This window comes from Sylvia atricapilla, chromosome 4, assembly GCF_009819655.1.
Source record: "Sylvia atricapilla isolate bSylAtr1 chromosome 4, bSylAtr1.pri, whole genome shotgun sequence".
Taxonomy (NCBI): domain Eukaryota; kingdom Metazoa; phylum Chordata; class Aves; order Passeriformes; family Sylviidae; genus Sylvia; species Sylvia atricapilla.
The window spans coordinates 10,622,982-10,911,339 of record NC_089143.1 but is presented as its reverse complement, the minus strand read 5'-3'; the positions used below and the strand labels follow the sequence as shown (position 1 = coordinate 10,911,339).

At 38.1% G+C, this 288,358-nt stretch overlaps 3 protein-coding genes across 7 annotated transcripts; 2 read left to right on the top strand and 1 right to left on the bottom strand.

Annotated features, from left to right (window-relative positions):
• Nucleotides 1–155,944: 155,944 nt before the first annotated feature.
• Nucleotides 155,945–190,052, top strand: NWD2 (NACHT and WD repeat domain containing 2). The gene is made up of 7 exons (XM_066317567.1): nucleotides 155,945–156,025; nucleotides 158,096–158,314; nucleotides 163,551–163,667; nucleotides 179,839–180,042; nucleotides 181,638–181,782; nucleotides 182,090–182,679; nucleotides 184,207–190,052. Exons 1-7 carry the CDS (start codon nucleotides 155,945–155,947, stop codon nucleotides 188,137–188,139), a joined length of 5,289 nt encoding a protein of 1,762 aa, XP_066173664.1. The 3' UTR covers nucleotides 188,140–190,052.
• A 4,400-nt stretch (nucleotides 190,053–194,452) lies between these two features.
• C4H4orf19 (chromosome 4 C4orf19 homolog) lies at nucleotides 194,453–235,538 on the top strand. Of its 4 annotated transcripts, none has more exons than XM_066317137.1 (5): nucleotides 194,453–194,526; nucleotides 213,509–213,558; nucleotides 215,926–216,012; nucleotides 232,036–232,083; nucleotides 233,159–235,538. In XM_066317137.1, the coding sequence occupies exons 4-5, from the start codon at nucleotides 232,052–232,054 to the stop codon at nucleotides 234,096–234,098; spliced, it is 972 nt and encodes a 323-aa protein (XP_066173234.1). In that variant the 5' UTR covers nucleotides 194,453–194,526; nucleotides 213,509–213,558; nucleotides 215,926–216,012; nucleotides 232,036–232,051; the 3' UTR covers nucleotides 234,099–235,538. The 4 variants fall into 4 exon arrangements, with proteins under 4 accessions (XP_066173234.1, XP_066173233.1, XP_066173235.1 ...); XM_066317136.1 differs by lacking the exon at nucleotides 194,453–194,526 and adding an exon at nucleotides 194,985–195,113; XM_066317138.1 differs by lacking the exons at nucleotides 194,453–194,526; nucleotides 213,509–213,558 and adding an exon at nucleotides 218,678–218,732 and having other exon boundaries at nucleotides 215,947–216,012.
• A 9,319-nt stretch (nucleotides 235,539–244,857) lies between these two features.
• RELL1 (RELT like 1) lies at nucleotides 244,858–268,017 on the bottom strand. 2 transcript variants are annotated; one of them, XR_010743423.1, is made up of 8 exons: nucleotides 267,882–268,017; nucleotides 257,443–257,679; nucleotides 255,635–255,706; nucleotides 254,301–254,358; nucleotides 251,445–251,684; nucleotides 250,596–250,782; nucleotides 247,092–247,361; nucleotides 244,858–246,528 (listed from the first exon to the last, which is right to left on the bottom strand). XR_010743423.1 is itself a non-coding variant. In XM_066317134.1 (7 exons), exons 1-6 carry the CDS (start codon nucleotides 267,967–267,969, stop codon nucleotides 250,602–250,604), a joined length of 876 nt encoding a protein of 291 aa, XP_066173231.1. In that variant the 5' UTR covers nucleotides 267,970–268,017; the 3' UTR covers nucleotides 244,858–247,361; nucleotides 250,596–250,601. The 2 variants fall into 2 exon arrangements, 1 of the variants encoding a protein (XP_066173231.1); XM_066317134.1 differs by having other exon boundaries at nucleotides 244,858–247,361.
• Nucleotides 268,018–288,358: the final 20,341 nt, after the last annotated feature.

Sequence of the window (288,358 nt, the reverse complement as noted above, 5' to 3'; positions counted from 1 at the left end):
AGAATGAATTAATTTTGTAGTTTGCCTCTGTTTTGGTGCAGAAATCAGCTTGTACAGTGACTGCAATGTACTACAGTTTTTAAAATACTGTACTATGTAAACTAATGTAAATAAACACAGGGAATGTTATTTTTTTCTTTTGTTTAAATGCTCAAGAAATTGTGAGTTGGATGCCAATATTGTCTTTTTAAGAAAAAAAGGAGAAATTACAGTAGTTGCCAATGGGTTTTCCAGCCTCTTTAGAAGGAGAAATGGAAATTAATAACATATTATGACACTGGAAAAACATAATTTTAAAGTCATTCAACCCCTTCTATAAGATTTTCATTTCAAGATAGACACTGCTTCTTCATGTCCTGACTTTATTAACACATATGTGAGTGAATTGGAAATTGAATGACACACAAAAATCACATAACACGTTTTTATCTGCATGCAAATGAAAACTATAACTGGAATTCTTACTGCCTGGAATGACTGAATACCTTTGGTTACTTTTTTTTCCCCCTGCAGAAGTGGGGTGTATCTGTAGCTCTTTTTAGAATGAAGAGCAAGAAATCATCTTGTACTTTTCAGAGTTTTCACTATCTAATTTCTTTTTTTACTACCATGATCAAATTGTAATGGAGAGGTATGAAAAGTTAACTCAGGAGGTTTCTTAAACCCTCCTCCAGTTACAAAGTCTAAAGTTCAAATTTCTTAATACACTCTTACCAAAAATTCTTCATACTGAAGTCATTCATAATTTGGATTAATATTGCAAAACGGAAACACTTCAAAGGAATAGAAGATTAGTTCAGATAAATATACAAAATCTGAAAGCTAAGTAGACATCTTAGTACTAGAAAATCCTCAAATATGCTGGCTGACACTAAAAAAATAGGTGTCATAGCAATACTGAAAAGCTTCAGAAGGATGAGCCACCACTCTTATGAGAGAGAGCAGATTATAACGAAAGTCTAATAGATAAGAAATCTCAAGAACAAAAAAAAGTGAGGGGGAGTTAAAGAAAAAAAGTGCCAAGCTGAAATGCAGTTTAACAACCCAAACTGATCTCAGTATGGCTATAGTTAACTTCCTTTCAATGTCACAGGTAACTCAGGTATTTAATTCTGCAATGCACCCACTGACTTCTTTTGTATCATTATTTTAGTTGTCTGGTAGTAATAAACTTAGTCAACAGCTGAGCTTCTACCCAGCAGCAGTTTTTAAGAAGCATTGGGACCAGATTTGATAATGAAAGGAGTGTATTCACTTATGTATATTGAAAAACAGACAAGTTCAAGATATGGGCCTACTGGAGACAGTCCAGCACGGGGTCACTAAAATAATGAAAGGACTGGAGCATTCACCCTATGAGAAATGGCTCAGAAGCTGTGACTGTTCAGCATGGAGCAAAGGTTTGGTGGAATGTTATCAATGTATATAAATACCTGAAGGAAGAGTACTAAAAGACCAGAGACAGACTTGTAATGATGCCCAGAGACAGGACCAGATGCAATGGACACAAAATTAAACACAAGAGGTTCTCTCTGAATGTCAGGAAGCACTTTCTCACCGTGAGGGTAACTGAGCACTGGAACAGGCTGCTCAGTAGATTTTGATGTTCTTCATCCTTGAAGATATTCAAAAGCCATATATAGCACAGCATCTTGCCCCAGAAAAGCTTACCTGTTGCTTTTTAGCTGGTGAAATAACTCAGGGCATCTCACCCTCACAAGACCTGCTGCTCACTAACCAATGAAATAACTCCATCAGGACAGCTTATCTTGTAGTTAATTTGGCTCCATGGGAGTAACACTCCCAGCTGACAATAAACATCTTGCTATGGAAGTGAGATCTGGAAAGATAAGCTGGAATTTCTGACTGACAGGCACAAACTACACCAAACTTTCAAAAAGCAGAAATCTTCCCCATGTCTCCTGGAAAAGTGTTGGGCTTTCTCCCCGAGGTTGGGACAACTGCTTTGTGGTTATTTCTCTGGAGGTTGAGAGAAATAAGTTACCACCAAAACTTACCATTTTGGCGGTAAGTTACATTGACTCCAAACCTGTACTATTTCTTTGCAAGCTTCAACAGAGATACCTTGATATGGTGCACTGTTTTATGTCATTTACTAGCAGGGGTTTTTTTATTTATACTGTGTAGTAGGTAACTCTGAGGCCTTTTATCTGCCATCTCCTGTCTATTCAATCAATAACTGATTTTATAACTAACCTGATCTGCCATCCTTAGAACTTGTGGGCCAGAAAAAATTTAGTCTCAGGCCACTTAAATTTAAGCTGCTGCCAAAAATTTGAGGCTAAGGCAAGGCTTGCCTGAAGCTGCCATCAATCCATAACATATCTGAGCTTGGTCCTCAGAAACCAGCTCTAGATGACCCCATCTGAGCAGGGGAGGGTTGGACATAATGAACTCCAGAGGTCCCTTCCAACCCTCACCCATTTGACAGTTCTTTAATATCATCTTATTCCAGAGCAGGGAGAAAGCTAGTCAAGTGGGAAGGAAGATTAGGCCCTTAAGTGGTGGAACGCAAATAAATTTCAAATCCATATCATAGCTTCTGCTGGTTCAATATTCAGCTGTTTGAAAAACTGAGAGCATTTTTGACTGTGTGATTACTTCAAGTTTTTAAAATACTTCCTTCCTGCTCCCTTCATGTGCACTTCATCATTTAAAAACAGGAATCTATAAAGCAAGAGAAAATTGAACTTCTTCATGACATAAGATGTTAGCAGTTCCTAATTTGATATAGTAATGCTCTCAAATGTAGAACATAAGTTTACAAAAAGAGCTAAAAACAACTTTTTTTTCTTTTAAAAATAAAAACAAACCCCAACCAAACAAAGAATCCTCACAAAATTAAGTGTCTTAGTCCAGCCTTTTAATCTAAAGAGGTAGTTTTATTTCTGCAATAAGACCTGCATTTCTAGCAGAGGCATGTGCCTGTGTGCTTTGCAGAAATGCACAGATTCTGCATTATTAACAACACAAAAGCTTTCATTACCTGTCATACAGAATTTCAGTTGTCACCATTTTTCTGATAGCAGTGCAAATTTCCTGAAGTACCAGGACATTATTGATGCTCTCAGCATTTGAAAATGCATCTATCAGCACTGAAGTTAGCTGTAAGACTGATATTAAAGTCCACCTTTAGAACAAGGTCTACTTTTGTGCTGTCGAACAAGACCACATAAATCCAACCTGGCATTTCACAATTTCTTTAACCTTTTAACTGGGAAGACAAACACAAAAAGAATGTTACAACTAAAAAGGTGAAGGCAGAAACGCACTTCCAGAATTTAGCAGAAACTTAGGTGGCTATTCACTTCTGAGGAAGGTGTTATCCCAAGACTGATCTAATGAGGAACGTTTTTTTAGTCGCATTCATTTCACATAATACAGTGGCTGATTTTCTTCCTTACTCAAGAAATCGTTCTTCTGTTAGGCACAAAACCCGTTTAAATTGAACTATGTTTTCAGCTTTTAACATTTTTGATCATGAGTTATTCTTCACCTAAATGTCATTGATTTTTGACGTACTTCTAACAATGTTTCAGACAAATTATTGTATGAGAAAACAAAAAGAGACAAGAAGAGCAATGATTACATATTTCACTTGAAATAGGTGTAAATATCTGAATTTATACGTATCAGAATTTTCCAGCAACTAACTGGCACTTCCAGTAACTTTGGCACCTATCAACAAATTCTTTTTACTATAGAAGTCCTTCAGACTTGTTTTGACAAACAGAATGATTTTTCTTACATTTTTGTTTCAGTCTTTATCTTTCCAAAGACTGCACACTGCTGAATGTGTGTGCCTGCTACCCTTAGGAAAGATCTTCAGCCTTCCTAATTCTGTGGCATTCACTAAAATATTATTTAGAATTCTCTAACTAATATTTAGTTACCATTTCTGCCTAAAAACTGTATTAAGCCATAAATCCATTAACAGTCAACAGTTAAAAAATCTAATTGACGTAGAAATATTGAAGCATCAGGATAAACTACTATAGGCAAATTTTACTTGCAAATTGGTTCATAAATTTTTTCTATATGGGAAGAATTTTCAAGAAATTTTGGAATTAGAAAAAACTAATAAATTTTTATTCAGAATGATATTCCTCTATTCCTATTGGAGACTAATTCAATGACAGAAAGACATATTTGAAATAAATTAAAAATAAAAAAATTAGAAAAGCCCTAAATCTTCTCATCTGAAATTTAAAATTTGATGTGGATTCAAGAAATATAATTTTTTTCTATAATGCATTGGCTTGAACAAAATCTGATGGCAAAATTTTGCAGGTTTTCAGTGTATCTTTATCAGCTTTATTTCTAATCTGTTGAATGAAAACATGCATTTTCTTCATGCCAGTTATTTTTATTTTCCATTATTTTAATAAGAAATTTAAAATACAAAAACCCCAAGCCAACAAAAGAGAACTCTCCCCCAAGCCTCACAACATAACACTCATATACGGAACAAAATAGACTTATTCCAAGTATTTTTCCTCTCTTCATCGTTGGAATATGATGCTTTAAATATTGAAACTGTATTATTAGTTTAACTTAAAACCCATGCACAAAACCACATATGTCATGGTGTATATCATCCAGCTAGCCAGAGTTAGCCACACCAAGACTCAAGTGAGAAAAATCTTTGTAAAATTTTGCAAAACAATTTAAAAATACAGTAATAACTCACAGTGTGACTTGGGACTGAACACCAAAGGGTTGGTAAGGACATTTCCCTTGCAAAAATAAATGGGGTACTTGGATATTATTTTTCTATCCTCCTTTGTTAAGAGTTACTTTGCTATTCTTTTGCATCCCTAAATGACAGAAGGCAGCAGAGACTTCCATTGGCCACATGCAACAAGTTGCAGGTGGAATCTGGGGGGAGAGGTGCAGGCAAGTATGTCTTGGATGTCCCAACTCCAGCTCCCTGCTGTGTACTGCTCACCCAAAGACAGAAACTCCTCTCCAAGAGCAGGTGAGAGAGGTAAGTACTCACCCTGCTTCACAGACATTTCTCCCAAAAGAAAAATTTGCCAGTCTGGTTAACTGGGCTCATGCACCTTATTTCTGACTAGGAAAAGAAAAAGAGATGAGTGCTATACAGCTGACTCAGGATGGCAAGAAATAGTTCCTTACCCTACAAGATACTTACTCCAAGAATATTGCAATGTTTGATTCATAATCAACCGTAACCACAGAATTTCCCCAACACATTTCCTTTCTTGGCATTTACAAAAAAAATCACAATGATGTTCTCATCCTCTTTGCATTCAATTGCCATGAATATTCAACAAATAGATTTTGAATGTTAGGAAACTTTGATATAAAGAATTCCCCTGAGAAGAAGAGAGAACCCATTCAATGACTGGTGGATCTATCCCACAAGCTAGGTCTTCAGGTACTGGATGGAATCAACAGGTTTTTACATATAATTTGAATCCTGGAGTGATTGGCAAGATGATTCAGAAAACAACCTGGGATAGCTGAAGTACTTAAAAACAAAACAAAGTTATTTGCAGACAAATAAAATGACATTAAAAATAAATATCAATTTTATGTTCAGACCCTTCAAGGATATACTTAGACTAGTCAATTTCAATGCTAATAAAGCCTACTCCTACTTTTACTTTGAAACTAAATATTCATTTTTCCCTGGAAAAAAATCAAGCATATGCTTAAAAAGAAACACTAAATTGTCATCAAATGGGAAAATCTGGAATTATCTTAGCCTTCATCTGTCAAAATTTATTATTTCAAAATATACTGTCTAAATTGAATGCAAGAATGAGTCAGAAAAACATTTTAAGACCTTGAATATGAGTACAGAATATACTCTACAGTAAATGTAAATATTAGCTTATAAAGGTTAAAAGCTTTTAAAAGTTACATTCAAGTCAAATATATTTTTCAATGAAACATAAAATTTTACATTTTGAAGGTTCACTGAAAACTTGAACCCAAATTTTCCACTGGCACTCAGAAGTTTACAAATTAAAAATATAAAATTACACAAAATGCAAAATTGCCTTACTAACTCTATCTTCAAAAATTCAATCACTACATAAACTATGCCTTTTACAATAAAATTTTGCAATCTCCTCTTAAGGAAGAAAAAATTGGAAAGGTTGTGGGAGAACAAAAACTAAATTCTCGTAAAAACATTTGTGGTTTACAGCCAAACTTTAGAGTCAAAAAAACTGTTGAAAAAAATAAATTACAACAAAGGTCTTTCACATATGTTTAAAATATTATCATCACACTGAAGATGGAAAAAACAGTTTCAACAGAAAAACTGTATCACTTCTGAAAGATATGCATTGGATGTAACTATTTTACACAACTTGAAATCTTGGTGGGTAACTGAAAGAACATTTAAGCATTAAAAAAGTTCTAAGTTAAAGAGAACTAGTACTTAATTTATTCTCAACATCTCCTGTTGATAGTTCTTGGTCACAGCTGCTGGTTCACATCAAGCACACTAAGTGACACAACTAATGGGAAACTATGAAGGGAATAATTTCCACTCATATTCCATTAAATTTATCTTTCATTTTGCATAACTACATTGCCTTTGAAGAAAACACACAACTCTTATTGTGGGATTCCACAAAATTTCACCATTTCCTACATAATGCATGCAGAGTTATTGTATAGTTTTGCAATATTATTATTGCAAATTGACTTATTGCATATTGGCTCATATTTTCCAAGGAAAAAATAGATACACATTTGATATAGAAACATACACTGTATATTAAGTATCAGAAAGAATAATTGTGTGTTGAACCTCAGTATGAGGCTCAGGCTGTGAAATGGATGTGGCCTGGGTATACTGAGGAACTCCTATTTGATCAAATTAACACACATTTCATTTCAATGAAAATCTATTCTTTGTGATACGTATAATATTCATCCCCACCATTTCAAAATGCACTGAAGTTATGCAGATTTACTCAGGAGAAAAAAAAAAAAAATGCATTAGCATGCTTCATGTCCACTTCAGCAGAACAATTTTCTAATCATGTGTTAAAGGTGTCATATGTCTCCATTCAGCTTTATGCAACAAATTAAAAAATAGATAAAACCATTCCAAACATATTTCTAGCACATTGTTTTCGATGGATAGTGAACAATCAGAGAAATCCTAAAGCCTAACTGCAACATTTTCTGTATATTGAAAATTATGAATTTTATCTGCTACAGAGAGTTATGAAGTAGACCAAACTTTTGTTAATATGAAGGATTTAACATATTTCTGGCATTTGACAAGTGTATGAGGACGATCATAAATGTGCATTTTTTTCAAAGTAGTAATGATTTTCTTTTGCACAGATTCATTTCAAATAGACACACACAGAACGGAAGAACTCCAGGAATCATAAGGCAAGTTCTAGTGCATGTCTCCCTTATGGTGTTGTAGAATAAACAGAAAACCTCAGACAAATATTGCCACACAGTAGAAGATGAGTAATTGAAATATTTGCAAGTGGTGAGATTGGTATTTTTTCCTCACTTTTTGTAAACGACCTAACCAGGCAAGTAAATTAATAACATGCTAAGCTAAAATTCTTGCTGATGATTACCTGTGGTGATACCAAAAATATTTTTAAAATAAGGTAGACCTCAAAGACTGCCTTCTTCCTCTTCAGATTAACACTTTGGATAAAAGTTGGGTCTTGGAATACTCAACAGGATGAGAAATGTCATCACATGGGCACATTTCAAAATTCCCTAGGTTGTTTGTAGCAGATGAAAGTGTATTTTTAACTGATGCATTGAACAAAAAGTACATGAATATAGCACAATTCATTCTTCTAAGAAGCATTTTTGCTTCTGTCCTAAAAAATTTGGTATTTGTTCTGGATACAGAGAAGCAAAAATCTCTGAGAAAGGGCATTATGCAAAACCTTTGATTTCCATATTCTGTCTATAACCAGCAGTGCTCAGTAGGTATTTCTGAAAGCCTTCACAAGGAGACATAAGCAAGAGATACTTCCCTCCCTTTTGGTCTTTAACAGCATTTCCCATCGATCATTTTCTTGTTTGAGAAGACAAATAAGTAGGCATTTTCAACCTCATCAAAAAGATTGATCTTCAGCCTGATCATCTAAAGGAAAAAAGACCTTTTCCTAAATAACACAAACACAAGGTCTAGGCTGAAATCTGACCAAAGAACAACTGAATTGACAAGTGCAGTATATCAGGTAAGACCAACAGGCAGAATGCTTCTCCTAAAATGAGACTGGAGAGCTTCCAGATGGACAGCTTAGAAGTCAAACTGAAACTAAGCAAAACCAAACCCATATACTGGCAAGAACGTGCAGGAGAAAACTGGTTTCAGAACTAGCTTTGAGCATGCTTAACCACATTACTGGAGACTCCACTATTATCAAAAGGCAAAAAAGGTATTATCTAATTATTTTCACTGAAAGACATTTGAATTTTGACTGTCCCTGTTAAGTTCTCGGTTTCAGACTGCAGAATAGACTTTCATTCATTCATTCATTTTTCTGAGGAAGTGATCTCTTCTCTTTGATTATTTGAGACACTATATAGTTTAGTCTTTTTTAACCTAATATTTCTTCTGATGGATCTTAAGCTATGGAAGATAAAAGCATGTGCTATTTTTTAACTCAAGTTAAAAGATTTTCATACAAATCTGATTTATATCAGACACTTAAAAATTGTGACACAAAAGACTCCTGGAGTTAAATGTTCCTATTTAACTGAGTATTCCTCAATGTTATATGAATGTTATTTTTTGTTTGTTTTCCTCTACCTTGCCGCAATCACTTTGTATAATGAGATGTGGCACTACTGGAAGTTCAAACCCCAGCTTATGGATTGCATGAAAGTAACTGTCACTTGTAATCATTATCAGTAGGGGCTGGTTTGGGGGTTTTTTGTCTTACATGCAGTGATAGCATTTTGTTTGCCTTGCCTGCTTCTATTATTCAGAGAGGGTAACTTAAGGTTGTGATAGTGCAATTCATGATGATGCCCGGAGACATTTAGAGAATTCCATTCAAGAAAAACACAATGATTATTTATTTGTCACTAATTCATTCATGTACTGAGGCAAAGAGCATGCTTAAGGAGAAAAAGAATAATTTTCCATTTTTATTTTTAAAGGGTTGCAGAAAGTCTCTTTGATCAAACATTACCCTTGCAACAATCTCACTTAAACTTCATATTGCTAACTAAATTATAACTTGAGATCATTAGACTATTTAGGGCATAATAAAAAGAGGAAATATACAGCTTTCAGCTCATTATGAAATTTCTCATTATCCTGGCTTTGTTTAGGACAATTGCTTGAATATGCATTTAGGACAGGCAGAAAGCCAACTATTTGTCCCTTAAACTGAATAGGGACTTTGGCAAACTCCACCCTTCGCAGCAAATGAGTTTTCAGAAATAGCTGTTCTCCTTTGAGCAGACTAACTGGTACAGTGCCAAATTTGATACATCCTGGAAGAGAGTGAGAGGCAAGGGCAGGGGGAGGGCAGGAAGTGCAGAGAGGACAAAACCAGCAAGAAAGATAGATAAATTAAAGTAAGCACAAAAAATCTTCAGAGAGATTCAGAAGGTAATATGCCAGATAAAGGAGGCAGCAAGACAGAAGCAGTGTAGACTAGCACAAAAAATGTTCACTTTATATGTTGTACATCAGTTAGAGTGCTTGTACCACAGTGCCTGGCTCCTTCCACTCTGAGACTGGGTTTCTAGTTTCCTATACCTCTAGCAACTTTTTACTCTACAGAGGGAAACCTTCCACTTTGAACTCTTCTTTTTGAATCTGTATCCATACCTTCATTGGGCCTCTTTCTCCTATCCTGCTGACTATCATAAAAAGAGTTAAAATACAATATAACATTACAAGCCTTCTTACATTCAAAAATTGCTAAAATTAGGCTCTTATAAAATAAGCTTCTATCTTCTTTACTATGAAGATTTCAGCTTTCTACAAAGGAGCTAAAAAAGTCAGATTTTTTCAAGTATAGAAAAGAGAAATATTTGTGCTTTTATCCTTCCTTTCAAGATATCACTAACTTACAGGCAAACTAGAAGATTTACACTCACATGTGCACAGGACACATTTTTTAAAATTAAGAGATCTCCAATTTTATTCCTATGAATGTACAGTGCACATTCCAGCTGCTCTGCAGGTGTCTAGTATATGACCATTCCATCCTAAGAGTTTTCCAGCCCAGGCTTGTGGGGACCTAAGATGCCCTTGTCAATAACCTGCCTTGGCTCTGTAGGTACCTCATCAATGTCTCTCTCTACTCATGTCAAGTGCTGAACTCCACCACTGGATATCAGGGAGAGGGTAGATCTTGCATAGTTCCTTTCATGATGCACACACAGTGTCCTTCAGGCTGCACACAAGAGGAGTCTGTCTGTGAAGTCTATAAAAGGTGAGCTGCTAGAAGGATTAAGAGTTGTAGGCATTAAAGAGCAAGGGTTACTGAAAGAGCAGCTAGTGAGCTCGGAAAGCTAAAGAGAAAAAATTAGTCAAGAATAAAAGAGTGGAAGGAAGATGAGGCAAATGAGTGCACAGCAGTAAACCACCTCTAGTTACACACTCGGTATCCAATACTATCAGAGTCTGCATTCAAAATTCCTAAGAAAGCCTATTCATGAACTTACAGTTAATAACTGGTCCATTTTGGTTTTCCTTCTCTAAATGAAAGTAACATCTATGGTCCATGAACCTAACTATCAGAATGTGTTATGCATCATATAATTCCATGGAAATATTTCTCCTCCTAACTCTCCACACTCTATTCTATGACCTCATACATTATTTTTAAAGCAGACTAGAGAAGAAATCCTAAAACTTAGGCCTAGCAGAAAAGATAGTGTGTAGGGGCATCCGTGGATGGCAGGGACAAAGGAATTCTGCAGACCTGAGATATTCTAGAAGGTTTTGTTGCAAGGATCGTGGGTAAAGAGGGCTGCTTTCAGCCACCTGCCTCGGCTGAAGGGAAGCCCCAAAGAGAGAGGGAGATAGAGAGGGGGTATGAGGTAAGGGAGGTAAGAAGAGTGCTGGGGTCAGGGTGGGAGGAGAGAGGGAGGTAGAATAAGCAGAGGGAGAGAGCAGGCAAGAGAAGGGGCAAAGAGGAAAGATAAGGTAAGAGAGTGCAGGGAGAAGAGCAGGGAAAAGAGCAGGGGAAAAGAGAGCGGAGAGGGGGGAAGGAGCGAAGGTAAGAGGAGAAGGTAAGAGCTAAGAGAGTCAGAGGTAAGAGAGCGAGGACCTTGTTCCAACACATTATATCTCCTTTTGTGTTGAATATTCTAATTTACAGTGACCAACTCGCGCAAGATACAAAATCTACAAACTTTGCATGCAGCCTATGAAAACTACTAAATTACCATATCATCCTATATTCTAAACTCTAAAGACTACTCTTCTTATCTACTTTTTCCTTGATGCCTTGGCAGGGTGGAGATGGACTACATTCTTGGGTCCTTTTGTTTTCTGTCCTTCCACCTATCTCCAGTTAATCACCGTCTTCCTGCCTGCCATGCCTACATCTCAAAGCTGGCCTTCATTTCTATTTCACTCACAGATTTTATATCTCCAGTATTTCTTACCAGACAAGCATATCCATAAGCCCGTCCTGTCCCATCTTTCCCACCAATAGTGCGTCATTTTACATCAGAATGGGTTGCCCAGAGGAGTTCTTGATACCCCAGACCTTGGAATTGTTTAAGCCCAGGCTAGATGGAGCTCTGAGCAACCTGGTCTAGTGGGACTTATTTCTGCCCACTGGAGGGCAGGAGGGCTGAAACAAGATGAGCTCTAAGGTCCCTTCCAAAGCAAACCTATTCTATGATTCTAAGATTTAGTAGCTTTTTCAAAGATATTATAATGGATCTTACTTGATCCATCTGTGTAATAAGACCAAAAAAGTTTGGTAAATTTTCTCCTGTTATTTTCCAAAGTTTATTTATTTTTTTGATCTTAACAATTTGCATATGTCTTTTCTTAGACTATGAAGGTGAATCAAATGATTTGACTACAGAGTCCTGTTCAACTTCCTGTTTACTGTGCACAGGCACAATGTCACTGGCTCACAGTCAAACAGGCAGTCTGAAAATTGCATTAAATACACAGCTTTCCAAAACGTGTGCTCACCCAAATTCAATTTCTGAAATCTAATATGGTTTTGCCTCTCAGTTTCTTTTAAGAAACCTAATGAAATGTTACATAGAAGTAGTAGAATATTGTAGAATGAAGTCATTACAATATTCAGGCTAAGATACAAATTCAAAAGATTCAACCCCAATGCAGGTTAAACTCTCACCTCATTTTTACACTGCACTTAGAGACCATTACAATAAATATAATATATTAACAGTTGGGTTTTTGCTTTCTTTTTCTCTGAGGGCACAGATGAAGTAGAGCTGTACTTGCTGCTCAATCTTGTATGTTTTTAACTGTTAAGTGGATCAATATTCCAGCCCTGTTTCATTGCCCACTCCTGCCCCCCCCCCCTTTTCCTCCCTCACTAGCAAAACAGGCCTTAAAAGTTGCAAATGATTTGGCATAGAAGGATGTATGGAAAAACTACATACTAATTCACATTACTGGAATAGTGAAGCAGTGTTATCAATCTCAAGAGGAAAATGGTAGCAGAAAGGAAGAACAGTGATCTTTATCACTGCTAGTGTGTGGCAGGGTGACCAAAAGGCACACTCCAGTGTGCTGCAGCAGGATCACACCCAGCCTTGGGAGATTTGTGTTGCAGAATAGGGAATGAAGCTGCACATTTTGCAAGTGAGGGAGAGAATAGAGGGTGGAGCCAACGACCATGTTCATTCCCTTCCACAGATCTATACTTAGACCTCAGCATTCTCCCTCTATCACAAAGCACAGAAAATCCAGAGAGAAGTATGCTGGGGATTACACAACATCAAAAGCCCTATGGATGGCCCTCCAAATTAACAAAAGGTAGAGAAGAATCCCTGTCTGGATGATGAAAACAGATAATTGCTAAAGCACAGCACTGAGGCTAATCAGAACAAAGTTCAAAGCGATCGGTCAGTTGAGCTTGACACAGCAGTGTGGATTTTACTGGCTGACATCTCTCAATCATAATCTTACAGTTTCTAGGCAGAAAAATCTGTTCACATGTAATAGCCATTTCCCAGCATCTAGTCAGCCTGTAAAGATCAGTAACAAGTATAGGCAGAGATTTGTCTATGAAAGACAATTTCATGTGCTATGCAGAGCTGGTATAGTTAATTGGTTTAATCCTGTATCTGTTCAGGTTGCTGATCTCTGCTGCTTTTTTATACAGTATCCTTTATTTTGTTCCATTACTGCAAAAGCATTCTTTCAAAATGCTTTAAACAATCATTTAACAAGAACAAGATATCTTTATTGGCCTACAAGCATGCCTAGAGAGCATATCCCAAGGCAATTTGTGGTAGACTATCAAATCACCAAATTGCCTAAATAAGTGGTAATAACATGCCATTACTAGTAATAACATGCCAATCTACAGTTCTTCCTAGCCAGAAAGAAACAGCTGAAATTGCATGTTATATATACTCTCTAATATAAAAAGTGGGAAGCCAAATAGCTAAAGACATAAAGAATAAACTAAGATGTAACTGACAGTTCAAATATTAGTGGATACGCTGTAAAATAAAACAAAACAAAAGAAAAGAAAAAAATAATGTAATGACAGAAAATGAAGTCATTGTCATAATCAAATTTGCATATATATAAAATTCACATTCAAACTGAGTCTGAGAATTTTAAATTCCATGTAGAATCTTGCACAGATTTGTTTTTCTGGGTTCTGCTCGGGTACCGTGGGGCAAAGACTTCCCCAGTTAGTAGCTGTGATCAGGAGCAAATTGGGATGACAAAGCTGTGTTTCTTTCAGCTAGTTTACTAAACTTTTGCTTTCAGCTGAGTTTACTAAACATGCCTGGGCAATTCTTACCTAAAGCATACAATTCCTCAGAGTCCCAGGGAAAATTGCAGAACCTGACATTGATTGCTCAGAGGAAAAGGGACAGCAGCAGCTCTGGCTCAGGGATAAGAAGTACATAGAGCCCTTATAGAGCCATTAGAAGTGCTCCATCTTCAGAAAACAACAATCTATCAGAACGCAGGCCTTCAGCAAGCAATCAAACCATTTAAGAGACTCTGCAAAGTGTTGTGGAGTCTCAATTCAGCAGCCAATACTATTTTGTACCCTGCAGAGAGTCAAATACAGAAGCAGTGAGAGGGCTTAAACTGCAACTTCATATTTCATTACGTTCAGTATTTGGTGATGGTTATTTCAGCTGTTTGGTCCTTCCTGTTAATGTATTCAGAATTCTTTCCCCAAGAAAAAGGAAAGAAATTTCTTCATCTACTGCAGAGAGCCTTGCCTAGTAATAATACTCCAGAGCAGAAGAGGCAGCTCAGACCTGATGCTGCTCCATAGCAGGATAACAGAGTAGCATCCAATCAATAGCTTTGTCTTCTATATAAAATGAATTTAGCTGTGCCCTTTGCATATTCCCAGGTATCCACCATACCTCGAAACCATCAAAATGTTTCTTATTTCCAGCCCATAAATAGAATAGCCAATGCAGATTTAGAGTTTTATTCTGTAGTTCCCTAATAAAGGCCAGTGTTTTGTTTATAACAACACAGCATAGTGTGGAGCACTGCAGCCTAAAAACTAAACCAGGCTGGCATGATATGCTGGGGATAGTCCACAAAACATTACATTGCTGAAGAGTATTCACCTCCCAGTGCTCTTCTCAACACACAAATGGAGTCACTGCCAGAGTGTAGCCAGAACATCCCAGGAATCCATTTCACCTGCTAAAACACATACATATAAGCAGCATCCACAGTGTAAAAATCCAGTGTAAAAGCTAGTCATGAATTTTAGGGATGTTAACTGTATCTCCAGTGTCCTAACCGACAGAAGTTATTTTATAACAGATATAATACACTGAGTATAGGGTCTAATTTTGCTTCCCTTCTGTACTTAGAATTGTTACAGATCTGCACCATGAGCAGTCATGACCAGCTCTGAGTTTGCTCTGACCATGGTTTCAGGGATGTTGAACTGGGATGCTTCACTATCTGAGTATTTATATGGTTAATAGAAATCAGATATCAATGTTGATAAGACAGAATTATCATTAAAATTGTGCAATAATTAGTATGCATAATGTAGCAGTATGCATAAGCAGCCTTAAAATACATATTTTAAAAAAGAACAAGAACATTTTTCTTAAATAGTCACAAGAATAAAAAACTTAAGCAACAGATTGGATATTTTTGTTGAGGCTTCAAGGAAGAGGCAAGAAACAAAAAAATTCTTTCAGAATCCATCACTCAAAAAGCTATAAACAAAATTGTTGACAGATATAAAAGGTCAAAACATGTTTTCTGAGAAGAGAAAAAATTATACAATTGACCAAGACCAAAGAATAAATTGCAAAGATATCCTAGTGCAAGCAGATTTCTATCCACCCTTTCAGAGCATACTGCCACATCTCTCCTCTTATATTGGAAAGATAAAAATCTAGTGTATTTTAAATAAATTGCATTTAGCTTAAGAAAGAGAGAAAAATAAATGTAATAACAATTCCAGAGTATCAGATTTACGTGTGTGAAAATTTTCATGAGCAAGTAGGCTGAGATAGGCAAGAAGTTTGAAGGAGACACAGCCAGGACAGCTTATCTGATTTGGCCAAAGGGTTATTCTGTACCACAAAACATCATGCACAGTAATAAAAATTTGGGCAGAAGAAGAAAGGAGGAGTCCTTCCACACTGGTCATTCCTCAGAGACTGGCTGGGCATTGCTCCATCTATGGGAGGTGGTGAGTGGCTGCCTTTGCCTTACTTCCACCCTTTTCTTCACTTGTTTAAACGTCTTTATCTCAACCCAGAGGTTTTCTCCCTTTTGCCATTCCTATCCTGTCCACTGTTGTCTTGGAAAGGTGGGGTAGGGAGGAACAAATGGCACTGTGGCACCTACCTGCTGGCTGGGGTCAATACACAACATAGGTGAACATAGATACACCTTGTCTCCCCATACATTTTAGTAAACCTCATTGAAATAAATTTTTTACTATGCATTCATGCAGGAAACACAAATATCCCAAACATCTTTTACTATTTTTCTGTATTTTCTTCTTTTATTTAGTGATGGGGTGTTTTAAGAATTCCTGTACAATTCTGTAAGGTCATTATTAAGCATACACATGTGATACATTTAAGTTTAAAAAAAAAAATTAAACAAATAATTCATCATGAAAAATGTTTTCATTGAACTAGATATACTTCTTTTCAGCCATTGTGGGTCAATTTTCTGTTGTATTCCCCAAGGCAAAGTCTCAGAGGTTTCTGATTTTCCTTTCGCCTAGCTCCAGTGATATCCTGTACCCCATCCCAGCCACTAGAGTTTCCAAACTAGAGACTCACAGGCAGCTAATAAGTTGAATTTATTTTTGATCCTGTATGTTGAAATTTACCTAAGCAGATGTAGGATTGGGAAATGGTTTATTTTTGAAACAATAATGCACACATCACCTTGTCAGACTGTCAGTTTCCAGTTCATGTAAATGGGCAGGTCGGAATGACCTGTGGACAAGCTAAGATCAAAATCAAGACTTCAATTTCCAAAACATTCATGAACCAGAAAATCACTTTTATTCACTCATATTTATAATTAAAGTGCCAAAATCCAGAACTTCTTTTTTTATATAGCACAACACAACCTTTACTTACATATGCTTGCAGCATTCTTAAATAAGAATCGAGCTTCATTTCCTTATGAAGAATGAACAGCTTTAGTTTCTACACCTTTTATTAATTGTGATAAAATAAATCTATCACATTGGATGTGAGCTTGAAAAGAACTGAGTGTCATTAAGAAGCAGCTGACTACTCACATAGCCTTGGAACTTATTTTTCTGTAGTTCAGAGGAGTCTAAGTACTATTCTGCTGACTTCATTAGCAACATGGAACATTCTGCTGCAATATCAGAGCTTGGGTGGAAAATTATCAAAAATGCAATCTCTGGTCATCAGCATTTTCATAGGAAAAGGGGAAACAGAAAAGCTTCCAGGAGAACAATAGCATTCTGTTCCAGTTTGAACCACACTACAAGAACTGACTCAAATACTCATTAAATTGAAAGCATTAATTCTGCAGAGTTTAGCTCAAAATACCAATCATTTTATTGACAGTCTTTGGCATTCTCACAGAAAGAGAACTCCTCAGATATTAACTGTATTCATAGGTTAAAAGACAGTAATTTAAAAGGTAATCTTTTGCCCCTTATCGGTACTCCACAACAGACCCTTAATAATATGACATTTTGCTTCATTCTCATAAATAAAATTATGGGATAACAGCAAGACAATTTAAGTTACTAGGATTTATTCTGCTGTAATGAACAGAATGCATGGACTAAAGATATGGAAGCTGTTGCTATAGTTTTATATACTGAAAGATTATGAAAGATATCTAGAATTGTCAGGTATTTTAGATTGCATACTAAAATTACCTCAGAGGCAGAATGAAAATTCTGTCTTTTATTGCATACTATAAGGTGTACTTCTGTACATACTTCTGGGTGTTACTGTATGTTGATTTATTGGAACCCATACTGCTGGACTATCTCTACCAAAGTCACCAGGTGATTCCCAGTATCAGTATCCAAAGATAAAAGAAGAATGCAAAGAGAAGTTTTCAGAAGTTTGTATTAAAAATCATTACTGTGAATAGTGTGGTCTTCAACTAAAGAAATTCCTGAACTTGCCTAATTCCCAAAGTTCTGAGTTATCTGCTGTAACTGCTGCTGAAGCTTGTAAATACTCTGTGCAAATACAATATTCTGCACACATTTATACAAAATCGTGCCAAATATACATGATTCATGATGTTTACACTCTAGTTATTCCCATGAAAACTGAAATACAGGGGAGAAATTTACAGCATTGCTGAAGCTGATAGGCAACAAGAAGAAAGTAAGAACCAATGCAGTCACATGGCAACCAAAGCACCTAATTAAGAGCTATTTCTGCCATTTTTAAGAGCCAGGTATAAATCAGGATAGCCATTTTTCTAAACATTTATATCAAATATTACAGTAAGCACAGAACACTAAGTAAACGAGAATAAACAGAATCATCTTCCTTCCAGCTGTTTTCAGATGTTCATTTAGTTCTGTGACAGTTGAGACCTGAGAAAATACATACCTAATTATGTATTATGCACATCCTTTATATCACAAAAAAAAAAAAATGCCATCAGTTCAGACTTTTTGACTGTCAAGACATTTATTATAATCAAAGTAAATGCAAGAAACATTATAGTCCATGTGTTTTATCCATGCCAATTCAGTTCCTTCACTGGATAGAGGCAGCACTATTATTAATATTATTGAGAATTATGTAATTGTTAACTTATAACTGAAGGAGCAGATTTTAATAATATATTTGTTATGTGTAACAAAATGCCTAAGGCCCATAAGGATACTTGGATTCAACTGAATTTTCCCATATTAACAGGTATAATAGAGACATAAAATCTGCAGTCCATCATAAAATGGGACTTCTTTTGAAAGGTGATGCACATTTAACATTATGACAAGAATGAGGAGCAACGCATGACTTAAATTACTGTTCATTCCAAAGACCTCAAAACCACTTCAAGGGTGATAAAAGCAAAGACAAAAATTTACAGAATCTACTTATTTTTTAATTTACCTTTAAAACTTGTTCAAATTTGTATTTCAGTTTATCCAATACTTTAATAACATAAGATAAACTGAGGTGGCTGTAACAAAATTTCTCAAGTCTGAGGAAAGTGCTGTAGCCTTAGGCCTATTTTTTAAAAAGCAAGTACAGTGACCATTTCTAGACAGCAGTAGATTCTAATCAACTCCTGCAAGCTGAACTGGATGGATGCCATGCTGCAGTTTTTCCATTGGCTGATTCAGGGCTGAAAGCACAGACCTTAGGTAAAGTGATGAAATATCAGTGACATACTGTTTTTATCTTTAACCAAATTTAGTGGTTCTCTCACTCAGAGTACAGACTTTTAGGATCACTTTACTGTACAACCTAAAGCATTATTTTAGGAGTCTGAGCACAGCACCTTCACTCCAGGGTCTGGACATAAGTAGCCAGAAGCCTAAAATCTCTAAATTACCTAAACTGAGACCCTCCTGAAACAGAACAAGATTTACTATTACCATTTAATATAAAACTTATAAAAGTCCACACTGTAGAAGTTGCCTCTTAAGCATGCAACCAGGCCTCTAGGCAATATTCTTTTTCCATATCACTCTTTACGTCTCTTTACATCTTTACTACAGAAAGGAAGTATAATCTCCCTCAACCTGCTGGTAGTGCTCTTCCTAATACAGTCCAGGAGGCTGTTGACTGCTTTTATCACTAAAAACACATTGCTAATTCATGTTGTTTATTGGCCAGGATTTCCCAGGTCCTTTTCTGTGAAGGCATGTTCCCTCCAACTGGTCCCCAAGATGTATTGCTGCCTGGGGTTATTGCTCCCCTGGTACAGGACTTGGTATCTCTTTCCATGGAATATCAGGACATTCCTGTTAGTCCATTCTTCCAACCCACTGCAATCTATCTGGTCTATTAACCACCCCTCCCAGCTTTGCATCACTTCCAAACTTGTTGAGGGTACACTCTGACCCACCATCCAAAAAACTAATGAAGATATTAAACAGTATAAGAGCTAGTATCATCCTTGGGTACCACAAGAGACTAGTCTTCAGCTGGGTTTCATTGCCACTGATCACAACCCCCTAAACCCTGAAGTTTAACCACTTTTCAATCTACTTTGATGTCTGTATGTTCATGGTTCTTTAGCTTGTTTGTGAAGATATAATGTATTCGAAAGCCTTGCTAAGGTCAAAAAATACTACACTCCATTAACCAATCCAGTCATCTCCTCATACTTCTATGACTACATTGCTGCCTTCTCACCCTCAAAAACCTCTCCTAGTTACTGCAATCTCTCACACCTAACCAAGCCCAGCCTCTCAGTGATGTTGGTCAGCTCCCTCTGCGCTACTGAGTCCCTCAGACTTAAATACACTCAGTGTGCTTAGATATTCTCTAAGCTGGTCCCTTCCACTGAGGGTAAATCGATCTTGTTCCAGACTTCCCCACCAATCTCAGAGATGTGGGATTCACAAAAGCAAATAAGATGTTTGGTACCCCAGGCCTGTCCATATCCTTTGTCACCATGCCCTCAGATATATTCAGCAGCAAACCCACGTGTCCCTGATACTCATTCTGCTGCTGATAAACTGGTAGAAGACATTCTTGTTGCCCTTCCTGTCCCTTGCCACATTCCACTTCACATGGCTTTGGCTTTCCTAACCTTGGTCCCACACATGCTTGAACCACATCTTCATGTCCCTCCCAGGCAATATATCCCTTCTTCCCTTGTGTGCTGTATCTCTTGTACGCTTCCATTTTATGTTTTAAAGGCCTCCTTATAAATATAAATCTGTATGATAGATTTCAAAAAATTACTTTATTTACAATTATGTATGGTTTCAGTTCCACCAAAAAAAAAAAAAACACACAGCATTAATCAACCCAGAAGAGATAACCCATATATTAAATGCATCCTTTTTATGTTCCTGTGGCAGTACTCAACCACTAACATCAAATTAATCATGTTCTGAGGTGAAGCAATTATGCAGTTCCCCATGTAATCAATAATCAGTGCAATCATTTACAACCCTAACTTCTGAGGTAGTCCTGATTTCCCAAGGAAAAAATCTGCACTGCTAAAACTAGTGTGACTCATATGCCAGGGCAATCACTGGCATCATCAGAATTGTTGGTTGTCTCTCAGAGATTATATGACTACATAAATGTTTGAGTACCTGGCTGACATCATCCTGAGACCTCTATGATTTTCAAATGGTCTTGAGAATCCGAAGAGATCCCCATCAGCTGGAAGCTGCCACACCCTGTTCCAATTTGCAAGAAGGTCAAGAAGAATGTTCCTGGAAATTACAGGCCTGTCAGTCTCACTTCAGGGCCTGGTGATTATTCTGGGAGTTAATGGAAAACACCTGAAGGACAATGTAGTCATTGGTCACAGCCAACACAACTTTACAAGAGCAAACTCCAGCATAATCAACCTAATTTGCTTTCCCAACAAGTTGATCAAGGGAAACCATCAGTCTGTTTAGATTTCAGTAAAGCTTTTCATACTGTATCTTACAGTTCTTCAGGACAAAATGTCCAGCACACAGCTGGATAAATACAGCATGTGATGGGTGACCAGCTGGTTTACAGATGAGGCACAAAGGGTTTAAGTAAAGGGGGTTGCATTAGGCTGGTGACTGATCACTAATGGGGTGCCACCAGCTTCCAATTTTAGGCCAATATTCTTCAATCTCTTCTTAAATTACTTGTGTGATTGACCAAAAAGTATACTTAGTTTGCCTTTGACAGATATTTTGAAGGAGCTTTTGACTCCCTTTAAAGCAGAGAAGCCCTGCAGAAAGACCCTGACAAATCAGAGGGTTGGGCAATCACCAACCATATGAAGTTTAACAAGGACATATGCTGGATTCTGCACCTGGAATAAGGCAACCATGTTATAAATACTAAATAGGGAGTGGGAGGCTGGAGAATGGCCCTGCAGCAAGAGACGTGGAGATTCTGGTCTCTGGAAACTTGAACACAAGTCAGCAGTGTCCTGGCAACCAGGAAGAATCACCCTGTCCTGGTGGACATCAGGCAGAGCATCACAGCCAGGCAAGGGTGGGGATTGTCCCGCTCTGCTCTGAGTTAGGGTGGCCTCACCTCGAGTCTCATCTGCAGTTTTGGGTATCAGAGCATAAGAAGGCTGCTTGATTTGTTCAGCATGGAGAAGGGGACATCTCATTGCAGTCTACAGCTTCCTCATAAGGGGAAGCAAAGGGGCAGGCATTGATCTCTTCTCCCCAGTGACAGGACCCAAAAGAACAGCATGAATCTTCATCAGAGAAGTTTTAGGCTGGGTAACAGGAAGAGGTTTCTCACAGAAAGATTGGTTGGGCACTGTAATAGGCACTCAAAGGAAGCAGCATCAAACCTGCCAAAGTAAAAGAAGCATTTGGACAATGCTCTCAAGTACATAATCTGACTCTCAAGGCTGTCCTGTGTTGGACTTGATGATTCTTGCTGGTCCTTTCTGTTGTGGTTTGAAAACAAACCAAGTAAGAGGCTCTAAGTCAGAAATAAAATTTAATAAGAAAAGGAAAATAAAATAAAATAAAATAAATACAAAAAGAAAAACCAGTGACAGAGTCAGAATACAACCTGATCAGGGTGATGGAAACAGTCCAGATGAGGTGGTCTTCCTGAAACAGAAATCTTGTAGAAAGGTCTGGTAGCTCCGATCCTCTGGGAATCCAGTGGGTGAGGGCTGTTTCTACTGTCCCAAATCCCAGCTTATATCCAGGTGAGAATGCTTGGCTCTTCCCCCTGGGCGGAGCATCTCACAATGGGATGATGAGTCATGGAAGAGCGCCTTAATGGCCCATTAAAGAGAGAGATAACTCCCTCTGGGAGTTATCTCTGAGTCATGCACAAGGCATTGATGGGCCATTAACTGAAGATGGTGATAGAATACATCCTAAACTACAACCCAGGACACTTTCCAACCCAGGATATTCTAAGATTCTGTGAGTATGTACAGAAAAATAACCCCGACAACATCTAAAAGGTGCAAAAAGTTTTCAGAAAAGAGTTCTACACTTGTGATGATTTTTCCCTACTCATTTTAGGCAACATCTGCTTAGCACCACCCAGAAACATTCACAGATGTTATCTTGTCAAAGTAGCTATTACATCTTTTTCTTAAACAACAGCTGTAATAAGTCTGTTTATATACCCACAGAGAGTTCCCAGAGGGATCTCTGAGAAGCATTTACTCCAGTCTTTGATTAATATCAGTTCTGGTTTGATCAGTTTCTTCAGATATTTACCTATTTAAGTCAGATATCTCCAAAGAGGAAGATTCTATCTGGAGCCTCTCTGGGAAACAAATATCTCTTTGGGAAATATGTTCCTACATTTGATCACTCTCATGGTAAAACATATATTTGATATTTAATTGGATTTTCTGTTGTTGTACCCTGTGTTGTCTTAGTTCTATTTAGAGTGCACAAGAAGGGTCCAGCTTCACCTTTATAGCTTTCCATTAGGTAGCTGATAATAGCAGTAGGATCCCCATTTAGCTTTCTTACAACTGAACAAACCCATCTCTCCTGCACATTATACACTCCATTCATTTTAGTGCCATCTGTTAGATTTGCTCCACTACATTAACATCTTCCTCACTCTGGGAATCCAAAACTGTACTTTAGATGCAGCTTCACAACTCATGAGTCATGGAACTGAACCACCTTTTACCCTTCTAGTTACCCTACACTCATGTGACACTCCATCCAGGCACATCTGCCTAAGTGGCACTGCACAGGGTCTACCAGCTTCACGTATTCTTAAACACTCTCCCCTCCCTTCAATTTAGATGGAAGCCCAACAGGATGTAAAGCTAGAGCTGTAACCTTAAATTCCCTTCTCTGAGGACAGAATGACTATTTGATTTGTTTATTATCGGTGGAGTAGATGTTTTATGTCTTTTAGTTCTGTAATTGCTCTAGAGCAATGAGGCTGTTTAGACTCATGACACAATCTGGACTACTTTCCAGTTCTAAATATCTAAACTACCCACTCTTTTTCTTCTTAATTTATTTTTATTACATAAGATTTCCTACTATTGGCAAAGGGCTGCAGAATACACAGAATAGCCACAATGGCAAACACCCTGTAAATCATAAGTTACATGGGTTGCCAAATGATGAAACTCTGAATTAGTTTGCTTTTCTTGGCAAAGATCTATCTGAGAGTAACCAATGCTACTGTTTTGGTAATAAAAACTGTGAAAGAATAATAATTTATTATTAAAAATGTTGTTTAGAAGTTGAAATCAGAAGACTTGATTTTGTGGAGAATCCACATCGTAGAAGACATGTATGAGAATGGGCATGTTCAGTTCCGTTTACAGTCCAGAATGAGATGGAGCAAACTGAGACACAAACATAAAGTATGCATCACACAAATAATATAACCTTTATCTCTGCTGAAATTAAAGTTGAAGGCTTCTTTGAATGGATTGGTGGCTTAATTTTAAAATTTTGATTGGTTTGTCACAGTCTTTCTTTCACAGACTCTCCTGAAATCTCTCAGGCTCCATAGAAGAGAATCATGTGCAAGAGGCTCAACAGAGACCTTCTGGAAAGACATCTCCAGGTGGATTATAAATTCTTTGCCTCTTGCCTCAGTGCATCCACCCCACTCAACTTTTCTTTTGAAGTCTCAGTAAAAGACTACAAGAATTAATCAGAAAAACAGCTATCACCAGAAATAGAAAAATGGCATTTCTGAAATACAGATTGGATAGTTGTGGTTGAACTCAAAGCATCTCAAGCACTGTTTCACACTTCTAGGGTGTGAACTCTGCTTCAATGAACATTTTGGTAAAAGAAAGGAGCAGTGTGATGTGTCAGTAAATAGAAGAGGATACACTGGAATGTATAAATAACTCTCACATAGTAGCCACTTACATTATTTTAAAGTAGAATGAATCTAGGCCTATTATCCTACAGGTAGCTATTATCCTACAGAAGTAAAAGCTGAGGGAAGAGCCATTTTGTCCCACGTCCAACACAGCCCATGGTGAAGTACCAGATAAAATCATAGCACTACACCTGGAAGGGTCAGGAAAAGTGCTGGAGGCCAGAAGCATGATCCTGAATTTTATCCCTGTTCCTCCCCCTCAATCAATTGCTGCCATAAAGGAATCTGATTCCTGAACTGGTCTTACATCCAACAGACACAGAGAGTTGCTGGTATGGACCAGCCCTGACGTCCCACAGCTGGAGTGATCACAGGCTTCTCACTCCATATTGAACTTCTGGATGAGTCAGGTATAATAAGCTCTGGGAGGTTCAATACCTCTGAGGGTGTCCAGCACCCCATAAAAAATGCCTCAAATAACTTTTTGAGACGGCATGGCCAAGTATGTATTGAGAAAGCAAAGTTTTCATAAAAGAAGACAATAATATAAAAGCAAAGAACAAAGTCAAACAGAGTGTAAGGACAGGTCCCATACACCTGCTACAGCACCCTGAGAATGCACTGAGAAGCCTCCTGCTCTCCCTCAAGTATTGAATGATTTGGGTGGGTTTTCTGGCAAACAGCCCAATAAAGGAGAATAGCTACTTTTTTGAGGAACAGGTAAAGAAACCTATTGAGACAGTGTTTTTGTCTTGGCACTGGACCAATTATTGCTAGGAGAGCAAAGAAACATCTAGTGTCCTTCCTTTAAAAGGTCTTGGGATGAGTCTTAAACCTTTCCCTATATGGAAACTCCTGCTCTGGTGTGGGGTGCTTTATTGCAACTCCGTTGCACACCAGCACCTCACACCTGCACAGCTGGGCTTTCCACCACCTCTGGCTCCAGCAGATCTCCTCACCATGTAACTGATGTGCTGAGGACCACTTTCTTGTACTAGATGGATGACAATGGCAAATCCCCTTGTTCTGTCCAAAATTTACTGCTGCCCTCCAGGGTTCAGTCCCATGCCTCCACTGCCCAGTGCTCCAGTGACCATCTGCAGGGCTTTTCGTGGGAGGCTGATGCTTTTCTCCAGCCAGGACAGGCACTCTGTCCTTGCATCTCATGTAACTTTAAATGGAGATCAGTTGCAGGGAGGAGGAAAGAGAGCAAACTCTGCCTCCTCTCACTGGCTCCAGGTCTGTCTCCACAACATGTGCCCTGTGCTGCCCAGTGTAAAAAACAGCCTGGCCTTTAGAAAGCTGGCCAGGAATGGAGTAGAAATTCCCTCTGACCAAGGAACTGCTACAGCTGCTACTGTATTGCATGTAAAAAGGCACTTTCCTCACTCAGAAAAGAGTTTTGGGAGAAAAAGTGATGCAGAGAAGGGTATTTCTGCCTTGAGAAGAGTTTCTGGCACTGCATTTTAGTCTTGATAGAGCCCTGGTGACACCAGCCCAGTGACTGTATATAGGCTAACTGGGTGCTGACTGCACAGATCTGTCTCAGCTTGGTGATAATTTTGGAGTCCTTTCCCCTTGTTGTATCACCTCTTACTGAAATTATATCAGACTGGTTGCTGCACACTTCTACTTTACCATCCCAGAGGATCAGAGATTCCACACAAAATTTGCGAGAGCCAACCTCTCTGTCTCTCTATTCCATATGTTTAATACAAACCTTCTATAGTGGGATAAATGTTTGTTTACCTAGGGACAGTAGTCATTAATATTTCAGCAAAAGTCTGGAAAGAAGTCCTAAGCTTTTCCCTTTTTTTTTGCTTGTTTTTTTGCTTGGGGTTTTTTTAGATTCCTGACTGATTCCTCTAGATTGTCTATTAATGTATCAACAGCTATTTTGAAATCTCTGCAACTAAATCATGCTATCAAAATTTTCAGATAACTTCATAAGATAAAAACACTACTAGATATGAATTTATCTTCTCCAGCATTTCTGTGTGAGATTGGTTTAATTTCTGGCATATGACAAAGAGCCCTGAAATATTTAACAGAATCCTAAGAATTAAGCAACATGGACTCAGAAGCTTTTGTTATAGGATGGAAATGAATGTAAGCTTACTTCAGCTTTTCAGAAAAATTAGTTCAAGGATATCACTTTTTCTCTTGCTACTTTGACCCACCAGCAAAACAAAATCTATGTTCTTTTAATTATTTTGTTTGGAGAGAAACTATGCAGGAATCATAATAAATTGGAAAGCAGCAATATCTGCTAGTTAGTATGCAATGGTATCAGACAAAGCATGAACAGATTTGGGGAGACTGAACACTCCATGAGTCAGGTGATGGGAAATGTTTGTGCTGTCAATAGAATGAATACTTCTGTTATGTGTAATTTGTGACTATATCTTCTTGTAAAACCCACAGGCTTACAGTAGTAAGTGTGTCTATTTTGGCAGTCTCTACTTTTATTAAATCTTGTTACCAGAGATTACTATATTTGTTTGCTATTATTGTCAAAAAGTGCATTACTATTTTCTCAGAAGTTATGAATCATTACTCTTACAGATAGCACAGTCATAGTCTTCTAGCTCTGCAAATCTCTAAATATTCTCTACATCTTTCTCAAACTGTTGAATTCTTCACCTGCATTTATTAAAAAATGCTACTAAGAAAAATGTTTCACTACACAATAACTGGTAGGTTATGTCAGCTATCAGGTGTGACCTTTCAGTGTCTGCCTCATTTAATCCAGTATATCCATCCTGGCTGTGGGATTCAAAACAGTCACAATATCTCCTACAGATCCAAAGAGCAAATATTTGCTTTCAGTCTACAAAATTCAAGAGAGAAGTAAAGGTAAATATGCTACAGGTATGGCGATCTGACTGAAATCATCTGACTAGGTATGTTTTTCTAAAAAAATTATATCAGATAAAACAAAACAAAAATTGGTACTAATACATCAGAATGCCAAATGAGGCCCAGTTTTTGAAAACAGAGAAATCTGTTTAGGTATAAGTATCCATTTGCAGTGATCTTATTCCTACAGATTAATTTAGACACAGTATAAATATTGCTTTTACTCCAAACTTGCGAGTTTTTAAGGTTTTAAGGACAGAATTCTTCCCACAGACAGATACTACTTCTTAGTTTATCTCAAAAACACTTACCTTGAAAATTCTGCAGAATTGTAATTAATAAATAAAAATAAATTTAAAAGTATTTTCCCTCCACAATTTCTATACCAACACAAATCATGGCATTGAATAACCTTATCCCCTTCAAGCAAGGGAATTACTGGGTTAAGCTTAAGGAAAAAAAAAAAAAACCCTTAACACATACTAACATTTTATTTGTTTCATAAGGTTAAGTTCCAGATGGTATTAAAAAAATAGCTTTAGCAGTAGGAGAAATACACTTAGCAGTTATCTCTTGCTAGCCAGAATTCAACATCACCTGGAATATCTGAAAAAATACTTTGGATTTGCAAGAATATGCACACAAAATAAATTAGAGCACTCCCTGCTCTCTGTAATCCTTCTTCACCAGATACACACACAATTTCAGGCATAATAGCCATTTCCTAATTATTCTGTAACTCTGTTTCTATTTAGAACACTCCGGGAGGCTCTGCTCTTTCTACGAGAAAAATATTCAAGCCATATCATCACATTTACTTAGAGGGACTGCTGCCAAGATCCAGGCATGTAAAGCTCTTCCCTATACCATCACGAACATTTTTAGGACTCATATTTTACCCTGCCTGAGGCCACCAAAAAAGGACATGAGGAAACACAACAGTAGCCAAAGATAAGAAATTGAGTAAAGGTGATGATGGCTGAAACAGTGATGGCTGCTCAAAAGGTCTATGGCTGATATTGTAAATCTTAGAGATTTAGATTTAAGAAAAAATTTAGACAGCTAAACATTTTCTGAGATTATAATTCAGTCTTATAAGTACCTCCCACAAAGCACAGTCCAAGGCACAGAGGGAGGATTCATTTGGCAGATCAGGACACACCCTACACTTGAGAGAAGGAAAGGGACTCAGGGGAATACACTAGGCTTTTTTTTTCCTTTTTTTTTTTTTTTGTGGGATGCAACACCTCTGAGTGAATAAGTACTAGGATTCTGTTGGGTGTTTTTAATATGCTTTTTTGTATTAGCCACTTATCCTAGAAGCCTAGATAAAATATCCTGCCTCATATCTAATTCAGTTTCCAGGGCCCAGAACAGGAGCAAGTCAGAGATCCCCAAATATTCAAGTGCAGGATCCCACAGGATTTAAGTGTAATCCTGCAGTTTGCAGGTGGGGTGGAATTCCCTTGGAATTTTTGCAGCCAAAGTACAGGTCATCATTCTGCACTACATAATTAGGAATCCTAAAGGTGTGGAACAGAGAAGGCAGGGGCTCACTTAGGTAATGTCATGGTTTGTCATTACCAGAACAAGTAGTAGAAACAGAAAAATCAGCAAGAGAATTTGCAACAGATGTATTTTCCAGGAACACGTTATTGTGAGGAAGAAACTCAAAGAGAAAAAAAGAGAGATGTTAGCAAATAAGGGGTGGAGGTGAAGGGAAGAGAGTGGTGGAGGAAAAAAAAAAAAAAAAGGCACGAAAATAGTTTAAGGAAATGGAGAAGCAGACTAAAATAATACATAGCTACATTTCTACAAACATAGAGTGTATGCATAAAGTGATAAAGTGATAAGCAAAAATCCTACTGGAAATGAAAGTTTGCACATAACTCAAGCTCACTCATGAAAGATTTTCAAATGGATTTCAAAGACGGAGACAGCATGACAAATCCTGGAGGGTTTATAAGCTGACCTAAGAGAGCAGAGCTGCATATTAGTATTTATTGTGGTAGGAAAAATTAAAAAGGAGTGCAGGAGTTGAGAGTGAAATAAGAAAAACATGAACAAATATGAACAAATGAGAAAGAAGCCAAAATAACACAGGAAATAAATTTCAAATGTAGAAATAGACTAAAAGAGGAAAAGAAATATAAGGCCAAATACAGTAATATGCTAATCTAATGTTAGTAACAATGTGGAAAAAAAAGAGGAAATATTCTCAAATGAATGTACTGTATGTACATACTGATATATACATATGGTTATATTTATGCAATCACTTCAAAAAACAAGCATTGCTTATTTGGTATATTTGAAAAATAAAATCATAAAAAGTAGAAACTTTTGTAAGTAGAGGTCAAATTTAGTTTTTACTTTGGATACTTGAGCATTACTTCAGAAAGACTTACGTTTAGTACATAACAGAGAAACCATAGAATTCCAAGCTGTCTGACCTAAAGTCATCTCCTCAACAGAAAACAAAGTAAGAAATACTTTTATTTGAGGTTGCTAGTGCTTTCTGCAACATGCAGAATGATAAGAATTTAACAAAGTTGTAATAATTCACAAGAATGGTCCTGGATTCAGCAGTATCACTTAAAGGTCTTCTGTTTCCAGATGCTATAATTTCCCCAGATATTGTAGGAAACTCAGATTATCTTTCTTATTGTATAAAACTTTCCTTCACTTTCACTCATGTTTCATGTTGTAATACAGAAAGACACATTCAATTGTCTCTATGAGACACCCAAGAGCCCTTTGACTCCTTTGTTTATTAATATCACTTTTTCATCTCATGAAGCACACAGACAAGGCAACATACAGGCTGCAGAAGTATTTTACTTCTATCTGCTTTTAAGGCTTACTAGGATTCATATTTTTTCAGAGTTGTATATACATCTTGGGACAGTCAAAATTTAACAATTCTTCCTAAAGAAATGTCCAACTGAAAATTACTTTTCCCCTTTAATTTTGAAGCTATTTTCTTTTACTTTATTTTCCTCATTTTCGGCACTCCCAATGGTCAAAATCAAGTTGGACTAAGCATGTTTCCAGCAGTCTTCTGGCTTTGGAGACTCTTTTCTGACAGATCTGGGAAACTTTTGACCTTTTAGCTTTAGAATGCTTCGTGATGAATGATTCAAACATTCTTTTCTAACTTTTCTTATACAAATACATCAAAGTTCCTACTTGATGGTGAGAGCTTTATCTACAATGAAAATAAATCTTTTTTTTTTCCTATTTATTGCTATTTCAACTTCACCACACAACTCTTTATAGGGGAAAAAAGAAAAGATCAGCTATGACCCAGTTGCCAGTAACTACCTATCCACAATACACCTGTACAAAAGCTCTAGCTGTTTCTGACAAAAAGTTTCTAAAAATTTTTACTGAATGGAATATGAAAAAAAGAAATAGAACACTTTAGGAAGCTGATCCTGCTCTGTTTTATACCACAGTCAGAACTACCATTATATATTATGCTGGAAGATGAGCACATATGAGTGCCTCAGACCCATAACTCAAGCTAAACTGAATCTCTTTTACCAATTTGTAGGCATATTTAGATTTTATTTCATCCAGATAGCAGCTTCTTGACCAGGTAGCAAGGCTACTGCAATGGTTCTTCTGTGGCATTCTCTGTAGGGTCATAGTCAGACTTGGGATAAACCCTTGGACTTCTCAGAGCACAGTTAGGACTTGCTGTGGGCTGGACTTTGCACAGTTTTGTTCAAGAAGCAATAGACTCAAGGAAACACAAAAAGACAGAAGATAGGAAGACTGAATTTACTGTCCTTATTTTTGCACACAATCTCAATGGAAATCATATATTGGCCTAAATAATTGGGTATTTTCCCCTTTAATTCATAGCTGTGTTCCCCTGAAGTTGAGAACTTAATAACTTCTCGGATTTTTCATTTACAGGCAGTTTTCTAACATAATGCTTCATCTTTGAGTTCATCAAGGATCGTCCACTTGCAGAAGCATCATTCTGTGGCCTGTGCACCAGATAAATACTGAAACAGAGACCTTGCTCATGTTATTACTTCATGAGCTACTGGAAATCAGTTTGATTCATTCCCAAAACTTGGACAAACAAGGACTGTCCTGAATCATCATTCGTTAATGAAAGCCCCTAGGGACAATTAAAGTCAGAGAGAAGCAGTGGACTGCAAAATCATCAGGAACATAGGAAAAACAACTGAGATTCCCTTACAGGCTGTCTCACCTTTTGTTCCTTTACTGTAGCACATGGAAGGAGATATGGAATAAAGGAGATGCTGGTGTACAGCATCTCTTTAGAGACTTTCACCTTCTGTAATACTTTATCTAGTCTTTTAACTAATATCTACACATAGTCTATGACAGGAAAAATGTTAAGTTTTGAAACAGAATAGAGAACTGACATGAAGAAACTGGCAGCTGTGGCCCAAAATGATTCTCATTGTATTAATTGCTAAATTGTGTTATCTTCATGAGGTTTATAAGTCAGAATATTTAATACATTTTTACTTTTTTGACAGTTGCAGAAAAACCAGCTCCTGCTGGTTTTTGGTGAATTACATTTATAAAGCAGGAGCAGAACATTTTGCACATCATATCGCCATAGAAAAAGTTTATGTTGGAGGATGGATCAGGGGAGTCAACCAGTTCAAATTCCCACTCAGAGTAGGGCTAACTTCAAGGCAAAATCAGGCCTTTGTACATACACACAGCTGGTAGATACGTTCTCATCCAGGCCTGAAACTCTCTTGCCTGAGAAACCTATTTCACTGCTTAAATTATTCTAATTTTAAAGTTTAGTTTAGTCTCAAGAAATGACGGAGCAGTGTTTTCTCTGCGCGTTACTTCCATTTTACAAATAACAGAGGAAGAGGAAATATAACGGAGCAAATGATACTGAGAAAGAATAAATTGACATACAGAATTTTAGAATCATTTCGGTTGGAAAAAAATCTTTAAGATCACCAAGTCCAACCAGAAACCTGGCACTGCCAAGTCCACCACTAAGTAGTACACTTAAGTTCCACAGCCCTAAACACTACATCTACACATCTTTTAAATACTTCCAGGTTTGGTGACTCAATCACTTCCATGGGCAGTTTGTTCCAGCACTTGCCAACCCTTTCAGTGAAGAAATTTTTATAATGTCCAATTTAAAACTCCCCAGGATGCAACTTGAAACTTATTTCTACTGCTAATTACCTGGGAGAAGAGATCGACTCCCACCTCACTACAATCCTCTTTCTGCAGTTGTAGAGAAAAAGGTCTCTCCTGAGCCTCCTTTTCTAAACAACCCCATTTCCCTCAACTGTTCCTCATAGGATTTGTGCTCCAGATCCTTCATCAGCTTTGCTCTCTTCTCTGGACACACTCCAGCATCTCAATGTCTTTCATGTAATGAGGGGCACAAAGCCAATATTTCTAATGATCAAAATACAACATCCCTTGGGACCAGTGTGCAAGGACAAAGTTGATGCACCAATATATTCATGTGTTTGCTTGATAATAGAACATATACAGCATACAAATGCCAGTAGAACTAGGGGTCAGCCACTTCTTAGTGAGAAATCACCAGAGGGGTAACTTGAAATTGCCTCAGGAAAAATGTTCAAGAATTTTAGAGATATTATCAGCAGGAACCTCCATTATGAATGATCAGCTTTTCTCAGCTTTTCAGGGGTGCTGAGGAAAGTCTTTCTTATTCATACTGTTTCATCTCACAGATAGAAGATTCAATAAAGAGCAGTGAAAAGAAACCTGCTTTCTCTATTCAGTGCCTTTGTTCCACTTCAGACATGAGAAAGACAGATAGTTCCAGTGTCTTATGCTACATTTCCCTTTTCATTCTGTTTTCTTCTAACTCTTCTTTAATATCTTACAGCCTTTTGACTGTCCCATGGTTGTTTTATTAAACAAAATACCTGCAGCATCTGATCTATAGCAATCATGAATGATCTGGGAACAAGAGTGAGCAACACTGTAAAAACCTTTGCAGATAATGAAACATATTTTAAAATTAGGACTCAGCTGTAAAGCATCTGGCAGTCCTGAGTACCCACATAAGAAATTTCACACAGAAAAATTCACATCAAGGGGAAGAAATACCTCTACTAAAAAAGAGGAAACTAACTTTAAAAAGGCCCATGACCTGAAAGATTTCTATCTCTTATAATCTTTATATTGGAAATTGCACTGAAACTTCAGCTGTTTAAAGGTTATTGACACTTCTTCCATTGGTAATATTGAAAAGGAGTTAAACTTCTGAGTCCTAGCTGCAACTGACATTTTATGCCTCTGATGCTTTTAGTCTATTTAAAGTTTATTACAAGACACGTGACACAAGGGAGTCCACAAAATGTGCCTCAAATTCGATTTGCATTGTTTTCTGTCATTTAGAAGTTGAAACAATTAAATGCTTGTAACTCATATTTAGAACTAAAGCTCCCTTTCTGTAAAATGTATCATTAAATTGCTGCCCTTATTACCTCTGCATTTATTGGTTGCTTTTTTCCTACAGCATAATCCTTCAGGTAATGCCATTTTTTTTTCTGTTACTTTTTTGCTGTATTAAACTGTCGTGATATCTTTTTATCAGTATGTATCTTACAGTGCAGTACTTATGTTTCACTTGACACATGAAAGTAAGGAAAATAAACATACAATAAATATGTTGGACCTTTTTAAGGTCCAGACTTTTAGCTGGTTAAAATTAATAGATTTCTGTAGCAGTTCATTTAAGAATAATTTTTCAAATCAGTTATTAGATTTTGTAAATATTTCTTTGAACACCACAAATATTTTACAACCCAAAACTAAAGGCTAAAATTCTAGGCTCCTAACAGGATTAGATGTGTCAAATCTCATCAGACTCCTGCAGAAGTGCTCAGAGCACAATTCCGACAAACAGAGCAGGATTTTTCTTACAGATGATGGGCCATGCTGCACTTTTCAGTCAGTTTTCTGGCTTCCTTGCAAGTACATGTTTTTCTTTCACTAAATCCCTGGTTAAACCTCTGTGAAGGTCACCTTTAAAATTAGGATATTGGAAGGCTGAAGGAGGATCTTCCACACAGAACTGCAGAATCTCCCAATTTTTTTTTTAAATATATGGGTTCTGTCTGACTATAATTTTTTTCTACATTTCTTTAATGAAAGCCTACAAGTGAGAATATACAGTTTAGAATCTATGATCATAAGTGTCAAAGGAATTTAAGCAGTGGTCCAATGACTAAAATCCTGGAAATAGAAAATAGTAATCAGATGAAAGGCATTTAAACTCTAACAATCACATCAAATTGGGAGGCTGCAGATATATATAATTTCTCAAATAAAGCTGTGAGAACAGAGGGGGAAACAACGTCTCACATTATTCCTAAATGTTAGAGTTCATTCTGATTTACAGAAGCTATTTTCTCTTGAGAACTAGTAATTTTTGAAGAAACGTTATAAAATAATTATTGAAAGATATTTTAGGAAAATAAAATATACAGAAGTAACTTAAGTTGTTGGGGGTGTTGTTTGGTTTTTTTAATGAAGCTAGAATATTTTTCAGGAAGCATGATCTAACAGTTCTAAATGCCACGTAAAAAAAAAAAAATCAATATTGCTCTTGTACTAATTTCCACAGAAGGAAATGAGATGCAGTGACTTATCAATATATATGAAAATAAAGGGAGAGGATGAGAATTACTCATTAAATACTCAAATACTAGGAAAGCCCAGAGTTTTATCACAATCAGCAAAGAAGATGGATCTATGTGCTTGATTTTTCATTGAACTACTTGCAGGTCTTCCACTGGTGTGCAAATATAAGTGCAAAATAAAACTAATGCACTCTATAATTCTGTGGGCGAAAAAAGTTCTTTAAACTACAAATAGTACTTTTTAGAACTGTTGTTTCCAGGAATCAGTGTGTGCAGCAAAAAATATTTTTCACTGAAAGCCAGGACAAGAAAAAGGCTGATTAATAAGAGAAGCTTCCAGAACACTTCAGCATGCAAGTTACACAAGACACTATTACTTCCTCTCTACTTATCCAAGTACAAAGTAAGATTGTAAATCCTAGGTACAAAATGGTATTACACTTCACACAAGAGGTAGTGAATGCTTCTGGCAATATACAATCAGTGTAGCTAGGCTAAAAATAAGAAAACATAATAACAGAATAAGGTTATATCCAGGCAAAAAAGTCTATGAGATTTCACTCCTGTGATTCGAAAGTCAATCAAGTGAGTTTACTACCTTTTATTTACACACCCTGTTTATTTCATTGGTTTTATTTTTAATTCACCACTGCCTAGTGCTGGAGTACCAATGTAAACAAAGCAAAGAAAAAGCTTTTTACAGGGGCAGCAGGGAAGTAAGCAGATTGTCCACTACGCAGAGCATCTTTGCCAATTTCGATGGCATGCCAATATGCAATGCTACATGCTTGAAGGAGGTCAAAGAATGATGAAGTTGGCAAAAATAGCTATCAATCTCCCACGGTTTGCCTATTAAAACAGGCACTACAACTGTAATTGTGGCAGGTCTGTTATTTAAGTCTCTGAGGTTCCTTGGTACATAATTTTAAATTAAATGAACTGAAAACATCAATATTAGATCACATCAATCACATTTGCAACTGTTACATTAGCATCTTTACAAAGCTAAGTGAGCTCTTTGTGTATGATCACTTTTCAAGGTTGGACACAACAATCTTGAAGGTCTTTTCCAACCTCAATGATTCTATGAAGTCTATGATACAACAAGTCAAACATGGCAACTGTGACAATGCCCATCACTCATAATCATTTTGACAGACCCTGCCTACCATGCTATTAGAAGATTTATTGGGCAGTATCCAAGATGTAGGTCCTTAGACAACTCTAAGACTACCCACCCAACTCAGCTGCTTAGTCTCACAAAAAAAAAAAGAAAAAAATCTTCCACAGGTAAGGGTGTATTTTGTTCAGAAAGGTTATTTAAATACAGCATAAGTGACCATAACATCTCTTGACATCCCCTGCATTCCCATTTCTGCAACATTTGCAGAACTGTACTATCACATTTACTGATTTCTCATGCACAGGCTCTACCTGCCTCTTGCCAGAGAAAACATGCAGAAAACCCTAAACCAAAACTGACTGTAATTGTATTATTTCCCCACTGCCACAGGCCTTACAGCTTCCCATAAGTCCCTTAAGAGATCATCCTTTTCATATAATTTTTATAATATATTGTTGTTTATCATTCTATCACTTTTAAACAACCAAAACCATTTCACATACATTTGTTTCCATCTATATTAAAGCAGAATGCATTTAGGAGCCAACACCTAAACTAATCAGATGAGACTATTCCTTCAGAAAACAGCATGGTGAATACTCTCTTCCCCTTTTGGTCTACCAAGAAGCTACACAGATGCAACTGACCACATGAAACAATGGATTTCCATCAGGACTGACAGGATGACTACCTGTGCTGTTTGTCTGAGATACTGTCACCTTCACTACAGGTCAGAGAGGCCCTCATGGCTGACAACAATCAAGAGCAGAACAGAAGAAATAGGATTTACTGTTCTGTCATGGGGTACACACACAGAGAGCTGATTCGAGATAAAGGCAAATATCTCTGAATGTAACACATTCCTGGTGGTGCTGTTACTTGGTCTTCCACTTGTGCACTGCAATGAGCAAATAGCTATGGGGAATTACCTAGTTTGATTCATACAACCAGTTGTCTTAGTTTCTTTCTGTGTTTCTTTACAAAACACAGTAGGGTTGAAAAGTTCACAATTTCTGTATCTGGAATTATCCATTAATGGAATATAGTTTCTTATGAAACATAACGAGAAAACAAACACCAAAAAGACCAAATAGAAACTGAGATCAACACAGGCATAAATATGAAGCAAATGAAGAGTTCACAGAATGCACCATGGCACAAGAGTCAAAGCTCATTTCTGAATGTAATCTAATTATATTAACTCAGCTTTGTAACTCACAGTTAATGAGTTACAGTTAGGCATGGCTTGTTAAACCAGGTGTTGGACCAGGGAATTCAGGCAGACTGCATGTGGACCTACACTGACTTCTCTGCACTTACCTCCTGCAGCTCTGCAACCTTCTGTATGGAGGCCTGGCAGAGCAACCACAGAGGCCAGTGCTCTTCCTGGGGTGTATTACTTCCATGTGCTCATTAGAAAAAATGATTTCTCATTACATGAAAGCAAAGGGCTTGATGCAATGAGGTTATTATTTCTTTTATGACTGGTGTCCTTGTCCTGTCATTACAGGACCTGGTAAACTCTTGCTCCATCTCTCTTGTAAGCCCATTTTAATGACAGAATGGGTGTAATAAGATCTCTTCCTCAGGCTAAAAATGCTCCAGCTCACTCGGCCTTTGTCTACAGGAGAGGTGTTGCAGCACTCTGATCATTTTTTGGTCTTTCTCCGGACCCATTCAAACAGGTCCATGTTTTTCTTGTACTTGTGGGCCAAAAACTGGACACAGCTCTCCAGCTGGGGTCTCACAAAAGTAGGGGGCCAGTATCACCTCCCTCAACCTGCTGGTCACACTTACCTTGATGCAGCCAGGGTGCAGTTGGCTCTCTGGGTTGCAGGCACACACAGCCAGCTCATTTCCAGATTTTTCACACACTGGTGTTCCCCAGGCTCTTCTCCATGGAGCTGCTCTCAATCCATTCATCACTCAGTCTGCACTGATCCAGGTGCAGGACCCTGTGCTCAGCCTTGATGAATTTCAAGTCTTTCACTTCTCCAGCCTGTAACATTCCCTGTGGGTGTCATCCCTTCCCTCCAGCATATCAACTGCTCTGCTTAGCTTGGTGTTGGGTTGTATATTCCTGTTCTAAACAAATGCATTTAGGTACACTAAACATTGTTTTTGTACCTACATGCTTCCAAATTGATCTGGCTATCTCTTCAGCAGGTGCAAGCAGGTTATTTTAGAAGCTTACAGGTACAGTGCAATTAAGGGGACTGCAGACTAAGCCTATGCATCAGGCTTCAGCAGCAGTTATGCATGCACTGCCAACCTTAATTTAATATCCTGGGGGAATAAGAGAAGGCTGATTGCTCTCCTGTATGAACAGCATAGGTAGCTCATTAATGGAGCTGCACTGCCTGTTTTGTCATTCTGCTCACAGTGCCGTAGGCAATAGTGACAAGAATGAAACTTAAGAAAAACTAACAATTCACAGAACCTGTCAAAACCGATTACAGTGACTTGTGCAGGTCTGTATCCCATCACTATCAGCTATCAGAGCTCACAAAAGCCGGTCAGTTGGCATGTGTCTCAGCCTGGTGGGCAGTCAAGTGCACCAAAATCTTTCTGATGCTGCAAAACACAGCTGATTCTGCCAGGAGAAAAAGAGAAATTGGAAAACTAATGGTAAAAGAATAAATCTTAAAACACAAGACTAAATGTAAAACTGTGAAGGACATTGAATGTATATTTCTTAAATCTTAGTTCTTATGTTTCTCACACTGCTGTATTTATTACAAATGAACTGTAAGAAAAAACCCACCGTGCTAGAAGCTGCTGTTAACTACTGCACCAAGTCTCTAATCATTACCTGCTCCAAGTCTATAATCATTATCCATCAAGTAATATAAGGTAATTTATTGTACACTGTTTAGTGTTGCTACTTTTACTTCTAGAAATAGCTTCGGCTCATTTGGGCAATATATTCTACTTTTGATTAAAATAACTGCTTGAGACTTGACTGATGTGAAAGTTTGAACAGATAGCAATTGCCAACCTGGATTGCTCATCAAAAGTTGGCATTTAGGGAAAAAAAAACTTAATTAATTCACTGAATGAAAACCTTTGTGTTCTGTGAAGAGCTGCAATGCATAATGCCGTGACTAGACACGTCTGTCATTCTATACCATGAAGACCCAATGCTAAGACAAAAGATGTCAATTACACCAAATTCAGCTATAAGGTGTCCGTTTCTTGTATTATCATCTAGAATAGATGGAAAGAGCACGTACTGTCTACAGCGTCAAAATTATTGCAATAATTTGTTAATTTGTCCTCAGAACTCTAAATGCCAACATATTGTAAATTATGGCTGCTCAGAAGCAGGCCATCCCTTGACCCTAATTATTTCATTTTATTGTTCACTGATACATTTGAAAGATAATTAGACCTTCTAATCTATTTGGTAATGAGTAGGTATAACTTCTCTTTTGCCCTATAAACTGCTTTTGTAGGATTAGTGACTGCCAGTGGGAGAGGCCCTCTGCTCTCCCATAAAAATCTCAGGTAATAGGGTAGCAGCTGAGGTAGAATGGTACAGCTTCATGTAATTTCACAATAATTATAGATCATAATTACAAGGCTGTTATTCCACTGTTCTGTAATTTTCCACATAGTCTAATGAGGTTGCAGATTACAGTACCATCTCTTTAGGAATGCCTATGGAAGTAACTTTACTCACTCAAGTATTTAAATGTGATCCGGTCAACAACTTAAGTACCTGCAAATTTTTGCAGAACTGAGACTCAACAGCCTCATTCTACAGTTAAAATTAACTTGGAAAACAACTTTTATCTGGAGCTTAGGGAGCAATATGTCTCAATTATGGATGGACTGTCCTTTTAAAAACTGCGAATAAAGCAATTATAAACTGAAAGAGAAAACAACAAGGAAAGTGAATTTCTAAATAGGCTTTGGCACAGGATACTTCATTTTACTTCTATATGTTCTGACCTGAGCATGTTTGTGTTACGTTTATATAATTTAAGTAACAATAACATGATATTACAAGTATATACTACAAGGAAATCAGGGTAAGAATTTAATTTGCATTTCACCAGCATTCACACAAAAAAAGTCTGTCATATCAAGAAAGTCATCTCCATTATGCAATCAATTACTAGATTTTAGTTTTCTTCTTTTGGTTGAAACTAGGTGATCTTGCAACCCAAACCATTCTATGATTCTAGAATTGTTTTATATGAACAGTGATACAGTATTTTCTGTACAATACTCTGACCTCAGCTACTTGTGTTTACCCTGCTAAGGTGAAACTTGCCAACTACATTAGTTAGGATAATAACTTTTTAAAGGGTTAAATAAAACGAGAGTACTGATTTCTGATTTTCCCACTAAGATGACTGAAAAAAGGGTTAAAGAAATGTTTAAAGAAATAAATGGTTAAGCAAGTCTTAAATGTCAGGAAGACAACATGCTTTCTTATAGGAGGAATCTTGGCAAGAAGTAATTGCAAACTTCTGAAAACTGCTTACAAAAGAAGGCCAGTGTCACTTTGTTTTTCTTACAATAGCTGCAAATATAGCCAGCAAAAATAGGCATGGCCTAGCCTACCTTGAAGACAGCCTTTGATTTGGGATCTATTGAAAAAAGAGACAGAAAAGAAACAAGCAACCACTGCCTGGCTTACTGCCACACATATCAATGATTTCTCAGAAACTATCAGCTGAAATAAAAAGAATCCCATAGCCAATCTATCACAAGGAAGAAATGCAACGGAACAGAACATATTTTAAAATAAGATTTGCTCAGCCAGTGTCATGTTTTAATTAAAGAAAATAAGAGAGACCATAGCAACATAGAGCACTCCTTAGCTACCATGCTTCTCAGGGGAATTATTCCATGTGCAAATCAATATCTGTCTGCCCTCACAGAACAATGCAGGTGGTTTGACAGAGAGTTAAATGCTTTCCATAATGAGCTCAGTAGAGCCACTGACATTTTAATTTGAGTTAAAGCTAATTCAGGACTTCTGACCAGAAACTTTGCAGTACTGAAGAAAAATAAAAAATACTTTTCATCACTCCTTTCAATAAGGATGAGGTGCAAATTTTCCTTAAGCAGATTTATCAACCTGTAGTGATGCACCCTACACCCCCAGCAGGTGCTTCCAGATAGGGAAAGAGTCACAATTTACCCTTGGACATGTTAGGAAGTTTAGCTGGAAAGTTCTGTGGATTTCTCATTGTAATTGGCTCAGAGCCAGTCCAGAAGTGTGGATTGGACTCCAAGAATGTAACTCAAAGACTGACGTTACTCTCATTGAGCCAAGGGCCAAAAAGCCACCTAGGCAATTAAGTGCTAAAGAGAGAGAACAAAGAAACTCCAGGCTTTTTGGAGGTGTTGTAGCAAGGTGCAAGAGATTTCTCAGACACTTGTGTGTGGCTATTTGTTTTCTGTAATGTTTGTTATTTTGTTACTTTTACTTATTAAACCTCTTGATTTACAAAACACCTTCAAAGAGCAGTCTCATTCAAATTAATTATGGCCACTTTTCTGCCAGGCTGGCCCTCAGAAGTATGGGACAAACCCATATCAACCCTCAAAATTTTCAACAAAATCTTGGAGCAGAACTAACCCCATCCTGAATACAGGTTTAATTTTCTATGCTTATCTCTGGAAACCTGACAAGATCAAGACATACTGTAGTACTGAGTAAAACCAGTTACTCACATGCTATAACCCCAGCATGTGCATAGATCTTGCTGACCAAGTACCTGTGAGCCCTGTGGAGTCACAATGGATCCAACACCATTCCAGATCAGCTGGATTCATTGTCCAGTCTTGCTATACATGTCTAATGCTCTGCTGCAGGGGTAAACAGATAAACAGACAAATGCACCATGCTAAGTCACATTAAAAGGTACAGATAGAAAGCAAAATCTCCCAAAAAGTAGGAAAACCTCCTTCTGAATTGGCTTCTACTATGATGCTTGTGGGTCTCTTTCAATTCAGAATATTCCATTAAAGTTAAACATTCTGTGAAAGCTGTCGAAACCATAAACTCAGAGCTTGTGCACCAGTCCCTGAAAACTTGTACACTATTTCTGAATGGATCTGCCCCTATAAGTTTTCAGGTTACTAGGGTAAAATAGGATATACCCTCCTAAATCACACTGTTTAGAAAAATCAAGCAAGTTGAAGACCACTGCCTTCCAAATAGAAAATAACACCTGCCATTCACAACTGGTAACAGTAGAAACCAGGAGAACTGATTGATAGAGGTGAATGACAGTGAAAAAAGGAGGTTTTTAAATGCTTGCTAAAAAATAATTTAGAATTTCAGAAAATGCTGGTCCATAACACTTGGATTTCCAATTTGTTGCTTCCCAAGTCTATTCTTACAGTATTCCCCCCATTTTTTCCTCTATTTTTTTTTTCATTTACAGTAAACAAGGAGATGTAGCACAAGTCCCAGCAAGCCACAGACTAACTATTTCAATACAATGTACGACTGGGACTATTATTTAGGACTGAGATTAAGAAAAACAAACTACATCTCCAGCAGCTCTCTGCTGAATATTGTCAAGATCTTCAACACTTAAGCCTCAGTGACTGTTGAAAATACAGGACATATCCAATGGAGAGATTTGTAGATAGCCCCTCTGTCTACTCCTTGAGTCCACCAAGCACGAGTCAGTTCTGAGCTAGGTAACCATGCCAACACAGCACTAAGGTGAAGATAACGTCCTAGTTCTTAACAAAATGCATTATTTTGCCTCTGGCTTTCCCTCATCTTAACACAGTCCTTGTCTGCCTTGTTTTCATCCTGCAGGAGAGGAGGACACATGATGGCCACTCTCAGATGGACAGGCACTAAGATATACCTTGTTCCTGAGTAGTCTACTCCAGTCAGTTACCAGCCTAGATCCACAGACTGCAAAAAAACAATTGCTGTTATGGTATTTATGATTTCATTGTTGCCAGCCCTAGGAACAAGCCTTAACAGTGCTTTGAAGACTCACCTGGTATGAAGAACCAACCTTGTATAAGTTTTCTTGGGAAGACTACCAGATACGAATTTAAAGAGAGAATAAAAACGTATTTTCTTATAATCTTACAATGGTAGTATTCATTGGAAAAATTGCACAAGCAATGTTTTAATAGAGCAAAATACATGGAAATTCACTTTTTAAGTTTCTTAAATTTAACATTGTCAATGTATAGGTGGGGTTGTATATAGATATGGGCTGGGCTATCTGATTTAAAAAAATCAGGAGGGCTCTTACATTAAATTTTCATATATTGATATTCAAAGGTGAAGAAAATCACATACAAATGGCTTCTTATATATGACAGATTAAAGTGGAATTTTTGTTCATTAGCTACTTGAACATTACAGCTCTAAGAAAAACTCCACTGTTTTCAAAATACTTTAATTTGACATGTGGAAAAAACATAAAAAGAAAAATTTGTAAATAATTCTTTAACTTCTGTACATTTTTAATACTAATAAAAAGTATTGCTCCTTAAAGTATCTAGAAATATCATGTAACACATAAACTAAAAAGACACCAAATTATTTGGTTTCTTTTTTTAAAAAAGAGTCAAAACTGGAAAAAATATTTTACGTATTGATATTAAAATTCTAATACTTATTTTTGATGCAGATTAATTTCTCCTTTTTAATTAGACTGGATTCAAGAGAGCATACAAACTAAACTGAAAGCAACCTGTTAGGGTTTAAAAGTAAGCCCTTTAGTAACTGTCAGCATAAACATCATTTCTGAAGGAACCAAATTGTCTCCACGAGTGAAAAGAAGGAAAAAGGCCTTCAAGAGAATGAAAATAAGAATAGGAAATCACAGCCACTTTCTTTAGAGCAAAAGCATTCAATTCACAATATCACTATTTTCCATGGCAAAGAAAAGACCCTTTCCTTTGGGCTTACCTTTAAGCACATTATATATCACAGCAAGTATAAACATAAGCAAACAACAACATAACACACGTTTGAGTAAAAAATATAATTTCTTCTCCTCAGAATGAAGAATAAGCAACACATTTCAAATGTGCCTGCCTAACTGAAGCTGAGGACAGTACAGGTTAAGATCAAACATGGCATTTGCTGGTCACTAGTCACACAGGGATGTTTCAGCCTCTGTATATTGTCAAGCTGGAGAGAATGCTGCTTATCAAATGCAGCAACTGCAGCTTCAACACAGTGAATTATCAGTGAATGGCTGAGTTGGGAAGAGACTCTGCAAGGTCATTGGGCCCAAGCCTCCTGCTCTAGCAGGGCCACTTGCAGCCAGTTGTCCAGGACCATATCCAGATAAATCCAGAATATCTGCAAGGAGGGAAGGTCTGCAAAGTCCTCAGGCAGCGTATGCCGATGGTCACTCAGCTCCACAGTAAATGATGGACCTGCACCCACACAGAAAAACAGCACTTTCTTGTCCCACCATTTGCAGCAGAAAAAACCTGCACCCTTCTAAGAGCATTGTTTACTTGAAATATTCCATGTTACCATAAGATCCTATTCACCCAGTTTAACCACATCACTACTGTGTAAAATATAATTCTTGGGGAGGCATCAGTGGGCCCATACTTACTGAACTGAGTCCTTCGCTTTTGTGCTTCTCTTTTGCCCCTCCATTTCTTTTGGTCTTGATCTATTCTCTTTCAACTTTTCCTGCTGAGTTGCTTGGATACATGGACTGTTCCCCTGCCTTTAGTCCTGATCTATACTCTTTAGACTTTTCCTAGTAAATTGCTGGGCTATATTGACTGTTTTCTGTACTAATCGTTGACATGAAGCTAAGATTCATCTTGCCAAATTCAGCCTTCTAAAACACCACCACCTGAACACTTTGTTTAATGGCTTATCAGTCAGCTTAGTAGCTGAGAAACTTCAGTGCTTGTTATTTTCTCTTTTACCATCTGTTTTCTGGTAATTGCACCTGCATATTTATCACTTCTCTGGTTATTCCCTTTATACTCCATAGTTAACTTAATGAAGCAGAAATTCACATGTTTCAAATACCCTTACAGATTTCATCAGAAACATGCCTTACTTAAGAACGATTTCCATGACTTTCTGTCTTTAGTGACCCAAGAGACCTGAGAGCTGTAACCAAAAAAACCCCCAAAGCAATCAGAAATTCACCAAACCCAGGGAGGATTACATTCCTAAACTAGTAAATAGAATTGAAAAGGGTGAGATAGTTGAAACCTGAGAAAACTAACAATGTTATTTGAGTTAAAATGCTCTTCATAACCCTGTTTTATTGCTGAATTGAAACTCAGCTATGTTTATTTTGATGAATCAAGGGAAAAAGTGTCAGACAACTCCAAAACTAGGAAACAAATTTATCAGCATAAATTCTATTCACCACTAAAATAATGCAATAAGTAATGAAAATACACTCATTTCTGTAGAAGTAATAAATAAGTAGCAGTTCAGCATTTACCATGAAAAGTTTGAAAGGAATTTGTGCTACTAGAGCACATAGTTGCTAAAAAATGCAAATCAACTTCTCATTTTCCCAAAGCAGAGAGATGAAATTTGTCTAAATTATATGCATGGCTGCTTTAGATGAGATATCAAAAACATTTTATCCATTATCCATTTATGATAAAATTACACTGTTGTTTCCATAACATATACCAATTTCCAACACATTGTTTTTCTCATTAGCACCTGACAGTGAAACACATTTTTTTTACAAATTAGAAAAAAGCATTACAATTTTCTGCCATCTTTTTTATAAATTCAAAAAACATCTCATGGCAAAAAAAATTAGAGATTTTCACTTTCTAGAGAAAAACATACTTCTTATCTGTGAATAATATGTTAATCACAGGAATTAATAACTGGGAGCAGTAGATTTACAGTCACCATGTTAATGTGGCAGCTCACATGGTAACATATTGCTTCATATGTGTCTGAACCAATAAACTGCCAATTTCTAACTCTTTTTTGTGATTATACTTTGATGTTATTTTTGCCTTTCTGTTCTACAATAGGTGGGACTGATGACATAAGTTCTTTCCAAAGGTTAAGATAAAAGTGTTTATTGATCAGCTTGAAAGAATAATTAAGAAACATTGATCTTAAAAATTTTTTAAAATAGTTTGGGTTTAAGAGATGTGTGGAGTTCCAGGTATGTGAACTTCTACAACTACCTGTATCTTTAATAAGGTAAAAGTTTCTTCTCACTGGCTACCAAATCACTTTTAAAGACTATGACACTTTTTTTTATTTATTTGTGGTATCATCAAGTGGAAGAAAACTGAAAGCTTAAAAGGATCTGGAGGTCATCCAGTCTACAGTTACTCTCCCTTAGCTGAACAATTTTGAAACTTAATTTACATATGAATAAATTTCAATTCACTGTTAAAGAGAGGATAAGAGCAAGAAATCAGATTAAATTAAGAGCATGCTCTTCACTTCCTTCTTCCATTGATTTAAAAACTACTTTCAATGGACATCAATGTTCCAAAAATGGCCATTTCCAAGAGCCTGTATTGGCTAGCAGTCCACAACATGCAAGTGTAGAAAAACAACCCAGTTCATGAACCAGCTCCACCTATTAAAGTCTTGCCAGATGTTTGTGCAATTTGTAGAAAATTATTCCAAACTCTTCTCCAAGTTTAAGTCAATTAAACATTTCTGTATGAGAATAGAAACTACTGTGATGGCCAAGAGGCCTTATGCCAAAGAAAATCTAGGATCCAAACAAAGAAAATCACAACTCTTGAAAAGGTAATTACCAGCAACTGTGAACTGCTAAAACACTTCCCTTCTATTAATACCCAGAAAAGCTTCGCTTTTCCAGAAATCTCTACAAAATTGCAGCTTCTATATGCTCATTATTAATTTCAGCTGCTCTGAAATCAAACATTTCTAACAACAATACTTCCAACACATAAGGATGAAACAGCTCAAAACAGAACATGATCATACTAATAAAAAATGACAAAAGTACGAGTGCTACGTATTAATACTTTTTTCCCTGTAACATTCTCCAAAAGATCAACCCTTTAAAAGGCTTAAAATAATAAACCCCCTCTATAAACTGAGCAGAGAGAGAAGCTGTTCTAAGCAAAGCAGAACATGTACATAAAAGTGTAGTTGTTATTGATTACTGTTCATGAGATTTGCATCATTTGAAACATCTGTGATTTATTTCTTTTTATCTGCCTAACATTTTTAAAAATAAGTTTGTATTTTGTGCTTTGTAAAACAAAGGTGAAATTATATTCCTGATATTTTGTGGCTATTCCTAATCTCATGTGCAAATCACCAGTCTTTTTTTTCTTTCTTTATCTTTTTTTTTTTTTTAATAAATGTTTTTCATTCCAATTAGAAGACTTCCAGAAAATCTGATATTTTCTCTCTAGGTGTTTACTTCCTGAATTCCCTCTCTTACTGATCATCACCAAAATTTAAAAATAATAAATAGGAAGCCTGTAGTAGAAAAGATAGTTGTGTGTGGAAAAGATAGATGGACCTCTTCATAAATTTCTTAAATAATTTCCTTCAAATTTCAAAAAAATACCAAAAGATCTGTCTGCAAGCTTATAATTTAATCAGACTTACAGCCATCTTAACTTATATGATCTTCTTGATTATAAAATACTATTTTCCTACTGAATTACAATATTTCTATTCTTCCAAAGGAACCTCTATTAGCTAAGCATTTTTATTGGCCTTTTTGTTTATTATCATGTAATACCTGATTTTTTTTCCCATCCTTATCATTGTATGGAACTGTGATAGTTCTTTTGTTTAGATCTTCAAGAAACTTTGAGTTCCTATCTGGTATACTGATTTACCTGAAAAATTAAGACACATTCAGTATTTACTAAAATGAGATGCCTTAATACACTACTGTTTTCTCTAAGATATTCCAGACAATTAAAATCCTTACCTTTAAATCTAACCCACTAAAACCTATAATAAAATCTCATGTTTCATCTATTGTGCAATATTTACTATTAATATTTGTTAGTCTGTAGCAGTTAGAAGATCCAAACAGGGATGACAGCTGTGCACAAAAGACAATCTGTTTTCCAAAGAGCTGAAAACACATATTTTTAATTTAATCAAGTTTGTTATTTTAAACTCTTGGCACAGACCACTGAGACTCTCACAAAAGCCAGAAATGAAGCACATCTCAGCAGGAGAAGAAAAGCAAAGGGGAGAAGTAAGGATGCCTGAAGGAGTGTTCACTAGAAAGTTAAGAGGTTGGGCTGTTAAAGACAGGGTAAGAGCAAGAAATTAGATTGAATGAAACAGAAGGAAAACCACACTAAGAAGGGACAACTGCTTCAGTTTTGACAATCATTGAAATACAATACATCAGCTGTAACATTATTACATGAGAACAGATTACATGAGAACAGATGGACAAGAAAAACTTGATGGAATAGAATTTTTTATCCATATCATGATTTTCAATCATGTCCCTTGCTTACCCAGACTCAGACACCTCTCAAAATATGTTTTGGCTTCCTTCTTCTCACACAGTGATTTAACAGAGTGAAAAGAAGATGATAAGGCTGCTGAAAGGTGGGTAGCTCCACCTTGTTCTGAATTGATCAGGGTGCTAGGTTCCCTAAGATACACTGCCAAGTTCAAAGAGGTCTTCATTCTTACAGATTCAAAAGGTCTCATCTCATTTGTACCCGTCAGTTTACACCTGCTTCTCAGTTCTTTCAGGATCAGCCGCTTGGCTGCTGTGTGGAGATACTAAAAGACACACTTCTCAGATGGTCTGCACAGCTTGCAGTGATTGTGGTCTTGGGGACACAAGAGTTGAGACACCCACTCACACATCACTGCCCTCTGTTTTAAATACTGGGCTACAGAACAATCTGAGTAAATTATCCAGTGCACTGGCTTACTGTGCATGGGTTTCTGAGACACCTTGGTATGACGAGCTGTCATTTCAGAGTCCTCGATGGTACCTCCAAGATTTTTGTGGGGGTTTTTTGCATGAGCATAACCCCCTGGTTGCACACGATTTCAATTTTGTATGCTACAAATTGACTTTCATCTTCAAAGTTACTTCTAAGAAACAAATTCAGAAGCAGAGAATTGCCACTGTACAAGCAGCAGCAGTAGTCATGATAATATGCCTCCTACAATAGCATGAATAATTGAAATTGCCCTATCACAGATCATGTGCCACTTGACTTCAGACAACCAGATCCTTGATTATCAAATCATGATAATCAATGCAAGGCCCATTTTTTTACAGTTTACATCCTTTCAGACTTCTCTACTGATCCATGAGAAGATCAGAGCTATAAAGATGAAATACATTTTTGAGACTTTGCCAGCTGCTGCTGGCTTTGGCACTGCTATCCAATAAGCAAAACTCATTTGAAAAGAATGATTCGTAAGAAATAACGATGAATGCATGATATCCAAAAGAAAAATTCAGTCCAATTTTTTCACACAGTTATACACACGTTTTCCAATGCATAAAAAATTAAATAGTAAAGCAATAATATCTAATGAGGTGGGAAAAAATTTTGAAGTCTGAGTTCCATCTCTGCTATAGTAAAACTACAAAATAGTTAGAGAAAGAGGAAATTTTCCTTTTTTATTGTTTGTTTCTGAACTCAGAAAGAGCATCTATCTTATTGCTTCCACAAGAAAAAGAAAAGAAAGGCACCACGGGTCATATTAAAAAAACCCTCAGGCAGCCAAAGTCTTCATAAGGTAGCATAGTATAGATTGGTAATTCAGTAAAAATGGCAAATTTACCATAAGGCAATTGAGGGCGGGAAAAAATACCCACAGAGATAATTTCAATTTCAAACATGATTTTCAATCTATGTGTAGGCATAAATTGCACCTTTCTTATTTCAGATATTGCAGAATAATAGTTACACATAGGGAGAAAGTTACACATTAGGGAGAAAACCTTAGATGCACATTTTACAAAGAAAGAAAACCCTAAGAAAATATCACTAGAAGTATTAGTTTTAAGTTAGTAATGACAAAAGTATCAAATATTTCCTGTGGTGTCTATATTTCCCATAGTGCCTATAAAATAGCCTGTAGGTTGAATACTGTTTACTTCTTAAAAATATAGGACACATTCTCAAAAATCTAAAACTATCCTTCTATTTTACTGGCCATACACTAAAGATATCTTGATTGCCAAAATGGTTTCTGAAAATGTTCAGCTTGAGATGAGCACAAGCTTACAGGTCTTGTATTTCAATAACAACCTTGAGCATTTTGATAAAATTATGAAATATGTCACTTAGCCATGAATTATTTATATAAATAAAGCATTATATTTTTATTACAAAACATTTTTGCCTCCCTGTAGGCCAGATGGCTCAACCAGCTTTGGGAGGAAACATGCATGTTTGCAAAGACAGAGCAATACATGGTCCATTAAAACAAAAATTAAATGAGTAAATAAATAAATCCACCCCAAGAACAAACCCAGACCAACGAGATATCAAACATTTTGCCTATTCAGGCTTCACCTACTGTATACACCTTCTTCCATTTTTTTCTCCTCCTCAGCCTCAAAGGACACTGGGATCCCTCATTCCTTCGCTCTTTCCTCCACATGGATGTAACCACCATTCCTCTTGTGAACAAAAAACCCAGAAAATTCTTTAATTTCTGTGAAACTTCAATATTACCTCAATAGAAACTACTGGCCTAAGTTTCTGCATTGTGATAGACCTACAGTATGGCAGGCAGAAAAAACAGATTTCCAGGAGAATTATTCTGTCTGTGATACATCTGTGATGATGCAATTTCCACAGGAAGATTGCACTGCATATATTTTGTACCTCCTAGAATAGCCCAAATACTCTTCAAGTCTGGTCTAATTATTCTTCACAATCTCTCTCAGAGCTTAAGATCTAATATCATGTTTTGTTATGATTTCAAGGACTACACATCCCTACATATGTATCTAAATTCCTTGCTTCATTCATTGCACAATCAACAGAACTTCAGTTTTCTGAGCAAATCCTTTCTGTTTTCCATAATGATTTAAAAACAGTTCACTTTCTACTCTATTATTTTACTGAACCTCCCATCTACTTAAGGACCATATGAGGCTACAAAAAGTTTTCCTATATAATATACTTTCTTAGAACCCCACTAAAATAGCTGTTTATAGAATATCAGAGCATTTTAAGAAGTCAGATTTCATTTCGGCAAAAGAATTATCCCTATACAAGTAATGAGTATTTTCCATCATTCTAATTAGCTCATATAATAGTAAAAAGCTAGTATTTATCCCAGCAGAATATTTTTTTTAATCTTAGGTTTTATTAGTTCTTGACTTTTTAGAAGCCTGCCTATTGACTGTATCTTCTATTATTATTTACATTAGCACAGACAATTAATAGTGAATATACTCCATCCTCTACCATAAAGAATGTTCAAACAGATTAGCAATTTGATAAGAAGAAAATGGGAATAGCCCAACATGCAAGGCATGATGACAGCTCTGAAGACTGTCTTAGCTATGTCTTGAAAAAAGTCTTCAAGAAGTTAACTGTGTGACACACAAAACTGTATCATTTAGAAATGTCTTATGAGCATTATTTATGGTAACTCAAAAGGAACTTCATTTACATGTTGCATTCTTGAAATCCTTCTGGATTCTCCTTTTGAATCCATACTGGATAGGAAACACAAATGATGAAAACATAAGGAACACAACCAATAAACCATGTCAAAAACAATATAATGCTTCCATTTTTACTCCCTGCTCTATTATGAAAAGATACAAAACATTTAAGGCAGACCTTCACTTCCCAAAATTTCAGCTTAACCTGTCTGATGACACTACTGTGTAGAAATTTGAGACACCACAGGGAATTTTAAGATGCACTTTTGGAAGCCATGCTAAACCTGATCCAAGTTATTATTTATAAAGTATCGCTGTTTTTATTCAGAGTACAAAGTCTTAGGAAACCATTAAAGTGACAAGTTTCATGTGGTAGCCATGTTTTCATAACCTTTGTCTGCAACTACAATAATAGAAATACCCTTTCCTCAAGCATAAATGAGGCAATATAACTTTTTTTTTTTTTTTTTTTTTTTTTTTAACCATATATTTCCAGTGACTTATCAGGCCACTACAGGCATCTGGCCTTCTTTTTTCCTCATATAGCTGTTACCTAGATATAATTTGCTCTGTCATATTAAGCACATATTCAACAGAAGAAACAATAGGAAAGATGGCAAGCATGTCCAAATTTTCTCTCTGTCTGTGAGATGGGGTTTGGATTTCCAGATTTTGATTTATTTTTGGGTTTGGGGGGTCAGGGGGTTTAATATGATAATAAAAATGTTTATCCTTATCTTATTTTGCACCTAAGTAGACTTTCTGGTGCTGCTCTTAAGACTTTACAGCAAGAAAGCAGTAGTCTGCAGAATCTTAAGATCTACAGAAGTTGTAGTACAATCAAATCTTTAATTACTATCCACTATGACCAAACCCTTATTTAAAATATTAGCGACTTTTATGTCAGAAAGGCAAACCCTTTTCTCTCCCTCAAACCAAGAGAAATTCATTATCCCTTAAGTTTAAGCAGGGGATAAGAAAGCAAGCAAGGCCAGAGGTAACTGAATGAGCCATTGAAACAAATTCCACCTAGCTCCAGCTTATTTCTAAGTTTGAATTCATCAGGAGGCAATCTGAGGAGTTCTTATTTTTTTGCCATCAACTTCTGTAATCCCACACCTCGGATTCAATTCCTTGTTGACTTAATCATGACTCAGGATCTGCCCTTTGAAGGCATATTCATTTTTCCTTACTTCTTAAAATTATCTTTAATAATTTTTATTTCTCCTTAGTTAATATATTTTAAACATTAATGAGTATATTAAGAAATACCTTTCTTCTGAGAGGGGAAAAAAGAACAAAGGAGCAATGCATGTATCTGTGTGTATTTACACAAATATATGTCCATATACACATATCAACTGCAATGTAAATTATATGATGTTTGATTATGAACATGCATAACACTTCCCCCTTAATCCCAGCAGTCAGTATTTTTCAGTCAGAACAAATTAACAATAATTTACCAATGATTTTTTCACTTGCATTCTGATCTGCAGTTAAGCAATTAACAGTTGCAGAAATTATCTAAGATCTTCAACAGAAAAAATTGCCAACTGTGTTCAAGCAGCAATTCTTAAACACCGGATTTGTGCACTGTTGTAGCATAAATTTGATCCATGTCAACAAAAATACATTGCATTTCTAACCATTGAGAGTGCACAACACTCTTATAACCACCTCAACTTTTTCTATCATCTGTGCTCATAGCAGGATGCTCAGAAAATCCCCATGCAGCGAAACACCACCAGTATAAAGTTAATTTTGATGGTATTTTTGGAGGTGTTCAAACAGCAGCATATGGTTATACTAGATCAGAATTTTATATAATTTCATTGGGTAAGGACTCCTAAAGCTGCAGGTGCTCTATAATCAACGTGCAGTCTCACACTGTTGCAACTTATTTCACCCTACCCAGAAGCTGTGCTAAACTAAACTTACTGGAGAGACCAAAAATAGAGACCCAGGTGAAAGAAAATGAACTATTTTCTCTCCTGTGATTTTTCATCATTATATGAGCCACAACTACTTTGAACAACAGCTCTCAGAAAGCAGGAAATACTTAGGTAACTTCTCTGCAGGCATTATGCAGTTAAATAATTTGTGTAATAATGTGCTTTTTCACACAGCAATGGGAAAAGCTGTTGGATATTTTTCTGAAGAAGGTGGAAAGATACATACTAAACATCAGACTAAAAGTTTAGAAGGGAGAGCATACAAAGAGATCCAACCCTTGATACAACAGATGGCTGTATAAATGGTAAAGTATTTAGGATTTTTTCCAAAACTAAGGACTTTCCATTTTAGTTCAAGCCATGACACCATTATGTAAAGTTTGCTAGTGAACTGATTTGGACTGCTTTCATGAAAATCAGCAATTTAAAATAAAGCTTCTGTTCATTTAAGGTTACAAATTAGATATATAAGGCAGCACTTCATCCGCCACTGAAGTGCAGCCATCTGTTTCATAGAAGGCATTTATACAGAATAGTTCAAAAATTAAGAAAAATATTATAGCAAACTGAGAAGAAAAATAGAGACAACTTGAACAGAATGCTGAGAACAGCTTCCCTCGAGCAGTCAAGAGCTGCAATTCCCACAGCCCAAAGGCCAATAATTACATACTGGGACCCTAAAAACTGGGTACACAAATCCATATTGAGACAACTAAATACATTACTGTATTTCTGAAGCTGTTGAGTATCATGTTTTTCAAGTGGATATTGTATATGTCACTTCCTACATAGGGAGTTAAATTAGTTTACTTTGTTTCCCCCACTTTCTAAGGCTGCACTGGGGACTCCATTAAGGAATCCATTGGGGTATGCAAATGTCTGTGGCATGGTGTCTCCTGTCCTACCACTTAGTGGTCCACACAGTGTTGTTGTTTGCAGTGAAGGACACTTCCAGGTGGTCTGTCACGGATCCTCCTTGTGTTATCTAACTGTGTCAGCCAGGCACTGTGTTATGTAAAACTGAAGTACCTAGAAAAACTGCTTTTTATATCATAGCCTGAGAAAACAGGGGGTTAAATTGTTTTCCATATAACTTTTCAACTAAAAATAAATTTTTCTTTCCTTCTCTAGCAGTATTAAACAACTTCTGAGCAGCTTGTCTCAGAAACAGATGCTTACTGTGAAGCTTGATTGAAAATGTAGACGAACATACCATAAATATTTTTATGAATAACTGGAATATTTTTAACAGCATAATAAATATTATTACCCCAAAGGACAAAAGTGGAGCTTTAATTATGAACTTATTAATCAGGAATTCAGTCTCAGTATTTTATTTCTCTGTAACTTGTCCTTTCTACCCATTGGATATTACTGTGACTTATGAATACACCTTAGCACTTCATAGGTGTGTGGACCTATGCATGTCAGACCAATTCTTTCTTCAGATCCCATTGCAACACAAAAAAAAAAAAAAAAAAAAAAAAAAAAAAAAAAAAAAAAAAAAAACAACACCACCACACAGTTCAGGTAACCAACACAGCAGATACAAACTTATATAAGGGACTACTTATTTCTAGAAGCTTTAAACAGCAGGTGGAAATTAACATACAGCTATAAAAAAATGGCAAAATTTAAAAATAATTGGCTGTTTTTTAAAGAATCAAGATTAGGAAGCTCACAAAATTCAGTGCTAGCATCAATTTCTGAATTATGACAAAGCATAAATCTACAGAGAACTTATTGTGATAGAACATTAAACAAGCCAAAGGTATTTGAATGAACAGAATGAAAACCTGACAGCCAAGCACACTGACCTATGGAAATGAATCAGCTAGGGTAACCACAGACCAAGAAGGCTCTCCTTTTTGAGTCTTGAGTTGGCTTCAAAGTATTTTGCAGATATGGCACACATCCTGGCTGCAAACCCTGTTGTCAGTGGCAACCACGTCCAGGATAGAAATTGTATAACCACATGTCAGTGATATTTCGTTTGACTGAATAAACTCATTCTCAAGAGTGTTGATTAGCTCAATCAAAATATTGTGCCAATAGAGTAACAATTTTCCTTACCAAAAGAAAGGGATGGCTCAAGATGACCTGCCCAAATCCGACCAGCTGCAAACTCATGTGAGTCTACAAAAGATGTGGTTTCAGAAAAACAGGTTAACTTGCTCTGGATATATCTTTGTGCTGTTTGGAAAATTACTCTTTGTCCAAACTAAATAAAAGCATTGTAGTCCCCACTAACAAAATGTTGATGTTGTTATTTAAAAAACTGATAAGGTAAGGAAAGGGGAATGTTATATGGTACATATGGAGGATTTTAGCTGGTCTTTCCCACTGGCTTAAGTCACAGGATTTCTGACCTAGTACACATGTCAACCAAGAGTGTTTCTGTTTCAGCAATACTGGAAAGTAAGGGAACTACACAAGTCTCAAACTATTTATATAAATAAATTAAAACCACAGAATTTGACTTTTTGAAGTTAAGCCTGCTTCAGGGTTTGATGTCCATTTCAGATAAACCTACGATCTTTTGGACCAGAAAATGAGGCCACTATAACTGTGCCTTCACTCTGCAAACCAAGTGATAGTTGAGATTGAGAAGTTTGTTTCTGGCTATGCATTTTATAACCAGACAAAACATAATTTAGCCTGATAAGCAGAATATATTAAGAATATTTTTTAAAAAAGCAGCACATTCAGGGAACTACATAGGTTTTGTTTTGGTCTGATTGGGGAGGTGTATTTGCTCAGGGTTTTTTCTTATTTAGACAATATTATTTTTTACTAGTTTTTTGGGGTTTGGTTGGGAGTTGGGGTTTTTTTGAAAGATAAACCATTTCAAGCTGAAAAAAGTGCTTTAAAATTTTTCAAGTTTTTCTCAGAGTTGGTTCAAAATCAACCAGCTATTTGTTTCTACAGCATTATAGGACATGGGATTCTACAATGATAGATAATGCACAGTGGAATAAAAACAGAGTTATAGTTCCTTTTTAAAAATTCTCGTAAGTTAATTCAGGCCTAAATAAAAGCACACAAAAGAAATGAATAATAGCAATAACTGGAATAACTGTAATTTGGATATTATATTTTGAGCAGTTGAAGCTCACATTTCACTCTTTCCCCTTACATACTGCACTAGGATGTAACAATATCCAAAAAAATTTACAAATTCTGTACTTTTTCATTTTATCCCATAATCATTTTTCTTATTGCTATAGTCTTAAGTAAAATGTAACAATCGATATTAAAATACTAATTGTCTTTCTATTAAAATGATTACTTGGCATGAAAGCACCAAAACATCAAAAAATATACAGGCCACAAAGTGTCACCTTCACATAGAAGGAATTCCCTGCAGTGAAACTGGCGAAGTTCAGCCTGGTCATGAGTCATGCTAAAGATTCATTTAAATTACTGGAGGGCATCCAAGCTATTTAAAAGTCTGGCTACAAAATACATGTTGCATTTTTGTTTTAGCCCTGATGTATTTGAGCATAACCAGATCATCTTTTCACTTCTTATCTTCCCCTTACCCTTGCAAAACTATACTCAAGTGAGATTCCACTTACCTACCAATTCCTCTCCTTGACTCACTGTTTTGCCTCTTATGTCCATTTAATATGCATCTCCCTGAAGATTCTTCTGCTTGGAAGTCTAAACACCCTAAAATTTCCTATCAGTCTTTTGAAGTGACCTCATATCTATGAGGACATCAGTCTGTTTGGGGAACATTCAATATTTTCTGGCCATGTGTTTGAAAGAAAAAACAAGAACAAAAAAACCCAAACAATATGCCCAAGGAGGCTGCTATTACAAGTCAGCAGTACAATAAGAATCTCTTGGAAAAGAGTGTCAATGAAGAGATTATCTGCTGACTGCTGTGTGATACAAAAGTGATTGCTCTGGAGGAAAACAGAAACCATGTTACAAACTACAATTAGAAGACCACTGCAGCTCATTATCTTTATGCCCTATCTTTGAATAGATATATATCTGGTTTGGCTGAATGTTAGCTTGTAAGCCTTAGTTTGTAAAAGGAGCAAAGCCTGGTTTACCTGCCAACATTTTCTCACAGCTGGAAAAAAAAAAGGATGGCACTTTCAAGCTGAAAAGAACAAGCTTATCTCAAAATTTCCCATTCAATAGCCATATTTTAACTTTTTTTTTTTTTCCATGAATTTTTGTTCCCTAAGGAAAAGAGTTGATGCACAGACTGAAGAAAAGAACCATACTCTGCTCCCATAAGAAGGGCAAAATAGAGACATTCAAAATATGAGGTCAGAGAAAAACAGCAGACTGATACCTTCAACTGATGAGATTGTCCAAAATGCACACAAGGTTTAGACTGCAGAATGGGTTTTAGAAATTCCTCATATTTTACCTCTAGTAATTTTTCTAGTCCTCCCTTTCAGAATCTCTGGAAAGATAACAGGCAACCTCGGTCTTACACCAATAGAAATTAACAGAACAGAGAGCATAAGCAATATATTTCTTAACTAGCAGCAAAAAATTGTCACCAGCAACTCACTTTCTGAAGATTATTTCTCCAGAGTAACTAAAGTAATATTCTGCAGAAACAAATGAAAATAATTAATTATAGTGCCACCCTCCTTACCCAGCCGAATCACTAAAGAGTTAGATGCCTGGAGTCTGGCATCTAGCCTGAGCAATCAATAGAAAAGCAAGATCCATCCCCATTGATTCATCCCCTTGGCTCCTGGGGAACTATTTGTCACTCAGCAAGCTACACAGGACACCCAGCTCTAGACAGCTTAAATTTGCTTGGATAAATTCCAAACAAAGCCTTATAAATTTTTTGAAACTGGGGACAGAAAATCCAATCCCATGTCTAGGATCCAGCTCTCCTGACAGTGTTGATTAGCGCCAAAGCTGTGGGGCTAAAAACCCATATTCCGAACACTGAGTAAAATTACATGATTAAGCAAGAGAAGTACATTTTAGTAGTTTGACTAACTGATGTTACATTCTGGTTCTGTGTTCTTGGCTCTGACCCACACATTATGTTCAAATGGCAAACAGTTGCTGTCAGCAAGATTATGGAGTATTCTGACTAGGTCACCATATGATATGCCCAAATCTGAACACACAGAAAAGCCTCAAGAGAAAGTAACTTCACATCAGACTACTAAAGGACTAATATCCTTATATACTTTATCAATTGTCCCTTTTGTACTCAGTTTCACAGTCTTACCAGTTCATTTAGTAGATTTGCAATACCTGTCTGTGAATGATCTATCCAGGAATTGAAATAATTTTGCAGCTCCAAAAAGTTGGACAAGTAAAGCCTCTTCTGCAGTCTTATTTATAATCACCTATACCATGAAGTATAACATCCCAGAACATTTTGAGAATAGCACTCAAAACTGTCTATGCTCTTGTTCCATACTCAGTGCCATCCATCTGATTACCCTCTGTTTTACACATGTGCAAAGGTGCTATGTGGAGGTCGAGAAAAGTTTTACTTATCTTCAAAAAAAAAATAGTTTTAGAATATAGTCAAAAAATGAATCATCCTAGATAAGTCACAGTATCCTCATAGTCTCATTTACTTGACTGCTCAATATTTAGTACTTATTCTAGTGCTAATGGAAGTAGTTATAAATCCTAGTAATCCTTTGGGACCTATTAATGCTGGTTTTTCACTGAATTAGTCTTTCTCTGTTCTTCATTTGATTCCCCACACAATTAGAGACATACAAAAGATTATGCAATATAAATGCATTTCCTAAGAGAGAAAATTATAAGCAAGCGTAACAGATAAAAAGAGCAAAGCATTAGAATGGAGGAAGATGAATTAACACCAGAGAACCAAAGGCAAACCCCTATCTAACTAGGCCACCCACACTATAATATGGATAAGTGAACAGTTTTAAAGAGGAGCATAAATGTTAGCATGTTTGTATTGCAAACTGGTAAATGCTCCAGTTACTGCTTCCCAAAATAGCAAGGAAGTGGCACATCTCTCCTCATGAGATCTCAGCATTGCACTCTGAGCTACAAAGTAAACTAGGTTACACAGGTTTATTGGAAAGTCTGCTTATTGCCACTGGGAAAAGAGCATTTAATGGACTTGGCTAATGAAGAGGCTGTAATATTGAAACAGGTCATATGAATACAAATAAAATATACCTCTCATTGTACTTTTACCTTCATCATGATCAAAAGGGTAAAAATTTTCAGAGCTTCCCTATAATACTTCCATGGATACTTAGATCAAAATTAGAAACAATGAAACTTCAAAACAGAAGTCTTTCAGAGATTTGTTTTAGCTGTACAATAACTCCGCCAGGCAACTTAAGCTATTGCATGCTACTGTCTCAGTTAGGCAGAGATATTTTGAACTTTCAGTGCCGTAGAACAGTTGAGTACATCTGTATTATGAGTTTTGAATAGCCACTGTAAAAATCAAGTGGTTAAGAATGGAACAACCTCTTTTATTCAGGGCTCATTTAATGAACATCAATTGTTTGGATGTTCCGAGGAAAGAACCAATCACTATGTTTATGTCTTCAATGTCTTCTGTGACATGGCTTTAATTTTGCCATCCTCAGATTTATGCATCTTGAATAAAACACAGTACAGATGGCTCTCTTGGCACTTGCTTCACATTACTTTGTTGTGAGGAGATGCACTGGCACTGTCCTTGATGGGGGGGCCTGCCCCTAAAACCAGATGACCACAAGAACATTGGTTAATTGGATCTCCAGAACTCCTTAAGCCTTACCTAATCAGTTGTAATTGTTCTCTTCCTTTCTTAATGTAACACAGAACACATATTTTCCATTTCTAATTGAAATGAGGATGAAAGATGTCATTATTGAGAAGTCTTGTAAGTCATTCACATAAAACAGACAGAAATGTAAGGTGAATCTTCAGAGAAAAAACCTGAGCACATTTACCTTACTTGATTATTTAAAAGAGAAGAGTGAAAACTGTGAGTCACGCTGATTTTTGGGTCATTGGACTTCTATTACTTTTTTCTTCTGCCCTTTTGTAATCTTTCTTATCAATGAATTTATTAAAAGTTAAAGAACAAAATTTATCTGGAGTTTGTATATCTTAGGATATGTTCAGAGGAGACTTCCACGTTATTTGTGGACACAGTAGATTCCCTGACACAAGTGTTTAAAATCATACAAATATTCAGGAAACAAAACTTCTTTTTATTACCTTCTCCTTGCTACACTAATCTGATTAGACCAATAAATTGTAAAAAAATGAAAACTGGTAGTTATATCAAATTAATGTCACTGAAACGATTGCAAGCCAATCAAAACTACTCAATATCCAAACCCATTTTATAGCTTTTAGGATAATCAGCCTAATAAGACGTTGATCATCTTCAATTACTTTCAAACTGAATGTCAGAATATTTCTCCTATTAATTTGATTAAAACTGTATCATCATCTTCCAAAGGGCCTGTGTTTACAGTAGAAATGCCTAGATCTGCACAACTCAAACACAGCCCTTAAAATCCAGAACATGGATTTATGAGCACAAAGCTCAGTTCTTTCTGGTTTCTTCTGCAGCACTGTTGCAATTCTGCATTTCTGAGCTGAACCTCTTCAATGTAACAGAAAGGAATCCCAAATTTCTATCGAAATTTATTCTAAAAATTGGCTTAAAATATTACAGAGAAACTAAAATTCAGTTCTTTCAAAAGCTGTCAGATTTCAGGAATTTATACTGCTTCTTTGCCTCAAATGAGGGACTTAGTGCTTGCTCGATTCCCCTATCACTGCCCAAGCAGGGCTGCAACCTATGCTGAGATGCACCAGTTGACAGAGCTTCTGCATGAGAGGGGAAGAGGTCCTGCCACCGAAATCTCAAATCTGCAGTACTTGAAAGAAAGTTACAAATGGAATGTGTAATTTCAAGAAGTTCTAGTTGAGTATTGTAGTATAGATAACTTACCTGTATGTTTTGTTGGAAGACACTTCTCTATTTCTGAGACAGAACATCAGCAGTGTTAGGTGTAACTCTAGGATGAAAAAGTAAGTTTCACTACAACTGCTTCCTACTAATCTGTTAAATAATGCTAAACCCCAAAGGAGATTATGTACCTGTAGCTCATTTACACTTGGACTTTTTACGCACACACATTGTCTGTTCTGGACTAAAATACTAACAGTACCTGTTCACAGTGGAATTATTCATGAAACAGGAAATAATCAGCCTAATTTTACTGCATTTTAGACAGCCATGTTGGTATTTGACATGCTACACCTACCCAGCTCAAGAGCACAGAGCTTGCAAGGGACTCTCAGGCTGGAGTTTTTCCTCAACCTCCCCTATAGACTTACAGTAAAACATTCATCATGGATCACAAGACTGTTTATATTCTTCGAGCTGGCAGTAAAATAAAAGTCAAATTCAGATGTCTGCAGTCTCTAATTAAAAGAAGGAAAATGGTGTTTACAAGAAGGAAAACGGTATTTAACAAGAACTGCTCTAGACACAGTTCTGTTTGCCTGTTGAATGGAAACAAAGGCTAGCATGAAGCAAGTGCACATCCAGGGTGAAAGGTTAGGAACAAATAGTATCATCTAACTATTTTAAAATTGTTCCTACACCAAGAAAAGAATCCTTGAGCTATAGAAAAAGAGGATTTTTGGAAAGTAAAGTCTTTTTTTTTCACACAACTATTTTATAACAAGCACCATGCTATATGTAAAGAGCTAAACACAAAAATAATGAGAGCATCATAATTAAAATTAAACAAGACCACTGAAAAGAAGCTCAAAACCAGAAAACCTTGTACCATCAGGACAAATACTAGTTGAGAGACATGAGGCTTACTTGAAATGAAACAAAACCTCTTTCTTACCATGAGGTGAGAAGTAATGAGAGATTTTTACCATCTCTCATTCATAAGAGAATTAACTCCTCCTTTTCCTTTTTGCTCCTAGAAAGAATCCCTCCCTCTGCAGTTCTCTTTCTGCATGAAGCAGGAGAGAAAAGGAAGTGGTGGCAGGGGATTGTCTTCTTCCATCATAACTAAAACAGTTTTTAAAACACACCAAAACAGGCACTAGATATCCTGGAGCTAAACTTTAGGTAATTCACCTCTGCTGCTTCCAGAATTATATGCCAACTCAGGCAAAAACGAATACAGACAAGTAGTTTCACAGATGATGTGAGTAGGAGAACACACCAAACTGGATCAAATACGTCTATCTTGCTCAGCTTCGAGGTCAGTCTTTTCATCTTGTTCTACAGACAGGAAGACTCTCTGGAATCCTGTCAGGGAAAATAGAAGAACCAAAGTTTAGAAGAGAAAAAGGTTTAAAAATCCCAGCTAGCTACTCATTTCTGAGGCAGAATGGAGAAAACTCACCCTGAGACAATCTTGAAGCAATAACAGACTTGCTGATTTTCTGGTTTTTTAACTGTTTTCTGCCCTCAACTGAAAGGTACAGTTCAGTAGTAGGAAATGTATAACCCAAGGCTGTGTTAAGTTAGAGATGAGGAAAAAGTATTGCTTACAAGTGTGAGCCAGTAAGGTACTATTTCCAGCATCTGTCAGGTATATAGCCCTGCAGCCACAAGAGGGACCACAAAATTCTCCCTACTGCAGTAGTTTTCCAAGCATCCTCTGCTACTGTGAACAGCCATTAGATTAGAGGTGATATATTAATATAATAGACCATGAGAGGAAAAAAAAATAACTTCATCTCCTTCACCTTTCCCTCTAACCTATACAAGGCAACTTCAGCCAACAGCTTCTTTCTTAAGCAGGATCTGAAATACAGCGTAAAACAGATTCTGACATGGAAATACATTAAGCAAAGAAAATGCATACTCTGCAAGTCGTGGATGGATGCACACACATACAGATGGGAAACTGATGAGTGTTTTTATTGGCACCTTGTCATTTATCAATCACTACCTCATAAAACTAACATCAGAAAATTGACAAATAATTATGTTCCTCATAGCTGTACAGCCTTTAAAGGCGTCTGAAGAACCCTTCTCTCAAGGGTTCTTCATCTGGTGTGTTTCTTTTCTGGAGTCTTTCACTTAAGAGTTATCCAAAAAGTTTTCCAGATTAAGTTTATCATCTGCATTTTTTAACCTGAAAAAATAACCATGTACTTAGAAGTAAAAATTTCCTTGGAAATATGAAGGAAGTGATTCAGTATGGAAACAGCACAAGACCAGAGGCAAGACACACACTTTGTTTAACAAAGAGTTTTTAAAAAATCCTCCTTATCCAGTGATCCAATTTCCCAAATGCAAAGTCGTCCCTGCCAGCATCCTAAATAAGCTGCTGCACAGACACATATACCATTGAAGATGTGCACAAAAAGCTGAGTTTGTAACCAAAAAAGGCCTTCAACAGGTATCTTCAGACCTAGGTCATTGTATACATTCAGTGAAAAGTAAAGCTTTCCAAGTACAGTATCTACATAAGAAAGAAATCTGAGAAAAGTGACAAAGAGACAGGATTTAACTGTTCATAATTCCTCTTTCTTTTTACTCACTTGATAAAATGTTCTGTGAAAAAGCCGTATGATGGCCAATCTGAAAATAAGTGAATACTATTACAGGGCCATTAGAGCAGAAGAGAGCAATTCTTGAGATAGTAATTTTGTCTGGGCCGCTGCCAATATCGTTAGCCCTGTCATTAGCTCAGCTCTGGTGGCACTAGTAATGACATTTGCAGAGCATGGCTGGGCTGTTACAATGCCCTACCAGTGGTTTGTGCCTATTGCAGCCACCTAAGGCACATCCAGGAGCCACATTCTCCTATTCTTTCATTGGGTAGTATATATAGGAGTCAAATGAGAAGAGAGCTTTACACCCTCCAGCATCATTACCATATATTTTGTTTGTTTTTTACTTCAGACTAAATCTGTTTGAGGGATACTCCTCAGTGATTTACCACAAGGTTTCCCTCTTTTCAAGTCTTTCTTACAGAAAGTTATCAGAAACAAGAAGTAGTTGCCAATATTGGAGATGCTTATTTAGACTCCAGTAGAAGCCTCTCCAAACTCTCAGTCTCCTTCATGTTCAGATTTCCTTACTGTTAATTTAAAAGCTGAGAAAGGGTAGGTGTTTTTAAACAGTGAAGAATCCAAGTGAAGTGCATCAAAAGCCTCCTCTGACTGCAGAGAATATTTTGGCTGCAAGTCAGAAGCTACTACCATAATTCAATTATTTTAGCTCCAGCTAGGCTTCAGCATTTTGAAAGAAAGACTGGCAGAGGGAGCAGAAACACAAAGCACTAGAACAGCAAAACTCAGATCCAAACTGCAGAAGGAGAATGTGTGTTTTCACCACACATTACTCCTAACTTTTGCTGTCCTAACTTTCTAGTGGCATCACATCTCTTGTGATCCTCCCTGGGAGGGGCTCACCTCAGCTCCTACTTCCTTACCTTCCAAGAGGTAAGTCAAATTTTTTTTTTTTCTCCTAGTGAAACGGACAGAATTTCGACCCTGTAAAAATCTAAAGCTTCAGACTCTTGATGTGTTGGTATGAAAACCAAACAATGGAAGATGAGAATTTCCCACAGGTCAGATATTACAAATTTTATTCATTTCTCCTACATGGGATATATACTGCTGGCCATATACTGGCAGATTATTGTTTGCTCAGGAAAGGCCTTTTCCTCATGTTGCTCATATATCTGTGAAAAGGTCATGTGTCTCAGCCAGGTAGACTTGGACCTCTCTCTGTGCCAGAATTTATTTGGCCATCTGTATCTGCAGATACAAATACAGCAAACCAAAGCCAAAAAAGTTTTTTAATATAAAAGAAGTGAAAACAAGTAGACAGGCCATTATTTCTATCTCATCTCATGCTGAGATAGGTAGAGATAATAAATTTTTAATACCAAATAGCAACAATACAGTATTGGTAAGAGCTAATAAAAAAGGGGAAAAAAATAAAGAGTGATTATTTTTATTAAATTCATGCCCCTGTAAAAATGTCAGGACACTCTTCCAGTCTAAAGTAAAGAGAAAGAAAGACACCACAAAGTAACCACATAGATTCAGAAGACATTCAACTTACCTACAGACAACTTCTAATTCTTAGTATGATATAGCCTGTAGTTTTCCATGGAAAAGAAAATATCTGGTTTAATTATAACGAAGAAATGCCAAACACCAATTACTTCATGATACAAAATTTTGTCTCTCTCACCTGGGAAGGTATTTTCAACTATTCCTTACACTTTTTTTGTTAAACACTATCCTCAGAAACACATGAAAACATATACATCTTTATTAAACTGCATACACTTTACACTAAAATGTATTTCAAAACCATTTTCATGCATTTTATTCACTGTGTTTTCCACCATCTGAAGATATTTTTTAAGAAAATCCAAGTTCATGCAAAATATTTGCAGGATCCAGCTCATACTAGATATAAAACTGGACTGGTCCAATAACATTTCTGCATTGTCTCAAGCAACTTCACTCAAGATCCTAAAATAGTGTTCTTTTGCCATTATTTTTAATGTCTATTTTGGTGCAAATCGAGTTGTTTGAAAGAAAAGAGTAACTTTAATTGGCTAAAAACTCAATCGTACCCAGTTGGATAAATATAAGTAAAGGTGAAGTCATCATTACAGGCTTTCATTTTTACTCCTGCTGGTGGCAAAATGTCAGCAAAAGGTTCCCAGCAACACTTAAGAAAATAAGTGCTATTCAGAAGACTAATTCTTGAATGTGAGAGTGGAATCACATCCAGCCTAAGCAGAAGAAAATCACTGCCCTTTCTGCTTCTATACAGAAAATACCAAACTTTCTTACTATGCTTAAAAGACTGAAAGGTGTTGGCATCATGCACAAATCTGCAAGAATTGAAATGTCATGTTCACTCTGGGAGAGAAAAGAATCCTCAGGTGCTCATTACTACTAAAAAGTGTTCCCACAGAAACCAAACCCCAGGCTTTCTCTACATGATCAGTCTTTAAAGGTTAATTAACAATAGGAAGTGATAAAAATTTATAACCTACTGCTTATAATTTTTTAATGGTGTGATTTCCAATCTTTCATCATTGGGCTTACAATTGAAATCAAAGTCCCATCTCCTCACATCTCATAAAACCCTGGGGACAAAAAATAAAATTTAATATTCTAAACCTTTTACTCCATGCTGGAGATACAGAACTCATTCATTTCCCATCCACATGCCCCCAGGGTGCAGATTCTAAGCAACTTTGAAATAAACATTCTTTAAAGCTCTCCATCATAAGCTAAAACACTTAAGTAAAAAATATTTAGAAACAGTATGGTTTAACCCCAGCCAGCCACCAAGCTCCACAAAGTCACTCACTCAGTCCCCTGCCATCACTAGGAACATGGAAAGAATCCAAAGATAAAAGCAGGAAAATTCATGGATTGAGGTAAAGTTCAACACAGAAAGCAAAAGCCACACACACAAGCAAAGCAGAGCGAGGAATTAATTCATAGGCAAGCAGGAGTTCAGCCATTCCCAGGACAGCAGAGCCCCATCACAGGTAGCTGTGACTTGGGAAGACCAACACCATCACTCCAAACATCCCCCCATTGCTCCTTCTTCCCACTTTATACACTGAGCACAATCCCCTCTGGTCTGGAGTATCTCTCTGGTCAATTTGTAATACCCACCTTGGCTTTGTCTCCTCCCAATCTCCCATGCACCCCCAAAATCTTTTTAAGTGTGCCAGAAAGGGCCTTGGCTACATGAAAGACTTGTTCAGTAATAGCAAAAATATCACTATATCATCAACCCAGCAATTAGCACAAATCCAAAACATAGCCCCACACCAACCACTTTGATGAAAATTTACTCTACTCCAGCCAAAACCAGAACCAGTACCTCAAAAATATCTATTACTTGGTCACTTGTGTAATTCAAGGTACACTTCATGTAGAAACTTCATCGTCCTATAAGACTGTTCTAACTCACCTTTCTTCCATAAAGTAAACCTTTTTTCCAGTAACTGAGAACTTTGACCTTAAAGCCTTGCATCTGTCATTTTATATGTGAGGGCTGTACAAATGTGCACATTCATGCAAGGCATTGCAATTGTGCACAACAGAAAAGTAACCAAAAATCTCTAGCCCTGGGAGAACAGCTCTATTCCTCTAGCTCATCACAACTACTCATGGCTGGAAAATGTTCATCTGCACTATAATATCTGACTTGCACAATGACCCAACAAGCATCATTTGCAAGATAATTTTCAACCTGAAAAATACAGATTGTGGCCACAATCCAATTCGCTGGAAGCATTTGAACATTCACCACAGGAGTGCCATCCTGATTCTACAACAGAAAGGTGTGTACCTTGGGCTCTCATGTCCATGCTTCCCCCACTTTCAATTGACTGGGAGCAGTTTCCATGCTGGAAGCTGTGTCCTCATCACCAGAATGCTGATTGTGAAAAGGGGTGCTTTTTCACTGAGGGTCAGACTTACCTTTGGCTCCCAGACTTCTCTCTAGACTGTTCAAGGCATGGACAGATTGGCACTTCTGGAAGTGTTAGTGCTGCAAGTGTTTACCCAAAAATATTGAAAACCATCAATATTGAAAACGTGGCCAAGTGAAAATGCAAAATTTCAAATATCCAATACCAGAACATTCTTGATATCACTCCAAATAATAACCAGGATATTGTCATGGGGTAAAGAACAAAAAAAAAAAAAAAAAAAAAAAAAAAAGGAAGACAGATCTCTGTATATCAGCAATCAAGTTACCTGAAATATCTCAACTCATAGAAAAAACACTTCTTCAAGGTTTTTTCTTCACTGTTATTCTTTTTCTTCAAGTTATTTCTTCACTGTATTTTGATAAGTCTGTGTACCTAAGCAAGGATGGCACCCCATCTACTTAAGCTGGTTAAAAAAAAAAAAAACCACATTTGCTTTTATCTTATCTCCAGAAGACATTTTATAGTGAAATGTATGATGTATTTTTTTCAAGAATACTAACATTTTGAGCCATTAGATTTTTGCTAAGCAGAACAGTTAAATACTTCTGCTGAAACCTTCATAGCCTAACAGTCATATCACTCCATGCTGCCAACAGTGACCTCCACTAAACACAGGGTTTGGAACATACATTAGGAAAAAAATACTGTCAAAACTGAATCTCCAAAAAGAAAAAGATAGAGTATTACAGATGGCAGACCAAGTCAGTTACATAGCTGTAGCAACCCACCAAGCAACCCACCTTCTTGTGAAGACGTTTCAAAATACAACCAGGACACATCATCTTATTCCACCATGAAAGCAATTGAAAGCCATGAAAGTCATAGCAGTAAGAAGTAATATTAAGTCTGTATTTGTATTTTTTTTTTTTTATTCTATTGGAAACAGAAGTTCCACTCATGATTAACAGCAGAATCCTGGTGCGTGTTGATCTCACATCAGTATAATCTGACATTGGCTGACTTCAGCAGAGCTGCTATTACTTGTTTTCCTTTGAATACAGGCAGTCCTGTTATTTAAGAATTAGAGGCTTACTGCTTTTTTATTGCTCTAATATGGCTACTCAGCAGAATATTTTTTAATGTCTCATATCTACATTGTTTTCCTTAAATGCTTATAACTCAGACAAATTTTGAAACACCAGGACTTGGGATTGTATATATGCACACAAATATACCCACTCAGGCACACGCGGCTTGCACAGAAGCAGAGCAAGCATACAAAACAAAAATTTCGCTTTGAGGGGCCTTTCTGGTGCACAAACACCAGAAGCTCAATGTCAGAAAACTGCAGTGAAAGGCTCCTGTTCAAGGGTACTGCATTAAAGTTCAATGCCCTCTGAATGTCACTTGGGTCTGCCCACAGGGCAGTAATTCCGTGAAGTGTTTTGCATAAAGTGAGATACATTTCAGTGCACTCTGAGCCCTCCCTCTCCTCCCTGTAGAAAGCAGGTCATAAAGCAGTGGGGAGGGCTACAGAGCAAGGGGCTGCACATGTTATATACATATCCACATTCTTAACACAGGCATTACATCCTCAGCATGCTCCTGTGTTAGACTGCCTGACTACATTGCAACAGATTCCTAATACTCAAAGAAACACCCTAAATATTAGGTGTTTAAATAATATAATAATAAATAATAAATAATTAATAATAATAAGCAATAATTTTGTTTCAGTCTTGAAAAAAAAAGTCAGCTTTGCTCTCCACACAGGTTAAGCATTTTGATCTAGGTCTAAGAGTGCTATTTCAAGGATCAGAACAAAAATGTTAGTTAAAAATAAAGGTACCCCAAAGCTATTTTTTCCAGTAACTGAAATCTTCAATACACAATGGTGAGGGGATGAGTACTGAATCTCAGGGAACTTTTATTAGCTACTTTTTTGTATTGCTATTTTTTGAAGCATTGGGAGCTTTAAATCCAACAGTTTCTCAGCCATGTATATCTTGTCTGGGTCTGCTAAGATGCAATTTAACCTACAAATCATCACAAATTAAAAATACTATTCTTACAGAATTATGTATTAAGACTCTTGAATCTGATGTTGTAGGGTGCTTTTTGCAATATTCGGTTTTTTCTGTACATTCTACTTTTTCAGACAAGGAAAGTCAAGAGTTACTAAAAATCTGAACAGTATGTTCTGATCATCACAATAGCCAACACACTTCAATACCAGAAGGGAAATCTGCAACAAGTGTCACTGTTTTCTTCTCTCTCGGTTACTCTCAGGCATGGGATCAACAACCTCCTAAAATCTTACAAGGCAAAGATAACAGATTCATTTTAGGGACAATGATTTCAGAAACATAACATTAGGCTTTTCTCTCTGAAAGCATTTTCAAGTAGACTGGGAAACATTACAAATTGTGTTTTAGAGAAAACATGCTATTTCTTTTTCTCTTGTGTCTGAATTAAAAGATCATCAGCTTTATTTCATGCTATGTCCATCTACATTTTTTTCCAAGTTTTTTCTTGAATCACTGGGAGGCATAGGTGGCTAAGTCTTCTGACCTTCTGCCTGAAGATATCTTCATATTTTTTTATGGAGAGGAAAATGTGCAAAAACATGCATCTCCTTCCTGCATGGAAAAACAGGTTTTTCAGGCTGTGAATAGACTGAAGACTAAAGCAAACTCTCATTATTGTAGGCCAGCAGTTCCTGATATCCAGAGCTGCCAATAAATACATTTCTTTTTTAGGGAACAATACTACATGTGTTAAATCACTGAAGAATATATTTCTTTCCAAGTTTGGGAAATCAGATTATGAGGCCAGTAACATAAGTGACTGTCAAACATGACTACTTTTTTTGTGACATACACTATTTAATACTGCTGACAAGAAAATAATGATGCTTTTCAGCTTTGTAAGTGACACCTCTACAGGTTTTCATCTTTTATAATTTTTTCCCCTCTTTGAAGACAGGTATCTTCTTAATAGCATTCAGAATTATAAATGCCTTTTGTTACATCAATATCTGTCAATGGCATTCCTTTGATAAAAGCTTTTCATAATATATTTTTTCTTTATAGTCACAGCTGCTAAGTCTACAGGGAAAAAAAGGCAAGTGCTAACTTGAAATGCATGTTTTATTACGCATTTTGTCATACAACTGATATAAGGAGGACAGGGCCTTCATTTAAGAGGGTCAGAAGTATAAATACAAAATGAATAAAATGGAAGCCCAGCAGAAGGTGACTGATTAAACAAAATTGAGCAGAATAGATAGTTTGCTGCACTATACAAGAGGTTTGTGCAGCAATTCAGAGACCTCAACAAGCTGGAAAAATAGGCTGCTGGAAAAATAGGCTGACAGGAACATCCTGAAGTTCACAAAAGGGAAGTGCCAAGACATGCACATGGGGAGAATAGCCCCAGTCCCCCAGTATTCACTGACAACTGACCAGCCAGAAAGCAGCTGAGGATCCTGGTGGACACCAAGTTGATCACACACCAGCAACGTGCCCTTGCTGCAAAAAAGGCTATCAGTGTCCTGGGCTGTGTCAGGAGAGTGTTGCCACTGCCAATAAGCCCAAACCTGGGCCAAGTCCAGTTCTGGGTTCCTCAGTGTGAGACACATAGTCACACTGAATTAATTCCTGTTAGGAGCCAAGAAAATGATGAAGGGATGGGATCATGAGGAAAGTCTGAGAGGCCTGCACTATATTGTCTAAAGAAGATACATGGTTTGTTTCATTTATTTATAAATCTACAGAAAGAGAAGTTGCAAATGGGATGAAGTGAGGCTCTTTTTGGCATTCGTCAAGTAAGAAAACAAGAAGAAAAGAACATCAAATGAAACAGAGAAGGCTCCAAATGAACATCAAGAAGTCCTTTTTCACTGTAAGAGTGACTGAGCACTGGCACAGGTTGCCCAAGGAGGTTGTGGAGCCTCCCTCTTTGGAGATATTCAAAAGTCATCTGAACATTTTTTGGAGGAACTGGATCTATGTAGCCCTGCTTGAGTAGGCAGTTGGATCAGATAACTGAGGCTCTTTCCAACCTCAACCATTCTGCAATTAGAAAGAGACTCGAGATGCACTAGCAAAATGCTGTTATAGTTAAATATGAATCAAAATTTCTTATATCCAGTTAAGTCACAGAACAATAACTTTGAAAGTACAGCAGTGTTGATTTTTGTTATGTGATAAGTAAATCACATTTGTTGTGCCTACAAGTATTCAGAAAGTTTAATTAAATGTAAATCAGAACAACCTTTTAAAATTCAGACGCATAGAATCCTTAGTCCTTTCCATTCAGCTCCTCCCTAAGGACAAAAACAAGTCGACTAATAATGTGATCAGTCACCTGAAAGTCCAGACTTGGACAAAACAGTGAACTGAACAAATTCCAACACCTTCAGCACAGTGCAGGGAAAGTGAATTAAATAAGTAAAACCGCTAAGATTTAAATGTAGAACTGGCTGTTTTTACTGTCCACTGTGATGAGTGAGAGATGTCAGATGCTCTCGTTTATGGACAGACAGATATTTTGCCCACAGCTGCATCAGTTCCTTTGTCTGGCATGTTTCACCCATTCTTCCTGAGACAGACATACAAGCAAATTTTAAACTGTGAATCTGTAAATGTTAAAGAACTCCTTTACACTAAAAATTAAACCCATAGCAATTTTGAAGCACAGACAGAAGAGTCCATATTAAGCACCCAATAAAGATATAATGGGTGAGGTAGATACAGTGCCTACTTGAATAAGACATACCACAACAGAAAGGTTTTCTCTAAGCTGGAAAACAAAGATGAACCACAGATTGTGGTTTTTAAAAATACAGTAAAAAGGAATTGATTTTCAATATTTCTGTCAATCTCCCAAGGGAAGGTTTGCAAAATTGCAGACTTCATGCAGTTTCTCTACCTACAGTTAGTGTTAATGGCAATAAATAACCTCTATTCCTATTAATTACATCCTGGAAATAGCCACTGGCTCAGTAACAGTTCTCTTTGAAGAACAATAAATACGCATTTTAAAAGTATTTTTCCAGTACTCTGAGTTGATTGATACAATCACACACAAAATCAAGAAACACAACCAGAAGGATGTGAAGCAGAACCAGAAGGAAAAACACAACAGAAAAGGCACAACAACAAACAAAAAAAGCCCCACAGAAACAATCAACCAAATCAAAAAGGTTCCTAAACAAACCACAAGGGTAAATACAAATAAATATACCAATTCCCCTTACACAGGTCTTATTTACCATCCCTGTTCAAAAAGAGAGCATTCTTGTTTTGAACCAAAGCAATATGTTAGTCCTTTCAAACCTAGAAGACCTGGATTAAGAGGGATTTTGCACCTTGATAGTTTCCTGAAGGAAAACAAGGACTCAGCTGTCCAAGATGTGACAGTGAGAACTACCATGCCAGTAAGGTTGAAATAATTGCTTGCAATAACCTATTTCCCCATCCAAGACACAGGGAAAAGTGTGACAAAAAACCATGGCATGTGGGGGTGGGCAGAGCCCCGGCTGCTTTGCCCTGGAGGGAGCCAAGCTGAGGAGTCAAGGAAGAATTTCGGAACTTCACCCTGAGCCACTAGGACAAAAAGACAGGCCTCCTAGCCACGGCGACCTGGCTGGAGACCCACAAGCCCCCTCGGGATTTTATGTAGATCTGTTACAATTGATTGGTTCTGTACCCTTTTCCTCCCACCCTGGTGTCCCATAAAAACCCCTGGGTTTCCTCTGGTCGGCAGAGGTTCCTCGTCCCTGGATCCCTTTCGCTGGTACCCTCTCAATAAAGTACCACCTGCGGAAATTCCATACGAGACCTCTCTCTCTCTCTCACCACGGCCGGCTAAAAGAGGGGCTAACTCACAAGGGCATGAGCTAAGAGCACTGGGCTGAAATCACTGAAAGCTGAAATCACTGAGCTGAAAAATCACTGCTCTGCCCGATGCTGAGAGGCCCCTCTGTCCAGCTGAGGAGTGCCCTGACCCCCCAAGGAGCTGTTTCTAGCGAGACATCCTTTGGGGTGGCTGTGGCTCTCTGGGTCCCAAGCGGCGGACCCCATCCACCAGCTGGCATAATGGCATACAAATAAAGGAAGGCTACCCAAGTGGAAAACAAGCCAGTGATGTGTCCTTGTGGCAGGAAAGGCTAACACTGTCCTGGGCTGCATCAGCAGGAATGCTGCCACAAGGCATCAAGGGAGGTGACCCTTCCCCTCTGCTCAGCAGTGACCACACTTGAAGTGCCGTGTCCAGTTTTGTGTTCCCCACTACAGAAGAGATAGGGACATACTGGAGAGACTCTTGTGAAGGACCGTGAAAATGATGAAGGAACTGGAGCATCATTCAAATGAGAAAAGGCTGAGAGATCTTATTCATGCATAGATATGCCTGAAGGGAGAGTGTGTAGAGGACAGAGCCAGGGTTTCAGTGACTGTAAAAGGACCAGAGGCAATAGGCACAAGCTGAAACACAAATTAAACATCACTAACAACTTTCTCAGTGGTTGCCCACAGAGGTTGTGGATGCTCCATCCCTGGAGATATTCAAAACTGTCTGGACACCATCCTGGGCAACAAGCTCTGGAGGACTGTGCCTCAAAAAGGAGCACTGGACAAGAAAACTTCCAGAGGTCCCTTCCAACCTCAACCATTCCATGGCTGTGATTCTGTAGCATTCTTACGGTATATGACAAACACATTTTGCTTCATAGACACTGATTTTTGTAAGATTCAGGGCAGGAAACAGGGAAGCCAACAGACATGGCAGCTGGAAAACAGATGACAGCCACAGATCTCCAGCCACAAGGCATTTCACCAGGCAGTACCATTCCAACATACATGAAGAGAGTTTTCAAAGAAATACATTCGAAAAGAACAAAAGTAATCCAGTCTAGAGACCCAGAGGGACTAACGGCCCAACATATTAAGATTAGAAAGTTAAATTCAAGGCTTACTTCTCATTCAGATATTGAATTAGGTAGCCAGATACTGGCATTAAAAATAATGAAGCATGATCAATAGCTACACTTTTAACTACTATGTATATTCTAGGAACTAGCAGTCTTATTTTTAGGAGAAAAATACTCCAAAATATTTGGTTTCAATCTTGCCTTAGAGTACACACAGTACATTTTTAATGTGAGGCTTCGGTTTTGCTGTGGGTTTTGGTGATTTTCTTTTTTTTTTTTTTGGCAGAGGAAAGAAGCATGTAGTTGCATCCTAGAAAAAACAACTGCAGAACTGACTAGAATATTCTAAATAAAATAGTACTTTTCCGTAAGCATTAAAAAAGCCTTCCTAATTATATATTCACCTAAGAAGATATTCCATCTTCAAGAAGTACTTAGAATGCCTTGGTTTGCTCACAAAGCTTTCCTTCTGTTTCTAATTCTCTAATTACTTAAGTGGTCACAATTGCAATTGAAAGCCTTACACAGAGATTTAGGTTAATCTTAAAATGAAACAAAAAAAAATCCATTATTGAAATAGACTTTGCCAAATGTAATGGAAATTATTTCTCTAATGTGGAATTTTTAAACTTCTCTTATGTAGTCTGCTGCTACTTCCTATCAATTTAGAATCCTAATTTTACCTCCTGAGACTGTGACATTCTTTTAAATTCCTGTTGTTCTCTTCTACCTGCAGCCAGAGTACTAATGATAACTTCACAGAATTCATAAGTGCCCCATTTCTCAAACTCCTCAAGGCAGCAATAACTTCTGGAGGATATAGGACCTTTGACATTTAGATCCCTTCTCCACCGTCTTTAATTAAAATTATCATATCCTAACAGTCTGACAGAGTGAGCACATTTCGTGAGGTGCTCATGACCAAACCTACCCTCATAAGGATTCTAATGGGAGATCTCGGCAAGAAAGTAATGGAAATTTGATCACCATCTTCCCAGACCAATTGACATGGAGAATGTCTGTGAGAATCCAGACTGTCAACTCCGAATCCATAACAGGACAGCAGGAAGTTCTTTGCTTTCTATACAAGTGCTCAACATTTCAGATTTTACTCAGTTAATTCACAAAGGAAAGGAGGATGTATTTTCATGGGCCTTGAATATATTGTATCTGTTATGAAAAAACACATCTGAAGCTATAATTTTCACAAAGATGCTATGTCTGGAGAACGTGGCCCTCTGGGTTCTTCACACAATACCTAGAAAAAGAAATTAAACAAGCAAGGAAATGCTAACAATTTTGCTTGCTCCTAGAATCACACTTGATTCTACCTTGGGAGTAGGAGCTTTTGTCTGATATCCACCTGCTTGACTTGTCAGAATAAAAACACAGCAGCTGTAGCAGATGTGAGTCAAAGAGAAAATAACACTGACAGTGACATCTTTGTCAGGAAGGACAACTTTCCTGCTGAGAGAGTTCTGCTAACTACCTTGAAATTCACAGCTGTTGAATATCAACCTTAAGATGTCTGAAAGCAAAACCAGATATTTTAAGAAAAAAAAAATTATAGTACTTCATACCAGAAAATCTGGCTTCAAAACAAAAATGCAACCAGCTCTGCTCTAGGTCCTTTAAACTTCAGCCAGACTTTTACATTGGCCTGCAGCTTAGCTGATGCCTAACATGAAGAACCATTCCACTAAAAATTAACAGGTTCACCACTCTTGCAGTGTATTGCATATTTATCTAAAAGCTATGTTTTACTTTCAAGGACAGGCAGAACCAGCTTAATTTAGAAAATAATTTTGTGCACTTGAGAAACCACAGTAAACTTAATGCTGCTGAAACCAGCTCTAAAACAAGGTTCCATACCTATAATTCAAAAAGATAATCACAGGAATGAGTAATGGCCTGTCACAAGCCTTGCTCCCTTGACTGAAGAGCAGTGAATATTTGCATATTCAAATAAAGGTAATCACAACTGTCTCCATTTCAGCCCTGGCCTCAAGAAAAAACCAGACAGGCAGTTTTGAACTCACAGTCCATCACAAGACTGGATTTTCCACAACTATAGGAAATACATAGTTTAACTATGAATGCAAACACAAAGGCACATAACTGGGGAGAGAGTATAGGGGTGTATAAGGAGGGAGTGAGTATCCAAAACACAATTTCTAAATTCTCAAGCCAAAGCCTATCTGCTAATTGCAACCAGTATGGGTAATTGTGTATTTTGATAACATCTGCGCAAAAGAAGCACATCCTGAATTCACCAACTCACAAAGAGATGAGACATAACTATAGATTTGAAAGTTCATCATAGATTGCGGTTCTGCACATAGACTGTCTAGACAAAAAAAAAAAAAAAACACACACACACACTACAACAACAAACCAGGGACCTAGTGTTCTCTAAAGATGTTCTCTAAAGAGGCAAAATGGAAGTAATCCCAAAGAGAGACTGTCTAGAAAAGAAGAGGACAGCTAGGAGACAAAGAAACTGATCCCTGCTGGGGAAAAACCTGGAGATGAAGGATGCATGGAGAGAAATGCTAGTGGTGCACAGGAACCTTGGTCTTTAATACCAGAGACTGCAGCTGTGTAAGTGTGAGCATCCCCACAGCAGCAACCACAAACTTCTGCCCAACCTCCCTGGATCAGCAGCAATCCCCTTGCCACGAACATAAAGCAAGACCCACAGAATGCAGTACTGTGTATGAGTGAGGAAGCTCATGTGAGCTGGAGTCAAGCAGGGCAAAAGCCCTCAGCTCATCTGCTTTTAGATAAACCCACCCCAGCATCTAGATCTGCACTAAATTTACTTTGCTTAACCCATGACAAGATATTTTGCAGCCCAGCTCCAAATCCTACTCATTTTTCCTTTTTTTTTGGAGTGTAAAAGTTCTGTTACTGAAACTGTCACTGTCAGGATAGATGATACATTTCCACTTTTTTTCATCCTTTAAAACCTTGGGTTTATCCAGAACAAGTGTATGTAGTGAATGACTAATATACCTGCCTTGCTAGAATAGTGACATCTACACATCAGGTTACAGAATGACTGGTTTTAATTCAAAAATCCAATATTCAGATTAATATCAGCACAACATTCTAGAAACCTGGATAAAAAGATCCAGATATGTGTTTACTTTTTGAACAGACTCTCCCATTTTTGTGTAACCTCTTGTTTTTTCCTTGCTTGTATTTCCCCCATAAGAAAAACCTCAACAGCAGAGATCAACGTTTACACCATGTATCAGAGAATAATTAACATGTATTCAGAATAACAAGTTTATATTTACCACCTAAGGTTATCTCCTGTTTTATTTCCAGTAATTTCTCATTGCAGTGGTAGACAAAGCAAACATCATTAGGAGCTAGGAGGAAACAGAATCACACTTTAAAAACACCTTTTAGTGCTTCTAAATAAAACACTTTTCTAAAACATCTTTTTCTAAAAGAGATGGAATAGGCTACCATTTCAGCAAGAAAAAACCATTATGTTTTCAGAGAAAAGGTTTCATCTTATGAAAACCTTCTCTCTTTTGGTAACTGAAATAAACACATATGACAAGATGAGAGCTTGGAAACTATTAAGACTCCAAAATATAATCCCAGGCAGACTTATCTATAACTTTAAGTCACTTTTACCAGTTTGTACAAGCAGTCTTTCCTCTCTATTTCAGAAAGCATTTTAACAAAAGAAAAAAATCCTATGAATTAAAATATTTTATCAACTACTATATCTGCATTTATTACTCACTAAAACTTAAAACAAGTTCTAGTACAGAGAGAAACATACTAAAGCAATCATTCCTCACCACATCTGAAAACTGATTTGATCTGCTGCCAAAACATCTCATTTCACTTATTTCATTCAACACTACTTTGCACTGCTTTCTGCATCTCCATAGATATCTTAGTCATTCTCCATGAGATAAGTCAAGTAACTAAGTATAAATAAAGCATGATTATTCCATTCATTCTCTTGGTTATAACCTGTAACTGTAAATAAAGGCCTTTGTCCCAAAAGTGCAACGAAGCACATGTGCTAAAGGTTACTCCAGACAAAAGGGTAACATTTTTTACTTTTCTAATTGAACATAATTTCAGTGAAGGCAGAGCCATTTCAGTTTGCAGTGGCTGAAAATATGATCAATACATTTGGGATTTGAAATTACTGTTAAGATCTGTGCTTATGAGATAGAGAATCCCCAAGGTATATCATTTTTACTAGTTCTTGAGTAACAAAGGGAAGCCACCTCAAATCTTCACAGAGCATAATTTCTTGTTGACATATACACAGTTCATAATATTAGTGCTATTTGTATCAAAGGTAGCCTGCTAAAATTTAGACTGACTTTTGGCCTTGTTCATATTATATTCATATCTATAGTCCTCACGACTATATTATTATTTCCAACTAATGAGTTGCTGGTTAGTAGCAAAGAAATTCACTCCAGCTACTGGAGTGACTGCATTGCTGGGAAAGGGATGAACAACATCTACTTTTACTTCTATAAGGAATTGGATGTGAGCCAGCAACGCACACTCATGGCCCAGAAATTCAGTTGTGTCCTGGGCTGCATAAAAAAAGGCATGGCCAAAGTTTAAGGGAGGTGGTTCTTCCCCTCCTCTCTCCTCTGATGGGAGTCCACATGGAATACTGCATGCAGCTCTGAGATCCACAAGAAAGACGTGGACCTGGTAGAGTGAGTCCAGAGCAGGGTCACAGAAATGGTCAGAGGTCTGGAGTGCCTCTCCTATAACAGATTTGGAGTGTGGGGACTCTTCAGCCTGGAGAAGAGAAGACACCAGGGAGATGGTATCACAGAACTTGAATAACTAGAGGGCATGCAAGAAAGATGAAGAGAGACTCTTTATGAGGGTCTGTGTGACAGAACAAGGGCACCAATTTTAAACCAAAAGAGAGGAGATATAAGGAAGAAATTTGTTATGAAGACGGTGGTTTCCCAGTGAAACTGTCCATACCTCATTCTTGGAAACTGTCAAGGTCAAGTTGGACGTGGCTTAGAGCAGCCTGGTCTAAGTGGAAAGTTTCCTTGCTTATTGCAAAGATGTTAAACTAGAGGATCATTAGTCCTCCCAAACCATCTTACAATTTCATGACTTCTTCCTCTAACTGAATAATCTAAACATTTTATAGTTCCCCATCATATTTCCTTACTAATAACTTAAAGGCCTCTGTACAATTCTTGATTGCTCTTCATATTCCTTTCTGCATTGAACATGCCTCTCTATATGCAAGTGTTTATATATATGTGTGTGTATTTAAAACATATAAATAAACATTCCCATGTGGTCTGCAAACAAACCTTAATTCATCATCATTGACATTTATATTTATTTTTATTCACAATATGTTTCCCTTCTTGTAGGTTACTGCATGGCACCATAGCCCACTCAGCACCTCCAGCAGAGTCTCACAACAGCTGTTCTGCTGTGCCTGAGAGAGCTGGTGTTCCAGACAGGAAAAATTTCTCCCTTTCCAAGTTTTTTCTCCATACCAGAATGTCATTTTTAAGAAAAGGAGATAAATTAAGCACCTACCATTGCCAGGTGCTTGATTTTCAGCCCAGATATTCATGATTCAATATCTCAGAAAAAAAACACCTATGTAAGTGTAGGGAAATTTAAGTACTATTTGGAAGTATTTCCCACACAAGGGTAAGTTGGGACCCCTTATTCTAAAAACACAGATTCCAAATTTCAAGGGCCTTTAAGTAGAATTGGTTGACAACTTCTGAATTTTAATGTATTTTTGTACAAGGGCTATATAGGGTCAAGTCTCAAGGAGAATAAAAGCACACAGAATCACTAACAAAAATTCACATCTCCTGTTCCCAGCTGCCCTAAAGCACGCAGATGTGGTCCCCCACAACTGCCTTAATACTCTGAGGTTTCTCATTACCTTTTCAAAGCAAAATGACAGTGGATTTCTAAAAGACCTATACCTAAGCTTCCAAACCTTTATGTTCCGTTCAAGCACTTAGACACAAATGGAAAACACCAGCCCCCTAAAAGTGACAACAGTGGTTATATAAACGACCTCTTGACTGTGGTAAGCAATAATAATTTTTATATATATATATATATATATATATATATATATATATATATATTTATATTAAAACCCAGCATAAGAGGGAGGACTTCCATCAAGCAAATGTAAGAATATCCCTCCTGTCTGTTGTCAGGCATTTAAATGGATAATTCAAACCCCCATGAAAACTTATCCATTTCTATTGTTTGCAAAATAAACACACAAACCAAAATTAAAAAAAAAAAAAAAACAAAACAAAACAAAAAAACAACAAAAATTAAAATATCTTCTCTGCAAATAACCAAAACCATGGGAACAAGTACAAAAGAAAAAAGCACCAAAAAATTAAGACGTGCAAATTCTACCCAAAAATCCAAACTATTATGAGCTATTATGAAATATTAAGTCAGACTGGATAACTGACAAATATTTTTTGTTACGTTCAATTCAGTGATTTAAAGTCATCCCACCTTGTTAGGGACAGAAGTTGTTTTCACTTGCCATCTGCTGAGTGGCTTTTCTGCAGCATACCAGTGATCCCTACCAAATTCAAAAGCTGATGTGTCTTTATCACAGCACTCTCTCAGATGCCATTTGACAAAGCAGCTTGTAATCTGACTCAGGCATAACAGATGTTTTAGATTCCTCTTTTCCACCAGCGATTCTTACAAATAAGACAGGGTGTATATGAGTGAATAACATGTACAGAGCTGTTACTAAGGATGTCAAACTCTCATTGATTTCACAGGAGTATAAAGCAGAAGGCACAGGTTCATGGCTGCTCCCCATGCAGTGTCCAACAATGAGCAGCCAAGGGAATTGTCACAGCCATCATTTGCACAGGACATAGTTTCAGCCTTTCCTGGCCCTTACCCAACTGTGAGTGTCACCACGGCTCAGGATTATCAAGGCAGCACCAAATCTTCACACTGCTTGGCAAACTTTTTGTCAGCCGCTTTAAAAGCCCATATACACAAAAGTCAAAATGAAACTGTCTAAGGAGATTTAATGGTTTACTAACACTAATTTTTAAATGTTTTTTTAATATAATATTATGGTGCATAATCTTATAACAGGCATTGCTTGAGGCTTGCCAAAAGCCTTTTGCAGGCTTGTTGTTTCCACAGAAAATGGAGACGTTTGATTGTCTTCAGTCCCTTTCCACTTAAATCATATTTAAAATTGCACCAGCTTTATGTCAAGAAATGGAATGACATAAACATTTAGCTTTTGTATTTAAATTAAATGGCAGAAGTGCCTCACTGAAGAAAACAGTTGAAAAGGTAGATTGTTTTTAACTTTGTAGATCTTTAACAACAAAACTTACTGTGAAAAGAGGATGTAAAACCTGAATTGTGAAATAGACATAATTAAGTATAAGGAAAAAAGGAAAGTATAACATTATCTAAATTCATAATTGCCTTAGTTGGAGCATGTTCAGGGTCTTCCATCTTCACATATGATTTTTCTTCCAGGAAATCTTCAGTGTTTATTTACACTGAAGCCAAATCTTCTGGGCAAGGGACAGCCAGCTCTGTTTCAAGAAAGTGCTATATAATAATTGAAACAGGGCTGTGTTAAATACCACTGTTATATAATCCTCTTTTCAGGGCTTTAGATGTACTTCTGAGATGCTTGAAAGTTTGAGACTGAAGGAAACCACTTGACTGACAAATTCTGATACAAATCCCTTCCTTGGTAGACAGAAGGCTTCAAGTGCAGAAAGAAAAAGTTCAGATATCAACAGTATTCATCTTCTTCCCCCTAGCTTGAGCTGATCCAGTCAAAAAGAACCCAGTTAATTACCAGCAGGTCTGAAGTAGGGCCACTGACAGCATGTGCCTGGTCACAAGTACCACAAGAAGCCCAGGATACATAGTTCTGGTGCAGATGCCATAGGAAAAACCAGACCTCTAAATAGGACCTCTGTGCAACTCCAGTGGATCAAAAGGTCTCAACAGCCTGAATATTGCTCCATGGAAAGAAAATACAGACCTAGGAAAAATTAAGTTGTAGCACAATTTTCCATTGCCATAGAGAAATATGAGCCCATGAGGCCTGAATTTACCTACAGGTTTTTATAACTCGAAATACATTTTTTCAGGTGTTCAATGTTTTAACAGCTTTGTTTTAATTAGTTTAATCAAACTGCATTTCAAGCAAAGTATTTGCCTTAGTGTAACACAAGACATGTTCATCACTCCTGTGCAGGAGAGTTAAGGATTCACAATATCACATATAACATAAGGCAAGGAAAAACCAGTCTGGACTGTGGTGTGAAAATAGCTAGGTGACAATGGCTGCTGGGCAGCAAAATATTTGAAATTCAGTTTTTGCTGTGCCTGTCTCTTAAGAACCTGCAAGTCTGCTGCTTCTCACCTATTGTGTTCTCATTTGACAGCCTCCCATCTGCTTTACTCCCTAGATTTTTAATGCCTTTGCACCTATTAGTTTGTCTGGTCTCTCCTTTGTCAGCTAGCATATGTCCTGAATGAATGGGGGCAAGCCAAAGTTTACTGTGGACAAAATATACCTCTTTCCTCTCACATCAGCATTTTTCCCTTCCTTTTGACAAACCCTCTATTGTCACTATTACTTAATTTTGCAACACAAAAAAGCCTCATGCTTTCATTCACATCACATTGACTAAACTTCTATCAGCATAAAGGATAGCTAAGTTTTCTCTGTCCAATGGCTTTTAGCACTCACCCACACTCAAAACATTAAAACTTCATCTCAGTACTCACAGCACTGCTCTCTAATAAACATCTGTTCAATCTCCCTCTTTATTCAAATCACATCCTTCTCTCAAACCTCTGCAGTACTTTTCTCCACATTACCATACCAGATCAGGTCTGGTCTTAAAGGTTTATCATCCTAAATTATCCCTTGGACCTTGCCTCCTGTCACAACAACTTAGTCAGAAACGCCTATTTGTCTCCTTCTCCTGCTACTTTTTCACACTCCCTCCATGCTGCCCACTCTGCTAAAAAAAAAAAGGAAAAAAGCCTTCACACTCCAATATGTCATCCCCCTCCCCCACACACGCACTCTCATTCAAAATCCTCCTGAGATTCACTTTTGGTGAATCTTAATAAAGGTCACAGTTCTTCAATGCCAATGTTGACCTGAGAGTATCCTGAAGACCTAAAGGGAAAATTTAGGTACAAATAAGCTTTTCTTTCCATTCTGCCAGAGCTTCTCCTTGTAGTTAGCTTCTCATAAAATCTCTGCTCCGTCTTCATGTCCTCTGCAAATGATGGAGCTCTCACCTTTTCTGTGCAGTCACCATTTTGCCAATATATTAATCATTTTAGAAGAACTTCTGAAATGCTGCTTATCCTGTCTCAAAACAGATTTGTGATTCAGCTAAATTGTTGTAAAGTTCTCTTCCATAATTGGTACTGAAGTTCTCAAAACCAGAGACCATTTCCTACTTCTGTCAAGATACAGCATGCATTTCAAGCCCATCATGTCTATATTTTTCCCTCCTATTTTGGCGTTGTAGTGTGATAAAGCTACTTTTTGTTAAACAAAAAACAGCTATTACATAGTCAATGGGAAATAAACCAAGAGATAAATCAAATTACATTCCCAAATGCAGAGGTAGATTCTCTTTAAAACTCAGACCGACTAATGTTCCAGAAAGATTAGGAGAAACAAGCAAGTGTTCCTTCAATAAAGGGTAGACAGTGGCTTTAGATTAAGTTACTATGTTTTATTTTACTGAAAAAAATACATCAGTAAGCAATCAGGTGATCAGTGAGAAGATAGTATCTTGGACTACGATGTATAAACTATTATGGGGTTTTTTTCAGTCTGTCAATATGAAACCTGCTAACATCTACTAGGTTTGAAGTGAAAGATGTCCTTTCTCATTTGCATTGTAAATGCCCACAGCTACTCCCACAGCCAACACCAAGAGCAAACCTGTAGAGCAATTCAGAATAGATTTCCATGCTGCAGCAAATTCAGTGCCTGCTGTCACTGCAGCAGATTTTCATGAAGTGTTACTCAACTGAAAACTTAAACCAATTTTGAAATAATCCTATTATATATTACAATTAAAATCCTGCAATTAAGTCCATTTTTTTTGCAAATCTATGACTTCTCTATGAATTTCCTAATTAATATTTGGAAGCTTCTTTCCTGTTTAATATCAGCAGGAATAAGTAGTGTGAATTACCTCAGTCCTCCCCCAAGTTCCCTAGAAAGGTACAGAGGGCCCCATGAGAGAGTGCTCATTCACCTTCCTGGGTGGACAGCCCATTGAAATGTAACACAGACCAAAGAGTATGTTCCAAAAAGAGGATTTCACTATCTCTTTAATCACATTCTGATTCACAAAAGTTTTCTGTTTCTATTTCTCTTCCTGACTAAATGCTATTGCTTCACTACAGGATTTTGGTTCAGAGGAGCTGCCGAGACCTTATTTAAAGGAATTATTCTCATGTATCATAAAGATTTTGCTATGAAACTAACTCTAATGATATGACTGAAGGTCAACAGCATTGCACATCACATTTCCCTACAGAAATAGTTTCTGAATGTTTTCCTTCACTTGTAAGACTGTAATTTGATCAGTCTAACACACCTAAAAATGTTTATATTCAAATCATTGGTAACTCAAATCAGCAGCTAAATTGATGCTGTGAGCAGAGTCAATACAAAATAAAGCATTGCTTTTTTGCACAAGTTTTCTGCAGCCATTGGACCACTTATCAAGATGCCTTCTCCAAGAACTCATGGATTCAATACACACATCTAACCTTGTTTCCACAGATAAACAGAGATATTCTAAATTGAAACTTATAAAATACGGGATTTGTCTTCATTTATAGCTATATGTTCCATTTCCCTCTGGACAGGACCTGAGTGAATGGCCTGAAGTTGTGTCAGGGCAGGTATAAGTTGGATATGAGGAGAAGTTTCTTCACCCAGAGGATGGTTGGGCACTGGCACAGCTCCCCAGGGTAGTGGTCAGAGCACCAAGCCTGACAGAGTTACAGAAGCATTTGGACAACACTCTCAGGCACAGGATGTGAACCTTGCAGATGGTTGTTTGCAGGGCCAGGAGCTGGACTCCATCCTTGTGCATCCTCTCCAACACAGCTTGTTCTGAAACTTAGTCAAGTGTTTGGATGTGCCCAAGACATACTATTTCTTATGGAGATCTGCGAAACATATTTTCCTGGTTGTTCTTTCATCATCAAAAGGAGTGTCTGCCATGCATAAGCTGCCCACCTGTCATGGCTCAACCCCACTGGCCACCAAGCCCTACAAAGCTGCTCATTCTCCCACCTGCAGGATCAGAGAGGAAATCCAAAGGGTAAATGGTAAAATATTTATGGGTTGAGATAAAGAAAGTTTAACAGCAAAAGGAAAACCTGCCCACACAAGCCAAGCAAAACAAGGAATTAATCCACTACTTCCCATGGGCAGGCAGGAGTTCAGCCATCCCCAGAACAGCAGAGCCCCCTCACTGGTAGCTGTGACTTGGGAAGACCAACACCATCACTCCAAACATCCCCCGATTGCTCCTTCTCCCCCCTTTATACAATGAGCACGATCTCACCTGCTCTGGAATATCTCTTTTGTCAATTCGTGTCACCTGTCCTGGCTCTGCCTGCCTCCCACATACCCCCACCTTGTAGCATGTCATTATGAAAAGCAGAAAATTTCTTGGCTTTGTGATCAGCAATAACAAAAAATCTTGATCTCCTCCTGATCAGCAATAACAAAAATCTCTATATAAATGAACTCTACATTCAGTAGATATCCATGCAGTAGCTACTGTGAAGAAAATTAACCCAGCCCCAGCTGAAACCAGCACACCATCTACCATCTCATAACCTCTTCAAAAGTGTCATGAGGCTACCAGATGCTTGCAAGGAAGGAATGGCAGTAAAACCATTAGAACAGTCCATTTACCTGTTGACCCTCTGCCTCAAGGCCTTAGACACCTCTGAAAATTGTGGGAAATGGCCACAAACCTAATGAGATTTTCTAGTAGATAAATTACCTGCAGAAGGAGACAGTATCACTTCACAACTAAATAACTAAGAGAGCAACTATTCACTTAAAGAAATGGGCATTTCTTCTCACATTAATTTACAGTGAACAGGCATTCATTATGCTTGACTGGGTTTTTTTTAAGAAATGCAAGCAGCTGGTTGCTATTTGTTTTAAGTACTCAGCATGAAGTTTTCCATGAAGTGACTGTCTCCTAACAAGACATGAAAGCAGCAGGTGTGGAGACCTGATCTTCTTTCTCCTCCCAGCATGCAGTAATGTTAAATGAAAAAACATTGTAATTTTGAGCTTGCAACATTAGAACAACAAATCTGTTACTGTGCTGAAAGCCAGACAACTTAAAGAAGAGAGAACACATACCTGACAGCTCGTCAGGTACTTTCACTTCTGTGCCTTCTGAGAGCAGACCAAGAAAAATAGAGCTACAGCCCTTTTTCCATTATTCCTTGGAGCTTATGGCTTTATGCAGCATGCAGGTTTGGACAGAGAAAGCAGGAAAAATTGGTAGAACATTGAACATCAGCGTCTTTTAGGGCAGGTCTAGGACTTGTGATCTTTTATATGGGCCTAGAGACTACTGTGTGGTGCCAGAGCCACAGACAGGAGAGGGGCTGAGTGCCCCTGGTTCTGCTGTGGGCAGCCAAGAGCATATTCAGGAGCTGTGAATGAACAACTCTCCAGCAAAGGAAATTTCATCTTGAGACAAGTTCATTAGTAGAGATTGATCAGCCTTCAAAAAAAGCTGACACTGGAAATATTCCAATTTATTAATAACAACAAGCATATTTTGGGTTTTCTTCTCTACATTGCTTTAGGCCATTAGCAATGGACCCAGGAGGACAGCACTGACCTGCCATGGCAACATTGCTGATGTTACAGATTACATGTTTGCACAGAGGCATTGTGTAACATTGCTCCTGGCAACAGAGACAGCAAAATCTACATCACATGCCTGCAGTCACATCCTGTAACCACTGGAACATGAGAAAACACAAAAAAACCCAAGAAGCTGTCAGACAACTACTGCCACAGCTCACATCACACAAACAAATGCTGCCTGATGTCACAGCAGATCGCTTGTAAAAGAAGGATTATCCCAACAGTGCAAACTCAAACAGCTTTGATCTGCTAGAGCAATGTATTGGGCTGAAATGCAAAAGGAAAAATCATCTTCTCCTTAGCTTTATTACATGTAGAGTTGTAACCAGGACTTCATAAAGCTTTATATTGGCCATTTACCATTTTTTTAAGAGCACCTGGCCTCAGGATTACTAATTCACCTTCCTTTTTTGTGCCTCACCTTGAAAAGATTTGCTGAGCACTAATGATACAGCTTTTCCTACCACAAAGCTTCTGTTGTCAGCTACAATTTCACAGCTATCCCCCAGCTAGCACTTCATGTTGCAGGAGTTCTGCAGATGCATCTGTGCCTTTGTCCATCTCCTGTTCCTGTTCTGTCTCCTGTGTCTGGTCTCTTACTCTTTTTCATGGCACTTTTTACTTCCAACGGCATAGCATATTCCAACAAATTTTTACAAGCCTTTATTTTCACAGCTCAGTTCTTCCTAGAGAAATTAGAAAGAGCAATATAATTACTTATACATTGATTATAGCATGAGCTAGCCTGACCTTCACATCAGATGCTTCCCAGCATCCTTATTAATTACCATTTATTCATGGTCATAACTATGAAGCTTCAAGTAATTAATATTTTATGTTTTGCTGTTCCACTCCTAGAAGTTACTCTTCCCTTCTGCTTTTCAATTCTGTGGAATCTCTATTAGAAAGTTTCAGGTTCAGAAGAAACTATTTTCTTTCCTTCCTTTGCAGCAATCCCTCCCCATCCCTCACATTATCTTTTATGCTCTACCTAAAAGGTTCATACTTGGTAGGTTTTCAGACACAAAAGGCACTTTTTCTAGGAACACAAAAGAACTTTTATAGAAACCTCATATTAAATCTTTTGTGTTTCTGGCCAATATCATTACAAGCAAATGGGGACAAGAATCCAGGCACGTGCTAACTCATAGCAAGGTCCAGGTACTAATAATCCAAGATGTTCATATTCTACTGCTGCGAGTTTCAGTGCTGATACTAACAGCAGACATGTTCAACAGGTTCTACCTAGAACAGGTTTGTGTATTTATTTGCATTTTAAATACGATATAATTTAAAATGCAGTTTGTTATGGCAGAAACTGTCTCAGCACTCAGCAACATTTTGCTTACAGTTTACAGAGCAACTGTGAAAAAGTTTCAACTAGAAGAACAGCCAGAGGAATCTGTCATAAAAGTCAAAATTCTTTATAAAACAAAATAAGCCATATTGTTCTTTATATTGGTTATGAAACAATTACTACATTTTAGTTACTGAAACAGACAAATATGAAAGAAAAAGCATCTACTTGTAAGCAAAATAATTCTCAAAGAAAGTTTGACTTAAGAAAATTCAGAGGGATAGTGTACATTGCTGAGCATGACTCCCTCAGACTATTCAATCTGTAATAAATATAGGAGCAACATGACTTATTCATAACATGAATCAAGAACTCAAGTAAAGAATAAGGAACAGAAAGAAGATTACAGTAGCTGAAGCCATAGAAGTCCCAAGGGCTCTAAGATATGATAAAATTTGGCTTGACATACAGTATCTGTTCTGTGAAATGAGATTATTCAAAGTGCAACCTGAAACAGTGAAACACAGTACATGTTCATTGCACTTAGGGCTTCATAACAGTTCAAACAGCCTAAATTTCCTTCTTTACATCTCTTACAGAGTCTGAAAAGCAATGAAACCTTGCATTTTCAAAGAAAGCTAAAAGAATATAGTTTCCTGTTTTGAATATTACAATCAATTTTCAAATTTCAAATTTAGAGATGATAGAATCCCTGTTTTGAGCTCCACTCCCAATACAACATCCCAGTTCTACAGCATATAGCAGATAACTGGTTTTCACCAGCAGTGAGGTTTAAGTACATTCTAAAATTAAGTATTCTGCGGTTTTTACCAAAAAGGAAAAATATTTGCACATTCTTCTATTCAAAAAGACTTATAGACAGTTCTGTCTTCTGTAAGCATGAACATTTACTAATTTTATTCAGGTTAAGTTACTGCTTACCAGACTTTTGTTTGCTTCCTTTACCCATGAGTAAATGCAGCAGTAGAACCAACACATGCCTTTAGTTGCAAATGAGTTTTCTCATGCACAGTTAGGGCCATTCTAAAAGCTGAGATGCTGTGAATCTTAGGTACCTCTTGTGCTATGTAGATTTTTAGCATTTTTTTCTGTAAGCTGCCTTATGCAGGTTTATTTATTCATTTTTGAAATGAAATGAGATAGCAGACACCTAATGGTAACATACAGAGAAGATGGACCCAGACTCTTCTGTAAAGTGCACAGAAGCAAGAAAGTTACAGAGGGTCGTTCTGTTTAGGTACAGGAACTTCACCATTGCAGCAGCCAAGTATTGGGATAGGTTGCCCAAAGAGATTGTGGAAACTATCCTGGAAGCAATCAAAATTCACTTGGATAAACCCCAGATTGTCCAGGTAATTTTTTGAGCATCTCCAACCTCCCGTTGTTTAAATAGGGTTCAAAGCAACCTCCACAGCTCCTTTCCAAACTAAATTATTCTCTGATTCTGCAACTGATAGATGAGTTGAAAGACCATTGTGGTCCATAAAGAAATTAAACACCTGCAATCTAAGTAAAGAACAGGCCACAGCATCTCAAATTCTAATATTTCAGTTAGACTTTCCTGAAAATGTGCAGCACCTTTTTCATAATCCTTCAAAGAACAGCACATGTGAGACATTATCACACTCTAAAATCAGACCATAGGGCTTGCTTTCTTTACAAGTTAGTTTTCATTTAGTCTTCCATTATATTCTTGTTGATGTTGAAATAAGTAACCTATGGCTTTTGAATAGCAAGTTTAAAAGACTTTGCAGGTGGTGATTATTTTTACTCATGCTGGCTTTCCACAAGATGGATGCTGACAATTCCTCAGTACTTCGCAGCAATGATCCTCTCTAAAAATATAAGAACCAAACTACATAACACCTACACAGTCATTTCCTGATACCTAATGGTGAAGCTGTTATGCAAACGGTGAGGTGGTTTATACAACAAAAAATTTTGGCTGCAAACTAATTAGTTACATCAAAATTTTCTCAGTAGTTGGACAAGGCTACATAAGTATGATCCTTGGAAGAAATGGTATAAGAAACAGGCTCTCAAGCACACATTTGGGAGCAGTGGGTAAGCACCTTCTCTCCAGCAACTCAACAGCTGGTACTCTGTGCATCCCAACCAGCCACTACACATCAGACAGCAGCCCAGGGAAATACAGATGCTGAAAATGTCACTGGCTCAGTCTCGGTCTTTGTTCTGCAATCAAATAATACTTCAGTTCTCTTGAGTTGAACAAGGAAAAAAAAAATCCCAGCACAAAACTTTCTACAGTATAACAAAAATTGAGTCACAACTGGCAAGAAAGAAGTTAAGCCACTGCCAGTAGATTCAAAGATATCTAATGATTTTAATGAGATTCTGTTGTTGTAGTTTCACTAATCACTTCTCACACTGAAGAGAATAGCCCATGTATGCCCAGAAAAGCAGCATGAGCCAATCATAACAAACCAAAATAGCAAAGTTAAATTTGGAATTTCACAGTGATTCATTGACCTGCCTTTTTCAAAAGAGCCTTTGAACAGATGTCATTGCTAAGTCATGTTAAAAGAAGCAAATATTATAAGAATGCTCACTTTGCTCCCTTATACAATTGAATCAAGCCATCTGTGCTATAGTGGCCCTTAACCAATATTCTAGCCATTTAGTAGGTATTAAAAATCGTCCCTGTTTAGTTCTCTGAGGAGATCCTTCTATAAGATACACCTCTAAGAGACATTCTCCAGAGAGTTAGTCTAAAGTGGTAAAAAACACAAAAAAAAACCCCACACTTGTTTAAGATAGGAGTTCTGATTCTTGTTTTGTTTCCCCTTTTCTGTCCACAGAATGGGTCAGGTTGGAAGGGATCACCGTGGGTCATCTGATCCAATTCCCCTGCTCAAACAGTGTTGCCCCAAGTTTGCCTGCTTTTCACTGTTTGCATTTTGTTCTCACGCAGCTTCAAGTAAACTACGTATGTGTTTAGAAAAGTATCTCTTGTTTACTTCTCCTCTGGGAGGAGAAAGATGATTGATGGTGATGTTCACCAACGAGGTTGAAGAGGTGGCTACCTGTGTAGCCAATCTTGGCCTGTTTGTAAAGCTGTATATATTTGGAGTCAAAAAAATAAAGTAGAAGCTTTCCTGCTTGATCTCCTGCTGCCTGCCTCGTCCTTTTGCGTCACTAACACTGACACAAACAGAGTTATTAAAGAGTACATGGCACAGGATTGTGTCCAGATGGTTCTTGAATATCTCCAGTAAAAGAGATTCCACACCCTCTCTGGACAATCTGTTCCAGTGCTTGATCACCCCTACAGTAAAGAAGTTCCTCCTCCTATTTAGGTGGAACTTCTTTGCATCAGTTTCTGACCTTTGCCTTTTGTCCTTTTGCTTGGAACCAGAAGAGCCCAGCTCCATCCTCCCTTCAGATACTGACAGACAATGATGAGCTCCCCTCTCAGTTGTTTCTTCTTGAGGCTGAACAGGCCCAACTCTCTCAGCCTTGCCTTATAAGACAGATGCTTCACTCCCTTCATTATCTTTGTCCCTTCCTCTTGGATAATACATAAATTTAAAACAAAATTTAAAGTAGAAGAATTACATAAATATTTGGAATCACAATGTTCTCTAAAGACTAGAAATATCTTCCTGACATTAAGTAGAGAATTGCAACTTCAAAAGAACCACAATTCTTAAGGATTTCTACTTCCAGAGCACAAATTTCAGTCCTTTTCTAGATACATAGATTGGATGACTTGATTATAATGCCCAAAAATAGCCTCAGTTTGATGGCAGTGATGGAAAGGCATAATCTTATCTTTAACTGTTTCCAGATCTGCATGACTGTCTTAATTAGCATTGGAGTATTCCAATTTGGCACCCTGGGGTTTTTCTGTGCCTTTCTCAGCAACAAATTTATTGCTTTTTCCACAAGACTGTGTTTGTATATTTTGCTGGAACAGGGACATAATTATGGGGTCATGAGGGGTTGCACAACATAAAGCAGTTTAATCTGTGTTTTCTAATCTCTGAAAGCAAAAAGAAAAGAACATTTCATTGTTAACTCCACCCATGCTGGGACTGAAAACTCAATTGGCACAGTAAAACACAAAATTATGATTGCTGTTAGCAACAGGTAACTCCAAGAAGTCACCTGGATTTCTTCCAGTTACTCTAATACTCAAGAATATTTAACAGGTTTTGCTATTGTGTGGAGATTTTTTTTTTTCTTTTAAACAAAATATTTCAGCATTTCCCAATGTTGGATGATGAATCCTCAAAGTTTACACATTTAAAAAAGGTTCCAGAAACATTTTCTCAGCGTTCTGTGAGGAGTATTTTGGAAGCCAAATTTGGAATTTAAGAGACCAGAGGAAAAACAAATGCTATTACTGAATTACTCCACACGATTTTACTTCCAAGTACCTTCTAACCTTTTTCTCTGAACTGCAACTTAAGTTTTCCATATTTCCATAGAAATGGAGTGTGAGAGTAGCCCCACTTTCTTTTGCTGTGCAATGTTGCTAAGGCAGCCAGTTGGCTCTGAGATAAAGCAGACTGAAGGTCAGTGTGTAGGGGATACCAATATAAGCACGAGGTAACAACAGTGACCCCAAGGTAAGAGTTCAAGGCAAATGCAACATTTTAATCCCTTCACCTCACATCTCCGTTTTTGGATTCTTTTTCTGAGCGTGGTGTTCCTGCTCTCCTGCAGAGCTGGATGAGCAGAGACACACCCCAGCAACAGAGCACACTTCCTTCCCCTTTGGGATGTCTGGCAACTGCAGGTCCTTAGAGACATGGTTTTTCTTCCACACAACTAAAGTCTTGTGAATCTGCGTTTCCAGAAGAGGAATATTTTGGCCACATGTCAAAGTTATCAAAGTAATGGTAGTGATCAGCAAAAGTTACACAAACTTGCATTTCTTCTCTTTTTTTAAAAAATCACTTATTGCAAATCAGTTCAAAGCCAAAATATGAAGAAATAAATGAATCCATTTTCTATTACTTGCTAACTTCTGGAACACTATCAGAAAATCTTTAGATAGATTAAATGTTCGAACATAAAATGAATTTACTGAGTCAGACATCCATTTCAGGAAGCTTCAGTAATACATTAACTCATTTCTCATTTTGAGGTGAATATGTTTTTTCTTATGAAATAATTACAACATAAGTATAATCCTGATGATACAGAACCTAACCTTAGGGGGGTTATTTTGAGTATCTCCAAATCTGATTACATAGTAATTGTCAGACCATAAAAACTAAATATTACTTTCAGGCTCCACTCAGGCTCAAGTTTTATTCCCTCAATTCCTTACTTCCACAAGATAAAGTTCTAAACCAACCTGTATCTAATAAGTCTTTGTCTAGTTTCAATTTTTTTAATTATCAGCTATGCAAGCAAGTCTACAACCACATCCTAAGGGAAAGAAAAGCAGGTCTCTCCAGTGAGGAAAAGGTTGCAAACACACACAGATTTGGTTTTTACAGATATTTAAGTGAAAGACTGTGGCAAGAATCAAAGGCTGTAAATCAACGTAACAGCTTCATTAGGTCACAGTTTTCTATGAGTCAAGCACATGAAGCAATGAATTAATTCTACCCCCAATGCTGAAGATTGTGCTTCAATACATACCTAACAGAGAGATCTGTAAACTTTTGACTTCAGAAATGAAATTAAAATTATTTGGATGAAGCTATTTATGTAGAACTCTGCAGTGAAGTGCTCAGTGTATGAGGGCCTTACACTAAACACATTACTGTGTACCCACCCACAGTGTTTGCTTGCATTTTGAGAAGCTCTAGTCTGCTGGCTAACAAATATTAAGCTGTCAAGACATGTCAATCTGGATTGACGTGAGAAATAAAGAAAAGAGAAATCTCTACAGCTACCCACAGTATGTTGGATTCCTCCAGCCTCCTGTTGGACCAAACCTGCCACAGGCTCATGTGGTTCAACCACAGCTGCCAGGCTTCAGACAGGAACATTCAGGGTGTTAAAAATGTGTCTGAGTATCAAAGTCCAAGACTCTCAGAACAAAGACAATCCTTGAATGAACACACCCAAAAGGTTTTATTAGCAAAACAAAGTTTAACTTTATTTCTTAGTTACTGATAATAACAATCAATCTGTGCTCACATGGTGCATCAAAGAGTTTACAGTGGAGTCTACTTCGTTCTAATAATAGAAATTGTTTTTAGAGATCACATTTTCCTACACAATTCTCCAGTTGAAAGCTTTTTTCCTTGAACCCGATATTCATTTTGTGACTGCCATTAAATAAAAGTCAAAATAAGTTTTAAAATAACATTGAATTGTTTTTAAATTTAAGACCATATCATTGCTTGTGAATTTATGAAGTTATGAAGGAGCAGAACATGAAGAAGCAGAATGTCTCTTTCATCCTAACACTAGATTATCCAAAGTTCATTTTCAGTCTTAACACTGCATTAAGAAGTTTTACACAAATATAGGACACCTACATTAATATGATCCAGCTCAAGTAAAGCCAGCAGAGCTTTGGTTATAGAAATGCATTTGCTTTTAAAAATTAAATCTTAATAAAACTTTTTCAATGTACCCTTCAGAAAGGTCTATTTTATTTCTCATATTGCTACCAAGACCATTTCCAGAACACTGCTAGCAATAACACATCACCTTGAAAGTAATAACTACTTTTTATAATTTCACTAGGAATTTTTTTATGAAAAATATGTTCAAGCATTTAAAATTGATATATCTGGGAATGGTAGAAAGAAATTACCTTCAGCAGCCCTATTTGCACATAAAACTGATTCATTTACTATAGTTAGTATAAGTAAAGATTTACTACTGCATCTCATACTATCAAATGTTTTATCACACAAATTATAATTTGTGTAAAATAAAGCCAGTAAAGATTTACTCATCAATAGAAAGTACATCCTTGGCCCATATGCTCACACTGCCTTTATCAGAAAGAAAAGAACAGCACTCTGCTCAGACACTACCCATTCACAAAAAGAAAAACCAAAACACGCACACAAAAAAACCCAAGACACACCCCCCCAAAAAAAACACCCACCACACCACCCCAACACCCAAGAAGGCCTTATTCACAGTGAGAAAAATTCTCTCATATTTGAAAGTGACAGCAAAGCAGCTTATAGAGTTGGTGATTTCCTGGGGAAAGCTGAATTTCTACTTAAGCATTCTTTTGTTGGATAAGATTCTCGTTGGAAGAACAAGGGAAATTTTAGAAAAATATGTAGCTGTATGGTTGATAAGGAAAAAAATATTTTACATGTTATTTAGAAGAAAGAAGAGTTTAGGGCATATGTGCAGAACAAGAAACCAAAATTAGCACAGCATTCCCCTGAATAATACCTTCTGCTTCTCAACAGGACTATTTATCCCAAAGATTATGTGCTGTGATGCATCTCTAACAGTTTGATCGAAGCACCCCCATTCAAAGCTCTACAGGGACAGTGCCTCATGTTATGCAGATGTAGCCTAAATGGCAGCATCTGGAAAAGAGATAACACATTACAGGTATTTGTAGAAAGAACAGCAGCTTCATCCACTGTGTTTCTTCTGATAAACCAACACAAGGATCTTGCACCAGATTTAGACTGTAAAATACTTCTTTTTAAGAAAGCTGCAAGGACTAAGCATGGCTATAGGCTTTGTTCTCACCAGAAGTCACAGAATTTATCTTTTTTTAATACAATTATGCATGATGTAGCAAACATGAAGTTCTAGGTTAACAACTAATGATTTTTCCTAGTCGTAAAATAGTTGAAATACTGTAAGGCCTTTGGAACCATTCAAAAGCAGAAGAATGGCCATATTCCAGGAGCTTTAAGATACCATATAGAGTATTCCATATGCAGTAAGAGAACAAGGAATACATTAAAACATATTTGGTGTCCTAAAAGTATAATCAAATCTACAATAATTATGATACTGTCCACAAACAGCCTGTTTTACTACATTACATAAGCTCCTATTACATCATATATTACACAAGCTCATTTGATCAAGCTCCTTTCTGTGAAATCTTCCCTAACAACCTTCTGCAAATTGACTCAAAACCATTAAATTGAGATCAAAAATAAAAGACCCCAAAATCAAGAAATTTAGCAACGTTTGCATGATATGAGCTTCATGTGACAGGAAAAGCTCACCTTTTTCGTACTGTACCTTCAATGAATAGCAAATTTAGTATATACTTTCCAAAAATCATAGTATTTACTAAATAGAAAATATTTTCTATCTGAGACAAGAAGCTATTTTGTAACTTTACATTCATACTTGGTGTTAGCTTCTGAAACAAGTATTTAGAATCATCTTTCAATTCTACTATACACCTTTACAAGTCTCACTAAGAAAAATAAACCAAAATCTTTTTGATTGCCCAGAGAAGTTGAGGATTTCCCATCCTTAGAAGTGTTCAAGGCCAAGCTGGATGAGGCCCTGGGCAACCCTGACCAGTGGAAGGTGTCCTTGCCTATGGCAAGGGTGTTAGAATTGGACAATATCTTGACCTTCTCAACCCAAATCATTCCATGATTCTACTGACATATTTTGTGAGCAAACCGTTCACTGGATGCCACTCCCATAAATCACTTGGATCAGTCATCAGCTTCTGAAGGTTCAGCCTGAATATTTGACAGAGCCTCTGGACACTAATGTAGCACTGGAACAGATTCATTAAGATTGTCATGGAATTTCCAGTCCCAAAGGCTCTCAAGATTTGGCTAGACCACACAACTGAGCTGACTTAATATTGACCACAATCCTGTCCTGAGCATGAGCTCAGACTAGATGAACTACTCAGGTCCTTTCTAACAAGTCTTCCACAATCCCACAAATGCACAGTGAAGAATTTGATGCAGAAACTTTATGATGGACCTTACCCATGAAAAATTCCAATAAGATACACTCTTGTTTTTAATTTCTGATGGGGTACACACTTTCAGTACAAGATTCCACTCTCCCATGTTAGTTTCCAAGCTTCTCAAGAGCATACAAGCCATTATCTTTTACTATTCCAGTCAACTGTTTTCTCCCAGCAATAATCATCAAGCTCCAAGAAACTGCTCCCTGTGTTATTTATAGTGTGAGTCTCAGCAGCCTCAAGTGCACCGGACTCCTAAGGGAAAGCACATAGATCTCTTAAGGGGAAATTGTTTAAGTGTGCAATGTTGCCTGGAAAAGCCTGTCTGGCACTTTGGTATGGGCTAACTTTCGAATATCACTTTGACTGGGAAAATACTTGAAAAATATTTCCATTTTATTTATGGATTTTGAAACAAATGTTATGAATTCTTTTCAAACCTCAGCTTTGATCACCCTAGTCTCCACAATCAGCATATCCTGTAGGAAATATTTTAAACCAAGAAAATGATAACTAAATATACATGCACTCAGCTCTTCCATGTGAAGAAATCCTGAATCCAAATAATTGAAAAAAAAAAAATACCAGCACATCTCAAATAATGTAATGCTTTTTAATCTCTAAGTTAACCTTTATTTGGTCTACATTTAAGACTGGCTTCTACTAAAAACAGGATTCATTCAATCTTTTTGTTGATGCCATCATTCATAAAGTCAGTCATAAATTTTAAAAAGTCAACAATTCTTTGTTAATTACCTAAAATAAATCCGCTCATCCCTTTCTTTCAGAAATCAGCTTTTACTGATATGGAGTGGCTCCAACACAGAAGAACCTTACAAGCCAAGAGGAACATGGAGAATGTCAGTGCTCGAGAAGAAATAGGCAGGAAAACAATTCAGTTTTTCTACAAGTCCTTAAGGCTGTCACCTTTGATGCCAGTGGCAAAGAAAATTTTCAGGAAGCCCTTGCTAATAGTGTATAGAAGAATATAGTGAATAGAAGAACTACAGGAATGCAAAAGATCTGGAGAATGAGTATCACTTGTGTACCTACTTCCTCTTATAAGTGAGTCTGCTGACGTGAAGCCAAAACTGCACAGGTCTGTAACAAGCTCAGAGAGACCAGAGTGACACCTAAGTTGAGCTTTTTCCTTTAGCTCTTCTAGTTTTCATCGGTTTGAGACACCTAAATGTCTTAAAACTAGATTAAACTAGAACCTTCCAGTTACAGCCTGCAATCCTGGAAAGATGAATTAGCATGTCAGTATACAAATAATGCAGACTTGCAAAAGGCTAGAATGAGTTCCAGCATTCAAAATTAATTACACCTCAACTGTTACACTCTCTCTCTTTGACCAAATCTCTTTTTTGCTAAGAATTGCAAGACTATCAGAGAAACCAGCCCTAGAGCATTTAGAACTTCATAGATTCAATAAAAACAACCCTGTCCCCAAATAAAAATCCACTAACAGCGTGAAAGGTAATGGCTACAGACTAGGACTTAAGGAAATAGCAAGTATATGTAAGTTTTTTCATCATTGCACACTGAAAGGATTTTTAAGCTCAGCCTATCAGTCCAGATACTCACACTGAAAATCTATTTATGCTTACATTTGAACTGGCCTTGCATGGCTCTTGGGGAACACGAAGGATTTCCCTCCACTTCAGGCCATTTGTTGTTTAACAATCTCAGTGGGGTAGATAAATACAGCACCATTACTCACTGCCTGATTTTATATTATTGAGGAAGTTACAAATGTCATCAGGAACCCTAGAGTGCTTTCATGAGACCAAATGTCACCTCTTTCCCTGCAGTTAACACTCACTCTCCCTCATTAGACAATCTGCTTTGCAGAGATGTCTCCTTGTTTGCAATACAATCACTGCTAGCACCTCACTCTGTATTTGCCTTCAAAAAATTGCTTTCACTAGCCTACTATTTGATGGTAGTGACAAATTAGATTTAATTCCTTAAGAAAGGAATTTAAAAAATGAAAAGGTCACTTATCGAACCTATATTTATTAGGTTGGACATTCAGGATAAAACTCTAAAGGGAGTAAGGAATATGTTCTCTTCAAGAACGAGATATGCTCTCTTTACAAATCAAACAGGCTGCTGGCTTAACTGAACTTGAAATTGTGGATTAAGTTATTTCTCAGTTAAATATCAGTTTTTTTAATATAAACTGCTCCATATTTCTTCCAAGACAACTCTTTAATTCAAAAATAAGAATTAGAGCATCCATAGCAGGTGTTTCAGAGCTACATGGGTATCTCATGAAGGGAAAACACTAAACTTCATCCAAAAGCCATAAATAAAGCATCTTCTCTGATAAACCTTTGTGACCTAGTTCCTTCCCTGACTAGGAAAGGATTTGTGAAAGGACATGCACTTCACTCTGCCACTATCAAGACAGTAATAAATTGTCAGTTAAGTTTCTAAATTAACAGGGTTTATTAAGTTTGCATATTTGTATTAACCCCTTTGAAATAATTACCTGTGCAGAAAAATGCAGTCATCAAACCCTGACTTCCTTGATAAACAGTATTAAGTAGGAATATTAATCTTTAAAAGCAATAATTACACTTATAATAATTACATTAGGAAAAGGTCCAAGAAGAGATCAGAAATAAGCACAAAATAGAGATTTTTGGTTGTGAAAATACTAATATACACATGCATACATTAAATATACATTTTTACACCAGTGTACCACATATATATTAGACAGCTAGAAAGTCTGTAACATAAAAATGCCAGAGCTTAATAAATAGTATATTATGATTACAATACACAATGAAATTGTGTTACAGTGTGATCCTGTGTGATACTCACCCAGACAAAACCAAGTGAAAGAGAACAAAACGTTTTTGGCGGGGTTTTATTTAACATGCAGTCTAGTTTTTTAATCCTGTCACACTTTCACAGCTCAGATATCAATTAGATTTTCAGACAAATATGCCTCTGATTAGTGAAAATTGGTCTTTCATGTGTGCTTCAGAAACCTGCTATATATCTTCTGATATCAGCATCACAACAGCTCTCTGTCAACTCACAGCAAGTCTATTGTAATTACAGGTAACAAATATCTTAAAGCACTCCATTGATGCCTTCATTCACATTTCAATTAAGCTGATGGAACATCTTTACTATTTCCATATAATGCTTTTACCTTCGTGATAGGACAGTTGTAAGGGCTTCAAACCATTTTTATGATTTTATTCTGGAACTCCTAAGTACCTGAATATTTTGTCTACTTGGTTTCAACGTTTTTATCCTATTTAAACATAGCCAGTCAAGAAATGACAGTACTAAAGCCTAAAGATCCCTTCAAAATTCATTCAGTACAGACAAAAAAAGCTTATGAACATACAAACCAAAAAACAGTTCAGGAGCAACACAAGAGCCACACATCCAAAGAATAAATCTTGGCCCTGCCCTCCCCCAGTTCAGCATGGTCAAAATGTCTTTGAGAGCATCTCTTTGCTCTCCATTTTATAGCAATAATCCCAACCCCTCTGGAGGAGCTCTAATTTTACTGACACCACAGGAAAGGGAGACAGGTGGAGAGAAGAGGCAGCAGGAACTGCAGGTACCATCCCCCAGGCACTCCTCACCTGAGCACCTGCACACCAAGCAGGAGAGGCAGCAGGCCACAGCTCCTGTTTCACAGGTAGCCTCTCACCTATTTCACTGTAATGGATGGTGAAATAACCTCCAGGGATTTTTTTACACCTTTAGAAAAGGGCAACTCTCAAGATCAAAGGACATCCTCTAAGACTTCTCTGCTAGAGCACATGCTTTTCATTCCTGTCTCCAGTTCCAGACATTCCGGGGAAGATAAAAAGCACTTTGGGTAAAAAAATCTTTTGTGGATTTTTATTTTCTGCTGTTCTTGTAATTTTTATTTCCTAAACAAAAATCAGAAAAGTGAAAGCACAGGTACAAGACAGCAAGTCAGGAGAAAGGGCAGCCTATGTCACACCACCACCCTTCTTTATTCATAAATACACCATGATTTTAACATGTACATCTGAAAGACAACTGCACTAAGCAAGTTTCCTCCACTTTTAATCATGTCTTACAGTAACACTCCTTCACTACACTAAAAGTTGAACCTAAAAGCATTTCACACTCTGACTCAAGCAGACCAGTGATGCATTTTCCACATTAAAAATCCTAATAGGAAGAGGTAAGCCTGCTGCTTTTAGATAATTCTATTTTTATTTCTTCTAGAAGTCCTTTCATCCATTTGACCCTTATTTGACTTCCACACAGCTAAGGTTTCTCCTTTCTTCTGCCTCCATGTCAAGTAGTATTTGCAAGTACTTTTGGAGGTATCCCAGCCACAATACCATTAGGCTATAAGCATTTAACTGTTGCTCACATATTTCTGAAAAGCAGGGTTCTTGTTACCCAATTCTAATGGGAAATTGCTATCACATCACAACTTGTAGTTGTAATCTCAAGAAGGCACAAAACCTGCATTCAAATGGCAACGTTTCTATTTACATTTTCTGCAAACTCAGTTTGCTTGCAGACACACATTAATCACACTTCAATAAAATAAAAACCCATTTTGAGATGCCAAAGAGAACATAAAATGACCAACATTTGATCATTTCACTGACTAGGTGTCATGGTTTAACCCCAGCTGACAACCAAGCCCCACACAGTGGGATGGAGAACACTGGAAGGGTTAAATTGAGAAAAAAAAAATCCTGGGTTTAGATAAAGACAGTTTAACAGGTAATGTAAAAGCAAATCAACTCAAGTAATTCATTCACCCCTTCCCAAGGGCAGACAGATGTTCAGCCATCTCCATGAGGGCAGGGCTCCCTCACACATAGCAGTGACTTGGAAAGACTTACGCCATCACTCCAAACATCCCCTTCTCCTGTCCCCACTTTCTGGCTGAGCATGTTGCCATCTGGATCATGCCTCCTGGAACATCCCTGCAGCAAGTTGGGCTCAGCAGTGTCCCATCCCAGCACCTCGTCCACCCCGGCCTCTGTGGTGGGTGAGAAGCAGAAAAGGGTTTGCACTGTGCTCAGCCAGGACAAAAGCATCCCTCATCCCTGTGTCATCGACACTTTCCAGCACAAATCCAAAGCACAGCACCATACTTGTCCCTGGGAAGAAAATTAACTCCACCCCAGTTAAAACCAACACATTGTGCTTCCCTTACTGGATAATTCTTCCACTGTCATTTGCTCAGAGCTCTCACACTTCCATTGACCTGCTGAATAGTCCAGCCATTTAAAAAAATTACCACCAAAGCCTCTGTGTCTGCTGTCATTGAATTAAGTGGCTTTCTTATTTTTACTTTTTTAATTTACTTGACACAAATGCTATTGGGAAATCTGGGGGAAGGTTTGAGAATTGTGTTGCTTTTCTTTACAGACACACACTTGGTATGGTCCTGTAGCTCTCATAAACCTCCCAAGAATATAGTGTACATATTGCAAATCCAGCAAGATGGAAGCTTCTTCAAAAAACTATCATTTACACAAATAGCCACTGCAGTTATATGAAGGATATAATGTTACAAAAGCTGATCACATCTAAAATTAGGTCATGAACTCATCACAACCAAGTCATAAATAAGTTCATAGGAAAATATTGCACATAGTCATGGGTACAGCAGGCAAAGAGAACTAATTGCTCATTCTAAGGCAGCTAGTCGTTGCTACTTAATTTTATTAGCCTTCAACATGATTCAGGACACAACCATGTCAGAAATCGTGCAGCCACAACTAAATAAATTCACCAAAGCAGGCAATCTACAGCAAAGAGAGTTGCTAGCTGTTAACAGGGACTTGGCAGTAGTTGTCAGGAAGACGTCATTCAGTTTTGACTTGAAAAATGCCGTAATTGTCATAGTAGTTCCTTTAGATTTACTTACCTGCTGCATAATTCACTTTACATGAACACATGTAACCACTACCACCTGTGAAGACAGGCTGCAAACTTACAAAATCAAGACAACTGTGGCAAATACCCATTTTGACTTCTAATTTAAAGACTACCAGGTGCAAATAAATGAAGGACCAGGCTCATGATCTCTAGTAATACATCCCTTATTCAACAACACTACATTTCCCTCTTTGTCATGTTAAAACTTCAGTCAGCTCTCCTTTCAATCCAGTTTTGAAAATTCTCAAACTCATGGATATTGTTTGTGAAGAATAGCTTTTAGGTTAAAGTTGACAACAAGTCCTATAAGAAAATAATTAATTCCTTGATATAGTTTAAGAGAAAATGAGCATGAATATGTATAGCATAATTGTAGCTCTTCATAGGTCTATAAGGAGAAGAATTTATGTTAGCAAAAAAAAAAAAAAAATATATATAGCAATCCAAAATCTTTTTGAGTGCCTTTCCTGGAGTTTGATTCAGTACCTAGCAGTTAGTCCAGAAATGGCTTCGTTCCCTATTTTTAAATGTTAATTCCTCTATCCTTACAAAAACAGCAGAAAATATCAGGAAGAGGTTTAATCACTTCGAAGCCATTTCAAATGTAGAATGCAAGTGCTGCCTGATACAACCTGAAGATTAAACTTACATGATATTCAAATGCTACTATAACAAAAAAAAAAGTAAAAAGAGAAGAGATACTTAATTTTTTTCCATCCTCCACACCTCTTGTTTAATGCCTACAAAGTTTGGTTTCTTATTAGAAGAGTAATATATGGAAGTTTAACTTTAGGTGTACATTGAAAGGGACAAGAAATAGCCTGCCAACTGGTTCTTCTCCTTATTATATGCTTATTGAAAATTTAGCTGCAATATTAATTAGTTCTCAGATTGCTTTCTTTTATAATGATTTGCTCTTAAGATACCCATATTTTCACCTAGATATTGTGTTTTGCTGATTTTAAAAAAATAAAACTCTGACTACTACTAGACTATAGTCATGCAGCAGCTCCCAGCTGAAAAAATACAAGTCGAAAAATATGCACTTCATTGTAAATAAGAGTATAAGTACTTCTCACCAGTGTATTTATAATGTACTAGAAGTGATGAGTGATTGATTTTCATGAAGAGGAACTGAAATGTTAATTAGTACTTTTTAAATAAGTGTTTCAATTTATGTAAGTGTTTACTTGCAACAAAAAAGGATTAATATAACTCTCCTTTTATACAGCTGCATTTAAAATTTCTACTATATTGTCTTTGTACAGAATGTGTTTTTTCTTAGAAAGCCAGTGTAGGGGTACATGCAATAATCCTTCTGTATTCCTAACTCTTGAACAAAAATAAGTCAGTGAAATCATGAATTATGCAATAGAGCTTATAACTATTTATTCCTACTGATCTCTCGAGTTAAAATTCCCATTTTACGTGCTTTCTTGTCCATTAAATTGGATTGATTTTCATATCATCAGCTAAATAAGCACATGACCATTTTGACCTCAAGCATATTCTTTTTTCACAGAATCTGCATTTATTTCCACAGCTACAACATTTTTATATGACTACATCTATATCTCTCTTCCTTACACCTTTTTCATGGGCAGTTTTATCCACAAACAGTTCCACATGAGTGACCTCTTGATATCCTGTTTAAATTTAGAGTGTCCCTGTCCAAATGTGCTACTTTCCAAAGTATGTAGAGCACTGGTTTCTCATTTCTTTTTATTTCCTTTCTCCTCCTCAGCTCAGTAGGTCACTTCTTAACCTCACATGTGGTCTGCACACAAGCCATGTGCAAGGCACACAGTTTTCCAGAGAGATGCAGACAAAACTATACAAGCATAACCCAAATTAATAATCTGCAGTCAGTATGGCAGGTAGCTTTGAACTAGCTATCAGAAACAGAGCTCAGCGTGGCTTCCAAACCCAGTTAGTTTGGCTTATGACAAAACTGGGTGTTACTGGCCTCCCACCAGGAAGCAGCTGAAAAATAACCCCATCACAGTGCCAGCCAGCACTGTAAATCCAGGTACTTACAATGTAATCCATGCAAGGTCAGGGAGGACTACTACCTCAGCTCCACTTTGGATTAACAAAATAAAGTTATAAGGCTCTAAAACCTCTCAAATCCTACCTACAGAAATCTCACATTTATTTGGAGGCCCTGGAAGTACTGTGCATGTGAGAGCTGTTCTGTCAAGTCTGTTGTTCTTTCCAATTCATTTCCACAGAGACGCCAGTTCACAACTGACAAACCATTCCTGCTTTGGACTTAATCTTAAAAGCAAATCAAATACAGTAACTCTTCAGCTCAAAAGCAGTCTCATTTAATCCCATAAGTTTCCCTACAGACAGGAATACCCTTTTTAATTTTCTAGTGGCTTCAGAACTCTAAAGAAAATAACCCACCTGCACACCTTTCAGGCAGCAGTGTCAGCCACTGAGGCAGCATTTCATGCATGGCTTTAAGACTCAGATTTCACCCTCTCTAGAGGGAGAGTTAGTGAACTGCCACGTGTAGCATGAAGCTGGTTATTTCATTCTTAATGCATTCTTGACTAAAATCAGCACATTTTTCAAGAGGGAATAAAATTAAGCCAAAATGCTTAAAATCTCAATGTGCATTACAAGGCATTAGATAGAAAAGGTAAGCTTTAGAACCCAGGGCAATTTCAATCTGACAAAGACCACCTGCCTCAGAAAATTCAGGTCCCTTCAGGTTCAGGGAAGTCAGCAGAAAAGTAAAAATCTAATTCTCTGCTCACCCTCCTTCCTCAGACGCTAGGCTGATAACTTGAGGCTTACACTATGGTAGTTCCAATGATCAGAGAATTTCCATGAACTCCTTTGGAACATGGGAAGAACATTTAATTAAGCTGAAAGCCAAACCAGTTAGAATCGTCTGGAAAGAGCACTTACCAACAGACCTGTATAAAGAACTCACAATTCCATTTTCTCTCACCTATGACACAAACCCAGACCTTTTTATTACAAACTCTGGATTTCTGCATGAGACATATCATACTGAGCCACAGCAAGGGCAAAAGTGTTTACATTTGAACACATTCATGAAATCTGAATAAAGTACTGAGTTCACACAGAAGAACAAAAGAGCACACAAGGCAGAGGACCACGTGAAATGCACATTACATCCTTGCAAATTTCTTTCACTGGTTTACCATAAAAATATTAAGGTAAAAAGCCCATAGTAACTACAGATTGTTGCTGCTTGACTCCTCTGTATGTAACATATTCATTTCACTCTTGAATTAAATCTTAGTGCTCACATTTGCAATAAAGATGCACTTAGGCAAACTCTGTTTCACCAGCTAGAATTCTAAAAATAAATGCCAAACTTGAAAAATCAGGAAATTTCCACCACTGAACTTGGCACAACATGAAATGTACAGAGTCAAAATTTTAATTGCTAGAAGTGTGAGCACACCTACTTTATTCCAGCTCACACAAAATCACTTATTTTTGAAGGAGCAACTTCATCCTCAGCTAATTCACTGTTTAGCAAACAAGGTAGTGTATTGAAGCCAGCACAATTATACCCATCAACACTTACTCAAGATTTATATGCACATTTATATCAAGACTAATACAGCCCTTAAATTTTCATGACTAGCTGCTTGTGATAAGGGCCCATTTTCTCTCTAGCTACACCACAATTCATGGGCTGCCATCTGGTCCTGTTAAAGCAGCCTTACAGAGACAGAAATAAAACAAACTTTCATAGTTCATCTGCACAGCAAGAATAAAAGTAAAAATTGCTTATTCTACTCCTGAAGCTATTTTTAAAACTACTCATCCCAACATGCAAATTACTTAGCATTTGTATGATACCCAACAGGCTTTATGCTGGAATGAGATTTTACTCTGTATTAGGCGGTTGCATCTTGTGCAGAATGCTTGCTGGCTACCAAAAATTGTTTGATGTTCTGCTTTGAATACCTGACTCAGTAACTGACATCAGGAACATCAGTTTGACATGAATATGTAGATATGTGAAAATCTGTGTTCAAAACAAAACAGACTATGCTGAAAGGTCAAGTTTGACAGCTGGAAAGAAGCCTTAAGGCTCCTCTTCAAATCAGGTTTGAGTTTTACTCAGAGGTCAATATCACTGTGACCTATTTCAGTTTTCTTCACTAAAAGGATTCAAGAATGCCTTCAAATACAAATGGTTTAGGCATTTGGAGAAAAAATTAAGTTGATAAAAAATTATCACTGCATGACCAGCACAATGCCTGCTCAGGGTGTCAGTTCTTGTGGTTTACAGGCTTCTCTGTATCATATATTTTTGCATTGAAATTTAGAAGCAGTTGCAGTTTTAGAATGCTGCAAAAATCACTCTATCAAAGTGGTGAGTCTAATGAATACTGCCTCAAACATCTTCTTCCCATAGCCTTACTTCAAGTAACTTGATTTGTTTTGTTTCAAAAAAGTCAGGGATTTTTGTACTCCTGGTGAATACCATCAAGGGTAATTAAGAGCACTCCCATGAGAGAGATCAAAATGATACATCCTCATGATTTTTTCTTCCAGGAGACTTCCTCCAGCATCCTCTGAAGATGACATATCCTCATTGTTCAAGTGTCATGTGACTACTGCATCAACCAGCATGGCAGATAAGATCCAAAACTACCATCTAAAGGTACTAAATAAGACCGTTCTTAAAAATGAGATCTGAAAGTAGAGAAGACAGTTTTACTCAAATTTCTGCTGGCTTAAGACCTACACTAACTTACTATATGAAGCTCATTCTTATTTCACATTTCAGGTTATTGCAGCTTCCAATTTAGATCTTGGGGTCCTGCCTGATTATAGTTGAATCCTCTAACTCTTTTTATTGGAGTTACTAGCTGCATTAAAAGTATGCTAGAGTTATTACTTTCCTTGAAATATTTTCCATTAAAGACCAGAAAAAGTTTAATGATACAGCAAGCATGCATAAAGTATCCAACCTGCCCAGACAAAAGTTTCATCTAACATTTTCCCCTTTAATGGACCCTGTTTGGGAAGGGATCTAGACCAAGCAATGTTTCTAATAATCTTCATGTCTTGGAAGCACACTAAGTCACAGGAGTAGCTATAGCAAGGTACAGATTAAAGGGCTCTTTCTCACTTCACCTGTTGCAAAAATAAACAAATCTTAATAAGATAGCAACATACATTTTTCTACACCCCAGACCCCCACAAAAAATTAAAAACACCTTCCATGGCAAGTATCTCCTGATAGATCTAACATTTTCTACTTTGTTCTGAAGTCTAAAAATCACACAAGCAAGAGTTTAACGAAAAAAAACTTGATACTAGAAGACCTCCTGATACTGCTACCTTTGCATTATTACCTCCCAAAAATATACAGTTTCCCTGAAAATTCACAGGTAAAGTTCCTTATTATTGATGTTACTGTACATCACAATTAGATACCTTAATATAAGGAAATAAATGCAATAATAATCATATTTCCTGATGCACTGACTTCTGTTCACCCTTCATTTTAATAACAATGTTAGAACTGCTTACACCAAAGAACCATTTCAATGCTTAGGAACTTCAGGGCTAGATGCACAAAGGGTGACACAAATATTAGTTTTATAGTTAATTTAGCCAAATACAACTTAATGCGAGACAGCTTTAGCACAACCTAACCCTGATAGACAGGGTGACATCTAAACAATGGCATCTCTCCCCGTCTCAGCAAGAAATTTTTTTTTCCAGCTCAAGTACATCCAGAACATTTGAGGAGAGAACCTCTTTCCACCAGCACTGGCTAATCTCATGGCAAATCACAGTATCAAACACCCTTTTACAGCAAGAGCACATGTCTGTCACCTGAAAGACAGCCCAGTATTCTTCTGCTTCAACACCTGTAGGCCACACAGAGCTGTTTGGCGTCTATGGAAGAGGCCTGTGAATTCACAGACAACATAAGTAACTACAAGTCAGTTTACTGGAGCTGGAAGTTTTGCTTACAACTCCCAAAATTCATAACTGCTCCTACGCACTTGAGCCTTTCCATTATACTCATATAGACAACTTTCAGGTGGTGTTAAGCGACCAATTCTCCTTCCATCGAGGGAAGGTTTAAAGAGTTTTCACCGCACAGATTTTGAGCAAATCTTTCATCCAGGCTCACAGTTACCTCATGAGTAAGCCTTCCACAAAAGCAAAGGCCAGTCTTCAAGAAGCTGCTCCAAAATGTAAACCACTATCCCTGCTCACTCCCCCAGACATAAGCTTCACTTGCCTGTATGGCTGACCAAGCAGGACAAGAACAGTACTCAGACTGCAAAGGGGCATATCCTGGCTGTCTTAGGGGACAGCTAGATTTCAACACAAAGTAAAACATGCTGAATTTAGAAAAGTGAGAAGAAGGACATAACATTTTTATTTCTGCAATCAGGTAGGGATAATTAGCCCATCAGCACAACTCAGCGGCTACTAACTAGTTAGTGATTACTAACTTAAAAACCAAGCAAGTTCCTGTTTCCCTCTCACCTTCACCTAATGAAGGATCTGCTTTCTCTCCTGCCACATGCAAAGGCAGTGTAAGCATCCCAGAGAGCCAAATTCACTTACACACAAACCCTTGCTATAAGAAGGATAGAGACATCCAAGTTCACCTCACCATGCTAGCAGCAAACCAGGATGCATGAGGTGTGCATGTAGAGAAGGAGGAGGTGTTTGAAAAGATATTTTCAATCATTAAAGAGAAGTATTTTGCACATTAGCAAAAAGCATCTCCACAGGAGATTCCTGTTCAAACTTGACTGTTAGTGCTCTAGCTGCTGTACACAAAAATAACTACCACTCAAAACAGAAATATTGCTCAGAGTTTCATGTATTTGCATAGATTCTTTTTTCTGAAGTAGAGCAATAACCTCTAAGCACAATTACCTGACAAAGATATCAGATATGCAGTTGAATAACTCTTCATCAATAGCCACTTTACAAACCTTACAACACCTGAAAGCACTTCTTCAGCCTTTGCACAGTCTCTTTTTAAGGCAGCTTGTGTATGTCTGTAGAAGCAGGGCATTACAGAGTGAGCTCATCCCAAGTGGAAAATCATAAAAGCTTTATCCAGAAAAATTTTAATTAAGTTTTCTTTTTTCTCCTTCTTCTTTTATTTCCATGGAAAACTCATCACAAGCCAGTACATCACACCTCCTCTATCACCAATAGGCTACAGCTTCCTTTCTCACATAGCTGTACACTTAATTACATTTCTCTCCAACTTCTCCTAATGGAGTCATGAATTCCCCCTCAATTTATAAAAAGCCAGGAATATTCACAGAGTATCTCTCCTGTGTTCAGGAATAAAAATCCAAATATGCTGACATACTACAACATCATAAACATGACTACTCCTAAAAGATTCCTCTGTTGTTTAATTTTTTTCTGACCCTACTTCCTAGAACTTTTCTCAAAAAGAAATCCAGAGCCCTTCCCTAGGAACTTTTGTCTGTCTCTCTTTCTTCCTTATCTCCTTTTTGAAAAAAAACCCCAAATTTCTAATTATCCTTTTCTCTTTCAATGTCCAGACAAGAAGCAGACAGAAATTTATAGTCCACTTAGAGCATTTCTCATTAATAAAAAAAAAAAAAAAACAGTGTCAACAAACCAATCCTCCAACCACCCTTCCTACTGCAAGAGAGACAAAGAACACAAGACAAAGCAGAAGAAAGCCCATGAAGAGTAGTCTTGTTTTCCTGTCCTTATTTCCAGGTGCAGGTGTCACCTGGCCTGCCCACTTTCCCTGGAGAACATGTGCTCCAGGGGTCAGCAGGGAGGGCTGACTCTATTTGCAATTATGTCAGTCTATAGTGTCTTTAACTGCCTTTCATGGCTTAGAAAGAGCTGGGATGTCAATGACTTAGTTCTTTCTAATGAAACCCTGCCCAATTTCTATTTTTACTTAGAGAAAGCTAATGGCATTGCTTTTTAAAAAGTCCTTGTAGTGAGTACAATACAATCCTTGGATTGAGTACAACATAAAACTGTATTATAGGAAGTAGCAGCTCCGAGAGGTTTTTTCTAGCTTTCCTCAAATGATCTATGGAAAACTGTAGTTCTGTGCAATCTGGAAAACGTTTTCTTAAGTCAAGTACTAACTCACATTCTTTTTGTTGAAAAAAACAGTCTTCATTATATCTTCTAGACCTAACAAAAACAGGACAGTTATTCTATGACATTTTGATGACCCAGGAATTGCCCAATACTCTTCTTTTACTGATTTAAGCCTTTTGCAGATTCTGAAATACCAAAGACTGGCTTATAGTTTATGAATTTTGAGATACCAGAAAGGAATTGACTGAATAAGTCTTAACTACCAAAACATGATGTGCTAGCACCAGGGAGAGTTAATCCCAACCAAGACTAATCTTCTAAAACAGATCACCTGAGCCAGCTTTAACTTCAGCTTGGAATGTATATTATAATTTCAGCTAAATTATTACTTTGTAACTTCTTTCTTTACCCAAGGCACTAAAAGGGTGTCCTGGGCTCAAGAGAGGGTCACTTTTTTTTTTTTTTTTTTTTTTTTTTTTTGTGCCCCTCTTAAAAAGAAAAAGAAAAGAAAATAAAAAGAATTGAAACAGCATGAAATAGCAGGTTTATGTTAATCTCTGCCCCAGTTGTGCTTTGCCACAGTGGTTGCTGCTGCAGGTACAAATCCTTTACCTCTTGCCACCAGTCCCAGTCATCACCCCATCCACAGCCCAGCAGCTCAAACCAGCTCCTTGTGTCAGGCAACAAACATTTCCCTCACTCCTGGCAGTGAGAACAAAATACAGCCCACGAGGGATCCAAAAACCCAAATCTGGCCCATACAGATGACAAAACTGGACCACCCAACAGGTGAAAATGAACACATTGATTATCTGAGTGCTGGATCTCTCTGCATTAGGTAACATACATTGGGAGTTGTTGGGAAATGTTGTTTCTTCACTTCCTTGCAAGAAGCCTGGTTATTGTGCATTGAAGTTCTCTCACTGCCAGCAGCTGAAGAAGTGTGGGTGCCAGCGTGTGAATACCAAATAATAATGGAATCCCCAGGAGACATCTGATTCAATTTCCTCTGCAGTACAAGACAAACATGAAAATTCATTGTCTTGATTAGCTTTAGTGCAGGGAAACAGCTTTCACAGCTGATTGTAAATCTTCTGAATGATCTCATTTAGCTTTTAACCTTCCTCTCCTTTTCATCCCTGTGCAGACTATTCCAGCCCAGACATTCATTTATTTGAATAGCCCAAGACATGCATATGTTGTCTCCAGTCAGAATGAGAAGACTCTGAAGTGCACAAATAATACTCAGATCATTATAAACATATTTCAGAGTTTCTTATTACAAATGTACAGTTCACATCTTATTCCTAGAAACAGGAAAACTACAAGGAGCATCACCACCACAGATAAAATACATCTACTTTCCTCAAAACTGGTAGTGTAAAAACTGGGGAATGGGGGAACACTTTAAAAACAACCTCCCACGTTTTAATTCACCTTTTCAAGGACCTCCAGAATGAAAGCCAGTAGTGTGTGACAGCACAGTGTCAGTAGGGGTCACAGAAACAGGGGAAGAGTGTTGTGATCTAATGAGATGCTGGCAGCACACCCACATTGCTGTGTTATTCTCACAGTCACTGCATCTGGATTATCTGTGCCAACTCTTCTGCTCTTCCATGGCTTCATCTGTGATGTTTCTGTTTCAGCTACCAAAAGAATTCTGCAAATGTCAAGAACTGTTATGACCAAGAGAGAAATCACTCTCCAACATGTTTATCCAGAATTTTATTAATGCAAATGATGATGGAAATTACTTATCTGCTTTCAAAAGGCATATGGGAGATTAAATCACAAACAGAGCATCATATCTCAATCTGGTTTCTATCAGTATTCATCCTCATAGGTCAGAAAATCTAAAATCAAAGCTGTTGCATGTTTCACGAAGCAAAATATAAGGCATCAAAATCTCACAATATGTAGTCCTACCTCTTAAGGCCAAGATACTCTTTGGCCTTAATAACATTTTAGAAACTTTATTTAGTTATAAATTTTATGGAATCTTCACCGAACAATAAAAATGTTGTCTTCTCAAAGAAAAATCTCCAGAAAAAATGGGATGTGCTTTTTCTTACCACCTCTTACTAATATAATAGGAGGAAATGAAGATCAGCAGGAATATTTTGTTTAGGTTTCTTTCATTCATACACATGTCCACAAGACCTTAGAAGAAATATGAAAATTAATACTTGTCTTCAGACAGAATTTAAAAACACAAATATTCAAGACATCTCAATTTCATTCTTCAACTTCAGACCTACTCTAAACTAGTTGCCTCAGTTTCCTCCACAGCCTGCAGGCAGCAATGGGCACGTTTAACCAGCTATTCAATTCATATATCCTAAGGACTCTCAGTATGGAATATGAAAAATCAGATTTTCTCTCGTTGTGAATGATGACAGCCCAAATGATTGTTTAAACCGGATATCTGACTTTTAGAAAACTAACCCACAAAAATTCTCTCTAAAACTCTTCCCATTCGATTTTCTGTACAAGCTGCACAGAAAGAATTATAACAAACAAACAATAGTTGACACACATTTTGTCTTTTCGCAGTTATTATCAATCAATAATACAGAATATTAATAGCATTGACAGAGTCTGAGGATCCATCTCAGAGATTCACCAACCACTGTACACACTTGTCAATGCCAGGTACACGTCTGGTGAACCTGTAGCAGAGAATAAGTCTGGAGGGACTTGAGTGAAGGCTGCCACCTCTTGGTGAACTAAATAGCACAAATTTTGGTTAATATGCTGGTAAATGACACACCATAGGTATTGGGTTAAAATTCATCCATTCAAAAGTCAGTAATACATCCTTTATGTCATACCAGTGTATGTTTTAAAGGACGTTGGCATGACATTAAAAAAAAAAAAAAAAGAAAAGAAAAGAAAAGAAAAGAAAAGAAAAGAAAAGAAAAGAAAAAAAGAAAAAAACTAAATTATACAGAGTCTATAGCAGAGGCCAAGATCACAAAATTGAAAAAAAAAAAAAGTGAGTTTCATGAGTTTCAATTTAGAAATACATTTAGATTGTCAAAAAATAACACCAGTTGGACTAGTGTCTTATATTCTAAACAGATTATATGAAGAGTCTTAAAATGTTCCCTTAAATACATAGCATGTCAAATACTGAAACATGTTAACACCCTTTTTTTCCCCTCCAACTGAAATGTAACATTGATTTGTAAGAGGTTGCCAATTACTTTTTATTTTCTTCTTATTTTCTGTGCAATGTCACAATTTGAGTGCTCAAAGCTCTTTCTACTCCTTGGCAATTGTTCCATAATATTGCTAAAATCCCCAAAGCAGCAAGAGCAGCCGTGCAAGAGTTGCTGCTGTTGCTGTTGTTTTTATCACAGACCTTTATATTGAATTAAATCCAATGATGACTCTGCAAGATGCCAATAAATATCAGCATGCGTTTGAAATAACATTTGTCTTGTATTTTACAAATATTACCTTGATACAACTTGTCCTCATGTCTTACATGGCACAGCAATCTGACAGTGACATAATGCACATATTTTTCTTCATGTAAAATCCTACATGGTAAATACAGCTGTTCAAATGCCATTTAAGTTTACTTCTGTTGAATTTCTGCTTGATGATGAATGAACATATTGACTCCTCTGGCCAATACTAAGAAAGGAAAATTAAATAAGAAGAATAATTTAAAATTATACTCCTACTTCAGTATGAAGTGAGTGCACAATGAATTTATTAGTATGTGAATACAATTACCAGAATGATGCTACTTTTACTGAAACTGTGTTTTATTTTAAAAAGTCTGAGATGTAAGTACCTTCTCCTGACCATACAAAACCCTTGGCAACAACAATCAGCCAGGCTATTTTTTCCATCTGCAGTATTTAGCCTGGGTTTTGGGTGTTAGGATCGGGGCATGAAGGGAAGAGATGACTTTGAATCAACATCCACTGAATTTAATGAGCACTTCTCAAAAGAAGGTCCCCTCTTCAGAGGAGCTATGGTTAAGTGGACAGTAAGCTCCTAGTTAGTCTATAATTCTGTTTCAGATAAATCTAAAGGGCACAGACCCTGCAGAGGGCAGTGCAGCTGGGGTTTGGGGTCAAGACATAAATGGTGGGTGGATAAATGCTCAGAAATGTGTTTGTTCTACACAGTACCATATTCACTGTTCTGCTGGGATCAGCACTGCTAAAAGTTCCTGAAACATTTTAAAAATACCCCATTATAGCTGTTAAAGCCAACTGTAGGAATTAAAAACTTTTGCCAGGTATCTGCAATGCTGACAGATCTTTTTATAAGCCTACAGAATGTGTTTCTAAAGTTATATCACATTAATTACTTTGCAAAAGGCTCACTTTGACATTCCCCATTGGCTCCAAGTTTGTTGCTCACTGTCACATTAGGCAGTATATCCCACTTCAGGGGCACCAGATATTTATGGAATAAAGAAAAATATTTTAGTATCAAAGAAATATTTAAGCCTTTAACAGGATGGATTATCAGCTCTGTCTCCAAAGAGGTGTACAGACACATATAAATATTGTGGCTAAACTGACACTGAAGAATTACTCCCACAATAGGCATATCTCAGAGAACAAGAAATTAATTAATTTGTTCACAGTGCAAATAATTTTGTTTTCTACTACAGACCTAATTTAAGGAGCACAGTAAGTTCTGGGGACAATTTTCTACAGAAGATCTGCACAGTATGATTTAGCTTAACTGTATCTAGTTTGCCAATGCTTTTTTTCCCTATCTTCTGCAGAGCTTTCTGACTTCTGACAAAATCCTCAGCCAAAATCTTGTTTAGAGTAGAAAACTCATGAAAGAGACTTGAGTGTCAACATCAAGAATTTGATTTTATAATAGCAAATACATTCCTAGGAGAATGAAACATTCTTGTTGCCTCTTAAATTCTGCTTTCTGGCCTTCTAAATATGAATTACTTCTAAAGACTGAATATCTCCCCAGCAGGCACTTTCATATTATGCATGGATGGCTTGGTCTGGCCTGCTACACACAGAACATACTCCAGTATATGTTCAAGAAACACATTTTCGTTAGTGTAGGGATTACGGGATTACATGTCCTTCCCCATGTCTGGTCTCTGTGCATTGCCTATGTCCCAACTCCCCTTTCATATGTACCTACCAGTGCATGCAGTGTTGACACATACTAGATTTGGAATCATCCAGGCACACATTGAAAAATGTGACACAGAGTATAAAAAGTAAGTTGAGATGAAGCCAGGTTGTTTTCCACCTGGCATTTGGCCTCTTTCATATTTGTCACTTACTCTCTGGATACAAAATAAACCTTTTCCACTCTGTTCTGTAACCTCTTAATAAGGCTGACATTCTTCTCCTAAAAAGCTCAAACACTTTTTCCTCCCACAGGAGAGCTACAACTACCCTGTAAGTATCTGTTCTAAACAGATTGACATATTAGGGGCAATTTGAAAATGTGGCAACCAGGGCATGCATGTAGTTTTAGTCTAATCACTTTCTTCAAAATTTTGCCCCAATGTGTGGATCTTTTCCATCTGGAAATAGATGATTTGAGTTTGGGAGGAAATGGTTGCTTCTGAGGGGTCAGCAGGTTCCTGGGTGGAAATGGGGGTGATTGGTGATTTGACAGAAGGAACTACTTTTATCTTAAGAGCAAAATGAGTTTTCAGCATAGAGATATGAGGAGTAAATGTATCATTCATATCTGAGCAGGTGTTAAAAATCTTATCCCTCCAGCAACGCAGTAAAGTAGCTGTGCTGTTATGTCAGACTGTGCTCCCACAGCAGAGTCACATCTATGGACAGCATGTCTGAAACGTCGTTATCTCTATTTTAAAATAATCTAGCATGGAATCAGAGCAGGAGCTCCAGACGTTGTCATCAACAGTTTGTGGTGTCTAGGTGGGTGAGTCAAAGATAATCCATATGGTGGTGATAATACAATATGGAACTTAAGCTTAAATCCTAAGAGAACCTACAGTTATCTACTATAAGAATATTTTTAAAATCAGACTTTAGGTTCTTCAAGGAAACATGTTTAAATTATTGCCCACGCCATTTATAATTAAATCAATAGAGAATCATCCTTGTTCATAAGCTCTCATTCTGAATAATCTGAATACTTTTTGTTGGACATTTCAAGGTTACTTTTCTCATAAAATTTGCATTTAATTCTGGCTAGACAAAGGCATGTAAATGAACCCAGAGTCATAGTACAGTGGCTTCCCCTATATGTAATATGTAAGTTGAATACGTAATAACAGAGCCTCCTCATGCATCAAGATAATTACATGATATACCAACACTTCTCTGGTCGTCTTAGCCACTGCTCAATAATTTTTAATATCAGCTTGACTAGCTATGAGCTACCTGGACTAACAATAAGAGAGAGGATATTAATTTAGCACTGGAGATGCATGCTGTAGTTTGACCCAAATACATCCTATTGTTGAGGACTGCTTGGTGAAATTTTATGGCTTCTGTAACTTAGGAATTAAATTCAGTGGAAATGTCCTGATGAATACTTGTCAGAAAATGTCAATGTATGGAACACAAACTTTTATTAAAAATATCTTGGACTTGACAATATTTGCCAAATGCTTGAGTGTTCTAGACCTTAGTGTTCTAGGTCATGGAGCCTATAGTGGAATCAAAATCCCTCTGTGGTGTGCCTGTCCCCAAGACCTTCCCAAAAACAGGAGCACATTTCTTTCAAGGTCCACATTTTCAGGGTGAATCTTTCAAAAAATAACCCAAGATTCTGGCTCTGCAGTGGAGCTGGGAATCTAAACCCCCCATCTCTATCCAACACAAACTCTGGAATTTTAGACCACTCCTCAGTAAATTTAGCATCTGGCCAATATGAATTAGAAAAGGGTTAGAGGTTCACAGAACATTGCCAAAGTGTAGCAAGCATTTTTAATTTTGAAATAAGCATGATTATTTTAGAACAGTTTACTTAGTAACTATTGAAAACAAAATGGTGCAGTTCTTATCTGAAAAAAGATTCCATCATCATATACTTATGGAAGGTAAGGACCCAGCCTTCAGCAGTGACCTTGCTTACCAACAACATATTAATGCCTGCACATCTGAACATGAGCAGCAGATCTCAAAAAAGCCTACACCTATGCCTACTCATCTGATTCTAGAGCTGAGAGCTTTAAAGGCAGATGTTTCCCACTAATCAGACAAAAAGATTCTCCTCTGCTTCTGAGAAATGTTGAGGATGTTCTTGCTAACAAATAGAATAGGAGCGTCCTTAAACTTTACAGGATGGATGTGGAGTGGAAACATTGATGGTTCCCATATGATTTCATTGACCTTTCTGTCAGTAAGAGAACTCTTTAGGTGGAGATGCTCTTTAGTGAATAAAACCCAATTAAACTCTTTGCAAGCCAACTGAAAAAAATGAAACTTGAAGGCACCTGCAGCACCTTTTCTACCTCAAAAAAGCACAAGATAATAGAATAAGTATATTGATGCACTGAAAATATTACTTTAATCAGATTCATGGGAGAAAATCAAATTGCAATTACCATGGTGATCCATCTGAGCAGTGACCTGTTCAAAATGTGCATTTAAAATACTAGTTTTGGATTCAAAATCTGGTAGTACCTATCTCTAATAGACTTTCTCATCAGCTTAAGCAAGCTGGTTGATACATCAGTATCTCCTTTGCAAAATGAGGAGAGACTTACAGAAGTCCCAGGAGCTCAGGAAAATATCCATTGAGAATCCCAGAGTGCCCAGGAAACTTAATAAATCAGCTTCCAAGTTTTTGTAAATATGGTGGGGTTTTAATGAAAACTATCCTCACAAACTATAATATGTAAGCAGCTTTACTGATAGTTCTGGCAGATTTCATATTTTCTCTGCATAGAAACAATGTATCAAATTTGAAGGTATTAAAATGGTAGGAAAAAACTCAGGATTGGAAAAGAAACATAATGGAAGTAGCAATTATGATTTTTACTTTTTCTCCACAGTGTCACTGAGAATCTCTGAAGACTTATTATGTGTTATTTGACAAATAAAAACAAAGCCTCTCTTCTATAGTTTAGTTCTGTTAGGAATAGCATTAGAACTGATGCAATAGTTTAAATACACAAATTATGTCCATAAAAAGTATTTCTCAAAATAAATAGTTGTATTTCACCTCTTCTAGAAGATCACAGCAATCATGTGAGTTTTGCTTCAGCAAACTCAATCCAACCAAAGTCTTCAATTCACTCTCCATCAAGACTAGATGTGCCCCCTCTTTAATATCTGGATGTTCCCAGGTTAGGTCCTCAGGATCCCCTCCATCTGTCATCCTTCAAAGTGCTTTTTTTGCCCCATGTCTTTCTACAACCCTTCTCTGAGACCCTTCCCTTGGGAACTGCTCTGGTATCTTCCTGCAACTGCCTTTTGCTGCAACATTTTTAAGCAGAGAAAGGAAAATTATTTCAACCTTACCAGATGGGAAATAGTGGTGGGATCAGGACACGGCCTCTCTACAGTTTCCTACACTGACTGTCACTGTGGGAAGGTGGCTGCTACATCCTGAGTTTCTGAAGGCAAAATACCTCCAGGAAATACTATTTAAATAAGCAACAGAATGTAACATTGACTTTCACTCATGACATAACATAAAGGGCTGCCTGTAAATAAGCTAAATGTTTCTGAGTCTGGACTGTGGAGCTCTTCCTACTCCTGTGCATTCAACCATCTTTCTCCTGCCACAGCCTCTTTTCTCCTCCATAACCTTCTCTAGGTTGACTTTTTTGCTTCTTTACTTCTACTTTTTCTCTCTTTTTGTGTCTTGCCTTCTCATTGCCATCCAAGGAATTGGTACTATCATATGCTCTCAAATAAAATCCTTAAACTACCGTTTCTCTCTTCAGCCTTTGTTGCTTCTATTATCAATGAGTGTGACTGCTCTGCGAAAATAATCAAATATACATTTGTGATTCCCCTTCATTCAAAGCTGCTTTAAAAGGGCAGTAAGCTCTACTACCCTCCTTTATGTTGTTTCTGCACTTTTCTGGAATACATCAAGCAGACATACAACTCCAGTTGTGAAGATTCATTGATGTTATACAAAACCACAGACTTTTCATTGGATGAGCACTTAGTGAACATGTGTAAATACCTACATGCCTATGCAGAAAAGTTGTGCAAAGAAAACATCGTCTTCACCAGAATATTAAGTGCAAGCTTATGCTTGGAAGATCTTGTATTTTTATAGATATTTTTTTTAAAACTTTCAGGAAATCCTGGATAAAAAAGTGCTAAAAATTAATCCTAGTTCACAAAATCACAGAACAGTTTGGAAGGGGTCACTGGAAGTCATCAGGTGCAGCCTCCCTTCTCAGTCAGGGTCATCTTAGACTATGTTACTCAGTTGTGGGCAAATGGGTTTTGAACACCTCCAAAGGAGACTCCACAACCTATCTAGGCACCCTGTGCCAGTGCTCAGTCACCTGAACTTTAAAGAAGCTCTTCCTTATATTCAGGTGGAAATTCCTGTACCTCAGTTTGTGCCCACTGCCTCTTGTCCTATTGCTTGGCACCTCTAAGCTGGGGTCCAGACTCTTGACACTCTCTCTTCAGATATTTATTCACATTGATGAGGTCCCATCTCAGTTGTCTCTTTTCAATGCTCCTCATCTTTGTAGCCCTTCACTACCTCTTAGACTCACCCCAGGAGATCACGTCCCTCCTGTACTGAGGAGACCAGAACTGGATACAGCACTCCACCAGGGCTGAGGAGAGGCATCAAGACCTCATCAAGAGGGAGGATAGTAGCAGACACAAACTCTTTAAGAAACCCTGCCACAGTTAAGGACCTCAAATTTACTTTGCTGAATGGTTGTCTTTATACCTGCTACCACAGCTTTTTCCCAGAACACCACAGCTGACAGAAAATGCAGCTGTCACACCAAAGGGAAAGACAGCAACACACTGTTCATGGCACAGGGCACCACTGCTACTGCTGCCATCACCTTACAGGCCTGCAGAGCTTTGTCCGGGCTGTGATGCTATCTAGAGCTGGATGTAACTGCTGCTTCCACCCTCTCATTTTAAATCACAAGTTAAATGAGCACATTTAACAGCTCCTCTAGAAAACATTTTCTATAGAAGATAGGACAGCCTGTGATATGACACTTGTTAAATTATGATTAGAAATTAAAGGAAACTAAATTATGCAAAGTGTCAGATGAGACAGTAATCCACAGTTTGTTCAAAAAATGTCAGAAAGGATCCTCATTCTCCCTGTAAGAATATAAACTAATATAAACTAATATTCTCCACTTAAGCCCATGATACAAAGTTCCAGAACACGCAATTCAGGAAACAAACAAAAGCTTGTTCTTTTTATTGTCTTTAATTACTATTTTTTATTTATTTTATTTTTTGTTTATTTTGGATAATTCTGGGGTTTGTCACTCAGTTCGGTGAAACTACTGAAGCTAGTTTTCTGTTCAACATTTGCCACTTCATTTTGCTTAGTCCTAAAAATTGCCACCCTTCTTTTCTTCTAAAAATTACCATCCTGTGTAATGTCACATCCCAGGATGTGACAGAGGGTCACACTTCTGGCTGCTGTGAGGAGCACGAAAGGATGAGGCAGGCAGCAGGAGGTCAAGCAGGAAAGCTTCTACTTCATTTTTCTGACTCCATAATACATACAATTTTACAATCAGGCCAAGATTGGTTACAGAGGTAGTCACTCTTCCATCTCATTGGTGAACATCACCATCAATCATCTTTCTCCTCCCAGAGGAGAAGTATGTAAACAAATCCAAAAATATACATAGTTTACTTGAAGCTTCATGAGAACAAAATGCAAACAGTGAAAAGCAGGCAAACTTGAGGCAACACCAGGACATCTAGGAGGTAAGCCACTCTGTGAAGGCAAGTGTCCAGTGTGACAGCATTCATTCTGCTGTAGTGTGTTTGTTTCTGGAATGCTGCCAGTTACTTCTAACAAGCTGGTTTGTCACAAGCCAAATAATGTGTTGTGATACAACCAAAAATGAGAGGATTTTGCACCAGTTTATAATAATTTAAAAAGACTGAGCCCTGTCGTTTCTTTTGTCCTCAAGAGAAGTGCATCATGAAGTCTACAGACTGTGCTGCTCAAACGGTGGATTTTTCCTTTCATCTGGGCAATTAGCCAGGCAATGAAGAATTTCTGATCCAGAAGAACTAATGGCTGCCTCTGTCACCTTTTCCCTTCAATTATTTAGACTTCCTCCACACTCATGCTGGCTTCCTGCTGGCATCAGTGTGGACTGTGTCTATTAATCATTAACTGTCATTGTTTTATAAAAGAAGAAAAGTGAAAAGATTGCTTAAGAACAAAAATAGACCTTTCCTTTTTTCTCATGAAAAATAAATGACAGCTGTGTGCTACCTGGATTTACAGTGTCTTCAAATAGGTTTTCTTTTCTTTCTTTTTGATTTTTTTCCCTCCAAAGGAATAATTAACACTCTGGACAAATGAGAAAATTGGCTGACCCAAGTAAATATATATTCCAGGGCTTTCTTTTTCCTGTCATATCAAGGTCTGGTAGCTTCTGATGAAGTATACAAGTCATCCTCTGCCACCAGCTCCAGAAAAATATCAGGAGAATAGGACTACTTTCTCTATGCAGCAATGAAAGCTTAGCCTATTAAATCAATGGACCCATGGACCCCCTTCATGATTTCCCAGGAACCCTCCCAACAGTGTGTGCTCTTTGGCCTCCTGTAAGAGACTTAAAATCATAATTCTTAAACATGGTTAAGATCACCGGAGGACTTTGCTCACTGTAGCAAAGTGCGGAAAGAAGCAACTGCTCACGTGCACCACCAAAGCCCACCCTTCCTGAGGTGTGTGTATCCAGTTTGCTTCCTAGATTTTGGGAAATTGGACTGTGAGTTGGGCCACCTGACAGGAACTTGAGATAAAACAAAGGTGGTTCTGTAGCCCAGTTATCTCAGGTCTAAAACGATGTAAATAAGGCTGAGGGAAGCTGTGGCCCACAGACTCATTTGCTAAGTCTGGGTTTCCACACTCTTCCCCGAGAACCGAGAGGGAACGGGAGAGTTTTTGGGGTGATGGCAAAACCTCTGAGAGAGAGGAAAGCAGAGAGAGTGAACATCCACCACCAGAGATTACAAGCTGAGTTTTGGGCCAGATAAGAAGCAGATCCTGCAGATGGCACTTTTTCTCATGCCAATTGTCTTCTCTTATATAAACTATCTTGGTTGTAAACATCCCCACCACCCCAAGGGAAGATCACATTCACATGAGGCATCTGTCATGTCTCAGAAGGGTGCACAACCCATCAAAGACCCCTGAAGTGCCCCCTCAGACACATTTCTGAGGCCTTCCACCAGAGGACTGCACACAAACCACAAATGTTGCAAGAGATCCAGAGTTGCAAAAGGCAATGTAAAACTCTCCCCAGGGAAGGTGCTTGGGCATTCCAACCTGTACCTGGACATGTCTTAACTCACTGAGCTCTGTGTTTTGTGGGACCCTCACCACTGAGAAGACCAGAAGAGGACTTGTGGGACACTACTGGATCTTCAGAAGTGGTGACTATCTTTCCACTTAATTTGTCTTTCTTTCTGTCACTCTCTTTCTCTCCCCCACTCTCTCTTTTCTCTATTTCTTTCTATCTCTCTCTACATCGTATTTACTATTAAATAAAATCCTTACTATTGGCTTTGGCATATGGTCATGTTTGTACCTTAATTCAGTCAGAGGCATCTCTAATCATCACAAAAATTGGATCATAACACTTCCTGTGCTATCCTTCCCTGGTAGACCATAGACAGGATCCTCCTCTGCATGTCCTCCCAAGTGGCCTTCTCTCTGAGGAGTCCACAATAACACTCCAAGTCCAGGCAATCTTTCCCTAAGCTTGGATTTCCCACACATGTTTTCCTAGGAGTTCTTCCTCTTCCTCAGTTATGTGCTACTCTGGAAGCCGCAGGCAGAGCTGAATGCTTGTACCAGGCCAGACAAGAATAAGAGCATTCCCCAAGCCTTGAGATTTAAGAACAGATAGAGCTCATGCCATGTCAGAAAACAGGAAAACACTCCATCATCCACTTCAATACATACTCTCAATTTTGGTTCTTAGAGATTGAAAAGCCACTATAAGCAGAAAATCACGTCAGGCTGCTGCTATTCACTGCACGCTGCTTTTCACTGTTTTGAAATACACTACTGCCACAAACCTGACCCAGTCACTACAATAAATAATTCATTGTATCTCTCACTCCATTGCTTTCCTACAGGGTCCAAGAAAACGGGATTTCAGAGAAAATAACGTGGCCGTTGAAGAAATGGCTATTTTAGTGTACATAATGAAAATCTCCCTTGCGTTGCAGCACATCCTGACAGATAGGAGTCAGCCCCAGTTGGAGAGGCAGATGTGAGGACTGAAGAGAGATTAATCTATACGGACAAAAAAAATGTTGTCATTCATCATCTCAGGGTGTCTAGAAAACACAGCAAGACTTCAAAAGGTAACAGCTATAAGGTGCCATCTGTTTCTATACTGTTTCAAAATGTCCCAAAAGCCCTTAAGAGTACAAAGTAAACAGCTTTATTAATTTCACTGTGATACATAATTAAGTTTGTAATAAATTTATGAGCTTAAATTTTGTGAGACTTTACTATTGTCAGATATTGTCAGGGCTGTTTTCTCTAAACAATCATGATACTGCTGCACTCCGAAGGCACAGTTATTTGCTCCACAGATTATTCAGAACTGTGCTTTCATGTTCTGAACAGCTCAGCTGCCCATCCTCTTTGGAGAGCAGCAAGCAACCACTATGACACCTTCAATATGAAGAATGAAACTTTAACTCATTCCTAAATAAATGGCACACCTATGTTAAGAAACCTCTGTGCTACTGCTGCCCCAAAATACTGCCAAACTGTAACCACATTACTTGCCAAGCAACACTTCAGAGGTGGACAGACCCAGCAATGCAAATAGCCCCAGCACCTGCTCTGAGCTGCTAATGTTTCATACCTCAAGTTTGTATCTTCAAAGAGAAACTAAAACTTAAAAACTCAGTTTTGGTGTTATACCTTAAAATGAAAATTGAAAAAGGAGCACAATACAAACACACCATTCGAGGATGCAGTGCTGTGAAAAATTCAAAACATACTGCTGTTCAAAGGAACCATGAAGTGGAAATCACCAAGGAGGTGCCATGGTAACTTGTAACATCTATCTGTTCTCAGTGGTTCAATGCCACGAGTTGAAGTTAGGAGAGACTGTGGATCAAAATGCTATTTTCCAGGTGAAGAGTTAAGAGGTATCTTACGCAGTTCTGTTATGACAGTACCAAAAGTAGTTCTTTCATGACTAGTAAACTCAGCTCCATTGTCCTGGCCAAATCCTGATTTGGTAATCTAGACTATTTCAATTTTTAAAAGTTTTTAATTTTAAGTATCACAATTACTGAAATTTGTAATATACATCCAGTGCAACCTGCAGGGTGCTATGCTTATGTTTTTCTCATGATTTCTAATGCTTCCAACATTCCCATGAGGAGAGGAGATACTACAGCTTGTATTTCAGCTCCCTCACAGCTTACTAATGAGGAAATGATGCATATAAACTTATTGCTAAACCCATTCAGTCATCAGCTGCAGCTTTGACTCCCTAGCTTCTGCATATCCTTGGAAAGAATTATTTTCTGAGGAACTGAGGCTCTCAGAAACCATAAGGCTGAATGACCTAAATTAGCAATTATGGAACTAAGGATTCAGCAGCAGCCAAACATGCATCATGATCACCTGGAATTATATCCTTAAATTTCTCACATGAGCTAGTCCTAATTAACTTGTTTAGCCATCGCAAATGTTGACAGGTCTTGAAGTTACGTCCTGACACCTTGAACATACCTCATTCAGTAGAAAATTCCATCAGCAAGTTGAAGATAATATATAACACACACTTGGGCAAAGAAAACCTAAAGGAAAAGCATTTTACTTAGCAGCAATTTATAATACACCATAAGACATTTTTCAACACCCAGTAATAAACTGAAGCCTGCATACTTTGTAGTGCATACAGCACTACAAAGACACAAAATTACTGCAAGCATGAGAATTTGTGGGGTGAATACATTCAATGCCTGCCTGGCCTCAAGGGAATTATCCTCCTGACTCAGATTTAATAATCTGTTTAACTGTATGTGCTTCATCCTAGTTCTAGCTGCTCTCCATCTCCTACTGATATCACCAGGTGTGAGTACTCACATCCTCAAAGGAAGACACTTCTCCTCATCTTTCACATTTTTATGCGGACTTGTGAACAAATTAATTTGGGGGGAGAGTGATAAAATGTTTTCAATTGCTTTGATTCATTTGTTTGTTGGGTTTTTTTTTTTTTCTTTAACAGAAAAAGAGTAAAAACAACAACCTCAACTGCGACTCAAGAATTCAGGGTTGGGTTCCAAAACACGCCTGAACTTTCCCTTCACATTTTTAGGCTTCGCTTCTGTCAATAGAAGGTGGCTACAAAAAAGCCAATAAAGCAATTTCACACATTCCTACTGGGAGAACAAGCTCTAATTCTCAAAAAGAGGGAGTTCATTATTTTTAGATTTTTTTTGTGGGTAGTTGGACACCTTAAAGCAAAGCTTCTACATAGTTGTTTTTATAAAAGATTTAAAGCCGTCCAACTGGTTTCAGTTGGCATCCAGACAAACAAGAGAAAACTGTGTCTCTTGGAAGAGCATCTGCCAACTCTCTTACACAGGAAAACTAAAAATTGAGTGATTGCACCCATCAAGCAGCTCGACTGAAAGGAAATATCAAATGGCATGTTCAGCACACTTACCTGCTCACAGAGAACTTGGCAAAGATTGAGTCAGGTGTCTGGAGTTAAGCACCTAGCAAGTGTCCAGGCACTTGTCTCTGCCTGGTGCCTGCTGCTGCTCCCATCCAGCCCAAACAGGCGATTTTTTTCCAAGAAAAAGGAATGCAGAAAAGGGGTTGGTACATCATCTCACCCTAACAGCAACCTTCTGTGACTGTAGAGCTAGGAGCCCTAAAGCATTTTTGCTGTTCCTCATAAGACAAAACATGTCCTATGAGGAACAGTTGAGGGAACTGGGTTTGTTTGGCCTGGAGAAATCTCAGCGTGGAGCTTTTTGCTCTCTGCAAGCACCTGAAAGGAGGTTGTAGTGAGATGGGGGCTGGTCTCTTCCAACATACCTACAGAGAGAGGACTAGAGGAAATTACTTTAAACTGAGACAGAGGAGATTCAGATTAAATATTTTTAAAAATGTTTCACTATTAGGGAGTCTGGCACTGGAATAGGTTGCCCATGGATGTGGTGGAGTCACATCCCTGGAGGTGTTCAAGACATACCTGGATCTGGCACTGGGTGATGTGGTTTAGGGGTTACAGGAGCAGTGCTGGATGGATGATTGGATTTGATGACCTTAAAGGTCTCTTCTAACCCTGATGATTCTATAATTCTATTTTTACATCTGCTGGTTTACACACACCTACATTGATAAAAGGACAGACTGATGTAATTCCCTACAATAAGCAATGCATAACTCATGGAAGAGAGTTACTGAATTATTTAAATAGCTCAGTAGATATGATTAACAGCCAAGAATAGACTAAAAACTATTCTTGCTTCTGAAAAAAAAATCATTTTACTGAAGCAATGCACCAAATTACCAATTCTTTTTATGGATAAAAATTATTTTGAATTAAAATTTACCCTTGGATGATGATAGTAGTCTTCATGGTTCTTCAGCAAATGCTTTTACATTGAGGCTGTCTAAGGGCCTTCACAACACTTCAGAGCACAGCGCTGTACATGGCAATGACTGCAAAACATGTCTGTGAAGACATTTGGTAATAAGGTACTCTGTGCTCCATCAGCTTACAGAAATCACTATTAGCAACAGTAGACTAGACACAGAAATCCACTGCCACCACTTCTGTGCCAGAATAATCAGATTCATGTAAAGACACTCCTTTTTGTTCTCACTGCTTGCGTCCAAGATTAAGTACATTGTTCTGGACTTAGAAAGCTGAAGTTTCCTTTTCCTCCAGCACAGCTGCAGAATCAGTTCAGGATCCAGATGAAAAATGATGGCATACACTAAATAAGACTTTAAAAAGGGACATCTGCTTTTCCAGAACCCCTGCAGGTTAAACAAAGCTTAGCAAGTTTTTTTCTTCTTCTTCTTTATTTCTTTCTTAGCACTAAGAAGACAAATTAATGTTGCTATTATAATCCCACTCCCCCAGGTCTTCATACATCTAAAATAAACTTGCCATGTCAATAAATCCCATAAAATCACATTAAGAATGGAGTGTAAATGGCATCATTTTCTAGTCACACAAATTCATCAGAGAGCAGTGATTTTATTTTTCCATGTAATGTGCACAAATAAATAACTATATACACAAAAATGTAAAATCAGTGTTATATTTTATTCACCAGCAACCTTGCAACATGAATATTTTGACTTATGCATCTAAAATCGACTTGCCATTTGTGAAGTAGGTACAGTTCACTTAGAAGAAGAAAACACTCATGAAACCCTGCACAGCAGATGGGCCTCTCTTAACTCAGCTGCTGACATCTACATACTCCCTAGGCTCAGCCTCTCCCTAATTTTTGTTTCAGACATGATTCCAAGATTCCTTGCCACAACAATCTATGCAAAAGCAGTGACACAGAAACTTGGACAGACTCTCAGAGAAACATCTCAGCCTTCTGTCCCTCCTCTCCCTTTACTTTCTGGTTTGTATTTGGAATGCATTTCCTCAGAGAGAGTGCAAGGCATATCCTCTTTGATGCCATAAGCAACTTCTAGACCCAGAAGCCTTTAGGTACATCTCAAATGTTCTCATCACATGGCAACACTTGTCACCACTACCAGTATGTATTCTAGAAGACTAAAGCTCCTTTTCACTGTCCTAGAAGTCAGGGTCAGGGAGGAGCAGGGGCCATCCCACTGCTCTTGGTGAAAGGGAAGAATTAAGTAAAACAGGGAACTGAGGAGAAGAGAAGCTCCACACAGCAAAGGGAATTCATGAACCCTAGAAATCACAGGGAGAGATGAACTAAAAGTGGTCAGCCAATAAAATGAGGACAAGGTAGGCAAAAGAGGGGGAGGAACAAAAGACAGACACATTTCACAAAAAGAGGACCTGTAGCTAAAAAAGGGGAAAAACAGGTGTTGGGCAATGGAAAGAGACAAACACATTGGACAGGAATCTGGAAAATGTATGAAAAAACTGGTTAAGACAAGCAGAATGGAATAAAGAAATGGAGAGTAGAGTAGGATAAAGTCCATAGGGAAGCAGAACAAGTATGTGAGAAGACTCAGAGGGTGGGCTAAGGAGGCTTAATGAGTAAGTTAAAAGCACTTGGGAGCACATTTTGCTTATTTGATTGTAACTACCTTTAAGGATGATGCAGGACCATAAAATAAAGCAGATTGCAAATTTATTTTTAGCTGAGGTTAGGAATGAGGCAAGGAATTACAGGAAAGAACCACTTTCACAGCTAAGAAAGTTAACATTGCAGAGGGGGAAGGAATGACATTTCATCCTGGCTTCTACCCCAGATTTCCTCTGATGCTAATTAAGTAATTTAAATTTTCAGGGGTGGTCATTATCTCTAGGTTCTCCATTTTCTGGGGACCTGACTTGGAAGTCTTAAGGTTGATAAACAAAAACAGTGAACAATCTCAGCTACAACCAAGGCTGATAAAAAATCATGTCTTGTACTCAACATCTAATACCAGTTACTCTGAAAAAATGCAGTCCTTGCTGTCTCAGAGAGGACATCCACAATTAATTGATACTTTAGGTGTTAGTTTTCCTGTGCTTCAGTGGAACAAGTTTGTTTCAATAAAGAAACATGAAACTTCCTCTGGCTTGGTTGTTCCTCAGCTTATGGAAATGCTTATATACTTACTAACTTAGGAAATTATATGGGACACTTCACAAGTTAAAAACCTGCTTCTAAAAGGGTCTTCACGGTGACCTCCAAGCACTCCTCCAAACACACCTTGACAAAGAGCTCAAAATTGTTCATTAAATGAACGCCCCTCTTTTCTGCCCTGAGTTATGAAAAGGGATTGTAAAAGAGAGTACTGGGTCAGTTAATTATAGGTTGCTATAACGCTTATGTGCAACACAGTGAAATTTAAAGGCATATGGGCAAATTAGAATTACTAATATGGAAATCTCATTACTGCATACTCCATGTGAATTTAGTTATCCATACGTTCCTGTGTGTCTTTGGAATGTGTACATGTGTATATGCACCTATGCTTGGGGAGTGTACATCTACATATATGTGCAAGAGAATGCTGTATAAGTTAAAAGGGCTTATTTTAATGTTCCAGTAAAATGTAACACACAAAAAATAAAAAAAAAAATTAATCATGTTATTTTAGGTCTGAAGGTACTTTTTAATCAAGTGTGACATGAGATAAAATTATAGGTGTGCTGTAGCCACTTACAACGTTAGAGAAAAGGCTATGTTTTCCTTGCTCAGTTTCAAAGAAAACAGAAAAATTCTAAAGGAGATTAAATTTTTAAAAACCCACTCAAAAAAACCCTAAACAAACAAACAAAAATACCAAGGGTGCAGATGTCTTCAATTTCCAGCACATTGTCAAGCCAGGGGTAAAGGCAGATTCCCAGGAGGTAGGATTTAAAATAAAATAACTGGAACTCGGAGGTGGAAATGAAGTACAGCTGTGCCTACAAAGGTTCAAACCCAATCAGGTATTAACCTCTCTCTTTTCCTTGAAATATCTGTGTATTGTACAGGTGCATAATCACATTGCTTGATAACTCCTGAAAGCCAGGATTGTTCTTATCCCTGCATATTTGGAAATCATATTCTAGGCTGGAGTCCTCTCCTTAGCATTTGTGAAAGTGAAGTGATTTGAAAACCTAACACATATCCCATTACTGTATATTCAAAAGCAAAATAGCAAAAGGGAAAATGAAAAAAAAAAATCTTTACAAAATTGTACAAAGAACATGGATAAGTTAGCAGAATTTTATTACAGGCTCACCCACAAGAAAAATGTATTCCTGGATTAAAAATATGGAAACTTAAACTTGTCCTTATTTTATGAGATCCAAGTTTAGCATCCTCTTTTAGATGAAGTAATGTAGGCGTTACAAAGCGTAAGAACATTCCAGTGGGCCAATGTGGGATAATCTGCCTCCCATAAATCTCCTTTTGATGACACAGTGATCGACTAAAGTTGCAAAGTCTAATGAAATTTAGTATGATTTCCAAATTCTTATTACTTCTGATGAGACTAGACTGTCTCTTTTTTTTTTTTGCAATCCATACACGTTTCCTATCTTTCTATTACAGACCTCGATGTGTAGTGAAGGCTGACCCAGCAATGCTTTCAGCGCATGCCTTTGGATGGCACCACAAACCAACTGTGAACCTAAAGAAAACCAAGACAATGTCACCTCAGTCCCTGCAGTCAGCTCACAAATCTCTGCTGCTCCGAGCAGCAACTCTAAAAAGCAGCAGGGCAAAATGACTGTCATTCCAGACAGGTTCTGTTACAGCTTGTTAACCATGTGGTCAGTGATACTGAAGTCTCCGCCGAGTCTATTAGCAAAGCCTGATACAGCAACCTATTCACAGCATGGAAGAGATCCACCCCAGAAGTTTAGAGGTGTCAGAGCAGAAGCAGTGAAGCAAAGGAAGGAAACATTTTTAGCACTCAAAACTGGGTGGAAAATGGAAGCCGACATCAAGTAGCGTTAACTGAACCCTGAGATGGCTGCAAAAGGTCCATATCACAATTCAGCACCCATGTAAGATTTACTAAGACATGTCTTATTTCTTGCAATCAGTTTCTTGACACAAATATAAACCCAGTAAGTCTCAGCAGCCTGTCATTCCTAATTTGCAAGGCTAATAATAACAAGGGGATTTTTAGTGAAGCATGAATTTTGTGAGCTCTCTAGTCTCTAGCACAGCTGTCCCTGCTCTCCTGCCAATCCAACCATTTTGGCAAAAGTAATACAGCACTGTCAAGAAAAAGGAGCAGAGGAGGAGCACGTAAAGTTTCTCCACTTAGTTTCGGCAGCAGCAAGTTGAAGAAGAGATGAGCACAAATAGATGAGATGTTGAGACAACCATGGCAATAGCTCCTGTAGTAAGGAGCTTGCTCAGTCTCAGCACATCAGCACCTTGAGGCAAATGGTGCCTGGGGAATGCACTGAGTCCTCATTAAGCCGCCAAAAACAGGCACAGAGTCACAGGGTCTCGTTCTTGCTTAGGATGTGATTTTATTGCCTCCCTTTGTCTGTCGCTCTAGGCAACTGCCTTTGTCGCCTGCTCGTAAAACTGGGCCAGCTTGCTAGGGAGCAGCGAAGTAACACTCAGCTCTGAGTTACTATTTCATCAGATGATGTAACTCTACACAGGAGTCTTTTAATTTCTACACGAAAGGTGAGATGCTGGTCAATTTGCTGACCCTTAATCCTTGATTTTTGACCTGATCTTAAAACTTTGCCTTCCCAGCTCCTGAAAATAGTTAGTGGTTTGGAATGAAGACAATAGCAAGGTCGCACATGCAGCCCCTGGCAGAGTCAGGCTCTAAATATCTGAGGAGAACTGATGGGTATTTCAGGTATATACCACAGTGCCTGTATTTTAGTGCACAGCAAAACGCTTTACTTGAAAGATATAAATAAACTCAACTATGGTGACCCTGTCACATGCTTGGTATAGGTTTTTCCAAAAGTGTCAGCTACAGGCATGCCTTCATACAGAAGTATTGAGCAGTGAGACTGAAACTGAACTACTATCAAGCGCTTTTGCATACCCCACAATATATACTGAGGTATTAGAGTACATATTAACAAGAACTTCTATCTAGCTTGCATACAGAATAAGTGTTTCTCATAGTTAAGTTTGTATCATACCATCTATGACATATCACTCAGGTTACTTCCCAAGCTCTTCAACACAGTAGAACTGATCTGGTAATATTCATTTTTAAACAACTTGACTCAGAGAGCTGGTTTTAATTTGCAAGCCCTTATCATGCTGGGTTTAAGCCAAACAACTTGGTGCATTTTTTACTGACCATGATGGATGTGAATCAGGACTACTGAACTATTCTTCCTACCTTCAGTATCTTACCATTTCCTGTGGGCCTACTCAAGAAATAAAGCACTACTCTATTTGAGTTACAGCAGCATCAGGCCATCAGGAATAACTAGACTCCACTCATGTGTTTTACCAAGGAATGAATTCTGTAGCTTTATTTAAATGTAACTCAACTTGGAGCAAATAAGGACAGAACGATAACCAAGAAAACTTAGGTTGAAAGGGAAAAAAACATACACCAAGTGCATATGTGCAAAGATTCCCTGCTACTATGGAGATTCATTGTTTTTCATGATCAAGCCATGTTTATATGAAGTGACTTGCAGAATTACAGATCTGGTTTTACTCCTGTTTGACAGAAGGATACTTCCTGCACTAATTTTAATGACAGACACTGTAGATCTTCTGCAAATACAATAAAGTCAGGGTGAAAGTTTGGGGTCCATGCCTCCAGTCAATACTCCACCATCTTCCACAGGACAAGAACCTCTGCCCAGGCAGTTTCCATGTAACTAATGGGGGGACTCAAACACAGACACTGATTCTAACATAACAATTCTAAATAAACAATTTAAAAAACATGTTATTCAACATGAAACAGAGTCATTTTGATGTATGCCTATAACAAACACAGAAGAACTCAGACATTATTTTTATTTTGATATTGTTTTAATTTTTCGAATTAACAAAGTAATTATTTTTAATTTGAGAAAAGCTACCAACTAATCTCCCAACTGAGTTCACTCAGAGTGCTTTCATACTGATAAAGTCTCAGTTAAAGCAATAAATTCATTTCTCTGTAGTCATTTCTTTATCCTCTCCATTTCAGCCTCGCTGTACTTCATTCCTAGCATTTTATATTCCCAGGTGCTAAAGCTTAGGACATTGAGCCCCAAACACAAACAGATTGAAGCTGGGCAGCAAAAGAGATTACCACTCTGAGGCATCTGTCCATTTCAGCTTTCACAGAGGTGGCAGCTACCGTGACAGGAAGCTGAGTCATGCATAAAGGCAATCCAGTGTACAGATCAAAATAGTAATATAGATCTGAGTTCTGAGCTGCACAGTGGCAGGCTGCAAGCTGCATGGGCTACCTGCTTCATATGCAACACAGCTATGCCTGCCACCAGCACAGCATCAGCCAGGCAACAAACAGACAGGGTGAACAGCTGCAAGTGACACGCCTGGTCCCATTTCATTCAGGAAACAATATATTCAGTTAAAAGCTGATGTTGTTGTCAATGCTGTCAAAGGCAAAATTGCAAAAGAATTCAAATTATGCAAACTCAAGTTTTCAACTTAGTAAAGATGACTGCCAAAAAGACTCTTAAAAAAAAACCCACTGCATTATGGCTGGCATGGTAAAGGGGTAGATCAATGAGCCTCATCTTCCAAAGAAGCTGTCTGAGAAAATGATGATAACACTACGGCGGCAGCAATATGAAGTGATAGTCCCTGCATCCTTACCAGGAGCTGCTTCCACAAGTAAATTCCTACTTAAGAATTGCCTAGTAGTTTATAGGGGAGAAGCAAAGGAGATAGCCCAGCTGAGAGTTAGTCTCAGCAAAGCACGTAAGATGTAACTCAGCCCACACTATAAATCATTTCCTTTGTGCACTCATTAACTGTCTGCAGCCTCAAGGAGATGCTTTTCATCCCTGTATTAGAGAAATTACCTGTTCAAGACACCAGCCAGAAAAAGGCACGCCTAAGCATATTGGCTACACAAAGGCTAAGGGAAGTGCAGATAAGACCAACAGTTTTGTAGGCAATGACATATATGAAGCCTCATTTCCTAGGGAATTGCATCTCATGACTGTCAGATTTTTAAACCGAATTATACCAAAGCTTCAGGCTTCTCTTAACCAGAGCATCAGAGAATCCAGAGAGAAGATAAATATGCACGTCTACCATGACAGGCTTCAAGTGAGATTAGCTCCTTATTGGACACTGCTGAATCCTACAGGAATACATTTGGATTAAAAGTGCGATTTTTTCAATTCCTGGACATTCAGTTCCCAACAGTCCCACAACTCTTCTGCCCAATGCTGACATTTCAGTATTAATGGTTGAAATAAATGCTGCATATTTTTCCTTTTTGCACATAAGCACATTCTCCCCTGCCCAGCTATGTTCACAGAACTTAGAGGAATGTTCTTTGTTTGAGAACTAATATCTCAAAATATACCCTCTGTTTCATTTCCTTGAAATCAGCCCAAAATTTATGGGGTGCAGAACTAACAAAGCAAGAGCAACCAAACAGCACCAAATTTACTCCCTAATACTCACATGCAAATACATACGGGATGCAATTCTGCATAAGCCATATTTCCTTAAGAAATCGTGTTGGGGTTTTTTTAAATTTTTTTTTTAACCAATCTGCTCATCAGTACTTAAGGAACCCATCTGGCTGTCACCTTCGTTTCTCAAACAGAGCTGAGCAGTTTGCTTTCGCCTACTTTAGTAGCAATGCCTCCGCGAAAGCCAGCTCAGGCTCCCGCACTGCTGCCTCAGCGGGCAACTCGTCCGGCTGGGACCACGGCAGCGCAGGGAGGAACAAAACCGAGTACGGGTCTCAGGTAATGCGTTTCAGAACACAGTAAGATTGTTTCGTCTACATTGTAAATACTGTATCATGTATCTGGAAATACACCCATCAGCTTTGTATCAGTTACAGCACATAAAATGTATAAATACCACGCGCGTTAAAGACTTTTGTCTCCAGCCTTTCAAACGCGGACAAACACCTGCAGAGTGACAAACCCCTGTGTCGAAGTCTCCATCCTCCTCCCCAGAAGGGATTCTCACGGCCAGCACACTCGGGCTGTGAGCAGCCCCGCGCCCACCCCGCCCCTGCCCCCAGCCCCTCCTCTCCGCCGTGCTGCCATGTCCCTGCCTGCCCGCCCCTCCCGGGGAGGTTTCTAAACTCCGCGGCTCGCCCAGGGCCCGCCGCCCGCTGGGGCTGGGGCTCCGCTCCGCTCCTCTCCGCCCTCCAGCGGGGACCGGCCGCCGCCCCCGCCCGCCCCCGCGCTCGCCGGAGCCGCGGCCCGACCCCGCCGCCCTCCTGAATATTTCATCGGCGCTGCCCAACGGGATGCCCCGCCACTGACTGCTGCAAAGGGACCGCATCCCGCCGGCGGCGCGTCTCGCTGCTTCCTGTCTCTTTCATTCTTCAAACCGCGGCTTTTCATTTATTCCGATAAATAAATAACTGATTAAAAACAAAGGAAAGAAAAAAAAAAAAAAAAAGCAGCGAGAGCATCTCTCTTTTGTATCTGAGCAGGTGGGACTCCTGTGCAGGAGATTACGGAACACAAGAAGGGCTCTGAACTCTTCCGAGCCCAAAGGATGAGCCGGCAGCAGTTTTCCTATAAAAATCCGATCCCGGAGCTGTGACACACTCGGAGGAGCGAAGGCGCCGTCAGCCTCACCGGAGGCGTCCCCGCTTTGGACACCGCAAACCCTCGCCGGCGGAGAGGGAACCAGAGCGACTGGCCGGCCAGACCGCGCTCCGGCGCTGCCTCCCGCCGCTCCCCGAGGCGGCCGTGGCCGGCGGGGCGGCGCTGGGGGTCCGGCTGTCGCCTCAGCCCCCGCCGCGCCCGGCACCGCTCCGCCGCAAACTTTTCCGCCCTCGCCGCCGGCCGCCGCAAGGGAGCGGCGCGGGGGGCGGTCGCCGCATCGTCTCCTCGCTCCCCCCGCGCTCCGGCGCCGGGCGGCGGCCACAGCCCCGGCCGCACCGCCGCCGCGGAGGCAGGCGGCGGCCCCGGGCGGCCCCAAGGTCCGTATGGCCGCTGCCCTTCGGCCGGTGGCGAGAGCTGCCGGCGCCGCCGCGGCGCTCCGGGGGCTGCTGTGAGCCGGCGGCTCGCCCTGCGGGATGTGGCCGGCCGGGGCGGGCGGCAGGCTGCCCTGCCCGCGGGACGCGGCGCTGCGGCGGGCGGCGTTCTCCGGTAACCTCTCTGCGCTGCCGTCCCACCTGGTGCCGAGCGGCAGGAGCGTCCGCGTCTTCATCAGCGCCAACCCCGAAGGTAAGCGCGGTGCCGCGCCCGCCCCGCAGCTCCCCCTGCCGCCCGCAGCGCCGCTCCCCGGCCGCGCTCCGCCGCTCCCGGGCGGCCCCGCTCAGGGCCCGCGGCTGGCCCACACCGCCCCTGCCCCGCTCCGCAGCGCACGGCCACGGCCCCTCCGCCCGGGCTGGGGCTCGGAGGCCGCGGGGTAGCGGGGCGGGCTTTGCCGGGTGTGGGTGTACGAGCTCGGAGCGGGGCTCGGAGGCAGCGGTGTACTCCGCTCCGTAAGTTTTATGTCCGTAAACGACGCGCCTGAAAGGCACCGGGGCGCGGGACATCCTCTTATTTTATCAGTGTCGGGGCTGCGGGGCACACGGGGGTCTGGAGACACGGGCTGCCTTCTAGCGAAGGGGAGGATTTCGGGGGGAAGATGTTTTGGAAAGCCCTCCTGGGGGTTCTGGTTAATAAGAGTTTCCGATAGATTTCATAGCACAGTGAAAGCAGGTCTTAGCCGGCTGAGGTTACAGCTAAGGTGATCCTTTGATCCCGGCTATACTCTGCTTCCAAGGAAGCATGCCTTGAAACCTGCAGTTTTAGCTTAATAAAGTCGGGGTCGTATACCCAGTATCTGAATTAATTAGGCATCCTGCTGTTTAAAGCCTATTTTTAAAATTACCCTTTGATTCGAGGAATTTGCATACATTCAGGAGGTGTCATTCCCACTTGTAAGATGGGAGTTGCTGAAGCATATTCCCACTTGAAGCACGGAAATAATAAATTAGGCATTCACACTTATGACGTTACTTGTCTGTAAAAAAATGAGCCCACTGTATTCACAATTATCTTTCACACCACCACCCACCACCTTCCCCCCAACACTTGTAATTCAACAATACTGTCACCTTCTATGCAAACATGGGAGATCTGAAAATCATGCCTGAAACGACAAAATAGTTTGAACTTTGAAGTGAAAATTGTCTTGGCACAAATACTGACGGGAGTATGAGAAACAGTGCTCACAAGCAGAAAAAAAAAAAAAAATTAAAAAAACAACTGGGCATAGTGCTGCTTTGAAGAATTCCCTCACTTCCAGCACTTCTTACTTGCTTTCAACACAAGGAAGCTCTCAGCTCTCATATTCAACATCCTTATTTGTTTAAAAAGTTGACATTTTTTAAGGAGGGCATGAAGATGTTTGAAGCAGTTTATTGCTGCAATCTAAGCAAGATAAGATATAAAAAGTGATAATTGGAAAAAAATCTATTTGGCTCTGAAAGAAAATTACTGTGGATTTTTAGAGGATATGTTACTCATTAGAAATGGATTTCTGCCAGCATTGCCTTAACTGGGAAGCTGCTAAAGCCTCTGCATTTGATGTGAATGGCATTTAGGGTAGCTTGCTATGTTAGCTAGATATTTGCTAAAATAGAAAACCCACTAAACTCATTCTAAAAGTTGAGATTTAAACTATATCTATCTATTTCCAGGATTTTTACCCTGGAATTATAATTTGAAAATACCAGCTTTAAAAAAATCCCAGCACTGAAAGAACACAATTCAAATATTTTGGGATTGTTTACAATTATCTGTCTTGTAGTCTTACATGATCACAATGATTAACACTCACCATGCCAAATATTTTATCTGTGACACTGCTCATACTTTTAAAAATGATAGTAGGGGACCAAAATTTCAGAGTGGTCACAGGATTTGTTTACAAAAATTTAAGGACCCTTAATGACAAGAAACGACCATTATTATTTATTGGTGAAAACACTGTTGTTGAAGTATTACTGACTGAATGTGACTTTTAAAAAAGGAAAAAAAAAGTGGATAAACAAGAAATTAGCCTATAGTGGTGTTTAGACATCATCCAGTAAAATACTTTGAAATGGAACTGTCGTTGGTAAAACACTTGAAAAAGTTCATGGTACAAAAATTCTGGAGGAAAAGGTTGAAATATTCCTACTCAGTAAACATTTTAACACATTCAAGCCCCCAACTACAATTTACATTTGCATGACTAAGGCCTCTCTTGTTAATTTTCAGCATATCACTACCGTTTTTACCCATTCTTCTTGATGCAGAGCATTCCTGAAAAGGGCAGTGAGCCCCCAGACTCATAGAGTTAGACTTGGACTGTGGTATCAGAAAAGGGCAGGGATTAATCCTGCTAGCAGTCACAAGAAAAAATTATCTACCACTGAACGTGTACAAACCTAAAAGAAGTTTTCTTGAATTCTATTTAGTGTGTCCGGGAGAACTCTGGTGATCAGTGTTTGGTCTGTTCTTTTTAACATAGTTTAGTATGACAAATACATTAAGGTTTTATTATGTAACTAGGCAAGTGGTTATTTGATAAATTTTTTAACTTGAAGGCCCTAAAAAGAATAAGTGGAGACAGTGAGCATGGATAGTAGGAATGAGATAGCTTCATTTTGTAGTCTTGTTTTCTAGAGGAAATTTTCTAGATAAATTAAACTGGATTTTCCTCTAGTAGTTAGTATTGTCTTGGTCAAGTTGTTGATATCAATTAATCTATCTTCATATCAATGAAAATGACCAGATCTTTAGAAACATGAAAGTTGCTCTACTATTTGAATACAAAGAAATCTGTTTTCACATTTCAATAGATATAAGCAATCAGCAATATTTTGAAATATGCATTTAAATAGGTATTTTGGCTAGGAGAGGGTGACGATTTTTACTGGTTTTGGTTTTCTCAAGATATTTTCATTACTTCAAAGTGATAAGAAAAGTAAGTCATATTTGCCTGATTGTAATAAGTGCTTTACTGTTCCATGTTGAAATCTGTGAACTGTTAACAGCAAGTCAGTTAATAACAGTTTCTCTGCTACTCAGTAGTGTCTGTGTAGATGCCTGCCATTAATACAATTAATGTGAAAAACAACAGGTATAAACTCCCATAAGGTTCCATTACATGGAACTGAGATATCAGCCCTATATAGGTTCAGAACATAGATTCCAATTATTCTTGTCATTACTTCAAACAGAAAATTATATGAGTTCCAAAGTTGGCTGTTTCAAGAAGTTGTGTGGTGGTGTAAGGAAATATTATGAGCTCTCGTTGAAACTGGTGCCTGAAATGGAGTTAGGAATTTTTCTTGAAAATGAAATCCAGTGAATTGGAACAAGCAGTCAAAACTCTGAAGATTTGAAATCTTATTGGTTCTTCTCAAACTGGGGAAATCAGCCCTTTGCTAGTTTGACTTACAGTCTTCTTATTGCATCAATTAGTTAAGACATGGATTTTTTTTTTTACTCTGAGCCCTTGGAGTTTTAGTTGTGAAGATGCCTTAGTAATCAGCAGAAACAAATGAATGCACTGACAAGGGATGTGTATAAAGCCAAATCCTACACACAGGTGGTTCCACTGCAGACAGGATGAAAATACCTTTATATAGAGCCTGAGTGTGTCCTGCCACAGGTGGTGTTAGCCAGCCTTACCTCAAAGTGTAAATAGCGTTGTACCTAGCGCTTCATTTGGTAAGGATGATCCTTTTCCCAGCCACTCTTTCAGCTACATACTGCTCCCTCCTCTAAGCAGCACCCTTGCATGCTCCCTAAGTTCCAGTGCTGGATTGCTGTTACTGGATTTTGAGTTTTCAGCCATTTTTAGCCTATTAAAACCCTCTGTTATACAACCAACAAACTTTGATGAGATCATGAAAAGGCCTTAAACAAGCCATCATGGTTTCTGTGCCTCTAGTAACATTTTTAAAAACTGTTAAACCAGCTACTAGTTATGACATGATTAACAATCTTAACTGTGAAGTCCTATGTATACATGCGGAAATATAAAATGAAAATCTTTTTCTATTAGAAGATACTACTGATATTACCACCACTTTAAAGATTACATTGTTCGAGCACAGTATAAACCAGCCTGTACAGCTGGAACTTCACCAGCTTCCCCATTAATTGTTGAAGTGAGGTTTCCTTGTCTTATGCTATTGAATGACTTTGAGTTTTCTTGATTTATTATTCAGTTTTTCACCTAAGTTTATTTCCATTGACATGTATCATCCAGAACATTGTATTAATTTGAAAAACACTCAATTCTAGTGAAGCAAGTATTCAATGTCAAATTTACTTATATTCTCATGATACATAAAGCAAAATTGCCACCAGCAGTTTGTTTTGCTGACTAGAGAAGAGTTAAATAATGACTTCAGAAACAGGTCTTACCAATGTTTTCATTTGGACCTGTTGTTGTAGGCTACTCTGCAGGAATGACACGTGGTTTTATCTATGTTGACGTACATGTGAAAGAAAAAAAGTTATGTAGTTTGAATTTGTAGTTTAAAACATGATGGTAGATAAAACAGATGAAGAATTATGATTGCTTTAACTACAAAGTTATTGCCATATGTGATAACAGAAAGGCATAATCTGGCATTTTTAGCATGTTCGAGATCTGTTATATCATTTTTTTCCTGAAATATTGTTTTCCTTAAGGAAAATATAATTGAGGAAATGTTAAAGTGGAAAGATATTCAAAAGCCAGAATAATGCTTAGTTAATGATGGTCCGTTCTGACCAGTCCCAAAGTACCATATGGTGTCCCCACTTGGATATGTTACATGAAGATCTTTTTATAAAGTCAATTTTATATAATCTGAGTGGAATTTATTCCTTAGCTAAAGAAAACCACAGATGTTCAAGTGTATGAAATTGCAAAGGAGGTGTTGCGGAGATGTGGAGACAAATAACTCCAGGACTTTTTTTGTGCTAAATGTTAGTTCTGGTTACCTAATTTTGTACCTATTTATGGTTTTGTGTGACGCACATCACTGTAGTGTTTAAGAGTCAAAAAACAAGCTACCACTTGCTTGGGGAGGGGGAAGAGTTCAATAGTTTTAGAGATAAAGTATCTCAGAGTCTGGGGGAGAAAAATCATTCAAGTACCCAGTTTTGGTGTGAACCTTGACTTGAAATACATCTTATTTCAGGAAGTCCTCCTTATTTCAGAGGTTAGAGATACCAACAGTTATTAAGTAGGAAAGAAACCTGCCATTTTAAGTACTTCTGCTTCTGTGTATAATTTTCACTTTTCTCTTGTGCTGTGAAACAACTCCATTGTTGGTGTGGTTGAGCAAAAAGCGAGAACAGTCTTTCCTTTAGACTGTATGACCAAGTCTTATGTGTGGTTTAACTTTTTTTGCAAGGCAGGACCAGCCACTACAAGATGTTTTTTTGCTAAGTAGATCCTCAAGCCATTATTGTTCCTGTTATTCTTTCACACAGATAAACTCAAAAGACTGTAATAATCTGACAATCTGTGTGAAAAGAACTGCTCTTCATGTGCATTATCTGCTTATATAGCCTGTGGATTGAGCTAAGGATTTGCTCTAAATGTACCAAATGTGCAAATGGTAACACTGAGAACTTTTGTTTAATTTTCAACAGAATTTTCATTCATGTACTCAAAAGGTAGGATGTGCATTTGGCAACAATACTATAATCAAGAGGTGTTGGGTGGGGATATTTTAGTAAAAGAGCAAGCTGCGTAATTTGTTGGATTTGTGACTTCTTGGTGTTTAGAAGTAAGCAAAATTACATGAAACTCAGTCATCTTCCTGGTAGCAACACCTGGAGTTCTCAGCTTCAAATGGGTTAGGTATTTACACTATCTACTTAAAACTTCTGACCACATGTCCATTATTTTTAATATTAAAAATCCTAAAATTGTAATTTTCTGTGATTTTGTGTATCTATAGTAGCCTGTACACACTTATGCACACATATACATAAATTATATAAAATACTCTAAACTGTGTAGGATGATAAATGGATGTGTGACACTCAAGTCACACTGTCATAGACTATATTCAAACTTGCTGGTAGTGCTCAGTGCTCTTGTGAGAACTGAGTATGTTCAAAGGGAATCACTCAAGGCTGTATTTCTGGCAATACTGAAGAGCTGCCTAGATTTTGTTGAATGCTATTCACATTATTACAGAGGAGTATGACTGCTTTTCATAGTGTTGAAGAAATAATATTAAAACAAAGCAGAGCATACAAATTCTTTTTTTTTTCTTTCTAACTTGGCAAATGTTGCTTTATTTCTTCAGATGTATTTGCATTGTAGACCATGTCTCCTTCTTGGGGAAGAATGGTTTTCTTTCAGTGATGAAGGGGAGTTTCCTGACCCTTGACACAGTTTCTAAGTACAGTGAGGAACAATGAAACAAGTGTCCAAATTCCGTATGATATTAATTCCTCAAATAATGTATTAGATGATGAACAGCGGTGGTGTTGAGTCGTGTTCTTATTGTGAATTACTCCCTCAGCAAAGTATGAGACCTTTAAATGAGAGACAGCACCAAGCAGCCAAGGTCCCAGTGCCTTTCCTGCCCAACAGAGGGGAGCTTCTTTCCTGCCTGGTCAAGGGCAGTGGGCTGACCTCTCAGCTGAGCAACAGTCTGCTGGGCAGCAAGCTGAAGAGGATTTCCAAGGCTGTTTCGAGGAGGCCACGTGTATCCTGTGGTGGGATTTGTGTAATCACATAAGAGCAGTGTAGTACAAAAGGTACATAATGGCATAGCGTGGCATCCTGTCTCTAAGCTTATGCAGCAAAATAATTCCTCTTAAGAAACTTGCATACGTGACTGTGTGGGCATGTGTCCACAGATTTGTGAACACACAAGAGAAAATCCTACATAACATTTTAAGTTTTGTTTGGAGAATTTTATAATATATGTCACAAAAAGAAAAATTCAAGGAGTTACTGAACTTCTAATTCAAGATATGAGGGCAGTGCCCAAAGTAGTAATTTTCTCATCTAAAACAAATGAAATTTCTTTGAGTTTAGCAGCTGAAAAAGTATTTTGTGATGTGATATCCTTTCAGGCTGCAGTAATAATACATTAGTAGTATCCACCTACAGTAATTTAAGGTTTTAATATATTGAAGGTGGTAGATATAAATATAGTATCATAAATAGTCATGTGCATGGATTACAAAGAAATCTGGCAGGTTTTAATATAGGCAGCGCTGTTCAAGAAAACTGCTTTATCCCCTTACTGGAATTTTAATTAAAGAAGGATAATAATAGACAGAATTAGAGAGCACAGTTTAATCATGGTTGTGTCAGTGCTTCTCTAAAATAAGGCCTGACACTACTCTTAGTAATATAGGGTTTGTATCAGAGAGTTTTTACTTACAAAATCTGTAGTCCAAAGGGGGAGTAGAGGTAAACCACAGATAGCTGAAAACAAGCAGTAATAAGCAGTAGTTGAGTAAATACTAAGAAGGCCCAAATCAGTGCAGCATACCATGTGCACACTGTTGTGCTGGCTAAGGAGGACATGTACCAAATGCAACTTTTGTAAGCCACCTCATTACCACCATAATTAAATAGCTCCATCTGTCTTTGACCTGGTCTTAAACTCCCTCTGTCACGAGAGAAAAAAGTCACCCTTAGAGACTAGATTCATCAGTGTTCAAAATACAGTTCCTGCCAGAAACTGGAAAGACTAGCAAATGGCAGGACTTCCACACTGAACTTAATCCAGACTCATGCTGTTCTGTGTATCAATCACAGGGAATGATCAAATAGCTAAACAGGTCAAGTTTCAAACTGTCAGAGCCTGTCAAATACTCTTGTTCAGCCTGCTCCTAGCATTTCCTGGGGTGGCACAGCTGCAGTCTTCAGTATAGTAATACTCCTCTGTGGTATGATTAAACCCTTGTAAATATTTATTAATAGAACCCGTTTCATCCTACTAGCAATTGAGTATCTTCACAGTCTCGTCTTGGCTTTATGAATTTCCAAACTGAAACAGGTGTTGAGATAGTTATTGTAGTATAGGTATGATATATAGCAATGTTATTTGTGAAATTCTTATTTAGTCTTTAACTAGTAATGTTTTAGCAAACATTACGATGAAAAAATAAGTGAAAGGAGAACACTACCAAATTTGGATCATGATTTATTTTGAGATGTTGGAAGTCCTTTCCAACGTGAGATTATAAAGAACTAAGCCATCTGGGGTGAGCAAAGTCAATGCCATTGATTCCATGGCATGCCATCTAAAGCAGGTGTGTGTGTCTGTAACAGAGGTCCGAGGGACCTTAGACAGCTATGTCATTAGTCCTTTTTTGTTGTGCAAATCACAGACTACAGGGCCTGCAAGGGACCTCTTGAAGCTTTTGGATCTGTTCTCCTGTCTGAAGCAGGAGCAAACATACCTGTGCCATTCTTGACAGATTATCTCACTCTACATGAGCTGTCTCCAAGCCAGTTAAGAAAATACACAGGAAAGCAGACTGCACAGCATACTGCAGTGATGTGCATTCAGCAGCACTATGGTCATGCTTACAAGCAGTATATACGAGGCAAAATAAGCTCATTAGTCAATAAAATTACCAAAAGTAATTTTGTTGTAAAAGTAAAAGATTTCTTGAAAACTTCCTGGTTTAGAATGAGTTTCAGTAACTTTCAGTAACTGGTGTATGTAATTATTTGTAGAAGAGAATACAGGTGACCTCTCCCCTGGTAAGTAACAGCTGTGTTAATGCCCAATACAGCCTCACCCTGATAATTCACAGCTATATGCAGTAAAGATCAGTGTGATAAAAGGGTGTGGGTTAACTAATGGGGGAACAGTGAAGGAGAGGGAACCTTAAGGAAGAGGGAACGGGAGAATCATGAAGAAGGATCCTGGGGAGAGAGAATCACTATGAGATCAGTCTGGGTCTGCAGTTGGAACCTGTTGTTGGAACCTTCAGTCAAAGTCTAGCCAGGTAAAAGCCTGCAGTCCGAGTCTGAAAGCTAGTACCTGGAGTCAGAGTTTAGCAGGAAATAACCAGTGGTCAGAAGCTGCAAGGGAAACACCTACAGTAAGAGCTTGTTGCAGCCAAAGTCAGTGAATAGTTGGAGTCAGGATGGCTGAGCTGTAAACAGGAATTAAGCAGGAACCTTTCCATGCTGTGATAAACATGAAGTCTGTGTCTCAAATCATTTCTACTCTCCTCAACAAGAGGGGTGCTGCAACAATTATTCACAAATTTTTCAAATCCAGTTTCTTCTTCCTCATCCTTTTACCATGCCAGGAATTCAATATGAGCATCCATACCAAAGACAGATAATATAAATCAATAAACTCCCATAATGATAATTTTCTCATTGATGTGTGGCCTGCTTGTTTCAGGTAAAGCTTTTCTGAAAATGAGGCATTTCTGATGTGTCTTTAATGTTGTGGCTCATATTACAGCTTTTGCTTTTGTGATTTATTTATGAACCAGGGGAGGAGACTCATTTACAGGATTTCTCTTATTTATACGGTGATTTGTTGGTCTGATTTGTTTAATGTCAGTCAATGACTTAAGAATACTTTTCAAAAGAGGACAGAAGACCTGTAGAAAACATAGTTAATCATTTATTCCTCCTTTAAAAAAAAAAAAAAAACAGAGATTAAAATGCAAATAATCTCTTTACACTCTACCTGTTTTAATTAAAAGTGTTCTATTTTACGCTTTCTATAATCAACCATGTATAATATTATATAATTCTATTAAGTAATTCTATTGCTGATATATTGTTCTAATGTTAATGCCACAATCAGCTCCTTCCAGTCATTATGTAAATTCAGGATAGTTTCAAACAAAATCTCCAGTTATATATTCAGTTGCCTTTAACTGTGTGTAGGTGTGGCAGATAAAAGATTCATTTTTCTCTATTTCGGGGCAAAAGGGCAAATACCATTGCAGGCACTGAGGCTGATAGCATCTGGCAGTGCAAGAAATAGAAATAAAATCAAGTCCACCTTTTCAGCCAGGTTCTACACTGCTATTAAGACCATCACAGAAGGTCTTTATCCTGCTTTAAAGGCAATTAGAACTCATTGGGTATTATTATCAGGAAAATAAGAGCAAAGAGTTGGGGAGGATGGCTAAAGTAATTTTGAAGTGCTAATCTGGGAAACATGCTGTAGTTCAGTCACTGAATAATTAAATTAGTATGCCATTTGGAAGTTTTCTTTAAATATTGTTTTCGTTATTGTATTTGTATAAGGTATTTGTGAGAAACTATACTTGTTTCAACTACAGCTGCTTCTTGAAATGACTAGAACATGTGTCGTCCTTTTTCAATTACTAAGTCCTCAAGACGGTTAAACTGCAAATTTACTGTTACTTTTACATATAATCAACAAAATGTGATTAGCAAGCAGAAGAAATTAATAAAACCTAGAGCAAGAAAGCAATAGCTAGGAAAATCAAGGCAGCAGAAGGACAGTTGACTGATTAAAAACAGATACATTTTAGAATTATTATAAATGGCCTTTTTGACTGGGTTATATAATCTTGACTAAAAATAATGCTTAGATGAATCATTAGAATTGGAAGGGTAGGGAGAACGAGGTCTGATAAATCATTCTTCCTTCACGTGTCAATCACTGTTTGCCTCTCAGACATTACATAATCCATCAAAATGAGCCAGCTTTGTAAATTATTTGGCCATGGTCAATGAGTTTCAGTGCAGACCCTACCTGGAATTCTCAGTTTAAAAATAGGCCCTGTAAGTGGATGTTAATACCTAGGCTGAAATTGGCTGTCAGTAAGTGAAGTAGTCTTTTAAAATCAGTTGAGATCCTCTTCCTCAGGCAAGCTGTAGTGGAGTTTCTGGCATCCCTTCCTCATGTAGTCCCATTGTCCTGGGCTTAATGCCCTCTTGCAGCTGCTCTCCTTTGCTGGGGTTGTCATTTCATTTACTCATCTTTGATAACAGTTTCTACAACAGCCATGAGCTATTCTGACTGTTCAGTGATGTTATTTAATCCTCTCCATTTAGCATCAAGAAAAAACATCTGTTGCAAAGAAAACTCCTACTGTGTTGATGCAAACCTACTGCACTGATAGCAAGCAGCAACTCTTATTCTTATGTGGGTGCTTCTGCACCCAGAAATGTCAGGTTTGAGACTTTTTCATCTTCTGGCGTAACAGTCTTTACATCTTTCACTTGAAGCCCACACAGTAGACTACATTTATCAGTCGTGCTTTTCCAGTTGGCCCAACTAACCTCACCAGTTTTGCAGTGACCCAAACTGTGACTGTATTGCATCAGATTTAAGGAAAACGTTGGATTGGAACTCCATGACTCGTGCACCTAAAGTAGAAAATTTAGATAAGGGAAGTGCAAATTTACTGGGGAGCCAACAGTGCTTGCAAAGCTCTTCCATTGTTTTGCAGTAATGCCAGATGCAAAATCACATAAGAGTGTTTATTGGAGTTATCTTCAGAATGAGGTGTATTTAATGGTCCTGTAACAGACTGTCCTGTGAAATAAGTGTGTGCTTTTATGAGACTGGCTTTCTTGTGGTTTTTTAGGGCTCTGCTTCTCAAAGCCTACAACATACTACTTCATTCTCTTCCAGCACTTGAACTTACAGTTCAGAGGAAGAGTGTCTGTGATATCCCTTTGCTCTATTGACTGCCACAGCCTCATTACCTTAAGTGCCTTAGTAACGCACCCTGATGGTTTTCTCTTTGGTCTAGTGTCTTGAGAAAAAAAGTAGCAAAGCTATTGCAGTACACATAACTTAACTGTTATAAGCATTTTCCAGTGTTGCAAGCCTTTTTTTCTGCTTTCTGGGAAATGCCATAATTTTTTGAAGTGTGAGTTGACACCTCTCAATGAATCAATGGGATTTCCATCCATAATTTTGTTACTGCGCAGGCCCTTATTTCCATCCTCTGTTATTTGTTTTTCCACAACTCATTCAGACTCCTTTAGATTTCATAAGAAGTTTTTCTTTCACATTAATTTTAATAGTAGCAATTTTTTGTCCTATCAGGCCTTGTTTTCCAGGGCTTATTTTTCATAACCTTTGGTGCTCTGGAGAGATAATTTTCAGACTTAATTTTAGTCTTTCTGAATGTGCTGTGTCTTCAGTTTCTGCTGTCACATCATTTAATTGTATGACAATAATGGTTTGCAAATTGTCAGATTTTCAGGAGCTTTTCCTAACTTGCTTTATTAAATGAAAGGATTAGATTTTTGAATGTTTCCACTTGCACAGTTTTCAGTGCACAAAAAGCTCTCCCCGTGCAGAGATTCTGCCTTCAACCTGCGGTGTCACTGAAGCTCCTGCTGTTTGTGGCATTTGTGTGCAGGCGTGTTTGCCACAAATCACAGTCAGGGGACACAAGGACACCTCTGCACCCAAGCAGCAGTCCAGGGAGAATATGCAGGCTTGGGAAAGGATTCCAGGTCAACCTAACTCTCCTTGTTTTATTTATGGACATCTATGTATAAGGGTTCTGTGTTCCCAAGGGGTAATGTGAGGTTAGTTAATTAGGACACGTTTTGAGGTAAAATTCTGCTTCAGAGTCCTCATCCATTTCATCACCACTAGAGTGACACAAGGGTATGTACGGTTTGTTTACTAGTTGATTTATTTATGGATTGAGAGATTTCATGCAGACTCTGCAGAAGTCAGTAAGGTATCAAAAGATACAGGCTTTCAAGACATGCCAAATGTAGAGCTTCATTTAAAACCTGCTGAGATTAGCAGATCTTTCCATTAACTTCACCAACTTCTAGAACCAATTCCAAATTTGCTTTATAAAAGCACGCTGCGCACAAAATAGAACTGTCAGAAACCAACACTTGTTTCAAATTGGGAAAACAATTCTGTGAATAATGAAAATTTGAATCTTGTTATTTAGATATGGGAACTGCTTTTTCCCTTCTTCAGTTTAATACTGCAGTTTCCCCTAAATTCTGTATTTTAGCATGGGTCTCGACTACTCTGCTTTTACTAGCCAAATACTTTTTTTTAATTGAGTGTTACCGTTAAACCAATAGGTGGCACTGGTTAAGCATATTAGTCAAGATGCGGGGTATTTTATAAAGTGACACTGAAATCTGGCCATTATAATTTTAAAAGCATAACTTAAAAATGCATATTGCATATGTTTACTTACTGTGCATGTGGGGTTTTTACATTTGTCATTTTACTGAACTGACAATATGGAACATTTCAGAGAAAACTATGCCTCATTTAAAATCAGGTATTGTTTGATGGGGGCTAAAAAAGAAGAGGTAATTGCCACAACTGGAAGTTTTAGGCTTATAATTACACCTTGCATTTTGAATCTTGCCTAGTTAGGTCTTTTGTTTCGAAAGTGTGTTTGTTTAAATGTTCTGGTGTAGATCACAAATTTGTAATCACATCCTGTCATTTCTTCCTCCTTGAGAGACACATTTCAGAATTACTTACCCTCTTAATGTTATTTTTCATTATTTCTTCTGACTTCCATGACAAGCAGACATTCCTTTGGGCTGAAATGCTTAGTCCAGTCTTGTATTTATGTTTTTTTAAGAACTGAGAAGGTTGAGTCACACAGATTTCATGCACATCTGGTGAGAGAGCTCCGACCATCAGGTGGAGTGAGGGCACACAGCTGTGTAACACCACAGTATTGTTGCAGTGTTTTGCTAATCAGAATTTATTTGGATAGTTAGTTAGTTGTGGGGTTTAGCTGAATTAATTAATGGTCTTCAGTCTGTCCAGTTTCTTATTTGCCTCCCAGAGAGCCAATAAAAATCTTAAGGTTGGCATTGTTGTTTGGGGAAGGGACACTCGGAGAATTTACCCAGACCAACCTGTTCCCATTCCTGGTCGACATAATCTTGGGAAGCTTTGGATGTCTATTCTAATGCTCTCTCCTCACAGAAACTCCAAGGGAAAAAAATGACAACCGTGTCTATGGAGTTCATTTTCTAGGAAGGCATGGGTAGTAAGGAGCTCAAGTATTTTTTCCTTCTCTTACCTGCTACATGATTCAAACTCACTTATTGCTTGCAAAATGCTCTGAGAGAAAAGACACTATAGAAATTAATATTACTTATCATGGTATTATTTTCAGAGACAAGTTTTCCATAATATTTAGGGACATGTTACCTCCTAGTATTTGAACTTTTTAGTAGTGCAGGTAATACACAATGCTGTTGTGCATTATCAGTGAAAAGGGCAGTTTGAAAGGAGTAATTCAGTTGAACAGTCATGAGTCAAGAATGTACTAGCACTAAGATGCTTGGCAGACACTTCTTTCTTGGCACTTCTGTGAAGTAATTTTTAACCTTAGATAACTAAAGTGAAGAAATTCTCACTGCAGTTAATAGATAATGGTTATAAAATATCCACTTTTTTTTTTACTATTGCAATGCATTAAAAAGAGTCCTGTGGCAAGAATCTGTTCTACCCTTCTATCAAATATAAGCCTTCAGAAAACTTAGAAAAAGCAAATAGTTGGGCATCTTAGTGGGCTGTTGTTTGTGGAAGGGTATTCAGGACTAGATCAGAAGTTCACTGGTCATCCAAGGCTTCCGTAGTCACAGGAGAGACTCCAACATTAGGTGTTAATAAATGTAACGGTGTGAATTGGGCAGGAGACTATGGCAGCAGAGAAGTGGGCTGAAAGCCATGAGGAAAACCTCCAGTGAGTCTGTCCTGACCCACTGCGAAGCACGAGAACTCCAAGAATGGAGGCAGTGATACAGAAATTGTTTCTTCCATGTGTACAAGGAGCTGCTCTTTCTTGGGTGACTGCCTGGAGATGACACCTTTAGACAGCTCTGTGGCCCCATATGACATTTATTTCTGTGGTGCCTTAAACAGCTGCAAGAGCAGCTTTTTTTTTTCTTTTTTTTTTTTTTATTTTTTTTTTTTTTTTTTTTCCCTCTGCCTGAGTTTTTCCAGGTTCAGCTGTCTGCCACAACTTGTTATGTCAGTCAACAATTTTCCTGCTGGCTCTCTCAAGCTGGGAGTTACAATGTTCCTCTGTCAGTAAAGAGTGGCAAGGCAAAAACCCTCCCTGCTTATGATTTTCCTCTGCTTGAGGGCCTTAGCTCGCATCATGCATGGGTACAGTTACTCACAGGTTACTTTTCCATGAACAGATTGTCAACTTGAATGTGCTGCTCCTTTGAGCTTGGTGGAGTGGGGCTCACTGTCCCCACATTGGCATCTCCTTTGCAATATATGACAGGAGAATGGGGCTGAGCAATCTCCTTGGTCAGCTGCATCAAGCCGTGACTGAGTAGACTCAATGTGTGACTGCAACCCATGTAACACGAAAAAGTCATTCACATCACCGTGGCTGAACTCAGACCAGTACAGCACCAGCAAGAAGATAAAACTATTTGGTCTTAGGACAGAATAAATGGTGCTTGGAAATGGACAATTTCCATCAGGCCCATGTTAGCTCTTTCTGTTCACTTGCATATGCATTTTGAAATTTTCTTCAATAGTGCTGTGTTCCATGACTTATTTTATCCCGGAGATTAATGTTTGGCAACTCTTTATAAACACACATCATCTATTTACTACCACAAGAGTGAAAAACATACTTGTTGTATTAAAAATAAAATAAATGACTTTAATAGCAGAACAGCTTGTGTTTGAAGGTCAGACTTTGGCATGGGAATAGTTCATGCTGAGAAGCAGCACCTTGGCATACTCTAATGAAAACTGGCAGTGGTTTGACTGAAGTACAAGCCTTCAGAAATCACACTGCACACAAACAGTTGTGTTTATTGGACAGGAGAAAAGATGTAAAAGGATATGTGGCTAGTTCAGTTCAGTCCTCAGGATTAACCTGGGGAGCATAAGAAGAAGGAGGGTGAAATGACATTCTCAGTTCAAAGTGTAGGGGTGGACAGGACAGTGTGGTTATGGAATGGTTTAGGAGGCAGCCATCTGCAGGAGATGGCTCTTGTATTGTAGATGTGCACTCAGGAAGTCACTATCTTGTGGGTTTGGGTTTGTTTAAATATTGGAGACAAGTTCAGGGTTGAGGGGGTTTTTTTTAAGTTTTTTCTTATGTTTTTTTCAGATGTAGTTTCATTCCTACAGTTTATTGTGAACTTTTTGTATTTCTGAGTATCTGAATTAGCATTAAGAGGTGTAGAAAGCTCATCTCACAACAGCTGTCTCATTTTGGCTGCTAGAAGAATGTAATTTAGTTAATCTGTTCATCTGCAGCAGCAGCCTGGAAGGTGGAATTTGCCTGTGTGACGTTACTAAGAACTGCAAGCTTCACAGATTTGTTGTCACTTTAAATCAAGTTAGATTATATTTAATTAAACCCGCTTATCTGCCATCCATACTAATTACTGGAGTTCATCTTAACTATATACACTTCTGTTTCCTTAAAGTTTCAAAACTTACTTCAAATACAGGAATTACTAAAATTAATTAGTATAAGTACCAGACTCAAATTCCAATTAGATACGGAGGTAGGAATAAAAATACAGAATGGGTATGCCAAGTGCCTTATCCAGACCACTTCTGGTTGAAGGAATTTTTTATCTATTTCATTTTTAAGATATTACAAAGTAGCACTACTCCTGCAGTGTGTTGTTTCATTTTCTGAACAAGACTCTACACGTTATGCTGCAGGGAATAGCACCAAGTTCTGAAACTAGAGCCAGCAGGGTTCTGCAGTATGAGTCCTATGGGCATAAACAAAAAGTAGGAGAACGTGGTTTTATCTGTTGTAAACATCAGGCAAAATATTTCCCATTTATCATTTAATTATGTTTATTCTTAAATACTGCTTTTTTCCAATACTTCCTTTTTGTTGTTGTTGTTTCTGCAACTTAGCATATTTCATATCCCTAGTATGACTATTCTATCTCTTGTCATATTTAAATAACTGCAAGCAATATCTGTGGATTGTTGCTTCCTTAATAACCAAGCTGTAGTCATGATTTTTTTTCATTTTAAAAAGCAAGAATGATTTGTTTTCATTTAAAAAGGCAAGAATAATTTTGGTTTATCTCAGTAACTGAGTAGTAAGTCAATTTTCAACAGAGTTTATTCTACTTGGCCATGAAGATATGATGCTCTGTGTTTTCGTAAACTTACATGCCAAAATTAACCTATGTTAAGGCAAAAAAAATAGAATATATAGTGTTCTATCACTGACTGATCTAAGGGTCTCAGTTACTGTGAAGGTAAAAAAATTGAAGTATTTCAAATAAAGCAAACTACACATTTAGCTTTTATCACAAGGTGCATCAACCCCATTGCTTTGGAGCCAGAATAATATTGCCGTGTTGACATCGTGCAACCCTCTGACTAATTAGCCTTGTTAGCTGTGTACAACATTCTGCAAGGAAAGGATGACTTAGACACTAAAGCATGAGAGAAAATTAATGACTGTGGATCCTAAGGAGGGAGCGACTCATCCATCCCTTTTATGTACTAATACAGGCAGCTCTGAGCTGAGAGTGCTGGTTTTTTCACTCCATTCCTAAGTATTTGTAGGATGTGTCTGTGTTCAGCAAGATCTGCAAGTGAAGTGAATCTCTTTATCACTATCTAATACATTTTGACTCACATCATAGGGGGGTCTTGGTGTGCACAAACTGGATTCCTTTTTGATAAAAACAGGAAGACAACTCCAGGATTTCACCAAGAGCATTCCAAACGTTTGTGAGGATTGAGGGTCGCTCAGTGTAAAGTGAAATGCCCTGAAGAACATACGGCATGGACATTGGATCCTTGGCACCAGCTATTTTACTCTACAGCTTTGCTCCCACTAGCCCGGACAGGAGCAAGTCTTCCCAGGCAATGTACAAGCAGCCTGGATAACTAAGCCAAACCTGTAATTTCTCCTGAGGATCACTGCAGGTTGCAAGGGGTACTCAGGTCAGGTCACTTGGGCTGACCTCCCTCCTAAAGTGCTGTCAATAGAAACTTGGTCAACCTTGAACTTGTTTAGTTGAGTCTTGAAGAGCTCCAGGATGGAGGAGCTTCTCCTGGTGTCCAACCTGAAGTTCCAAGATGTAATATGTTATTGTTGTCTCTGTTGTACTCTCTGGCATGAAGAGCTTGGCCCCCTCATCTTTGTAAATGCCTTAGAAGTAGTTGTAGGCTGTATTGGCTCCCTCTTACTCTGTTTGCTGGACCATCTCTCTGTGTAGGCCATAGCCTTTGGCGTCTTATCTCAGTAGCCTCTGCAGTTTCCTCCCCATCCTCCTGATTTGGGATGCCCAGAGCTGGGCACAGCACTCCTGGTGCAGCCTTTTTAGTGTCAGAGAGAAACTGCCCAAGAGAAACTGAGGCTACACTCATCCAGATGTAGCCCAGAGGAGGGTTTCTTATTAGCAGCATTCAGGTTGGATATAAGCTCTACACTTTATGTTTAGGATCTTACCTTGCCTGGCATGTGGATAGTCAAATGGAAAGCTTGTGATGTAGCAAGGACTTTAATGCTTCTTGGATCTTTGTTAGAACACAAAAGTGTAGCATATTTTAAAATATTAAAGCACAAATACATTGTATTACATTATTCCACTTACAGGGGATGTTTTCTGAAAGTGTCTCTGACTTTTTTCCACATCAAAATTTTGTGAAAGAAGAGCTGTGGTAATTTAGATAAATTGAATTAGACCTGACTACTTTTGAGCCTTTTGGTATAGACTTTTTTTACCTTGATGAAGATTTCAGGGGAAATAATTCTCTGGACATTTCTGGATTGCTTTCTGTTCATGAAAATAAGTGGTAATTATACAATGCATCTGTGTAATATTTCAAAGATACACTTAAATAGTGAGAAGGATATTATTAGTTTGATGTAATAAATTACGTTACAGATTTCACACTTCCTTAGTTTTTTTAGATAAAAAACATTTTAAGTCTGTGTCTATGAACAGACATCTGACTCAGCTATATCAGCTATGGCTCTGATTGTGGCTCTAAAGTATTGTTGTATTTGCATATATGTCTCTTATTTGCAACAATATGAGAAATGTCAAATCAGTTGTAATCTATTGTTTTGTTTCAGTGCAGTTACACCAATAATGAGTTACCTGCAGTAGATGTTCTCCATCATTCATAAGTTAACACTTCATTTATCATCACATGGCGCTCCGAGCTAGTGGCTTAAAACAGTTATGTTCTATTTTTGGAAATAACTTAGCAACAGTGCTAAGTGGTGGTCTTAACTCAGTTACAATATAGTAAAATCACATATCATAGTCTTGTGAAAGAGAATAAAATTTATTGTCTACACAAGATTGCATTACTAACCAGATTTACTTAACATTTGACCTTATGGGCAAGTGGTATGTTTTATATAAATGTGTTCAGATTAACTTGGATATACTGAACTTAATAATTTTGGTGTCATTGCCATATTGTACTTCATTACCAAAACGTGTCATTTTTCATGGTAAGAATAACATGATATCAGAGCTAAGTATTTGGTATATAGGAGGAATCACCTGGGCAAAAGATAAATAATGCTATTAATGATAAGTAATCATTTTAAGATACTATTAGATTAAAGATGATGAAGAAAGTGATACATTTGAGACAATATTGTTAGTTCATGTTACTGATTTGTTTCTAAGTATTGAGATCTCTTTCATCTTTGGTATATCTCTTTTTTCCATGATGTTTCTTATTTGTAAAATTAGCCTGTCTGGAAACTAAATAGAAGTCAAAACAATAAAGAAATTCTGACTGCTGAATTACAAAACTAATTCAGCTCCATTGAATTGTAATATGCTGCAACACTGAAATGTGTATGAATCATAATTTTGACTCATACAAACACATTTATGTGTTTTTACATGTATTGTTACAAATGCTAGTACTTCCATGTGTTTGTACAACATACAATTTGGGGATTAGATCCCAGCACTTATTTTGATTAGTGAGATTGTGGGGGTTAAGGGTTCATTTTTAAGTGAAAAATCTGTATCCCTGACTAAAAGAAGAGTTTATATAAATATTGTTAATAGCATCTTTTTCCTAAACACAGATACAGTAGCAGAAAGGAGGGCGCTAAGAGAACATGTGTATCCTAAGCTGAGAGAATTCTGCAGAGAAAACTATGGCCTGGAATTTCAGGTAGGTTTCATTGTGTTAAATCTTGCATTACTTTTTCTTGAAATAATTTCTATTTAGAACAGATAATATTTTTAAATATCATTGGTAGAATAGAAAATTACAACAGGTTTATTTCACAGAATCTCACACAAAATTGTTGGGATTGGAAGGGACCACTGGAGGTCATCTAGTCCATTCCCCCTACTAAAACAGGTTCACCTGGAGGAGGTTGCGTAGGATTGAATCCAAATACATTTTGAGTATCTCCAGAAAAGAGGACTCCACACCCTCTCTGGCCAGTCTGTTCCAGTGCACTGTCACCCTCACAGTAAAGATGTTCTTCCTCATATTTAGGTGGAATTTGCTGTGCACCAGTTTCTGCCCCTTGCCTCTTGTCCTATTGCTTGGCACTACCGAGAAGAGCCTCTTGACACCCACCTTTAGATTATTTGTATGCTTGGTTAAAAATTCCCCTCTCATTTGTGTCTTCTCTGAGCTAAAGCTAAACAGGCCTAGCTGTCTCAGCCTTTGATTACTGAAATTATTTTACATGCAGATTTGAGGTAAATTCTGAATAGATGGAAAAGCACCACCTCTGCTTTAGATACTCAGAGTAAATAAGAAGAAATAATATTACATTTGAATTAATGTGTTGTGTTTCTAGAAACCATACTTAAGGTGCACTGTAATGTGGAAAATAATTTAACCAGTGAATAACAAAACTGATTACCAAAATTAATTAAGCATCATGCATTTTTATTGTGATTGTATACTATGGAATTTGCTTTCTTTAATGTCAACTGTAACATTCCCATTGCTTGAGTAAGTTCACATTTCCCTTTGTGCTATGAGAGATACAGACCCATACACATCTTTGGCAAGAGCCAATTGGTAATAAAAAGAGCTGTACTTAATTTAAAACAGGTGTTTTTGAAGTCACTGGTACTTTAAATCAGGTATGTCCTAATTCACAGTGCCTTATATGTCAGCAGGCCTGGAACTGTTTCTCTGCTAAGAGAAACAAATACAGCTTTTGATGATGTAAAAATGTGGTTCAGCGTTCAAAAAATTCTGGCTCTGCATCCAAAAGTTTTCCTTGCATGCTTAGTGACCCCAAAAATTCATCTCTCCAGAGTGAAGTTTAGTTGGAACAGCTAATGCCTTTTATACAGCATCCTGTTCCTCCCAATGTATTATTCTTGATGCACATGCAGCTGGTTTTTAATCAAAATAACAAGTTCTTAAATTAGGATATTTCGATTTAATTCCCTGAGTCACAGTGGAGTTGCTGAATCTGCATGGTGGTAAATTCCAGTGATTTTTGATTATGGCTATAAAAGAATTTCATCTGAAGGTCCTAGCTCATCTGCTGTTGTGAAGTCCCAGCTGCAGTGGTACACGAAAAGAACAGCAAAAGATATTTAGATAATATTTTTCTTGTATTACTACCATTCATCAAAAATATCAAGCCCTTATTTCTATTACCATTGAGGAGACATCTTGGTGAGGGAAATGCCTCTTCTAAGTAGATCATCATGCACTGAATTCTTTGTGAGAGGACACTTGTCTTTCTTCAAGCAGATTGCAATGTAGTCCCTAGGGCAGAAATAATTAAGTTTACTCTAGTTGATATTCATGGAATCATATTATTTTATTATATAGTTTCAACACCAAGACCATTTTTATGTGATACGAGGTTTGAAAGACAGCTCTACTGACACAATTCAGAAAACTGCTAGAAAGCCTATTTCTGTGGAAGCAAAGTAGGAAAATGTACAAAAATAACCAAGGAAATGTAGTAAAGTCTTTTCAAAGAGACTCTGAGGTAGACTTAAGCAAGACCTTTTTTTTCTTATTTCAATCCTGATACACTAAATTTCTTAGGTTAGCATGCAGAATCAAGACTACAGTTTTTAGTGCAGTGTTAAAGTATTATGTAATTTTCAGATACAGGGGTAAATTAATATTTCTCTTTACAGAGCAGAGTACGTAACTTTTCATCCTGATATGTAATCTTGTTCTTACCAAAGAAGAGCTATCTCATGTGTGATTATTACAAAATTATTCAGAACACCCTCTACCGAATAAATCATGACCCAATGGAAAGCTTTTTAGTACATGCATTACTCCCAAGCTTCACTGAGTCACCTGGCTGCACTCAAAATTGTTTCAGTTGTAGCAAAGCATGAGATCTGTGAGGTGTCATCAATCTGGTGGGAGCTGTTACTCAACATAATCACCGTATGAGTGAAGCAGAACTGACTATATTCAATCACACTATGAATTTGTTGGCTTGATGGCCTTTTTTTTTTTTTTTATTGTATCAGAAAATATTTCAGAGAAAAACACACCAGCTAAGAAAGCAAATAAGCTGAGGAAAAGACTTCCAGAGCACATGGTGGTTTTGACCTGAAATACAGCACTTTTACAGGAGAGGATGGAGAGTTTAAAGAAAGTAGCTGTAACTGAAAATTTTGGGAGGATAACCAAACATAGTTAATTAGCAGCGTACACTTTTCTAATTCAAAACAATGAACTGTTTCAAATAATTTTTAACAGGATATATATGCTAGAAGGAAAGTAGAATCTTATGTTAATGAAATTTTTAATTCCTTTTTAAGCTCTTGGAAGTCATAAAAATAAATCATTTTATCTCCTAAGCAAAATCTGTGAAACTGTAGGATTGGTAGGACAAAAGCTAAAGTAAGTAAAAGGAAACACTGAATTATGAATGAAAAGTCTCTTGCTAGGTGACTAATGCGGAATTGAACTAGACCAGTGTCAGGTCACTGTGGGTAAGGAGCTCTTGCAGAGGGCACTAGTTGTCATATAACCTTGGCAGCCTTACTGAAAGTTTGAATGTTTGTCACAGTTTTTCCAAGCATAAGTAAAAAAAAATGTTTTAAAATCAGATATAATTGTCTCCTTGTTCCATTTCTTTAATTGTGTAAATCCTGTTTATTTTAGTTAGCATAGTGAGCAACTTATGAGACCTTACTTTGAAATTCTTGGTGTCTTCAGAGGTTTGTTCCCTAAAATACTTACTCTTGCAGCACAAAATTGTATCATGTTAAGATACTATGCACTAAAACTGTTACCCCATAAAATAAGAAAGAGCCACTGAGCCTCTAGGATTATCTGGTGCTCCAGGGAGTTTCTTCTTCACATTTACAGAATTAATGTGATTTCTGAACAGTTAATTAAAATTGGAATTGCTTTTTTTTTCTTTTTTCTTCTTTTGAGAAGAATCTCAGCAGCACAATAAATTAATTCAAAAAGTAATTAAAACATTTTTTACTGTATGCTAAGGTCTGTATTTGAAGGATTTTACAATGAGAATATTTAAGCTTTATCATACATCATGAAAGTAATCAGACAGATGAATACAATGTAAAGTGTGATAATGAAGTTGTATTAATAAATAACAAAGTAAAATGGAAGACAGGAACACTTTTTTTCCTGATGAGACTAAAAGAGAAATCTGTGCAAATGAGGGAAATAGGAAGGCTATTTGAAATGCAGTTTTGTACAGCAGAAAATGCATGTTCCAGCAAAATTTTCTAACGTAGTTTCTTTAAAAAATAAAGATATTGAGTGTATTTTCTTGGCAGTGTTAAGTGTAGCTTACAAGAAAATACATTCAGTATCTTTATTTAAACTTAATGCGTTCCCTACCTGGGTTTTTTTTCACTCATTATGAGTCACACAGGACACTACCTGTCATGTTTAGTAACAATGTGCCCACTCCAGCAAACACTGATGAGTCATAAACTTTTAAGGCAGAAATAATCAATGAGACTATTGGTAGTGCAATTACATGTGGGCATAAATAGCTCTTGGATTTGCTCTTAAACCTTGGTGTTGGTTGGAGAAATCCATTTGGACTTCTTTTCTGTTAAAGTTACATACAAGATTTTAACAATCAGTGGTAAATGAGAGAGAGCAATAGCCTCTACCATAAGTTTTGCTCCAAAAGTAATTTATTCATATGATCACCATCTTTTAAAATTTGATTTCCCACTGTAAGGATTCGGCCTTTTAGTTAAAATGTATACTGAAATCACAGGTTATCACACAATTGGTTCAATTAAGTATAACCTGAATAGTTTCTTCCAGGAGTTTGTTTGCAACTAATTAGGGTCATAAAACTGAGTCTGTAGTTAAATATGAAAGGCTGGACAGCAAACTCTCTGCCACTGCATATCTCTACAATCTCTGCTTCCAAAGTACAGAGATCACCTAACAAAGGAAGTATGATAATGTAAAACCAATCCTATTCTTTCTTTTGAGCCATGTGCAAAGGATGAGTTTATATCCTGTGGATACACGTGACTGGGTGTGAAGTCATGGTCTTGACTGTGTTCCACAGTGAGATTCCCATAAAAATTGAATGGAACCAGGTTTTTTTTCAATTCTTTTGTCATTATTCTTACCTACCCATTGTAGGAGAAGGGAATACAGATGTACTTGTCCCTGATTAGTAACGGCTGCTTTAATTACCCAATACAGCCTTTCCCTGATGAGTCACAGCTATATCTGGTTTAGAGAAGTGTGATAAATGGAGTGAGTTAGCTGGTGAGGGGAACCATGAAGAAGAAGAAGAATCCTGGGGAGTGAGAATCACTGCTATGAGATCAGTCTGGGTGTGCAGTCAGAGCCTGTTGTTGGAACCTGCAGTCATAGTCTAGCCAGGTGAAAGCCTGCAGTCAGAGTCTGCAAACTAATACCTGCAGTCAGAGTTTAGCAGGAAATAACCAGCAGTCAGAGGCTGCAAGGGGAACCCCTACAGTAGGAGCTTGCTGCACCAGAGTCAGTGAACAGTTGGAGTCAGGATGGCTGAGCTGTAACAAGGAATAAAGCAGGGCCCTTTTCATGCTGTGATAAACAAGAAGTCTGTGTCTTGGCTCACTTCAACCCTCTGACAAGAGGACTGCTGCAACAATCCATTAGATGCAGTCTAGTAGCAAATAAAAGACTAATAAAAGTCAAAGCAAGATCTTGTCATGCTAATCTCCACATGACTATGAAATGAGAGACTGTCCCAGGAGAGACTATCTGGGACAGAAAGTAAGAGGCTAGAATTCTCATTTGTAGGAAGAAACTCTGCCAGTCTATGTAAGGACTGAATGTAGATGCCATTGCTTTTTACTGCACTGAAGAGCAAAGCTTAGTGCACAGCATGTTGGCAAAGCTCATTTTTAATTTCATTGGTAGAAAGGCCATATGATAAGTAACTACACTGCATACTGTTTTCCAGGTCATAGACTTATACTGGGGAGTTGAAGCAGATGAATGGGACAGTCCTGAGCTGCAAAAGACTCGCATGAAGCTGCTTGAAGATTGCTTGAAAAGTTCTGCAGGTCCATGTTTTGTTGTGGGTATAAAAATAATGTTTTACTTTACAAGAAAAATACAATGTTATCTATCCTAATATGCATAATTCAGTAACAAATGTGTGATTCTCTTCTTTCTAAAATATTTTATGTTCATTGCTGTGCATTTGCTATGCAACTATTTCCCGATGCAGCTCTGTAGATTAACCGTGATTACTCAGTATTAGTGAAGAGGAGAGAATGATCTTTAATGATCAGTTCTCACAGCAAGATAGGTATGATGTACTACTATCACAACAGAATTATTGACAATTTGTTTAAGGAAGCCACAGTTAATTAATTCTTTGTACTTCTCACACATGCATTATCAGCTGGCCTAGAAAGACTTACAGAAAAGCAGCAGCAAAGAACTATCTGCTCTGATCAGCATTTGCTGTTTCTTGTCGTTAACCCAGATATTAGAGAGTGAAAAGACTGGAGGTCAGTGACAACCTGAGGAGGCTCTGAGTCTGTGATATACCGATATGCAACTGATTGTTCTCTTCATGGTCACTTGCTATACTTCAATGCAAAACAGTCTTAAGACCATGCCTTTGCCATTCCAAATTTTCTCTTCTATAATATATTTACCAAGAAAATACTTAATAAAAGGTACAAAGTTATTCTCCTTTGCAACTAAATGTAGCAACTCTAATTCTTAGTATTATAATAAGACAGAGAAAAAAAAACTTCAAGTCCTTGATTATTTTTTAAGGGAAGAATGTGAAAGATTTTGTGAACTGAAACCCCAGAATCCAGTGGGATGGAAGGGATACAAAACACTGCCTGCTGTAGAGGCTGGAGATCACGTCTCTCCATGCCAAACATGTCAAACATTAGAAACGGTGCAACCTGTAGCATGTGTGATTCTGTACTTCTATCTCACCCTTACAACCGTCTCTCTGGCTCTTATTCATTCACCTGTTTGCCTTACTTTCTTATTTAATTTCAGAGCCCTGGAGAATAAAGACTTTACCTTAAGAATCCAGCAGCTGGAGTACAGAGTCTGGGCTGGGTTTGATGCTGTCATTACACCGTTTTTCACAAGCACACACTGGCCTAGATCTCTAGAGAGTTTGGGTAGCTTTCATCTTGTGTGACTATATTTGGCTTTCTGGGTTTATTTTTCTACTTTGTCTCTTTCCTTTGATGGAAAAAACTGAGCTGGAACAGAAAGGCTTGGAGTTTTTCATGTAGCAACAACCTGTGTCCTTAGACATGGATTTGTAAAATCTTTGATAGTGAAGAAAACCTTGTCACGTACTATTGCTGCATATTTTAGCAGCTCAGAATCTTGAAGCTTTTGAGAACTGCCTGCCTGATATTGTTACTAAAGAAATCGGACCAAATCAGAATTTTTAAACAGAATGAAAAGAGGTTGCAGTGAGCCAATGACTTCAATATTTATTTCAGGTTTTCCAAGTAAGGGCTAAAGTAGTAGCTCTCTCAGTGACTACACTGGCAAAACCACAGAAATCTGTTTATGCATTTTTTTTTCTTGCTCTGCTATACCATAGTGAGATGGAGTTGATTTCATTTACAACAAAAATTGGAGATGATTCTACTCCAACAAGCATAATTATTTTTAATTTATAGTAACACAATGAAAAATTGACTTTGGCACTGCAGGCTTTGGGCAACTTGCCATTTCTTGAGAAAGTTCTATAAAATGTGCCACTTCTTGTCAGCTGGTGTTTTTGTTTATTTTGTTTTTGAGGGGTTTTGTTGGTTTTGGTTTTTGGTGGCTTTTTTTTGGTTTGGTGGTTTTTGTGGGTTTGTGGGTTTTTTTGTAGTTACAATTACCACTTTTCGAATTGAGACACAGATCTGGAATTAAGTGGAACTATTCAGAATTAGCTACCTGATACATATTGATTCTAGAAAGTGTTTCTTCATGGCAATTTTTGCCTGCATTGTAATATTGGATGGAGAGAAAATTAAATTCTGTCCTTAAATTAGTGCAGTAAATAAGTTGGAAGTCCCAAGGTTTTTTCCAAATATGCAACAACAAAATCAAAATTCACATACATTCATAAGCGCAAGGAAGAGACAATTCTGAAAAAAAAACCACAAAACTAATTTCCTTTGAACACTGACTTTGGGAATGTACAGTTCTTCTCTTAACTGCTGCCTGTATTAATATTTGATTCAGTTAAGGGAGAGGAAAGTTGTTTAGATTTTGGTTAAACTGGGTTTTTTGTTAGATTGGGGTTTTTGTGGGGAGATTTTTCTGCTGTATAAAATCAGTGCCTATTATTCTATCATATAAATACTCACAGTTTTCACTGTAAATATATACCATGCTATTTTTGATCTACAGAATAATTTATGAAGACTCATTTATGAGGGGAAGATACTTTTCAAACAAATTTTATGCAGAAATCTTGATTTTGGAATCCACATGAGAAGACTGAAATGCAGTATATTTGTTTAATTATGAACTGGTTAAACTCTATATTGCACAACAATAACAAAGAAAAAATGCATCCAGTGCATCACTGGAACCTTTACGTTTACATATATCCTGCAAATTACACCAAGAGCTGCCACATCTAAACAAATGTAACCTGAGCTCTTGCATCGTCCTTTATGTTTTCACTGGTCTGCTGAGGTACCCCACAGAGTATTTCTGAAGCTGATGTTTTTTCTGCAAAAAGCTCTTTTCAGTCCAGGGGAAGGCCAGGAAGAAGTGACTGACAAGCCTGAATTAAGGAACAACTCATGCATCACTTCCTGAACAGTTCCTAGGGAAGCATAAAACTTCCATAGACCTAAAGAACCTAGGATTATTACTTTTAAATTCCAGTAGGATTTTAAAAGGATATTAGCAATTTACACTATTTGGCGTGTCCCTAAATCACACTGAAATTGAAGCAGAAGTACGGTAAATTATGGAGTGGAATGTTTCTACTGTTTTTGTCTTTGTGTTCCTCAGTATAATACAAGCTTTAATTGTTCCATGAAGTATGTTACAGCACTCTCTCTGCTTAGTACAAATGGTTGATAATGAATTTTGAGAGCATTCCAGCTCAGAGAAAACTCCAAATTATATTATTCCTGCTCTGCTGCATCTCCTCAATTGCAGTTTCAGTTTTGATGTTACTTTAAGATTTATTCCTAATGTAAAAACTAAATACAGATTCTGGAATGCCCGAGTTATATTTTGTTTTTGCTTTCCTGGGAAAATCACCACACACTTTAAGTTAGGGTGGCAAAAGTCAGTGAAATGTGTCTGTACTAGAACATCCAGTTCAGGGGGAATGCTAAGTATACCCAGTACTTTTGGGGAATTCAGCAGAGGTTATCTGTGCTTGGGCATTTCAGTATTTAATTTTCCCCAAGGACACAGCTACTATTTATAGTTTTTAAGTGAATGAAGAGAAATACCTGGAGTCAGACATGGCAGAGCAGTCCACCTCTTCCAGTAAAGTAATTCCAAGAAAGAAATATCAAATTATTTTTTTTCTTCTCCCTCTGCATCTGATTTAAAACGCATCTAAATAAGAACTCCCCCTAACATATCAGGAGTGGCTCCATAGGACTTCTTGGCATTGATCTGGAGTATTTATCTGCAGATATTAATCCTGTTTTAGATGGACTTGGTCAACAGGAAAGATTCTTCTGTAAATATCAAAATAGAGCTTTGTATATTTTGAAACCCTTCGAAACAGACAAAGTGATCAATTTCGAAGACAAAATATGCAACGCTCCCCCCAGCAAGTTTTAGTCTTCTTTCACAGCCTCCAGACTAAGAGGCAAAGGATCTCTTTCCCTTTCCACATCGTTTGGCTCTGAACAACAGATACACACAGAAAGTGAAATCAAGCATGGGGAGATATTACATGATTAAGCTATTGTAAGTGAATTCCTTCATCTGCTTTTGGGATGGGAATGTATTTTCCTGTGAATCATCTCTGATTCTCTAAATCCTAAATACTTAGCCATTTTTTTTATACTTAGCCCATCGGAAACAGGCTTAAGATTCATCAGACAATTTTTCCATGTAACACAGAAACTGCATGGGTTTTTATGTAGTCTAAAAATAACTTGCATTTTCAGTTAGAAGGCTGCACATATTTTCTGCTAAGTCACTGTACTTCTTTTTCTTGACAGAAATACAATTTCTGGTGCCGCGTTCCAGAAAGGTTAAGTATTACATTTAATATGAATGACCATATTAGCAAGAATAAGATTAACATGAAGTCATATTTCCATCCTTCTGCGTAATGTGTAGTGGAAGAAATAGGCTGCATGAGATTTATGCAATTTATTTTCTCATGACCCTCAAGATCTTTACCAAACCACATTCTGAGGTAGTACTGTAATCAGTTAAATGTAATGATCTGCCCTACAAATGAATCTGTAGATCAAAAATCCAGCATCAGCTATTCTGCAGAAAGGAGAGGGATGGAGGGGGTTCTAAACCTTGCAATGCTACTTCTGTGTAAAGAAACAGCATACTTTACAATATTTAGCAGGTAGCTGGTAAGTTCAAAGAGAGATACTAATTGTGCTGTTTGTACCTAGCATATATACCTTCCCTTTTCTCAGACATCCACTTCAGAGGTTCTTTGGTTCTCCAATAACAGACTCAGAAAGAAAGACCTACCCAAAAAATTAATAGTTCGCTTTTCAGTCTGATTATTGTTAAATCCAGCTAACAGTAGCTGGGTCTCCTTTTTTCTTTTTTTTTTTTTCTTTTTTTTGTTTGTTTGTTTGTTTGTTTTTGTTTTTAAGAAAACAGTGTTCTTCTCTCTTTAAAATATTTGCATTCAGTGCAAGGTGCTGTTTTGGAGGTTTTGTCCTGTTCATATGCATTTCTTTATTTCATAACTAGAGAACCTCACACAGTAATTTATTTCATTCCACCTTGAAAAAAGTGAAGCATAGAACATCTGCTTAGAAAACTAGAGAGATTGTGAGAAATTACATGTTCTTTTCTTGTTAGCTTTTTTGTGTAGTATAGAAATAAATGCTTAAAACTGTTTTAAAAATGCTTTAGTATACTAGTACTACTCATGGCTGGAAAAACAGCTCATCAGCTGGCCACACGCTTTTGGCAGTCCATATATTCTGCCTCTCAGTCATACAATTGCATGGAAAGAAAGAAAAGTGTTTTCATTCAGGCAAGTGGCTTTTCTTTTTTCTTTTTTTTTTTCCTTTTTTTTATTTTTTTTTTTTTTACCTATATTTTTTTCATTTCCATGCACACCTGCTACAGGATTTTTAAACTTTTGGCCGATTATTTGACCTGTTACCTGCAGGCAGTACTTAATATTCACCGATTGTATGCTTAGCATTAATTGTAAGTCAAATAACCTATTATGTAAAAATTAGTGTTAGAGAAGTCATGAAGATATCTCAATAGAAAGGCATTATTTTGTTTTATCCCATCCCTGAAGAAGTATGGCAAGTGAAGCCAAGAAAATTCATAAAGTTGATTTTTTTCATCTGTATAATAAATGGAAAATTAATATTGGGTCGTTTTGAAGAACAGGTTTGAAATATGGTCGTTGTAAAGATGACTTTGTGAAAAGTGGGATTTATACTTAATACAATTTAAATTATCAGAAAGAGCAATCTCATTGTGATATTTGGTGATGTGAATTGCCTGTAAAGATTTTTGGCACTCTGAACACCTTAAGTGATGCTGGGTTTGAGAATCCATAACCTTCGTCAAGTGCCTAAAGGATTTGGTGTTTTTCTTAGTTTTTTCCTTCAGTTCAACTTCTTTAAAGACACCTTTTGCATTTTTTGCATTCTCTCCTTAACTGTTCATTATTTTCTTTTCATGGTTTTTTACACCCTCCAGCTATGCTACTGTGCTTTCTGTCCTCTGAATTTATAATTTAATAAATGGTAAAAAGTGTTCTCTCCCTTCAATCATGTGAAAAACAGGGAATGCATGCACGTCATGTAAGAACATTAAAAAGGGGCCAATGATTCGAAATCAGTGTGGAGTTCACTGGGTCATCATACTGAAAGGTATTTTCTAATAATTTCTTTTCCACTTTGAAGGACTAGACTGATAAAATACCTGTTCAGAGAGTACCAGCCACCAATTGTCCCAAATAACAAAAGCCAGCACTAGCTGGCTTGGAAAAAATAATTATTTGTTACAATTAGCACATAAGGATACAAAAATCATAATTAAAAGTTATCAAAATCAAGGAACTAGTAAAAAAATAATATAGACCATTCCACATGTACTTGCAAAGCAGAATTGATGTTATGTTCTGGTACTTGTTTTGCATACTGTGGTAAAGTCTAAATTATGAGTGTATTAAAATCTGCTAGAACTAACATCTCCTATATTAATTTTTTTTTCTGAGAGCCTTTATTTACGTTTTACGTAAAACATGTTTATCAACAATGTTTTAGGTGCTTCATTCCACAGTACATAGTCATGGGTCATATCAGGTTCTCGACGATTGCAGTACTCTATGAAAGTTGTGAAATCGGTTTTTTGACATTTAATTACACAATTAGGTATTCATTTGCAGACTCAACAGTTACCAATCTGCTTAGCTCTAATAAGAAGGGGTAAAAAATTAAAAAATGAGTTTGCAGTGAAATATCATGTCATGTTACAATTGGCTTCAGTATTCCTGAAGTCAGGAGGGGTGTTTAAAATTCCATTACACCATCAGCTATTTCTGCCTCTGTTAATACTCACTAATTAACACTTTCTGATACCTTCATAGTAGCTATGTATGTTACTAAGAACACACAGCTTAATTGTATTACAAAAAAGCCTAAATATATAAGTGTTTCCAATAAGATGTGTATATGTGTGTACAGAGGGATTTGGATAGGTTTTGCAGTTCTGATAACCCCCTCTTCCCTCTCAGCTGCTGCAGCTTTGGAGGTTACTACAGACTAGATGCCTCTGTTAACCCCTTAAGTGTTTTATTCAGCCCTTTTTGCATTGCTGAAATTTAGCTCAATCTAAGCTCTTTGCCTCACCACTTAACATCCAAAATGGGAATGTAGAAACTAAGCTGCCTTTCTGATAAATACAAGAAAGAGAATATTTCACAGGAAATAAAAATATGGCCCCTTATTGCATGCAAAGTATATGAAAGAGGGCAGTAAGAATGCAGAGGAGTGCCAGCTTTTAACTCCAGGGTTTGGTGTCCAGAAGCCAGTGCCCTGTCCTCCCAGCTGAGTACACTGATAGGCTCAGAGTATCTTTGTCCTTTCTGGCTCCATGGTACCTGTGTCCCTGGATGCTCAGGAAGGCACATTAAGCAGCAGCAGTAGGAGAAGTTTTTCCCCATTAGCCACACTTTACCTGTGAGATGCAAGACAGGGTTTCAGATCACAATTCTTTCTGGCTTGGATGAGTGTTGTGATTATTTTACAAAGCAGGAAAGGTTACACCACCATGCCTTCCTCTGTAAGACAATATTGATCTCCTTGCTGTTTCCAAGAAAGGTGCATTCCCCATTCTCTGTAAGAAGGGTAGTGATTTCCAACAGACAAGGTTATTGACTTCAGTCTGGGCTCTGTTCTACAGTCTTTTATTAAACTGAACCCTTTTGATTTGTTTTTCTACCCAGTTCCACTCTTGTCAAGTGTTACAGGACCTGTCAGAGAGTTGACAGAAACCTGGATTGCAGTAGGAATTACCTGCAAAGTCCTAAGCTTTATGTGAAAGAAAAACGTACGTGCCTGTCAAGAAATCTCCCATGCAATTTCAAAAATAGAGCAAAGTGAGAAAAACATATTTGTTTGGAGAATCAGAGTGAGTGAGCACCTCATCTTTAGGCAGAAGTAGGCAAAATCTCCAGTCCTTCCTCTATGCTATCTTTATTTGCTGACCTCTTCCCTAATTATATTCTTTCTGATTGATTTTCTCACCTGCATCTATGCTCAGGCTGATCAAAGATCCAGCAATGATAATCAGTTAAGGAAAAGGCAGCATAATGAAGTTGGTGCTGCATGATGCTGTAGAAGACAGGGAGATTGTGGAGGAAGACCATTGATGCATTCTCAGCCAGGAGAAAGGAGAATTCTGACAAAGCAAACTGTATCAGGGAAGTAGGTCATGAGTTTCTTCTGAGGAAACACGTTCACACTGTAGGATAGACTGGTAGCTCCTACACACTATGTCCTGAGAAATTACTCATCCTTATTTCATACCTCCCTACCACTAGGGAAAAGCTTTGAGATTTGAAAATACTGCACTGTGGGTGAAGTTCAGAGTTGAGAGAATTGGCTCATTTACAACAAGACTTGGCTGCTCTCTTTAATTTTCTGAAAGGTCAAGCATCAAGAAATTCCAGCATCATTTTCTTCTTTTCTAGACCTTTTATGTCAAGACCTGTACTCAGCAAAACACTTCAGCACTTGCACCTCATCCTTCCAGTCCCAACTGCAGTCAGTTTTCTTACAAGATAGTGTTCAAACAGGGTTAAGCAGTTCTTTTTGTTTTTCATGGAATGGAAACCAAGACTTGTCTCAAGTTTCTGAAACAAGTTCCCCCCGGGGTACTTCTGCAGTGCCTCCAGGGAAGAGAGAAGTTAGGGCGTGGTTCTGTGAAACAACACACTGCAGTATTTCTCAAGCCAAGGAACATAAATATATATCCAGGCAGGTGGAAAAACAATTTTCAGTACAGAAATGTCTTCATTATGCCTTCAGTTTCCTATTCGCTTCAGCAAGTGCAATTAAAAATTGTATTTCTTGTGTTTTCTACAGTCAGATGAAGTTCTAAAATTAATTCTATTTATTCACAGCTTCAGCCTGTGGAGAAAAAGCAAATGAAAATGTTTGATGCTGCTCTATGGTATCATTTTTCCCTTAAAAATTAAAAAGGACAAACGGTGTAAAATAACAGTTCCGTCACTGCTGATACATAAATACACATCCTTTCCATATCAAAATAGAAATACTCAAAATGCTTATTTTGCAAGCTATCATTAGCCTCATTTTACGGATAGGTAGTCTGAGTCAGTGGCAAAAATATCAAGAAGTTACAAGTTTCTATAGTGAGATGTAGTAAAAGTGGAAAGATTTAAGAGATCTGCAGCAGTTCTAAATGTTCTGTCTGATAAGTTACACTGCCTAACAACTCTTGCCAGACAACAAGAATGCTGCTCTACACTTTGACCTGTACATCCCAGGAATCACAGATTATGACATTTTCATGCTTTTTTCATATTTTTAACTCCCAATGGTAGTATTTTTGGGAGACTTAGTACCAATGCAACAAAACTTTTTTCCTTTGATAGGTAAGAAAACCCATCACATGTATTCATTTATTGGGAGGACATTCTCCCTGTGTTTCTATCATGAGGTCCTTACACTGTACCTCATTGGAGCTAGAATTGATTTCAGTTTTTAGTACAGGGGCTTGGAGTTTGCCCTAACAAGCAATTAAATGTATATTCCATTGAGGTAAATTGAAGTAAACATACTTTTCTGGCTTCAGTTCTGATGATACACTATTGTTTAGCCATTAGCATTTTTGCTTTGAATTTGAAATGAGTTGGCTATTGTTCCCTTAAGTTATGAAAAACCAATAAAATAGGACATTCTTTTCTGTTTGTATTTTGGTAGTAACTTCTTGGTTTCAAGGCCTGGCAGGCAGGGACCCAGCTAATCCTGTTATTTTAATTTTATTTTTTTTTCCCCCAAAAGTATGTCTGGCTGCACCTGCACATTTTATATCACATAAGTGATTTCAACAGGATACTGTTAGAACAGCGTTGTCATATACTTGCAAGAAACCAGAAAGAGCTATAGTTGTGCTAAATTTCTTAGGATGGGATGTTAAAAGGCCCTTAAAAATTGGTATCCTGACCATTTGTTTCAGATTTTCAAGATGTGGATTACTGTATATTAGGTTATATCAGTTAAGCCCACATTTCTGCAGACAAAGATGGTAAACATGCTGACCTGTTACAATTCTGTGTGCCTCCCTTAACTTGAATGGCTTCCTAGGCAGGTTTGCACGTGCAAATGCACTTTCTTACCACCTCCAAATTCAATATGAAAGACAAGACATAGAATGTAGCCAGCATGCATGTAAAAAGTAAGATTTTTCAACAATGGAGCATTCGTTGTAGTTACGCTGAAGGGATTCTGTCTCCATACATACAAATATAGCAACTTACAGAAATTGATGGGTATTGGAACCTGATTACAGTAAGTATGCTTTTTAGAAAAAATATTTGGATGAAATCTGAGGTCTTTTAAGCCTGATGCTAAACATAAATTTTATTTATAAATTCTATTTATATTTTTATTTATAAATCAATATTTCACTTTTGTTTTCATGTCTCTTTTGTCTGTAGAAGCCTGATCCACTACATAGTGACATATGTTTTATCAGCTAACACGTATGTGAACATCCCATTAAGCAGTAGAGAAATAAATGTATTTGTCTGAGGAAAAAAAAGGCTATTTGACTGAAATATATGGCTTTAAAGAGAAAGAAAGGTTTTTTTCATAAGAGAGATTTTACTACAAAAAGGAGGAGGTCTAGGAGCAAAGGCTGTGAAAGCAGGGAGTTAGATCTAGCCCCAGGATAAAGAGAAGGCAATGAATAGTAAGTGACCATAGGGGACAGAGGGATCCAAAGGACTTTGTAGCCCTTAACATTCATGTTTCTGTTGCAGTTTATATTCAGTTGCTTATACAGTGCTGTGAGATTGCTTGCAGAGAAAAGAGCTGCAGTAGCAGGGTCTTTGATGTGTGACTGTTACCTCATCATTCAGGCTCTGAAGCTGATGAGTAGGGTTTTTACCTGATGACCACAGACTTTTCCTTCTTCCAGTTCAGGGGAGGTTTTGAAACAGGGCTTTTGCACCATGAGTGTGCTTTGTTATTACACACTTTGCTCCAGGTGGTTGCCCACGAGCTACACCAGATTTCTGTGTGAGGCCTCTGCTGAGGATGGCATGATCCAGACTGCAATCCAGAGCTCTCCCTGGGAATGGTAGGAGGACACCTCTGGGACATCAGTAAGCCCAGCCTTTCCCAACCCCTGACAGCAGATGAACTTAATAGCCCATGGTGTTTTAAAAGCATTTAAATCCCTCCAATTTTCAGCCCACAGTGTGAAGCACCTCCTCAATAATGTGAGATACCCATTCCCCTAATGGAGCTGTTCTACTTTGAATAAGTGATCTTAGTTCAAGCTTATATGAATTTAGCAGGCTGAAATGTGACTCACCCAGGACCTCATCACAAGGGGTCAAGGCTTTCCTCCTTCAGTAGTGAGCAGTTTCTGTAAGAAGAACAGAGCTGAAAATTAGGAGAAACAGCTTCCACTGTGTGGTTATGACTAACCATTGCACACGTGGCCCAGCTCTGAGTCCTGGCCCAGGATTAATTCCCTGCACTTAGTTTCTGTGGCACATGGGGACAGTAATACTTCCTATTTCCTCATGGATCTTACAAAACCAAATTGTTTAAGGAGTGCTTAGTCCTGTACACGAGGAAGTATATTAAGTTAAAAAGTTATCTGTGGTTAGATCTAATTCCTTCAAAGATGATTTTTTGAATTCTTCTTCAAAAAGCTGCTCTGGGAAGAGGCAGAAGAGGTATATGTATGCACTTCAGTGTCACATGTCTTCACAAAGACCAAGAAATAGGACTGATTCCAATTAGCCCAGCAAAAGATCATTGGATCAGATCTCTGTTGGCAAAATGGCAAAAAAAATTGTTGCCCTTAAGCTGACAAGTACCTGAAACCACTCCATAAAACATTACAAATCTGGCTTCTCAAATGGCTTCATTAGCAGATGTCAATATAGAATTTCTTTTAAAAAATTAATTAGACCAATCAGTAATTAATATCATTTGCTGTTATTTGACAGCTGTTTTTTAGTAAAATTAAAAAACTATTTTAGCTGGAAATAAAGGTATCTAAAATTTCAGCATGTTCTGGTTTAATATAATGTATAGCGTCAGAATTCATGAATATTTTAGTGATGATGGTAAACTAATATGATATGCTATGTGAATCCCTCATATCTCAGGATCAAATCTAAATACTCTTTGTGTCCTCTTTCTGGTCATTATTGTGACTGCGCCTACAATTTTAATATCTTTCCACACCAAGAATATGAGAAGGAAAAATATTTCCTATCTTACAGACAGTAGTTTTTTAACCTTCATTTAACAGTGATTTCAGCCTCAGCCTCAACAAAGCATCCCTAATGGAAACCCCAATGGATGGGGCTCTGAGCAGCTTTGTCTGTTTGAAGGTGTCCCTGCCCAAGGTTGGGGATGTGGAAGTAAATGATCTTTGAGATCTCTCCCAACCCATCCCATTCTGTGATTCTGTGAAAGCTAACAAGGCTACTGCTGAAGTTGCTCTGTGTTAATTCTGTAAAGTTTTGTTAGACACAAATGGTTGCTGAAGGTTTTATGTGTTTGTCAGCCTGGTCGTTTTATCCAGTTCAATCACCTTCAATCTAATGAGACTTTAATTTGTTGTTTTACTATTAAAGGAAAATGACTCATGGGGTGGGAGATTTTGGTTCACGAGTCTGCATATAAAACTGTCTCTTGATAGTGAACACAGCATAAACATTACTGTTCCCTTTAAAAATAATTCCCTGTAATAGTCATCAAAATGCTGCAATGTTGTTATCACAAATCAAACTTTTAGGTTCTCACTGTAGAGTACTATAATATATTTCAAAAGTAACTGAAATAATGGTAATTCTTATTTACAGATTAAGTATGAAACAACATGAATATTGTGAGAAATTATATTTACTTTCAATCCTGTTGCTTCATTTTTCTTTATTTTTTTTTCTAATCAGAAATCTGCATTTACTTGAATGTACAAGGAAATAGAGATGGGGCAGATATTCCCAGAGGCTGCTGCAAGCCTCTAACACAGATGCAGTTCAGACACTGAAGCTCCTGAAGGAAAAGTGCAGTTTAGAGCTTCTCACTGAGGCCTCTAAGGTTTGAGTTGTTTTGTGGTACCCTGAAGATTGCACTCATACAGATGTAATCAGGATTTAGCCAAAATGACACCAAAAGAGTGAAGGGAAGGAGGTGCCTCAAGCCTCACCTCTAACGTGGGAAGATGTAGTTTTCACAGCCTGTTCCTGTAAATGCACCCATGCTAAGGCTGTCACGCAGCCTTAGAAACAAATTATGTATTAAAATTCCAGCAAATACATAGTCTGTTTATACTCCTTAGTATAATTTTTATAATTTACTAGTGCCACTGCTAATGGAAAACATGCAGTGCATCTAGAGGAAGGTGCATTTGGGTGAAGAACTGTTCCCCAGGAACCTGGTGTGTTTATGTGGTGTAACCCAGCATTTGAGCATTAGTTTCTCAGCAGAAAACAGTTGCAGTTACTCAGCATGCCTCCTGCTCCCAGCCTGGGGTGTGATACCACAGTCCTTCAGAAAACCAGTGTTAGTCACTGTTGTACTCTCCAGAAAAACGAAGAGTTTTGTTTCAATGCCTCCAATTAAAAGGCCAGTAAAACTGGGTTGTAGCTTGAGGTCTGTCTGAAGTTACCAGAAAGCACAGGAGTGACTCCATGAAGAGTTTTCTACCTCATGATGTTTTCTACCAGAATATTCTTCAAATGACTCCACTGAGTCAGGTACTAACACCAGAGCCTCAGGTAACTTCTATTAGGGCTCTAACAGGAAGACAGCTGCAGTGCAGTACTCTAAATTATACACCTGCTTAGCAATGTATTTAGGGTTTGCTGGATCATGTCAAAATTCCTTTTTATTGTGTTTTGCTCAAGTAGTCAGGAGGATAATCCCTAATACAAGATTATTTACATAATGTCTTTCGCAATGACGTGAGATGAGAGGTCTAAAAAAAGTCTTGTCTTTTCATTTTAAAGTAAAACCAGTCATTATTTAACTATAGTGCGGTGGAGAGAGAACAGCATAAACTGTACCAGAGAAGCAGAAAAGTACACAGAATAGTTCCAAAACAAATTTAGTTGATTAAATGCAGTACATTAGAATCAGACATAATAATGTTGACATTTTAGTATAGTTAATGAAGGGCCCAACTATTCATCTTTGCTCAGGCAACTGTCTATTGAATCCACTGGACTTACATTTAGAAAAAGTGCAGCCTAATGAATTTTAAGTAATAATTTCTATACAAGGTAAATGCTCCTCTGAGAGAAATTTATGAGATTTCTATGTCAGCCTGAATGTGAAGAGGCTTAGTAATTCATAATGATATAAATTATTAACCTCACTTGAATGAAGAAGGAAAATAATACTATATTTTGTTTAACCTCTGCAGCTTCAGAACTCCAAAATTACAGGGTTCTATGAATAGATCAGAACAGTAAAAGCTTCAAAATTTTCCCCAGCTATCTCATTATATGAAGCAACATAACCCTCTCTGAGGGGAGCTACTAGCTGGAATGATTGCAAATCAAAAATAAATTTAGATTATAGAAATACTGGATCATTTTATTTCATTAAATTTATTATTAATATAATTCTAGTTGCTGAAGACATTCATTCCATTCTCCTGACTCATTGATGTGTACCCTGAATGGGGCTGTGGTAGGATCTGAATGGGCAGCCAGGAAAACTCAAACTCAGCTTTCCCCTAAAGCCTCTCTATTGGAGAAGCTTCTTGAAAGATTTAGATGCTGTGACTTGTCAGAAACTGGATCCTGAGCTGTATGAACTATCACATTTCCTACATTCCTTTGCTTCTCCTGAGCAGTGGACAGACATTAACTTGTTCCTGTTCCTCCAGCTCTTCTGTCAGTGCTCCTCTTTGGAGGGTGCCAGCTGCTTGCCATCGGAGCCAGCATGGTAGTTCATGAGTTCTCCCTAGCTTGCTCCAGGCAAAAACCAGCCAGGTTAGTTCACACAATGTCCAGTGTGGTCTGAGCTAACTGGTTTTCCCTGGAAGGATTAAGCAGTGTTTGTGCACTGCTCTGATGTCAGCACTGGGGCTGCAGCATCTGGTGTGGTGAGCCACTGGAGTACCATAGCTGGGTTCAGCAAAGTGTCCTGCTGCTTTGTGCTTTTATCATCAGTGAAACGGGCTTCATCCTCATCAGTTACTGATTTTCAGGGTGTTCTTCTGCTAGAAGAGTTTAAAACAGCTTCTCTTTATGATGAGTGGTTTAAAAATAATGTATATTTAGATATTATTTACAAACATGCTCATTTACATTTTTAGGGCACTAATGTATTTGCATTAGCACTACTTTACTAAGAGATCTTTCTGATTCAAATTGAGATTCTGATACTGTTGTTCCTCTCCACATTAAATATTCCTTCTCGTTAACACAAGATGTTTGCTGAATACATTTAAAACAAGGGAAGAATTTTTAAAAATCAAATTTTAAATTAAGTAAGAATTCTCACTGACTTCTGTGGACCAAGTATTTAATGCAGAATTGATCTGATGATCATAAATTTGATAAAAAATTGCCAAAAGATTGCAGCAATTTCCTATAACACTATTATCTATGAAATTGTAGGACATTACAAACTTGTTACAAAAATGTTTACAGACAGTAAACTACAGAAATAAACTTCTTTTAAAAGAGTTTATTTAGGGCACCACAACCAGTATTTTAATCCTCATTTTTTTAAAGGGAAATGTCTCCTGTGCCTCCATTTAAGAACTGACTTCCACAAGCCTTTACCTTTATGCAGAGCTACTAAAATTGGGTTTGATCAATTTCTGCTCTGTATTTGTTCCTTCTTTGCCCCACTGTTCATTCAGTGGACAGCTACTGAGGAAAGACAACAAGAACAGAAGACAGCAAAGCAGCTTGTGGTTCTGCAACACTGATCCTTGCTGGTATAAGCCACAATTTCAGTTTGCTTTTGCATGTGAGGATAATCTCAACCTGTGACTAACGGAACTTAATACATGAGTCAATACTGTGCTAAGTATGTAGGATATTTTTAAATTATTTCTTTTGAATGCCTTTGTATTTTTACTACTAGTTATTACTATGAGAGATAATACATCTACTTGAAATTTTCTAAGTCATCATAGTAAAATATAGCTCAGTACGGTACCCTTAACAGTAATTCCGGTCACACAGTATCTGTTTGCCGTCCTAGTGATTTCAAAGTCATTACACTACTACCAGACTTACTTTTAGGAAATTCAGACCCTGAGGATGCTTTATGCATAATGAAAAAGAAAAATTTCATCCCTACTTTTCTGTAAATACATAGGGCCTATTGGGAGAGAAGTATGGGAACATCCGAATACCAGGGGAAGTTGAGTCAGCAGAATTTGAAATGATCCTGGATGCTGCTGTAGAGGCCAAGCTAGAGACAAGGATTTTAGAAGAGTGGTACTGCAGGGATGAGAATGCAGTGCCGCCAGCATATTACCTCAGACCAAAATCAGAAATGCTGAAGAACTACCAGAATACGGTAAGTCATGGTCAGCTGCTCAGAAAATTTTTCTCCATCCATTACAGTGGCAGACAGTCCCCAAGGCCAGGCAGTTAGTGGTGTCTTTGAATTAGGTTCTGCAGCCCTGCCCACACCTGAACAGCTGCTGCTGTGGTGCTCCTTTCCTGTACATGGTGAAGGAGCAGCGCCAAACACCAAGGAACACAACTCCTGCATTGATGCACTCACTGCTGGCCAGAGGAAGTGAACTTGGGTCATCCCTGACCTGTTAGAGCTAGTGGGACAGTTGTACAGATTTCCCTTCCCTGATGTTGTAACATGGAGAACTCAGGCTCTTCTGTGCATTTGCTAGATTTCAATGAACAGGACTTACAGAGGAAATACACATTTTCCCTTCTATCCCCATAGAAGAAAACTCTCACGAGTGGTTAGCACTGTCCTGAGTCAGGATATCGGACTTTCAACTTGTTAACTGTTTTCTAACATAAGATTTTTGAACACTGTTAATCATCATTTTTAAAGTAGGCATTTGTCTTCAATTAATGACAATAAAAACTTTATTTCTGAGGGCTCAGTTCTACCCTCCTACATATCCTGTATATACCTAAGGGCATATTTTAGTGTACAAAAAATGAAGTCCATAGAAGAGTTTTCACTTCATTTTGAGTGCATATTGTATTTTTGGGAGTTTTTCTTATTAAATCTTTGTACTTTTCCTGAAGCTACTGTCTGACACAGGACTACATAAAAGATGTTCATAACTTAAATGACTTTATGTTCATAACTTAAAGTAACTTTAAAAAGATGTTCATAATTCAAAGCTGCAACGTAGATGTAACATAACTTAAAGATGTAACACAGAGTTACATCTCATAAACTTATAGAAAGTAATAAAAGATACTCAGCTTTGTCAAGAAAGAGTTGCTAGGTTTTTATCCTGGAGATTCCACACTCTGAGAAAACTGGAAACCCCTGAAATATTTCACCAGCAGTAAATAAAACCTAGCTGCTTTAGAGAAAGCACCAGCATGGCATTTGTAAGATACCATCTGAAAGGATTAGTGAATTTGTATTAGAGTTCCTCTCTGATGACAGTTAAGATTAGTGTTACTATAGCAATGAATGAATGAATGTAATGTCACATATAATCCTGTATTTTTAAAATATGGTAGCTAATATAAGGCACCTAATTACAGGTACCAGGAACCTCATTTTCAGTTTTGAGATCCAAGTTTAAATTATTATCATTATCGCGTCTCATTAAAGGAGCGATAATTTTAGCAGTATTGCTGCTGCTTTATTCATTATTTCAGGCTTGGTTCTCAAAACTCTCTTTCTATAAAGGTGTTATTTGCCTTATTCTTGAAAAATATTACATCAGCTGCCTACACTAGGGATTTAGAAAATACTCCAAGGAGCTAATTCTTTAAATTCTAAAATGGAATACAATGTGATCATCTGCAGTATAAAATGTTTAAGTTTTACTTATTTTTGTTAGTGTATGTGTTTCTCTGTTACCATGTTATTTTTGGCCTTGAATTATTGGCTTCTACTTTCTGAAGTTGTATATGCATGTATTACACCTACCTTTTAACAATGGATATTTTTAAAAGATGGAATCTTCTTCAAATTCTATGAATGAGAACAAATGGCAAGATATATCAGAAGAGATTAAGAAGATTTTTAAGACTGCTGTGAAATTGCTGTATGAGAAAGGAAAAATGAAACACAGCCAAGCAAAGAGATATCTTTCCTCTGGTAAAGTTCACACTAACAATTTCTATGTATTAATTTATTGTCTTTTCTGTCAACCTCTCCACAAACATGAAAGCATATTTCTGTTGGCATTTCTCATATAACTAAAGGGGAAAAAAAAAGGTTTCTTATGCTTGCTTGAAACTAAAACCCCTAAAAAAGCACCCAGCAAATTCTCTGTGTTTGGTTTTTTTCTGGTTTTTACAAAGAACAAATGCAATCGAGTCTGCCTGTTGGGGGTAGGGCATATTTTTGAACTGTTTCTAAAGAAAAGTTGACCGAGACTCATGTGTTCTCTTTTCATCCCCAGCTATTGAAGATGAACTTGATTTTGCCTTGGGTAAACAAACACCAGCTTTCCTAAAGAAGTGTGTTTGCTACATCCGGAAAATTGCCAACATTGAGCGTTTTGTTAAAATTCCAGAGATGGGAAAATACATGGATGTGGTACATAAAGCTGGGAAGTTTCTACGAGATCCTGAAGCACATGAGAAACTCATCAAGCTCAGGGATGAATTCATTCCAACCATTGTTGCATCATCCAACTTGAGAGTGTACACATCCGTCACCCACTGTGACATGAAACTGGGTTACTCCCAAGAAGTGGAGAGCCATTACATTGAGGGACTTGGTAAACAGTTCTATGAAGACATGATTGATATAATCCAAGCTACAGTGCAGCAGAATTTTGATACAGAGACAGACATGCTGTACGATGAAGTTCTTCAACACTCATCGCTATGTAAAACATACTCCGCTTTTTATGAATATAGATGTGAGGCATTAAGCATAGTCCACAAATACGTTTTACCTAGGAAAATAGGACACATTAACCCTCTTATCATATATGGAGGACCGTGCACAGGGAAGACTCTTTTGCTGGCTGAAGCAGCAAAGAAGGTAAATAAGTACCTTACATACTAAGGTCATGTTGACAGCATTACTGTGTGTAAAGGCCAACTTAGTTTCATTCTTTCTTTTCTCAACAGATCTATCAGCCCTCGATATATAAAATAAAAATAATAACATGTATATTCAGCATATTACTGTACACATTTGCAGAAAAAATACTACTTTTCAATAATAATGTATCTGTATCATGTGCTTAGCCAAAACAAATATAGTTTATCAAAGCTCCTAGAAATCTAATAGGAATCAATATATTTTGAATTAACAATGTATGTTTTAGAATGGTATCTTTTCTTCTTGTTCCTCTGAGGCCCTATGAATCCACAGCCACCTAAACATCTTATTCTGGTTTTAGTCTTAAACTCAAATGCAGTATGTCTTTCCAAGTCATGCTATCTCATGTTCTCATTGGAAATTATTCCAAAATTATTCTAGTACACTGGCTACAAATCGCTATGTAATAAGCTGCAAAAATACCCATACTTACTTATCTGGCATATGCTGTATAAGTCATTGAGCTGAGTACTACAGGGAAATGAATGAAACACTTTGTGCAAGGCAGGACAAGATGCAGAAAAAGACTAAGCTGGCATCACCAGACCTAATTCTGCAGATGACAGTCACACCTTTGATTTCCTGGCAGGGTGGTCAGAGAATTCAGCATAGTGAACTGGGAAACAGCCATATCAGCCAGAAGGAAATGAAGAAGGGAACAATACTGTTTAAAATCCCTCTATGTACTTCCTGTGGAGTCACATTAGGTGCATATATGAAATGAGGATTTGCAACTCAAGATCTCGTTTCATATCTGAGTACATAAGTCAGCCTAGAGACTCTGGTTCTGCTTTTCTTTTAAAATATTATAATAACATAAAGTGAGGTGAAGAGATGTGTTAGCCTGCACAGTCTGGGAAGATTTAAAGAAGTTACATTCCTCACTGGCTTGAAGTACTCTAGCCAAAAAACTTCAAGAGATAGATGTTTTTTCCTTTATGTGGCAGTATTTTGGAGTCGAAGTCACAGGCACACCAAGGCAAAGTGTAGTTCTGTGGGCCAGGGATTAAAGTATCCAGGTAGTTAAGCTGAGTCTGTACTCTGATCTGTGTCCTCTAGAGAAGTGTCTTTATACTCAGTCAGAATCAATGCTAAACAGGTTTAGGTGGCAGACTGGTGTGCCTGACCAAGGATGACATTGTGTAGTGTCTAAGGAAGTTTATTTGTAAGAGACTCTATCTACTTAATTTCAGAGGTGAGACTCCAATTTTGTGAAGAGTACCGTGGGATTTATGGGGTACATTCTAGTCATATCCCCTTTGATATAAGCCTTTTTGTTCTAAACAAAGATGATATATGACTTGAATTTCATTCAGTGCACCCACCTTGAACTCTGCCAGTGATAGCATTTCTGTTCAACCAGCGATATTTTTAAATGTTTATTCATACATAGACTATCACTATTTATAAACTCTGTTACTATGCTTCATTGAGATGTAAACTAAGGTATGCTCTACATTCTAGGCCTATTCCTGGTTGCAAGAAGAGATGGGACCAGATTCTGACCCCGTAGTAGTTATAAGATTTTTGGGATCCACTGAAACAAGTACAGATCTGAAGAATATACTTCAAAGCATTTGTGAACAACTAGCAGTCAACTATCGTTGCCTCATACAAAGTTACCCCAAAAAGATTCATGACCTTCGGGATTTGTTCATAAATCTCTTGAATGAGTCTTCATTTCACAGGCCACTGGTGATTATATTTGATGCTTTAGAACAGCTAACAGATAGTGATGATGGTAGGAAGCTCTGGTGGCTTCCCATTCACCTTCCACGTTCAGTACGAATAATTTTGTCAACACTGCCAAACAAGCATGGGATCCTGCAAAAATTGAGGTGCCTTATTCATGAAGAAAGCAACTATATTGAATTGACTGCAAGGGACAGAAAGATGTGTAGTCAAGTGCTGAAACATCAGCTGCTGCGAGTTAAAAGAAAAGTAACATCAGGGCAACAAATCTATGTCAATGAGGCATTCTCCAAGTGCACACTGCCTATGTTTGTGAATTTAACCTTCAGAGAGGTCAGGCACTGGAGATCTCATAAGGATGTGGACGAGTCCTCTCTCTGTGTTACTGTCCATGAAAGCATAGAGCAGTTGTTTTGGTCACTGGAAAACAAATGTGGGTCAAGACTATTGTCAAGAGCACTTGGCTACATCACTATGTCTAAATCTGGCCTGAGTGAAATGGAACTGGAGGATATTTTAGCCCTTGACAACAGTGTTATGTATGAACTGAATGAGAAAGTCAGAGAGAGTAACCCATTGAGAATTCCATATATATACATTGCAAGACTTAAGGAGGGCTTACAGGGATATTTAATAGAACGACAGGTGAAAAATGTAACACTGCTTCTTTGGGCAAATAGGCACTTGCAACTAATTGCCCAGAAATTGTACCTGCACAATGAAGAAGACTTGCGTGAAATGCACACAGTCATGGCAGAGTATTTCCTTGGTGTTTGGTCAGGTGGACGAAGAAAACCTTTTTACAGCAATGACCAATATCTGAGTGGTTGTCCTGACCATGACAGTAGAGGCCTGAATGAGGATGAAAAGCACTGCATGGATCAGGCTGCGTTTGACAGGCAGGCACCAGATCAGCCATGGGTCTTTCAGTGTAACCCATTGGAACCTGACATCTTTTTTATTAATCACAGGAAAATGACAGAGCTTATCCATCACTTAACAAGATGTGGAAGAACTGATGATCTTCTGTATGGAGTTATCATGAACTTCAGCTGGCTGTACACCATGATTAGAATAGGGCAATTTGATAAAGCACTTTCTGACATAGAACTGGCTTACACTTACTCTCAAGAAAAGGAGCTGAAATTTCTGGCCAGTACCCTCCGCAGTATAAAGTTTAAAGTAGTAAAATACCCAGGTTCACTCTCTGCTGAATTGCAGCAGAGACTTCTCCCAGTAGTGAGTTCATTGCCCAAACTCAGACATCTCCTCCTAGAATGTGACAAGGATGGGCCCAAGTACTGCTCTATTGTCCCTCTGCATTCCTCCATGGATGTGACTTACAGCCCCGAGCGCCTGCCACTGTCATCCAGCTGCATGCATGTCACTGAGATTTTGCCTACATTTAATCCCAGCAAAATTATTGCTGCTTTAGAAAATGGCTCCATTAGCACTTGGGATGTAGAAACCCGCCAGTTACTAAGGCAAATTACAACAGCTCCGTCTGTTATCTTAGGGATGAAGCTTACTGGTGATGAAAAGTATCTTGTAGTAGCTACAACAAACAACACTCTTTTGATATATGATAACGTAAATTCCTGTCTTCTGTCTGAGGTGGAAATTAAGGGGTCAAAACACTGTGGAATTGCAGGGGACTCCAGTTTTATAAACGGATTTACATTATCAGTCAACCATGCACTTGCTTGGCTGGAGGCCAGTAAAGATGTTACTGTAATAGATCTGCTTTATGGTTGGCCTCTCTATCACTTCCACTGCTGGTACGAAGTGACCTGTGTGCAGTGTTCTCCAGATGGAGTTTATGCATTCTGCGGGCAGTATTTGAACACCGCGACCATTTTCCACTTGGGCAGTGGAGAGAAACTGACCACTGTGACCTCTGAATTTTCAAGTGGATTTGTGAAATTCCTTCTCATTTTGGACACAGCCCAAGAAATGGTGATGGTGGACAGTGAGGGTAGCCTCTCTGTTTGGAATACAGAGGAAATTGCAAAACCCCAGCTTACAGATGACTTTGACTGCAGAAGAGAAGACAGCGAAGTTGTCAGCATAGAGCTTTCTGAAGACCAAAGTGCAATTTTAATTTGTAAGGCTCTCAGCATTGAACTTCTTGACACTCGTGTGTGGAAGGTGGCTGAAAAGTTTAGAGCTAAACACAACGAGCGCTTTATATCTGCCGTGTTGTCCAAAAATGGCAACTGTATAATTGCTTCAATGGAAAATACCTCAGCCATTTTTGTTTGGAGAAGAGATACTGGACAGTGTATGGCAAGCTTACAAGAAATCTCAGGAACTATAGTCAGGCTAATTAAATCAAATCATCACAACATGCTGCTATCCTTATCCACCAGTGGTGTCCTTTCTATCTGGGATATAGACATCATAACTGCTATGTCCAATATTGACAAATCTGGCAAACCCATCCAAAGACTGGTGTTGCCAGCCAGAGGTGAATTAATATACACATTGGATGGATCAGATTCTGTCCATAAGTGGAACTTCAGCACTGGATTTATTGAAGCTGTGTTCAAGCATGAAGGTATTGTTGAAAACTGTGTGCTGACCTCTTCTGGAGAGATAATGGTTACATCAGATGATAAATGCAGCCAGTATGTATGGCACACGGTTAGCGGTGAAAATATCTTTCGCATTAATGGACAAAAAATCTCAGAGCTAATGATTACTCATAATGATCAGTTTGTAGTCTCTCTCTGCGAGCAGAATGCATCCAGAGTTTGGCGACTGGCTACAGGACATAGAGTTTGCAATATTTTAGTTGCCTTAGAGAATGCATTTATAACAACTGCAAATACATTTGTAGTTGGAATGGCAAAGAACAAAGTGTTGGCAGTGAGTCTCTGGACAGGCAGTATAACAAAGAAGTTTTGCTGTGATGATGGTGCAAGCATTGTGGATATTAAGTTGATACCAGACTGCCCAGATATTATAGTATTTATAACATCTACTGAAACTGTGAACATCTGGAGCCTAACAGAGGAAGTCATCTGTAGACGGGTACAGTTGCCTACCAATTTCTTAAAAAAATTGGAAGACTTTGAAATATCTCCAAATGGGAAGCTAGGAATTATAACCCGTGGTGACGAGAACATCAACGTGCTTGATTTATACAGCGGAAAACTTCGTGTGGTTCACGCTCCGGGCGTCATCTGGCGGCAGAGGCTGTCTCGGGATGGCCGCTACCTGGTGTACATTTGTTGTCGTGGGGAAGAAGATGACGACAATGGTGCAGTCTCTAGTTTAATTGTAATGAGGCTAGCAGATGGCAAAAACATCGGTGCCTGTTCCCTTTATAAAACTCCCACTTTTCTTGCACTCTCACAGAGACATTTAAATATTATTATTGGATTTGATGATGGAAGTATAGGTACTTACACTGTAGTGGATCGAGTTGATGCTGCACTGAAAATCAAAATTGCTACTTCAAACAGCCGTCAGATTTTCAACAACACAACACAAGTGATTAGGCCAAAGTGTCACAATTATAGTTTCAAAGTGACTGCAGACTGCATTTGGAGGGAATCAACAGAAGTATTTGCAAGGGATAGCCCCATTACAGTTACAGAGGCTGAGGTGAGTGAATCAACACCAACCAAAAGACACAGCTACTGCTATGAGAAAGTGTGCTCAGCCATAGATTGCAGACACAGTTTTGCATCTGACAACTGAGTAACCATCTGGATGAGCTTATCTGAATAGTACACTTGCTTAGGTATGTCTTCTGAATTCGTGTAAAAATCAGTGCGTTTCGTGGAAGACAGATAGAAACAGCAGAGGGCAGACCAGCTGTTTTCTCCTGTCTTAGATTTCTGTAAACATACAAGCAAACATAAAGCAAATGGGCTGCAGGGTTTTTTTTTTTTAATTTCAGAATACAAGGTTTAGTCCAGAATTTCACCAGGGCCTTGATTAAAAATTTCAAGCAATACTATCAAAATTGTTATGCTATTACAGAAGTTAGGTGATCGTATCTGTGGTTGACAGACTGTTTTAACTAGAACTAAAGCTCTAAGTGATTGGCGAGAAGTCAGACCACTATTTTATATTCCAAGTCACCTAGATGGGTCTATAGCTAACAGTCAACTTTATACCCACTTGCAAAAATGTGTTTTTCTGCTTGATGGTGCAATGACAAGATGTCACCTGCCAACCTGGAACACTTGATACATTCCATCATCATTTTAAAAACACCTACTTTTATTTTTCTTTTTAATTGGGATTAATCTTTGGGCTGAAAGGAGTAGGTGCCAGTCAGCTGCTAACATGTCAACATGTGAGGCAACAAGTATTTGTTCGCCTTAATGAACAGAATGAAAGTTGTTTTTTCTTTTTAAATTGCATGCAGGGATTTCAGGTTTCTGTATTGTGATAAAAATTATAAAAGTCCTGAGGTTTAAAGGAAGTATAGGGATTGGGGTTTTATTTTTGGTTTGGGGAAATGTTGCGTCTTCATAGTATGTATTAGTACAGGTCATAATGAAAATTTCTCAAAGAGAAGGGGCGTAACTGATGAACACTTAAAGACATTATTTATGTTAAAAAGGTTGCTGTCCATTTTGTTGTAAGAAACTCTAAAGAATCTCCTATGTCTCCAAAGTAATCCTGGTAGTTCTCAGACATGCCATGTATTAGTCCTTATAACATTTGCCTTAGTATTTTTTCTGTACTTTTCCCATTATAAATACAGATCAAATGACCAAACACTCTGGGACTGTTTGTGTATCTGCTGAAATATTTCACTAAATGTAAAGGCTGTCCAGAGATCCTTTCCTAGTCCAGTTTGTAATGAGTTTTTCTTACTCTTACATACATACAAGCGTCACTTTCTGCTTTAGAAACTGTTCTGAGCCTTTTGTACAGTTTTACCAGTTTCAAGGCAGAAATTGTGAAATAATGAAATATGCTGTAAAAAAAATTTACATTTTCCTAAGTAAAAATATATACTGGACAACATCTGAAAGGATAAGAAAATTTTCCCCTACTTGCATATCTTAAAGATGGCACACCCACACGTGGAAATATTTTCAAATTATTTAAACAGAATAGTCTTATTTTTAAAATCAGAATTCATGTCACAAATTTCCAAGAAATGAATGCTAAGTTAGAACTTAATGTAGTGTGTGAATGTTCAATGTACAAGCCAATATAGTATATTAAGTGACTTGAATGATTTTTCCTAACTGGTTTGCAACAATAGATCATATTGAATGTTTTTATGTAAACTTTGTATTGTTGGGAAAACCTACCCAATCAGAGATTTATATTTTCATAAATGTCAAATTTAGTTAAATTTTGTTACAGAGTTGTTAAATTAGAAATCTATTGCAGTCTTCAAACAAATATACAGTCTTGTGTATGCATTGTTTGTACTAATAAACTATGTAATCAAACTTGTGTGTGTCCCTTAATTTCATGGAAATTCCACTCTGGCAGAGGGACGTGGCCTTTGCAGCTTACTTTGGCCTGTATATAAATAATTTTTAAGGCAAGAATTGATAAGGAAAAATTCGAGTGTTTTTCCCATTGCAGCTAACTAAATCAAGCATTCGAAATACAATGAGATTTGCAAAAAAAAAAAAAAAAAGAAAAACAAAAAACAAAACAAAACAAAAACAAACAAACAAACAAAAAAAAACCAAAAAAAAAACAACACCATGCTTAGATAATGTTTATTACTAGATTGCATACTGACAGTATGCAAATCAACAGACATGAAGGCTTTTGTGACCAACCCAGTAAAAAGACAAAAAAAGAGGACCTGAAACCCCACACCCATTCAGACCTGTGAAGCTATGGGAAAAGGCTGTGGGCACCACAGTTCCCGGGATTCTGTCCGAAAGGTAGGCAACTTCCATCTTCTCTTAAACATGGTGCATGACTTGTGCATTTTTGCCCTGAACTCCCCATCCAACACCTGTGTAATATTGGAAAGTTAGTTCTTTCATTATCTTGGAAGAGTACAATACATCCTCTGTCTGCCAAGGAGAGTGGCTCTTTTTGGTAGTAATGGAGTATAATGTAATCACAGAACCACAGAATATTCTGAGTTGGAAGGGACCCCCATGGATCATCAAGTGCTACTCTTACCCTTGCACAGGCTACCCCCAAGAATCACACCTTGGTGCCTACCCTATCTCATTCAGCTTGCCAGCTTTCTGAAAAATCAGGGGTCAGACTCCTCATGTTGAGCCTATATAGCAGACACAGGGTTCTGAATGGCTTCAGCTTGCTGATACCTGCTACTGCCAAGAGTGACTGCTCCACAGCCGTTCACAAATCTGTCCCCAAGTACGTGTATCTTGTATGAAGATACACGTACTGAGATAAAGTATTGGTGGTACTGAGATAAAGTATTTTCTCCAATAATGAGCCATCCAAATACCAAGTGCTGTTCTTCTCCTACATAGGAATAATGCAATTTACTTTTTGTTAAGGAGCCCTATTTGCAGCTCTAGAACAAAGCTTTCATTTATCTTTTAGATAAAGTGCCTCTATAAACAAGCTCAGATGGGGTCTGTATTTTCTGACACAGAAGATTCTAGGAATAGGTTGTAGCTGCAAGAAAGCTTTAACAGGGAATTAGCCGGAAATTCTTTGGCAGACAAAGGTAAGCCGGAGGTCAGCTAGAAAAAATATTTTTATCAGTCATTTCCTTTGCACCACAGCTGGGGAATGCATGGCCCGTGACTTCATTTCAAACAGCCTGTGGCCATTCGGCTTTTTTTCACATTATTATCCGATAACATCAAAATGTGGGTTAACATGCAGCCTGGAAAAGTTTGCTTTCAGAAGGCATTCAGGTTTCAGTGGCTCCCCAGTCCTGATTTCTCCATGATGCACACTCAAGCCCTTTACCTGCGGAAACAGAAGTTTTAACCATTTTGCAATGAGATTTTAAAGCAAATATTCATTGCTGAAATGGTGTTTGTATGCAGAGGGGACTGTTCCAGCTTAAAATCCTGAGAGTTTGCTCTTTGACAAAATCTATAATTTTGTCTGTATGATATGTCATAAAATGGGTCCTCTGGGGCACTTCCATAAAGCTTTTAACAACAATCTGCATTGTTTCATTTTGTTGAATAAAGATTTTAAAATACTTGTTTTAATATAAATATTGACTGCAAAAGGACAGACTACTGAAATCTGGTTTTATTTCTTCTATTTTTTTTTATTTCTAATCTGTTTTTGTTTCTTCTTCATACTTTTTTCAATGCACTTTTTTAATCATAAAACTTATCATGTAGTCATCCAAGTGTGGACTAGGGCCTCTGGATAGGCTTCATTAACAATGGTTTGTTACTAAGAACCATTATAAAGTATTTATGCTACAAATACAACCTACTTCAGGTTCTTGCAGTCTGTTATGGACATTACTCAATATTTCTTCCTAGATCACCACATGGCTGCAAGGAGACCTGTGAGCTACATTTTTTCCTGTGGTTTACTGCCTGGTTACAGAACACCATTCCTTGCATTTTGGAGGTAGTCTCCTGACTTTTATGACATGAACTGATGCTCTCAGTGTAGGTCTAATTCATAATCTCAATTCTCGATTTCAACAGAAAGGTCAAAGGCTGCAGGAATAGTCATCATGATCCTTCCCAAGGCAGGATGAGGCATTGTATCATGTGTTTCTCCAGGAAGGGCAGTTTGAACCATCACCCTTCTGTGAAAACGGGTCTTTCACTATCAAGGACAAGCTATACAGTGCTCAATTCTCTTGAAAACAGAGGACAGTAAGCAGAAGAGTGTGAGGGAATGTTTCCAGTCTAGTATAACATCCTTTTAAAACCACACATTTCCCCCCGTGACTGTTAAAATCTGCCCCTACCAAGCTCCTGTCCTGCCAGACCTGTGCTGCCAGGGTGGGTGAAGCTCCCATCCCGACTCAGCAAAGCCCCTGATGTGTTCCCAGCTATGTACACTCTCCATTTGCAGCACCTGCTCTTTTGGTGGTAGCTCACTGGTCTCCTCGCCAGCCTCAGCAGGGAATATACAAAAATGGATTTAAGGCATGTTCACATGTTCCCACTGCCAGAGCTTTCACCACATAATACCATATAAATAAAATCATCTGCCTGCTCTCCTACTACATCTCTCATTACACATGCATTTCAGTGCATGTGAGAAAGCTTCTAGACTAAAATAGATCTAGTTAGCATATTTAAAGTGTAATACACAGAATTGCAAGGTGAGAGATGAAGCAAAAATCCAGACATGCTGTAGCACAGATGAAAACAGAACATCCCCAAAGCAACTGGATAGTTTGCTGCCATTTGTCTACATTATCCCATTTATTGCTAGTAAATTGCCCAGCATTTCCCACTGAATTATCACATTGACAATCGCACACGAAGTCATAAAGTTAGCCTTTTAGGCTGCAATTTATCGGGGCAGCCTTCTATCTCAGCAGGAACCTTCTCCAGAAAACCTCAGCCAAAACAGTCGACTAAGGTACCAGAATGAGATTAGAAGGAAAAGAGGATTTCTGAAGGCTGAATGTCTCAACTACTTTTCCTTTGAAAAAGTGTCACACACGTGCTCTTGAACAAGCACTGTGGATTGGTGAGACAAGTGATCATTTCCTGCAGGACACGTCTGTGAAAACCTGTCAGGCGATCAACCCAAAAAGGTCCCAGCAGTTCGCACATACTCACAGAAAAGGTTTTTATCAGACACAGCACGATTGGGATTGCAGAGGCTGAGGCAGAACTTCTCTACTACAACAGAAATACCGGGTGTTGGTTCGGGAAATCTCACGAATGAACAGACTGTGGAATAACAAAAAGTATAGCAGCTCTGGAGGGGGTTTGAAAAAGATGCCAAGCATCAGGAGAAGGGGGAAGGCAGGCTCACTGTGTTTGCTTTGGGGGGGCCTCCTGGCTTAAAACGCGGCTTTTGGACTGGGACATTTCTGGGCCTGTTAGACCACCTCATCAGCCCAGTAGCTGCAATTACAATGGCAAAATACCACATGCAAAATAGCGCAGAGCTGGCCATGGGGTGAGCTCCGGCTGGGGCACGGCTGCTGACAGCTGCAGATCCGTGCTGCAGAGGTACCCCCGGACTGTCTTCATCTCCCATCTCCCTCACCTTCTCACACATCCTGGGGAAATGTGAGGCTGGCAATTCTTTATTTACTGACCAGAGAGCCTTTGGAGAGTTTAGCGAAGGTTTTGTACTAGGAAACTTCCTGGTTCTCGAAGTCCATTTTCAGCTAAAACTAAGCATTTGCAGGAGAAAAATACTTAAAATGTACAAAAGACCTGTTGCAGAGCTTTGCAGCGCGCTAGCTCATAGCCTGAAAGTGATGCTTGGTTTTCACATTATGACATAGTTGTCGCCTTAAAATAATATCCAAAGCATCTTTTATTAATTTCTTTGCTGGCACAAGACGTTTCGCCCCCTAGTTGTGGTGGCTCCTGCAGCATCTGAGTCCGTGTTCCTGGGCACGGGACCTGCCCGCCCCAGCCCACCGCTGGTGTGAGTTTGACAGTCTCGGCTCCAGCTCACCGCAGGGCACACCAAGGTGATTTTAACCCAGCACCCTCCTTCCACAGGGGAGGTGAGGGTGCAATCCCTGCCTTGCTGGGAGGCAGCTGTAAATCCGGCATTATTTAGAGCGAGAACAGCACGCCTACTCAAGGCAGCAGCCAAACTTCGTGTCAGCGCTTCCGTGAGGCTTAACAGCACAAAAAAAAAAAAAAAAAAGGGGAGGGCGGGATTTAGTTGTACTATCGATACTCTTTGTTAGTCCTGCTTTGCACCCCTCAGCTCCGACACAGGCAGTTAGGTGATGCAATCTCAGTGCCAGTTCTTTCCAGGTTTGTTTTACCGTTTTCAGGTGTATCGACCTGTGTTAAAGATCACGCATGACCCAGGCGCTCGCCTAACTTAAAGCTCTCCTCCTGCACGGGGAAAAACTCAAAACTCTCTCACCTGATTGTGGCAACAACACATCTTTCATATCACTTCTGGAAGCACATCTTTCATATCACTTCTGGAAACACCCCACTCAAATCAAAATGACTCCAGAAAAGGCGGGAGCTTTCACAGGTAAATGTGACGCAACGCCTGCCTGCAAGCGCACCTCAGAGCTGAATTTCCCTTTAGAGTATCACGCAAAAACAGTGGGGAATAAATGTCATTGCCAGGCAACATGCAGCAGAAGAACTTTTTGCCAAATCCCTCCAGCGCTGTTTGTGATATGGGGAGATTTAATTTTAAGACTATGCAAATGGCAGTATGAATACAGTGGCACGCTCAGGCTTTGTTGTGGTCGCTGTGAGTGTCCCGGAGGAAAGGAATTACTTGGCACGTGTTCCTCCGCTTCTCCTTTTTCTAACCCTGGCCAGAAAACGGTGAGTTCTATCAGGTTTTTTTTATCCAGCTTGCAGGTAAAGGGTTACAGATTCTAGGAAGTATTAAATGCAAACTTTAAAGGATTTTATTTTCATCTAGAGTCACATGATGCCTTAATACCCAATGACACTAACTACAGTGTCTCATTAAGAGGTCATGCAAACTCCCAAGCTAAACAAGGCATTCTTACATATTTAACATTCAAATGCACAAGCCAAGCTAAGCCATGGAAGATTGTAATCAGGAAAAGCTACACTTCCTGATCCACACAAAAGCGACAGGTAGGAAAAGTTCTTTTAAACTTGTAACATTGTGCTTTCTAGAGAAACTGTTTACAGGGCATATTTTGTACTCTCTTTCTTTTCTACCTTTCCAAACGGGTCTAAGAACATTATCCTGAAAATATCTGATCTCACTTGTTCCACCTGTTGTAGAGTCAGGATTGTTTTTACACTCAGAAATACAGTTGGCTCAGTGGAAATCCAAAGAAAACAATTTTTAAAGCAAACCTATTTAAAAAGCAATGTTTTTAAAGATCTCTTAGTTATTGAAATGGTTGAGTTGGAGTACGTGGGGTGAAGGAGGAGTTAATATGTCTTTGATGTCTGAAATGAAGGGATTTAGAACTCTTCTAACTTACTTACATTGTGAATTGCACATTGTTTCAGTCACTAATCCAAGTGTGTTTTAACGGATTTGGCTTCCTCAATGAACTTGTATGATTTCTAAATTCCCCTCCTAGAATTTGGTACATTTAAAAATTTACATCTTACAAAAGCAAATGAAAGACGGGGAGTACTACTACAGTGTTTCATAAAAGGGGAATAAAACTGCCAAAATATAGAATAAGAGGAAAGTCAGTTAAAACCAGTTCATTTTAACTGAGAATTTAAATTGCATTAAAGCATATCAGTTTTCACAAGGAGTGATAAAGTTTCACTGACAATTACTGGCAATATTGCAGGAGTTTAATTTTTTTTACTTGCACTGAAGGAGTTTTCCAGGCTACAGCATTAGCATTTTTATCACAGAGAGATCTTTTTCTCATCACAATTTTTGTTAAACTGTAATTGTTTTCAGGAAGTGTTCTAAATACTCAGTTTTTTAATACCTTTATAGGAATTTAGTCAAAGACTGCATTCTAGAGGGTTACAGAATCCAAATTTACTAACAAATCTCTAGTGCATCATAGGATTGCCACATCCTGAGGATTCCCACTGCTCAAAAGAAGCAAGCAGTGTTTATTGTTTTGCTCCTACAGTAGCTGAGTGTTGATTGCCAGCTATGTAATTTTTCCATAGTTCATTCCATAAAACATCTCTTTTTCTTGTTTCCACATAATGCTAGGAGATCCTAAAAGAAGTGGAGAATAATAATACCTGAAGCAACTTGCTTCAGAGCAGCTCTCAACTTTCTTGGGGAAAAAAAAAAAAAAGGGGGGGGGGTCATTACCAGTATTTAAAACAAATTTTAGTCCAAACAAGTTTACCAGTGGCATTTCAAAAATTTGTCATTTGCTTTCAGGGTGCTCATCTTGAAATATAGTGGGTGTCACGTTGAGGAGGGCTGACCAGAGCACAGCCTAGATCAATCTGAGCCATGAAATATCTCTTTATCAAACTCACTGTATCAATGTCCTGACAGAGTAGCTCCCAACTGCATCCATGAGAGTGTAGCAATAAACCACTGTACTTAAAGGAACTGTTTTGAGCTTAATGTAACTGACTTCTGAGCCTATATTATTTACAAAAATCTATTTAGAAACTGTTGTAGATAAGGGGCTTATTTGCTAAGCTACATTTAAATATATCTCAGGGGAGTGAGAGGAACCAGCTCCCAAATAAACAGCCAGCCACAGGTTTCACTGAGAGGAACAGTGCACCAGAAACATGAGAAGCAGCCTGCTGTGGCCAGTCTCTTCTAAGAAATGTTTGTACAAGTCGTGTGTGTCATGGCAAACCAGTTTAGTAGCTCAGTAGTTAAATTTGTTGAATATTAATTACACAAAGTGTCTTAGTACAGTGGAAGGTACAATGCTCACTGAAGTTAACTCTGTGACCAAAAATACAGAGTGGCCATTGAATGAGAGGGAGCCTTCCTTAACTCATTTCTTAAAGAAAGGAGTACAAATGAGGCACTTGCTGCCAAGCACTCTAATAGTTCAGATAATTTTCATGCCCAAAATTTTACTATTAGTGCAGAAATTTGTACTGCTCTAATTATTACCTTTTTTTTTTTTTCTGATGAAACAAACCAACCTATTTTCTTACTTTGTCACATCACTATAGAACCAAATGTAACACTGTTTCACAGGGAAAAAACACAAATCAAATACTTCCTGGTTATAACCAAAAGAAGAGAGAGATTCTTGAAAAATGAGATAATTGGAAACCGAAGGGAGAATTTTTCTCTAGAATTTTGGGGAAAGCCAAGCAAATATAAAAATACAAACACTATCAGAAATTTAGAACCATTTTTTCTTTACCCCAAAGATAAGACAAGCATTGATCAAAAGGCAATCCAGATCTTCCAGTTTGCAGATCTCAGGGAACTTATACCACATTAAAGGCTAATACTGAAAGTCAACCTGATGGTTTTTGCACAGCTCTAGGTATGGGGGAAGATAGAGCAAATCTTCAAGTGAAGGGAATCATGACTTCCTTCCTTGGAAAGCCTGGTTAAAAGTGGTTCATCATGCAAGGAAATATTTTTGAGTGTTGAGGCCCTTCTCTAACCACACTGTTGTTTGTACCTGACCTCAAGGAAACAAACCTGCTAAAAGTATTTGCTCTCAGACTTTACTGAATGAAAGCTAAGGAAAGCCTTTCTTCACATCTTTCAGGAAGGGATGGTCGTGTGCTGTGTTTGCACTATTTCCAGTTAAACATGGCCTCAGCATTGTCTACATCTTTCACTGATACTCCTTCACAAAGGACAGGGGTGGAGGAGCCACTCAACCCACTGAAACGTGATGAAATGTAGTCAGGCAATAAATTTTTTTTTTGAACTTTTAATTTCTCCTTCAGACCCTGTCTTTCTAAGGATTATGTATGATCACCTGTCAGCAGAGTATGCCCATGCCTTCCATACCAACACTCAAGGTGAGGAGGGCATGGCTAACCAGAGCAGGTGGCCAAATCCCACCACTCTTTAACCAGGAGCACGTCCTCTCCTCTCACACCTGATCATGCTGGAGAACCAGTGTCAAGACTTCATGCCCAAGCAATGATTCATGAAAATTATTGGGTTTTGCTGGCCTACAGAAGAGTGCTAGCAAGCAGGATATATTGCTAAGGGGAATAAGGTATAAAAAATGATGTCGTTTTACTTATTGAAAGTTTGATATCAAAATGGACAAAATAAATGAGTTACGGTAGGAAGGTTAAAAGAGATTTTTGGAAAGGGGAAAAAAAGGCAGGAATTTTCCTGTGAGTTCTCCTCTAGGTCACTTTCACTTAGACATACAGAGAAACTTTAAAATTTTATTAAGAACTGAATATGTTGCATGAAAACCAAACATTTAATCACTTACAGCAGGAGGCAGGGGGTAAAAAGGCCCAAGTTGGTTTTTTTCCAGTGTGACTTTTTCTCTGTCTGCCATTTTTATACAAGTTTATTTAACTCCCTTTTTTTCCCTTTTATCACAGATGTTTGCTGCAAAGGCACAGATGCTTTCTGGTTAGAAAAGTATTTCTGGTTGAATAATCTATTATTAGTTCACACAAGTTACTTTTCTATTTACGATAGCAAGGAAGAGTAAGACTTCTCCTTGGGGCTTACTCTTTTTAATGTTACCAGCTTGACCTGGCTCAACTTTGCACCACTTCCATCTTTTTAATATAGTTATCTTTTTCTATTGAAGAGCAGTTAGTCCTATGATTTTATGTATACAAGGTCCATTGCCTTGCTATTGCAGGCAATCTGCTTTTCTGAAGGAGCTGAATAACAAGCACAAGCGTACCCCATGTCAAGAATAACACACACCCAATGACTGAAAACTCTTTCAGTATGAAGTCCACCTTGGGAACTCTTCTCACTGGTTCCAGGGGGAACCGTATCAAATCCTCATGCTGCCAACAGAGGACAGGAGAAAAGAAACAACCTGATGCAAGTGGTGCCAGTGTGACCTAGCACAGTGCTGCCAGCAAAAACAGCATTGCAGCAGCACAGGTTTGCCTGTGCTGGACAGAAGCTCTCCAGACCATAACAAAACAGATTATTTCACATCTGCCCAATCTGCCATGCTCAGAGCAGGTGCCTCTGGATGTTAAAGGCACTTTTCCAGGCATTTAGCATTGATGTCCTCTTATGATACACTGTGATGTAGAGTATCTGACAGCAGCTTTCAGGCAGGAGAGGCAGGGAGTGACCCAAATGAGCCATGTGGAGCCACATGGCCACAGTCCTGAGGGCCCACCAGACTGCAGGTCTGTTCCTCCCCTGACTACCTACCCTCCCCGTGAAATTCATTGCAATGACTGTATGTGTTGACTGGACTGTACTTCTTACACTCATTTCCCCCTTCAACCCACAGCCTCTTTGAAACCCTGTTTTATCAGCAGTAGATTTGGGAGTGCCCAGTTTTATCTACCTTATTAAACACCTGAGCTCTGTGCAATAGCCTAGAATGCAGAAGCACCACCTATGCCCTGGCACAGCCACCCAGCAATTTCCTCCTCTCTGTTCTGGGCTGTGCTCCTTCCCACAGCTGAGCTGGGGCAGAATCCCCCATCAGGACCCACTGTGCTGGGGCAGCTCCCAGTCCTGGGACTGTTCCCTTGCCAGCTGCTCCACCTGCCCAGCAGTGAATCCATGCTGTCCCAATACAGTGCAGGCACTCTATTACCTCTGAAAAAGAGTGTTAGCCACTCTCCTTCTCTTATGGCAAGCAAACTTGATAGCAATCCTATTAACATGACTTTAACACTACACATTTCCATGGAGCTATTCTTCTCATCTACTTCTGATCTACTCATAGCAAAAGAAGCCTAAGTCTCAAGCTAATTCATGCTTTTGGAGTACGTTTGTCTTGTTCACTTACAGCTCAGTGGAAAACAAGCAGTTACTGTCAGCTGTCAGGAACCTGAAACAAGCTTTGTTAAGGCCTCCTCTGTCTCTATTTCTGGTTTGGGCGTGGCATGGAAAAAACAATATTTACCATCTCAGTATGTGTGCCCTTTGTGTATTTGTTTTTATATTCCCTTTCCCCATGTGAATTTAGCAGATGTTGCATGGCTTGGTATCAGCCCTGAACTTTGCTGTCGGAGTACGTGCATGTCCCCACTGAACAGCAGTAGTGAATAGGCAATGTCTGCACAGAAAAGATAATACAGATTCAGCTGCCAGGCACCATTTCAGGGGCAAATGTAGATAAAGGGATAAACACCAAGAATACCATAAGATTTCATTTTCAGTGTAAATGAAATAGAAACTACAGCCATCAGCCCTTAATGGAAGGCTACCAGGGGCCCAAGGAGCTACCACCATTTACCATGTCTCATTTTTGTCTTTAACATCTCTTTTAAAATTAAAATCACTTGGGAGTATTTTCCTTTCATTGCTTTGGATGAATGCACACAGATTACCAATATACATTAAAAACTAATGCTCAGTGCAATTATCCCATTAATTACCTTTTATAAAAACATTTCCATTCACTGTTTGTTAATATAGAGCAAAAACATAGGGATTTACTACGGTACAGATGGTCAAAAAAACAAAGACAGTTTAAGAAAAAATACAAAAATCAAAGACAGTTTAAGAAAACAGAGGAAAGCCAAGGGCAAAAAGCTAGATGCTAAGGAAAGGTCAGCTTGCTGTTTTCACAGCCAATTACCAGCACCCAGTTATCCATCAGACTACAGCCCCAGCTTTCTTTCATTTCCCTTCCATCCTTTCCCAGTAAAAGCTTTACAGTGGCACCAGACATATCAGTGTGGCTGGACATTCCTCCTGGAGAGTGAGAGAGAAATTATTTGTTCCAGAGCACATAGCTACCTAGATTTTCCATGTGGGGGGAAGCCAGGTTTGAGAAGCAAGGAGGTAAATCAGCCCCCATCTCTGGGTAGAGGCAGAATTTGAACCCAAGTATCTCAAATTCCTTAAGAGTCAAATCTGCCTCTAGAGAGTCTTTAGAAATCCAACCCAGTGACTTTCTCGTGACAGGGCAATATGTGAGATTGACCAATAAATAAAGTTCCAACACAAGCAGCAGGTATTTGCTTTATGACAGTGTGACCTGAGGCACACCATTTATTGTCCCTGGAACAAGGAGTTCTGCTGGAAATGTCAGCCTGGTGTTGGCATACAGCATTACAGCATCACGAACAAATCCATAGGCAAAACACACTCCAGCAAATTAGACCTGATAGTGCAATCTTCGTTGATAATTTTGGTGAATATAGCCCATTCTTTTGCACAGGATTAATAGAAGAAAAAAATTACTAAGCTGTCTTGAACCCAGACAGACTGTCTTTTAAGGCTGTGAATCTTTTCCTATAGTTTTCTAGTATTGTTTTACTGAGAGACTAAAAAAACTTGCAAATGCAATCAAGATCAGCAATTCAATAAGACTACAGAAATGCAGCTGTATTTCACTGCTATCTGACCATTATCACATTTTAGCAACATTTGGGCCTTTTGGACGCAGTGGTCAATACTTTGGATCTGCCTTGTTCTGAGAAATAGCTATCGTATTGATAACATATAAGCTCTTTTCTCTTGTTCATGAAATTGTTGTGTCTAATCATTCCCTTAGCCACCCATCATCACTCAATGTCCGTGAAGGAAATTGGTTTAAAATAATCAAATGGAAAAGTTCACCTGCATTCTAAAGAGCTCTAGATTAATTTATCCCTATGCTTTACACTTCAATCAAAGTGCTGTATTTAAAAGAAAGAAAAACCCTTTGAATCAAAAAGAGCTCATGTAAGAGAAAAAGTCATGCTACCTAAAAAGGGCATTTATTAAAGTATTGTATCAGAGTGATTGCTCGCAAATTTTTGAGTGTGACTTATAATTGAGTATTTTTCTGTTTTAAAATGTTTGTTTTCCATTTTCACAGTCTTCTGTAACTATCCTTTTCTACTCTCTGCTGACCAATCTTTATGTGGTATGTTCAGGAACAACTGGGTTAATAAAAGCATCCTGGTATGTTTCCCACACTTGGTATGTAAAAGCAGCATTGTGTAGGAGAAGCATCTTGAGCAGTGAAACTGGGGGAAAAATTTCCACTCCACTGCCAACCCCCTCCCAAAAAAAGGGTGAAGGACTAATGAATACATCAGGTGTTTTAGTATCTTTTAGGCTATGTCTGATATGAGAGAAGACGCAGATAAAATCTGATCAGGACGTTGACTAATATGGCTTATACTGTTTTAGAAGGATTCCTAATTTTAGTGCACATATTTGATCCTGCTCAAACGTCCCCACGGTGTCTAGGCCTGAGCAGTTCTAGATGACAAGCTGCAAGACTGTCTCAGAAATAACTCAGAAATGAGCCAGGCACATCCCAGCCTTACCATTCACTCAAATACCTAATTATAAACAATTTGTGCCCCTAACATGCCAGGCATTTATGGGAACTCTGGACCACCAATACCTGACATAATTAACAATATTATTATTTTGCTCACAGAATAAAATAAATTTGCTCCCACAACATGTAAAATTCTTCTGATGAGGAAAGCATCTTCTCCAGGTGTCATAATGCCAGCTATATTACTTACCTGGATTTCATGTTATGATCCAATTAAAAAGCAGCAAGGGTAAGGAATAATGAAGAAAGTGATAAAATTATTTTTATCACTGTTTCCATACAGGACAACATGGTGAGGTTTGTTTTTTAAAATTAACAAAATCAAATTTTTCTTTCAAACCTGACTCTTCTGCACCAAGTACACTGCTCTCCAAGTTTTACTTTCACTCCTCAAAATCCATTCTTCTGTGTATGCCTTAGCCCAAACATTGTGCCCTGTGCACAGCTGACTGATTCTCAGACCTTCTAGGAGCTATGAATTCAGGCAAGAGGCCAAGTTCTTAATTCATCATCTTCTGTTTCAGTCTTGCCAGGAAAATATAGGTTTTGTCTGAACAATGAATTTATAGCATGTGCTTTGTGGGTCATACCTACTCCTTTGTGTAGGACTCATTTTGGGCTAGCAGTAACAAGCCAAGGGTGTAACTCTGCAAACTAAAGCTATTTATAAACAGGTTTCAGTATCTTTTCCTTTTGTTTGCATTCCAATTTGAAAATCCAGTTATAGCTTGAAATCTTAAAGCCACATTTACAAAAAATACATTTTTTCCTCTATCCTCTATTCTTGTATAAATTTTCTTTGAAATAGTGAAACCTACATTGTCTCTTTTCCCTGTTGGTTCTATCTGCCCTTCAGGAAGTTAGCTTCATATTTCCCCCCAAATCTGTTGATCCTTTAGCCTGTTAAGCTGCCACATATGTTAAAATTGCCTTTATCAAACAATTATGTTTGTAAACCACTGATTCTTCTTATTTTCTGAAATTCTTTTCCATTCTCTGTGTCATTCTAGCTTGATACAAAAATGGCAAATGTGCAAAAAAAATTGTTTCATAAGGCCAGTATTTGAGATGAGCCTCAGAAGCATGGCTTATTGCAAACCTGTGGTTTGCATTGCTGTAACAGCTGCATTAAATGAGTATTTGTGAGCATAAACTAAACCTGACTGAATTTCTCTAAAGTACATTTAGGACAAATAATCCAGCAGTGGTATGCTCATGCTGCAGGGCTTGTATTGTTCACTACCATGCCATGAAAGAGCCTAGATTTGTATGTTCTGCTCTTGACATGAAATAAAGTTAATCATAGACTGAGATCTCCTTGTTCAGTACAACAGACTTATTTTTGGCCAGTACAAGTCTAGTTTATCTCACATTCCTGCAGCCTGCAATATTGCTCTGCCCACAGAACTGAGAGTGCAGTGCAGTGCTGACACAGTTGAACAGCTTACCTAGATACTGGCACAGATTCTCTAACCCAAGGACTGAGTCCACCAAGAGCCTCCTCTTTTCTAGATTTGGCCTTCTGTTTCCCAACCTGTACAAGTCTATTGCTACACTGCAGGGTTTGTTCTTTATTCAGGTTGTTCTGGTTTTTCTCATCTCCATGGCATTCCCAGTAAGGAGGATAATATTCAAAGATACATTAAAAAAAAGCCTTTTGTGCTCTGTACAGAGTTTCCTGAGTAAGGCTCTAGAAAAGAAAGTTTCTTGCAAAAGAAACTATGTGAGTAAATACACTACTGCCCAGGAAATGACATGCTCCTTCTCCCAAACAAAATGGAAAAGTTGACTCTATCAAGGCCTGCAGATACTGGAGTTCTTCACCCCCAAAATATTCTCCTCCCAAAGGAGCTCTTGCAGCTCCTTTGACAGAAGGGAAATTAAATTTAAATTGGCAAAGACCCTATGCATTTACGCCAGGAAAATCCCACACAATTTGAAGTTAATCAATAGCACAGAAACCCCCTCCTACCTACCACATGGAGCCCAGTCTCCAAAAATCTGCAGACCCTCTCTAGGGTGGTATTTGAAATAATAAGCATGTTTGCAGAACTAGCTTCACCCTACTCCCATGCCACCTTCCCACACAGAGATATCTTTTGGTACTTTCCTCCCATGGGAAAAATAACACACCTGTGTGGAAAACAAAGGCTAGAAATGCCTGATTTGAGAAACTCTTCTACTTACTGGGCCAATTCACTTTTCTCCCACGGAGAAACAATGTATTTCTAGTCCAGCAAAACACAACACAAATATGATTCAGCCTTCATGTCAATAAACCTTTTTGAAAGACCTGGTAAGAAAGTCTTGCCTGAAACAGAGCCTGAGCTCTACCCTAATTTTTCCAGGCACTTCCTTTTCTTTCCAGGAGGCCTGAAGATCTCCTTATGGAAGCAAGACTGCAATTGATTGCCACAAAGCTTTCCATGAATGGCCTTTTTGAAGCATCCAGGTTAGACACCTGGAAGACTCTGAGGTATTTGTTACTCACAGCATACAATTACCCAGCTCCCATTATACTTCCTGTAGGATTTCCCCATGCAAGGAGGTTACAGGTGCCTTGTCTCTGAGCTACCATCAGGGTTTGCAGCATTTCCTTGTTTGTGTTACAGCAGAATCTACAAGCACCAAAAGGGTTAAAGGTCTCGCTGCTTTGGCTGTCCCAGAGACACCCAATAACACATACTATATTTAAACATCTCTAGATTACCTAGGCTGTTCCAGACTGGATCCAGGCTTTCAGCACATTCTTACCTTAGGGAGAATAAGAATTGGAACCCAATCCCATCTTGTTTTTTATTAAGTACATTATCCCTGAGAAATAAAAACTCTGGGGTTTAATCCCCTCGTGTTTAGGAGGCACACAATTTCAGGTACCTGAAATTCCAAATGATGAGTGTCATCAGGAGGTTATTGCACAACCTGTGGTGACTACTGCCTCATGTGGCTCCAGTAGCAGTAGATACCAGTGTCTACACTGGTCATGAGGTGGCTCAGAGCAGCAGGGACTCTCCAAAGCCAAGGAAACACCAGGTTTATGAACTTCAAGTCGCTTTGGATAATGTAGCTGTCAAGCTGCCTTGCCCAGACAGAAGGGATGTTACCAGTAGCATGCTGATATCAAGCCCAGTAACAGGACTTAAGACAACAAAACAGATTTTGCTAGGCAGGGTCTCATGCATAAAAAAAGTCACATCCTCTCAGAACCCCATACAGCTAGGCAGGGAATTGTGAATTGTTCTGCTATGGAATAGCACTTGACTGCAGCTGGAGCTGGACCATGTGTCCCATGGACCACTCCTGCAGTGCACCCACATCTAGAACAACAGAGAGCACAGGCAGGCAGTGCCAGCAGGAAGCACAACCAGACTGCTGGGAGTTGGTCAGGCCTGTTTATCACAAAGCTGTTCTCCCCAATCATTGCTCCACCCAAAACACACAGCTAATGGCCCTCGTATTAATGTTTTCCACCTGCTTCTTTCTTCTTAGGCTTTGCATATGGAGACACCATTTCTCAAGTTTCCACACTTCTTTCACGTTAGAAAAAATTTCTACTATTTTAAAAGGTAATAAAAAAATAAATTAATTAATTAATTTTAAAAAAAAGGAAAAAAAGAAAAAAATTAAATTAAATAAAATAAAAAAATTTAAAAAAAAAAAAAACAAAAAAAAAAAAAAAAAAAAAAAAAACCAAACAACAGATCTATCAATATAGCTTGACTTAGCCAGGCTTTGTTCCTTTTGTACAGCATCACATGCAGAGTGCTGCTTTCCAGAGGTAATAGTGAAGGGTTTTCTCTCTCCTCTCAGACTTTAGCAGTGCTGGTGATTTAACATCATGTCACAAGTACAGGTATTGCAGATAAAGCCACAGGCTTGTTTTACAAATTCCCATGTTGGTTTTTGGCTGTTAAACACCCCCTGACTAAGGAATTGACTAACAAACACAGCTTTGGTTACAGGAAGAAAGGAGGAAATCAGTAGAGAGCTGTGTCTCTGTCCCACCTCTGGGGAAAACCACTCCTCCCTATTGCCAGAGGCCACTTCAGTGCTGCACTCAGAGCCAGGGGACACCTCAGAGACACCCTCAGCTCCAGCTGCCTTAGGGCAATGCACTGGTTTCTGCAGGTGTCAAGGCCTCTGAGCACAGGCTCTCACCTTATGAACTCGGGTTGAACTCTAGCCACAGCAGAGTGCTAATTTTTCAGCACTTTTGTTCATTGTGAAGCTTCAAATTCACTTTTTTCCTGTTGAATACATACAGCACAAGAAATAGATGAGAAGAGGGCTGGCTCTTAGCAGCAGTTCAGCATCACAGAAATTTAATTGCGACAGGAAACTTCACAGCAAGTCACTCATAAGTCCCTTCTGCAAGAACATTTTGCTACAGAGAAAATAAAAACATAAAGCTTGATAAAATTGAAGGATTTCAGGAGGTAATATGCCAGACAGCACAGTGGGAAAAGGCCTTCTTTCTCCTGTAAAGGACAAAAATATCTTATTCCTTCAGACCCCTTCCTCACCTCATCACAATGAAATTTGTAGACTGGAACTTGATCAGACAGCAGAAGGGTTGGGAGAGCACTGACTGAATCTTTATGCAGATTTGCCTGTCCATCCTAGCTGAAATGAATTCTGATGTCTACTTGATATGAACAAGGCAAGATTTGATAGAATCTAGCAGCTATATGGGTCTCCATTACTAACTCAAGCACTTTCCTGTCTCTTCACCATCTCATTTTTTCCAGCACTGTGATCCAAACTGGGACAGCAGCCCAGTTCTTTGGATATCAAACTGGGAAGGAGCACAAAAACTAGGCCCTAATATTTTTTCCAGAGGCCAAAGAACCTCAAGACTCTCTCAAATAGGTAAAGACCATCACAAGGATCATGCTATATAGTTAAAGGGAAAATAGGCTTTTCACAAAGAATTTCAAAAAGAAACCAGAAGAAAATTACATTAGCTCAACCAGAACAAAGCTACATCTTTATGGCTTCTGTAAATCAGACTTACCTTTCCCTGCCTGTTATTAACAGATGCCATTTGAAAAAAATATATATAATAAATAGGAATGCCTCTAGTTGTCAGAATCTGAGAAGTGTATATGGTGAATCACCACAATAAAAGACATAGAACACTGCAAGGGACAGCACGGACCATTACAGGCTCCAGACCCTGGTCCACACAAGCATCCCTGTCAACAGAACCTGAGAAAGAGTTTAAATAGCTGAGAGGAAAAAAAAGTGGAGGTATTATTTATTGGAATATTGGTAATATTTATGAATTATTACTGGAGGTGTAATTTATTCTTAGTTCCCATAAATCCCTTAGGCCATTAGTTAAATGTGATTCCTAAAAGAAATGCACTGCATCATTATTTGCTTTGGGATGCATGATTGAACTCCAGGATTTTAACATTAAAAAATAGGTTTGGCCAAAGCTGAGGAAACATCCATTGAAAGAATGAAATCACATGACTGAAGGACTGGCATGACTCATCTGTGACTGCACTGCAGAAAAAGGAAGTCTTTGCTAGACTTATCTATCCTCAGCAACTTCAAAATTTCAATAAAGCTCATTCTAGACATGATACATTGCATTTTTGAAAGTAAAATCAAAAGAAATACTGAGTAATAATAACTTTTGCCTTGTGTTGTCTGCTTAAAATCCCTGGACTCCATACAAATCACACCAGTTAGTAAGTTCAAACTACAACAGAGAAATAAATGTCTGAATTTCAGACCTTCTTTACATAAGAAGTGAACAAAGACTGCAAGCAGGGAGGATGTCTCTCACCATTTAAACCATCCTTTTGGTTTCAACCCTGCATATGCATATTGCAAGTACACACCAACACCTGCCAGGGAAGGCAGTCTCACGCCAGCACAGGCAGGGGTCTCTTGGCACTGGAAATGTGACAACCCAGCTTGTATTAAATGCCACAGTAGCATTGCTTCAGCTGCCAAACCACTGCCAAAGCACCTTGTGGAAAGCCCGATGTGTAGTACTCACAGCTCTAAAGGAAAAGGGTGGTGTTGCACTAGCAGAGTTAAACTGCAGCAATTCTGTACAAAAGACTGATGCACCAATCTAAATCTGGATTATTTATTAGTTTATTTTTGCTTCACAGCAGCATCATTTCTAGGGCCAAATTAGGTTTCAGGTTTAAACAGCTGCTTGGATTGTCAGTCTCATAGGATCAGTGATTTTAAATTAAGAAATAGGTTGCAAGAAAAAATATTTTCATGCTTTGAAAAGAACTTTTATTTATTTCAAAGGCTTGGAACCTAGAACCATCACTCCATAATCTCATTCAATGTCATCAATGCATTTTAAATCAGCATTTAATTTGGTTAAATAAAGAAAACAGAAGCTGCTGAAGAAAGCCCAGTAAGAATTTCTATTTCTAGATAAAGCTGCTTTAAATGCATAACCAGTTCTGCTAACTGTGAGATGTGATGCACACGACTGAGTTTATAGGTGTTTAGTGAGAGTTTGTGTCACTTACTGTGTCACTGTGAGCAGTCAGCACAAAGAGAATGATACAAATATAGAAGAGTGGGCCTATAATCTGTTCTCCTAATTGAAAAACTATATATATATTGCATAAGTCATACCCAGTAGTATTTGCCCTGGGCTGCAACAAAGCTTACTTTCCTTTCTGCCCAAATCAAAAAAGTTTCATCTGCCCAAATCAAAAAAGTCCTTTTAAAGTTTTTTTAGTTCAAATTAGCATACAGACTAGGCAAACTTTAGGGAACATTTCCTGTATTTAAACTCTGTCAATTAACAGTGCTGTACCCAAATCCCTTCTAAGCCATAACATGATTTTAAGAAAGCTAAATTGTATCAGTGTGGAAATCTGTAGGAGATAGAGAAGAAATAAAAATTAGGTCAGTCTAATTGAATTGCAGTAGCTTGTCTGAAAAACACCTTTGCTACCCACTTTGAAAAGGCATTAGAGACCACATTAGGGAACTGTTTTCATTTTGAAAATCTCCATTACTGCCTGCTTTGCTGAAATGACTTTCAAAATCTTCATCTTTGCTACTCCTGCTTTGCTTAGAGGGCTCACTGCTGATGCCTCCTCCTGAGCTTTAATTTGTCTGGAGGACGAAAATAATGCCAGCATTAAAGCTAGAAATTTCAAATGGACGAGGATAAGCAAGCTTCAGCAGGATTTTATGTGCCTTTTAGGCCCTTATGTGAACATTAAATTTTAATAAAAAACTCCTGTGTTTCTCACCCACAGGAGAACTGTGCCCCATCACAGTCTGGTCTCTGCATGCACAGAAACCAGGAGGAGAGAAGGGTAGAGCTATTGACTACTTTTGCAGTGGGGTTTTCTGGCCTTTGGGTACAGTTTTACACCTCCCACACCCAAGCTGGGGAACTTCAGGAAAAGCAGGAAGCATTGAGTAAGCCTCATATTAACACTTCACCTCACTGACAACTGCTCCAGTCCTGGCTCCCCAGGACTCAGTGCTCCTGCTGCTCCGATGCAGACACCAGAAAGTTGTCAGCCAAACTCCCCTGGACTGCACACCCCATCCCATAGATGTGACAGGAGTGTTCACACCGTGGGTGCAAGTATTTCATAACCAAGAGTAAACCGAATATAGGTGCCATTTTTAGCAAGGGTGGATTACAGCAATTACTGATGTAAGATGAGCTACCTAAATGCACATCAGCTATAGAATAAGGGCCCATCCATTTGTTCTACTCTTTATAATTCTGGAGCAAGACAGAACCTGGGTCCACCCTCTCAAGAAAAACTCATTCTTAGAAGAAGGAGGCACCCCACCAAAAGCAGGAGGAAGAAGCATCAGCCACTGCAAATCACTTATCTCTCTAAAAGAATGTATGTTATTAAAAACTAAATTTGGTAGTGTAGGACTTTCCACACTAACTACAGGGAGTATGATTATATATAGATATAGATATAGATGCATATAACAAAAATTATGAGGAGAACCTGCTCCCAAGTCTGTGTTTCCTAGCTCTGAAGATTCAAAATGTCATCTGAAGCACCTCTGGTTCACATTGGCTCATTATTGTGTCAATATAATACATATTGGCACATTAATGTTAATATTAATATTATATTATAATATATATATATACTATAATATATATATTATAATATTCACGCAATTACAAATTATAATGAACAAGTCTCACTCTGAAATCTGAGCCCTAAAGGCTACATATGTTATCCAAATATATAACCAAATGCTAAGCACACTGGGATTCTTTCAACCACAAATTTAAGTAAATACAATTATTTCTAATGTTGCAATAGAAGTATCATGTTCAACTAATTATAGCTCAGATCATTTTTCTACTACACCTTCTGGAAAAGAAATACCATTTTTCAAAGTCACCCAATTTTCATAGCCTTAAGCAAAAGACTTCAGCTAAAATTCTTACCTCTATTAGCACAATCTTTACTATTAGGCCATGTGTGTAAGTTAGATTTTGACTGACTCTCTAATCTCCTGACTGGAAGGATTATAGACACAATGTATTTCCTCAAGGGATTTTTCTACTTACAGAATCAGCCTGCAAACTTCTCACTGTCTAAATTATAACCCATGATTTAATGTCATCCATTTCCACATCTTCAAAAACATGAGAGGGAGACCCTATTTCTAGAGATGGCTCCCCACGGCTCTTTGCCAACAAAAGTGCGTTTGACAGTGCATTACACTCTTCAGAAACCTCATTAATTTTTGTACCTAAATTAGACGTTGTTTGGCACCACTGCCTGAAAACAGTCAGAGACTGGAGATGCCTGGGTGTCTGGGAATACTGTTTACAGAAACAGGCCTTAAACAAGACACCTGCAACTCAGATTAGCTGGCTAGACTAGCTAATCATATGGATATATTTGCATTAGGTAGTTCATGCCACATCAGACAGTTTTACTGGAAAAGACAATGGAAAGAGACATCTACAGCACATGCATATTTTTGGCATGAATTTTTAAAAAACAAGGATCATGGATCTTGTCAGGATGTGAGCATCATAGGGAAAGGAAGAGAGATTTGAGGATTCAAATGTTCAGTAGCTTGCACTCCTAACACTTACTCCAAATCTTAACTTCCAGGTAAATATTCATAAATGTATTCACCCACAGGCCTGGCAATGTTGTTCTGAATTTTAATGGCCCAGTTCTCTTTGAAGCCCCAGAAACACGCTTTCCTAGAAGACTCTCTAAGCAACAACAAAAACAAGAGAATAGCAAGAACTGATACTTTTAGTACAACATCACATGGCTCAAGTAATTATAGGAGGGTGAATGCCATTCTGCACCTAGAGTTTTCAGAATTCTTTCTCACTTGTAGGCAACATGGGACATAGGGCATATAAAGCAACATTCAACCATTTTTTCAGTATTTTCAAGTTTATTTCTCAGTATTTGAACAAAGAACCACTATCCTCCAATTTACTTGGAGATTATCTCCACATCTCAGACACCCACACCAAACAAAAGTCCATCTCTATAGAGGAGCTGAAATAATGTTTTTCTGAATAACTTCCTCTTATTAAAAAACAACAAAAACAAAACAAACCTACATTTCTTAGTAAACATTTTTTCAAGTCCTGTAGCTGTCTAGACAGTGAAATCCCACACTTTGCAGACTAAAGGGAAAAGGGTAGCCATCCTGTTACATAATTACATAAATGAGGGGGAACATTCAGTCCGGTCAAAAAAGGAACTAGCCCAGGAGCAAAAAAAATTCCTCCTCCAGCGTAACAAGTCTGGGCAATTGCCATCTCCAAATTTGTTACCAAAGGAAAGAGTATAATGAGTTTCCACGGAAAAAACCTAAACACTATCCAGCATCACAACAGTGAACATGACAAAATCAAACTTAACTTTTAACAAGTTAAATGATCCAGGAGAATGTAAGTCTTCAGACACAAGAGACTTAAAGCCAGGGCTGATGTGATGTAAATGTTATGTAATTCCAGCTCCCAATAATACCAAGGGTGTTTGCACAATTCCTTCTGAGGTACCTGGTGCTGACTACAGCACTGAGCTGGAGTCTGATCCAGCCTTATTGCACTTCATAAGGTAGAACTAAAAATACAATAAAAATCAGACAATGCAGAGACATTGCTGGTGATCCGTTGCAAAGACAGGGTTTTTTTTTTTTTAAATATTTCCTCTTTTTTTTTTTTTTTTTTTTTTTTTTTTTTTTTTTTTTTTCATATTATAATTAAATTCCCAATCATGGAAAACAGACAAACCCACTCCTTTTGTTTACCCCTAGAGTTTTCTGTAGCAGTCATTACTAATGCCTTTGTTAAGCAGAAGTCAGCTGGAACCAGGAGAACAGGAGCAAACCTGCTGCTGTTCTGATCTGGGTGCCCAAAGAACAAGGATTTGTTGCAGTCATTGCTTTGCCACCTGCCAGAGGCATTCAACTGTATCTAGCACAACGATGTGGGAAAGCATTCAGGAGTAAATACACAATAACATTTGTATGTTTACGGCATCTGTGAAAAGTGTGGGTAGGGCGATTTCTCTACTCTGTGTTTCCAGAGCAAGTCAAACCCAAACCCATTAATTAAATTCATGCTCTTGTCCTGCTTCAAAAGTAAAAACAGAGATGATTTATGGGCACTGACAGCTGCAGGAACCGGTTTTGCTCACGCTCTCTCGTTAATTAATTTTGAAGCATCTGGATAGGTTGATTTCTCAGATTCTAAACATACAAATGGCTTCACATTTCAGTTTCTACAAAGGAAGAAAAATAACCTGTTCCATGAAGAGAATGTCTGTCATGGTTTCTCAGTGCTGGCTGAATAGTGTCTACTGAAACTGTGTTCTCAACATCCCTCTGCCTGCCCAGGCAACTTGTAGGATAAAGCTGCAAGAGGTTCCAGTCATAAAACATTTCTTATCCAGTAATTATTTTACCTGTCTGAACAACAAAAACTCTAAAATGAGAAAGTGGCACCTGTAGAACAGTGTAACCTACAATAAGCAAAAATTTAATAACAGACCTAGGGATATTGCCACAAACACTTCCTTCTAGAGGGAATATCAATGTCTCTATATTGCACATAATGATATATGCAAATATAAATACACAGCAATACACCAGTGTGTTTATTTCTTCTTCTAGGTTCTTTAAACAGGAGGCAAATTGCTAGCATTTGGGGCAGAAAGCTGGAGGTAAGTGATCAGAAGGCACTTAATACACAAGCTAGGAACAGGAAATTGTTACAGAAGTGGAAAAGTTTGGGTACTGAACTTTCACCCTTGGCTCCTGGAAGATTTTTACTAATAAAGAACTATATAAACACAGACAGATTATATTGACATTGGATTACCTGCCCAGCAGAGCCATATGCTGCTTCTGCAGATATGGCCAAAAAGATCAAAGCTTTCCATGCATTAATGAGCTAAACCTGGGTGTTACATGTTTCATTCCATGCTGTAGACTGATATTGACCTATACTGACTGAGTGAAAGGCTGGGCCAAGAAGAACTCTGGATCTCCCTTTCAATCAATCATTTTATGATTCTATACAACACTTTGTAAAACATAAGGCAAATTTATTTTGTTGTGATTCACAGCCCAGACAGCAGAAAGCCTGCCAGGAACAAGGATACTGCCATCTAAAACAGCTCATGATCACTAGTTACCAGGAAGAAATAAAAAGTATCCAGCATGGTCAATAAAAGTGGTGGAGCAAACAGAACATAAAACTCTTTCTACCAGTGACCCAAAGGGGCCTCACTAACAGATGACTATGACTAAGAACCTCTATCTAAGCATGAATGGGCACACGATAATGGGTTGCAGAATCAACTAAACAAAAAACACTATCCCAAGGTGCCTTAGCTAATGGAAAGATAGTCATTCTCCAGAAAATTCTCTTGTACAACAGGCAAGACCACAGAGCTCTTTCAAAAAGCCTATTTTCAGCTGTGAATCAAGATCTCTCCTTTTGTCAGCTGCTTTTTAGCACTCAGGAAATACCCTGAGCCTTTTCAGTTACTGATGAGGTGCTCCACGAATCAGGGAAATTGGTCAGATTTCAAAGAATTGTTAAACAATCTTCATTAAATGTTAGCTGGTGCATGGCATCTTACCTGCTTACATTCTTCATGTTGTTGGTGACAAGTTTTATGTTTACAAGGAGCAATGTGATGACAGAATTCAAGAGATGACATTCTGATATATATAATAAATTAAATTCAAGAAAGTTTGCTAGAATAAATAACCTCAACATGATTATAATTCCTATGTACTTTTTGTAAAGAAAATTGGCTATTCATTTGTCTTCTTCCTCAATTCCTTCAAGTGAACCAAGACCCAAGACAACTATAGTTACCTACATTTCCTTCTTCTCATCCCTATAGAGTCAAAGAGAGAAGTGTGCAGTTGGGAGATTTGACAGTTGGAAGATTATTTCCTCACTCCAAGCATTCATAGAAAAAAATTCAGGATTTTCCAATTCCACTTTGATTTTACAAAACTGCTCCTTTTCTTGAACTTAGAACAGAATCTTAAAGGCTTTGAATCCACTCCTAGCAAGGTTAATCAGAGTTTTACCATCAAAATGCAGTGAGAGCACATTAATACAACCATATGTAAACAATCATAGTAAAACACATGGGCACAATCACAAAGAATGCATGGAAATCAGAGGTTTGTGCCACTGAAAATTAACTTGCAATGATGAAAATTAACTTGCACCAAAAGGACCCCCAAAAAAGCTATTGGACAAACAGACTTTGCAGCAGAGAAAATACTTGAGTGGTACCACAAAAGCACAAGGGCCAAGGTTGCTAGAGAAAGGAAAGAAACTATGAGGGGAATGCAAACCTCAGGGCATTTGAATTAAATGGGCAATTCAAACCCCTATTGATAGCTAAGCATTTGGAGAAACTCTAGGGGACAGCACAGAATTCTAACACTTTTTATCAACAAATGAAAACACCCAGTGTCTACAACCAATTGATCTTCAGCTCAGCTTGGAAGACCAAGTTATGATTTCCAGAGAGAACAAGTTAAGCCCTGTATTATTTGAGTAAAACATGATAGTTCTCTTTGATCCTCAGGGTGAGGGAGACATTTCTTATGAAAAGCCCTCATTGACTTCACACATTATACAAAGAGAGGCTGTCTCTGGTGCTTGAAAGTTTCAGGGTGGGAGCTCCTCACGGAGCAGGACCACAGCTGGATCAGAGTGACAACTGTCCAGTCAGAAATGCAGCACCCCATGCACCTTTCCAGTGGAGGACAAACAAAAGCTTTTAAAACCAAAAGCCTAGAAAGATATTCAAGAGCAGCACACGAAGCTAACTAGGGAAATAACTGCTCAAATAACTGTGTCAAAAAGGTTGATTTTGTTCAGCAGGAAACACACCCAGGATCTGAAGTATACCTATGGTCTATGCCAAAGCAGGTTTAGATCATTTCATTTTCATTTTGGTTTTATGACTTTGAGATAGCATGTTTTCAGCAACCAAATGAAATGGAAAATGCTAATATGAGCTTCTGAGAGCCTAAAGATTTTGTTTAAATTCCAGGTTATTTTGGAATGTGAAAGCTACTTGCTGTTCAGATCCATGACAACCATGTAGACACTATTCACTTTAACAATCTGCACCAGCATGGTAAGCCATATTCCAAAGACTGAGTCTCACTGGTAATTGTGTTGTGCAATAAGCTGGAGTGACTAAGTGTATAAGGCTTCATGTTTCTGTCTCAAAGAGAGTAATAAAAAAACTATTAAACAACATAAGCAAGAAGCAAGCAGGATATGGCAACATACCTTGATGTAGGAACACTGTTTTATACACCAGACAAGTATTAAGTTTCCCAGAATATCTCAGAAAGGATGTTGCTAAGCAAAGATGATGTTAAAAAGAGTATTTATTTAAGATGTCTGAATGCAATTTATAGGACTAACAGCCATGCTCCAAACTATCAGCAAGCAGAAAAGGAAAAAGGTCCAAATACAATGAAAGAAAGGATGCTTTTACCACAAGTTTAAGAACAAATATAGAATGGTTTGTCTACCTTGGGGTCAAAAGCCAATTACAGACATCAGACAGATGTTGACAATCAAACCAGTTATCCCTGGATATGATATAAGGAGTATGCTGACAACTTACTAACAGCTGTGACTCCCAGAAGCTCTCCTTTCTGGCATTTTCATTTTACATTTCTACAGAAATACAGGAATTTCTTAGAATAAACAAAATAAATGAACAAAACCCGATAATAAATTAAAGGAAAACTCTATAGCTAACTTAGTACTTCAGAATTTTTTAAACAGACAAAGGGAATTTACAGCAATTAAGAATGCACTTGAAAGTATAGTTTAAAAAGCTACCTCTTTTGAATTTGTAAAATGAAATCTGCATCCTTTCATAACTGGACCATGGATTTTATTTTTCGATTTATTTTCACTTATTATGTATGCATAAATGTTTAGGTCATGGCTTACACAAAACAAATAAGGACATCAAGACAGAACAATAGTGCAAATAAGATTATTAGAGATCTGAACAAAAATTAAAAGGAGGAATCTTCTAACTATATAAATAATGGTAGCTATACAAAAAAAAAAAAAAAAAAAAATAGACGCAAAGAGGACATAAAATGACCCCAGTAAAAGGTTGCATAAAAATAGGAACACACCATGACTCGTTCTTTGTAAGTTTTATTATTCACTTCGCATAAAGTACTAATCACATCTTTAGCAGATGCACAAAAACATTCAGCCCTTTGCAACAGTATAGTAAGATTGAGTAGGGCTATAAATCTTCAAAGTGCAGCACAAGCATTAAGCTCTGAGAAGGATATGAAATGGTGACATACAGCAGCACAACTTAAGTGACTTGCTCTAAGGGCGACAGAGCAACACAGTGAATTAAGGCTTAATGAATCCCAGGTTCTCCTTAGCAATGAGTCACATCAGATATCCAGGGCACTTAAATTTGCATTTAGTTTTCAGTCATATTTCAGGGTTTAATAGAATGTCTTCTAAATGTCACCCATGGGTCAGACTCCATGCAGTGCTGTCCTCTTCAATCTGTAGGCAAACAGCAATCATGAAACTACATACATGGTCTGGGGTACCTTCAAACCTGGAAGCTAGATAGTGGAATTTTATAACAACTTGTCAGAGTTTACACATAAATTCTGAAAATTATAAATGCAAAGAATATGTATGCAATGAGACCAAATGAGAGCAAAAAGAGCAGAAGCAGCAATGACCATGTTGCTTGTGCTTTCCCTCCCCAGCCCCATTGCCTACGGATGCTGAATCCAGGAATGAACTACCCTGGCTTAGATCCTAGGAGTGTTCTGCTGAAAGGGATCTCAAGGGCAATAAAAACTTCACTTTCTTACAAGAAAAGCCTTGCAGGTTTCAAGAGTGGTGCAAGCATAACTCTGTGTGGATTTGTGGTTTGTAATGTAAGCCACACTGAGATTTTTCAAGTTAACACTCACACAGAGAGATGCTGAGAATGAAAGAAAGCACGTGGTCCAATTTCTAAAACCCACAGCAAAATACGTTGCCCATTTCACAGAAATGAGCTCATCTTGGTGATTAATGATCATTACAGGTTTGCATGCACACACAAATCTGCATGGGCTCACATTTGAAGAAACACTGAAAATGTTTGTATTTTTATAGGAGGAAAAGCATCTGCACTGCAGATTTGTTATACTCTAATTCTATAATTATCTCATTAATTTATTTGTCTCTTTAGAAATTCTTAATACAAACCATTTTGCTGAGCTTTCCATTTAGCTGAGCACATGTCTGAAAGAACAACAGCTTTACCAGTATCTAGAATATAATTGCAATGCCAGAAGCGTTTCTTAAGTTTCAAAGTTCATGAAGATATGAAGAGTGAAGCTCTCTGACAAGAACACGCGAAGTTTTAACTGATGCTATAAATATCGTGGCTCCCAGACAGAAAAAGAAATAAGAAAACACATAGGAAAAAGAGTCCCATAATACTGCATATTTGAAAGTTTTCTAATTTTACTGTTGTTGGTTAAACACTTCACATGAGTCCTAATCCACTGTAGCAAAGCTTATGCTCACTTTAAGCAGGTTAGCATTCCAGTTCAGCTCAAGGGGATGAGCATACTACTCAAGTGATTTATTTGATCACTGTCTAAATTTAAAATTCACAAGGTACCAAGAGGAGGTTGTTCTATTTCCACGTTGTTTGCTGTAGACAGTTAATGCCTCAGAGTATCCTTCTTACTTATCTGTACACATGGAGAAACCACTTAGAAGGTGTTTTATTATTGCAGGACCAAGACATCTAAAACAAATCTTTCAAGCAGTCGATGGAGTACAATCAGAAAGGTAGGATTATTTTTTTCTCTCTTTGTGTAGGTTTAAAAGTTACTGGCCATTCACTATTGTAATTTCAGCATTCCACAACATAAACCATCTCTCTCCACAGCACTCCACAATATTTTCTAATGACAATGCTCGGCTGTGATAAAAACTAGTGACAGAACAGAACTGTGTTTGTTTCCAACCCATAAGTTCCCTGGTGTAGCAAATAAAAGCTTTCCAATTTCCACTTTGAAATTCAGAAAAAGTCACTGTACAGAAGAAATACAGGAATACAAAACTGAATCAATCTAAGAGAGTTAACACAGGTGAAAAATGGCACGAGAAAATGTGTAAATGCAGGAAAATGATATGGAAGAAACAAGAAGAATGGAAGGCAAGCAGGGGTAAGAAGGGCATTTGAGAAAAGAGAACCAACTGGAAAACATAAAGATTAATTTGGTTTGAGAGGGAGAGCATACTGACTTTTAACAGTTTCCCTATAAAAAGCTGCAGGTTATGCCATTAAATGCTGGTTTCTTTTTTGTGGAGGGCAAGGCTTTGCTGGATTAGGTTTTTGCTTTTGTTTTTACAAAAGAGAATCACTGACTCATTCTAACTGCTTATGGCTTTATCCAATTTTCTTGGTATTAAGAGATGCTGATGTTGTGAGCACTACAATACTACCACAATACCTGCCACTAGCAATATTTCATATGATATAAACAAATCAGAAGCATCTGAAATATTCAGGACAAGATTTTTGGGCACACTAAGCTTCAGCTGAATACCAGAGCTGAGATCACATATCCTGCCTGGCCTAAATCCTGCCCAAAAGCATATACACAAAACACTCCAATCCCATATTTGAAGGAATCTCCATGGACATCCAAGTCTATTTTCAGAATACTGTTCCCTGAAGTAAAAATGTATTGTATACTTAAAGGATAAAGGCCTGCTAAACTCCAGCAGTGTCTCTTCATACCCACTTCCAAAGACTTAACAGGGGAAAAACAATCAAACAAAGAAGCACTGAGCCTTTCCATAGAACTGATGTGCAACCAAGAGTTTTCAATAAGCTAAAATGACAGAATTACAGGAGTTAAGCTGCTTAGACTTCATTGCTGATTTCCTAAGTTTTATTTTCTTATTTTAATTTACAAGAATTTCACAATATCTAAAACATATGACATCTCCACCTCTCTCTCTCCTTTTCCTGTTCACCAAGGTCACCTAAAGATTCAAAGTCTTTCACCAGCGTATTTTAAAGGTTCTGTTATCTTTGGCCCCAAATTTCTGCAGAAGGTCAATAAATTATTTTTGCATAGAACTCACAGGCAAATACAAGAGGCAACAGCTTCCAGCAGGTGGACCAACAAAGAGCTTGATTTCATAGTGTACAGAGTGCTACTATGCTGCAATGAGTGGCACTGTCTGACAAGGGACATGGCACAACCACAAAACCACAGAATAAGCTCAGTAGGAAGAGCCCCACAAGAACCATCGAGTGCAGCTCCTGACCCTGCACAGCACCATCCCCAAGAGTCACACCCTGGACCTGACAGCATTGTCCAAATGCTTCTTGAACTCTGTCAGGCTTGGTGCTGTGACCACTCCCCTGGGGAGCCTGTTCCAGTGCCCAGCCACCCTCTGGGTGAAGAATCTTTTCCTGATATCCAACCTAAACCTTCCCTGAAACAACTTCAGGCCATTCCCTTGGGTCCTGTAACTGGTCACCACAGAAAAAAAAAAAAAAAATCAGTGTCTGCTCCATTTCTTCCCCTCACGAGGAAGTTGTAGACTGCAATAAGGTCTCCCCTCCATCTCCTTCAGGCTGAACAGAACAAATGACCTCAGAATATACTTAGGAAGCATTCTGGATTGTCAAGTTTTTCTCACAGACTAAATCCTACAGCAGTAGCTTTCATGCTCACAGTGTGACATTTTTGATTTTTCTAATGTCCCAAGTAGGATTTCTCATTGATAACAGCATCCATAAAACTGATACAATAAAAATAGAATTATTCCAGGAAGCTAAAAAAATTAGCCATTGTATACACATATACAATTGAGAAGCAATCCACATCTGGCAAATACTTTTATATTTAAGCAGGCTTAAATCAGTTGATTCTGTAAGTGGAAATCTAAGAAAAAGTGACTTCCAGGTCAGAAGACAACATCCACATCAACTCCCAGTCAAAATCACAAAGGAAGCAGTGATTGTTTTACACAGTATTCAAAGAGTTAGAGAATTCCATTATAATTTAGGATCCCCAGCTCAGTTTGACCCTCAGTCTCTAAGACACATCTCACAGCTATCAAAATCACATCCTTGATGGCACACTCTGAGGCCAGCTGCTCAAGCCTGCCATTGGGAAAGGAGCAAAGGAACTTTGTGAATTGTAGACCCATGGCAGCACTATCTCAAGATCAGATTCTAGAGCTGTTTCTACGTTAAATGTTTTAAAAAGACATTGGAAATAACCAAGGATTTTCAGGTGAAGGGCTGGAACCCAAGAATCCATCCTCCAAAGCACCCAGTTGCACAAGATCACATAGAGACACTTGAACTTCTCAAGAGAAATGACATTTCAGACCCAGCCCCTCTGTCACATAAAAATTTGGCTAAAACTAGTTTGTGTTGGCAAACAAAGATCTCCACTCAGGTAAATGCCAACACAATTACTGACTCAAATATAGTTTTTCTGCTCATTGTTTCTTTTGCATGTGCATGACCATCTGCTTCCCCAGTTTTTTGCCTTGTCACACATTTAGACCCTGAATCCCTTGGGAAGGAGCACATTTCTGTTTGCCTTAATACAGTATGGGACTAATCAGGACTCAGTGTTTTAGGCCCCACTATTAAACAAGCTATTATATTTTATGGGATTGATAATTTTAAAAGACAGGAAATGTGAACTTCAGTAATTTAAGCACTAGACTATGTAAGTATGGTAAAACCAAACGTAGAAAACAAGCTTAGCTGAAGAGGAAATGAATGAGTTTATGCTACCAGCTATATTTGGTTTTCCTTTACGCAAACTGGCTAATGATTGTGAGAGTTTTACCCTTTTCTCCACTCTTCCTTTTACTCTTTATAAATAAAACAATCATTTTGTATGGTAAATAATGTGGGTGGGGAAATGTTCAGTGACTTAGTGCTGTGAATGATGAGGAACTAGTCAGAGAGAATGTATTTCCTTTAAATTATCTTATGAATATTTAAAATCAATTGCAAAGAGCATAACAGGAAAAAAAATTATCTGTTCAGATCACTTCCAAGTTGTAGCCTTTGTGCCCTCTGAGGCACTCTCCTGCAGCAAAAAGGCCTCACAAAAAGGTCCACCTTCCATGTGAGCTGGCTTTACTCTCTCAACTGTTTATGAAACAGTCGACAGCAACCAGAGATAGTCGTGAATGAAACAGCACAAGTATGACTTCTTAAAAACAAAACAAAGAAAAAACTAACTAAAAACAAAACAAAAGCAACAACAACAGTAACACAAACAAACCCTGAAACTGTCAAGGTAGAAATAGGAATCTATGATGAGAATAAAATATGGCATTTCATATGCTGACTAATACGGTCAGAAAGCCACCAGGAGTAAGTGGAAGATCTGGCTGACCTTACTGGTTTGAAAAGAAGGACGTTTTGAGGAGGAGCCTTGCAGGACTTAACATAGCTATGCATACTATTATCAGCTTAGGCAATGATCAACAGTCACAAATCAAAATAGAACACCTTTTGTAAAACTGATAGCATCTACCTCTCATTACCTTTCCCTTCCGCCAACACACCTGCAAACAAGAGCAGGTGTGCTCAGGCAGCACTGGTAACACCCAAACTTCCCTGCCTTGAGACCTGCCCACTGCTGCATGAAAAGGAAGAACGTGAAGGGGCAATGTGGGAGCAGAAAACCCATCAGGATCTGATAAAAACACAGCTAGATGCCTGGAGCTATGGGAAGAGAGCAGCTGTAAAGAAGCAGAGCAGTTTCTAATGTTGCATTTGCATCAATCCAGGTTCTCCACCATCCAGCTGGAGTGTTTACACTGGCACGTAACAATTAGCAGGTATTGCCATTGCCAATTATACTGGTATGGTTTCTTGGCAGTACAACTACACATGTGTAAGATAATTAGCAGATATTTTTTTCCAATATAAGCAGAGCACACTACATCTAACCTTTTCTCTGCATTTTGAGAAAACAAATGTAGGCAGGTATTTCCATTACTCTGACCATCCTGACTGCCAAAGCGGCGTCTCATCAGATCATAGCCAGACATCACACTGGCAGGATGCTCTTCCCCTATGTCACAGAATGCACCCACAATTAAGGGGCATAATTGACCCCTGCACAGTAGACACAACTCTCAGCTAGGAGAATTTACCCTAGTTTGGATGCTGTTATGAACAATCCAAAAATATAATACACAATTCATTCTATCGTGGTACTATTTCATGTACATGGCAGTTAGGGTTGACTGCTACTGTTGTGATCCTGGAACAAAGATCACAGTAACTGCATATTTTTGTCAACTATTCTATTACTATTACTATTGCAAATTTCCAGGATAAACACTTAATACACGTATACCTTTTCAGATGACACAATACAAATACAGGTTAAAATCTCAATAGCATATTCCCACTGGTTATTTGGTGAGTAGGCCATACTTTGGTGATTAGCTATGCCATACACAGATGGTTCATCTGTGTCCTGGTTTAGGGCAATTTTGGGAAGAAACCTCTGAATGGGGTCCCTCTAGAAAGCAAATTCAAGTGGCCCCTCCTCTAACTGGTTCAGGGAAAGATTTCTTTGGAGAAAAGTGGAAAAAAACTGTTTAACAGGCAAAGCATTCACCAGCACAAAAATGAACAACATTAAACAAAACCTTTTGCCATTCTGAAGAGATGACAAACTCAGAAAGTTCTCCCCGTGAGGTGCAGCTCACCTTGCTGTCTCTTACCTGTTCCTCCAGCCCTGGAAGGCTACAGGCCTGAGCTCCTGGGGCTCTTCTGGGCCCTCAGTCCAGAGCAGGTCCCAACAGCTCCAAAAAAGAGAAAAACCACAGTCTCAGGGAATTCTCTGCCTCAGCTACCCAAAAAACTAACTAAAAGCAAAGGGGAGCTCTCTGCTGCTGTCCGCTGCAGACAACACTCTCTGTGAGAAGGATGTGGGGCAGCAAGTGCAGTCTCTGCAAACAAACTGCACGCTGCTTTTTCTCCCCCTTCGGCCTCAGAGCCAGTCTTAAATGTGCAGAACTTAACAGCCAGTGTAAAGAGAACAGATAATTGGAGATACAAGCATCAAAAAGTCACCCCAGGACCATCTGGCAAGTATAGTATTTGATTTGGGTATTTGATATCCACAGAATCATAGAAAGGCTTTGTTTGGAAGGGAGGTTAAGAGCTGTAATTCAAATTCCCCCTCGATGGGCAGGGAAGTCACCCACTAGATCAGATTGCTCAGGACTCCATCCAACCTGGCCTTGAACACTTGGAGGAATGGGGCATCCACAGCTTCCCTGGGCAACCTGTGCTTTACCCTGTGGGTAAAGAATTTCTTCCCAACATCTCATCTAAATTTCTCCTTTTTCAGTGTTAAACCATACTGCCTTGTCCCACCGCTATCTTCGCATGTAAAACCTTGATCTTCTTCATTTTTATAAGCCCCCTTTAAGTACTGGAAGGCCACAACAGGGTCTCCCCAGAGCCTTCTCTTTTCCAGGCTGAACAACCCCAGCTTTCAGAGCATGTCTTCAGAGGAGAGGTCCTCTAGCCCTCTGAACCTTTAAATCCCTTTGCTTTTTAACCTTCTGCAAAGTGTGGGATTCTGCTAATTAGAAACCATTCTGTTTAAATGTCACTTGGTTTGCTTTGCCCCTTGCCATGACTTCACACATACCTTTGCCATTTAAGGATTCAGTTATTCTGCCATGTATTGCCTTGATGAAGCAAAAAACATTTTGTGGTATCAGACCTACTTCCTCAGTAATTAAAAAACTACTCCATGTCAGAATACAAAGCATCCAAATTTATGAGGCTGTAAGTGTGAGGTTCCTTTAATTTTCCAGATAACAAGCAACACATTCTTCTGATCAGTAAGACCCAGATTTTGATAACTGGACTGATTGAAACCACTTTTCTCCCTTGAAAAAACCACAAGTCTAAATCAGTTTCATGGCTTTACTGGGAAGAAGTCTAAATTATATCACTAAATCCCATGCACAAAATCAACATCAACTTTCATGTCTTGAATAGTACACAGAACACATCAAATTCTTCCCTCACTGAAATAAACAGCCATTGTCTGTCCACAGTGTCTGTGTGTAGTATCACCCAGAAGTTTGACACATCAGTCATGAAAATGCAAAGGATCAGGTCACCTTGTACAACGTACAGCCCATGCTTTGATTCACCCTCGCCAGGGAGAAAGAGAAAAAAATCACCTTAAAAAACACATTATCAGTCTTAGCAACTAATGGCAGTGTATGGATTATTTACATTCAAGCAATGATCATATTTATCTGTAAAAAACAGGGGGTTCAATTTGAAAATGAAGAAGTAGAGGGTGGCAATAGGAGCCAAACACTCAGAACTGACAGTCATAAGTCACCACTGTAGTTAGGCCGTGGCTCAAGAAGTTTTATATAAGTGTTTGAGGAGTCTCAATGTGTCAGCTTCTCCTGTCTTCACTGTTAGCTGCACTAGAAATGCATGCAAGCTGTTCAGTAGGCAAACAATATTCTCAGTGGATAATAAAAGTGGCTGAAAGACCTGTGCTGCTCCTCAGCTCTGTAAAATAAAGAAAAATAGGACAATCAACAATAACTTTGGCAATAACCTTGTGTTAGCTGAATAGGATAAGGCTTTTTCTGACAGACACTGATATTCCTTATTCTCAAATATAGAGCCTGCCTCTCTCAGAACAGGAGAGTAAGCTGCACCAGAAAAAGCACTTGCACAGTTTTCTTTTCTCACAGAGCAGCACAGAGAGGAAGGACTGCAGGGTGACTCAAAGTCAGTCCACAGGTCATACTCTGTCAGCAGGATGGCACAGCCAGGTATCTCACTAGGGCTGGACTGCAAGATGGCTGAAGCACAGGAACAACACCTCAGTGCTTCATTTTAAGAAAGTGTGAACAAAAAAACCAAAGTCAATTCAGCTAGCAAAAACCAGCCAGACTAAAATAGCCCATGAGGTGGGATCTGCTTCCTATAAGGGATCGTATTACAGTTCCTCAGTTTTGTTCATTTATTTTAAATTATATATGTCAATTGAGTTATTCCCTGAAGCACATTTAAAATAAATTTCCAGATTAAGATTCAGTCAGGAAAAATGAAATTAGGTTTCAGTCCAGCTCGTTGGTGGCAGTGAAGATTTGAGCACAGACCGTGCTCTCCACAGACCATAATAGAATAATAGACTAATTTGGGTTGGAAGAGGTCACCTAGCCCATGCCCTCTGCAATGAGCAAGGACATCTTCAAGTAGATCAGGTTGTTCAGATAATTGTGGGCCATGGGTGTTTTGGGTTCTCCTGCTCCCCAATCTGCACCTGTGCTGAGGCCCTCTGGTCTCAAAACAGTGACTAAGGTCAGTGAAAAACCCACAGCATTCAAAGTGTTCTCTGTATTTTAAGTAAGACAGTTCTTACAGATTATATTAATCCAATAATAGTGATTAGCTAGCACAGTGTGTGGCTAAGTTATGTTTTTCATCTTTTTTCCTTTCCATGGTTTTCTCTGTTATTCTCTCTCCCCCTCTAGCACGGGCTAGTAATGTTTTCTACTGGTATGTTTACTAGCTTTCTCAATTTCTAAATATAGTTCCTGCCAACTCTACCACTCCTCCTACAGTTTTTCTGTGCCTCTTTTATATTATCTATCATGCAGATCAGTTATTCCTCTGCCTCCACGCTTCAGTAACACAAACACTCATTGAATGGTTTGGGCTCAAAGGGACTTTAAAGGTCATTTCTCCTGGGGCACAGCGGAGCCTTTGTCACACCTGGCACATGCTGAGGACAGTCTCTGAATTCTTCCGAGAGGTGTGAATGCCTACTGAGCACAGAAGGCAAACTGCACCTCCTGTTAGGAGATGCCTGTCAATGCTAGAGCTCTATAAGGTTATTCCCACTCCACGTTCTCTCGATTTCTTCTGCACATATTTCTATACAAATACTTTCTCTTCCCACACTTGCCTCCGTGCATGTGTGTGCTCCTAACTGGTTGGAATCTGGCATCTATGTTAAAAAAATAGCAACAAAGTAAATCGTGTTTGTGTTACTAGCGAGGCAGACAGACATAATTTTGATTTAAAAGGATTTCTGTCCATTGCAAAGAGACTAGTTAGCTCAGGGCAATATCCTCAGCATGGACAGGTTTCACTGAGGAGTGCAAAACACAGCAAACTGATGGGGAAGACACTGGCAGGATCAAGTCTGAAAGATGCCTCTACTGGAAAAAGTAATCAGAAGGAGGTGCCTCAGGCCCCTGGGAGATACATAATTCAGGGTCATCAGATAATATCCATGTAGGAAAGATCTCCTTATTTGCTAAGCTAATCTAGAGTGGGAAAGGATGGAGGAGAGTAAAAAGCCAAACAACAGAAGCATCAGGGTGTGTGGGATGAAAGCTCCAAACAAAATTAAAAAAAAAAAAAAAAAGAGACTGGAATAAAAATAGTGATCCAAAGTCAGAATTTATCTGTTTAAGATCTACTAGAGAAGCTATTTTAATATTGTCTCCCTCAGATTTCTGCCTCTGCTCCTGGAGGTGTCTAAAAGGAATTTAAAAATAAAACTCAAGACAGAAGAAAAAATACACCATGAACAAAAATAAGACTGACCTTTTTCTGTTTCCATGTAAACTTCCAAGAATATTGAGAAAGGTGCCAAACCATTTTTATGACTCAAAAATATTTCTTCTTCCCTTGTCATGACATTATCTCTTGTTTGCCTTTTATTTACTCATAACACAGCCACAGTTTAAACAGACAATATGAGTTATGTTATTACATAATTTAAAGTCAGATACCTTGTGTTTCTCAAATCTGACAAAGAAAAGCAGACTTCTCTTAAAGCACAGTATGGCTTGAAACACAAGGTTGTGGTTTTGGAGTGAGACATTATTCTTGTTATCTTCACCAAGGTGTCACACCTGAAAGGGAAGTCCCACCTCATTCTCTTAGCAGACACCACCATAAATGTGTTTAACCACCTCCCCTTTATCAGCACTTGTCTTGCTGATAGGATTTGTGTCCTGCTCTCCTCAAGCTAAGATGAATTACTACCTCCTTCCATTGTGCGATTTTTTTTCCAACTTCTTTTTAAGAAGTTGCTCTCCTGTGTCATATTCCTTTAAAGGAAGAAAACCAGTCATTCATAACATCAGGTCCCCCTTGTCTCTCTGTGAACACTTACTTAACATATTGCAAGCACATTATACCTAGACTATCTTTCGACAAGGTCAGCTAAATGTCTGCTGGGGTGGCTGGGGTAAACACACAAAGCTGGGCTTCTTCCATCTCTGCCACTGAAGAAAAGGATCATAACTTTAAAAGACACATGTGCTGATACTGAATATGCAAACCACAAGGCACCACTACACTGTCACACTGCAAGAATCTGATAATTTGGTAGAAAATGGTACAAGCTCATCCACAGAGACACACTTTAGGGGATCCAGCAGCTACTAAAGCTGAAAATTTCAAATTCATAATTTGGGAGAGTAAAAATATTAACTCCAGGCCTCCTTCATTCCTTTTACCTCAGCAGCTCCATTTCATTCCTCCAAATGCTCCAAGTAGTCCAGTCCACATCTAAAAAAAACTTCTAAATAATGTCTGCTTAACATTTTTGCAGAGCTTCAATGCCAGGTGATGTATTAGTGTTCAGGATTAGATAACTAGTAATAACTAGTGACAGACTTTTACAGGCCTTTGGAAATTTCATGGTCAAGAAAGAATAATATCAAGGATTAATGGCAGTTTGATCTGAATTCTGAGATGAATGTAAAAGCCACTTTAAACAGGCTGCCTTTTTTAGGGGAGGTGGAAAATAGCCCCCAAAGTGTTCTACAAGAGAGCATTCGACATCATGTCATATTTATCTGAAATTATCTCATCAATTTAGTAGCACGGCATATCTGGCAGAACAAACATTTAATAAGGATGCAATGTTTCTAAGTTCAGTATCAGTTAACATATCATCATCCATTGCTTGAAGTTTTTAATGCTCTTTTGTTTCAAGCCTGTAACACTTGCTTGACTCAAACTGCTCCAGACAGCAGCTTATTAGTGTTATTTACCCATTAATGCAACTATGAACATCACACAATACACAAGTCTTTAAAGCTCAGTATCTAAAACAAGATAAGTAAGATTAAAGCATGCTTTTTCATGCTATAAAAGCAATTTGTTCCCCAGAATTCTTTTCCAGCTTGACTTGAAAAAATATCATAAATGGAAGGCAAAGGCAAGGGGAAAAAAAAAAAAAGCCAGTGTTCAGACAGTGACATTGTAAGGCTATATTCCTATTTCAGGGATGTGAAATAATTCATAAGATAATACAGCACACATTGTTTTCCACATGTAATAGTTTATTCATGCCACAGGACAGATCCAGATGTAACTAATCAGTTCTATTAGTGGAAAAGCGTAACGCAGTAGCTGCAGAGATAATTCCAACTGCAGCTGTAATAAAAAAAAAACCAAAAAACCAAAAACACCACAAACACCACAAACACCCATACCAAAAAACAGGAAAGTGTTTCCTGTGAAAACTACAACAGTAATTTCAATTTATAATTGCCTTCTATGACGATCACAAATGTCAATACAGCAGAATAAAGGCCACCAATCAGCATTTCCCAATGCTTAAAACCTATAAGCAGTATTTTTTGCTTTTTAAAAAAAATCACAAAATTCGTAAATAAAATCCCTGAGTAGGAAATCTGTCAGATAAAACACTAAGAAGAAGCACTCTGACTTGAAGTGCTCACTCTCACCTAGAAGCAACATCTGTTGTTAGAGCTGGTCTACATACAAATCAGAACTGGATTCACCAAATGTATAAACTTTAAAGCCAAGCCAAAGGCTGTGGGCGCATTTCAGTGGGCAATCCTCTCCAGATAAAAATCCCTGCAGCAGAATTCCTGCTGTGATGTTGCAGAGGTATGTGGGGTGAGAACACACAGTCAGCAGAGATGTGGAAGGGAGATGCAATTCAGGGAAGGAAGCAGCACCAAGGGAAAGGAAGCAAAGCAGCTGGACTAAAAGCCATTCCTAAAAGCCATTCCACTCAGCTACATCAGGGTGGCCACTTCTGATAGAAATTTCTGCTCCAGAACAGTTCATGTGTACACAAAGACATAAAGCACAGGTAAGAGCAGCTACACCCTAGGCTAAAACCAGCTGCTGAAGGGCTGTAGGCCCTTAGAAGCTCCAGGAATGAGACATCTGACATCAGGTATTTTGTTCAGTGTTAGCACCAGAAGTACTCAGATTTTAGAGGGGAACTGTTTTGATTTACATTTCTACTAGCATAATTGCCAGTGTGCAGTTCAGGCCATGCCTGAGAAAAATAAATCAATATTACTTTCCTTGGATGTTTTGTAAATAAATTACTCCAGAATTTATTGACCTTGCTTCATCAATTCCTGTTTTATGGGAAGTGAGCCACTGTCCTTAGGCATTGGCAGAAGTATGTGAGTTTGTAGAGTATCTCAGGAGAAAAAGAAAGAGCCTGAATAACAATGGACAAAACATATTAAACAACCTGCTCTGAATTAATTCTCTTGAAATAAGATAGGCACCACCTGTGGGCATGAAAGATTTTAGCCTGCCTAGCAGCTGCTAGCATTTTCCCAAGGAAAAGTTCCTCAAGAAAGCTTTTTCTCAAAACAATCTTGGTAAACAACTGTCCTTTCTCAAAACAATCTTTGTCCAGCTGGTGTTTTCTGTTTCTCTAGTTTAATAAGTGGCATTAGAGAGGTGTAGTTCCTATTCACCAACCATGTTAAGTCTGTGTCAGAACATCTTATAAAAGGTAGCAAGAATTTAGAAAATAAATCCTCCTTTTTCTATACCTTTTGCCTTCTGAATTATTTGGAGTCTTCTGTGTCCTACAGTGACGACCACCCATAAAGAATATTGGGGGTTTTAGAGGTTTTGGATGTTCAGATCTGGGACTTCAGTTTAGGTTCAGAACAGGAATGTTCTCAAGGGTCCAAATTAGCAAATCATTTCTTCTCATAATAAAAGACTTTGGCAGAAGAACCATATATTAGATAGTTCTTAGCAGTTCACTGGATCAGACAATGGTGTAGCAAAACACAGTCAGTCTGCTAGTTCTAGTGAAACTCTGGAATTTTATTGTAGTAAAATGAAGGTGCAACATACTGCTTATAACAAAATGCCCATTCCAGGAATTTGTCTGTGCCTCACTAAGAGATAGTTCCACAAAAATATCACCTCGGTGCTCAGTAGTTGTCACTGAGGGTCAAGGGATTTGAAATAAGATATTAGGAAAGGATAAACCTGCTCCTTCCAGCTGTCAAACACCTTGAGAACCCTCTCTGCACTTGTAGTTCCCACACTTCATTTAGAAAAGATGTTAAAATGCAAAAAGACTCAGAGAACAGCATAAGGAAAGTTCATATGCACAAAACAATGTCAGTAAGGGTAACATTTAAATAGACAAGCACTGAAGGGACAGTACAGGACTTCTACTATGATGACAACTGGACATGATGGTCACTACTTCTTCTAATACAAGACCTACGAGGCAAATACTACTAGTAAAAAACAGGTTCCTGTCAAATAAAAGCAGGTGATTCTTCACACAGGCAAGACTGGTCTGTAAAAGTAGTGAGTAAAGGATGTGGTAGATGCTAGCAGTTTACTGTTTCAAAAAACAGCTGGCAAATTCACGGTAGAGAACTTTACCAACAGGTGTCAAGTGGGAAGGGAAAAGAAAAAAAAAAAAAAAAAAAAAGCCCAACCAAACAACTAACCAACAACCCACACCCAATACACTGACTTAAAATTCTCCAAATTTCTTAGGAAATTATTCTGAGAGCACATCACTATCTAAGAATTGTTAAATTCTTCCCCAGATTTTTTCCCCCGTTAAAGACCATTGCCAATGAAAGACAACAACCTACAAAGACCTTGAACAGTACTCCATTGTGTAGACATCTTTATTTTTAGCTAACAAAACCCTTCTAAACAAAAGCATCATTTTCAATGCAATTGCTCATATATTAATTTGATAATGCTTCACTCACTCTGTCTCTCCCTTGCCTTCCCTTTCTCTCTTTTCAGATTAAGGAAAATCCAGATGGGGTGCAGATGCTGCAAAATGATACAAAGGTACAATAGAACAAGAATTGCTTAGACTGAATAAAACAAAAGCATTAAACCATGTGTCTGTGTTCCCCCACACCTGTTTGCTTTAATTAACCACTGTAAAAGGTTGGAGTTTTCTCAAAGTTGACAGCATCTTTAAGCACAGAAATACAGCCTTCCTATGAAAATCCTTTTAATTTACTATAATTAAGGTCCACTTCTATAATTCTTATCCCACAAAAGGAATTGTGTTGCATTGAAAACTCTTCTTTACTAAAGTTTTTTCTAATTTAGATAGCATAAGCTTCCCTCAATTCAGCAGAGGAAGGGGCATCCACTATGTCAGATGCTCCCTCTCCCAAGCAATGAAAATCAACAGTTGCTCCCATTACAGCTGTTAAATCTAGTTAACTGGGGGAAGAATTCTCATATTAAAAGTCTCCCTAGAGAGGAGGACTAGCTAGTTTCATAAAGACCACATTTCAGCCCCACTTGAGGGTTAGTGTTTCCCTTGGCCACTTCTGTAGAACAGGTAAGGAACTGGGGAGAAAATGGTGCTATGAGAGAAAAAAAGAAAGATAAAGAAAAGAGAGAGGCCCTGGGAGTCAAGGAAATTATAGAGCAAGAAGTTGTAAGTCAAGGACATTATAGAGAAAGAAGAAGAAAATTAATGGGGGGGAAGGACAAAAGACTTGAAAGAACATCCAGGAAAAAAATGGGAGATATTTTAGCAACTATATGAGCACATATTAATTAACAATCCATGTTAGGACTACACATTGGCTAATAAAAATAAAAATAAGAAAATAAAAAATAAGGCTGGAAACACACAGTGACCAGTACACAGTGCTCCAACATCCTCCTTATGCTCCTGGTGAATCTCACTACAGGGGATAATTATGATCAGTCCCAGGAGACAGCAGCCAAGAGCATATTCAGCATTTCCATTTGGTTTAACTCATTCTCAGGACCCAAGGTAAAGTTCAGTGACAATCCTTCCTCAAGACCTTCAACTTAAAAGGGAAGATTAATCTTTTTTACTAATTATATTGATTAACATCATAAGTAACATTTCCTTTACAATTTTCCCTCACTCCAGCTATATCTTTAATCCAGAAGAAGTACAATCGTCTGAATGCATTCATGAAGTAAACAGCTATAAACACAATGAACAAGGCAGCAATAAATCCAAATTCAAAGAGAACAGTGAAAATGAAGAACCCAGAAATGAACTCCAGAAGGATGAGCTAAACAAAACAGAAAATAAAAATCCAGTCAACAGTACAATAGAAACTCTCTGGAATAACAGAAGCAATGATTCTCAAGAGGATGGCCTTGTGAAGTGTGCTGCAAAACCTGATGTTGCAGTCAATGGTGGCAACTCCTGTGCTCAGCACTCCATGCTTAACCCCAACAAAAGCCCAGTGAAAGAAACCAATGAAAAGGGAACCTCCAGCCAGTCAGAGGCTTCTTCAGCCAGCAATAGAGACTTTTACACCAAATCAAAGAGGTCTGGACAAGAACTCGACCTAGAGACAGGCAGTCAGAGTAAGGCAGCCAGCAATGTGCCTAACAGTATTCCAGACTCTCAGTCTGCAGAAGACAGCACCTTTCTCAAAGGCAACTCAGTACTGGAGACTGAAAACAATGCCATAAGACTGCCAGATATTGATTATCCCCAAAATGGCAATCAAACTGGGAACTATGTTGAAAAAGATGGCTTTTCAGTCAACCTCACACATTCAGACCAAAACACTAGTGCTTCAGCAATACAGGGCCAGGACATTTGTGTAATCTCACCTCTGCCTGTGAAAGAGAGCAGTATTGAACCTTTGAAAACTGACTCTGCAAGTTTCAATGAGAGCCTTACTGGTGGCATCACTGCAGTGGCTGTTACCAAAGTCGCACAGGCACCCACGCACAGCAACCATAAAGATGTCAATGGAGGGATTGAGGAGGAAGACGCAGAAGTTGCAGCAGCTCTGGCTGCACTGGAAGCTGCAACAGCAGGAGAAGATCTAGATGATGATGAGTACTAGATGGTTTGCTCCTAATACACTGGACAAGATCCAGATGTTATTTCTGGATCGATGTGAACAAATATACAGCACACAAGGGGAGCTGTTATGAACAGCATATATAAAAGGAGTTGGGACTAAACCTCAGTCCCTTCAGCTGTTTTATACAGCCTTTTATTTTCTACTGCCTGAGGAACAGAAGTGCTCCCTTGACTAATGATAATACTCTTCTCTATGGGCCCAAGTAGGAAGGCAAAGCATTTCTTCCACAGAATATTCAGTTGTACACCCACCTTGCCTGGACTCATGCAAGTGTTTCCTTTTTTCCCTCATGAGGGTCTGTGCACACTGCATGTTCCAGGTTTACAAAACTCCCATTATCTAAAATAGAACTACTGAACCCATGGAGTTAGAAACCACAGATTTCATCATTAGCAGAAAAAAAACTATATGAATCAGCCAAAGTTCTATGATCTACTGAAATGTGAAATAGGGAAAGCAGCTTGGACTGTATTTTACTGTGGCTATGGTTCCATTATGGATTAAGCCTAAAACTGTGCATGTGCACCTGGCAGTAGAGTAACAACATTTCCCCCCACACACCTCTCCCTTGACTGTGTTTGACACCCCAAGTGCTGCTGCTGCAGTTCCTTAAAACAGCAGAGGCCCAGGCAAATCCACAAGAGTGGGTAACTTTCTGTTGGTTTAATGTGCTAAAGTAGCTCATGTAAGAATTGCACACACACTAACAGAGAGGCCAGAGAGAGATCAAAACTCAGTCCCTACCAGTTTGGAGAGAATAAAACTGTTGTAAAATTACAGCCTGAAACCTCTGAACTAAATTTTCCAGGTACACGTCCGTCACCTGTCTTAACAATACAGTTTTCAAACATGTTGTGTCACAAACATCCCCAGCAAGATGTGTTTTGTTTATATGAAAACAGCAAGAGCAAACTAGACCCCTCCTTAGCTCTGCTGTAGGCCCTAATTTACATCAGGAAAGGGACTGAGCTTCCAAACTGGATTAAGCATGAGATCTGAAAAGACTTGCATTCTTGGAGGGGCTGCATTTGTAATGGGAGAAAAAAAAAAAAAGGAGGTAGAGACCAAATTGGTGCTGCCAATTCAGCAAAAGTGTGGTTGAAATAGGAAGTGCTTGACATTTTATACTGAAATCTTGTGGTTTCCAAGTTTTTGTTATAAGCTCCTAATAAAATTTTTAACCATATAAAATAATCTGGTGGCTTTTGTACCTTATGCATTTTCTGAATATAAAAGTTACATTAAATAAGTTCAATAAGATACAGCCCTCATTAAACACATGAGAACACCAACAATGTATTTGCCTACAGTATATGCTGATTTCGATTTTTCAAAATATCAATGAAACTTCTAGGAGCAATTAAAACAGCAATTAAAAAGTCTCAGCTTCTAGAGAACTATATTCAGCTACAGGCAAGAGTCACAACATTGTATCTGTAAAATAAAAAAAGCTTTATATGGTTTTAAAGTATTGTAGTACTGTTGATTTCTCTATGCCTTTCCTATTTTAATTTTAATGCACTTCTCCTAAGCGCATACAAGTTTTACATCTGCATTTGTCTTTCAAAGATTACTACAATACTGAAAATCGGTGAAGGTGTCGGCACATCGCCAATAATGAGTTACACTGAGAGTGTCACCAGCTCTGAGTGTCCCTGCCCAGGGCTCCACTGGGCTCCACCATCCCAGGGCTCCCCCAGCCCTGCCTGGGGCCCAGGACCCCATTCACCCCCTGGGGACAGACCTGCCAGCCCAGCCAGGGACCCTGCCAGAGGCGCCTGTGCTGGGGCTGTCCTGGTGCTGCTGGCTGGCTGGGGCAGTGGGACACACTCTGGCTGTGGGATCCAGCCCTGCTGTCCCCAGGGAGCCCCTACTGCTCCCCACATCCCAGCCCCAGCGAGCCACAGCAGCTCCTTGCTGCACCACGACACAAACCATGAAAAACAATTCAAGTGAAAAAGATGTTAAAGGAACAAATGCAACAAACACCTCAGAAAACTTAGCTGATTTTTTTCAGTATCCACTCAATTTTAGTTTTCTAACCTGAGCTCCAGATCAAATATCAAGTGCAAAACACAGCAAGTTTTTCACCTTGCTCCCTAAGCTTTAAAAAACAATTAGAGGAGAGCCCCTAGCCAGACACAGCCCAGACAACTCAAACCAAGCAGCTCTTCCATGGGCCACCAACTGAAACCCTCTGCATGAGAGCCACAGACAGGACATGTCTTGCAGCCCAAGTTCTCATTGTCATAAATATGAGAGGCAAAACCCAGCCTAAAAGTCTATTCACTGGATTGGAAATAACTGCTCTGTGTTCTCCCACAGAAAAAAAAAAAAAAGTGTCGGGTATCTGCGCATCTCAAACTTACATCACATGGAAAGCTTCCATAAAATAAACTTATAAGGTAACACCAACATTCAGACTTTTGCCTGCTAAGTAAAAAATCCCACATGTGTAATTTTTAAATTAAAAAAAAGAAAAAACATTTGTATGCATTTTATATCTACAAATGTGTTCATATACCTTCAACTCTACCAGGACACCACTGAGTGTGGGGAATTCTTAGAATTTTTCAGACCACAGTACAATTTTCACAACAAATGGGAAAGAATCACTTATTTAAGAAATAACTTTTAAATGTCACACGCAATTTCCTCTATAAAAATTAGATTTTAAATAATTATGTAAGAACCAAATCTTACTCAGTCCATCAGATGTTGAGTCAAATAAGCACAAACACTGCCAGCTTGAAGAATCCATTTTACTCAGGCAATTGTGAGAGTAAAATTCAGTAACTCAAGAAAACAGAAAATCACAGAGAAAAAAATACTACTAGAAGCAAGAGTAAACTGTATTTAAAGAGTTCCCTCAAAAATTACACATATTTTTAAGACACCCAGACACTGTAACTTCACCTCCAATCAACTATGTTTCCTGTATTCTGAGGGGTCACTTCACTTATGAAGTACCATTTTAATATTTCAATTTTCTTCCTTTGACACAAAAGAAATAAATATGGGAGCTGGTTGGCCAATATCTATTATTAGTAATGTTTCTGTACTTGATGTAATTCTTTACAGGTAAGTGTGAAGACACATGTAGCAATAAAGAACAGGCAATAGGATGGAAAATTATTGTAAGAGTTGGTATTTTTATGAAAGCTTTTGCATCTTGGAAGCTCATATTTTGTTATTCTTCAAAGTCAGTAACAGTTTCAAAGGAATTTGCAATCTTCCATATAGAAAACAAAGAGACACTGAGGAAGACTAGTTTAGCACCTTCACATTTGGCAGGTCAACCCTGGATTATTAAAAAAATTCAGATCACTGCAGAGATTTCACACATGACAACAGGAGTGGAAAACAGCCCAGTCCACCCTCAAGGAAGTTAATTATTTCCTAGAGAAAACACAGCAAGAGTAGAACCCAGAACTTGACACTGCAGAATTCAGCTCAGCAAACAAAGTTCTAATGAGTAAGCAGGAACCTGGAAATAGGTACATTCCACAAAGATTGAGGTTTTTCCTTCCCTTTTACAGAACAAAGGTAAGTGTTTGGGCAAGTGTTGCTATGGAGACTTCCCATTAAAAACTGAAATTCAGAAACAGAAAATTCTATTTTCTAAAAGATATTCCAGATTTGATTGTTTAAGTAAAATATCAGTTTAATCATCATTTGAAGGGTGAAACAAGAAACATTGATTTGGAAATAAAATTTTAAAAATTAATATTGACCTTATGCAGTATTTGTAGTTTCAATTTCCTAAATGTGATTTAGTTTTCCAAAAGATTAATTCTTACCAATGTATCTCATTTCGCTAAATCAGAATTCAATAGCTTAACATTTATTCAGGTCACTGTATATGATATTTCATGTATCTATTCAAATGCCTTTATTATACAATTTAATTACATTGAAACAATGAATCTTAATAGATTATTTCTCTGGAATTTTGGTATCTCTCCTTGCCTGTAGATGGAAATTGTAATCCACTAAATTGCATAAGAGCACCACTTCAAAATTAAATGTAGTAAAAGTTCTTTAACATGCTGAACACATGAGGAAGTTAAATTATGAAAGTCATTCTACATTAAAAACTAATTTATTTTTAAACAATTTGGTTAATAAAACTTCCTTTCAGACATTGTGTCCTACATTTTAGAACACATATCTCAAAATGTTTAAGAATAATTGCTAGAGGCAGATTAAAATTTTTTCATTGGTTCTTTGGTTCTTTTCAATATGAAATGCCCTTGGTAGAGACTTTTTTTCCTTATCATCATGAAATCAAAACAGAAACTGCCCAGCTTATTCCCTTGGCCAAGCTTTTCAACTTTCATGCATTTGCACACACTGCTAGAGACATTAGTCTTAGGATTCCCATCTCCATTACCAAGTTTACTTGACATCTCAGGGAGGTTTTTAAGTTTTTCTTCATCTTGAACCTTCACAATCCTAAACTTCAGACCAGACAATCCTTGAACTGACCTCACTGAGTAAACAGAAAGCAGGAAATACTGCCTGCCCCTACAAAGGTACTACTGCTGATCACTTGTGCAAATTCTGTCCCACCTACTCTGGGACTTTTTCCATTTCAAACTATGAAATGTTGAAAGCTTTGAAGAATCTAAATGTGCATCTTGGACTCTGTAATAAAGATTGAGATAGATTATAGCAAATTAATGCCTTCACATAAGCAGCATTAACTGAAGTGTTTGTTAAATGTCAATTTAACTTTTTTTAAATGGTTTAGTCCAGTTTCATAACAGAATTTATTACATGTAGCAACTCCCCTACTCCCTGCCTCTTTCTCTTTTGGTGAGAGGAAAGAAATATTCCCTCATACAACTTAGTTTGGAAAACAGGATTCTCTCAAAGAAGCAGGAAAAACATCACCTCTCTTGATTGTTTCTAATCAATTGTTGAAGTACACATCCCCAGCAGTCACCTCACAATGACTGTGATCGAAATATCAAGGTTACATCATTCTCTGCTCTGAAACTTGACTGAAATTATTATAAACAGAATTTAACAGGTTTTGCTTTAATTCATGGTTCAATTACTATACACTAACAACTGAGAAACCTTTCATTCATTAACAAAGCAACCTCAGAAGTCTTTCAGGAAATACAGCATCCCAATATTATGTCAGGTTGAAGACAAATTAAGTACCCAACCAATGCCACAATAAAACCATGTCACATGAAGACAGCAGTTGAAGTCATTTATTTGCTCATTAAGCTCCCTTCTGTTTACTCTGTGAGCTAGAGATTAGCTTGCTTACTATGAGGGTGCAGAGGCAGTGAGGAGAAAGGCAACACCCTCAGCTGTACAATCTTAACCTCAAACCTGACCAGATTTTCGATAATCTGTGATCACGTATTCTATCCCCTCCCTGCTCATAATATCTGGAGCCAGTACCAAGTAATTTACCTAGACTTATGCAAAAGGAAAGGAAGGTAAGTGACAAAGGCAAAAAAACTACAAAGCAAAATGAATGTATGAAAGAGATTAAAACTCTGTTTAGGTATTTGAACACAAACCATAGGGATCTGGCCAAGAATAACTAACTCTCTTGCCAAGAATAAATAACTCAGCTTGTTTCTATCTCCCATCTCTTTAGTTCTTATTTGAGATCTTCTTCCAGAAATAATGTATTAAATAATTTAGGGGCATTCCTCATATTAGCTTTATCATAAAACCCTTCGGAAAAGGAAAAAAAAGATCAATGCAAATGTCCTTAATTTCAGTTTTCCTTGTTTCAGCAGGGATAGAGTTAAGTTTCTTCTCAGTGGCTATTATAGTGCTGTGTTTGGGATTCAGAATAAGAATGGCACTGACAATACATTGACATTTTAGGATAAGAACTTCCCAAAAAACTAAGTCAAGGATTCTTTCTTTCTTCCTTCCTTTTTTTTTTTTTTTGGTCTCATGCTCTGCCAGTTAGATGATGCACAGAAGAAACTGGGAGAGAACAGAGCTGGCACAGGTGGCCTGAACTGACCAAAGGGAGATTCCACACCCCAGAACATCACGCCCAGTGGAGACACATTTGGGGTGGCACTGTTTGTCTTGCCAAGTCTCTGTTACACATGATGGGGCCCTGCCCTCCCAGGGATGGCTGAAGCTGCCTGCCCATAGGAAGCAGTGAATAATTCCATTTTGCTTTGCTTGTGTGCACGGCTTCTGCCTTCCCTACTAAACTGTCTTCATCTCAACCCACGAGGTTTTCAGTGTTTACCCGTGCAATTCTTTCCCCAATCCCACTGGGGCCGGAGTGGGCAAGCGGCTGCCTGGGGCTGAACCATGACGTCAATACAAGATTAGCTACAAAAAGAGACTGCTGTGGCCAGAAGGGGTACAAGTTTCTGTGGAATCAGTCTCCTGAAAAGATGAAATATTAAAATTTTTAATGCCACAGTTTCAGTTTGGTAGGTTAAAGTGACACAGGGGTTTATCTAACAAGAATACACCATACTTTGCTAGAACAATGCCAGTCTGATGTTGGTTACCTTTTACTCATTAATCTGCTGTTTACATAGACTTACATAAAAAACTCATCCAATTAGCATCTGCAAAAAAAACCAACCATACTAGAGATCTAGCATTAATCAAAATCAAGACAAATTATCAAAAGCCTTGCAAAAGAATACGCACACTCCACCCTGACTGGGAATTACTTTTCCAGATTCTGGCATGAGCGTTAATTACCAGGCGATGCACGCTGCTATTGTTTTGACATACGACACACAGATCCTGTTCTTCCTCATTGCTTTGATTAAAAATTTGGCTCAGAGAGACGTTTACATTGTTCCTTTTAACAACTGCAGCAGCTACTTCCAGGCCACTGCAGGGCAGGAGAGGGGATGAGGTGCTGGGTCCTGACTAGCCACAGCTCTGCACCAGCCCCATGAGGCATCTCACATCTCCCATTAAACTGGGACTTCTTCAAATTTTTTGGTTTAATTCTTTTTTTTTACACTGACCCACTCTGACCTTTCTGAATTATCAATAAAAGCTTCATAGCTCCCTCTGCTGCCAGTAAGTATGAAATTCAGTTACTCTACACAAAATTGGCTTGCACCAGACGGAAAACATTGCATTCCTGTCCATATTTATATTCTATGCATATATGTGTGTGGAGTCCTTTGAAAAGAAGATTCGAGAAATATGATGGGTATTTTATTTTAAGGCTCTCCTAAGATTGTTGCTCTTACTGAAAAATTATTCTTATTGTAAATCAATATTGAAGACTAATAGTCAAATACTAAGTCATTTCAAAATACGATCTTATTCAATATGAAAATCTAACCATATTATAGCTAATGACACCCACAAAACAAAAATAAATTCTTCAGGACACTTCAGAGACCAGAGTTCATCTCAAAGTGGTTCTGCCCTACTATTTTTCAGTCCATCATCCCTAGTCTTTCTCACTCCCATTGCTGCCTCTTCTCTGAACCTCTCCAAACCTGTCCCTCTGCATCAGGTACCAGCTGGGTTTGTTGTCTTGCTGTTGCTGTTCTGCTCCATGCTGCTAGCTATGGAAAATGCACTGAATTCAATGCTCTCTATTCCCAAGGACCATTTCAAGACCACCAGCACAATTGTGACACACCAGCACAAGTGCCTCCTGTCTGCCTCTGCTGCACTTCTAACAACTCTGCAGCCCAGAAGAGACAGGACTAGGATGACAGACTGAAAACAGACAAGGGAAGGTGGAATGAGGGAGTTTACACATATAAAACTGAGGGGTTACACTGGCAGAAAAATGCATTTGCTCATTCATCCTCCTCTGTGTTAGAGCTGCAGCTACACTGGATGCCATTGCACCTCTACAGCACTAGAGGCTGCCTAGATATAATTTAAGAGGTCTTTCAGTTACAGCAGGTGTGCTAAGCTAGACTATTTAGCACAGACCCACACAAGGCCTGGCAGACACAACGAGATATTTGTGGGTATGCACTATCCATGTCACTGGCTCTGCACCAAGTCCATGCCACGGGGGACTCGGCTTCACTCACCTAAACTTAGCAAAATACATCACCAACCCACTATTTTTCCTCCAGGTAATTTGAGAGCCACAGACAATTTGGAGGTTGCTTACTGTAAGAGCACGGAGCTTTCAGATCTTGCCACAAAAATCTGTTTGAAGGCTACTGCCACCTTCTTGCTTCCAGCATTACAAGCCTGGCACCTCTCCTACCTTCTTTCTGAAAGTTAAAGAACAGACTCCTTCCTTCCCAAACTGTACAGGTTCCTTTTCCTTTATCCTGCTCCAGCACTACATATGCTTTTATTAGTTTTGCCTCAGTACATCTACTGACCTTAACTTGCCAGGAAGGAAGCTCCAAGGCTGACAAGGCTTCCAGCTCTGTGAAGTGGTAGCTCCAGAATCAGCCAGCCCCCACCCCCAGAGAGGCAAAAGGGAACATCCAGAACAAGAGATATCAAATCACGGCTTGAGTAAAAAGACCAGCAGAACCTCAGTGCAAGTCCCTTTCCACTGGGGAAAAAAAATCAAAATTAAAGAAAGAAATCAACAAGAAATGGAAATTTCAGATGCCAGTGTTTTGAGCATAACCTCCTTCAAACAAAAACCCAAAATACAGGATTTCACGAAGCACTGAGAAAAAAATTAAATCTAAATCCATCTTTAATTGTCCAAGCCTTACATGCTGTTCATTAATATTAGATAGCAAAGACTTAACCACTCTTTTCTTGTTTACTCATTAGCAGTAGCATTAGTCACTTTGCAGGGAAAAAAGGAAAGTGCCCAGAAACCCTAAATTAATAGATACAAACTGATTCAAACTACAGGTCACAGGTGGGAGTCCTCAGCAACCACTAAACAGCCAGGAAACTTAATTTCTTAGGAGAGACAGTCTCACATTCCAACCCAGTAGGCACTTTCAGCATTACCAAGCCAGAACAGACCATATGTCCTCCTCTCTTCCAGACAGGGCTAATCTCATAAAACGGATCTTTTTAACCCACATGATTTTGTATGAGTACGCAGTTCAGCACACGCTCAATTCATTTGTAAGGAAAAAAGAAAAAAAAAAAAAAACCCAGACAACAAATTTATCTGGCACCTTTTGCTGTAATTTCTTATCATGCTTTTAGTGCCTATTTCCCTCTTGTGTGTCTTTCAGTTTAGCTCTGCAGCCACACTGACAGCCCTGTAACTCCAGGAGGCTCAAAAGCTCTCCTCTGCAAGCTCTACACACACTCTGCAGGGATACAGGGGTCATTTCTACAGCCAGTGCACACCTGCAATATCTACAGACTTCAGTACACAGGAAAACACTTGTGCTTTAGCACTCCCTCAGAACAAGCCCAGCTGGCTGAAATAACACTTTCACCAAGTGACACCCAACACATGTGGGAGTACAGGGACGATATAAGGTCAAAGTTTCTGTACACATGAAAAATAGGGATATGGTTCAGAAAGAAAATGGCAATGAGAAACCAGGTACACTGTGGCATGCTTTCAACTGAGACTGTTTTACAAAGATATTCAGAAGCAAAAGAAATGCTTTAATCCTTACCATATTTCAAAAATACATTCCACAGGGCTCTGTGCTCCTTACTTGTAAATCAGATTTTATTAAACATAGAAGTAGCTCTCTGGACTTTTTTGCTACAGCAGCATAAGGTAAGATCCTGAATTTTGGAATAATGCTTTACTAAAAAAAAGTGCATTGGGGAAAAGTAACACAAAAATTAATCCATCTGAAAAAACCAAAATCCATTTGAAAAAAATTCTGTTTCTTTTGAGGACCTGTCTATGTCAGTCCAGTTATAACAGAATTTCTCAAACTTTAATACATTAATCCTCTTGTATTTCAATCCAAGTACATATTATCTAATTAAAACTCTGTACTACACGAACTACACATAACTCATATGCAAAAGAAAAAAGGAACAAAAAATTCCTTAAAATGAGATACACACTGTGTTGAATTTTCAGAAGTTTCAGCAGCAACAGTGTTTCAATTCTGTCTGAAGATTGTGGCCTGGAAGGACTTTTCGTTTAGAATTTTTCTTTTTTTAACATTCTGAATATAAACCACAGCTCTGTATCAACCTCTGAAATTCAAATACAGAGCACAAAACAGACCCTACATGATGCTGCTAGGAACACTGAAATAATAGAAAATCCCAAACCTGTAAACAGGATGGTACATTGATAATCCCATCTCAGCTAGCCATAACTTGCTTCAATGGTCCTTCACACTATTCATAGAGCCAAACCCATTTTAATGCCCTTTACAGATCACAGTCATCTCTGAGAACATAATGTGACAAATTAAGCATTGTAGTATCACAGACAGACACAGACTGAGAGGAAACAACTGCAGAGAACTTCCTGTCATTTGTGATTTTTCGTTCCCTACAGTTCGAAAAAATTAAGAATAATGTTGAGTATTTTTTAAAAGCTCCATTATCAAATATAATAAGTTAAAAGTCTTGATACTTTTAATCTAAGATACCAACTTGGGTTAAAGCATAGATTTTTGTCTTTTTCATTTAAATATGAAACTAAAGTAGTATTTGCAATTGTCCTTTCTGAAAAAAATAAAACTGCTCTGAAGTACATCATACTATAACCTAACCTTCTCACTACCTCCATGAACAAAAACTTAAGAGGCAAAACGATTGCATTTTACACTTATATGGTGCAAAAAATAAATTTCACTCAATGGGTGAAGGCTTAAGGAAGTCAGAGGCAAGCTTAAGAATCAGTACTTTTTTATTTACTGTTTAGTAGTATAAAAGTTGTATATAAACTATTTTGTTAAAAATACATTTGAAAAGCAAATTTAAGAAAAGCAGACTAATATGGCAATATCCATACCCCTACAAAATAGCAGTGTAGTGTTAAAGGCAATAAAACAGGCACAGTTTCTAAATCCTCTCTTACTTAGGTAGCAATGCATAAATTCAATTCTTGCAAATATCAGGTCTTATAATACCTTACATAATTACTTTATACAGGTAAACAATGTTTTACAAATCCAACATGTCCCCATCCCTTTTATTCTACATATTATCAATGTAATCAAAACAGAAACTACTTTTAAGATAAGTAAAAAAAATACATATTACTGTTTAAATTTTCTTCCATCATTTTGCCATTTGTTTGCAGTACTAACCTATCACGTATCAAAATACAACATCAAGACAAATTGCCCTGTTTTTAGAAAAAGGTTTGGGTACAGTCTGTAACTGTATCTTCTTTCTGAAAATTATTTGAAAACTTCTGTTTTCTCCAATGCTCCCTTCTTCCAATAACATTTTATACTCACAGCTATCAATCTCTTAGAAACTGAATACTAACTAAATTTTCTAGAAATAGTCTTCACACAAATAATCATATGAAGTTTAATGCATGCCTTCAAGATGAGGTTGGTGTTTATGCTGTACTTAAATATTGAAGAGATTTCACAGGCTGATTTTACATTTATGGGAGCAGTGCTAAACACTGAAGTCAGACTCCTGGCGAAACAGTTATTTTGGATACTCAAAGACAGACAATTTTATCTAAAAATATCCATTTTAAAAAGAACAAATAACAGTTATTATTTTCAAAGTTTGGGTGGGTAGTGGTGGGTTGTTTGGTTTTTTTTGCAAATATAGCATCCCTGAAAAGTACATACTGATAGGAGCAGTATCTTTTTCTGTATCTTGTGGATACACAGAAAAGGAAAACCATCAGCAGCACATAATTGCATTAAGAGAAATAAACCTTGACAAGACATGGGAGTAACAAGACCTTCTTGACAAGACATGGGAGTAACTAATACACAAGTAGGAAGAGTAATTTTGTACACACTGATTGTTAACACTGCATACATAAATTGATGAAGAAACACAATTCTCAGATATGAAGGAGAAACAATTTAGAGCACTTGCATTAAAAAGACTGGAAGTATCAATTTAAAATAAATCCATTTCAAAAACATATACTGATATTAACTGAATTCATAAAGTAGATTAAGTTACAGTTCTCAGAATACAGTAGAATCTCTACTAAAATGCCTTACATTAGAGTTTATATTCTTAGGCACTCAGAATGAATTTTGTGATTTTCTATTACACAGAAAAATTTGCTGAAGTGTTACAGAGATTCCCCTCCCCAAAACAAGTAACAGGACAAAGCTGAGATCATAAGTAGATACAGAGAATTAACAACTCAATACCATGGTAATTTTAGCTTTAAGTCACACTTGAAATAAGAAAGGAGTAACACTGGCTTAAGATTTCGGTGAATGAATACAACTACCCTTAGTCCAATAAAGCCACTCTGAAGCACTTCAGTATATATTCCATAATTTTTTTAATGCCCAGTACTCCATATCCTTATCTAAGGGTTGAAATATGTTGCCTTAGCTTAATAATGAACCTGTGGGTAAGGAAAAAAAAAAAAAAAAAAAAGAAAGGCAAAACTATTAGGCACTCTTCAAATATGAGTGAGCAGTTACAAGAAAACAGGAGAACACAAGGCCTTGAGGAAAGTAACCTCACCAAGAGCTCGAACAGCTGCATAGGAAAAGATGCTCTTCCACCTCTGTTAAGTAGCAAGGAAGAGGTAAAGGTCTGGGGAACAACAATTTAATTTAACAGCTCCATAAAATGGAACCAGTCTCTACTGTGAGGTACCCTGCACAGAGTTTGAGGGCTTATGTAGTAAAGGCACACATGCAGATTTGGCTGGTTATTCCTTGTATGTTTTACTTGGCTACAAGCAGTTAGATAAAAAGAATATTTTCATCTTTCACAGGCTGGCTTTTATCTTCAGCAAACATTTGTCAATGCTGGAGTGGGCAGAACAGGAGAAGAAAAATCCAGATGGACCACTGGGGTGAATGCAGTTTTATCCACGAGGTAATTGTATTATTCTTAATATTGAGCTCAAAAATGCTTGTCTAAGTACAAAAAGAGTTTAAGACTTGATAAAGCTTTTACCTTTCCTGTCCAAAAACTTGTACATATGTTTTCTTTCCAAGATAAAGCCATTTGTTATGATGTCCACACAGCTCAACAGTATTTAAGTGTCTAAATCTTACTATTTTACTGGTCAAAAACCATTAAGTGCTTAACCTTGCAGGAATGACATCACAGAACTTGTAAAATGCTACACTGCCATAAATACATTTCCTTAAATAGTATACATCTCTTGGGAATTTTCAGTTTTCTCCAAAGTGCTTGCAGACAATCATCTTCTAAAAGTTCCACCTGTAAGAGAAGAAAACAATTCTAAAACCAAACCTAAATAGCAAAATTAGTTTTAGGATGGGCACACCAAATAAAAAGTTATCAGGTGCTCTGAAATGGAAAAAAGAAAAGCCACAATTACACGAAGTACTTGCCGTGCATTCCAAGTTTAGCATGTGAAATCATGAAGAGGAACTAAAAATTCAGCTAGTGCTCTTGAAATGCACAGACAAACACACAGTCAAAGTGACAAATCACACCACAGGGCGAAGCACTACAAATGGAAAATGTTACAGAGCTTCAGTGTACCAGTACCAGTTTCTGTTTACCCAGTAGCTTAAAATGAATGTGCAAGAGCTCAACTCAAAGTTTTGACTTCAATTATCAGCTGTATATCGACTACTCTTTCTTTATGTGCCATCAAGCATACCTGAAATAAAATTAACTGATGAAATGGAGTCTGCTAAGAACATGGACCTTGAAGACATGCTACAGCTTCCAATGATGCAGCCAGCAAGACACTAGATAAGCTGAAACACCGCAGAGGTTGCTTCAGAACATACCAGTTTAGAGGGAAAAAAAAAAACCCTGGACTTGAGAGTAGCAGTGAATACAGGAAATCAGCAATGCTACTTCATTCAGGTACTGTCCAACTCATAAATTCCACCTCATACAGGAACTCCCAGTAACAATGGTTAAAGTCAGGCACAAAGCACTAATCTACTGCCTCTGAATGACTTTAACTGCTTCCAGAAAAGCAGTTAAACACACATTTATGTCTACCTGCTTCCTCTGCATCTGAAGATCTGAGTCAAATTCCCCCAAACTATAAGCTTTAATCAGAAATTATCAGTTTTAGTAAACTGGGCTACAGTAATTTATTAGAAGTCTGAAATAACTAGCTGAAGTTAAGGTATAACCTGTTTACACATGAACAACTTCTCATGACAGTACACAAAACTGCATTTAGAACCATGCTAGGGAACAGTATCATACCCTTTTTCAAGCAAGAGCTGTTTATTTTTTGTAGTGCAATCAAACAGACCTGGCTAATTTCCCAGAAGATTTACAAAATAGCTCTGTTGGACTAGAGAGACCATTAAAATATTCTGCTGAGCCATTTCTCTGCTATTAGAACATTTTTTTCCAGAAGGGGCAAGACTTTAATCCTAAGGGAGGTTCTAGAATAAAAAGCTGCCATAGATGGACATTTTTTTTACAGCTTTACTATCATCTCCCTCTAGAGAATGGCTTATTTTTAAATTAAAGTAGTAATGGTTTAAATTTATAGAACTGTTAGGTAATTACAGGGAATAGCTTTCCTATTTAGGAGCAGAAAGAACAAATTAGAGAGAAAACCGGACTACAAAATATTTTGAGTGATATCAAAATGATGGGGTTTTTAAAAGTAAATTGCACTGTAATTTGTTTTCATATATGCTCTATTCTATTTCTCCTGCTTAAAGAGAAGATAACTAGTTTGCCTTTAGGTAGAAAAAAAATCATGAACAATCTGATGAGGTTTCTCTATCTCCCACTAGAGACATAGAAAAGAAATAAAAATAGTCACAGAACTAACAAAACAATTAGCTGGGCATGGAAATGCCAATCTAGTGAAGGAAGATGTTATCTCCTATTGCGTTTAGCTAATATTGATTTTTTTTAAAAGGGAAAAAATAGAAAGTATACAAACATAAAAAACCTTGAGCACAAGGACAATATTCTGAATCAGAAAATAAAGAGTACTGTTTGCCTTTCACTGACATCTGTAGATCCTTCACAGATTTCAGTGAAATAGCAGCCACTAGGCACCTGTGATTTGCCAAAACGTGCTACAGACCAAAAAGTGAATCACTGGCATAGACAAGCATTTGTCCAGTCTGGTCTTATAAATGTCCAGCAATAAAGATGCTTATTCCAATTTCTTAGTTTGTGAAACCCTAGCTCCACCTCCTTGCAATTTAGCCTACCACTGTCTTATTTACTGAGAAGGAAAAAAAAGTCAATTTACTTCATTACTCTCCATACCTTTTTCATTATTTGGAAGTGTACTACATCTCCAAGTCTCTCTTCCTCTACGGCAATGGTTCAAAAAACCTGGGTATAATTTAGTGATGAGGCACAGAGGCCAGACAAATACACTCTGCTTAGTTCAACAGTCAAACCTGTGTTGCCAGTAGGGGCTGGGAGGAAGTATCTGACCAAATACCAGCTCTCTAACCTAAAGATACTCAAGGGCATTTGAGTCTTGTTGCTTTTCTAAACAGACTAAATTTCCTCCTGTGCATTTCCCTCTTTCATTTGACGTTACCAATAGTTTGACATAACATAATTTCATCTTCTCTCTCAGCCTACAGAGACTTTGGCATTGTGCCATTTGTTCACCTTCTTCAAGTCCAGTTTACTATGTAACCCAAGAACCTTTCTTCCTCAAGGGTCAAGTCTGAATTTTGAACTACACTTGAATAAAATCACCTTTCCCCTTCACATTATCGATCAGCATGTCAACAAATAGATGACCTCCAGGGTTTTTCTTCCCCCCAACATACTAAACTGTTAAAAGAAAAAAAAAATACAATGAGGATTGCATTTCAAAACCATGCCAGGCATGTTTTTCACACGCTTAACAGAGTAATTCAAGCAATTCACTTCAGTTTAATGACTCACAAGAAAACCCCAACCGCCTGGCTTAGTTAGATCCCTGTGAGATCAGCAGGTTCATGTGACTCCATTGCTATTAGTCAAAGCTCCACAGATCTATCAGAGAAGTATCTAGTAAGCAATCACCTTATACAAGCATGCAGTACAAAGCAGCAAGCATAAGGACGCAGCTGTAGTTATTGAATAACTGTAGTTATTCCAGTGCTACAACTGTCAGAGGCACTTGATTGTTTTGGACAATAAGCACAATGCCACTAAATCTGAGCCATCATTTATTGCCAAAAACTTAATATGCAGATATTTTATCTGTTGGATTATTGATGCCACACCCACAAAAGTTATTTCAACACCTACTCTAATTACAAAGTCTGAATAAACAATTAGATAAGAATTTGGTGGATAAAAAAAGCCTTTTCTATTTTTTCATTAACTGAGTCACCCCATGTAATCTTTGCATAGCTGTGTAGAGAAACTTGAAATTGAAAGATGAGTTTTCACACGGAACTGATGCATTTTCAATTGCACTGATTACTTTCGCATATTTCACAGCATAACACTTTCAGAATGAATTCCAAACGTTCCAGTGTTTGATACCTGCATTTACTCTGAGCTTCTCCTCTCCTGCATTTCCTGTTTCAGAGGTGTGGCAGGCGCTTCGCTCACGTCCTGTTTGGCAGGCGTGGCCGGCATCTCGCCGTTGACGCTCTCCACGCCCGTAACGGACATCAAGCTTTTCCTCTCCTTGGAGTTCGACTTGTGATCCACTTTGGTGACTCGAAATCTGACAGGAGCAAAAGCAAGTTCATGTGTATTGCCTCACAGATGAGTTAGATCATTCTCAGGAGAAACAGCATGGGCAGAAACAAATTTCCAGGTCCCAAGAACCAGATGTCAGAGCAGACACCTACATGGAGCCTGTGTCACTTAGAGCATCTTCCTTTCCTATCACCCACAGGTATTTCTAGTACTCACTACTGCTGTATCACACTTTCTTGGAGAACTGTGTATTGAAGCAGAATCCACAGATTGCATACCACTTCTTAGAATAGTAATTTTCAAAGACAACTACAATATAAGGTAAGAATTAAAAATAACAAAGAGAAGGAAGTGGTTCCTATAGCCTCAGACTTACTTGAGAAATACCAAATTCAGAAACAGACAAACTTATTAGAATGCAATTCTTCTTTCTTTTTAGCCTGTATCAAACAAGCAAGAGCCTTAGATTTACACCCACAGTAAATCCCCATCTTTTTACACAGTTTTTAAAGAAAAAGAGAATCACATTTATTTCTTCCAGAAATAACTTCAGTGTAATAGTAACAGGGTTATTTAAAAAAAAATGCTGACCTTATAAACAGAGCAGAAGCAGTGCATATCTGTTCCAACACTGGCCACTGCAACACTCTTAAGAGAAGTATACAACAAAATGACCTAAAGCCTTACCTTCCCACAGAAAGGACTGTAACTTCTCCAATACGACTTCTTCTGTTCTCTTTAGATTTTTGAGCTGGCTTTATAAGGTGCCATCGTTTGTGACTACAGCGAGTACAAACATCCTTTTCTACCACTCCTCCAACAGTATGGAAGTGATGGGCTTTGCAGCTGTGTCTGAATGGAACAACACCTGGTGACAAAGGAGTCCCTGGACTCACTGGACTCTCAGGAGAGGTAGGAGATAATGGACTGTAGGAAAAAGAAATAAAGAAAATTTAATGCTTACTACAAAATACTATTCCTTCAAAAAGGAAAAACTATGAAATCCAACCTTCAGTTATGTCTAGTGAATAACCAGTTTCTACAGGAAATACTCATTTTTGAGGATGTCTGAGGATATCTGGCTTATAGTCTCCTCCAATAGGATATTTTTGCAGTTAGAATCACTTTCACAGATTAATTCAGCTGCAGTCATGGTTAAGGTAACAAATACAAAAGACAAGTAAATTAAGAGGGGGAAAAATATCAGGCCAAAGTATAAGAGAACAGGTTACATGAACTTATACTGATGATGAAGACATTTAATAAGCTGATAACACTCAAAAAAGAACTACCTTGGAAAACTATGGAAAGTATTTCAGAATTGGTACAGAATCTCAAGGAACTCCCAGAAGAAGAGCACAGTCCCACAATACTGAAAGGAGGCAAAACTATAATGTTTACCATGATGACAAAGAGAGAACATCATCATTCAGTTTCAGGGGGAAAAAAAGTAAAATTTTAAGTACCTAAAATGAAAGAAAAAGCAGTAAAACCTCCACAAGGCATTGGAGATTATCTAATTGAATCAATCTGATTTTCCTCTAAAACAGAAAAACAGATAACATAGATAGAAACCAGAGACACTTTTTTTGGACTTTAGCCTGAATTTCAACCCTGATTTGTAACACAGCAGGCCAGAGCTCAGGAAAGGTGAAATAACTGTAGAGTAACGCAGACACACTGTAAAAAAATACTAAAAACACATACAGCAAGTAATGTATCTGTAGTTGCTGTGATGAAACTGCAAAGACATACTAAATGTGGGGTTTGAGGTCCTGGTGATATTAAGTGCTTTAAACAGTTCGCTGGGTAACAGAATAAAAGAATAGCTGAAGTACCCATAGACTTTGGGTCACCCATAGCAACTGTGGAAGTGAAGATAAGAAATTAGAACGATAAGAGGAGAACAGGCATGTGAAAGACATTCACAGATACACAAATCTTACTAAAAATACTGGATGTATTGCAGTAAGGACAACACAAATTCTCAGTGTTTCAGCAGAAAGCCTTTACACAAACCTAGATTAAAAAGGAACAAGACAGATGACCATTCTCCAGAAAAAGAGGATCATGAGCTAAACATGAATCATTAACAACATTCTTGCTTTAAAAGGACAAAACAGTGGAAACAACAGAAGTATAACCTGTGAACCTAAATTTACATTACTCAGCATTAATCATGCCACATCTGATCCTACCATGCAGGTTTAGAAACTTATTTCAAGAAAAATACAAACAAACAGCAGAGACTCCAAAGGAGAACAGAAAGAACAAATTAAAGAAGTAGAACATGCCAGAGAAGACTGGGAGTTACTTGGATGTTTATTTTCAAAAGAAAAATATTGACAAGAAATATTTAATGGTCTTGGAATAAATAAGAAAATGCTATTAAGGAAAATAAAGTTGTTCAATACCTGAAGCAAAGACAGAACTAATGGCTTCAAGTGAGAGAGTATAGATTTTACTCAGCCATAACTATTTCTATAATTAGGAAGTTTCATAGTGCACTGAACTTGCAAAGAAACACAGAGGATTTCTACTTGATTACAAAAGCTTCAGGAGCATCTGTCAGATTCTGTAAGAGCAATCATTTCCCCTCCTCCTTACTCTTCCTATTTTAATCCACCACTGAAACTATAGTCTAAAATCCTCAAGATAGCATTACACATGCCTACGCACAAAATTCAAATAAATACTTCTACAGAACCATAGATGTTTAAAAATATCTATACTTGAGAAGAAATCCCTTTGGAAATTCAGGGTTTTTTTCAATAACCAAAAAATAACCTTTTCAATAACCTCTCACTGACAGAACAGGTGTTTTAATGGTTGCATATTCAATTCTTTGTTTTGCTGAAACTATATACTCCTACTTCTTTTATAGGCTACACAATAATACTTGGACTTTCATCTCCTCTGCCTTGAATATGAACACAAGGTTATAATGAAGAGCACTGAGAGTAGTCTAGATATAGCTAAAAATACTCATGTACAGATAAAAGCACTTTTACACATCAGTGAGGTTTTAGGTTTTTTACACAATGCACCTAAGTCAAAGCTGCTTTCTCTACATAATTATCTGAACAGGTATGCAGTGAAAAATCCTGAGATAGGTCAACCAACATCTATTGCCACAATTACAAAGAAAAAAGCAAACCAAAAGGAGACACAGAAGAAGATGTCTCTTGTGAGCTAGCACGTACACAAATGAAATGAGTGCTGTTCTGCTCTTTGGACTAAGCCACCTAGTACATACTTCACCCCTAAGAAAACCAGTATTTGTAGCATCTGTAAATCTTTAGCCCAAAATGCAGTAAAACTGCATCATGCACCTAGATCACATAACCAGAAGAGCCAGTCACTAACCCAGGATATATGTTAACATTTAAGGACCCAGACACAACAGAAAATTGAAGTATTATCCTCTTAGCTGGTAACTCAAGCAAGCAAGGTAGTCTTAGAAGTGTTGAGGAAACAAAGTCCTTTGAAAGCACATGCTTTTAGTTGCCTCAGGAAACATGCATTAAAATGAGGAGTAATTACCTTTCAGGTTCAAAGACACTGCTATCTGCTACCATTGCCTTTAACACATCAGCATTTGCTGCAATGAGAATAAACAGAACTCTTCAAAAAGTGAACGGTCCTAACTTCAGAAAAAAACACAAAACCAAAATTAAAGTTCCCCAAAGAAATTTCATTTAAAAGAAAGATGACTGCATTATGTACCTCCAAAAAAGCACAAGAGAAAACTGCAGAAAAAACGTTAATATAATTCTATGGGTAGTCTTAACACGAGCTACTAAAATTGCAGTTCATATTGCACTCAAAGCTCCACCCCAGTGCGAGCCATGGAACACAGCCATGTACACAAAACTCTCCACCAAATATCTCTGAACCACCTCACATGTTTAACCCAACTTCAGATTAAAACCATCAATTTTTAGTGAGCCCTACAAAACCCAAATTCACTATCAGCCAAGAACTATCAATTGCTCACTTTTTATCAAAACACATGCATTATCTGAACCTAATCTCAAAGAAAAATACACACACTCAAAGCACTGATAGTCTAAAAAAAAGCCCTGAACAACAGAAAAAATCCCCAAACAATAAAACCCAAAAATCCCCACATGCAAACCCAAAGACATCACTTTTCCAGAGGACTAGCCTTCATTCAGAAGTAGCTTAAAGCCAGTTCAATGGTTAGAACTCTGATTTATACAAACATAAAATTAAAAGGCTGAAGGCTCTTGTCCTGTAAAAAGCATCCAGTTTCCTAAACATTTCTTCTGTTGGGCAAAAACATTCTGAACTAACCAAGCATTCCAGGGGATGCTTAAGGATGATTTTGTTTTCTCAGTCACATCTTCCTCTTTATTCTTTAATTTGCACACACATGCAGATAACATGTACTGAATTCAACATTAGTGCTATACACACAATTGTCTCAGTTATGCACAAGCCTCTTATCGGACAAAAGCTGCAAGAATCACTTCAGGACAAGAAGTTTATTCTGGTCAAAACGTAAAAGTTTCCACAGGGTTTAAGTACTGCCACTAAGAAAACAACACTGAGCTTTTACTCCATAAACAATGCAAAAGGCTGAAGCAAAAAAACCCAAACACCTGAACAGTTAAAATATTTGGAAATGCATGAACTGAATTTACCATACAAAACAATTTTCAAGTAAGCAAGAAACTTCCCTATTGTCCTTGAAGTTACTGCCTTGTAAAGACAATTTCAAAGAGCTAGCAATGAACAAATTGGTTATTAAATGAAAGCACATGAATATAACATTCATCAGACTATCCAAAAAAACATATTTGTTACAGAACACCATCATAAGGGCTGCTAACTTCAATGTCACAATACTATACCTTCATTTTTCATGATGTAGTTAACAATTTGTCCCACAGTGTCACTATTCTCATGTATAGTGTCATTCATTTCTGTGCAAAGAAATAAATATGTTGTCAGTATCTCCACCTTATGAATCAAGAACTGAACTATCTTAAAAACAAATAACAATAAAAAAGTCACAATCAAAACCAAACACACACAAAAAACCCCTGCATTTTAAAAAAGAGAAAAGATCTGTTGTCACTATGGAGGGAAAGCTTAGATAAGACTTTATCATCCTTATTTAGTAAAACCTATGAACACAGGTTTATCATCTCTACATCAGCCCGAACAAATTCAGCTAAGAATTATTTAAGATCAGTATTTTCACAAACATACTTCAAAATTCCCTCTCTAGTTAGTAAGGAAGAGACAAACAAGAGAGCAGGGAGGAATCCTAAGAGGAAGGGGGGAAGGAAAAAAAAAAAACACACAACACCAAAAACATTAAAAAAACATTAAACTATCTCAAATCACTGATCTAAAACAGGTACTATCAGATTAAATTTAAGATTTTCAACTCATCTACAAGGACGTAATAACTGATTAATTAAAAAAAAAAAACCTGAAAACTTTTGGAATAGAATGCACCCATTAACAACATAAAAGCTTGCCTAGAATAACCTGCAAAGACTGAAGAAGATCAGCTGAGGAACTAAAACAATGAAGATGCAAAACTGTGCCCTTCCATAATAACTGTTATGTTGCTCTATTTATAAAAAAAATGGGGTTGAGGCAAGTTTGATAGGCTAGACTCTAAAATCTTAAGTAGTAAATTAGGGCCTTCCCCACCTCTGCACCCAGGCTTCATCTTCATACCTGCAACTCTGCAATGTAACTTAGAGGCAGCTAGTTCCTGCCGCTAGGATAAAGGCAATGTCCCCATGTCATCACCACTCCCGTTCCACTCTGGGAACGAACAGATCACACAGATAACTCACTGCACAGCTGCCCCAGGCAGTTAATGCTCAAGAACACACTGACACATCATTACTGCACCACATGGGTCTACCCTTACCACAGAGCCACTGCAATTTGCACTCATTATGGACCTACTGAAAGAAATTAATTGGGAGAAAGGAAGAGGAGTATTCACAAGTGGCCTGACTTTTGTTTTTACTTACATTTTACAAATGCTGTACCATGTTACTATAGCCCTTCCCACACGGTAACAATGCCTTTTTTCCCCCCAGATAAGAATAAATGGGAATAAGGAACAATAAAAACAAGGGCACAAATAAACAAATGTTAGGATAAAAACAAGGGCATTTTTAAGGAAAAATTATAAGCAGCATTAAATAAAACAGAATGAAGATATTCAGTCCAAAGGCTTGGTTTTATAAAGAGAGGGGAGACGAGAATGACAACACAACAGGAACAAATTAAGATTCCAAAACACAGAAACTAAGATTTTAGGCTTTAAATGGCAGCTTTTTGCCACTTCCCAGCTAGCACTATGTACACTAATACTTTCTTGTTAACAGCATGTAGAAGGCAGAAGAATGATCTGGTGACTCCATCTGTGGAGTTGCAAACAAATATACTGATACTTTGATCCCTCTGTAAGCTCTTACTTGATGTTAGCAAACTTGCATGGGAAAGTGAAATGCTCCTAGATTTAACTAGCAAAGATCAGACCCCAAATGACATACAGTAACAAAAATATTATTCTTAACACTGCTTTGATGTCAAATATAGACACAGAAATGACAGAAGTCTCACAGTAAATTATTTCATAGTAGTTCCAACACACAGAAATGGGAATTTGTTTATTAGACTTTATTACCTATTTTTTCATCAATTTTTTCTTCTTCTAGTTCTTCAGCTTCTGTTGTACAACGATATCCTTTTTTCTTAAGGATATGGCAGATAAGAATCCCCAAGAGACCCATGATGAAGAAAACAGGAACCAAAGCAAAGGCAATATACTCTAGGTGTTCAGCCTTGCCATCATTGCCATCCACTTTAGTTGTCATAGTTGTCTGTAAGCCATGGCTTGACAAAGCCCGCAGAACCTCTTGATCTATGTAAATCAATAAACACATGTATCACTATACACTGTAAATCACCGGAAAGAATTTAGAAAATTACAAGCATGACCAAATCCTCACAGTACCTTCTGCAATGATGAGGACACACTCTACTGGCTGAGAACTTACACCAGAAACAGCAGATACTCCCTCTTCACCAGTTACAAATATCTAACATCCAAAAGCCTGTGAGATATTTCTTCAATGTAACAGTGAAGAACCAACCATATTGAAGCCTGACAGGCTTGTAAGCTCAAACAGAGGGCTCACATATTTCACAGCCGAGTGACACACCACTGCTCCTTGTTCACATTTCTGAGGACAATGCTATACCATTCCTCCAGTCCTAAGTTCACACAAAGCTACCAATAAAATGTGGATCTTTTCCTAATATGAGAGAAAATACAGGATTTAATATTGACCCTTGCACACAAAAACTATCAGGTGTGAAAGAAATAGCCCTTATTTTTATTTTTGACAGTGGGAATTCTCAAAAGAGCATCTTACCCCTTATTCATCAGAATAAGGTGGGCTTATTCTTTTTTTGTCTGAGAATTGGAAATTATTTTATATTTAAACTTGAAACAGGACATGAAAGAATTCTTTTTCTTGCAAAGAACTGAAGCATTGTGACACACTATATCCACAATTAAGCACTTTTGTTTTATTTAGGTTCTGAATTTCATAGATGCAAACTCCATGTTATAAACTGGGATTCTGACCTATCAAAAGTATAGAATATTTACATTAGAAGGGACACTTGAAGCTCATCAGTCCAAATACTGCTAAAAGCAGCACTAAATAGATCAGGTTTTGCAGGTAAGCTCGATCCAGATGATGAACATTCCACATTTCTGGGCCATCTCTTCCAATATTAATACACTTTTATGCCCAATAGACACAAAGGAACTAAAAACTCAGTACTTTCTTGCATATCAAAGTATACAAAGTTCAACAGCTCAGATAAATCCAAAATTACCTGTTGCATACTCAAAACCTTGGCAAACCCTTAGAGCTTATACACATTCTCCACTTCATATAATAAAAACTTAAACGTTACTATCCCAAACATGCATTTCTACCTTCAATTCTTCTCCTCTGCTCCAGCTGAAAACAATTTCTTTGACTAAGAAATAATGACAACCAGAAAGTGTTAGGTTTTTATCCATCTATTTCAAAGTATTTCCCATCTACTTGTATTGACATGGACAAAGAAATACACAATTTTTCCATTCATCAAACTTGTTGAAGAATAGAAGAGTCAGCAGAAAACTATTTACATGATAGGGACACTTTCACAACACAAAGAGAATAATAGAATAATCCTTTCCTTTCAAAAATAAATTAAAAAAAAAATGGGTGAACCTCCACAAATTTACAGAAGGAGAATTATTCCACAAACATCTCCTGCACTGGCTGCATAACTAAGTTGCATTTGAGAAATACCAGTAGGGTGATAGACAGCAAAGAGAAGTTTGGTATTTACCCTAGTTTTCTTTATTCCTCTAGAAACAGTAAACATTTTAACATATTTCTGAATTTTTCAGAACAGTCTTGAATTGTCAGTTAATTAGTATACAATACATAAGACTTGCTCAAAGTGAAAACAATGAAAATTATTTGAAATAACAATAAATCTCAATTAGTAACAAGAAAAAAATGTATTAAGCATTTCACGAAAATAATTTTCTAGAAAATACTAAAAATGCAGAAAAATGGAAAGAAGTGCAAACAAATTACTGAACAGACCTCAAAACCAAATGTTAAAGCAGAATCTCAGGATATTTGCTTTGGACAAAGCCAGATGGTCTAGTTTGCTCCCAAAACCAAAAGAAAAAGCTATTTACTTATAAGAGGCCAGCAATCCTTCAGATGACTGTATGCAGAATTTACCACTATATTACCTTCAGAAGCTCTAATGTATGCCTGAGTAGAACAATTGAAAAATAGCTACAATTTAACACTTTAAAGTTGCAATTGTTTTATACTGCAAGGCAACAAAAGACAGGAAAGGGTAAGGGATACAATCATATAACTGAGAAGGCTGATCTTACATGCGATTTATTTGCATTCTAAGATTTTGTAATTCATGCTTTAACACACCAAAAAATTGGTTTTTTAACTCATCAGGTAGCAACAGCCACAAACTGTGCCAGCTGATCAACATAGTAGTTCCATTTGCTTTCAAGGCAGGAGAAAAGCCATCTCACCAGAGAAGTATTACTTGGACGACTGCAACATCTCAGAATGTAAGAAATCCAACTGAAACAGCATACATCACAAGGTCTTGAGGGTATTAATAAATAAGCACCTTTCACATTCAAGTGTAAGACAACAACAGGCAGATACTTTGGATTTTGTTGCACTGTATACCCATTTAAAAAGGAACAGGAAACATCTCCCTACTAGCAACAGCCACTTGCTAGTCAAGCTATTTTGTGGAAGGGTCACAACATTTATCCAACTCAACTTTTTGGGGTTTCTGCCTCTCTTTGTGGCAAGATTGGCCAAAACTCTTGGATTCCCAAAACAAGTATCTATTTTCTTCATAACCATGGCAGGAAATTCCCACCAAACCCAGAGAGCTCAGCCATGTGGCCTCATCACATGGCTAGAGGTGCATGCCTCAGCCTCTCCGAGTCGTGGTTCACTGCAAATCCTTCAGATGCAAAGTGGCTTTAGGAGGTCCCTTCCCTTTCAGTTCTCTGCTACTCCACTCACTTTGCTCCTGACAGACGATAGCCCTGAAAACAGTTTTAAATTGTAATACTGAGATAACCACGTTTTAAGAAAATATGCCACAAAAAGTCTTTAATTTTTTAGCAGGCTTTTTACCGAATCAGTAAATAGCCTGAGGTCTGGCAAACTCCTCTGTTAAGATAATCCATTGCCTGAGTATGTTGTAGTGAGGAAATGAGAAACAACAGCCAAGTATATCTAGAACAAAGTTTCCCAGAGTCATTTTAGTAACATAGAGCCACAGTCTCAGAGCATGTTCAAAAAATAAAGGCAGTAGCATTAATTATGTAAAAAAAATTTTTAACTGTGAGGGCAGTGTTTAAGGCCAGGCTGAATAAGGCCTTGAGCAATCTGGTCTAGTGGAGGTGCAAGGAGGGCTGGGACTGAATGATCTTTAAGGTCCCCTCCAACCCTCAGTATTCTATGATTCTTTTTCAAAAAAAGTATAATGCCCAACGTAATTATTTTTTATCATCAACCTGAAACCCTGTCAGCTTGACATATCCACTGAAAACATAAATACCAATTTAACACCATCACCACCCTCCTAAAGAGCAAACCCTCAGGAACCACTCAGGTTGAGATTCCCAGCCTACCCAATATGCAACACCTGTAAAAGCCTGCATGGTCAGGAACCATGGTTTGAATTCACTGTTTTCTGTTTCTTTTTCTTCCTACATAATCGGTTTTATGATTTGGTACTTCTGCTCGTCGACTGCCACATGAAACACCAATGAAAAAAATCTCATTAGCTAAAATCTCATCTGCAGTCAACAAGCAACAATAATCTACACAAACACTCAGATACAGCCTATGCAAGTTAAAAGGAGAATTGTGCCTATACTGTCACTTTCTTTACTGACAGAAGAATGTTGAAAAAATCATAATTTATCAACTGAACACTCTGTAGCATAGATTAGTTTATTAATCGGATTAAGGTATACAGAGGTTCTGAACTAAGAAGGAAAACACAGTTAGAAGTATTTTTTCATTTAAAAACTCATGTACACTTCAACATACTAGCTTACTTACATAGGCCTATAGAACTTTTCTTTGGTTGTAATTAGATACCTAAAAATTCAACTCTGCCATTAAAATTCAACAAGAAACAAACATTATAGTAAAACATTAGATCAATAACATTTCTATAAAAACATGTCATTTACAGGAAGTCCAGAAACTGCTTGATGCCATTCTTTTTTTTTTTTTCAGACACAGAAATTCACCAAAAGCAAAGCAAAAATATCCTAGAAGAAATTACCTTGGCTGAATCAAATACTTGGTCTGTGTAACCTTACAAGCAATGTAAAGCACTCTGCTTTCATTATCAAACACCCCACAGTCTACCCTCAAAACCCTGAGCAACTATGACATAATGCAAAGCCAAGCCTTGAGTACCTAAATGGGCAATACATTTTATATCCCAAGTCACAGCTACATTATCCCCTACTATATATTCCCTATTCCCTTTCCCCAGAGGCACATTATGCTTATATCAGACTGTTGATAGTTTACCTCATTCTTGTGATGTATGATGCTGCTCCTCAATGGTTTTAATCAGGCCACAGCAATCTTCCTTGACTTGAGTCAATTCATAAAAGAACTGATTTATTTCAGTGCTTTGCTGTCCTGCCATTTTTATACACCAGTCATTGTATACCAGTCTACACAAGAAAATCACCTGAAGATGTAATCTAAATGAAATTATTTACGAGTGATATTCTGCACATTTAGCGATGCTGAAGCTGTAAACAATAAATTGCACTCATGCCACTAATTCAGATCCCATGCCCTCATTTGCTTAAAAATATATGCCAAGTTCTAAAGTTGAATATTGCCTGCCCTGACTTAATCCTTACCCAAGAAGCAAAATATAAATTTAGTCAACCTCAGACAAGTCTTTTGGTTTTTATCACTGTTATTCAGATACAAAGGTAGTGTTCTTCCACTGCAGCAATTGCTCAAGACAACTTACAGTACCTTCAGGAAAGAGAATATAACAGCAAGAAAGCAGATAAATGGAAAAAATATGTCATGCTTCATTAAATTGCAATTTTTACATGGCTTAGACAAACTTTTCATAAAGCACATGAGAAATTTCTAGAAATATTTAATCTTAATCCTATCTTGAAGTACAACTCAGATTCGTGAAAAACAAATCCTTTCAATAACCAAAATCAAAACAGTTAATATACAATAATGCATTGTTTTTCTAAATCTCCTGTAATAAATCGAAGTATAATCTACACCTACCTGATTACTTCAAGCACATTCCACTTAATTTACAAAAAGTGGCTCATAAACAACAATGTAATCTTCTCTCTGCTCTACTGGTAAAGAATCCTATTTAGTTATTCTGGATTTTGCCCATTATGCTCATGCCATTTACCTTTTATGGCATGCCTTTTAAAAAGGTTTATTTACATGTTATGAATGTGATTATTTGATCAATCTACCTGGTAAAAATAAGTGCATATAGATTCACTATCTTGTCCCTGAAGTTTAAGGAGTTACAAGCTTATATTCCCTGCTTTTAGGCATGAGAATGAAATATTGATATCAATCTCACAGTATACAGAAACAAAACATTGTCGCCCTTAACATTAATTAATATTTAAACAAATCAAATATGATCACATACAATCTATTTAAGTACAAGACAAATTAAACACTATGGTATGGCACATGATCTGCTGAAACATCTCAGCACAGCAGAAAAACACGCCTCAGTAGCAACATCAGTTTAAGCATGTCTCTCCCTTCTCACCATTAATGTGCCAGTGTACTCCCCTGCAGAAAAAAGGGCCATCACTTAAGGTTCAAAATATTTAGAGAGAATATCGACTGCATGGGTGGGTTTTGGTTCTTTTGGGGGCTTTTACGGTGTTTTGACTTTTCCTTTCTCTCATACCTGGATCACTTGTGGTTCAATTCACCACACAGACCTACACACCGCTGCTAAAAGCACTGCTTAAGCTTTTTGTGGGAATGCCACAAGGAGAAATGGTCAGGCAGCCCGTGACCCCAGCTGCCCCAGCAAGGAAAAGACACCTGATGATGATACTTAGTGCTTCATCCTCTCCTGGCTCTAGAGGAAGTGTGTTTTGAACTACATCAAACACTAAAGACACTTCGAAGACAGATATGAAAGGTGGATGGATCACAGAATGATTTGGACTGGAAAGGACTTTAAGGACTGTGTAATCCCAACCCCACCATTGGCTAGGACACCTGCACTAGATCAGATTACTCAATCTGGATGTGCTCTTTCACTTATAGTGTTCATTTTAAGTATAATTTAGCGTAAATCTTCTTTCATGTGAAATGACATGCCTTTAAATTCAGGCATTAAAATAAAAACTCCTTCTTTATTAGCTCAATTTCCTAAATACACACTAAATACATCAACCTCAAGGATTTAAGAAACTAACTTTACTTTTAAAAACTTTGGTTTTAGTGAACTTAACTCAATGCCACATTGCATCTCCTAGCATTTTAGAAGTGGTGGGTATTTCCTTAAAAGAAAATAAGTTCTAAATCAGTTGTATACTTTCATTCAGTACTTTCAACTTAGTCAGAGATAAAGCATTCTATTAGAGCTGCAGTAGAGGTATCTATTATCAAGTTGAATTTAATTTTTTTTAGATTCTTAGTTCAGGTGCTTAGCAGGGAAATCATTTAGGTGAATCATTTCCCCTAATGGTAATCATATATTCATTTAATACACATCTTTAATTATTTTACCAATACTAAATTTAACAAGAACAGTTGGATGCTACTTCAAATAAATACACCTTTTATGAGTTATCTGATTCAAGAAGTATTTATCTATTGTGGACACTACAGTCAAATTGCTTTTGCAAAAGTAAGCAGATGAAATTACTAGCAATTTCAATCACATGACAAAATATAACACTGCCCAAAACACACATACACAAAATTAATTAGGAAACATTAGGGCCTCTCTGTCTTACTAGTCAGGTGGTAGCTGCAGAAGAGAGCAGACAAACCAGAAAAGTCAGTAAAGAAGAGATTAGAAAAAGTTTATTTTATAGAGAGGAAAAAGCCCTTAAGTGAAGAAAACCTATTGCCTACCACTTGCTTTGTCTATTGTTCAAGGAAATTGTACTTCAGGGAATAAGCTTAAAGTGAATAACAAAGGAAAAACACCTATCATCGAAGAAGAACATTCAACACATTTGTGAATTCCGCTTTACTTCCAGCTTCCTTGTAATAATTAGAACCTACAACCAGAAGTGAAATAAGCAGGAAGTGAGATGACAAAAAGGAAGCCACATGATGAAGGAACATACTGACAACTAATAACACACTGCCAACTGCCTTAGAGGTTAAGCAGGGCTGATTAAGAATTTCTGTTAAGAACAGACCACAAAACCTTCATCAGATTTGCCAAAAAATGTCAGTAATTCAAAGTGAGCAGAAAGATCAGCCACGTTTCCTTAGAGCTCATTCTAAGTGCAACTACTTTGTGACCACCAACAGTAGGACCCAGGTAGCAAGTCTCAGGCATGACCCACCTGAACTTAACACCAAACAGCATCCCTGGTACCCAATGCTGTGTTCACAACCATAAAACACCAAGCTTTTCAGAGTAACCCAGGCTGGAGTCCTTACTTTGGAGGCAGAATCTCTGGCTCACCGAAGTCACTACAAAATCTCTGACTGGAGGCAAATTTTGCAGGAGGTCTGGCTGGAAAGAGAGCTTTCTACTCTGAGAGGTAAGTCTCCACCCTGACAAGTTCTTTACTAATGCCAGTTTTTTCTGAATTACACACCCTCTCAACACATTCAGTAAATTGTCAGCAGAAAGTTTTATTAAACTGGCTTCTCTGACAGCCTGAGGGTAGGGTGGGGATTCAGAAAGGAGGTACCTACTATGTAAAGCAGGCCCTACTCACAGCAAAAAAAAAAATATAGCTGAAAGTATTACTGCATAATTCATATAAGACCCAATAATCCTGTGTGCTGAAATAACTGCAATAAGCACTGCACTTCCCTCACAGCCAGAGAGAGCTTGTTAAGAACCAACAGGGAAGACCAAACCTAATCAATCATCAGTCACCACACCACAAAGGCATCTGACATTATTTAGAATTCAACGAGAAAAAAAAAATAACAGTATATAGAGTAGTTTTGTCGTGTAGAGAAAGGGAAAAATTTAAATATAAAGGGAAGTAAGATTTAGTCTGTTCTTTGTGTGACACAGTACATTAACATACACAAAGACAAAAAGCTAATGGTGCACTGTTTACCAGTTGTAAATTGCAGTGCTTATGGTGTAATTGCTTTGGTCACTACTTCAGCAGCATACAGCCGCTATGGCAAAAATACACAGAATGGGCGCTTTACATTTGCATTTCTGCTGGAAAATTGTTCCTCAAATTTCAGTTTTCAAATAAAACACACCCTGTAAACAGCTACGGTACATTTAATAAAGCATATTTCACCAGTATGGACATTAAAAAGCAATTAAATAAAATCAAATCCTTCCTGGACACATCAGCTGTTTAGTACTATTGCATATCATTGGTTAAATTTGCAAGTGCAATTGGCATCTAGTGAGCAGCACTAAATCAGTGCCATCAAACACATTATATCAATGAATTTATGCACACTAACATCAATCCTCACCAGTTTACTGGAGTTAAAAATCAAATTTAACCCAAACCAATGTATCTCGTGTGAAGAGGTATACTGTGATCTTGATATACAGCAGATACATTGACAGAAAGCATTTGCAAAACCCTGAGAAGAGAATTCCTTCATAGCCTTTCCATCTCTTGCTAGACTTGCCAACTTTTAGCTTGCGTAAGTACAATCCTATTCACCCAGATATAAGACTGAATTGCTGCTATAGTCATTAAACCCTACAGATGCACATAGCACACCAAGAGTTCTCCACCCAACATCAAGCTCAATAAAGCAATCCTGAGTATAAACATTCGTAAAAAGTCTGTATAAACCTACATACACACATCTTTTCATTTTCTGAAACATCTGTTTACAGCCTCTTCAAGATACCACTAGTAGGTAAACTGCACAGTAACCACAACATGTATAAACATGCAGTAATATGCTGAAGTAACAGCCAAAAAGCAAATTGCTTTTCATCTGTTAAAAAAAAAAAAAATATATATATATATATGGTCATGATCAAGAAGAGAAGAAAAATGCACGACTTCCCTCTCCTATTACCTTTGCATAGAAAGCCTCAGGTCCTCAGATAGCAGCTACCAGTCAATATAAATCTGAAATTCAAGGTGGCTAGTGGTGTATTTCTTTCCATTCTCCTGAAGCACTGAATGACAAGCCTTCCATTCCTCTTGCTTTCAGAAAATAAACAGCAAATAGATATCTCAAACTCTTCTGACCAAGCTTGCCTGCACCAAGTAATACACAAATATACAAAAGGAACGCCAGAAAGACAAGAAACATTTCAGGACTAATTCTTTGCTAGTAAGCATGGCCATCTTTACTGTTTCCATTTAGTTGAAAGTTTACTCTCAAACAAGCTGATATACTCTTACTTATGTCATACCCCCCCAAATCTAATACAGCTGAAAGCAGAAATGAGCATCAATTTTTAACACAAGTGTTTGAGCATCAGGGACAGTGCACAAAAAAAAAAAAGGCACTTCAGACTACACAGGCAACAAATTCTGTTTCATTTTGAGATTATTAGAACTTTTATACAGTTGTTTTTAGACATAAACAAAGAAAATGTCATTCTAAACTAACTTCCGCTGGTGATTTTAAGTGTGCAAGGGCTCTTCAGAGTTCTCAAGGGTTGCAGTCAACTTTTAACTTCCAAAACCTAAACGCTAAGCCAAACTTAACCTCACAACGGAGGGTAAAATACAAACAATTCCTTAATGCACTTCTATCTTAAGAGCCATCCGATTCCAGTTAAAATGAATCAGCTACGGAGGAGTTGCCACACTGCAGCCCGTACAGCTCATTACAGATTTTTATGTTTGGGTTTTTTTTCCCCCTCGGCACTCCTGGCCATAAGCTAGTGCAGCAGCAGGCCGGGATGTCGCGACAGCAGGCACCGTGCGATGGCTGAGGGCCCCCGCAGCCCGCCCGAGCGGGAGCGGCAGCGCCCGGCCCGAGCGCCCCCGCCGCTCCGCTGCCGGCGGGACAAACTTCGGCCGCTGCGGAGCCTCGACCTCCTCCCGGCCCGCGCCCTGCCGGGCCGCTCTCCTCCCTCGGCCCCCGCAACAGCCGGGGACCCCGAGGAAACCGCGCCGGCCCCCGGCAGGCACAGCGGCAGCGGGGTCAGCCCGGACATCAGAGCGGCGAGTGAGCGAGGCCGTACTGCCCGGCGAGGTCACAGCCCGCGGAGCGGTCACAGCCCCGGCCGCCGGCGGGGAACGAGGGGGTCGCGGACTGAAGCGTCGCACCGCGGCGAAGGACCGAGGCCGCGGCGACCCACCGAGAGCGGAGCTGTCGCCCAGCCAGTCAGCCGTCGGGCCCAGCGATGGCGCAGTCGGCGGGATCCCGCCGGTCGCCGCCGGAGCCATTCCCGACGCCTCGGCCGCGCGGCTCCGCGCTGGCAGCGGGACCGCCGCCGCCCCGCCCGCCACGGCCCGGCCCAGCGCCGGCGGGGCGCGCCCAGCCCGCACTGCGCCTGCGCGGGGCCGCCGGCCCGGGGCGGTGCTGCCGCGGGGAAGCGCCGGGCTGGGCTCTGTGTGCCTGCCTTTAACGGGGCGAAGGCGGTTCTTACACACTCCTGTGGGGCTTACCCCGAAGGGACCCAGACGTTAGTTCAGTATTACAGCTCCCAGACGCGGTTTCCTGAGCCCGTGTGACGGGGCTGGGGTGCAGCGAGGGGGCAGGATGGGCGCGGGGCACCGTGTCCTGAAGGGCCCCAGGTGGCTCCTTGACCGATTTGTTCGGCGTTGGTGGTGTGCCGCGCTGGGGCCCGAGCGCCTGGGGTGCAGTGCCACCCTCATGGAGTTCCCCACGGGGGAACCTCTCACGCAGGCAGGTTTGGGCGTGTCTCCCCGTGGGTTTCAGCTGTGGTCAGGAAAGGCTTTTCTGCCGCTGCTGCCCCAGGGGCCGTGCTCATTGTGCCGGCAGCTTCTTCGCTGCCAGCGCACAGCATGGCGCAAGGCCTGAGGAGGTATGTCAGGAACAACTGCTCTGCACCACCTTGGAGCCTGTTACCAGAACTGCATGGAAGATAGTTACTGTAAGGGCAGGGCAGTGTACCTGCCCCGAGGAGCCTTATAGTAGAACCTTGTGGAAGTTGCTGCCGCCACTGCAGCATTATCAGCAGGACCCACAAGCATTGAGAAGCTAAACGTGGCCCTTATTCGCTGTCCCTTAGCATGTGGGGGCATTGCTTCCACTCACTCTGTTACCTCTCCCCATGCAATAGGCCTTAAATTCATGCTTTATTCCTTGAATCTTCACTGCTAAACTCCAGCTTAGTTTTATACTCTGCTAAACTAACTCCCATGCTTAGAGCTCGGCCCACTTTGTATTTCAGCAACCACAGCTGGAACTGCCTACTGACATGGCATGAAACTAAAGACTTACTCTTGTAGCAAGGCAGAGACAATTATAGCTTCCTAGTACTTCAAATACAATGCACTAAATTATTCTAACCTAAATAATTTATTTACTTGCTATTGCTGATTTTGAATACCTGTGGTAAACACCACTCATTTAAGATACAATATTGCCATCATTATAAAGACAGATAGATTTTCGAGTGGATTTTTTCATCTGGTAAACGTTGTGTGCAGAAATACCCTTATCAGCCCCGAACTAGACCCATCCACAGGTAGATTCAGAATACCAGACTGCCAACATCCTGTTTGGGACAATCACCCCAACTGACATCTCCTCCCCTCACTACCTCCCAGTCTACTTTCTAGTGAAAAAATATGCATTAAATTATGTTCTCAAAAATAGTATATCAGTGCCATTTTTGCAATAGACAAAAAAGAAGTGCTCTGGAAATAATGAAAGTTTTAACCCTTTTCCTCGGTGCTTGACTGTCAGCTCTATTCATGGTACTGACTGTAGTCCCTGTTTTTTATGCAATTATTTTTTTCAGAGATAGAAGTATTAAAAATTAGGCTGATTCAGTAGCTGAGATGTTTATAGTCGGAAATACTTCTTCTCAGTCAAGTAGATAACCAAGAATATGAAAACTCATGTTTTCTTAGTACTCGCTGTGAGACTTATCTGTTTATTGTACCAAACTAATGAGGAACTAGCAGAACTGTCCTTTTCAACAGAATAGGAAGTCAAGCAGCAGGACACAGGGTTCTTTGCACTTTTAAAAACAATTATTTCTTCCTCTTCAGTTTTCTGCAGAAAGTACTGCTGCTCACCTGAGTTGCCTCTGCTCTGTCTCTTAAATCTTTATTTACTTGTTTTTTGAGGTTGTGATTCTCTGTCAACAGTTCTCAGTGTCACAAAGGGGACAGACTTGGAGAGAGATATAATCTTCCTTTTCTTTTGGGTAAAGTGCAGCACTGTAGATCCTAACTCAAAGGAAATGGCAAAATGCAGCAGGATTACTGAACCGTATCTGCTTCCATGGAAAAAGCTCTCCAGAGGAAGGCTTTAACTCAATCTCCCTCTGACTTCAGAAAGACTGTGGGTTTTTTTTTTTTTTTTTTTTTTCTTTTTAAGATTAGGGAACTAATCTGGGTTTACAAGCAGGGAATTGGCACAATTTCTGAGGCAGTAGCTTTCTGCCCTTTTTCATCCACTGGAACAAACACTCCTGGGCATGGGGAAAACTATCAAATTAGCTTTGCCACTAGAAGATCTGTGAAATCACCTGTCAGCTTTTATGAAAAATAATAAATCTCACTCAAAACATTACTAAGTTTCTTTAACAGGCTCAAAACTAAGTTTCAAAGAGGTTTAATTGGCCGAATCTAAGTCAGTTATTTCCTCATGATTTCTAGAATGTATCTTTGGTTTGTTCCTGTTACTAGAAAATGCAATCAGTTGGAAAAAATGCAAGCACTCTTTCTTATTGCAAAATAGTCAAGAAATTTTCTTTAAATAGTATTTGGCTCTACCCACTACTAATTCTTGAAACTTCATCTTCAAGCTAAATTCCAGTGTTGACTTTGTTTATTGGAAGACGTTTTCGGGATTTCATTTTTATTGGTAATAATGCCTGAATAGACCAGTCAACTAACTGTCTTCCTTTGTAAAAGTCACAGAAAGACTAGACACTGGCAGAGGAAAGTAGAAGACAGGAACCATTGTTTGCACATCTTCAGTAGTGTGGCCTTAAACATCAAGACAAAGAAAGTAATACTGGAAATCTCATGTCATCGAGCCCTTTTATGTGACTTAATGAGATACTTTATAGTGAACTAGCAAGATGCTAATTTCATAATTAATTACATATATATGTAATTACATATTAAAATCCATCTGCTTCAAGTATGCACAAGTACCTCAGTGTAAAACTAATCAATGGTAAAGCTATTAAAATGTGAATAATTGAAATTCCCTTTGAAAATCAAATTATACACATTCCCACATAACTTAATTGCTCAGTTTTATTACTAGAATCACAGTTAAGACTGTCTCTGTTTTCTAAGCATCCTTTTTCAAGCATTCTTTGTATGTATTATCTATATATTCAAGGCAAAAATACTTCCAAAATGTTTTAAAGCTGCATCCAAATGCCAGCAGTATTTAAAACATTTATATACAACAAAGAAGCACTCCTTGAGAGTGGTAACTTACCTGACAGTGGTAACTTTACACCTTGTGTTTTTGTTTGTGGAAAATTATGTATTGAAAGTAAAAATTCCTAGACCCAGACAGTATAACCTACCTTGATGTTCCAGGTTTATCTGTGTGGGGCTTAGCTGCCTGGTGGAATTAAACCGTTACACTTGAAAATACTTGGTATCCCTGACTCAAAGCTAGATTATCAAACCATTAGTAATGGAAAAGTTGTAAGGAATACTCCCAGCAAACTATATAAAAGCCAGATTCCTAATTTGTTCTTTCCACTTTTCCCCATAAGCAGCTGTTTCTGATGATGAAAGTAAAAGCATTGCTGGAAGGTATTGCTAATGGGCAACTTGGTCTAGTGGAAGGTGTGTGTTCCCTGCCCATGGCAGGGGGGTTGGAACTATAAGATCTTTAAGGTCCCTTCTAGCCCAAGCGGTTCTGTGATTCTATGATTCTTACGCAGAAAAATAAATCTCTACATCTAATAAAGCTGTAAAAAAGATACAGTTTTTCCTTAAAATTCAGAACTCTATACTCAAAAAAATTGCCCAGTTTTACAATATTTCAGCCTTCAGGTTGAGAAAATATCAATAGAGAAACTAAGCTATAAGGGTAGCATATTTCTAGAAGAAATATCTCTCCTGCTTAGTCTATCTCCCTGTGTCTTTCATGACACTTCTGATGCAGTAATCAGTTTTGTTACAGCACTGTGTAAGCAGGAATTCAGTTACAGTTCTATCTGTACATGCATAAGGTCAGGGGTCACGTGGCTGCCATCTTTTAGGAAAATAGTTTAAACACTAGATTTTTGGTTTGAGAAGGACTGACTTCCCTTTGTTTGTAATGAGCTCCACTGATGAGAATATCTGTTTCTCTGGTACAGAGAATAAAAAATATGGACTTGGTCCTACTTGCCAGAGAAGAAGAGAGTAAGGTTATTGATGCTGTCCCAAGGACAGAGCCAATACTTTACAATCATTTGCATGTGGATTGAAAAAAAATAAAAAAAAACCTATTGAAAACCAGAATTGGAGCCTAGCATACCTCTCCAGGATGCCAGCCCTTAACGTTATAGCAGTTGTGGTAGGGTATAAAGAGGGAAGTGGGGCAATTAGCTTTAATTCTTAGAATTGCTGTGGTTGCCATTACAACCCTTGAGAGACCAGTTCCTCTTGGTACTCAGTAGGTGCTCCCCAGGAATGCCTGGGAGACAGAGCTTTCCTCAGGGGACTGAAGAAGAATGTTGATGTTCTGGATGCTAACCAAGTTTAGGCATGATGTGCAATTAACTTAGTCCTAAGCTTCAAACCAAACATGTCACAGCATAAAGCCTTAGAAGACTTTATGCTATGGCTCTTAGGAAGTCCAGGTGCTTCCTAAATTAACCAACAGACTTGGGCTTTAGTGGAGTATAAGGAGCTGCATGTTATTAGATCAGTTCTCTGCAACATAGAGGAGAGAGAGGATCTTGAGCAGCTTCTGAATTTGACAAGGGGATCACAAGAAAACAGCAGAGTCCATCCTAGGCTGAAAGGAGTTGTGAAAGTAGGCTAGTGGTTTTGTGGAGAACCATATTATGAATAAACAATGTACACAGTGGCTTGCTTGAGGTGAGGCAGAGGCAGAAACTGAAGCAGCACAAAGTAGATCCAGGCCCTACAGAGGACAGCTTTTTCCTGGCACATTTATTAAGGAATTCATCACACGATAGTTAGCAGGTAAAAATTAGCATGTAAATACTATATTAATATTTTATATTGTGATGCTTAAGTAAATTAAAGGTGAAGCAAAAGTCTATAGTAATGAAACCAAAATCCACTGGTTTCTATTCCCCATTCACACATTATTGTGAGTTAATTTGATGGAGGCATTGGCTTCATTAGTGACCTTGTGGCCTTAATTACAGAGAGTACTTTTACAACTCTGCATGCCTAAAGCAGTAAGTGCACATACAATAAGAAATCTGGAAGTATTCTATTAATATTTTGATTCAACTCTAATAATGCTGGCAACATTGACAAATGGAAGTAAGAAAGTAACTGGAGAAGATTGCTTTTGTATTTCAGCTAAGAGCCAAACAGGAAGGATGCATGGAGACATGGGGAAACCTGGAACCATTTCTTGGTTCTTCAGTGACTTTGTGGCTGTGTAAAGCAGGGCAGAAAGTACTTCTGAGTGGAATCACTCTCTGCATCCAAAAGCATTTCAGGCTGCAGATGAAACGTCTAGAGCTTTAGACTAGAGCTTTAAGGCTTTTAGAAACATCTCTAGGCTGTACTCCCCATCTTCTGCCCAGTACAGACTGGCAGTGTATGTTGCATTACACATTTTCCACTTACCAGAGCTAGTAAAAAGATCAGTACAAATTAAAATCTTGCGTATTCTAATTAACCAAATCCTATTGATTTGTTTTATCTAGCCAGTTTGAAGATATTTATTTTCCTTTTCATCTCTATCCTGGTTCCTATTAAGGAAAACAGAATAATTGAAAGTTGAATTTCAAGTTAAATTATTTTTAATGCTCAAAACTTCAGGTAAAATTTGAAGTAAATCTCCTTAGCTTCTGAAATTTGATCAATAACAAACTGTCTATCCTGCAAGAAAATAGAAAATTTATTTGAAAATGAGAGTAACAAAGTATTTTGTAAAATATAAATATTAATTAAGTTTCCATGTAATAATTCCAGAGTGACTCTATCCAAATGCAACAAAGAGATTTGCTCTTTCCTAAAAATGGACTGCTTGGCAGCCTTTTCTTGCCTTTTTTTATCGATCAAACCTTATAAAGAAGTCCTCTGTCTCCAGCTGTCTCTAGCCCCATATGAGAGATAGTTAAATCATTATAAGAAATGATTAGTCATGGCAAATATGCTTACTATGGACTCTTTAAAAATTAGCTTTGTACTGCTTTTGCTCCCTTATGATTTCATGAAGCTGTCTGGGAGGTGATTTTTTTAATGTATAAAATGCTAATGTTAAACCAATTGCATTTTGATTATTTTTCCATACTGGGTCTGCCATAAGAGTGAAAAAGGTAACCAAATAGCAGTAACTTGTGCAGATTATGCCACATCCAGCTTTATTAAACTACCTGCTGAAGATTGTATTCATAACAAAGACCTGGCTGGGAGAATGCAATGACAGTAAACTAGCAAGGAGATACAGCATAAGTACATCTGTTTGGCCTTCCCATCTCAGGATTTATGGTCCTAGTCTGTCAGCAGCATTTACATTTAGCTCTACACTGCCTAGCCACTTTCTCAGTCCTCAGTTCAGAAGCTACTTTCTAGTTCTTCATCACTCATAAGTAATACTCTCCAGAAAATTTAGAATCTACTTCTAGGAATTATGAACTGGGGGAAAAAAAGGTATGTACACCTCCAAGAGACTTCTAGCAGAGGACTTAAGTGCTTCAGTTATTAAGTTGGAGGCTTACTTACTCATAACAAGCTTTGCTTTAATTTGAGCATGTTGGCTGTGCAGGTGGAATAGTTCATTCCTTGAAAATAATACTGAGGCTGAAACTATTACAGTAAAATAAAAGACACACTACTACAGTAACAGTTCCTCATACATTTGCAGAGAATGAAGGTCAGGAAAGTGATCTGTTAGCTGATATGATAAAACTTCTCCTGTTGGCTGGCCAAACTATTACCTACAAGGTTTAATCTCCTTAAGAATACATAATGTAGGTAAAAGCCCAGAGCCAAGTACATAATCCTAAATTACAATTTAGAGTCTTAGTAAGGACAGCCTTTATTTCCTCTGAGATTTCAGAAGCACTCTGCTTTATGCAAATATGACTCACCAATTTTGCATGCAAGGAGTTTGGTTTAAAACTCGGTGAAGAAAAGATCTATCAAGATAAACCTCAAATCCTGTTAGACCTGTTTATTTCCACTGCTTTTAATGTGAAACTCTCTAGGTAAGAAGCCATAAACTGACTGAAAACCTGTAGGGAGATGGAAACTATTTGATTTGAATTCCAGTTTACTGTTTTCACAACAGTGTTTCTATTTATATGGATAATCCCTGGTAGGTCAGGTCACCAATTGTTCAGAGACAGAGAATACTTAAAACCATTTGTACACAAATGAATGTAGAAAAATATAAAAGCTTGAATTCAGTAAGTTATATGTGAGTATTGGGTATTTCTGTGGCTTCTTATCTTGTCTTCTCTGAGCCTAATGGTACAGTAATCTTCATACCAAGGTAGCATTTGCAGTAGTTCTTTTTCTCTGAAGGACAGAAAAAAGTTTATTGACAAGAATTGAAATGAGAATAGAGAGTGAAATCATTGCTGATTTCTCACGCACAGTGTTTTCATTGTACTGACCAGACTTCATTAGATAAACTACTTGAGAATGTGGATCTGAAGCACAGTTGATTCAAGAGTTGATTCACTTTTGAACCCTGAGAGGGAATCAAGAGATAGATAGAAGCAGGAGAGGCAGGTGGATGAGAATCTAGGGAAAAGTCAATGGAAGGAGAAGCTTCTTAAAGCAGGTCAGGAAATAATAACGATGGTGAGAACTTACAAGATTTGGACAGATTTTTCTTTTTCATATAAGGACAAAGCTGAGATCTGAATGATTAAATCAGAATACTTTTTGCTTTAACAGCTCATTAACCAGGAGTGTTTGGGACAGCTTTAAAAAAGTAACATAATTCTGGGAAGTCCCAGTTTTCTAATGAATGTATTATCTATAGATTGATCTTCTATTTTGTTTACTTTTAATTGATTGAAGTTTTCACTGAGGATAGAAAAAACTAAAATCAAGAAACAAAGTAGTGTCAAAGGCCAGCAGGAATGCTGAAAGTCTCTCTGGGGAGAAGGATAAGGCTCCACAAGGAAAACAGACTCCACCACTGTGGTTTTCTTAAAAGGATCATCTGGCAATAAGAAACAATCCTAGCGTTTCTCACTGAATATCTCTCACAAATCTGGTTCTGCTCTGGTTAAATTAATACTATTTTAGAGGTCACCTATCTTTAGTGCCATACTTTCAAAAGCTGCAATAGTTAGCTTCGATACAAACTGCACTTAAACAATATTTTCCTTACCAGGAGGCAGTGTGCTTTTTTAAAAAAGAAGCAAGCAGGTTGTGTTCTCAAACAATAGGAGATAAAGGAGCTTCTAATATTCCATGTTTCGTGTGGAGTATATGGTCTGGTTAATTGTCAGACCATATCACCTACTGTATCACCTACTCTTGCTGTAGGATTTGAGACAAATATCTTTCACATGATTTTAATAGGTGTGTGTGTGATAATTTAATTAATATGAAAGTCATCCTGTAGATGAACAGTTTATTTTGGTTAGGATGTGCGCATACATACCAAGTCTTAGCAAGTTGGGTTTTCTTGCCTAGGGTGATGGGAGGGGAGGGCAAGAGAAAACAGTAAATTGATTAAAATATATGATTTCAGGTATTCCCAAACTTGTTGCAGTATAATAACAGAAAAAACATTCTGCAGGAGGTGAGAATAGGCTCCCATGTTTGCAGAGGGTGGAGACAAGTTAGCCTTCTTTTCAGATGTTCATAAGTTGTTTGATTTCCTTTTGGAACTAAAGGACATAGGTCCATAGGTTCTGCTTCACTAAAAGAGTCTAAATCAAAAGGTTGTGAAAGCTGAGCTTTTCTCAACTATGGATGCTCATTTGTACAACCAGACAAATCTTTTGAGCAGCAGAAACTATTGTCAGCAGTACTTTGTGTCCTAATTACTAGGATATAATAATCTTTTTTTTTTTTTTTTTCTGCTACTACAATGATTATCTGAAAAGTTTTAATACTTCAAACAGCATCTAAGTCTCAAAACATTGCATAGTTTGATGATTTAACACATTGCCAGAATACATAGTTTCAGTATTCTGGAAGAATGTAGCAAATGCTGGACTACTGGGAAGGAAGGTAAGAAACTCCTTTGTCGTTTGTCATTCATTTTTCCTTACTAATAGTTTCAATAAAATATTTAACTTTATGCCAAATTAAATGTTTCCTGTAAAGTATTTTTGCTTGAAATTTTCAGGAAAAAACCTATATATATATATATAGGATATAAACAAATCAGTTTCTTCCTGCTAGAGTATTTTCTAATGGAAATGGGGACAGGAATGAAAATGTGTAAACAGAACTGCATTATGACCAGCCTAGGTTTGCAAAACATTATCTCAGAATAAGGCAAATAATATTAATACATTAAGATAAGGACAGCCTTATGAAGGATATTTTTTGTATGAATCACTATGTACACCAAACACTAACCTGCAATAATCATGACCTTAATAATCATTATTCCAGGAGTAGTGTGTGACCCAGACTTCCTCAGGAGAGACATTGCCTAAAGTTATATTAGAGCCTAGATTGAGACAATGCATCTTTCTGTATGATATATATGTCTATCATATGGATAATGTATAATATATTATAGAGAGATATTTTCAACTAGAATGATGTTAGGTAAAAAGATTATTCAGTCTCTTCCCAGGGAATATATAGGCAGTATACTGTACAAGAGATTTTTTTTCCTAGGGATTCATTTGACCTTTATTGAACCTCCTCAAGTAAGCACTTAAATTATTCCATAGCATCACTCCAGACTGTTAAGTCAACAAAAGGTTTTGTATCTCCAAATATTTGCCTCTGGTGTGATAGCACAGTACAAATAGGAGCCATAATCAGGAATTCTACCTGATGTTTATAAAATGTAACCTTGTCTCAGCTATTGAGGTCCTTTGATAAAGATATTCTTGCTGAGTATTTTCACATTCCTTGAGTTCAAAATATTTTGACTGAAGAAATGCAAAGGTTTGTTTTCCAATGGTGCTTGTCCGTACACCACTGTAACAACAGAGTGCAACCCAGATCAAAACAGTGCTGCTGTATAAAATCAGATCCTTCACTTAATCCTCTACTGCAAGGAACTCTGGTAAGAGGATCTTCCTCCCCTTTAAAATAACCTTTTTCAAAACACAAATCCGACTCAAATGGTATTGAAAGTTCCACTGAGAAAAAAAATCACATGCTAAGAGTCTCTACACGTAGTGTAGGTACTTCATGCTGCTTCTCTCTCACTGTTCTTTCTGCCAGAATTGTTGTCAGAAGGATGCAGAAGGAAGAGCAGCCCCTTGGACAGCTCAGAGTAACTGCTGTATCAGATGAGGAGATGTTAGTGGTTTGGCATTTGCTACAGATTCACATTTGTGGTTAAACACAGTGCAGCTTTTTACTCTTCCTTTTATGTAATTTATAATTGAAAAGCAGCAGAAGTCTAGCAGAAGAATAAGCAGAGAATAACAGTTTGCTCTTAGGAGACAAATTATACTGATAACTTTTACTGATCATGTAGGACCCGTGATATGGCTGGAAAAAAACAGAGGTGTGATGAGAACAATAGGAAGAGGAGCAAGAGCTAATTAACCAGCACACTGTCAGTGTCATCATTGCTAAAGCTAGTGTGAAAACAACATTACAGTGTGTTTGAGGGCACCCATGAGAACAGATGAGAACAAAACTTGGGGGTGATTGAGTGAAATCAGGGGGTTTCTGAAGCACAATATTCTGCTTCAGCAAAGGAGGGGACATGCTGATTGCATGCTTGTCTCTTCATTAAATCCCTAACTGGTTTAGTTTTGTGACTTTTGAAAGGGTCAGCCAAAGCTTTGACTCTTTTAGAGGACATCTAACTGATCTACTTTCTAGTCACAAAATCCACAGCTGCTTCTGGAGTTCAACAGTGCATAAATAAGGCTTGGTATCTAGATCAGTTCAGCTGAGCATTGCAGGGCAAGGAGGTCTGCACCTTAAAATAGGAGCACAGATCTATTTTAACAGGTGCAAAGGTTACCAGCTCCAATACAGTCACACCAAGAGCTTGTGGTTTAATCATCTGAAGGAAACACTGGCATGTGATCCTTGCCTGTCACATAGATAGCTGCTTACAAGTCTTTTTAAGTTCAAGATACTACTATTTTCAGGTTAATATAAGATGGTGAATATGGTGGGAAGAGGGATTACTTCTGCTCCTTTGTGCATTGCTGAGTTATCCCTCCCCTGTTTTACAGATAAGCAAAGCGTATATTGCCAGTTGTTTCTGTCTTGAGGGCTGTAATATTTCCAGTGGATGAATAACTGAAAACCCATGTGTGGTAAATAATTCTGTGGAGAACTGTCCTACTGACATCTGGGATTTTGTGTCATTAAGTCCTCACTTTCTCCCAACCTCTTTTAGCATTTTCTACCTTTTGTAGGTTTATGTCAATCTGGTCAAATGTCTATAACTGGAAATATTCCAAATAATGATGCAGAAGGGTTTATTTGTTTGCTAGTTTGTTTTATGGTCAATATATTCTCTTTTATTTGACAATTAACAGTTCTCCATGTGTTTAACAATAATGTTGACATTGTATTTGGTGCTTCAGTGCTGGCTGACCTACTGAGAGCCTCTAAGCCATCACAGCAACATGGGAGGATCCTAAATAGCTCCAAAGTCCTACAGTAAATGCGAAATGCAAAACATGGCTTATTGTTTCCCTGGGGAGATAAGTTAGTCTGTCAGATAAGTTACTTCACTAGAATTTAGCTAGTTAACTTTAATTTCCTGGAAGCATAGGGCAACATCAGGCAAGATTTAATTTCAGATCACTTCTGAGTCATGGAGGAAAGAAGATTTTTTAGTTTGGAGGCCTCTCTTTTACCCATTACCCTGCAAACTTACTCAATTTTCATTGCAATTCCCATAGGACTTGATATACATGTACTTTGCTATTGTCTGTGTTTGTATCACCTTCACATCAGAATAAGCTTCTAAGCCAAGAGCTGCCACTTTAAATTAGCTTGTCTAGAGCACCAAATTGCACTTTTACTGTCATTAATAGGCAACAAAATAAAGATATTTCAGGTATCTTCAGAAGTGTGATGGCTCTCAGCTAATGTAAGACTGGACTTTGTTTTCAATGTAAATCTTAACCAATCAAGAAAAATCTCCACCTTTATGCCAGAAATACATGATCAAAAATGTTACATGAGTCTTTTCTTCAGTATATAAAAGCATAGAGAATGAGAACTATGATAACTTGCAATATTATACTAAAATTTAAAATTGCTCAGAAGTCCTGGAAGTCAAAACTCTGGACCTGGAGTACTGGATGAAACTTGTACTTTGTGATGAATCTTTATGATCTATGTATCTGTCTAGATTATTACAAAATGTTAGATGTGCTGCAAATTTTTATGCTTACTGTTTGTCCTGTACTACAGGTGAGGTACATAGGTGTTCGTGGGACAAGGCAACTGACTATCTGAACAGCCTCCAATAATCTGTATCCTTGCACACATGGCTAGAAGTGATGTTTACATATTCAACACCACTTGCTGAATTTCTGTTCCTTAGGTTTATTGTTTAGAAGACTACAATATTAATTTTAAAAGATAGCAAAACACACAATCTTTTTGTTGTTAGGTTGCTATGTATAACACTTCTAGTGCTGTATAATTTTGCTGTTATTTGATGTATAAAATAGTACTAACAGTAGTAAAAGTTCCTGATATGATACGAGGGGCAGGGCATATGTGTCCCAAAATTTATGTTGCACACATTTGGAGATATGCTATGAAAACTTTCAGCGACTGCATGGTTCAAAATTTGTAGCATGGGAAACTGAAAGACTTATGTCTGTGTATGTGCTTTGGTTACAATGCTTGAGCTGAGTGCTCTGTTTAATCTTTTCAACTAGTAAGTTAGTGCATTCAATAAGTCTTGCTGACATTTTATATGGCATGTGACTAAGCTCACACATTTCTGTGTCAGTAGTATGAAAAAGACATACAGAAAGATTCTTAGTGAAAGATGTAAATGATGGTCTGTGCACAGCATGCTTGCCCAACGTGGCAATGAAGCAATATGTATTAGCTGTATATGGGATTTATTATTCCAGTCAACTTTGTATTTATTAATCATTTAATCTATATGATAGATTATTGCTTTAAAGCAACTATTTATGGAAAAGTATTATCTTGTCTTATTGGCACTGAATTGTTTGAGAATTCTTTAATGGTGTTTTTCTCAGGAAGACTTTGTTTGAGCAAATATTTACATCTACAGAGGAAATAGTACAGTTTCCTCTACAACGATATTGTATTACAATACAGAGGCAGTATATGCTAACAAAGTAACACTGGAGTGTGACAGCTACAGCTGGTCTGTAAACTGCACAGATAAACCGGCCACAACAGACCCCAACTCGACCCGCCTGGTTCCTCAGAGAACAGAAGTGAACAAGTCCCAGGTAAGACAATGAGAGCTTGGACTCAAACTCAAACAGGGGAGCCCAGCCAATCCCATTCAATCATGAATGTAGATATGTGATTGCTCAGCTGGGCAGAGTACAGAGCCCAACCAATGAGGTGTGTAAGCACGGAAAATTTGAAGCCCCTATAAAAGATGAAAATTTGAAGCCCCTATAAAAGAGGGTGCCTGGAATGGCTTCAGGTTTGCCAATTTCTGTTTCCCAAAATTAGCGTAGTTTGAGTGCCCAATAGAATTATTTACTCTTTTTCTGCTGTGAGATAGGATTAGGAGAAAAACAAAGCAGGCTCAAAACTTAAAAGGGCATAAAGACAGGTTTATTAACAAAACTACAAGAAAGAAAATATTAATAAGAATCAGAATAAAATTTTTAAAACACTTCCCCACAACTTTCTTTTCCCTTCTTATGGACAACGCATAGAGACAAAACCTGGAACTCTAGGTCAGTTTACCACCTATAAAATAGTCTTTCATCAGTTCATTTGGAGAGAGAAGTCTCTTTTGTTCTGCCATGGAAACTTCTCAGAAGACAGACAGTTCTCTTGTGGCTTTTAATTCAAACAAAAGCAGCCACCCGGGAATCTGCATTTGTGAAGTCCCTCCCATGTCACGCAGCCTTCCCACAGCTTCATAATGGGTCATGTAAACTTATGGGGTACCATTTTAAAGATGAGTGGTTCAAAAGCAAAGGTTTTCTTCATCTCTAGGAACAGAGATCTTTTCTCTTTCTGTGGGCAAATCTTCATCTCTCTCTATTCAAGCTTCTTATAAAATCACAGCTACTTCAATATTTATTTAGTCCATCACAAATACCTTTGCTTATATCTGCAATCTGAACACTCTTTTCATCTCCCCAATACATATTTCCACGACTTAAAGGGATATTCCAGTATATTACAGTCCATTACCATAGCTTTACCAAAGAATTTCAGCCTAGTAATGGGCATCTTCTCATTCTCCTTCTATCTAAGACCCAACTGTTCCTTCACTGATTTTGATGCCTCATATTGTCTCTCTACAGGCCCGACCTGGCCGGGACAGGGCCCTCTCTCCTCCCCTCCCCCTGGCCGCAGTCACTGGCCCTGATCCAGGGCCCGGTGGGCTTCCAGCGAAGGTCACTGGCCCCAGCAGGGCCCGGCCCCCATGGCAAGGAGAGAGCCTGTCACCTCTTCCCAGGCTGGAGGGAAAGAGGACTTTTCCCCGGATTTCTCTGATTTTAACTTGTCTGTTAACAGAGGCATGTCACCCTTCTAGTGGCTTCACCAGATGTCAATATTCAAACCTAGTCAGTGATTGGTTTTGCTATAACTTTCTTGGAAAAATCACTTCCGTGCAAAACCAGCACAGTGCCCAACAATAAACCTTGGCTGTTGTCGCATGACCTTTGCTATGGTCTGTCATATGCCTGTCTCCAACATCAGCAACACTAGAGCACTGAAATACCATAGTTCAGAACGTATGTTACAGCTTTATCACTCAGTATATTCCTTTAATTAGCTGGCATTTACAGAAACTATGTTTGCTCTCTTGTCATTGGTGCACATTACCTAGAGGTCATTCACCCAAGAGGGTTTGAATGACACTTGTAGTCTGTGCGGAAGTCACCAGATCTGGACTCTTCCATGGTAATGAATGAACAGGCTGTAGTGCCACCAAGCCATCCTGGCCTCTTAGCTGACTACCAAAGTGGCAAAAAATGCCTTCTCAAGTAGACATGGCTTGGGTCACCTGGGATTAAATGAAAGCTTTAAATCTTACTTATAAATAAATATCAACCACATGTGATATCCATCTCCATCTCCAAGAACCTTTCTGTATATTGAGTGTTTTCCTTCCTCAAGAATAAAGCTTTTGTACACTTTTTTTTATTCATCGCTTTTTTAAGGTTTGGTTACCATATGATCCAAAGCACTACACTATGAACTATCAATTCCTAATATAGCTCTAATTATATGGTGCTCATACATCCCTGGACAAAGTCTGTTACTGGTATCAGGTAATTGTGCTGGAGGGGCAAATATTATTGTTTGTTTGCAAAGAGATGATTACTCCCGGTAGTGTTATGAAGCTTTTACTATTGTAAGAAAAAAACTACTTGAAATCAAATGTTCAAACCTTTTCAGTGCATTTTGATTCTAGAAGATGAGGTAGAATTGCCAGGCATTACACTACTACTTCTTTTAATCACATATCATTGCTATCTTGCCATGAAAAACCAGCATCCTATGACTAACCTATCAACTACCAAGCATGAACAAGCAGGAAGTAACTTTGAGTCTGAGTATTTGGCAAGTAAACTAAGAATAAAAATGAGCATAATTATGCTAATCAGAAAGCCAATCTCAAAACTTTCTAAAGCAGTGAGGGCATCAAGCCAAATGCCTGGAGTAATATTTGCATTTACCAAGCAAGCACATGACACCAGAAAAATTTATTAATACAGGAATGGTTACAGAAGCAAATTGTTCTCAGGGGTAGCAACATTAATTCCTTTCAACAATTTCATCTGGGAACATAGAAAGAAAACAAACCCCTTAGGCCCGTAGTGAAGTTTCACAGTCTTTACTAACATGTATTACTATGATAATTTACTTAAGTTTTCCATAAATTAACAATAAGACTTCAGAAACTAAAATGCAGTTGAATGCAACTTAAAATTCTGTGCAGGATTATATATGGGAAAGATGTTAGTCTTCTTGATGCATGGCACTCCTATTATGTTCTCATTATTTCTTTTCATTTCTTGATACTGGAACACTCTGGAAACAGAAATATTGAAGCAGTGCAAGAAAGGGTGCAGATATTTTTTATTCACTGACATTCGCTTTCGAATTTAAAGACAAGGAGAGGAAGCTCCGGCTCCAAATTACAGGAAGACTAACATTACATTATTTGGAGTCCAGGGCATTCCTCTGGATGCCCTGGAAGGTCACAGACCTCGGTAGAGAGGACTGGGACCCAACCAAGAGGGTTTGAATCCTGACCAGGGGGGTGTGGAGCCAGTCCAGGGGGGTTGCCTGGCAATGAGCCCAGGAGGACACAGTCTGACTTCAACCCATGGAAAAAACTTCCAACACTGAGAGAAGAACTACAAGTCACAAAGAACTACAAGTCACAGACAGTAGTGTAGTTTATCACAGGGTGGAAAATTTTGTAGTTTTGGGGTTTTAGAATATAGATGAATGGGGAACAAGATGGAGGATTTAGGGCGGTGCCCTGGATGCTGCTTCTTCTTCTCCCCTGCCCTCCATCTTCTGATGTGATGATGACACAAAGTAGTTTAAGGGGATTGGGTCAGAGTAGAGATGACCCTGTTAGTATAGGTGATAGCTATTGGCACATAACTGTAAATAATATACACGTAATTATCTGTATAAAGAGACAGTGACCTCCCATCGACAGGGAAGTCGGGCTGTGTCTGAGCAGCAGAACACCTCGGCCGGGCAGAGAACATTGTAAGCTAAGAATTAATAAACAACGCGACAAACCAAGAAAAAACAAGACCTTGAAGGCTCCGTTTCATTCTCACATCTGGCTCAGGGCCTTCAGAAGGGCAAACGACTCTCTCGAACCACCAACCCCTGAATCTTGGGTGAGCAAAAAAAGAACCCAAACCCGAGAACTGGCGTGCCTGGGTGGGCACGAACCACCAACCTTTCGGTTAACAGCCGAAATTAAACAATTATTATCTGGCAGAAGCGTGGGGCATTTGCTGTAAGGCGGGACGAGCGGACGGAGCTCCAGCTCAACTCATGCCCTCGGCAGCTATTCCAGGTGTGACCGCCAGAGGGCAGCATGTGCCCACGAAATCACTGCACGAAGCCTGAACGCTTTGGGAGAACTCGGGGTTTAAATATCCTGCTTTATTTTAATTAAAACTTTGCGGAGAATAAAAACGAAGCTGTTTCAAAGCCATACTGTAGTGCAATGTCCAAGTTGTTTGATGCCGTTTTGAGATTTACTGTGTACCAATTTCTCAGTGTAGCCTTTTATTTGGTTCTTGTATGGTTTCAGTACAATATGCTTATCTCCTCTACCAAGAGTAAAAAAAATCTGCATTAATAACATGCTATTCTTTAAGTCAGTTCCTTACTTGCAGATTTTTTTATTTCTTTATTCAGGAAAAACAAGGTAGGGCATTTAGTATTACCTTCTTAGAGCAGCTTTCTAACAGAAGTGTGCTGCTACTAACTTTACAAATGTTAGATACTATTTCCTTCATCAATAGGATAAATCTTTTGCATGTGAGCTCAGTTTTGCTGTCTGTAAAACAAATATTTCAACTTTATCGGTGTAAACTGTGGAGTGTAGCTGTGTATTACAAAAGCATACCGTGCCAGGTTTTTTTTTAAGCAACTGCCTTTCCCCTTTGATATTGCCATCGTGCCTCTCAGCCATGTATTTACAAGCCTGAGCATTCAATGGGAACTGCTGCAGGTTCAGCACTTTTGAGAAACAGCTTACTTAGAAGTCTAAAGTTGGATTTAGAAGCTTAACATTTTTGGGAAACTTGTTATGTTTTCATAGCAACTTATGAAAATCCTTATAACTTACTGTTGTTAAAGGAAATAGCTATCCAGTATATTTATGCTGCAACCAGTTTAGATTTTTCTACTTCTACTCTGGATAACTAATCCTGGTTAAGAAAAGCTTTCCTAGCTCAGGGTGAGAGAACTGTCAGAATTCCTCTCAACCCCATTTATGTAACAGACAGCACAGTGTTATTCAAACCATGTTGTAGGCCTGGTAATTTTACCTGGCTATCCAGAAAATTACCTAGGGAGGGAATAAAGTTTAATCACAATCAGACTGAAGGACATACATAAAAATAATCCACCCTACTCACTTCTTCCATAAAGGAAGTGGGTCAAAATAAACTGTGCATATTACTTTTAATTCCATGAAACCATAACATCAAATGTTTCTTTTTTTGTCACAGCATAACTTGAATCATTTGCATAGGGGGTGAGTTCAAGATCCTATAGTCATTAGTCAGACTGATTTTATTTTTCACTTTGGGTTGTATTTTTGGTCTTTAAGCCTTGTCTTTGGCCCTTACAGGGTCTTTTTCCCTGTAAGGGAAAGGCAGCAGTCCAAAATATACTTGAAAAGAACTGACATTAACTCTGATTTTGTCCTATTTATTGAACAGACATAAGTTAATTTATTCTTGAACCTAGAAACTGAATGCAGTCTAGAACAAGACAGAAAAAGCATGTTTTAGTAGTTCTGCTGCCACAGGATCCAAGATCTGCCTGACTACCAGAGATCAGGAGTCTATGCCAAACAGTGGAAATTATAAAAGACTTTCAGTTGTGAGCAAGAAGCTTACAATAGACAATGGAGAAAAAAATTACAAGAGGAAATGTAAAATAATCTGACACATCCTTGGTTAGCTGGTTAGAAGTGGAGAACAAATACTAAAATTCAAGCCAGGAATACAATACCCACCACATCCTTCCTTTTCTTCCCCTGCTACCCCCTCCCCTCTCATCAGATTACAAGAACAGTGCTTTATTTAAGACAACATCCTCTTCTGAGGGCTATATGTGCTTTTTGAAATGTGCACCACAGTTTCCCAGTCAATCTGTGCTGTGGAATCAAAGCTTGTTTCTCTCCTTCCCCCTACTAGTATTTCAAGCTAGCAGTGAAAGTGAAAATTAATAAAATACCTTTAAATTTTAGACTGCTTAAAGTAGTGGAGCTAAGACAAGTATGCACTCTAAGCTCTGAGAACCTAAACCTGACTTTGTCATCAGTAATGTCCTATGATCCTTACTCCTTTTATTTCTGTAGGTAACACAAACAGCAATTGTTATGTCCCAGCTGGCTGCAAAGGGAGAATGATCGTGCACTAAAAGCATACTGAAAATGGGGGAACTGTGTAGAAGAGTTAAAATGTAATATCTGTACATACAACAAGAAAATACCACTGGTTGTGACATTCACTTTCTGTTAGCATTTCACATATTTTCTTTACAGCTGTATCACAAAACTGCAGAAGTCAAAAAGAAAAATTTAGGTTCCTTGCTAGAACATACAACATTTCATGTATTACAGAATGTATCAACATCTCAGATTCGCAGAATGGTTCAAGTTGAAGAAGACCTCTGGAGGTCATTTGGTCAAACTTCCCTGCTCAAGACCCTCTTGCCCAAAACCATGTCCAGATGGCATATTTCCAAGGATGAAGACTCCAAAACCTCCTCAAGCAACCTGTGTCAATGCTCAGTCAGTCACAATGAAAAAGTATTTCCTAATGTTCTCCTCTGTGTCAGTTTGTGCCTCTTGTTCTGTCAGTGAACACCACTAAAAAGAGCCTGGCTCCATCCCCTTTGCACCCTCCCTTCAGGTTTTCATATACTTTGGTAAAATAGGCACAATTTTAGTGCATAGATATTTTAGTAAAATACCTACAACATATACAACATAAATTCAAAACTTGACTGAAGATTTTGATGAGCACCATTGAGGCATTTGTTGCTCTTCCTATCTGCAAGTTAAATAAAGCAACTTGGTCCTGTGGTGTTATGGCTAAAGCCTAACTCAGCTAACAGACAAATGCCATTTAGTTCATACTTGGTGTGAAAAGCTGCAGCCACACTGAGCCCAAGTTGTAACATTCAGTATTCATCTGAAAGTTGTCACTTCAGCAAGTGTAGGTCGAGATAGATGCTTTAGGTACCCCACAAAGTACTCCACTCTGAAATTCTAGCATTAATTTGAATTTAGTGATGATTCCACCTGTTTTGAAGAAGATTAAATTAAATTTAGGCACAGTATTTTAAGTTCCCAGAAAATAGTATACAGTCAGCAAACTTATTTGGTTTATTGAATGGATTTTTTAACTTTTATTTTGTCAATTTCAGCTAGGTT

What these genes read in the sequence shown, in the direction of transcription:
- NWD2 (XM_066317567.1), top strand. Translation starts at nt 155,945, where the DNA reads ATGGACATTGGATCCTTGGCACCAGCTATTTTACTCTACAGCTTTGCT. An exon ending in ACAGGAGCAAGTCTTCCCAG is followed by an intron (nt 156,026 to 158,095) that starts GCAATGTACAAG and finishes TTTGGGGATTAG; the next exon opens with ATCCCAGCACTTATTTTGAT. An exon ending in CTGCAGGTCCATGTTTTGTT is followed by an intron (nt 163,668 to 179,838) that starts GTGGGTATAAAA and finishes GTAAATACATAG; the next exon opens with GGCCTATTGGGAGAGAAGTA.
- C4H4orf19 (XM_066317135.1), top strand. Translation starts at nt 218,641, where the DNA reads ATGGAGAAACCACTTAGAAGGTGTTTTATTATTGCAGGACCAAGACAT. An exon ending in GATGGAGTACAATCAGAAAG is followed by an intron (nt 218,733 to 232,035) that starts GTAGGATTATTT and finishes CTCTCTTTTCAG; the next exon opens with ATTAAGGAAAATCCAGATGG. An exon ending in TGCTGCAAAATGATACAAAG is followed by an intron (nt 232,084 to 233,158) that starts GTACAATAGAAC and finishes CCCTCACTCCAG; the next exon opens with CTATATCTTTAATCCAGAAG.
- RELL1 (XM_066317134.1), bottom strand. Translation starts at nt 267,969, where the DNA reads ATGGCTCCGGCGGCGACCGGCGGGATCCCGCCGACTGCGCCATCGCTG. An exon ending in CTACATCATGAAAAATGAAG is followed by an intron (nt 254,359 to 255,634) that starts GTATAGTATTGT and finishes TTCTCATTGCAG; the next exon opens with CAAATGCTGATGTGTTAAAG. An exon ending in AGTGTCTTTGAACCTGAAAG is followed by an intron (nt 251,685 to 254,300) that starts GTAATTACTCCT and finishes TTTTTCCTACAG; the next exon opens with TCCATTATCTCCTACCTCTC.